Here is a 211,073-nt window from a genome sequence, read left to right as displayed (position 1 = left end):
TAAAATTTAATTAAAAACGTTTGCCTATATGCTGCAGACAGTGTAATAAAGCTCAAACATTTATATTTTTAAATACAAATTTATATTTTTAAATTCATAGGAAATAAGAATAGCATTAATTGGACGACGCAGAGAACGCCTTTGTCACGCCCACATACGACCAGATAGAGGGGGGCAGTGCGATCATGTGAGAACCATATTGCAAGTTGTTCTGTAATTTTACTATCAGATAATCTATTGCTTTTTCACATTAAAAAGTATCCGTCAAGCTCACACAAAGAAACCTGTATTGCAAAATTATATGTTTAAATAAATACACACAATTAACGCAACTTATTTTTCAAATTGATTGGCATGTGGGCTAGAAATGGAACATGGAACACTATTATTTTAATGTATTTACAGAAAAAAGCCCATTTTAAACTCATGATGGAACATAAAACATTATCATTTATGCAAGCAGGAGTCAAATTTCCTACTCAGAAAGTCAGGAGAGCCTCACCATCTCTGAGATGGTTCATAATACTGCAGAATGTGTTCATGTCAACTGCACTGCTAACAATGCTAGCCTGAAAATAACACGGGACACAAAAAGTGGAATTTTGGTTGAATTAGCCATAGAACACTGGCAAATGGTTGTCAAACCAACTGTGTTTAATTTTTGGGATGTTTAATTAAAATGCAACTCAGGTGTCATGTCATTCCCAGTGGTACTTGGAACATAACTTTACATATTACATATATGCTCACATTCAGCATTTAGTCTACTACAGTCTAGCGCCACCTAATTAAGTAAATGAAAAATAGAGACATGGTGAAGTGATAAATCTGAGATGATTTATTGTTCATTCAGGTGACAGTCTGCTTGGTGGAGAGGAGAAATAACCAAACAAAGGCTCTGCCCACATTCACTTCTTTCAACACTTTTTAAGGCATCAGACTCTGACCAATTAAATCATGGAGTCCTTCATCTATTGAGAAGGTCAAAACATTCCAAACATCCTTCACAGTCAAAAGGAAAGAGGTGACAACATTACACAAATACAAATGCCACAGTTTGATAAAAAAGGCTTAAACATTTTACTCTTACATTTTGTACTTTTTTGTGTATGTTTTTGAAAGAGAGAAAAAGGACAACAGATAGGGATAGATAGGGAGAGGCAAAAGAGAGAGAGATAGAAAGAGAGAGATTAATGAGCACTGAAGGGCACTTCAGAACAGATCTGTCCTCATGCAGCCTTGAAACCACACGAGTAAACACAGAGCACAAACATTTACGTAAAACAAACATTTAGCAACATCTCAACAAATGCCTTCATATAGAAAAATATACTAACTTAAGCCTTGACTCTTCTTTCTACTTTACACTTTAATGAACTCCCTGAATCTTCAGCAGCCACAAAAAAAATATTAAAGCAATATACTGCACAAAAAAGAAAATTCCCACTTGAAAGAAAATATCCCTTTGAGATAAATAAAGAAATCCAGCTGCCACAACAATATTCTAAAACATGGCCAAATCATTACAATGCCACCGCTGCACTGTACCAGAACCTTCTGGCTATAATGTACCTGATAGTGACTGATGTGTAGTAAAAAGTACTTTTTTTTTTTTTAAATCTGCCTGTAAAACAAAATGTCATTAGGAGACTCATATCCAGCTAATGTGGATCAATCACCCAATATTTGGTCACACACAGATTTCCAGTTAGAATCAGAGAAAGTTCACATGTCCAGGCATTTCCCACAGATGTGTCCTTTTATAGTACCTGCTGTGAGGCTGGACAAGCTTTATTTACAGAATGCTGGTAAAAAAAAAAAAACTCATTCAACCTGATGAATAACTGTTGCTCATTTTCAGTCAAAATAAGTAAAACTAGAGTGTGTCTCAATTTGGAATTAGAATTCTTTGTATGAATATTATAAGGACATGAAATATCACTTCTGCAGAGATTCATTTGGATGTAATCAAACATACAGTGGCAGATACTTTTGTTTTATGACCATTCTTTATTACAGTTACCAATAACACAATCTAGTTTTATACTGTAGTATGGCCTTTTAAACTGAAAACTCCATGTTACGAAGCAATTCTGCCCTCTTTATATTAAATAAATCTAATTCACTAGGCTGAACCGGATTTTTACCTGCATTCTATAGGGCTTGTCCAATCTAGCAAATGTTGCATTCCACAATTTGTAAAAGCTTATTTCAAGCAAACCAGTCCTAAAAACTAATTAACTGACAAATTGCTGAGTAACACCAGATAATGCTCAGCTTCAACAATCAGATAAAGCTTAAAGATGGAGTAGCAGATATAACCCCTGGTGATTAGGGATTCCTAAAATAATGGCAGCATAGAGTTTGTAAAATGTTCATTACAGCAGGTGAATAGCTGTAATGTTCTCTTAGGTATTTGTATTTATTTTATGACAAGCAATGGCAACATGGGAGCGTGTGAGGATGTGTGTGTGTACAGAATGTGAGTGTGTAACTAAATGAATGTGTGTGTATGTGTACCTGTAGATATATTGGGGAAAGAGAGCATGAATGTCTGTCTATGTATGTGTGTGTGTGTGTGTGTGTGTGCGTGTTATAAAGGGACATGGCTGAACAGGTACGACACTGACTCTCCATTGTGGGTTCGTCTGATTGCCTCTGCCAGGATCATAGAGATGTCAATAACCTGTAAATAGGCAGAGCCAAAATAAAAACACACACATTTAATTTACATTAGGAGAGTTCCCAAGGGCTCAGATTAACAATTGTGTTAACGGTGGTTAACAATTTACACAAAGATTTTTCACAAAAAGGGAAAATTGTTCATATATGGCTATTTGTTGGAGGGCCTAATGTAATTAAAAACCATTTCTGGCTCTTTAAACTGTAAACCTAATATTTAGCAGTTTAACAATCTGAAAACAAAAGTAATTAAAGTTGGGGAAGGTTAAGAGAAGAGTTTTTTTAACTTGCAGTTTTTTTAAATGCAGAATGTTGGAAGAAACAGAAATTCAGGGGAACTGTGGAGATCAAAATGAGAGCTAGAAGACCAAAAAAAACACTATTGGAGGAAACTGATCATATACTGGCAAGAAAAAAAGGCAAATCAAAACATTCCTAATATATTTCCTACTCCACTGTGCAGTCTTAAAAAACCCTTTCCGGTTATCTGTCACAGAACGCAGCATCTAAAGTATTTGGCCACCATCAACAACGATATGTTTGGGGGGGAAAAAAGAAGGTACTGGATTTAATTAAAAGAACACTTTGCCAACTCTGCAGCATAGAGTAGAATTTATTATGCTTTGGGGGTTGGATTATTGCCAGCAGCCATCTCAGTTCTGCACATTGCAGGGAAGAATTGATTTCACTTTCAATTCCAACTTAGAAATTACTTTTACTTTTTATGTAGGAACAGAAAAACATTGCTTTGAGGTTTGCTAAAAATATTGTATATTCAGTTACAGAGATCATGTTTAATATTAAACAACCCATTCATTTTTAAACAAGTTCTGTTTTTTTTTTGTTTTGTCTAGAAAACAATGTGTACAGCTGTAAAGTTTATTTCCATGTGATTGTGTTCTGGAATTTGCAACACAAGGCCATCAGTTCTCCGTCCAGGTGCACTACAGGGTCTCAGTAATTCTGAGTAAACCACAGACCCACTTTATCTTTAATCTCAGGGCATTCTCAGGCTGTTTGGTCTGGGAGAACATCTACACTAAAGAAAACCAAGGCCTCACCACAGAAAGTGCTCAATAGCATGCAAAATAAACATGCTGCAAACTGCAGTACTTCTCAGTCCTGATCTTGGTCCACCACTGGTCTGCATATAGTAGGACTTTCCAGTTCACTGCAATAAAGGCTTAGTATTTCATGTAGAACATCAATATACCGATTCAATACTTATTGCTGATTTACCTTTTTTGATTTGGTGTAACTAACGCTAGAGTTAGTTAGATTTTTATTAGATGTACGAGTAAAGCATTGCTGTGAGGATTTGGCTATTCAGCCATAACAGTTACTCAGGATGTCAAATGGTTACCACTCCGTTTCATCCCCCAACACTACAACTCATCTGTAAAAATACTGGTTGGTGCTTAATCATTCCAGAGAACACAGTTCCACTGATACACAGCTCAATACTGGGGGTTAAGACCCCTCAAGTTGTTTTATGGGCATTTGTTTTTCACAAAAAGCATGAACAAATCACAAGTGGTGTGTCTCAGTGGCTAGCTAGCTTAATTCCACCTTCAATGGTGGAACAAATGGCAGATTGTAAGGTGGAACGGAAAAATAAAATATATTATAAGCTAATAATTATTTCTGAAGACACATAATGCCCTAAAGTTATCTAGTTAAGCAGCAGCTAGGTTGCTGAACTTTTGCACTCCACTGCTATATATCTGTATAGGGTTGACCCATTTCTTCGGGGTAGGATTTCAAAGTCCAAAAGAGAAATGAGATTGGGTCTATATTTTCCCTTTATGAGAAAATCTTCATTGTAGACTAGGCTTAATCCTTAATACTGCAAATCTTGGCCACACCACCCAGCCATATAGTTCTTTACCTGTATCTTGTTGCAGTGTTTGATCTTGTCCTCCTGTGGAATGGTATTGGTGACGACCACAGCCTCAAAGTTGGCATTGTTTATACGAGAGATTGCAGGCCCAGAGAAGATGCCATGGGTCAGAATAGCGTAAACTTTGGTAGCTCCAGCAGAAACCAACCTAATGCAATAGACACACATACACACACACAATATCATCCATCTAAATGAAAAAGTGTTTGGTACTTTTTGGATTTTTTTTTTTATTTAAATAAAGGACAATCAGATTTTATAACTAATTAAAAATTGTTCCAACATATTTGTGAACATGTTTTAGTTGTGAAAAGAATGATTAAAATTAACACATGAACTGAATGTGTCAATAGCTTTGGCTGTAATGACATTACAATTTTGACTTGTAATAAACTGTCAAAACTGGTACACTATTTTAATGTAGTGTAGAATTCCATAGTCCATATAGTGTCAATGCAGATATCTCTAGTTTTAAACTGTTTTTTTGAGTGTGGGTTTGTGTGTGGGTGTCTTTACTTGTCTGCTGCATGGCAGATGGTGCCACAGGTATCGGCCATGTCGTCCACAAGGATGGCCACTCTGTCCTTCACATCACCGACAAGAACCATGCGGTCAACTTCATTTGCCTTCTTTCTCTCTTTATGTATCAGAGCAAAGTCTACGTTCAGACGATCTGCTATGGACGTCACCCTGAAAACACACACATGCACACACCTCAGAAAATGCCATTCAGTACCACATATGCACACAAATATGCATATCTACTTATTTTATTGACACAGTTTGTCAGAAAACATTACAAGAGCCAAACCTGCACACACAATGCATTTACACACACACACACACACCAATGCATTACATTCATAGGTCATATAAAACAAGATAAATATATTTTTTAATATCCATATTTAGGCATTATGTGTGCTGCACTTAACCAAACACAATATCCACACCCTGTTAGTCCAGTCAGAGTGAAGCTATGCTTAGTCAGACAGTGAAACCTTTATAACTATGACTATATTTATAATTTATAATTGCCCAATCAGACAGGTTTTCCCCTGTCTAGACAGACACAGCCAGGCGAGGCCTCTCATTATATAACACTACACTAGCCCTGCATTTCTTAACTTGGTTTACACTGCCCTCAACATTTAGATGGTCCATTTGTCTCCACTTGTTGGGGGAATTTCTAATGCAGTCTTAAGGATTGTACTATTACTTATTCACTGAAGTCATATCGCTTTTATTAATGGACACAAAAGTAAAGTTGGTAGCAGAGATTGTCCAAAGATCTTTGTGACTCCATTTCAAATTTGAAAACAGGAAACATTAAGGTAATATTTTAAACCATTCAATTTAAAGAACGTTATGTAGTAAACATCTATTTTTGTAATCAGACTCCTGACAGAATTCTACTATTTTACTAGTCTTTTTTGCTAATTAGCAAGCAAAAGGCTGAAGTTTAACAACAATAGCTATAACTGTGGTATTTTATCAAGGCTTACAGACAGACACAGTAGTTATTTACAAGTTTTATGCATGCTATGTTCAAACAGTTGCATAGCTAGCTGAGTAGCACACTGAAGCTAACCAAACCAAAGGCGAGCACATTTCAACTAAAAAATGCTCCTCCACTCATACTGTGAGTAGACACTTGTGTAATGCAGGTATGAAGTATGTGCTAAAGGTTAGATAAAATTGCAAGCAGATGTTTAAAACAGCACTGGAAAAGGAGGGTAGGTTTTCTGGAGGAACTAAACATTAACACCACTTTTAATGTAGGTATTGTGACTGTGACATACAGCTCAGTTTATTCGAGTTAAATGGGGTTCTGTTGAAGCATATCCAACCTTACAAACAATCTTACAATAAATGCATTCGTGGGTGGAGCATTGACAGGAAAACATAGCTCGGAAAAGGGCGCTTGTTACTGAATAAAGTGCTAAATATAAGCAGTGAAGAAAACAGCTTTTTAAAGCACACAATGTTAGCCAAGGCCCAAAAACTCAAACTTTCTTAAACCTCACAACTTCACACTGCAGGCCCTTACCCTCCACACCTAAAGGGAACAAAATACATTTTTGTCCACTTTGATTTTACTTAATATCTTAGTAAAATACAATTTTACCATTTGCCTCTTTTCCACCCAAAAAATATAGCAACTCTTTAGTTTTGCATTGGAGCTACACAGTTAACACTGCTAAAAAGTAAAGGAAGCATGTTTGACAAAAGCTTGTTAGCTACATTAGCTTTGTAGCACCAGTGTAAATCTAATGAAGCAAACTTCAGACAACAAACATGTCTTGGCTAACTCATCATCAACTGTATCCTGGGCAAACTTTGTAAATTAGATTGTTTACTATTGTGAACTATTAATTTATTGTTTCCCAGCTGAGTGTTAGTCCAGTTTTTCCTCAACAGCGCATTTTTTCCACTAAACAAAGATTATGATCTCTTTTGCACTGTATCATACAAAGAAAACACAATATTTTTAAAACTGAAATAAGTTATAGATGATTTTGTGAAACCAGGGACAGAGAGATTGGAACTAACAGAAATTAAAGAGAGAGCAAAAGTGAGAGAGCAAGACCAAATGAGAAAGAAGACAGTAAAAGAGGCAAAGAGATAGAGGGGAGAGAGAAGGAGATATTACACACCTCTTGGCTCCGCCTGCATCAGGTGAAACGATAGTGCAGTTCTTCCACTCGTTAATGTTTTCCTTGATCCACTTCAGAACTGCAGGCTCAGCATACAGATTATCCACTGGGATATCAAAAAAACCCTAACACACACAAACACACAACATTGCCTGTCGTAAAGTACTTGATAGTTAAACAAAAGTATGTGTTTTCTGTACAGAATAAAACTCTGAATAAAACAAATTTTTAAAGATCTAAATACAGAATGCAGATAATTGATTTTTTTTTTCTTTTTGCCCTTTCTCTCTTACTATGTTGGTATCATTCTCCCACTCTCTCTTACTTTCTATTCTCTCTTCTTGCTCTCAGTCTGTCTCTGTCCTTTTTTGCTCTGTTGTGTATGTGTGTTTGTGTCTGTACCTGTATCTGAGAGGCATGCAGGTCCATAGTGATAATGTGATCAGCTCCAGCTACTGAAAGCATGTTGGCAACTAACTTGGCAGAGATTGGTGCCCGGCTCTGCAGTGAGCAAAACACACAAACAAACAAACAAACACATTAAAATACAGGTTGCAGATTAACAGTAAAAGGTCTATGTCCCACATTATTCTTTTATGAGAAATTCTACAACATTTTTGTGGTTTTGTGCTTGTTTCTGAGACATTGAGTACTTAATTCCAGTGCAAGTGGTATATTACCACTTTTAGCCCTGAATTAGCTTATATCTGGGTCTTAAAAGCATAAAAAACTGTTCTAATTTATTTTTGCACAATCAACTAAAATATTTTTCTAACCTCATTTCATCTCTTAGAATCAAACAGTACATTTAAATAAAAAAGGGGTGAGTAATACAGCTTATGTTCTTTTCAGCCATGCATGCCAATCTGAGTGCATTCCTTACAAAATGCAGAAAGAGAGATACTGGGACAGAAAACGAAAGAGACATAGACATAAAGAAAGAGAAAGTGTGAGAGAGAGAGAGAGAGAGAGAGAGAGAGAGAGAGAGAGAGAGAAACCAGAGACAAAGACAGAGACAAAGATATGCAAAAAACTGACTTACGACAAAGCAGCCCAGATGGATCCAGTAACATTTAGGTACGAGTACGATGACTTTGGTTGATTAGTACCAACATTAGTGAATGAACACGTGTGTCTTGGTGTGTGGGTTTGTGTTTCTGTATATACAGTGTCTTGCAAAAGTATTCAAAAGTCATCAGATTAGTCAGGATCGGAAACGACACTTGATATTTAGTGATACAGTGGGTTTCCCTGCCCTCCAGATTTTTGTCACACTTAATGTTTGTCACACTTAAATGTTTCAGAACATCAAACCAATTTAAATATTAGTCAAAGACAACACAGGTAAACACAAAATGCTATTTTTAAGTAAAGGTGTTTATTATTAAGGGAGAAAAAAAATCCAAACCTACATGGTCCAGTGTTAAAGCTGCAGGACAATGATCCAAAACACACCAGCAAGTCCACATTTGAATGGCTGAAGAAAAACAAAATGAAGATTTTGGAGTGGCCTAGTCAAAGTCCTGACCTGAATACGATTGAGATGCTGTGGCTTGACCTTAAAAAGGCCGTTCATGCTTGAAAACCCTTCAATGTGGCTGAATTACAACAATTCTGCAAAGATAAGTGGACCAAAATTCCTCCACAATGCTGTAAAAGACTGCAAGATTGCAAGTTGTTTCAAATGCTTGGTTGCAGTTGTTGCTGCTAAGGGTGGCCCGACCAGCTATTAGGTTTAGGGGCAATCACTTTTTTCCACAGGGCCATGTAGGTTTGGATTTTTTTTCTCCCTTAATAATAAACACCTTCATTTAAAATAGCATTTTGTGTTTACCTGTGTCGTCTTTGACTAATATTTAAATTGGTTTGATGTCCTGAAACAAGTGTCACAAACATGCAAAAAATCAGGAAATCAGAAAGGGGCAAAACCTTTTTTCCACCACTGTATGTCCACCAAAAGTAATTGGTAAAAAGAATTAGAAACTTAGTATTAAAGAAAAAAGACCACCTCTGGCTACAATGTTTAAGACCAACAATTACTTTCAAGAAGCTAGGGTTGTATATTGGCAAGAATTTTACTATATGATATGCATATAGTATATATATATACTGTGATGTACTACAACACTGTAAGCAAGGCAATATATTGGACAGTTTAAATCAAATAAAAAAAAAGTCAGACACTACCGTATTTATACAATCTGTACAAAGTACAAAAGAAGTTAAATTTTATGCAATCAATCTTAACTAATGCAACAATGGGATCTAATAACAGAGTGTATCAATGCTATCCAGCATGGTCTGCCACCAATCTTAAAACAAACTATTCATTGTTATTAATTGATACCTTTTGCTAAACAAAATACTGCTATATGATACGAGATCAATGTACAGTATCTACAGTAGCTTCAGGTTGTGGGGATGCATGGTTAAAACATCACAATACAAACCTTCTGCTTGTTCTTTATCTGGGTGAATCTGATGACTTTTAAGGAAGCTGAATACTTTTGTAAGGCACTGTAAGTGTGGGAGCACATGCCTTCAAAGTGGTGTTTGGTTTCGTTAGTAAAAATGCAAGCAGGTTTTCTCACCCCCACCTTATCCTTCTTGTCTTGTCTGGCGTAGGGAAAGCAGGGGATGACCGCAGTCACTCGTGAGGCTGACGCGATCTTACACGCATTGATCATAATCAATAACTCCATCAGGTTATCGTTTATCTCACCACAGCCACTCTGAACAATGTAAACGTCCTCTCCACGCACGCTCTCGCCGATCTCTACACTGCGCGCACATACACACACACGCACACAAACACACACACACAGAAAACACAACATGCTTGTCAACAAGCACTGATCATTGATTATTCCTCATTGATAACTGATCACCAATTGTAAACCTTTTTCTAATCAAATAAGATTAGTTCTTGGTATGTGGACTACTAATGTTTCTAATGTAAAATTAGAAAAAAAAAAGTTTTCTACACTGCGATGACATATTTGACTCTAAATGTCAACTACAAATAAACACACCACCACTAACCTACCCCTACCAGCAGCCACTGCCAACAGCAGGATATTTTAAGGAGCTGAATGCACTCTCTCTCTCACTCGTACACACTTAGCTAGCTAGCTAACCTATATTTACCAATTATTCATGCTGTCTTTCTACCATTGTTGGGTTACAATGCAGTCGTGGTGCTCATTTAATATTATATATATTATTGTATTATATTATTATGTTAATATAATAGCAAAAATACCTCTTGTCTGAAATATCTGCCAGCCATAAATCATCAGAACTCCTCTAATATCACATGGCTTTAGCTACAGCTAATATTATACTGCAGTGGTGGCTTATTATTTCCTGCAACAGCCCTCCAATTTAGACTTCAGTATTATAACTACAGCAGCGAGATAAGCTGCCCACATGAAAACACGGCATATAACGGTCAGTGATAGGGCTTCAGCCCTCTTGAGTGGAAAGCAGCCAAACAGCCCAAACATGGGGCATTAGAAATAGCATTATCGAGTTTAGCACACCGGGCCGCCGGGAAATGTAGTCCTCCGACTCTGCGTTTCCACAGAGCGGGACGGCGCACCGCACCGCAAAAAACTACAAACTCAAAACGAAAACAGTCGCGTGGTGTGGCGCCGTTGGCCATGTGGTAAAATTAAATGACCGTGCCGTTTTCTGCTACAAAAACACGCTCCGCTCGAAGACGCGGGCTGCTCACCATGTTTCCTGATTGCTGAACTTCTTGGTGACAACTTTCCCCAGCTCCTGCCCCAGCCGGTCAGCGATCTTCTGAGACAGGTCTGGATGCGAACTGCCGCTGAAAATCTTGATGTTAGGCATTCTTGGCTGTTCCAGGGCGTCTATCTTGGCTGAGAGGAGCTGCCGTGCTGAAGAAACCCGCAGTAATTAAGCAGTGAGATTGGAGCGGCTGTAAACACCGCGCTGCCACTAAAACACACCGAGAGCCCTGTCCGTCCCCGAGACCAGCTCGTGCTCCGTATCCCCTGGCAGCAGTTCCACAGCAACTCGCCAGTAGTCACCAGATCTCGCGAGAAAACGAGCGACGTCATTCTGCACAACGCTCTAAAATATTATATTATATTATATATTATGTTACATTATATTATCAATATTTTGTAATCGCCACTCCGTTTACAGATAGATCTTTACCTTGTATAACAATTTTTAATAGCCTTATTTATTTTCTATTCTTCCGTGTTTTAATTTATGTCCATCTTATAATCACTGATATAAGACCTTTATGATAACCAGGGCGTCACTAGCCCTTAAGGGGGTGAGCACCCTTAAAATGTGTCCCAGCACCCCTAAATGTGAAAGCAAAAATCATTGGTTGTTTGGGTCAGCAGGTGCATTAATTTGGGCACCCTTGTCGTTTTATTGATATAAATACCTTTAGCACTAATTATTGGAAAACAAAGTTTGTTTGGTAAGCTCCTTGACCCTTGACCAACATACACAGGTGAATCCAAGTATGAAATAGGTTTAATTTTTTTTCTTCTTTTTGCATCTTCTCTAAAAAGTGTCCACATAGGATCCTCAAATGACCTAAAAAAAACAAGAAACAAGAAAAATCTCAGATAATCACAGGAGAAGGATGGTGAGAACAGTTTTAGACAACCCACAGATCAGCTCCAAAGACCTACATCATCATCTTAGTGCAGATGGAGTCACTGTGCATCGTTCATCTATACAACGCACTTTGCACAAGGAGAGGCTGTATGGGAGAGTAATGCAGAAGAAGCCTTTTCTGAGCACAAACAGAGTTGCTATAGGTATGCTAAAGCTAAAGCACATTTGAACAAGCCAGCTTCATTTTGGAATAAGGTTCTGTGGACTGATAAAACTAAAACTGAGTTATTTGGAGGGTGGTTTGCATGGTGGAAAAAGAACACAGCATTCAAAGATAAACACTTTACTGCTACTTAAATTTGGTGGTTCCAGCATGCAGTGGGGCTGTGTGGTCAGTGCAGGTACTGGGAATCTTGTTAAAGCATGGATTCCAGTCAAAATCAGCAGATTATTGAGAACAATGTTGAAGAATCAGTGATAAAGTTGAAGTTGCACCGGGGCTGGATACTTTAACAAGGCAAAGACTAAACACTAAACACTGCAAAACTGGAGATGTTTTATAATGAAGAATTGCCCAAAATACCTTCAACCAGAAGCCAGACTTTCATTGGAAGCTATAGAAAGCGTTTAGAGGCTGTTATTTCTGCAAAAGGATCTACTAAATGTTGATGTAATTTTTCTGTTGGGTGCCCAAATTTATGCACCTGCCTAGTTTTGCTTAAAGAATTATTGCACAAATTCTGTGAATCCTATAAACTTCATAAATTCCTCTGCTATATGACATATTTAACTAAAATTGCAGATCTGAACAATTAATGATTTATGAATGTATAAATGTTTTCATGTGTTGAACTGAATGCTAAAATTTGAGGGGGGTTCAGCGGGCTGCAGTCAGTGGGACAGATATTCTGGCTGGGCTAGTGTCTCAGTTCTGGACTTCTCTCTGTTACACTATTTATACATTCAACCCAGCCCCAGTAGAGCAGTGGTTCCACCCCAAATAAATAAACAACAATATCACCACAGCTAGTTAATGGAGAGCCCGGCCACTAATTCGTCTCTCCCCCGTTTTATCAGAAAATCCCTGCAAACCGCCAGAGGGAGCCCGCGAGTCACAAATTAAAACAAACCAAAACACTGCATCTTCCCCACACTTACTATTCTATGCGTTTTTTTCTGAAAGGCGGGACTTTCTCCTTGAATCGGCACCATGATTGGCGTTAAGTGATTTTCCATTTACACAGCGATCAGTGGCCTCATTAATCAATTATTATTATTATTATTTTTATAAAATATGGGACATTTACGGGAAGATACTAATACGGGAGGACGGCGGGAAAGAGGGGTAAAATACGGTTGTTTCTCGGCCAAAACGGGAGACTTGACAAGTATGGGCTAGTGGGACACAAGTAATCTGTTACATATAATATTAATATCTGCACAGTTTTTATTTTGCCACTTTTTTGGTATCACAAGAATAATTGATGAAAAAAATAATAAAATAAAATGAAAAGGTAATTTGGTAGAGTGGCTATACAGACCAAAGGAGGCCTTCAAACCATCTCTGCTTCAAACAGAATATCTATAGGGGTTCAGAGCATCTTTAAAACAATAGGTATTGGGGCTTTTATTTTCAGGGATGAGATGACGTATGTTCACTATTTAACAATATTAGCCTAGAATCATGCATTGTAAATTAAAGAAGCATGTCAAAACCAAACACGTCCTTATGAACTGTCTAGGGTAATGTCATTGATTTTCACAGAACTACTCTTTAAAAAAATCTCTTCTTCAGCTGAAATACAACACTAACTGACAACCATAATTCTGAAACACCACAAAATGAAATGCTGCCAGCAAATTTTACACACCATTGTATTATGAACAGAAACATTTTATTGATACTTACAACAACACTAAGGACACTCATATCTCTGCCTTCATAACCAGACACATAACCATGACACAGAACCTCTAAATTGCAACTGAAATACATTTTTATTCATAAAAGTTAATGAGAGGAACATACTTACAGACAAGTATATTTGTTACAGACATCTTCAATGACTTGAGGAGCACATTCTGAGGACTAAACAACATATGTACGGAAAAGAACCACATTTTTTTGAACAATTGACTTGAGAGTTCATAGATTGTTGCCAGGAGATTGCTCAGTTGCATGTCTGTTTTCTTTATCTATTTTTCAGCTTCAAACATTTTTTGACAAAGTATGTTTTTTATAATAATCTGCAGCCTTTGGACTTACATAAAAAAAATTATCTTTATCACTTTGAGTAATTTACGTTCTAATGTGTGTTTCACACTCACACTGGCATATAACACAAAACCAAAAGAAAAAATATATATTTAATTAAAATTCAAGACTGTCTGGGCTGAGACTTTATGTACAGTTGGCGATACAAAGGTCATAATATCAAACATATGTTTAGAACCATGCTGTAGACAATTTTAGCACTTTCCTTACAACGTCAAGCAGGGATGAAATCCCTAGTAACTTGCTATTTGCTACTTTAAAAAATTGTTAAAACTAGCCATGTTACCATACAATATAATTGTAATGTGAGGCCATCTGAGGTACACTGCATATTACTTGGTTACATATGATTAATGATAAACACATGTCCTCATATTAGATTTTCATATTTTACATATGTTGCAAAAAACATTATGGTAATTCCCATGTACATTACAATAGGCCTCATGCTGTAAATACAATAGGCACTGACCAGTCAGGTATGTCACAGTGTGTTCATGGGGTTGTTCATTTTCTTTTGCTTAATACATTGTTTTGTTCGCACAAGACGTATGTGTTAAAAAGTAGTATAACAAGGCCTAAAGTGTTTAAATGATGAAAATATTAGCTATTAGTGTTTTAGTGTTCTCATTTGCATAATAGACATTTAACCATTTAACTCACCACTAAACAGATCAAGTGATATAGATTTAATTTGCCACACTCTGCTCTGGCCTATTTGAGATTGTAATGTTTGACGCGCTGATGCCGTTGGAGATTACCCATTTGGGTAAAATGCTTCCCACAGTAAAAACACTGATGCGGTTTCTCTCTAGTGTGAATGCGCTTGTGTTGTCTAAGATTGGCTTTTTCTGTAAAACACTTTCCACAATGTTGGCAGTAAAACTGTTTCTGTCCTTTGTGAATGCAGGGGTGTTGTTGAAGACTACAGAGTTCTGCAAAATTATTTCCACACACGGCGCAGCAGTACGACTTCTCTCCTGTATGAGTGCGTCGATGCTGTTGGAGATTGCTCAGCTGCTTAAACGTCTTCCCGCACGCAGAGCAGTGGTACGGCTTCTCTCCAGTGTGAGTGCGGTAGTGTATCTGTAGATGGATCTTCTGAGTAAATCTTTTACCGCAGTCTGAGCAAGAAAATGGTCTCTCTCCTGTGTGAATGCGCTCATGTTGTTGGAGAGTACTCTGCTGAGTAAAAGTCTTCCCGCACAACGAGCAGTAAAACGGCTTCTCTCCTGAGTGAATGCGCTCGTGTGTTTTGAGGTTACCTTGGTCTCTAAACCTCTTCCCACAGTGTGAGCAGTAAAAAGGTTTCTCCCCAGTGTGAACACGCTGGTGTATTTGGAGATGACTCTGATAAGGAAAACATTTATCACACTGTGAGCAGTAAAACAGCTTCTGTCCTGTGTGAGTGCGCTTGTGTATTTGGAAATGACGTCGACATGTAAAACTCATCCTACACTGCATGCAGTGGTAAGTTTTCTTCCGCTCTTCCTTCTGCATTCTCTTGTGAATTGGTTCAGAAGCTCCAGAACACTGTGATCTGTGATGTATATTAGTCACTGATATCAAGTTTCTATCTCACTCCACACTATCTTCTAAAGTGTTTGTGAATGTAAACGTGAGCTGGACACACAGACCACAGCAAGTAAAAGAGCTGTTTATTTCTGAGGAAGAAAAAGAGAAAGAATAGTTAAAAGAAGGCATAAAATGCTGCATCACTATGACACTGGTTTGGTAACTGTGTCCCAAGCTTCTTTTATTTAATTCCTGATCATATAAAAGTAGATATTACTAAAATATGCTGCTAAATATGGTTAATTATGTATTATTAGCAGCAGCAGTCGAAGTAGTAGTAGTAGTAGTAGTAGTAAAGGAACAATGACTGTTTTGAAAAGAAAATCAATCCAGTATAAACTAATGTCGTACAGCGAAATTTGAAGAGGAAAAAAAAAAAAAACAGTATGAGGTTTTAACATCTGTTTTAAAACTCTCCTCAGTGGTTTTCCATTCACAATATAAACCATATTTAGACAAAATTACATTTACAAAGTGTTGTGTGGTAATTCTCTTTTCCACAGGAGCTCCTTCCACATTCTCACAGCCTCCTAAATTATTGTTTACCATTATTGTACCATTTCTAATACATTTATTTTTATAATAATTATAATATTTAGAATAAAGTGAAATAACATTCTGCACAATACCTTCCCATGTGTTTATAATTTTACTAAATGTACAGCTATTGAAAAGAACGGTTCCTTTTGCTCCAAACATCTAGAAAAACTGGAACATTTTTTTATGTTGCTATTCCGATTTTTTTGGGAATGATCCAGACAGATTATTTTTTTTTTACATTAAAGTGGATTACTGGGCTGATAAAAAAATTAATGTAAATTTAAGCCATTTAGGGAGTCTCTTAATTGTCTTGCCAACAAAAAAGCTGTTTTCACTTTAATTTGTTATTTGATTAATGAACTGTGTTGTTAATGTAAATGTTCTATATAATTTGTTAAACGTGTTATGAATTTTACTTTAACTCATTCATCTTTAAGTCTTCCTTGTTTATATTATGTTATACTATATTATTAGGAGGCTATTATGTTGTGTTTTTGAAAATTATTAAGAAAGGTTTTGGGCAGATAACAGAGGTAACAGATTTGACTCCACTGAAGAATTTCATACGAGGCTGAAGTTGGTTTGATATTCGCAGCTCCAGATTCGTTTGGCTCGATATTCGCAGCCTCGTATTCCCCGGCTGAAGTTGGTTTGATATTCGCAGCTGCCGCTTCACTGAACCACCGTGAACTAAAGGGAGCGTTCACAAACACCCGCTGTTTATATTAAACACCTCACAGATCAACACTGAAGGAGATAGAATGAAGTAAAGCAGTACATCTGTTTATTAACAATGTAAATATACAATATATTATTAAATATAATTTTGTATATTGTAAAATATTTATTTTAATTACTGAATTTATAATTATATATTACAATAAATAATTAAATATATATTTAACAAAATTATATTTTAAAAGCCATTGCGCTCAAAAAATATGAGGCAGATGTTCAAGTGTGATTTTGAAGAACTTTTTCATGTTGGGCCAGAACAAATACACATGATCTGAAGAGTACTAGTCTTCTTCTTTAAGGAAAACCTGGAAGTAGCCTGGCCCAAGCTGATTTTATACTTTAAAATGAACTGGCAACATAGCATACCAATCCATAATGCACAATTTTTTTATGTAAAGCTGATGTTCTAGTGTAATTTTGAAGGACTTTTTCATCTTGGGCCAGACCAAATACACATGATCTGAAGAGTACTAGTCTTCTTCTTTAAGGAAAACCTGGAATTAGCCTGGCCCAAGCTGATTTTATACTTTAAAATGAACTGGCAACATGGTATAACGAGCCATTTTGCACAAAAAAGCCACTGTTCCAGTACAAGTTTGAAGAATTTTTTAATCTTGGGCCAGAACAAATACACATGATCTGAAGAGAACTAGTCTTCTACTTTAAGGAAAACCTGGAATTAGCCTGGCCCAAGCTGATTTTATACTTTAAAATGAACTGGCAACATGGCATACCGATCCATAAGGCAGAAAAAAGTTTAATTTAAAGCTGATGTTCAGGTGTGATTTTCAAGGACTTTTTCATGTTGGGCCAGACCAAATACACATGATCTGAAGAGTACTAGTCTTCTACTTTAAGAAAAACCTGGAAATAGCCTGGCCCAAGCTGATTTTATACTTTAAAATGAACTGGCAACATGGAATAACGATCCATAATGCACAATTGTTTTTATGTAAAGCTGATGTTCTAGTGTGATTTTGAAGGACTTTTTCATCTTGGGCCAGACCAAATACACATGATCTGAAGAGTACTAGTCTTCTACTTTAAGGAAAACCTGGAATTAGCCTGGCCCGAGCTGATTTTATACTTTAAAATGAACTGGCAACATGGAATACCGATCCATAATGCACAAAGAAATTTTCATCTTGGGCCAGACCAAATACACATGATCTGAAGAGAACTAATTTTGGGATTTGCCTGGCCCGAGCTGATTTTAGACTGCACAATTAATTGGCAACATGGCAGCACAAAAAAAAATATTATTTAAAGCTGATATTCCAGTATGATTTTGGATTTTTTTTTCAGACCAAATACACATCAGATGAAGAGTTCTGGTATTCTCAAAATCAATGCTTTATATTCATTATTTCTGTGCAAAATGGCTTTCATGTCATGTTGCCAATTCATTTTAAAGGATAAAATCAGCTCGGGCCAGGCTAATTCCAAGTTTTCCTTAAAGTAGAAGACTAGTTCTCTTCAGATCATGTGTATTTGTTCTGGCCCAAGATTAAAGAATTCTTCAAACTTGTACTGGAACAGTGGCTTTTTTGTGCAAAATGGCTCGTTATACCATGTTGCCAGTTCATTTTAAAGTATAAAATCAGCTCGGGCCAGGCTAATTCCAGGTTTTCCTTAAAGTAAAAGACTAGTTCTCTTCAGATCATGAGTATTTGTTCTGGCCCAAGATTAAAAAGTCCTTCAAAATCACACTAGAACATCAGCTTTATATTCAATTTCTTTGTGCATTATGGATCGTTATTCCATGTTGCCAGTTCATTTTAAAGTATAAAATAAGCTTGGGCCAGGCTAATTCCAGGCTTTCCTTAAAGTAGAAGACTAGTACTCTTCAGATCATGTGTATTTGTTCTGGCCCAAGATTAAAAAGTCCTTCAAAATCACATTAGAACATCAGCTTTATATTCAATTTCTTTGTGCATTATGGATCGTTATTCCATGTTGCCAGTTCATTTTAAAGTATAAAATCAGCTCGGGCCAGGCTAATTCCAGGCTTTCCTTAAAGTAGAAGACTAGTTCTCTTCAGATCATGTGTATTTGGTCTGGGCCAAGATTAAAAAGTCCTTCAAAATCACACTAGAACATCAGCTTTACATAAAAAAATTGTGCATTATGGATCGGTATTCCATGTTGCCAGTTCATTTTAAAGTATAAAATCAGCTTGGGCCAGGCTATTTCCAGGTTTTCCTTAAAGTAGAAGACTAGTTCTCTTCAGATCATGTGTATTTGTTCTGGCCCAAGATTAAAAAATTCTTCAAAATTGTACTGGAACAGTGGCTTTTTTGTGCAAAATGGCTCGTTATACCATGTTGCCAATTCATTTTAAAGTATAAAATCAGCTTGGGCCAGGCTAATTCCAGGTTTTTCTTAAAGTAGAAGACTAGTTCTCTTCAGATCATGTGTATTTGGTCTGGCCCAAGATTAAAAAGTCCTTGAAAATCATACTAGAACATCAGCTTTATATTCAATTTCTTTGTGCATTATGGATCGGTATTCCATGTTGCCAGTTCATTTTAAAGTATAAAATCAGCTTGGGCCAAGCTATTTCCAGGTTTTCCTTAAAGTAGAAGACTAGTTCTCTTCAGATCATGTGTATTTGGTCTGGCCCAAGATTAAAGAGTCCTTGAAAATCACACTAGAACATCAGCTTTATATTCAATTTCTTTGTGCATTATGGATCGGTATTCCATGTTGCCAGTTCATTTTAAAGTATAAAATCAGCTTGGGCCAAGCTATTTCCAGGTTTTCCTTAAAGTAGAAGACTAGTTCTCTTCAGATCATGTGTAGCTGGTCTGGCCCAAGATTAAAAAGTCCTTCAAAATCACACTAGAACATCAGCTTTATATTCAATTTCTTTGTGCATTATGGATCGGTATTCCATGTTGCCAGTTCATTTTAAAGTATAAAATCAGCTCGGGCCAGGCTAATTCCAGGTTTTCCTTAAAGTAGAAGACTAGTTCTCTTCAGATCATGTGTATTTGGTCTGGCCCAAGATTAAAAAGTCCTTCAAAATCACACTAGAACATCAGCTTTATATTCAATTTCTTTGTGCATTATGGATCGTTATTCCATGTTGCCAGTTCATTTTAAAGTATAAAATCAGCTTGGGCCAGGCTATTTCCAGGTTTTCCTTAAAGTAGAAGACTAGTTCTCTTCAGATCATGTGTATTTGGTCTGGCCCAATATGAAAAAGTCCTTCAAAATCACACTGGAACATCAGCTTTACATAAAAAAAATTGTGCATTATGGATCGGTATGCTATGTTGCCAGTTCATTTTAAAGTATAAAATCAGCTTGGGCCAGGCTACTTCCAGGTTTTTCTTAAAGAAGAAGACTAGTACTCTTCAGATCATGTGTATTTGTTCTGGCCCAACATGAAAAAGTTCTTCAAAATCACACTTGAACATCTGCCTCATATTTTTTGAGCGCAATGGCTTTTAAAATATAATTTTATTAAATATATATTTAATTATTTATTGTAATATATAATTATGAATTCAGTAATTAAAATAAATATTTTACAATATACAAAATTATATTTAATAATATATTGTATATTTACATTGTTAATAAACAACTGTACTGCTTTTCTTCATTCTATCTCCTTCAGTGTTGATCTGTGAGGTGTTTAATATAAACAGCGGGTGTTTGTGAACGCTCCCTTTAGTTCACGGTGGTTCAGTGAAGCGGCAGCTGCGAATATCAAACCAACTTCAGCCGGGGAATACGAGGCTGCGAATATCGAGCCAAACGAATCTGGAGCTGCGAATATCAAACCAACTTCAGCCTCGTGAATTTCATTGGGTTAACTTTATAACAGTGTTTTTGAGAATGGCGGACTGTTCCCCCAGTTCTAGAATAATCCGTGGCTAACCGTGTTTTATTTCTCTAATCTACACAGTATAAATGGTGAGCAGTAGTTTCTGTGGGGTAGCTACAGTACAAAATGCGCACCGTTCATCGAGTTTATTGTTGAGCTGAAAGCCGATAGACACAGAGGACCCATAAGAACTATTTCTCTAGATTTCCCTCAGTGCTGTTAACTCACAAAATCACCTCCACTTACCTCAACAGGATCCAACCGGCCCATTAAACCACCTTTACACACACTTTTCACCTCGAATATCCGCCACCATCTCCTAATAAAAGCGACAAATTCACAGATTACAGATAAAAATCACGCCTCACACACAAATACAAAACACACGTATCCTCGGGTACATCTCACTGTGAGCTCCGTACAGAAACCACGAACAACCGTTCCGACCCAGACTCCTCCTCTCTCTCCCCTATGAGCGCGGTCAGATCTAACTAGTGTCTAGCAGTGTGCCATATTGTATCGTACTCAATAATATCGCCAATATTTTGGAATATCGTGAACAATATTATATCCTTAAATATCGTGCCATATCACCCACCCCTAATTATCACATCGGGGTACTTCCTTATTACTGTTTTTAGCAAAAATAATAAATAAATAAATCACACTTCTCATTTCCCATTTTACAGCTCTGGAAAAAAATAAGAGACTACTTAAAAATTATTAGTTTCTTTGGTTTTACCAAATTACAAAACCTCTAATCAAGAGGAAGATGGATGATCACAAGCCATCAAACCAAACTGAATTGCTTAAATGTTTGCAACAGGAATGGCATAAAGTTATCCAAAAACACTGTGTAAGATGTATAAAAAACTGTGATTAAAAATTAGGGTTATTACACACAAATATTGATTTCTAAACTCTTAAAACTTAAAAAGAATATGAACCTGTTTTCTTTGCGCTATTTGAGTTCTGAAAGCTCTGAATCTTTTTTCAGTAATTTCAGCCATTTCTCTTTTTCTGCCAATAAATGCTCAAAATGACAATATTTGCTCTCAGAAGAATTCATCTCAGTGAATTCCATTGTGGTTTTGTGATTGGATTTCATCTGATAAGTCCAGAAATTTACTCTAACAAAGTGGAAGCGAAGTGAATGGGAACAAAAGCAACTTTAGTATGTGTTTACACAAAAGCATTTTACAAAAACTAGGTGGCATTCAGAAACCCCAAAAGTTGCTTCTTTTTCCTACCGATCCTCCTCCTCTCCATGACCTAGAAACTGATTTCCTGACGCCATCTTGCCACCTGAAAATGTTTTCTTTTGTAACAAAGTAAAATCTACAGTTCACTGTTCTGTGATATTTATTCAAATTGGACAGAAGGGACTGTTTTATTTCAAATGAAACCTTTTACAAAATAAAACCATACAATACAATAAAAACACCATAAATAATATTTAAAATATTCTAAAAATACCTAAATCAATATTTAAAATAATATTCTAAATCTATACCTCCAAAAACATAAATCTTTAACTACAAGGCATTAAACTGGGAAGCACCATTACAATGAAAATTGAGGACAATGATCCAGAGCATTTTTCTGAAGCCAGACAGAAATGGGTTCCTGCCATAAAGCCTTTCCAGCAGCAACTATAAAATGTGTGTGCATATTTGTTTAATCATCCATTAACAGAAGTTGCACAAAACAATGTTTGCACAACAATGGATAAACAAGTGTAAGTAACATAGAGAATAACAAACCAACTTTCCTGTAGTAGACTATGATTTTGATTGAATCTGAGTGTGTTTTCACATTCCCATGGAGTTTATACCATGTGAGCAGCAGGTTTAAAGGAATGTCAGGTGAGGCTGTCAAGCAATCAGAATAACAGCTAACTAAATTATCAGCCTTCATTTTTCTAAATTTCTCAAATTATAAACTAAAATCTGTTTAACCTATTTGAGTGAATGGATAAGTGCACAGTGCTGTAAGGAAGAAAAGCTTAAAAAAAAAAAAGCATTTTAATTAAAGCATTTTCTTTCTTTAAAGCATTATATTAGTAGAGATCATGGTAAGGCCAAAATTCAAATGAAAATTTAGTGCATACATATCAAATATATTACAGTTTAAAAATAAAATAAACAATATGCATTTACACAACTTTGTACAGGTGAAAATGCTTACTTTATAATGTGGAATACGGTCCTTTTCCAATTGATGTATGTTCACATTTTTTTTTTATTCCAACAAGGTAAATGTAGCTACAGATATTATTTTTGCTGGGCAATATAACAATATATTTTATCATATAATGAAAAAGTTTTAAAAACCATTTCATCAGTACTTATAGAAACTGTAAATTTCAGTACAGAGAGTGTAAAAACTCTGTTGAATTGCATCATGTGCAGCAAAAATTTAATAAAAATCTGCGAATGCTGATGTATTTTGTCTACGTTGAAATAAATATTATTATAATATATATATTGTAATAAATATTGTGTACAGTTTTTAAATCTTGGATTTGTCATGTTAAAATTATTGCTCTGTTTTTCTGTGGCTTTTATACTGTTCATATCCATATTGAAAATTATATTCAATCATAATTAAGAAATGTGGATACATTTTCGCCATATAATCAAGACCTAAGTATAGCAGAACATTTAATATGTTTACATATATAACCAGTATATAAATACATATTATGACGTCTACAATATGCCACACCAATCCCAGTTTACAATATAAATCTGGGTTTACACTGTATGTGCAATTTCACAATTACTGGACCAATTAAATTGATTTCCATTATTCCTATGTATAGATGTACAAAGAAGCTACTAGTGTCTGAGTGTATAACAGTTTGCAAAAATAAAAGCTTCTCATATGTAATAATACATTACTTTTCTGCTATAAATATTCCAATAATATTATGTTATGTTAATTAAATTAACACCAGCCATTCAAACAGACTAATTCTTGGCAAAAGCATTCTCTCAGGTAAAACAAGCCAATTAAACTGTTACTTTTATAAAGTGAGTGCGCTGGTGTCGTTGAAGATTACTTTGTTCGGTAAAACTTCTACCACACCACGAACACTCATAAGGCTTTTCTCCTGTGTGAGTGAGCTGGTGTCGCTGGAGACTACTTTTATGGGTAAAACTGGTCCCGCACCCCGCGCACAAAAATGGCTTCTCCCCTGAGTGAGTACGTTGGTGCAGTTGGAGGCTGCTCAGCTGAGTGAAGCTCTTCCCGCACTCCGAGCAATAGTACGGCCTCTCTCCTGTGTGAGTCCGGTGATGCTGATGAAGATAACTCTGTTGTGCAAAACTCCTCCCGCAGAACCCACACTGATAGGGCTTCTCCCCTGTGTGAACACGCTGGTGTTTTTTGAGATGTCCTTTGTCGATAAAGCTCTTCCCGCAGTCTGAGCAATCATACGGTTTCTCACCTGTGTGAACACTTTTGTGTCGCTGGAGACTGTTCTTGTGAGTAAATGTCTTAGCGCAGTGCGGGCATTCATACGGCTTTACACCAGAGTGGATGAGCTGATGCCGCTGAAGACTGTTCCTGTGGGTAAAGCTCTTCCCGCAGTGCGAGCAGTCAAAAGGCCTCTCTCCTGTGTGGGTGCGCTGGTGAAGCTGGAGGTCACTCTGCTGAATAAACCCCCTCCCACACTCCAGACAGTGATAAGGTTTGTCTCCGGAGTGAGTGTGCTGGTGTCGCTGGAGATCACTCTGCTGAGTAAAACTCTTCCCACACTCTGCACAGAGGTGAGTTCTCTCCTTGCCCGTTTCTGTCTCTGTTTGTTCAGGAGAAGCATTAGTGAGGAGATCATCAGAGGATGTTTGTTGACCTGTTCTGGTGTCAGCAACCTGAAGCACTTCTTGTGGTGGAACCTGATGATGGAGTTGTAGATACAGATTGGTGCTGGGCACACAGAGGAAGACAAGGCCAGCATTCATGTTTGCCTAAAAAAAAAGAAGAAGAAGAAGAAGATTTTTTTTAAAATTGTGATTACTTCCATCTCAGCTCATGACCAGTGTGTTATTGGGCTGATGAGTTTAAATATAAGAAAAAGAACCTTCTCTGATGCACATTTCAGTCATTAACCAAGCCAGCCAAGTTAAAATACGATCCTATAAATGGTCAAGAAACAATCAATGTCCAAGCATTTGACAGGCATGCAGAACAAAGACACAAACAAACCATAAACCATTATTTTAGAATTACATATTGTTTAAGCAAAAAAAACACATTCATTGGAAAACTAAAAGATCTTAAGTTTATCTGATTTTAAATAGGGCCACACAATATATAATTTAAGCATTGATATTACAATGTACACATGATCATTGCACAAAAAATATTTTTGCTTGATACACACAAAAATCCATATTGTTCTCATTTTGCATGACAATATCTACCAAATAAACAATTATATCTATCCAACACATGACATGCTGGATCATTAAAATCTGGCAAAATTTGGTGAGAATTTCTAAATTTTCTAACACATTCTTGAATGACCTAAAAACTTTGACTTTTTCACATCTATGCAGCATTTATAAATATTTTATTCAATAGCATTTTAAACACAATACTGCATCACCAAGAGCTTTGGTCACACATTTTTGGTTGGACAGCCACTTTCGGTTTAAAAGCTTTTTTTTTTTAGAAAGCAGAAGAATAAAAAAAGTTGAACGGCATGCAAAAATATGAGTTCAATGTTGAAATATTAATAGTAATAATACTAGTCTATAAAATGTATATAAAACATATTAGATCTTCTTTTAAAATTAAGAGTATTTAACAGAGTGCATTCAGATTTGGAGCAATAATTTCTACTGCCTGGGGCTTTCTGCAAGATTTTAAAGATTTGCTGTGAGGATTTGCTGGTATGGTCAGGATGTTGGATAGTTACCATCCCCAGCTTCCCATCTCATTCCAAACAACACAGTTCCACAGCTTAGTGCTGGAGGATCTATACCCCTCTAGTCCATGCGTGGCATTAGGCATGGGGCCAGGAAGATCATTTTAGCTGTTCAAGAGAGTCCTATATTCTATTGGCAGTACTTCTCTACGTGGACTACACAAGCCCGGTGTGAGTACATTTGCACATCAGTGTCAGCAATGGGTTTAACTTAAAACTAGATTAATGTATCCATTAGAGGGGCTGTCTACAAACATTTAGACATGTAGGTTAGTTAGCTAGTGTAATCGCGAGCACCTGATAACACTCTCCATGTAAAAAAAGCTAATATAAAATATAGTTATACAATAATCTTAACAACAGGACAACTCAATCTGCAGCAGTGTCACCAAGCCCTAACGTTACCACAAAACAACATCCCTAATATAAAAATAAATAAACTAAGAATTCTATTATATCAAAGTATAAAACGAAGAGTTAACGCTTGCAGATCCACCTTAAATGACAGCAAAATCGCCTAAAGCTGTTAAACTGCTGCTCTGTTTAAGGTGTAAAATCTGAGTTATAACTTCAGCCTCGTCTTCGAATTAAGACGAGCACAGCTCGGTTCCTGACAGTCCCTCCACCCGCTACAAATATGTATAACCATGTCTAAAACACCGAAAAACAATTTTAAACTAATTCCATATCGATTATTCTCTATTAAAGCTGTTTACTTACTGCAGCTCTCTCTTTCCAGCACTGCCCAACAACCAAACCTCCGTCCGTCCCCCAGACAGGCCCGGACAGAAAACAGTCAAACCGGCCGTTCCGCCCAGCAGCGCACATATCAGACTCTCTGGTGCAGTCAGAGAGTTTACGATATTATGTATATACTGCTCTGAGAAAGAAAATAAGAGACTTAAAAATTAATCAAGAGGACAATGAATGATCACAAGCCATCAAACCAAGCTAAAATGCTTATGTTTTTGCACCAGAAGTTGCATTAAGTTACCCAAAAGCAGTGTGCAGGAGAACATGCTAAGATGCATGAAAACTTGATTAAAAACCAGGGTTATTTTACCAAATATTGATTTCTGTACTCTTTAAACTTTATGAATATAAACTTGTTTTCTTTGCATTGTTTGAGGTCTGAAAGCTCTGCATCTTTTTCATTGTCTGCAAATAAATTCTCTAAATCACATTTTTTTAATGTGGAATATATACATATATACACATACACACAAAGTACAGGCCACAAGTTTGGACACACCTTCTCCTTCAATGTGTTTTCTTTATTTTAATGACTATTTACATTGTAGATTCTCACTGAAGGCATCAAAACTATGAATGACTTAACAATAACAGATGAAATAACTGAAAACTTGTTTTATATTTTATTTTCTTCAAAATAGCCACCCTTTGCTCTGATTACTGCTTTGCACACTCTTGGTATTCTCTCAATGAGCTTCAAGAGGTAATCACCTGAAACGGTTTTCCATTAGTCTTAAAGGAGTTCCCAGAGGTGTTTAGCACTTGTTGGCCTCTTTGCCTTCACTCTGCGTTCAAACTCACCCCAAACCATCTTAATTGGGTTCAGGTCCGGTGACTGTGGAGGCCAGGTCATCTGCTGCAGCACTCCATCACTCTCCTTCTTGGTCAAATAGCCCTTACACAACCCTGGAGTTGTGTTTGGGGTCATTGTCCTGGTGAAAAATAAATGATCGTCCAACTAAACGCAAACTAGATGGGATGGCTTGTCGCTGCAGGATGCTGTGGTAGCCATGCTGGTTCAGTGTGCTGTCAATTTTGAATAAATCCCCAACAGTGTCACCAGCAAAACACCACCACCCCATTACAGATTCTCCACAACGCTTCACAGTGGGAACCAGGCAAGTGGAATCCATTCATTCACCTTTTCTGCGTCTCACAAAGTCACGGCGGTTGGAAACAAAGATCTCAATTTGAACTCATCAGACCAAAACACAGATTTTCACTGGTCTAATATCCATTCCTTGTGTTTCTCGGCCCAAACAAATCTCTTCTGCTTGTTGCCTCTCCTTAGCAGGGGTTTCCTAGCAGCTATTTTACCATGAAGGCCTGATTTGCACAGTCTCCTCTTAACGGTTGTTCTAGAGATGGGTCTGCTGCTAGAACTCTGTGTGGCATTCAACTGGTCTCTGATCTGAGCTGCTGTTAACTTGCGATTTCTGAGACTGGTGACTCGGATGAACTTGTCCTGAGAAGCAGAGGTGACTCTTGGTCTTCCTTTCCTGGGTCGGTCCAAGGGCGTAGGAGCGGGTTTGATATTGGGGGGGACACATTTGCTAATATGAACCAAAGCCCACCCTATAGTTTCATTTGCGGAATTACTTTTAATCCTAAATAACCATTTTTTCTGTATTCTGTAATTATTATTAGTTACATCCAAATAAAGGTAATTTTACAACCTAAACATGTTACTCCACATTACATTTACTGTTGCTAGAAAAAGTTATATGTGAAAGGTCTGAATTATATACATATGACAAAAACTGATCAGTTATCACCTAATATTTAAAATAATATAACAGATTTGATTATTATTATTATTAATTATGTATTGTATGTTGTATATTTACATTTTCTCCAAACTGACTAGCATTGTGTCCCGCACTTTTAATTGTTTCTACTGAAAGCACTTCTTATGATGGTGTCCTTTTATGAAAAAGAATGTAACTTGACGTTTCATAGGGATTTTTGTCAGAAGTTAATATAAACGTTAGATGTCAGGACATGTGTTCTTACTGTAAACTACAAATAAACAGATATCAGATTAGATCAGTTTCTTAACCTGTTCTTACCTATTCTATTGCATACTCCCACTGTTCTGCATATTGTAGAGCTTTCTCTGCTTTAAGTGCACATAATAAAGTGGTATGATGTGTCTAATAAACTGCTGGACATACATAATGATTGATTTATGATCCATAGGGGGCTAAGTGATTTTAAAAACACAATTTTAAGGGCAGTGATCAGGGTTAAGAAACTGCTTTAAACTATCAACATTACCCAGTGTTGTACTACATTCTAGCTATTATCTTCATCCAGCTTCTAGCTGACAGTTATCTAAATAAATGAAAATTAAATAGTTATTAGCTAGTCAGGTACAGGGTAGGCTGAACATTATATAGTTTTGTTTTTCTTAAACTAAGCTAATTCCAAAATTAAGCTGACTGTCACAGGCTGTATTTTTTTAAGCGCAGAGTTGGTATGTTTTGATTAGTGCATTTTTAACCAGCTATCAGAAACATAGCAGTTTATAGTTAGCCTACCGTTACCTTTCTGTTAGAAAAATCGCTGTATATTCATACCTGGTTTAAAATCAGATGCTGCATTCCGATCGCGCTGCTTAATCTCACAGTGGGGGAGGGGCTTCCCCCCCACCACTCTCGCCCACACTCTCCTGCGCACGCCACAAAACAAGCAAGCTGATTGGCTGTTTCTATTGAGAGGCGGAACCTAATTCCTGAACCGGCTCCGTGATTGGCGTTAAGAGATTTCCCATTTACTCAGCGGTCACCTATCTCCTCATTAATAGTACAGCTGATCTGAGCGAAACCATTTTATTTTTTTTGGGGGGGGGGGGGGGGGGGGCAAATCCACCTTTTTCTAATATTGGGTGGGACATGTCCCACCCATCCCCCCCGGTTCCTACGCCAATGGGTCGGTCCTCATGTGTGCCAGTTTCGTTGTAGGGCTTTATGGTTTTTGCGACTCCACGTGGGGACACATTTAAAGTTTTTGCAATTTTGCGGACTGACTGACTTTCATTTCTTAAAGTAATGATGGCCAATAGTTTTTCGTTAGTCAGCTGATTGGTTCTTGTCATAATATGAATTTTAACAGTCGTCCAATAGGGCTGTCGACTGTGTAGTAATCTGACTTCTGCACAACACAACTGATGGTCCAAACCCCATTGATAAAGCAGGAAATTCCACTATTTTTTTTCTCTCCCCAATTTACACGGCCAATTGCCCAACCCACTCATTAGGACTCCCCCTATCACTAGAAATGCCTAACACACCAGGAGGGTAAAGACTAACACATGCCCCTTCCGATACACCGCTTCTTTTCGAGCTGATGCAGCATTGCCAGCACACTTGGAGGAAAGCACGGCGGCTCGGTACATCAGCTCACAGATGCTGCTCTCTCCCCACACCCTAGGAGTGATGTGGGGGAGAGAGTGCCATCTACCCACCCAGAGGGAGCAGGGCCAATTTTGCTTGCCCTCTGATGGCAAAGCTGCTCTAGCGGGGGTTCGAACCGGCGACCTCCCGGCTTTAGACCGTGGGACCACTCGACCAAATTCCACTAATTGACCCTGATAATGCACACCTGAAAACCATTTCTGGTGACTACCTCTTGAAGCTCATTGAGAGAATGGCAAGAGTGTACAAAACAGTAATCATAGCAAAGGGTGGCTATTTTGAAGAAACTATGTGTTCAGTTATTTCACCTTTTAAGTACATAACTCCACATGTTCATTCATAGTTTTGATGCCTTTAGTGTACGTAGTCTGTTAAAAATACATTTAACAACACGTGAATGACTTAGCACTGCTTTCACTCAGCAACAAAAGATTTGGGGTAAAGCATTGTTACACTATAGGCAGTTGTAGTGCAAATCATATGCAAAGATAAATCTACATTACCAACACAGTTCTGTTAGCGATTTCCCATATTTTAAAACTCTGATAATGTTATAAATGGCATGATATATGTACTGGTCCAAGCGACACAGGCCGGACTACTACAATTAGTTTACAATTTAAAATTCTTTGATTTAAGCTCATTTTTATTTATTTCTATTAGTTATAAGTTCTTAAGTTATACCAGGGTCTAGTCTTTCTGTAAGTTATAAACATGTATATCCGCATTGGCACAAGCAGATATGTACGTTTGTAATATCAGATATCTGAATTGGTCCAGAATTACCCACATTGGTACATCCTAAATCCATGGCATCATGTTAATAGTATTACGGTGTAAATAAGGGCAATGAAGTTTTAAATCACCACTAGTTTCTGTTGTGTTTCCACAATCGTATTTCTTTGAACATTCAAGCCCTCAAAGTTGTCAATTACAGAGGTTTGCTAGTGTCATATTAAAACCACTAGTCTTGGCAGCTGCCTTTTTTGGATACTTAAATTTCAGGAATGTGATGTGATCCAGTTGAAAACCTACATACAACAAGCTTATAAAACTGTGGTCACTGAGACACTGAGACACACAGCTTCACGGCCCATGGAACAGAACATTTTGCCTGGTTTGAACATGACTTGGTACAAATTCAATTGATATTCATTTAAAGGTTTTTAACAATGAACTTGAGTTGTGGTGCTTGAGGAAATAGATACACAAATGAGGGTGTATGCAACCCCACTTTGTGACATGTCCACAGACAACCCAGTTCAGAGGGTACTCGGATACAGGATATTGTCTACAGGAAAACAGGCCATATAACTTTTTCTAAGCTTCAATGCTTCGAGAACACTTGTAAGCATCAATATCAAGAAAAAAAGATTGGAAATGTGTGTCAGAAGATGGATTTTCTGTGGCAGCCGCCACATCAGGTCTTTTCTGGGATGATGACTAAGGCTTATCCAACTTGTTTATCAAAACGTTGGGTTTGAACATGAAAACTGCTGTCAGTCGGTCAACACACATTCTGAAAGCTTCATCAGAGCACTATATGATGTAAAAAATTCAACAACAGTTGAGGTCAGGATGGCATCTGCATTAGTAAGTGAGCACTTGACTTATGGTCTTAATTTTTCTTTCAAGGCAAACTCCTCATTTTTTCATCTGCATCTGCAAGTACTTGAGGTCACTTGAAGAACCTTCACCATGATGCCTGCAAGATGTATTCCTGGTCCTGTGCATGATTTCAGTTCAAAATTGAGGGTTTATTTGTACTTTCTGGGCCTGGATTTTCCACCTCTGTTTGGGGAAAAGGCCTTCTTAGAAGGTTGGGACACTTTAAAAACAAGTCAATACATCAGAAGCTGAAGCCTTCTCTGATAATGTTTTACAATCTGTGTTTTATATAAACTCAACCACAAATGATTAAATCTCTTGGATTCTCCTAAGGTTTCTTCCTCCAGATCGGAGGGAGTTTTTCCTGCCCCTGGCACTCACTAAGGGTTCTATATTTTATTTTTTGTTAAGTTGATTTGCGACAACATCGGTTGCAAAAAGCGCTTAATAAAAGACTTGATTCGGTCATTGTCCATTGTCAAGGGCATCTTTCTAAGAGCTACCAAAAACATCTTACGCCTTGGTGTGAATACGCTGGTGTTTTTTAAGAGTCCTTTCCTGGCTGAAAGTCTTCGCACACAGTGGACACTTGAATGGCCTCTCTCCTGTGTGAATGCTAAGGTGTGCTCTGAGATTTCCTCTGTGACTAAAGCTCTTCCCGCACTGAAAACAGTCATATGGCTTAAGCCCACTGTGAGTGCGCTGGTGCAGTTGGAGAGTACTCTGTTGAGTAAAACTCTTCTCACACTCTGTACAGTAGTACGGCTTCTCTCCGGTATGAATGCGCTGATGTAATTGGAGAGTACTTTGCTGAGCAAAACTCTTTCCACACTCAACACAGTAATGCGGCTTCTCTCCTGTGTGAGTGCGCTGATGTAGTTGAAGAGTACTCTTCTGGGTAAAACTCTTCCCACATTCTACGCAATAAAAAGGTCTTTCTCCTGTGTGAATGCGCCGGTGTTGGTGGAGATGACACTGTCGTGTAAAACTCTTGCCGCAGTCTGAGCAGTTATATGGTTTCTCTCCAGTGTGAATGCGCTGGTGTCGTTGAAGAGTACTATGCTGAGTAAACCGCTTGCCACACTCAGAGCAGCAATACGGCTTCTCTCCTGTGTGAATGCGTTGGTGGCGTTGGAGACCACCCTGTTGAGTAAAACTCTTCCCACACAGAGGGCAGTCATACAGCTTATCCCCAATGTGAACATGCTTGTGTAGTCCAACATCAGCCTGTGCAGTAAAACTCTTCTCACACTGTAAACAGTCATATGGCTTCTCCTCCACAAGAGTGCATTGGTGCGGTTCAGGTTCACTCTGTTCGGTTAAACTCCTCTCACAGTGTAAGCAGTTGTGTTGTTTCTCATCTGCCTGTGAGCAATGGTGCAGATTAAGATCACTCTTTTTAGTAAAACTCTTCCCACATTGTGGGCAGAGGTGATTTCTCACCTGGTCCATGTCTTCCAGTGTTTATTTGTGAGGTGTTTTAGTAAGGAAAATAAAAGAATACATTTGCTGAATTGCTGGGGACACAAACCAGAAAAAGATGGTGACAATCAAAATGATGACATTAATTTCTGGAAAAGAGAGAGAAGAGAAAACAGTAACTGTGAAACGATTTCCAGTTAGATTTAAAAGAAATAATAATAATGATCAGGATTAACAAATATAATTAATCATTAACAAAATGTTTGTTGTTGATTTTTTATGACCAGCTACTCCATTAAACTTAAATTAAAACAGGTCAACCAGTTTTGCCAGTATGTGTTTGCTATGATCTTGCCTTGTTGACCAGATTGTCAGTCACCTTGTCCATAAAAAAACAGGCATAGGCCATCTGAAACCAAAGCTGGTTAAAGTCCTGAGAGTTTATTTTTCCAGTAGAAATCCTGTAACTGTTACTTTAAGTGGGGCTCTCTTCTAGAAAGTTATAAAATGTGTAGCATTTTTTTTTTTCAAGTAGGGTAACATCTCATTGTTTTAAGGAAGGCATAAATGCATGCATGGGCGTTACCATTAAACCTTTTCACACATTTCATAATTATATATTTGGACCCCCCATATTTAACATAAACTATTACCCACCTTTGTTTCCATTAAATAATTAATTAAACTTGATTGATAGAAGAATACACATACCATTGACGTGTTCTCCGGGTTGCCTGCAACAACACACTGCATCCAAGCAAAGTAAATGGTCAGTGCGGTATGTGCATAGAGAGTGCAGGCTGCTGGAAACTGGAGAAGGTAACATCAGCCCCATTACCATCTCACAATGTCCAGCTTTTGCTAAAAATCTTTTTCTTTTCTTTTGTTATATAAATTAACTGTATGTCATGTTAAATAAATGTTAAACTAAACAATGAAATATTAGGACTAAGGTTTCTTTTGGGTTTTTTTTAAACAGAAGTATTCTTAGTTGATGATCAGTTGTTTGTAATATCTGCTCCCTCTTCTGAAACAAGATGGACACAAGGACAATTTTTTCCAAGAAGCAGAAACGTCAACACTTCCCCACAGGACAGTTAGTTATAGATAGTCAGTGCAATTAGCTAGTTAATGTTTGGAGATCTGTCAGCTAGCTTGTAAGGCCTCAATTCATCCAAATGTGTAGTGTACAGAGCGCCACCTGCTGGCATTCATATTATCAGCAGGAATTAAATAATTACATAATTTATACTAAATCACTGGAAGTAGAGTGCAAGATAAAGACATAAACGAAAGAGGATAAAAGAAATATGATCTCTTGTTGATAGAATATGTAGATAGAGTTAAATAAAGTAATGTGTGTACAAAATCTACATAAAAATCTATAATCTGCAGTTTACATTTCATCAGCACCATTAATTTTACAGTTTCATCCAACTGTCTACAAAAAAAAAAAAAAAAAAAAAAAAATATATATATATATATATATATATATATATATATATATATATATATATATATATATATATATATATTAAAATTATGAGTTTACCACGATTTTACCAAATTGAAAACCTCTCGAATATTATCAAGAGGAAGCTGAACTGCTTATGAAATGTTGTCCGTAGTTCATAGAAAAAAACAACGACATCAACCCGCTTATTAAAGGCAGAAAATAAAAGAACAGGTTAATATGAAAAAGCGTTGTGTTTACATCTATAAAATCCGCCCCTCATAAAGTGAACCGTGCACTCGATCAAAACACCGCCTACATCCCACAGCCGCGCATGAAGCGTTCCGCCCCAAACAGACCCAAATCAACCCCAAACCAAACCCAGATCAACCGGATTTTTCCTTTATTTTTCTCTTTATTTAGTAAAACTGTGCTGAACTGCGAGTGCCGATCAGTTTAGTTACTAAATCAGCTCTAAATAAAAAAAAATCAAATTTATATACTCAACTAAAATCCTGAATAAATCCATCAGGATGATCAGGGTATGTTTTGAGCAGATTCTGAAGCTGTTTTTTTCCTCAGTTAAAACAGTACTCTTAACATTTAACTATCATAGAGAGCGAGCGCTGCTAGCTCTTTAAGAAAATGGACAGAAATGAGGATGAAAATGATCCAGCATACAAAACCTATCGGTCTATTTATTATTTGAAATTTGACACAATCAAACAATCTGATATTATTCATCCTTACCTTCACTTATTACCTAAAAATCCTCCCTAATAATGCAGGAGCTCCTCCTGCTTGTGTCCGTGTGCTGCTGTGGAAGTGCAGTGAAGCAGCAGTGCACTGTGGTCCTCTACTGGTCTGTTCCAGTACCATACAAAAAAAAATTAAAAAATATTTTTATATTGGAAATTTACAGAACTGTAAGGCATTGTTAAATTATGAGACAGCAATGTGACACATTAAGCTACAAAATAGCAAGGAAAAAAAACATAAAATTAACTTAACCCTCTGTGGCATAGCGTTGCCCTCAGGCAACAAACCAGATTTTGGTTATTACAACTTTCTGTGTTATACCTTATTTATTTATTTGTTTACTTATTTATTTATTGATTTTACTTTTTTTTTTATTTTACTTGTCTGTAATCTAATGTTCTGCCGAATCTGCATCCAGTACAATGTGTTACACCTGGCGGACCTGCTTCTCCCACACAGCCTCCAGAACACACTACCCAGAGCTCACCACACACTGACCCCACTCACTCTACTGATCACATAACTCTGCACTCTGCACCTCCAGTAAGACAATCCCCAGATATTCTGAACACTTGTGGACTCTATAAAAAAAAAAAAACATTTGCCTGTTTTGTGTATGACCTCTGGACTGTTAATACTTGTTGGGTGTTGGATCTCTCTGGCTGTTGTTTTTGGTATTGACCCTGCTTGTTTGACCACTCCTCGTAAGTGTTTATTTTATTCCCTGTCTTGCCATCACACAAAGAGGCATATACATGGTGCATACATAAAATATTTATATGTGCAAGAATTTGTAAAGATGTATATTTGGTATGTTTATATTCCTACTATATTCTTCCATTCTTTTTGTAAACTTTATTTGATGAAGTGTTTTTTATTTGTTGCCTTTAGTTCAGTTAGACCACTTTTATTAGATTAATCATAAAGAAGCAGTTCTTTTCATCTCTGGTTCTCGAGATCTTGCATGTTTAAGGTGCTTCCTTGATCTAAAACACCTGATTCAAATTATCATCTTGTCAAAAGCCAAAATGTAAAAGAAACTGACAATAAACAACTGGCAATAAAAAAGTAATATGTCACTTAATTAGCGGCATAATTTTCTATTTATTTTAGGGACTTGATAGACAGTTGATTTTTTTATAGTAGCATGTAAAAACTTTTGGATCATCCAATATTATTATTATTATCTATAATAATTTATTGTAATCTGTTTCTGTGAAGAAGAATTGCCAGTAGAATATAGGACTCTCTAGAGCAGATGAACATGAACCTCTTGGCACCATGCCTAATGCCAGGCACGGGCTACAGGGTTATAAAACTCCTGGTGGTGTGTGGTCATCATCCAACATCCTGACCTTATTAACACTCATCACAGAATACCATATTATAAAAATATAATAATATCAAGTGTTAATTGATAAAGCTAGAGCATTTTCAAAAAAAAAAAAAAAAGTAATGTGAGAAGGAACCTTTGGAAGTTAACAGTACAGGAAATTCCTTCATAAAAATAACAGTATCAGTTTTAGTAACAGTATTTTATAACAAGCAAACTATATATATATTTACAGGCATTTCACAAAAGTAAATTTTATTCATTGCTGTGAATCTAAACAGACCCTTTAATTGACCCTTTCTTAAAATCTTTTGAAAGCCATTGATTGTAGAAGGTAACAGCACATAATATTTAGTGCTTATGTACAAAAGCTGAGTGGGGAAGAAAAAAAGAAGAAGAAAAAAACAATTACAAACCACAAGGGAGTGTGTACTTGGAAGGCAGCATGCCGAGAACAAGCCAAATTTACTGAAGACGCAGGCAGAACATTTGTTTGCAGCTCCTGCTCAGTAATGTGCTGAATTAAGTCAGTTATCAATTATTAGATACATCGTGTAACGCCACAGACGGGAGTCAGACGCTCGCGGTAAAAACAAAACGAGGCTTTATTATTAAGCACGTAAGCAGATAGCGTAGTCAGATAACAGGCGTGGGTCAAAGCCAGGAAAACAACCAACCAAAACATCAGAGCCGAATCACAAACCGAAAACGAAACCATAAACCAGAAGCAGAGTTCAAATAACCAGAAAATCACAATACAAACAGAACAAAAGGATAAGGCAAAAACGTAGTCGAAAAGAACAAGTAAGGGTCATACACGGGAAATACAGACAGGAAAATAACGCTCAGTATATCGCTGGAGAACAGGGAAAATACCTCGCAACACGCGAGACAAACAGACAGGTATTTATACCTAAACTAAATTACTAACACCTGAACACAGTCTAGAATTCCGGTGACGTAGACCGCACGAATGAGCCGCGGTTGGCTGAGTCCGAACACGTGTTGTTGTCAGGTGCATGCTGGGAGGTGTAGTTCCGGACCGGGGATTGTCCATAGACGGGAACGGCAGAGTCAGAAAAAGGAACTACAGAGTCTGTGGTAGGCGTCACACATCGCCACCAGGCCAAAGCCTCATGGAGGTGTGCTGTCTGCACAGAACAGCACTAGCCGTAAATAACCAACATGACATTTCTGCTAGTCTGGAATGAGCAATTTTTACCAGTACAAAAAGCAAACTAGTTTAAACACTATAAATTAACCCCTGTAAGTGTGCTCACATGCACTTTATAATCTTATTATTGCAGTTTGTCAGTAATCCAAACAACATGTTTACATGAACCTGGGCAATCAGATAATGGAAAAATTAAAAATATTGGATTTTTGCTTTGCAACCCGCCAATAATCACACAGAATAAGACATGACATAAACATGTAAACTCCAAACTCCAACTCCAGAGTTCATGCTGCAGCTTTTCTAACACATTGAGTCGCAAAATGATCAAACACTATATTGCCAAATGTATGCACTTGTCTGCCTTTACACGAATATGATCTTGAGTGACATCCTATTGTTAATCCAAATGTTTAATGTAATGTCAGCCCAACCATTGCAACTATAATAGCTTTCCACAAGGTTTTGGAGTTTTTGTGGGAATTTTCGGCAAGTTAATTAAGAATTTCTTTCACTGGAGTTAAAGGGCTAAGTCCTGAAAAAACAACCTCACACCATAATCCCCCTCCACCAAATTTAAGTCCAGTGGCTGCGTTATTTTAAACATCTGCATCTACCACTTTGCTTGGAGCTTGTTGATGTAAAGTTTGATTGCAGCTGTTTGGCCATATGAAGTTTGTAGGTCTGTAGTGGCTGACTTTGACTCGCGTGGCAAGACATTTACACCTTATTTTTTATCAAACAATAAAACTATGCTGTTTACACTTGAATAATCAAAATAAAATCAAATACAAATCTATTTATAAGGCGTTTTTTACAACTGATGTCACAAAGCAGCTTTACAGAAATGTAATCGCAGGACTGAGAATCAAGCTAAACACTGAACATACTAATCAACAAAGAACAGATTTTTGAGTGCAAGTAAACGTAGATGCCAACACTTCCCACACTGCCTCCTGCTGGACATATGCTTTAAAACAGCATCCGACAAACTATTCAGATGTCCTTTCTAGAGTAAATTTAGCAACTTTAAATTAACTTTTTCACTAACCCCAAAAGCAATTAATCTGCTAAACCATGGTTACAAACTGACGCAGCCTTTTTAGATTACAATGTGATAAAAGACTAACAACTTAATATATTTGCTTCAAAAATAGGTTCAATATGTACGTAACAAATTGTTAAAAACAGTTCATTAAATAGAAAATAGGTGTTCAAAAATAGAAAAAAATGTAATTGTTGACTAAAAATGACAGCATGTGTCAGCCACTATGCTAAGTCTAAGATGATGCTTGAAGCCAAGAGTTTATTAGAGGGGTATAAAGTTCCCCAACACTTTCCTGTAAAAATCAACAGTTGAAAAAAAACTTGCTTGATCAATGAAAAAAGAGGCCTTGGTGGAACATTTGATCAAAATCTCTTTTTTAATTTATATTTATTCCATAAACATGATTACAAAACTCAGCAAGTTACCAATATTACATTTTTCACCATACAGGCTTGTTCACAAATATTTAAACCTTTATAACAGATACAACAAAAAACAAAATACTAGAATAATTTACATGAAAGTCTATAAAACAGCAATTAAATCACAAATTAGTGTCATTGAATAGCTGTATGTTTTCATGTTTTTTTAATCAGTTGTTTTACTAGAGCACAACACTCTCACAATAAGATTGGTCCAGTAACAAAACTCAACAAAGAGCCACAGCTTTTCTCCTATCATAGTTTTTTGTCTTTCACAATTTTGGTTTCAAACCCAGAAAAAAACATGATAATTATCAACCTTTTCACCGCCTCAAAGGCAAAAGAAAAGCCACATCAAAAACGACCTCACAGCACTTTCTAAGAAAAATATACACTTAGAAAATATGTTACAAATTGGCACAATGAAAAATATACAGGTTGTCATTTTTTACCCTACGTCAAGAGTTCATTAATAATCCCATCTGGCAAAGAGTCCAGATGATACAAACAGATCTCTTTTTGTGATGAGAAAAAGGCATAATGTAATAAAAAAATGATGAAACGAATACCTCAAACATGAAGGCATAATACATTCATAAAATGGGCATAAAGATGCTTCTGACAGAGCTGTTTAGTGTCTCTCACTCTGTGCAGTGTAACGGATGCAAATGCTGATTTTAGTACAGTATTTCTTTAAGAGGGTATTTTAGTCCCTTGTCAACACAAATGCGATGTAAACCTGCTCCTGCGATAAAGCAAGGAGATACAGAGCATTTGAGAAATAATTCTGCCATGACTTGGCATGAGGGGAGCATATATATTTATATATATATATATATATTTTGTAAACATTAAACAACATTCAAACATAGCAAGAAAAACACATAGCCATGATGCTGAGCAAAAAATGCAATCAGAAAGTCAGAAAAAAGCAAAAATAAGGACATCTGCATTCACAACTAAATCTGAACATCATGTTTATGCATGCACATCATTAGCAATATAGTGAAAAAAAATTAACAGAGATATTTGGTCCTGCTGAACTGAAATGTAAAATTTCCCCATTTTCAATAGAACAGTTCTGTTGATCATTTATTAGCTTCCAGAAAAGAGATTTATGAAAATATTACAATAAATCATGGGATGTATAAAAGCAAATAAATGTTTTACCATAAACCAAAATGATCTTTTACTTTTAATATACTGATTATGTTAAAAAATTGTTTTCTGCCTTTCCTTCACCCAACATACCATTTATGCAACAATCATGGTCACACAGATATGTCAATTTGTAACAATGGGACCACTCACCTCTTACAATAGCATAACATTTGTCTCACAACTATCAAATCCTAGGCCTGCATGACCATTTCCATAATTGCATGCAAGAATCCCCCAAACTTTATTTCAGCTCTGATTCTCTTTTTTCTGTAAAAAATCATGAAATGATGAATAACAATGTCTTTTTCCAGATTGTACAGAAGACTCCACGATCGATGTCTGCATATGTGACAACAGTAAATCCAAAATTATTTGTCCAAGCCCATCCCCACAAACATACATTCCCACAACCATCACCACATTTAAAAAACAACAAATATTTATGTAGATAAAAATGTCTGTACACTTAATTGTTCATATTTTGGCACATTAATTTAAACATGTTTGATATAATCTTATTTTGTAAATAGTGCATATGTTCCTGTACAACAGCATTTAGATACTGGCAGAGGGGGACTCAGTCAGCCTATATGGCACAGAGAAGTGAAACCCCTTACTCAAATAACTTAAATAAACAATATATTAAAGACAGTTAGTACATTAATACTTCAGACACATCAGCGTCTTTTATTTAAAAAAAAAAAGTATGATGCTCTTCCCAAAACGTGCGCTACTCTTGGAGTACCCAAAGACATTGTTCTGAAAAGTTGGCACAGTAACAAGGGTAACACTCCTCACTTAGCACAGGAAACTAAAAACAACCTTCAAACCCTGAAAAACAACCGAAGGCAACTGTTTGCTGAGAGACAGAGCAGGGTGCTGGGCTTGTTTTAAACGATGACGTTGGGACACAGATTGAACACAAAGACTGCTAGAGCTGCAACGGAGAACAGAGGAAAAAAAACAAATTTAATACCTTAACACCAAAGTAAGTTTTAAGAAGGCTTTCAAGGCATTGTCTCTTCTTAAAAGAAACTGATCACAAAAAAATAATCAATTAAAAATTGCAACTAAGCAGCAATGGCAGATAAGATGCAGCCGTGACAGAGAGACTCCAGTTAGTCAGTAGGTAGCTTAGCAGGGCTGTCATGCAGGGTGTACGCACCTTCCTATAAGGGGCAGGCAAAGGATTGTGGGTAAAGTCAGTGCCATGCAGCTCTGAAAGGTGTGTGGTGGAGGCTCAGAAAGATTTGACAGGAAACAGGGGTAGGAAACTGAGAAGAGGTACTTTGCAGAGAGAAAATATTACCTCTGTTTTTCTACCAAAGCAGTCAGCGCTACTCCTTTAATGTCCCTTTTACCCGCCAATAGTTCATCACGGGCGAACTTTGTGGTGTTTTTGTGACGATACATCTTCTTGTGAGCGGGTCGATGTGGAAGCGGGAGGCAGTCCATACCAAGAGGTGGGAAGAAGCCGGACGGGAGCAGTTTTGGTGAAGATTTACCACCGCGACCTGCCCCCTTCCGACCCTTTGCCAGGCCTGAAGAGCCACCCCGTTTCTTAAGGTCAACGCTGCTTCCCAGAATCTTGAGTGTCTGACTTTGGAGAGCATGCTGGCCTGGTGACAAACAAGGTCCCCAAAGTGGTTCCACTGAGGCCCGCATGAAACGCTGTACCTCCGCCATACCGGAGACTATGTTAGACAAGATGTTTGAAGGCTCCTGGAACTCACCCTGGTCATCGTCTGATAGTCCTCCAACGTTTGGCCACTCCCCCTGAGCTCCCATTAAGCTCAGAGAGGGAGTTGGAGAGGGAGCACCACTGTCTAATCTCTCCCCACCTTTGGCTGCTTTCCCTTCCAGCAGTGCCTTGATCTTCTTAGCAGAACGTGAACCCTTTACTTTCTCTCCTTTAGCTGCCTTGGGGGTTTTGCTCTTTTTGGTGCTTTGTCCATTCTTTCCACCCTTCTTTTTTGAACCCTTATTACCCTGAAGCCCTTCTTCCTCATCATCTACACTGAAGGTCTGTAAGAGGTGCGTGTTCCCAAATGCATCTTGCTCAAGTTGGGGAACAGTACTGCAGTTGAACCGCACATTAGCCCCTCCTGTCTCTGAAAAACCTCCCCCTTTTCCACAGTTACCTAGCAGCTGTGGACTGGGGCTTGGAGTGTCAGGTGGGGACATCTCAGACAGAGAGGAATGGCGAAACTTGTCAGGGGTAAAGTTTGAGATATCAAGCAAGTCAGTGGACTCTCGAAGTGGAGTGACTTCCTCAAGACTCTGCTGCAGAACTAGCCTGGGGCTGCAGTGTGACAAGAAGCCCTCATTGATCTCACTCATCTCATCCTCTCTTTCCCTCTCTCCATCTCTCAGGCTAAGTGAACTGTAGTTGCTAGAAGCTGCAGAAAGCGACCCTAAGGAGTTAAAGCTGACAAGTCGCCCCATGCCATTTTCACCCCGTGACCCTGCAGGGCTGAGCCCATAATCAGCATCCGAGTGGGGCTCTGGCAAAAGTGGTTCTTCAAAAGGCATCCTGCAGGCACCAAGTGGCACCTGACCATACCCTGTCACTGTTGCATTCTCCCCTGCTAATACTGGCATTGGCCTGGGAAAGCCTGGTGGCATGACTGGGGACTGAGTTGGAATGTCAGGAGAAAATGACAGCTGCTCAACAGTAGGTTGGGAAGGCCATGTGACTGGGTAATTTTGTTCTGTGTGGTTGGTGTCAGGATACTGTGTGTGGTGTGGAATGTGACCGAGAGGCTGTGGTGAATGGGGCAGCTCAGACTCTGAGGGAGGGGAGAGCACACAGGTCTGAGCTGATTGCAGGGGGGCTGCCATAGGTAGCAACCCTGACTGCTGCTGGTCTGTGGGGAAATACGTGACATTGGCACTGCTGGATGTATCAGAAGTTTCCAGAAGAGTCTGAAGGTATCCACCAGGTAGAAGTCCCACATTCCCATTAGTCCCAGGGGCAGTGGGACTCAAAGTGCATTTTTCAACCGAGGTCTGGTTTGTGGTAAAATTACTTTCCAAAGAGTTACTAAGGTTTTCAGGTAAACAAGAACTTAACTCTGTAAGCTCAGAGGCAGTGGAGTTTTCCTCATTCTGTGCTTCTTTTAGCTTTTTAGACCTTAGTCTGGCTTCACTTTTGAACTTTTTTATCTTTCCTATTTTACCCCCTTTTCTCCTCTCCTCTCTCTCTTCAGTTCTGCTCTTAGCCCTGGCTGGGTATATTATCTTACTTGTCTCCACCCTGTCCAAGGCATCATGTGTAGTGCCCTCTTGTGATTCTTCTGTGCTTTTTAAGGATTTAGTCATTTCTTGTTGATTGTTAGAGGAGGCAGCTGCAGTTTGACTGAGGGTTGAAGTCTCTACTGCATGGATCTGTTGAATCCTGAGTCTACTTGCTCTCCTTTGTTTACGCTTGGGGTTGGTGCTCGGTGGCCGCTTGCAGCCATTGAGGCGTTTGGTTTTGTCTGCAGCTGCTAATTTGTTCTGCTCCTGTTGTTCCTTTTCTTTCCTCTGCCAGTAGCCCTTCAGAGGTGCCAGTCTTTCATAATGCAGTAGAGTATCTGGACTCAGATGGACCATCAAGACGGAGGGGTCTACTTTGCTTAACTTCACCTGCATGTGCTTCTCACCTTTAAAGCGATTAATGATGATATATTTAATGATGACAGGTGGCTCCTTCCGATAGGACCGGCGCCGTTTCTTTGGGCACCAGTCATCATCTCGTTCCTTTTTTGGTCCGATGGACGTCTTTTTGCGTTTTTCTGCATTCTTCTCGCTTTCTATGGAGTCGACATCATACAAATAATCTTCTCGAAAAGCTACCTTCCTCTTGGCACGAAGGCGATAACTAAGCTGGCTGGAGGAGCTTGAGTTCTCCCTGGACAGTTGCCCATGGGGTCGTTGGGCCTGCCAGGCGTCAGGAGAAGAGCCAGTGCAATAGCTGTCATCACTAAACTCACCAGAGTCTTCTGGTGAATTACTGAGGTCAAAGAGAAAGTTGCTGTTGGGGGTTGTTGGGGCATCTGTCTTCTCCTCAATTGGCAGGTCTGGTTTGTCTTTCAAGTCCTCTGTTCTGCTACAAGGTAGAGCAGGAAAAAAACCTAGCTGGGATTCATCTTGCAAAGGAGTTTCAGTTCGTTCCTGCGCTCCATCTGGGTAAGACTCGTAGCGAATTTTGAGCGAACAGACGTCAGTACCCAGTGTTGACTCCTCTTCTTGGAACATGTAGTTTTCCACATCTTCCTCGCAGAACAGATTGACTGCTAGTTCGCTGCGAGAACACAGGTCCAGCAGTTCCATTCGGCTCTCACTGATCAGGGACTCCAGACAGCTCCAGTCCTGTGCCTCCTCCCCCAGGCTCTCATATATACTCCTAGAAGCAGGATCATCGTCTGATTCGCTCTCTCTCATTGACTTCCCTTCCTCAGCGTTTTCGTTGACTCCAGCTGCATGGGTGGGGCCGCTAAGCAACTGGTCAGACAGCACTTGGTCACCAAAGCGCCCTGCATTAGGGGCAGAGCCAAGGCACTGCATGCTGATGTTGGAGGCAGGGCATGGCTGGAACTCAGAGGTCAATCCAAGCACAGATTCACATGATTGATTCTTGGGAATAAGACAGCTCAGGCAGTCTCCTCCCCCAGAATCCATGCTGGAAAGGGTTGTCCTATCACAGCTCTGAGGCACAGACCAGGGAGTTACTGGTTTGGAGCAAGAGACAGAGGAGAGGGATGAGAGGGAGGAGAGAGAAGAGAACGAGGAGAGAGAGGACAGAGAAGCAGCATTTGAGACAGATTCATCGTGCAGGTCCGTCACACTGAGTGTGACCTCAGCTGTCCCACTTGAGGAACCTATAATGGGTGGAGCTAAAAGAGAAGGCTCAGTGGAGTCATGGATCCTCAGAGTATGTGAATCGCCAGAGAGCTGATCATGCGAGCCTAAAAAAGAGCAAAGAGAAAAACGATATTTTATGTTTTTTCTTTTGAGCTATAGGTCTCAATTCAAATTATCACTTCGGTTGTAATGAACACATGTCAGAGATGTGACAAACAGCAGAACAATAAAGTGCTCTTACTGGAAAAAACGATGAAAAAATCAATGTTAGTACAATATTTTCTACTTCGCCTATGTGAAACTGATTACATTTTAATATTGTAAAACAAAAAAGGTGACTATATTTAAGATGGACTGATAAAGATAGGAGAAAAATAATCATTTTTGCAATCGTACCATTTTCAGTGTTTGGAGGATCAGGGCAGTGCTCTGGGCCTGCAAAACGAGACTCCTGTAGAACATCCATCAATCTGGAGAAAGTCTTCTTCTCACAAACATCATCACTGCCCAACCTACAAAGATACAACACACAAATATAGATCAGAAACAATTGTGCACTTACAACTTGTCTATTCTCCACAGAAAAGAACAGACTCATAGTAAAGTATGCTCTGAAGCAGCTGCCCGTGAGGCTAAGTTCACTGTGCTCAGTGCAGACGTTGGCTAGAGGGCTATAAAGATCTCTGCTACTGGGATGTGGTATAGTGTATCTATGTTCTCTGGAGTGATAGATAAAAACTAAACAGTAGTACTTAACCTCACAAATGCTCTAGTGGTTGAATGAAATCCCATTATTGCAGTAAGGATCCAACATCTACACTGAAGAAAATGATTAGTAAAATTTACTATAAAAAACTTTCGCAACTTTCTGCATTTGCTTTTTTTTTTAGATAAATTTAATTTCAGATAAATTTAAGTAACTTCAACTCGGTTTCAAGACTTAAATGTTACATAGAGTAAATAAGTGAACTGAACTTCAATCAATCCTTTCTTTTAGTAAACTTTACTTAATTTATATTTGTTAAATCAATCCTTTCTTTTAGTAACCTTTACTTAATTTTTGCACACAATATTACCTAATTACAACTCCTGAAATTAAAATATTTTTAGTTAAAACACACATATTACACTGTCTAAACACATGGGTGGCATGTAATACATTCTTTTTAGTATACTAAATAGAATGTATTACATGCCACCAATGTGTTGAGACAGAGACATTACAAAATAAATCTTTGAGATTATGTAAATATTTTAATTTGTTATAATATATTATGTATCATAAATTATTCAAGTAACATTGTAATATAAAATAATTAATTGTAATTAGGTAATATTGCATGCAGAAATTAAGTAAATTTTACTAAAAGAAAGGATTGAGTTCAGTTCACTTATTTACTCTATGTAACATTTAAGTCTTGAAACTGAGTTGAAGTTACTTAAATGTATCTGAAATTAAATTTACTTTAAAACAAAAAACAAATGCAGAAAGTTGCAAAACTTTTTTAAAGTAAATTTTTCAGTGAAATAAAAAGCATCCCTATAAGAGTAGAAGACTTTTACTGCAGAACGTATTGCCAGCTTCAGGGGAAACACACATAAACACACATAAAAAATGACTTAATATATAATCAGACAGTTTTACCAGCATCAGTTCATAAGTATTTTTTTCCCAAACTTTTTACTGGCTGAGAAAATAAACTGCCATGTTACTATCAGCAAAATAGTTAAGTAGCTATTAAACAACATTATTTAGCATATTTTATATTTAAAGAACAAATTTATGATCATTTTAATTGTACATTCACTCATAATCGGGAGAATGGCATCTCTGTCATTGGCACCCCAGGCCAGAACACTGTTACTGCACTGGCAGAGCTACACGAGACCAACACGAGGACAACTGTGTAACACTGCATGACTCGACGCATTTTTGTGTAAAATCCTGTAATATATATAATAATATAATTTTTCACATAACTGTACTTTAAACAACAAAAAGGTAGTTTTTCATTAACGAATTAGGCAAAGTCTTGAACTACACAGCATTTTTCATGGAGATTTTCCAAGTAAAATAAAAATAAATAAAAATATAGGAAAGGATGGTATCCAAGATTAGATAAATAAATTAGAAATACCCAAGCACCCAAGTTTCCTCAGCCTTGGTTTAACCATTTTAAGGGAGTGCAATCAAAACTTAAGTGTTATCTGGTAGTATGACTTACACTTTAAATACTGTGATATTAATCAATCATACCCAGCACTACTGGAAGTGGTGTCAGTAGTGTTAAAACATTTTGGAAGACATCCTGCCCTACTTACTACACTTTCATCCTATATATATTACTACAGTGCATCAACACTCCCCACCCCTCCCCCCAGTGTTACTGTGAGTTGTGCCACATTACATCACTCTGTCCTCTGCATGCCTTACTCTATGATGCTGCAGAGGAAAAGGAAAAAAAATATTTTCACAATGGGAAATAAAGCTCTTACTCATATTTGTGTGTGCTCATGTGTATTACAGTTGTGTAAACGCAGATATCAAAGACACACAGCATGAAGGTTCTACTGTGTCTGTGAATGATAAGAAATATTTTGTACCTCAGCATTTAAACAGACAGATAAAATACAATATTAATCTTTGTCAGTATAAATACAGGCCTTCTCCTAAGGGCATATTCACACCTGTCCTGAATACGAATTCGCACCCAGAACAATACTGGGCTTGTTTTGGGGAGGGGCCTAGTATTGCTGGTTTGCTTTCACACACAAGAACTCAGTCCGAACTGTGATTTGATTGCGTAATTCGATTTATCACATTTCTGAGTGTAGAATGGGCATTTTTTTGGATAGGCTGCATGACATTTTACCCTACAGAAGCTCCCCCAAACAAGGAGCCGAAGAATTTCTGTCATGCAGGCCAGCACAATATAAGCATTTATCAACATGCTGTCAGTAAACACACTCACCCCACAAAGCTGATCTCATTACAGTAACCTCACTACAGTCCTATAACAGTGTGCTTTAATTACACTGATGAAAACGAAAGTAAAGCAAAGTCAAAGGAGTCACACAACAAAATCACGCAACCCCACAGGCGGCACCAGGAGCAAACAACTTCCATATCTGCAGAGGACCATATCTGCACATTTGTTGCACTTTCATTGGTGTGCTTATCATAAACTTCCACAGTGAGCATTTTTTTTCATTGTTCAATAAATGTAATTCTACATTTTTATCTTTGCTCCAGCCCTATAACATTATATTATTCTCAAAATGTACATTATTTTGGTCAGTCATTATCATGATCTAAATAATACAATTTAAGGGGTTTAAAATTCAAGTTGTTTAAGATATATGTATCTGTCAATCACAAAGAATTGTTCTAGGTCCAGAAAAGTGCAGTTTACTGTTAGCATATTTATCTCATTTAGATATTAGCATAATCCAACCCTACATGTACACACTATCGCTGGATTATCTCAGATTATGAAGGGTCTTGAGTCCCAGCCATACTGACAGCTCTATACAAAGGAATGGGATTTTTTAAATCCCTAAATCCATGACTGCATTAAATCCATCCCTCTCTTTCTTTCTCACTCTCTCACTTTCACACACACACACACACAAACACACACATAACCCTTGCTTCTCTATGAAATCGTTCATGAGGGATTTGGTTTGCTTGATTTAGTTTGTTCCTATTTCCTTCTCTTTTTAAAACTGTTTGTTTACAATGCACAACACAATTCATTAAAGATTCTAAATGTCATTTACATATAAAAGTTGCGTACACATGCATGTATTTCACACAAAAGGTGTCCCCTAAATGTATAAACTGTGCAGACCACATCTGGATTCCACATTTGCTTCATTGCAACAAATGCACTTTCAAAACGAGGCGCGGCAGAGGTTAATCCTGTGAAAGCCATTTCCACACTGTGTATCTCTTTATACACACACTCACACACACACAATCTCTCTCACAGACTAACCTGTACTGGCTCCGCTGTTCCTGATTCATCAGAGAGTATCACACAAGACTGAGTCATTTAAATAAGCAACAAGCTAATCTAATGTTTGGTAATAAAATGTTAATATCAGCCTGACAATGAACCCGATCAGGGCTGGAGTAAGTGATAGACACTCTGGAAAGAAAATGTAGCCTTCAACACTGAACTGGGACCAGCTTCCTCCCCCTGTCTGAATCCCAGCACAGTCTGACTATAAGCTACAGCTGAACTGATCTCAGATCAGAGTAAACAGAGGAAGGAGAAAGAAAAGGAGCAGTGGCACCATCTGCAAAGGGCTGATATTAAAAAAACGAAATTAATATTTATCCAGCTTTAACACCTACCCAAGAGAGCCAGACAGAGGGATTACAGGATAGAGAGAGAGAGAGAGAGAGAGAGAGAGAGTGAGAGAGAGTGAGGGAGGTGGAAAGTGAGTGAGTGAGAGAGATGTTCTCTACCTTGTGTAAATGTCTGTGCATTCACCATCATCTGCCCCCTACAATATATTTTTTTAAATTAAGATAAACGCTGCTGTGAGACAGCATGCACCACAGCACAAAGCAAGAATGTGTCAAGGAGAGGGAGAGAGGCACCAGCATATTGCCAGTTTGTGATCTGATCACAGATCAATATTCCAGTCTTTTCAGTCCAGCAGTCAGTTCAGTGGACCATGTAGTACCTTTCCATTCATTCATTTATCCTTCCATCCATCCATCCATTCATCCATCCATCCATCAATGCATCCATCCATCAATCCATTCATCCATCCATCCATCCATCCATCCGGCAGTCCAAATACCTGCAGCCATTGATCTTTAAGAATAGGGGTGGGCAATTTGGCCCTTAAATAATATCACAATATTTCATGGTATTTTTGCGACAATAACATTTGGCGTTATGACTAAACACTGAATGAAGAAAATTATTTCAAGAATACACTACTGCAACAAAATTAAAATTCAATTTTATTATTGCATATGTTATAGGGCACGCCCACTAACTGAGATATTCACAAAAACAAGCATTTTATCAACATTTTTGTAACAGAAGTCAATGATCCAGAATGTCATGATACTAATTATGCAGTTAAAATATTCAAGTTAAATGAATGATACTGGACAGATATAATCTGTCTGTAGTAGATATATAATGGGAAATGAGAACACTGTGTTTTTGTTGTTACTAAAAACAGCACAAAAGTGGTGCCCTGATCTAATAATTTGGGATAGGTAATATGGCATTATATTTCAGGGTATAATACTGTTCACGATACTCAAGTTTTACAATTGGCCTTACATTTGTGAGTGTTCTGCTGTACACAGCCCTCAACAGTAACAAGAGTGGAAACCTTTTTTTTGTGTTCTATAGAGCCATATACAGGTTTTCTTGGGCTATTTTATGTCATTAATTATCCCATAATTTTAAAGACAGAAAGACAGCCTACATCAGGAGAAAGACTAGAAAAAATAATAATAAGTGAGTGAGAGAGTGTGCCACAGTAGGACAGCTCTTCAAAAAGCCAGAGGCTACCCCGTTGTGCCAATCTAATGCTGCTGCCAGTTTATTGGTTGTCCATCCTTGGACCATTTTGGTAGTAGTACAGACCACTGCTTATCAAGAACACCCACAAGGCCTGCCTGTCATTAGAGTGTCTGACCCAGTCGTCTAGCCACAATATTGTTATTTATGTTACCTGATGGTGGTTTAAATATTATGGCTGATTGGTGTGCATGATGATGTGGTGACTGATGATTTGTCTCCATGAGCAATTTCTTACTTTTATAATTAAACAGACAGAGCCAACAAGAGTAACAAGCATTTCTTATGGTACATTCATAATAAAATGCACAGTGCATAGTAGATATTGCTTTTATGCTTTTATATAAAATGGGAACATTAATAAAACTTTTCATGCTGAATTTGCCTTTTATTATTATGGCTTATCACATGTCTTCCTGTGAGTAAATGGGGATCTATGAGGTCTTTTGCCTCTTCCATGTATAAGTGGGATGTATTTTCACATGGGTAAAAGCATGCATTTCAATGACTTGTGTTTTTGGTCTGTGTTACGATGGGATGTACACTCTTGTTTAGGAATACATTGCATACACAAGTCTGAGGAAATACCTTTGACATGTCCAAGTCTCTGCTACAGCCACCCTGCTGTCTACAGCCACTATAATTCAGTATTCAGTTTAATTACTCTATTAAACAAAGGCTGAATCTTTCAAAGCATCCACTAAACTGTGTTTGGTTAGAAGACTGGGTCAGAACATCTCCAAAACATCAGGCAGGTTTTGTGGGATGTTTATAGTCCTGCAGTTGTAAATACCTACTAAAAGTGCTTAAAGGAAGGACAACCTCACATCTTACAGGAATTAAAGGCTCTGTTGATAACATCTTGATACCAGAAACCACAGGACACATTAAGTGCTTCAATGGTGGCTCTACTCTATTCATATATATTTATACAAGGATTTTTACAGTTACGTTATGAAACTAGTGTCAATTGTGCTAAATTACATGCATTTTACTGCTTTTGTAAGGAATGTTATATATTCACAGACAAAAAAGCCAGAAACAGCTGTTGGAATGGAATTGAACTTTGTATGTGTGAGTCACAACACAACGGAATTTTCCCGGGGGGCCTTAAAAGATGCTGTACCAGCTGTATACAAAGGACAATAAGTGGCAAACAAGCTTCTGAAAAGTAAGTTATGTTTATTACCTGTGATTACCACGGTTGTGTGCTTATTATTAAAAGTTCTGCTTCACAAAACGCCTTGTTTGCCACTTATTGTCTTTTGTACACATAGTGAAGTCCGAGACGTTACTGAAGACTCAGCTTAGCTGGTACAGCATCTTTTAAGGTCCCCCGGGAAAATTCCGTTGTGTTGTGACTCACTTCCGTTGTGTTGTGGTTGTATTTGCAGCGCGTTTTTCTATTTGCAGCGCGTTTTTCTATTTGCAGCGCGTTTTTCTATTTGCTGCGCCTGTGTTGTAATTTTGATGGATGTGTTTTGTGCTTTTGCAGCGCTTTTCAATTTGCACTGTGTTGGGCTTTCTCGGCCACCGTAAAAGTCAGCCTAGACAACAAAACCCCTCAGACAATCTTTCAGTTAAAATAAAGACATTTTGAACAGAAAAATGGGCTGAGGTGTATTATTATACCTAAATTAATATGAAAAATCCAGAATTTAAAATAACAATGATGTCGTTCGAGACCTAATATTTTCTCACGACAGCAATGAAGAGGAGCAATAAACTAGTGAAGATGGATGGTTCGATCAATCAATAAATTAATGGACAGAAAGGTACTACATGGTCTATTAACTTACCATTGGGGTGAAGAAAAGAACATATTGATCACTGATCAGATCTCAAACAAAACACTCTTTAAACGGGGCAAATCTTGGGTCGCAGCAATAACCCATGCAATTATATTGTTACAGTACAAAGGAAACAACATAGTAAATCATATTTAATTAAGCGGTACTGCAGCATATTGTTTTGTTTTATGATTATGAAAGAATCTTGTGGCAAGAGAGTAAAATTTATGAGTGTATTTGGCCCAGACTTTTGGAGTTTTCAGAATAGCAGGGGAGAAAGGTGCCAGGAACCACGATCCAAACCAAAGGCTAAAATTTGATCTGACCAAACTGCAAACGGACTGAACCATGGATCAGTTCATTTATAGTACAGCTCTTCTGAAGTATGAAAAATTATTTTAGATGGTTTGGACTTTCGGATCATATATAGAAAATTAAATCAGGTTATCATCAACCATTCAGCAACAGGGAAAGAATTAGTGTTGTACCACAATTTGAGCTCTTTTGAGTACAAGCATTACACAACAGCAGTATGTGCGCAAAATTGAAACCCTATCAGATCTTATAGGGTAAGCCTTTTTTGCTGCTTAACATGCATACACTTATATGGAAGTCAGACTCACTCATGGAGTCAGATTTAGTGCAACAACTAAAAAGTTAACTCACTGAACTTCATTCCACAAACCAATCATTGTAAAGTACTGGAAGATGCATCATCACCTATGCATATTATTTAATCTGCTTACCAAACTTACCAAACTTTTAAATTTCTAATAAATGTTGGTGTGAAAACATTGTGTCTAAGAGTTTGCATTCGGAGGACTGACTAGGTCAAATACTCAATACTGTTCATTTAAATCAGAGTAATGATTCACAGCCAGTGATTCATGAAAAGTACTAATGTTTAAGTGCTTAGTTTGGCAGGCTTGGGACAAAAATACAGAATATTGCAGGTAAAGGGGTGCCAGGTGGTCCAGCGGTCTAAAGTGCTAGGTGATAGGGGGAGTAATAGGGGGAGTCCTAAGTGGGTTGGGTAATTGGCTGAGCAAAAAATGGAGAGAAAAAATGCTTGGGACAGGTAATAATAATAATAATAATAATAATAATAATAATAATAATAATAATAGTTAGAACCACATTTTACAGGGGTCCAGATTTTATCTGACAGCCATGCTCTACCAAAAAGAATTTAGTAGTTGGTTCTTAGTTACTATTAGTATTATTATTTTTAGAAATAATAACATAATTTCTTTTCTGATACATATTACAGTTTTATTACCTTATTGTACTAATAATAAGAAAATGGTATTAGTAAAGGTATTTTACTGATTAAGCAAACTGCACTTTATATTCATGACTACGTTGTTTGAGATGGTGAACTGAAGTCGTCATGTTGTGACTTTAATTGTAATATTTGCACAAGACTGTACTTTGTCGGTGTACCACTTTCACACAAGCAATCTATGCATATAATTTTTTTAATAAATCACATGCAGATGATAACCTGCGTAATGCTGTATGGGTGCAATGTTATGATATTATCGTTTTTTTATCTTGTATAAAACAGTTTTGAATATATCAATATTTATATTATACTGCCCAGTCCTGTAGCTATTGCAGTGTTGAGCAGTTCATCCAAAATAAAGTTTTACAATCAGTGATTTAGCTCAGACTGTGTGTGACCAAACTACATTACAGGACAGTTAATCAGAACAGATCATGCTGAAGTCCAAAGACTGACAGCCCAAATCCAATTTCTAGCTTATCTAGATTGTATCCAGATTATTGGCAGTCTGGACAGCCAGAAACCACAAGAAATTCAATTGGAACATAAACTAATTGAAATATTAGTTCAGAGTAGACTTCAGTGGGAGGTAATACATGAACTCTGAGAAGGGCTAGAATAAAAGATTTAATCCTTTTGAACAAATTGCTGTACAAACTGACTGATTAGTGGAGTTAAGTAATTCCATACCACTGTGTCAAGTACCGATAAAATAAGAGGGTAAAAAAGAAAATAGCTACTTGGCAACAATCATTTAATGTAACAATGTTTTTTTCTAATCATTCAATTTCATAAACTATATAGTACATGTTGTGTATACAGTTTAAGGAAAACAGATAATATTTATATTTTTACATAGGGATTGATTTGTATGAGGGCATGCCAGAATTGGATGTATTGATCCAACCGTCTGGAGTAACTACACTCTTTTCTTCAAAGGTTCTGTAAAGGCAATGGTTCTGCATAGACTTCACATTAAATGTCTTGATTTGAACATAACTTTAAAAGACATTAGCACTGATTCTCATTTAACATTTCTATTTCATCAACAAAAATACTCAGTATAAAAGCCCCTAAATTAAAAGCCCCTCATTTAGGATAATGACCCACAGACTAATGGATCAATGCTCAGCTAAACAAAAGAGTGTAAAGTCTTTCTCCAGTAATTACTGCACGTAGAACCATTTTAATGGATGTAAGCTTGCACACCGAGGAGAAAATGTTCAGTATAGAACTGGAAAAAGGTTATTTAGTGTACATTTAGTGTATTTCCTTGTTTTTGAACCAGCCATAGAACCATTTAAGTAATCAAATGGTCCTTCAAGTTGTCATAGTTCTATAAGGAATTGCTGCCTTTAGTGAAGAACTATTGAGGAAATCCTTTGTAGTTACACAGTTCATCTTTGTAGTAAAAAATGATTTTATGAAGTACTGAAAAGAGATTCTTTGACTCATAGAAATAGTGAAACCCTTGCAAATGCAAGATGTATGCTAAGATGTCAGCCTATAATATGGTTCTTTTCAGAGCTTCACATAAAAGGAAAAAGCTCCACTGCAGCAAGTCAAATACCTTTTTAGTAATATACAGCCAGGGATAATTTTATGTGAAAAACATTCCTCGGCCCTATTAAATGTCCGTACATTTTAGAAAGTGTAATTGTACTGAGAAGCCCAAAAATTAAATTTAAAATGTGTGTTTTGGTGCATGGTCTTTTCAGTGCTAATTATTATAACTCTAATTAATTAATATATCTCTTTTTTCTCTACAGTTCTCATTCAGTTCTAATTCTGTGTTTCTTTGGTTTACCAATGCATGAATAAGTAGATGATGTCTCCATGTTTGCAGTAACTCATGTAACAGCATCATTAGCAGCATTGCAGTTGTTCAGGTAAACAGTAAAAGCTATCATGGCCAGAAAAACAACCCGGCGAGACCTACCGGACACCCTGTTTTCAGAATTCATATATCTGGCAGAGATGGAAGCACACTGACGCCATTAATTAATATATTGCTACTTCTCCACTCCATGGGAATATTATGCTTTTAATTTAACAACAAATCTGAAGGACTGCTTCTCCTTTAATAATTACAAACTGCTTGAATTGTAGGCATGTATGTGCCATGATATTTATTTAATCAAAACAAAACTAAAATTAAGTTTGATGTAGTTGCCATTTGTTTTTAGCTGATTGATTGACTACATAATTATATGCAATGGTACATGCATTCCTTGTATACCACCATGGTCCATATGTTACAGTTTATGCATGAAGTCAGATAAAGAACATTAAATGAATGAAATTTCAACTGAAAACCTTAACCTGTGACTCATAAGCAAGGTACCAATATTACATTGGTAAGTTTAGCTCTGGTATCTGACTACAGTGAGTGCAGCCTGCGGGAAGGCGGAGTTGGACGTCCTGCGTGTCCAGTCCCACCCACTTTGTCCACGCCACGCCTTGTCAGTCTCGCAAGCTTGTAGTGTAAACACAGTTTTTAAGCCGGACGACGCGGCACATGATATTTAAAGTCCGCTAACTGCCCTGTACATTGTTTACTTCCGTTCAGAGGCGGAGCTAAGACATGATGCTGACAAAGTGGGCGGGACTGGACATCATGACGCTGCTACTGGTATAAAAACCACAATAGCAGCACTACTACGGAGACGAAATGAATTTGTTCATTCATTTTATCCTTTTCCTGGAAAGGCTTTCCACCGAATAAATCACCCGCTAAATTGTCAACACGCCAACGTCAGACGCATGTCCTTCTAAAACCAATCATCGTAAAGTTAAGACTACACCGCTAATGGGGATTTTCCATTGAAAGGACATTTTAGTCCAGAAACAGTCTTACTGGGAAATTGATACAATATGTTTAAAGATAATGCTAAAATTGAAGAAAAGCCTCCTAAAGATCCGTTTTTTTTTTATCTATTCTTGTTTTGTAATAAACTGTGGCCAGTTGTCTACATATAAATATGCTTTATGCAATAGGGTGTCTATCGTTTACATTATTTGGCTCAATACACTACAAGTTTCTGGGGGCTGTACCACATTAGGTTGAACATATACTAACCTAGCCAACTGTCCTTTTAAATAAATAAAAAGAAACCTTAGTCTTATTGGGGTTGTTGCTTTTTCCTGCTGTTTTAAAGATGTTCTGTACTGGTCCACACTGTGTGTGTTTCACTATTTCAGAACGAAGAGTGTAGTGACAAAGACAACCACGTTCACTATTTGTAAATGTTTCCTCTGCCTTTAACCCATCTGTGCAAAACACACATATAAACAGGGAGCAAACACACACAACGGCACAGAGAGCACACAGGCCCAGAGTGGTGGCCAGATATTGCTGTGGCGTCTGGGGAGTAGAGAGGGTTAGGAGCCTTGCTTAAGGTCCCACCAGTGGCAGGTTGGTGAACAAGGGTACTGAACTGAAAGCCTTTCATCAATAACCTACTGCTCTATGCACCTAGCAACCCCCCCAAAAAGACTCCCTTGCTGTATGGTAGTTCACAAGTAAAAAAGTCCCAAACCTATGTTTTTTTTTCATTACGTGACAGGTGTGTCAGTTGTGGCAGTGTAAACAGTAAATACACATTGAGTCGGACATCTGTATCACAAGTTTTTTTCACATGTGGTACTGCCAATAAACAACAATGCAAATGAATTTGCACAACCAGAACAGGATTTAAGTGAGGTTTATGTCAGTCCAACTCATCATGTGCTGAGGAGAAAAAAGCAGCAGTTAGGGAGGTTTTCAGTGGTGGGACAGGTGGGAAAACAGACCTTATTAATATTTAATTTAGCCAAATAAAAGCTTAAAGCAAAGAAAAAAAAACAACACAACCTAAAGAAGTGGTTGGGCTAAACATTGTGAACTTTGTTTGCTAGATTAAATGATAGCTTGAATGTATTCTCTGTGATAACTCCTGGGATGCTGGCAAATATAAAACTGAAAGTTAAAATAGAACATTGATTGTTTGCATGTGTCTTAGTTTAGGAGCGTAAAATGTTCAGACTAATGTTGTGTTGGATAGATGACAATTTACATACTGCAAAAGAGAGCCAAATGAGGGAGAGTGAGAATGGACGTTCTTCTTCTTATAATCGCTGTCCAATAAAAACAAGAATTTTTTTTTGTCAATTTTACTACATATTTTTAACAAAAAAACTGACCATTTCATTGTATCAACATTTTGCAATGAATGGACCAATAGAAATTATCCAAAAATACCTGAAATAAACTTTTACATTGACATTACATTACATTTTTGTTAGTTCACCCATTTCTCATTTTCTGCAAATAAATGACAATATTTTTATTTGGTATTTGGGAGAAATGTTGTCCATAGTTTATAGAATAAAACAACACTGTTAATTTTACTCAAACATATACTTATAAATAGCAAAATCAGATAACCTGATTCAGAAACTTATATTTTTCCAGAGCTGTATATGCTTTTCAATGGACAGCTACACCATTCTTTTTGTGTTGAAAGGTAATGTCTAATAACAGCATAGAGTATTCTTTCGGAAAAGAGGGAAAAGGCCAGGGTTGGTTTTACTGTTTACATACTGCACCATTCTGTGGACTATCCAGTGGACTCTGTTGCTGCAGGCCCAGGTTAGCTAACTAACAAAGCAACTGTTTGACAACCAAGCCAGATATTAGCCTGCATTATTACTGTACTATTATCATCATTATCAATTCAAAATAACAAAGACACATCATTGTACCGGTAGTCTAAGCTGTACACCCCCCTTACATACACACACTGAGACACACAGCATTTTGCTGAGCAGCAACATGTCAGACACGCTCCCTCACTGAGAATAATCCACAAAAACAGCCAATAGCCAATAGCAGCCATCAGGCCTTTGCGTCCAATACACGCAGACGCTCGGTTTTTCCCTTTCTTTGCAGAGACGTAACAGGTTTTGATTCAGGATTTTTTTTCTTTCTGACTGACGAAGGCCCCACCACGCACCCTCACCCTCACACACACACCATACACATATACATACACATATATACACACACATCACCCCCCCCCCCCCCCCCCCCCCATACACATATACACACTCCCCATATCGCCGGATGCAGTGCGGGTCGAGGCCAGCTAGCATTTACACATTAAAATGCAGCACGAGACGCTCTGCTGTTAATCGTGTGCGTGTACGCAGGGTCGGTGTAAGTGGTGGGTGGTGTGCGTGCTTTTGAGCCTGATGTTGGGCTCGTCAGTGTTTGGCTTTGCTTGCGTATTTCGTCAATAACCGCCAAAGGCTAGCTAATAATCACTCGTGCTGCTCTTTTTTTATATGGCTTTCTCTCACACACATGCGCGCGCATACACATAAATAAATACACACGCACACACCTGTCCATTATGGATACATTATGACAACTGACACGAGCTCCCCATTTCTCAACCCAATGCAGCTCTTTGACGCGCGTCACACGTACTAGCCCAGCTAGCCGCATCACACACATACACATTCACGCACGCACGCGCGCCCGCACATCCAGCACTACACACACTCACTCATTCTCTCACTCACCTCCTGTTCTTCTCGCCGTTTGTTTTCCTTTTATCGTTTTAGCTATTAGCAGAGTGTTTCGGGGGTCCTGCCTCCTCGGTGCGGCGCTCTTGGTCTTAGCATGTTGCCCACCTCTCTCTCTCTCTCTCTCTCTCTCTGTATCTCTCCCTCTCTCTCGCGCTCTCTCGCGCGAGCCCGGACTACTGCCTCCTCGGCGGCAGGGTGGACGCGCTCCTCGCGCCTCCGGAGCAACCCCCCCTCCACCCCAAGCCCTCCTTCTCCTCCTCCTCCTCCTCCTCCACCACCACCCCTCCACACACACACGCGCGTGCGCACACTCACGCACTCTTCCTCTTCAGCGCTCCATCTCGTTCCTCACTCATATCGCCATCGCGGCTGCTGCTCGGTTTGCTAGCTAAACCTGCTGCCATGCGCGTGCCCGTGTGTGTGTGCGCGCTAGAAAAGTGTGGGGGGGAGGCTATAGGAAACTGGGGGAACTGGTGGGAGAAAAGAAGGCAGGGGTGGGATGGATGGGGGAGGAGAGGGGAGGGGAGAGAGGAGGAGAGAGGAGGGGGTGTTGTGTGTGTTTTTCTCCCAGTGTGTTTTTGCACCCCGTCCCTTACAACCAACGGCGCGCTCGTGAGGACCCCCCCTCCTCTCCTCTCCTTTTGAGGCTCGTCATAAAGAGCGCGCGCCCACAGAACGCCGCGGCCGCGCGCTCTGGCGCCGTGGACGCGCCCCACTGTTGAGCAGGTGCAGCGCATCGCGCATGCGCGCACGCGTTCAACCAGAGAGCGCGGTCTCCCCCCTCAATAACATGGTTGTAAAATGTTTACGTTTTTAAAGTAGGCACTAAAATACTACGCATTATCCAGGAAAAGGTTGTTAACAAAAGACTGAAATAAATAATAGTTTTACATATGTTTTGTTGATCAATTCAACCGTATTGTAGTGACTGTTATTTTACATTTGGCTTTAAAAACAACCTATTTTTTCCTGATTTTAGAAGATGCTGCTAAAAACATACTAAACATTTACAGAAACTTCGTGGTTAAACTGGAACTAGGACCAGACAATAGTTACATCAGTGTGATAGAAATTTCAGTGATAGTGATAAAATATTTCAAACATTTCCAATATTTTAATGTACATTAAATACAGCATCTGTCACTGAGTGACATTCATTGCAAGTAGTGTGCATTTGGTATATAGATACAAACAGGGCTTGACTGGGACAAAAAATCCGGCCCTGGCATTTTTGGTTTAGACCAGCCCCTCATAATTAGCAGAGCACAACCAACTTATAATGTATGTATGTTGGGGTTACAGAGAAGCATAATGTATCATCAGCATATTAAATATAAGAAGTTTATTGTTATTATTATTTTTGGAATTTCTTTGATATAACAAATATAATTATATTTTTTCAGGTTAAAGGTGCTTCCTCCTTTAAACAGCTATAACATGTATTTGTATCAGTCTACAAACGGGGCATTCTGTATAGCCTCACCATTATCAACTTCATAATAAAAAATTAACTTAATTATAATCATGTTTTGTTTTTTGAGGTGGAATGTTGGAACGGGGCTCGAGAGAGAGAGAGAGAGCGCACGAATAAGCGAGCAAGGGAGAGAGAGTGAGATATACACACACACACAAACAATTGTGGTTAATTAGTCTAATTACCTACACTTATTAATTATATTATGTTTTTTTTTATTATTGATTTATTATTATTTTATTTAAATGTTTGTATGGTTTAAAAATGTAATATGTAAAATGTTCTGTTCTGTTTTACACTCTAGAAATTGTTCATCTCTGAATCAGTTCACTATTCTTCCACTTTTACTTTATTGTTAAAACTGTGTAACTCAGGCTTTAGCAACACAAATGTAGCACTATTTGTCATGCCAATAAAGCACCTTGAATTGAATTGAATTGAATTGAAAAAAGAGAGAGAGAAAGCACGAGCGCCGGACCCTGCATGCACTCTCCAGTGCACTGTTTCCAGTCGCCCATGTGCTCAGAGCTAAACCACGCAGAGAAAGGGGTGTGGTCGCTTTCTTTTTATATTCTGATTGGTTCAGTCCACTGTCTATATTAAATATTGGCCAATGGGTCGCCCCCTCTAACTTGTGGGCCGGACTCTTAGCTAAAAAATGGAAGAAAAAAAAATCAGCATCGGCCCCTGAGGACTGTCAGCCCACCGGGCATTTGCCCCATACGCCAGATTACCAGTCCAACCCTGGATACAAACATCCATTGTAGGCATTCTTGGCATTTTTTGTGAGGTTTATATTATTTGTGTCAATATCTGCATTATGTTTTATCGATCGAAATAAGGAAAAATCATCTGGTTAATTTGTCTCAGGAGCGAACAGAGGAAACAGAGCTAAGCTCTGGTCCCTTTAGCGATGCTATTCGCTTCACAATAAAAATACATGTCTCTCAAAGAAGGGGATCTGAGACATGCTTGGTCTGGGAGAAGGAGTGGGTCTTGCCCTGCCAATGGTACCGACTGCGCAGTCTCTGGTGACAATAAAATTAATTAAAGATAACTAATATTTTAAACCGTATTAGGACTCGGCCAAGGCCAGAAAATAAATGTAATGAAAACCTTGGCAAAATTCCAACACGTCTATTGTTAGCTGACTGGCTAACAACTGAATTGATAACACTGGCCATTTGATGCTAACAAACTGGATGTGGGCCATACAGACAAAATCATTAAAACATTCAATTAACTTTCGATGTGTTTTTCTGCAACAACAGTATAATTGTACAAATATTTTAAACCCCCTACAGCGTAAAAACTGCATTTACTACAACGAACTTTGTACACAGTGTACTAACTGTTGGAATTGGACACTAGAGGAGAAAAAATTGATGGAAATGGTCTGAAAATACACCTGCGGCTGTTTCACTTTTTCCATGCTATTCCACGGTCAGAGGTTCAGACCAATGACAGAGGTTAGAGCTGCTGCTGCCCCGCCCACTTTACTGTTTAGTCTCTGATTGACATATTTTTGTCCAATCAGGTGGCGGTATGTGGGAGGACTTCGTCACGTCCCGTTAGTGTGTTTTTGTTCCTGGACGCTACGTCATGGATTAGAGATCCTGTCCGTGCTGTAGGAGCTGGAGAAATGAAGAGCTAACATCGGAGACCCTCGAACAGAGACCTGTCCCCCCTCTAGGATAGTCGCTCTCTCCCTCACGCTCGGCTTCGTTAATCGGCGCCTTATCGCTCTCATATGGAAACGAGCTGCGTGGAGAACGGGATGCCGTGTCAGAACGAGAGCGAGCGCGTAAACGGCGGCAGGCAGCCGGAGGAGCACGCGGCCAAGCAGGTCCGCTTCTCCTCCAGCGGGGGAGAGCACGAGCACGAGCACGAGCACGAGCGCGCCAGCGAGGTCCAGCGGCAGATCGGTCCTCAGCTCAAACTTCTGCCTTTAAACGACCAAATACGAGAGCTCCAGACCATCATCAGGGACAAGTGAGTGACAGCCGGCCGGCCCCAGAGCAGCAGCTGACGGTCTGCTGCAGCTGTAGCTTCCGCTCAGTTAGCCTGTAGCTATGTTACAGAGCTGCATCATAACCTACTGTACACAATGTACACAACACACCGAACACTACAGAGAACTGTACCAGCCTCACAGTACTCTCAGATATCAGAGTTTAAATCTGTTTACTATTAACCAATAACATCAGATCTAAACAGACATATAGATATCATATTACCAGACCCACTTCCCAGCTAACAAAGAACGTTGTAAAGACGTTTAGCAGTCTGTCTGTCACAAAACGTTGCTGAGTAGTCGAATACTAACGTTATGTCGAATTATAACATTTCCAGACATTCTGAAAAGTCATATTACCAAACTCATATCCCAACCAACATAGAACGTTCTAGGAACATTTAGAAACATTTTGGAGAGGTACCAGGAAGGTGAGCCTGTAATGTTACCGAAACAATTTTACAGGAACGTTTTAAAAACGTGTGACATAAGGTTTTGCATCACATTATTAACATTCCCAGACATTCTGATGTCATATTACCAGACCCACATCCCAGCAAACAGAGAACGTTCTAAGAACGTTTAGCTACCTATCAGTCACATAACGTTCCTGGCTAGTCGAATACTAACCTTATAGAAACGTTAAATATAACATTCCCAGACATTCTAATAAGTTATATTACCAGGCCCACCTTCCAGCTAACAGAGAACGTTCTAAGAACGTTTAGCTACGTTTAATCAGTCACATAACGTTCCTGGCTAGTCGAATACTAACCTTATAGAAACGTTAAATATAACATTCCCAGACATTCTAATAAGTTATATTACCAGGCCCACCTTCCAGCTAACAGAGAACGTTTAGCAACCTGTCTCACACGTAACGTTCCTGGCTAGTCGAATACTAACCTTATGAAAACTTTAAATTTAACATTCCTAGACATTCTGATAAGGCATATTACCAGACCCTCTTTCCAGCTAAAAGAGAACGTTCTAAGAACGTTTAACAACCTGTCTGTTACATAACGTTACTGGCTAGTCGAATACAAACATTATGGAAACGTTAATTATAACATTTCCAAATATTCTGATAAGTCATATTACCAAACTCACATCGCAGTTAACAGAGAACGTTCTAGGAACGTTAAGCAATCTTTTGAACAGGTTCCAGAAAGGTTAGCCTGTAACCTTACATAAATAATGTTCTAGGAATGTTCTGAAAAGGTATGACAAGATTGGTTTGCATCACAACATTATCACAATGTTTCTTACATAACATTCCCTGCCAGACAAATACCAATGTTATGGAAACATTAAATAAAACATACCCAAAGCAAAAAAAAAAAAACTGTAATGCAAGCAACTTCACCCGAATGTTTAAAAACGTTAACTGAAAAATAAAAGGAAACCAGAAAACTTGACATTTTAATGTTTTCTGTTATTCATAATTATATTTATTTGTACAAACTCTAGTTACATAGTTGTACAATTCAGTTTATTACTGGTGAAATTGTAATTTCACATATCTACACAGCATTTAATCATACTAGTAAAAATCAAAGTCAAAATTAATATTTTATTCAACAAAAACATACAAAAAATACAGAATTCTCTTCGCGGTGTATTGGATATCATATTTCAGTACCACATTTAAAGAGTCCGGGATCAGATGAAAAAAAAAGTCAGACTCATTGTTCTTTTTGCTCTTCTCACAACACAGACATCTGTTTCACATATGACATAAAATATCATATTTGGCACACTTTACCTGCTATATAAGTGTCCACCAGGGACATATTGATCTATGTTGGGGAAAAAGATGTATTGCTCACAATTCAGTTCCATAACTGTCCAGTCATAAACTGGATCATGACAATATGTTCAGGTCTTGTTTGTTCAAATGATACTATTGCTTAAACAAGCAAATTACACTATTATTAGGGGTCACAAGTAGGGTGTAATATCGGCAACATTTTTGAATATCGTGAACGATATTATACTCTAAAAATATCGTGCCATATCACTCACCTCCACTTATTACATCAGGGTACTACTTTTTTCACACTGTTTACATTTTCCATTATATATCTACTAGAGACAGATTATATCTGTCCAGTATCATTTATTTTACTTTAATCCTGCTTACATGGAGATATTAAGAGTGCATTATAAGTCATCATGACATTCTGGATCATTGACTTCTGTTACAGAATCTGATCAAATTCTTGTATTTTTTATATCTCAGGTAGGGGTGTGACATAAATCGTTTGCAAAAATAAATTGAAATTTTCATTTTGTTGCGGTAGTGTATTCTTAAAAAAAAATATATATATATATATATATATTGCCAAGAGTATCGTTATCGCGATAATACCATGAAATATTGTGATATTATTTTAGTGCCATATCGCCCACCCCTAGTCACAAGTTTGTTAAACACACATTGTAAATTCAGCTCCTCAGTTTTAGTTGTTTTGTAAATATGGTGTAATCTCCTTACTGGCTAGTTTGTCATGTCCTTATGCAGGTCCCAGCAACAGCAGTATCATATTCATTCATTCTGTTTCTCTCTTTCAGGTCTACAAGTAGAGGTGATTTTGTGTTTTGTGCTGACAGATTGGTAAGAAACTTTAAATGTTTTATATTATCTAAATGTTTTGGCCAGTTTATGGAAGCAGACACCATATGCCTAAACACATACACTTTTTTATCTACTATTATCTGGAAAAGCCTTGACCAGCAAAACAGGATGATTGGGTCAGCTGCACACGCTTCTGGGCTAAAGCTGTAGAAAGGCCTTTAGCAGGAACTGAAGGCGCTCCATCCAGTATTTATGGGATGTGTTCGCCTAGCAGCATCAGTACCTGACCTCAATGATGCTCTTATACAACTGAATCTAGTGTAAAGCCTTCTCAGAAGAGTAGGGATTTTGGTTATGCCTATCTGTTAAACTGTCATTTTGTCAATGGTGCTTTGTATTAAGATGGCTTCACAAAGTTAATTTATTTATTCATTAATTTACTTTATTTTGACTTATTTCTAAAAAAAAAAAGAAGAAAGAAAGAAAACACTGAATAAACACATGTAGCTGCATATACTACAGATCCCAAAAATGATTACACTCTATGGCTGCACAGTATTTCCCATTTTAGCTGTGCACATATGCAATAGTCACAGCATGTGCCTATACTCTTAAAGCTGATTAAGCATCAAACAACACAGTTCCTTAATTTATTATTAAAAAATCCATTTGGTGAAGCGTATTCTTTCCAGGTTCCTTGTGATGCCAGATTGGCAGAATAAAAATGTTCATTTTGTTATGAGCTTGGAAAAGAGTGTTTCTTCTGGATTATCAGGTTAATGTTGCACAACAACAAGCATATAAGAAGCAACTCATATATTGTTTTCTGCTGGATTTGTACAAAGTTTTCAAACTCTGCACCTCCTCCGGCAATATATACATCTTCCAAATGCATCTACCACTCTGTCCTTGCATTGTCTTTTGCAAAGGCATCATATGTGATACTTGATACAAAAGGACATTTTACACTGTTCGCATTTTCCAAGACTAACCAACCAGATGTAGATAATATATACCCAATACGTTTTTTGTTTTTTTTTAGATTAACTGATGTTTATTGATTGTTTTTCAGTATGATTTTGGGCAAACACCATCAATGCTTCTTCCATGAACAGATTAGTGTTGCACACTCTACAAACATTTAAGTCAGATATGGTTAAAACATCATAAGAAATTCAAGACTGACAGACCCGATTACAGTGTTGGCTTTAATGAGTTTCCATAAATAGGACCCTTGCGCAGAACTTCTGTAATCCTTAACTCCCAAATACAAATATCTGTAATTATAGAAATATTTTCCAGTTTTGTGCATCCCTAGCACATTTATTTTATTTTTTTATACTTTATTTGATTTTATTACAATATTTCTAATCACTCACTCACTCACTCATCGTCAACCGCTTCATCCGTACACCCTACCCAGCTGGCATCGGGCGAAAGGCAGTATACACCAATCTAGAACATTTCTAATTCATTTTATTAATTCATATTCCATACAGTTCAGTTGTTGCCTTCAGATTTGTGCATGGACTACACATTACCTATGCAGCCCACATGTGGCATGACCTTGCCCTAGCCACTTCCTCATTACTAGACCAGATCCTTTTTGTCTGTTCCTATACTCACTACTTTCTATTATTATGGCTAATTACTTCCTGTTCTTGTGACGGGTGTATGACTGTTTTAAGATGACTTTGTAAGTAATTTTTGGATGCAAAATGATGGTTCAGTGAAGCATTTGCAATTTTTTTCCATTTTATCCCAAACAATCCAGCCAGTCAAGCACAGTGCAAAACTGGCAATACTGACATAAAAATGTTGACTTTCATGTCTGGATTACCAAGCTCTGCTAGGTGGTTAATTACCTAGCTATGGTTAGTTACCTTCCTGAAGCTCAGTGATTACCTGTTCAACAGAAAAAAGCCAGCTTGCCCGTTTCCATGGCTGCAGCACACTGTTTGTGTGCTGTTCTCTATACCTGGCAACCCTGAGTGTGGAAATGAGACTTGGGGAGTGGTGGTGGGCAGATTTAGAGGCACCCCCCAGTTTTCCGTGACATACTTTACAGTTCAAAACCTCTGCTGACAAGAACTGCCTGTGCTTAAACTCAGCATGTTTCCTTAATATCTTATATTATATCTTGGTCATGTTGTGAGTTGCTACAGAACATATACTCTTATGCAAGTATTTTTTCCATTTATGCCCAGATTCAACATTTCTTCATGTATGTTTGTGCATTAGGTGATGATTATCTGTTTGTATTTAATCAGATAAGACTGGTGGTTGAAGAGGGACTCAATCAGCTTCCCTACAGCGAATGCACCGTGACTACGCCAACAGGTAAGTATAAACCTGTGCTGACCTTAAGGCTAATCAAGCTGTATTGCTGATCTTGTGATGTACAGCTTTTGATCAACAGATTACATATTCAGGTTCCTAGGATACAAGCATTATGACCTAGCTGATTATAACCATAGATATCATTTATCGTAATGGTCACTCAAATAACTTGTTGGTCTAAAATTTTAACTTTACAATAGGAGGAAGACAACTTCCTAAAATTTAGTGGAAGTAAATGTAAAAAGATTTTACTTTCCTTTCAGTTTATTTTGGAGCATTTCTGTTTGATCATTTATTATTTAGCTTAGACACAATGCAAAAAATAACCGCCATATTCAAATTGTGTAAAAGCTTTAAGACATGAATAAAAGTGTTTGTCGTCTGCTCATTGTTCAGGTCACAAGTATGATGGAGTAAAGTTTGAGAAGGGGAACTGTGGCGTGAGCATTATGCGAAGCGGTGAGTGTCACTGTACATTACATTTAACCAGCCCATCTCAGTTTGTCTCCAGTGAGAAGCCCATTGAACTGTTCAGTCATTTTCGCTGCGCTAATTAAATGCACTTACATGATTATGTAGGCACTTTATTTGATTTGCGTTCTTTATTGGCAGAATTGAGTCTGCTTTCCTGCCTTTTTCCTTTTGTTGAAACATTGCAAAACCCTTGAATACACTTGAGTATTGGACATGCACTAGCACCAAAATGTAACTGCCGCATCATTTAAGGTGTAATGTTCAATTAAAATGTAAACCATTTAATAGGAAGGCAAATTCAGTTTGAATGGTAATATCTGAAAACATTTAAACACGTTGCACATGCACATTTAAGCACGAAAAGTAAACATGGCAAGTAAATAAAAAAAAACAATCTTGTATTTACTTTTTGTGTACATTTTTCTTTAGCTATTACAAGGCTATTTCAGTTTGCACTGATTTACATACCAGTATACACTAGTAGAGTAGGGGTGAATAAAAATCTGGAGGCCAACAAAATGGAATCTGTACCCTTCACACACTACTCAGTTCTCTCTGCAGCTGTTGGCTACTGAAATCTACTAGTACAGACTCAACCAGACTGAAAAGTGTGGCTGAAATCGGGGCAAAAAAACGACCTAGTGTATTTCCGACTTAAATGCTTTTGTTCTGACTGTGCACACAGGATCAATAAAATTTCACATTAATAATAATAAAAGATTTGCCCTTAGAATCTGTTTGTTTGTTTTTTTGTGTGTGTAGGTGAGGCTATGGAGCAGGGTCTGAGGGATTGCTGTAGGTCAATCCGCATAGGAAAGATTCTGATCCAAAGTGACGAGGAGACTCAGAAAGCCAAAGTTTACTACGCCAAATTCCCCCCCGACATCAGTCGCAGGAAGGTGCTGCTCATGTATCCCATACTAAGTGAGTGTTAATTCAACCATCAACCAATAAATATTTTCAGTAATATTTTGTTTTAAAGTGTTTAACAGATCAAAGTCCAGAATTTAAAACATTCAGTATATTTAAGCTAGACAAATAAGTTTTTAAAGCAGCATTATGTGAGAATTAAAATTACTTAAGTAATTAACGTTTACACTACTGTTGTAAATACGAAACTTGCTTTAAGCTCCGCCTCTTGGGCAGCTTTTGATCTGCATTTTACAAGCTGAAAAGAAGCTCTGTGGACTGACATGATAATGTTACAAGATTTCGTACAAGTATGACCCCGCAGTGTTATGCAGTTCTTGAAAGAGGTCTCATGTATAATGTCATGCTCTCTATTAAAAGTCAGTGTATCATCATGCACTTTGAAGCTGTTATTTTAAGGTAAAATATAATGTTGCAATATATGAAAATCTGCTTTGTGTTGAATGTGTATAAACATGCTGCTGGTCTGGTGCCAAAAACCTCTTACTAGGTGTACCCATACCTCAAATGTTGTCAGTCAGTTAGGACAGGAACACTGCATGCCTGATTCACCAGACACTCGCCTCAAAATTAGGGCCAGGGATGTCACGATTTTTCAAATTCTTGATTTTATTATCGAGTTTAGGGTCACGATTCGATTCGATTCTCGATTTTCTTTTTTTCTTTTTTTTACAGCAGAGAGGCTGTAATACAAAGTAATACAAGTGATCTGTAATACATCACATTAGGCAATAATGGTCAAATTTAAATAAATACATTAAGATATATATGTAATGCCATCTAGTGGCTTTTTTTGGTAGCAGCAGTGTGCACCATTAAAACAGCAATGTGCAACATGACAAAATAAATAATAAAAAAATACAGGAACAGTAATGTACAAAATAATAGAACAATTAGAGCCTTAACAAACTAAACTCTATCCTACTATAACAGTTAAACATGAAAAATAAGACTTTAAGACTTTTTCGGTCCCTGAGAATGACAAGTTTTTTCTTTAACAAAGATATATTATTAACTTTATCTGAGAGAAAGATGCTCCTTAAGGTACTAAAACTATTAACATATTTGAGGCTAGACAAAACAACTGTTATTTTTATATATATTTAAGTTTTTGTTTAAGGAGATGAGAATGTCCACATTCTCTGGAGAAAGGGCTGCTCTTTGAGCAGTCACAACGTCCACGACAGTAGCGAGCTGCGCCATTTGCGTAGTGCGCGCGTGCTTGTGTATCTTAGAGGAAGGGATCGTCGATCCTCTTTTGACTTCAAGGCTCAAAACCATGACATTAATCAAAACCTTGATTAAATATCAAAATCGTGACACCCCTAATTAGGGCTGTGTATTGGTAACCGGGCGGGACAATACACATCACAATACAGGGGTTTTGCTTCAATATATTGCAATATATTGTGATATTGTTTTATTTTTATCAAAAGCTGTCATAGTATAAAAAAACACAATATTATGTAAAAGAACATTTTAATTTTCTAAGCAAATTTTCTAAACACAAAATCAATCACTGTCTGGTAAAAGTATCAAGATAATGAAAGCACTCTTTATGATGTGTTTAATCAGGTACAGGTAACACTGTGATCGAGGCGGTGAGGGTGCTGACAGAACACGGCCTGCAAGCCAGACACATCATACTGCTTAGCCTTTTCTCCACTCCACACGGTAAGACAAACACTCAAACATCATTTATCATTCTTCACATCTAGGTCTCTGCTTCTCCTTTTTATGTTCATTCAGACATTTCATCTCAAATATGTACATTTATTGAAACATTTTTTATACTAATTTAAATTGTGTATGTGTATGTATGTGTGTGTATGTAGGTGCAAGGTCCATCATACAGGAGTTTCCTGACATCACGATACTGACAACTGAAGTTCACCCTGTCGCTCCGACACACTTCGGCCAGAGATACTTTGGCACAGACTGATAATGGCACACACAATTGTGTATGTATGTACACACGCTCTCCGTCATTCTATCAATTACAAATTATACATGTGTGTGTGCGTGCACGTGTGTGTGTCTGTGTGTGTGTGAACTGATCGATTGAGCTGTTTTGTTTTGAGTGTCGTTTACCATCCCATTGGTCAGGGCATGATGTGCTCTGACTGTATTGTCTCTCATTGGTCCACTAGAGGACTCCACTCTTGGTCCATTTCGGAATGTTTCCACAACGTGATTTTGTCCAATGAATTCAGGCATTAACTGATGTTTGGCCTCACAAGGGCTTTGGCCTCACTATTGCTTTGAATGCCAGGGCAGGGTGGCACGTTCTAGAGTGAGACAGTATTGTAGAATGATCTTGAACTGACAAGAGACACATTCCAGCTTTAATGCATGTGCTGCCCCAGGGGATATTTCTCTACAATGTCAGTCAGGCCTTGGCCGTTAGAAAAAGGGTAAAATATATATAAATAAAAATATTTTGTACAAAACAACTTGTCTTTATTTCTGTCTTTTTTGGTAAGAAATCATGGAAGACAACTCAACTCAAGATGGCAAATTTTCAGACCAAAAACATTTTTGGAAAATAAACATTCTTGCTTTGGTGTTAGGCTAGGATGTTCGGCTTTGACATCTCACACACAAATATCCAGCAGATTTCCAATGGATAGAAACATTGAATTAAAACCACTGTAACACACTGTAAAACTGATTTGAATAACTGTTCAAGTGTTCTACATTGTTCCATTTCACAGTGTCATTTACTTTTCAGGATCACACACCTCGTCCTGCCTCTGCCTCTGAGCTTAAACGATGTTCAGGAGTGTAAATCTTGTCCAGTTTACATTTTACAGCATGTTCTGTTCCACTTTCTCCAAAACAACCTAAAAGAAATGTACACAAACATGTTGATTACATAATTGGTACATCTGACCAGCACTCCTTTAAGTTAAAAAACTGTGATCTTAGACCACCAATCTCATCTCCATAAACACATCCATAAACTATTTAGATTTTTATTTTAAGGCAAACTTATATAGATTAGAATGCTGTGTGGCAGTGTTCATATTGCCAAGCTGAATGACTCAAGTCCGGTGTTTAGTCTTAATAGCTGTGTTCAAATTGCAGGCAAATCGGATTTGTTTCTTTAGCCAGATCTGCTTAGATGACTGTGCACACTGTTATTTGCAAATTATCAGATCGGATGAGTGTCCTAACATCCCAATCATATTTGCATGGGTTGATGTGGTGAAAAGGTTAATGTCAGTAACTGACCTGTGGTGCTCTTTTTGAACCCCCGCACCTCCATCAGCCTGGATTTTTATTAATTCATTGTTTGTTGTGTTGTGAGTAATGCAAAAACACCTGAAATCTGATTTGAGCATAGAGAGCTTCCAGCTGTACATATTTGATTGCATCTTTACATGTGGTTTTGATTTGATCTGTCCAGACTATCAAAACTAGATAAATCTGGATACGCCAAAAACAGGATTAGTTCTGGCGGTCTGAACATAGCCAGTGTGACATAAAAGATTTTGTGTAAAACAGATTCTGTAGAATATTTTTTTCTTCAAATCATTTTGAGTGTCTTTCATTTGCAGTCCTGGCTCATGGGCATGGATATGAATGCTTAGATCAGATTTTAGGAGGCAAAAAGTGACTCAAATTTTATTTGAAAAGATTGAATTTGACATGTCCACACAGCCCTGAAAAAAATCTGATCTGATTCAGTTAATTCTGGTAGCCTGCAAGTAGCTTTTGAGTTGCTTAAGAATAGACACTGCATAGAAGTACATAGGGACTTGACATTCAACGCATGCACACTTGTAAACAGGGCAGTGGGAACACACTAAACAGTGTAAAGCTGGAAGTAAGGTACCATACTCAGAGGGCACTTCAATGTAAATGTGGAGAGACACTTGCTGCCAAACCTGTAGCCCTCTGCTAGCAAGCCTGCTTCCCTGACCTTTAATCCACAACTGCCACCTCTTAAAAACATAAACATCTTCACAAAGCTGAATAAAAATACCTTAAACCAGTTTTCCCTCAGCATAGTATCTGTTATTGCTCTGTACACTGCAGTCCAGTTTGACAGTGGAATAATACTACAAATTAAGATGCTATGTGGATATTATTGTGGTTAAAGTTCCATTCTATCCATGCCATAATCTTAAGTATTTCTTCACACATTTATATAACTTTTTGACAGCATACATTAAGCTTTTTAGATGATTTTGATACATACAGTCTTACATTAGCAAAGTTATCCTATCATATTCTGATGAAAACTAAAGAAATATATGTCAAATATCATGTCTTGGTTCACTGACTGCATCTGGATTTGGTAACAAATTTAATACTCCCTTAAAAATAGAAGTTGATTGTCAAAGCTAATGTTGCAGGCCGTGATGTTTGCCCTTGGCCAAAGTAGTCAAAATGGATTTACTTTTACAGCATAGTACTGCAGGTGTTGCAACGCAGTAAAAAAATGTAACTGTTTTCTCTGACTGGTCAGCTATAACTACCCAACATTTTAGCCCCACTTTTTTTTCAACTGGCAGTTCTAACCATGAGTTACAAAACTTATACAAACTATGTTTCTTACCTTATTATAAAATTCATCAGTCGTCTATTGCTATGGCAACATTGCAGCTGTCTTGGGAAACTGTAAAAGAAAAGGTTAGTCAGAAACTTGCACTAAATAAACTCTGACATATATATATATATATATATTATAATTATATCAACTGAATCTAAAACACATATATTTAACTATTCAAAACATGTACTTTTCAATTTTAGGCAGCTTGACTTAATTGTTTAGAAGGTTTCTAAACCGAAGATGGTTACAAAACTCATTTAAAATGCATGTTTTAAAGAAAATTCCACTAATTCTCTCAAAAAACATATTTGTTTAAAAGAAATGGTTCACTGTGTGTTCAAATAATTCAACCACAACGTTAGTTCAATAGTACTGTACTGTGTGTATGACTGATTTAAGTGTTTAAAAATAATAATAATAAAGTATATAATAACTATAATACTGCTGCTTTTACTACTTGATGAGGCTCTGTTGACCTGCGGTAGGAATTTCAACTAATAATGTTAAATACTACAAAAACAATGCAGTATCTATGCCTGGAATATTTAGATACGATTTTAGATACGACCCCCCCTAAAGTGGATCATACTATTCCATGTTAATAAGCATTCCTCTCGTTTACCTGCCTCATCAGGTGACTTGCGTCTAAGTTAAGGTCTGCAAGCTTCTCAAGCTACAGCATTAAGTGTAAGTAGCTCTTAAATATGCACTTTAAACACACTTTTTCTTAAATAAATTCCTCACATGAATTTGCTATCCCACCTTAACTGCTGCTAATTTACCATTCCGCCTTAAATGCCGCTGTCGCGGCACACAGGCTTTGAGCAGCAGAAATTATTTTTTGCACTTTAAAGGTGGAACAGATCATTTAAATGAGAATCCACGTTCTGTTTTACGTGGACTGTTTGTGATTTCTGCACAGCCTAAGCAGAAATGTGTAAAACTCTTAACACACTCAACACTCACAATCATCTACTACAGTCTAAAAGGGAACTGTGTTTTAATGTAGAGAAAATTTGTTTTAATGCAGGTAAAATGTTAAGGTGGAATGGAAATGTGAACAAGAAACTAATAGTTTCATTCGCTGCAGAAGAACTAGTAAGGACTAGATGAGTAGTTTTACAGTAAACTAGTGTATTACTAATTTTTTAAGGTAAGACTTATTTTCTATCTTTTTGCTACTTTGAAAATTAACAAAAGCCAAGCTTTTTAAAAGGCACTAGCCAAGCTATATAAATGCATTCCTCTCTCCTTAACATTTAATATTGTAGTCCCAGTGTCAAACTATGTGTATGAGATGGGACAAAAGCTTATCTACAGGGATTTTCAGTTATATTGTTATTTTCTATTTGATTATTCCTGTGTGAGAGATCCTGTAGAATATGATTTTAAATTTAATGGCGAGAAAGCTGATGAAAGATAGCAATACCAATAGCATTGTGTGTGTTTTTGCAGGATTAACTGTGGATTTTGCTGTATAATATATTATTTATGACTATAATGTTTATTGTGTGGTAGGGTTGGGTGATATGACGGTATTTCGGTATACCATGGTGTTTAAATATGGTGACGGCATATTAATCATGTGACGTGCCAAATCTGTACTTTGAAAAATGGGACATTTAAGACATTCTGCGCATCCACAATGAAAGAGCAGTGGGAGGGGTAAGCAGTTGGATCTCACTGATTGGTTATGGGGTGAGGGGTTCTTACTGAGGAGATCATACAGCAAGAAGACACAATGGTGAGCGTCAGCTGTGAGTCAAGTGAGCTAGTTTTAAAGAAAAACACCACTGCTGCAGTTTGGCAGCATTTTGGATTCGTTCCAAATGAAAAGGGAGAGCCAGCAAACCTAGATGAACCAGTATGCAAGATCTGCCTACAAAAAGTCTCCACCAAAGATGGAAACACATCAAACATGCATTTTCATCTTAAAACGAAGAACCCTTCACCCTTTTCATTATAGTTTAATTTTATTTTATTTTTCTCCTCCAATTCAGTTAGTTTTAATTTGTTTTTAGAGTGGGTTTGCTAGTTTTTGTTCGTTTTAACACATCATATCAGAGAGATCTATCTGAGAAAAACATAAACAAACTCAATAAACTCAATAAACTCTACAGGTTTCACTAATTTTCACCGAAATGATCAACTATGAGAGGGAGAGAGAGAAACGGAGATTTCTCAGTTTATCCTCCCGTGTGGGGTGTTCTGGTGTATGAGCTACTCACAGGTAAAGGTTCTTACACCTGGTTCTCAAGTGGAGTTTATTCCTCATACTGTATCTCCTGTTTCTCTACAAAACACGTGCTTTTATCTCCCTCGCGCTCATATTCTAATCCCATACAGAATTCTGCAGTTTTCCCAGGGTTTTCTGTCATTATTTTGCGGCTAGCTCCAGCGCTGTAATTAGAACAAATTCCGTGGACCACGAGGTGCTGCGGTGATCAGAATCGGCACACCGCCTGCTGTTAAACTGCTGGAGCAGAAACATCGCTTATAAATAAATTAACAAACACGAACATGAGGGTATTCTATTTGTAATTTCAGTTTGCTTTAGTTAGTTTTATGAACACACAACACAGTTCCAGTTAGTCACGTTTTTTCTTTTAATTATTGTTTTTATTAGTTTCAGTTAAGGAGAACTTTCATTTTCAGTTTTTGTTATTTCCTTCGTTTTGGTTAACAATAATACTTGGTTACTTAGCTATATGGTGATTATCATGCCATAGCTTTATATAAAATAAAAATAGTATTAAAAAACAGATGACTACATCACAGACTATTACCTGGAACCCGACCCAGCCCAAGGAAAGGGGACACATTTGCTAATATGAACCAAAGCCCACCCTATAGTTTCATTTGCGGAATTACTTTTAATCCTAAATAACCCTTTTTTCTGTATTCTGTAATTATTGTTAGTTACATCCAAATAAAGGTAATTTTACAACATAAACATGTTACTCCACATTACATTTACTGTTGCTAGAAAAAGTTATATGTGAAAGGTCTGAATTATATACATATGACAAAAACTGATCAGTTATCACCTAATATTTAAAATAATATAACAGATTTGATTATTATTATTATTAATTATGTATTGTATGTTGTATATTTACATTTTCTCCAAACTGACTAGCATTGTGTCCCGCACTTTTAATTGTTTCTACTGAAAGCACTTCTTATGATGGTGTCCTTTTATGAAAAAGAATGTAACTTGACGTTTCATAGGGATTTTTGTCAGAAGTTAATATAAACGTTAGATGTCAGGACATGTGTTCTTACTGTAAACTACAAATAAACAGAAATCAGATTAGATCAGTTTCTTAACCTGTTCTTACCTATTCTATTGCATACTCCCACTGTTCTGCATATTGTAGAGCTTTCTCTGCTTTAAGTGCACATAATAAAGTGGTATGATGTGTCTAATAAACTGCTGGACATACATAATGATTGATTTATGATTGATTTATGATCCATAGGGGGCTAAGTGATTTTAAAAACACAATTTTAAGGGCAGTGATCAGGGTTAAGAAACTGCTTTAAACTATCAACATTACCCAGTGTTGTACTACATTCTAGCTATTATCTTCATCCAGCTTCTAGCTGACAGTTATCTAAATAAATGAAAATTAAATAGTTATTAGCTAGTCAGGTACAGGGTAGGCTGAACATTATATAGTTTTGTTTTTCTTAAACTAAGCTAATTCCAAAATTAAGCTGGCTGTCACAGGCTGTATTTTTTTAAGCGCAGAGTTGGTATGTTTTGATTAGTGCATTTTTAACCAGCTATCAGAAACATAGCAGTTTATAGTTAGCCTACCGTTACCTTTCTGTTAGAAAAATCGCTGTATATTCATACCTGGTTTAAAATCAGATGCTGCATTCCGATCGCGCTGCTTAATCTCACAGTGGGGGAGGGGCTTCCCCCCCACCACTCTCGCCCACACTCTCCTGCGCACGCCACAAAACAAGCAAGCTGATTGGCTGTTTCTATTGAGAGGCGGAACCTAATTCCTGAACCGGCTCCGTGATTGGCGTTAAGAGATTTCCCATTTACTCAGTGGTCACCTATCTCCTCATTAATAGTACAGCTGATCTGAGCGAAACCATTTTATTTTTGGGGGGGGGACAAATCCACCTTTTTCTAATATTGGGTGGGACATGTCCCACCCATCCCCCCCGGTTCCTACGCCAATGCTTTTTTCCATTACAATAAGAGGCATGTAAAAAACTTACAGACATTACAGTAAGGGAGCGAGACACTGTAAGGATTGTAAGTCTTCAGTTTAGTGAATTTTCATTGTATAATTCGCACCTTAAGTTTCTTTTTTGGGTGAAGGTAAACGCGGACGAACATTTAAACCAGGGAGACTTTTTAGCAGTACTCTCTATTAGCCAGCAGGGGGAAACAAGACCTCACATTTCAGACATGTGCAACCCTGCAGCCCCTTATTTCTCATTTGCACTTCTTATCTTCTCCTTCTAAAGCTCATCCATGATCAGTTTAAAAAGGCCAGCATCTCTGCACTCAATACAGTCTGGATTTCAGGTCAGTTTTAGTTGAATTTCTTTTGGATTTAGTTTTAAATGAGAGATAATGTAAAAAGCTTATGGACTGTGGAATGAAAAACAAACAAGAATGAAAAATTGAGTCAGACTGGGCAAGTTCAGGTTTGCTTCAGGTTTGTACTTCTATTACATCTGTAGTGTAAAAATGTAAATATATTGACCAATGTTGAGAGATATTATGTCCCAGTATATTATTATTTACTTAAATAATTACTAAAACAATGTTTTCAAGATGTTTGGTGTAAATGACTCTCAGATATCCTGCAAAAACATACTGTATTAATGAAACACTAAGATATAATGCTTTTGTGATGTAGCACTAAAAACAGTTTCTCTATTATAAGTAAAAAACATTTTCAGTCCTATATAAAACCATTGTGCTTCATGTACAATAACAATAATAATAATAATAATAATAATAATAATAATAATAATAATAATAATAATGGAATTAAAAGAAAAATGAATTAAAATTAATAAATTAATAAATAAATTAATAAATTAATTAATGTCAGTAGACATTTTATGGATTTCATAAACAAAGAGATTAAGTAAGTAATAAGTAAAGATCGGTAATGTAAATATGAATGAGCTATGGGGAAAATTACACATTTGCACATTCTATTAGTAGTGTGTGTGTGTGTGTGTTGTCTGTGTGTAGGGGGAAGATAGTGAGTGACAGTAACTGTACTCTTTGAGGTAGCACACTTAAGTTAATGACTGGGAGAAAAGAGAGACAGATAGCCTGCAGAGACAGCGTGAGAAGTGGGGTAAATTTAGTCCCAGTAAATTAAAGATTTACCAAATCACCACATGGAGCTGAAACCAGCACACGCTGGTGCACAATCTCTCAATACTGGAAGAGTGGGTGCTGATTAAGTAGTTAATTAACAGGGCTGGAGTTGGTTAATTCAATTAATTAACTGAAACATCTCCTGGATCAAAAGCCCTTAAATTAAACTAAACTAAACTAAACAAACGTCCTATTAACATTGTACAGCAACTAGAATTTTAAATAATAAAATAATAATAATAATCTTTAATTAAATAGGAGGTGAAATGGATGCTGGATTTTGGTCGGGTAAAATTTGCATAGTATGCCCGAAGCCAGTTACCGAAAAACAGGGCTAGTACACAAACAAATGTTTGTCTGAATGTCTCACTTACCCACAACTCCTTCTCTGTCCAAGCATTCAACACCATTTGCTATGATTGAATGGTGGGATGCGATCCTCTTTCTTAAGGGAAAGGAGTGGCCATCACCTTGACTGAAATAAGCAAACAAACAAACAAATAAATAAATACAAATTTTGAAAATGTTTTTTTTGTTTCTAAACTCTTTCTAAAGCATTGGACTACACAGCATCATGAACTGAGATTTTCCATCGAAAGGAAAAAAAAGTCTATGACTGTTTGGGAAACTTGGGACTTCTGAGACTGAGACCCCAAATCCAAAGAAAAATCTCAAAATTTACAAAGCTGTGACTGTAGAGCGAACCTGACATCAAAAAGTACCAATAATCTGATTTAGGCCCAAACCTTCATTTAAAACTTTAAATAATGCTAATCTGCCTAAAAGTGAATGAATCCCAGGTAACATGATGCCAATTAGCACATAGGCTAATTGGCTGCAGCTAGCTTCAGGTTCATTGTTATGTTACCTACATCCTACGTTAGCATTTTGGGTAAAGTATCTCTTTCACTGCAACAAGAGAAGATACTCAGTGTGGGTCTCAGATAAGCAAAGCAGGACACTCCAAAACAAATGCTGCCACCACCTACAACTATGACTTTCACCAGTTCTGATACTGTACATTATCATGTTTTAAATATTCATCTAAATAATAGCTAATAGTAATATAAGTGGGGAAGCCTTACAGCCTTCAGAGCAGTTTTATTTTTTTTTTGGAAATAAAAAAAAAGAATACATGGCAAGATATGAAATAATTGTTTCATTGTTATTCAGTAAATAATACTGATATTAGCAAGTCTTATTTAATGTTACGTTTGGTGGCTACAAAAGGGTTACAGAACATTTTAAATAAAAAAAAAACAGTGGCAGCAGCTCTGTGCCACGATACTTTATTGAGGGAGTCACTGTAAAACTACTACACACACTTTATGGACAACAGTACTGATACACTGTTTCTTCTTAAATCAAGGTTATTAAAAGGTTTAAAGAGTGTATCCTGCTTCATGTTTATGTAACCAAGTGAGTTCAATTCTGTTAGAAGTATCTCTGTACAGAGAGTAAATAAGCATTTGGACTTAGCATTTGTGTTAGCAGTGGATGTAATTTAAAATAACTGAATACATTCATTAAAAGTATTATTTACACATAGAGATACTTACCTATATGATACATTTGTTACAATCTTTATGGATTAAGCCTAGGATTAAGATGGGGATTAAGTCTAGTCTTGGACTACACAGCATTTTATATGGGGATTTTCCACTAAAAGGAAAATATAGTCTGTACTTAGTTCATTGCTGTTACCTAAGTGCTAACATACTACTAGAATCTCATTGGCGGGCTAGCACAAATTAGCATCATAAATGAGCACATTTCTTAATAATTGACACCTGAACTGAAGAACTAGGTCAATTTATTGTACCAAAAATAGTTGTAAATAATAATAAATGGTATTGTCTTTTTTAGATCTTTTTTTTTTTTTTCAAAAATGAACTTTGAATAATTTAAAATATTGTAAAATAATAAAATCTAACATCAAATGTATGTTTTAAAACTAGAGTATTCATGTTAATGGGTTCTTGTGGCAAAAAAAAAAACAGGTAATATACAGGTAATGTCTATATATAGTATGACATGTTGATAACATAATTATGGTGACAGGCCAAGCTCTGACAGTGACAGATCACCACTGAATAATACAGCTATTTTTTGCTAGGCTTTTGCTAATTCTGTATAACAAGTGCAGAGTAAGTGGGAGGACATTACCTGCTGGAAACAGGAAATAGCCAAAGTTTCCAATCCTGGCCAAACACTTGAGATATGTTCTTTCTTACGTTCACGTCAAATGCTCCACTATCTGGCCCATCTGGGAAAAATGGGGCTGACAACCACTCTGAGGACAGACATAAACGAGTGAGAGTAATTATGAGCCTTATTTATGACAAAAAAGACAATAACAAATCAGAAATTTACCTAAAAAGTGAATGTTCCTCTAAAACTCAAACAGCACCACTGTATCTGTGCTTCACCCAGAACCTTCATCAAGCAGAGTTGCAGTACAATCCAACTATTGTACCTTAATTATGTTTGGTGCAGTAATTAACAAAAATTCTTGAGTAAAGCATCACTGGCTGTTAAGAGAACATACCAAGGGTGGTTCTGTTGTTGGCAACAAGCCAGCAGTGAAAGACCAGCAAACAAAATAGAGTCAGCAGGAACATGGCCGACACCAACGTCAAGAACAACACGTGCAGCTTAGATGAACTGTCAAACATCCCAGACTAAGGAAGAGATAAAAAAAGAGAGAATGTGGTTGATGGACAGCAGGGCTACACAATATATCAGTTATACACATTATGCTACGACTTGCTTGACACATAAAAAAATTCCCTCTGTTAAACAAAAGAAAAGCTATTTGTCAACATGATCCAGAATCACCACCATGTTCTATGAGCCAAAGCTTATTAAAAATGTTTTATTTCGGTTAATCTGACCACATAACAGTTCTCCATTTTCCCTTAGTTTATTTTTAATGAGAGAGTGGTGGTTGGTATATGTTTTTTTCTTTGTGTGGTAAATTTAGGGATTGCACAGTAAACTTTGTTTAGAGACAATGATTTTTGAAAATGTTCCTGGGCCCATGCAGTGGTTTTCAGTTCAGAATTATGCCTTTTTAAAGCAGTGCAGGCTGAGGGCCCAAAGATCACTAGCATTCAGTATTTACTGTCAGCCTTGTGCCATACCTACAGATATTTCTCCATCATCATTCCCTGAATAATATTCTGATATTATGTACAGTTATGGGTCTTTGCAATTTTATATTTTTAAACCCAGTCATTGATCCTTAATCCTAAATCCTTTTTTAATCAGCATTTACTTCCAGCGTTTTATTGCTCTGTTCCAACTTTTTTGAGATGTGTTGCTGCCACCAAGATCTAAATAAATGAATGTTTTTCTCAAAACAGTAGTGTCTCACTTTAAAAACCCGATATGTGTTCTATCGCACGTTGTGAATTGGCACGTACATATGGTGTCAACTTGTGCTACACTCAAAAAACATGAGCTTAAAATGTCAGAAGATACTCTCTTAACTAATGTTTTCCATGCTGAGGAAAGGGTAGAGTTATCTGAAACCAGGGGGGGTGTCAGTATTCTTTACTTAACAAAATGTATAATTTAATGTTCAGGTTATCCAAATTGTAGAATATCCTATAAGATTACAGAATACAATAGAATGGACTGTCTATATAACTGCCAATGTTATAATCAAACAATGACCACCTTAAGTCACTGGATGTAATTACAGCATCACTGGGTACCCCTTAGTTTGGGAAAAGTGCATCTAAGAGTAAAATCATCAAAATAAAGAGATAATTTCACTCACCAGCCACAGGTGAACAAAGGAAGGTGTAACTGTAGCAACAACATAACAACAGTAGAGTAAAGAGTACAGGAGGAAAAGCAAGAAGAACTTGTAGTTGGAGAATCCAATACAGTTATTCAACCTGTGTACACAGACAGACACACACACACACACACACACACACACACAGAGTGAGACTGCTGATGTCAGTGTGGTAAAATTTAATTGCACTGTTTAATCAATTAGACATACCAGAGACAATGATGATCCATCTTCAATACACAGCTGCAGGGGGGGGGGGGGGGGGGGGTGCAAATTTAGCATTCATAAAAAATGTCATACAATTGCCATTTGTACAGTTCTGTGCAAACATGTTCTGACAACTGTTATAACAATATTTTTTAAGGGACAGAAGACCCTGGCTGCAAGTTATGTGCATTGATAGTTAGTCTTTATACTTAAGTTTCAAGCGATTCACCCTGTTGTGGTAAAATAAAATACAAAATGCAATGAACAAGGCCACATTTTCATCAACTGCCAATGTTTGCTAAAATTGTCACTGTCACACCCAGTCACTTCCCAGAAAAGTGAGCTAAAACATATGATTTCTGGGGACCTAAATGCACAGTTTTCTAACAATGACCCTTGTATATGTGTGAAGAAATCCTGTACAGGCAAGAAGCTCTGCAGAATTTTGACATTTAAGGTTTTATATTCCTCAAGCATGTCTCAATCTCTGTTTTGGACTTGGTGCTTTTGTGATGTGTATGAGCACACAAGAGAAAGATAGGGAGGTAGAGAGAGAAAGAGAGAGAGAAAGAGACAGAGAGAGAGAAAAATAGGGAGACAGAGAGACAGAGAGGATGTTCCATCTGATCACTGTGGCTCTGTGGTCACAGGAACTACTCTCATCTCATTAAAGGGTAATAAAGAGTGTACCTCGCACACACACATGCGTGCGCACACACACACACACACACACACACAAAAGCATCTGGACGTTAATCAAAGGCAGGTAAGCTGAGAGGACAGTGAGTGCCGCTCATTTGAGAGCTTTCTTTCAGACCACTCAAATAAATGTGACTAAGCACTTCCTGTAATCCTTACCCTCTCTCTCTCTCTGTTTAACACACACACACACATACACACACACACACACAAACAAACACTCACACACACTCACACAAACACACACACACACAGCATTCCTACTGCCCTACTGATTTGACATCTTAAACAGAAACTTGTAATGAGACTACACAGTGGCATGCATATATGCATTAACACACACTAACACACACACTAACACGTAGACACACACATGTACATGGTGAGAAAAGCTAGAAAATAAGGAAACAGTATTGTTACATTTGGCAGGCTGAACAGTGATGGCAACGGTCTGGCTTAATCAGCTGACAGTGTCGACAAAACCTGAAAGCTGAGAAACAAACACACACACACACACACACACACACCTTTAGGGTTGAACAAAAACATGTGGCTCATCCAAAAGGTACTAAACCAATTAACATTGCAATAACTGTATGCCTAAATCACAAACTCTCCTCAAAGCTTGTGTTAAGAGTAGTTTAAATGGTTTATCACAAGAAATGACTTACTGTTATATGTAAACATGTGCAGACATACTTTAGCATAGCTAAGAATAGCAGTAGCAGTCCTGTTTCAATTTTTAAAACTTAGTCACTTTTTTAAAGCTAGAGTGCCACAGACATTAATAATCTTTACCACTTGTTCAATACAACAAATGTAGACAGTTAGCCCAGAAACGACCTGTCTGTTCAGTGTCTAAAGGTGGCTTGTTTAGTTTTCCCCATTTCATCTCTGCAGGAATCAGCTCTAATGATAACATTATTTGAGCACAAAAACTGTGAAACAAACTTTTTTTCTCTCTGTATTTGTCTGTATTGGTCTGTGTTTAATGAAAAAACCTTAAGAAAGCAACGAAATGTAAGAATAAGGAGATCACTGTCTTGGTTCTTAAGATAAGGTCTATTTTCAGAATTTTGGTACAGACTTGGTACCAACATAACTATTCACATCCTTATCGTAGTCTGTTCATTTTGGGTGGCAGCCAGAAGCAATATTATTCCACCCTGAAATGTTTCAGTTGGTCTCAATTTAAAGTGACCACATGGACTGAATTTCCATATCTCCAGAATATGTCTTGTCTGTTTGGGCTAGAGCTTCACTTTGGATAGCTGGACTTTTAATAAATAGTGAAGCTGAATTTGGTCTATTTATCACCATGACAAAACTTCTGTTCTCCTTTTTTATAGCCCAGCTGTAACTGTTCATTTAGAAATCACATAAAATCCAAACACTTGATAATCCTGATCTTTGTTTGTTTAGAGAAATCATTACATTTTTATCTGTGCAGTACACAGTCTTCTGGGCTGAGTGTGTAGAGAGGGCGTTTTGTTTTTAAGGAAATTAGACTTTTTTCCATAATTAACACTGTCCGTGACAGCTGATCGATGCAGTTACAGGACAGTGAAGAAAAACATTCTTCTCAGCACACCCTGCCTGAATAAATAAAACTCTCAAAAAGGAGGTAAGGGTGTCCGATTGCAGCACCCCAGAGGAACAGGGGGTTAAATGCTCAAAGGAAGGGCAGAGACATTAAAACCAGCTGCTCTCCACTGACCGAGTCAACAACCCCACTACCTTTAGCAATCTGAGCTGGTCTTCCTATTCCTCATGGAGCCACTAATACCTGATTCTGTATCACATGCATCAGTGCGTTCTTGAACATCAAGATCCCCAACATGGATATGTTTTTTTATCAGCTTAGGAAGGTAATCACTATTATTATTAATATTTAACAAAGAATGGTAAAAATTTGAGGCCACTGGTATTCTGGTCTGCTTTCTGAAATAGGTAATATGCAGGCCTGACACTTCATATATCTACCAGTCCTAAAGGCTACCAGTCTGATGTGATTCTTAAAATGTAAAATGGTCATGCAGAAATTGATTCACTAATTGATTCACTTGTTGGTGCATTAACATGGATTGTCTATTTTTTAATTAATAGTTTATAAAATGTCATCTTATTTTTACTGATGCTTATTACTGGCCAAATGGCCAATCCACATGGAAAAGGTATACATTAGGATATTAACACAACTATTCAAAATAAAATAAAATAAAAGCACTAAACTCATTTAAAAACAGACAATATTTTTCATAAAGTTTTTCATAAAGTAGTTCAATCTTTGATCTACAAATGTCCTTAGTGAATATACATGTGAATATTAAAATGCATATGAAAGCTTTGTATAAATTATCCCTTTTTTTCAAATGACCAACTCCAATGACCAAAAATGTCTTTTTTTTGTAATTTTTTAAAGTCAAAACAGACTATTAAAAAAATATGTTAATGAAGTTGTATGCAAATGTTTGGGCCCTTATGTATAAATAACACATTTCCTATTTAAATATATAAACTGACTTAATATATTAGCATAATTGTGTATTTTCTTTATTGCCAAATGTATATTGTTATTTATGTTAATGCATAAAACAGTTCTCAAACAAAAGTCGAACCCATTTTGGTACTATATAGCATCTTTATTTAGAACTATTCACTTACAGTATTTAAAGTAATTTTAAAGTATTTACAAGAATTACTTAATTAATCACGTATTGTACTCACAAAGTTAAAAATGGCGTTTATTAAAGAACTCTTGACAAAGAGTTTATGTAAACCTAACATCAATTCTAAAGCTTGTTTTAAAGTCTGAACAACAAACAGGACAGATTCCCTCATTTCGGTTTGTGCTTCATGTGTCTGAGCTGCAGTTTCAGCACATTTGTGTGTGGTGTATGTGTGTAAGTCTATCATGTAACCTACAGGGTGTTTGCTTGTTTGTTTGTGTGTCGGCCGTGTTGTTGGCTCACCTCCTGTAGCCGTGCGTGTGTGTAACGGAAGCTTGTGTGCAATCTTGAGAAGGATCTCCTCGTTCATCTCTATGCTGTCCGGCAGATCATAGTGCTGTGTGTACGGCAGATGGAACTACAAATAAACACACATGCGCGTGCGCACGCACGCACGCACACACACACACACACTTAAGCAAATTACACTTGGTGAAGGAGAGGTTTTGTTTTACAGTCATTTGTAGCATCACTCTTCGGAGGCGGTAAACTTTAGACTTTGATTAATTGGATGGGATACTGCCCCTCCTGATGCCCCCCTGAACCTCACGACTCTGCACTTCCACTCACACACAACTCACACTCAGCTAGGGTTGCAGCGGTAACCGGTTTCACGGTATACCATGGTATTAAAATGCACGGTTATCATACCGTGTGTATTTGCTTATTACCGGTAAAACGCAAGCCAGCGGAGAAACTCACCCGCGCATGCGCAACTCTGCTCCGCTTCAGCTGCTCAGCACACAGCGGTGAGAACAGCAGAAAGTGCATCAGACTAAACAAATCTCCGTCCGCCTAAAAAAAGGCTAAACTAAAATCAGCAGTGTGGGACTATTTCAGAGACCCGCCGAACGCACCCGAGGATGGTTATCCGATTTGTAATCAATGTGGCCGTAAAGTCACAGCTAAAGGTGGACATACGTCAAACCTGTTCTCCCATCTCCAAGAACACCACCCCGCCGTGCAGCGCAAAGTATGTGTTTAGTTTATCATTTTAATCTGAACATAAATAAAACCTCTTTGTAGTCGTGCACAACCCATGCGGTAAGCGCCCGCAAAAGCGCTGAGTTATCCGAAATTTGGGCACGCAGGTACAGGCGTGAAGTGCGTGCTACAACGGATTCACGTGTCCGTGTAAAGGTGCTCGCCGGACTGGATGTGAAAGACGCCATTCATTTACATGCGTTAATTTTCAAATTCTGACGTGCCTGTTTTTCATGTGTTAAAACCAGACTCAGAAATAAATCCCCTCCATCTGGTTCTATACCAACTTGGCAGTAAAACGGACGTTTACAACAGTTGTTGATCAGACACTGACCCAGGCTCAGTTTATCAGATATTAAATAATTTAAACTTAAATAATTGTACTGAATAGTTTAAACACAGGATCTTTACTTCTTAGAGGACATGTAATGTGTGACACGTGTGTGTGTGTGTGTGTGTGTATATATATATATATATAATTATATACACCCTTAATGACCTTAAGAGTAGTGGAAAAACCTGGTTTCCTTCACCTAATGGTGTACAGTTTATTTTTTTTAAGGAGACATTATCTATATAGTTGTTCCAGGTTTCTACAATAAATAGTTAATTGAACAAAAAACCTTTGTTGTAATTTCTTTAAGGGTCAGTTTAATAATATATGTAACAAACTGTGATACCGTGATAACCGTGATACCGCGGTATTTTCTGAGACGGTTATCGTACCGTGAAAATCTCATACCGTTGCAACCCTACACTCAGCACACTCTTACAGAGCCCCACTAATCCCGTCATGAGTGAAGATTCTGTGCTGAAGTGTGATTGTGTGACTATCATGCCAAAGTCAGTAGAAGCAATTGTTCTACACAAGCTAGTCCTGAACTAATGACACTTAAATGAGCTATGAAGATGCTAAAAATGCAAGTAAATAATTTAAGTAAAATACATCAGTCAAACCTTGAATTGATCAAAATCAGTGAGTTGAAAAATATTAGGAAGCATTGAGAAGCTCATTATCTGATGAAAAATTCAATGTTAACAAATTAATCAATTAAAATCTGGAATGTGTATCTTAAACATGTTTGACTGATTTGAGGTGAACACTTTTAATTGGACACTAAAGTAATTTAAATGAACTAAATATCTAAAATGACCTTTCACCAGTCAGTGGTTAAAATGTTATGGCTTCCTTGAAGCAACTGAAAGTACTGAAATTTGAAAACAATAACAGTGTTTGTATGTTTTATTTGTTTGGAGATTCTGCCCACAGTTCAAACTAGTGTAAAGGATCAGTGTTTTTAGTGTGATGACTGAGTGAGAGTCAGGGGGTGAGAGGTAAGAGATAAAGGGGAACAGGGTTCTCACCAGGGAGGATGGACTTGTGGCTCGAGTGGAGAGAGTTTTCCAAAAACTCCAGCAGAACATCAGAAAACACACGTGGAACACAGATAGGTATAATACTGTGCATGTGGGGGAAAAAGAAGAAAGTGAGAACATTATGAGAGAGAAAGAGAGGCATGGAGAGAGAAGGAGAGAAAAAAGAGAGAGGGAGAGCAATAAAAGAAAAAGGAGATAGAAAAGGGGTAGTGAAAAAAGAGAATAGAAGAGAGAGTGGACAAACAGACATCAACAAATGAGACAGACTTGAGACAGACAAAAAGAAAGGAAAACATACCCAACAGAAGGGGAAATATTTGAGAAAAAATTTGAAAGCAAAGTAAATAATTTAGATATGAGAAACAGTGCAACAGAGGAGATAGATGGGATGAAAATACAGAGATTGGGATAAAGGAAATAATATGTTTGAGAAAAAAGGGAAGAAGATAAGGGGGAGGTACGAGACAGAGAGAGAGACAGAAACAAAAGACAGAAAATTGGAGACAGCAGAAAAAGAAGAGCAGAAAAAGAAGAGTAAGACAGAAAATAAGATAACATATTAGACAGAGTGACAAACTAGGAAAAAGTAACGTAAGAGAACAAAATAGAAATATAAGTATAGAAGGATAGGGACAGGGGCAATAAATAGTCAAATCACCAGACATGTATAAAGTACTACAGACTGAGACTTGAGTAAAAGTACAAGTATCAAAAAAGTATCTTACTTAAGTAGATGTTGGAGTGTTCTTTAAGCTCCACATTTATTTAGAAGTACTTACATTCTCAACATTTTTTGTACTTAAGTATTGCAAGTAATGTATTTTTATATTTACTATTCAAGTATGAAACTGAAAGTAAAAGTAAACAGTGGAAAGTACTCAGAGTGAAAAGCAGAATGGATGCAGCGTGGTCTTTTTATAAGGTTAGCTTGATCACTTGATTTACTCAATGATGAGTAGCTTCATCAAACCCGGTGACAGTGCAGAGAGCCTCTACCACTCTGGCTTTAGTAATAATGTGGGTTTGGAATCACTCATAACACTTTTTGAATTGTAAAAAGTAACGATGCATCACAAATGTATTGAATTCATGGAAAATATGCAGTAAAGTAAAAGTGTAATCAGAACAGAAATAATACTCCAGTAGAAAAAGATACAGCATTTTAGTACTTCTAATTGTTTACTTTACATTACAGCATATTACTCATCATACATGATCAAATCTATAAGATAAGTGAACATGCCTAAAATGCAGGTTAAGGTGTGTCTGTTACCTCTCTGAGTGCTGCACTTCAATGTAACTGCAGAAACGGAAAAGAAAGAAAGAGAGAGAGAGAGAGAGAGAGAGAGAGAGAGACCACAGCTCCATCAATAAACACATTAACCTTCTCCTGGGAGACATTTCACACAGCAGTTTCTCTTCATTAGATTAAAAGACTTAGCTATTTAGTCCTGGTCCAAGAGACCCACTGTAGTGCTTTTCCTACTTTAAAGGAGAAATTTGGTGTGAAATAGATTTGTGGTGAAGTGTTACAATGCTAGTGATAGGGGCATAGAGTTACCTATGCAGAGAAATCAATATTTAACTATTATACTATTTTTACACCATTAACAAGCTCAAAGTAGTTCCACACTTTTGAACTTTCAAAAGTGCACATCTAAAATTAATTAAGTCGTCTGACAAGATAAATGAATAAAATAGGTAGGATAGGGTAATAGAATTGCAAAATTAATTTTGTCGAAATAAATACAATTTTAATTTCAGCAATAGGTGGAATTCATGCATTTCAATGGATTATCGACATATCATGACTTAATTTCAAGATGGTGGTGCCCAGAGAACTATCTGAAGGTACTGTGTGTATAAACAGTGTTTTTAATAACTGTTGGAAGCATCGGCTAAAAGTGATGTTTTTCGGAATTCTGGGGGAGAACAAAGGTGGCCTGTTAAACAAAAGTTTGTACTCAGTAGCATTTGATTATCGTTTTACTACACCCAGGCCCATTTCATATTGGATTTCTGTATTAACACACACACTCTTTAACTTAATTGTATTTGTTAATGAGCTATTTAGTTGAATCAGTTGTGTTGGAAGCAGAGCAAACATTAAAATGTGCAGGATAGTGTGCCTCCAGGAAAAATCTCCTCAGTGTTAAAGGAGAACTCCGGTGTAAAATGGTATTTTGGTGTAGTAAAACATGATAAAAAGTACTTACCTTTGATAAATAGCACACCTTCATTGTCCCACAGCGTTCTGAGATCCAAAAAGTTTAACAGTTTGTCCAAACACATTTCAGACTGGGTCACATGGGGCATAATTTGCCCCATAAATCACTACTTCCACTGTTTTTACCGTTATCAAAGTAGCTCCACACCTCCTTGTCCCCATGTTATTTTCAGTTCAGTAATGACGACGCTTGGAGCTGAAGCTAGCGTTATAGGATGTAAACAGTGTTTTTAATAAGCCTCTTGTGCACTTTTTAAGTTATTAATGCCTCGTTTTAAATGTCAGGGCTCTCCTGATTCTAACAAGGAGGTGTGGAGCCACTTTGAGCTGGATAACGATGAAAAAAACGATTTATTAGGGCAAATTATGCCCTGTGTCAACCAGTCTGAAGGGTGTTTGGACAAACTGTGAACGCTGTGGTAGAACAGATGTGTGCTATTCATCAAAAGTACTTTTTTTATCATGTTTTACTACAATCAAAGTCCATTTATACCAGAGTTCTCCTTTAATACTAATTATACTCTCCCCGCAGCTCTTAACCAGCATATGTTATGTTTTTACTTAGTGACCAGTTGGTCTTAGTTTCAATGAAAAAAATGCAAAACTCTGGCAGCTGTTTCTCCACACATACTGAAATACCATCAAATAAAACATTATAATTTAATACATGTATGAATAAAAACAGTATAACAGAGCACTCACACAGACAGAGCTGAATGACGTAAGCGTAATAGGACCACACGACCACGGAGGAGACGACCAGTACCGGAACCCACCGGAGAACCTTCATACTGGAACAGCAGCAGCTTCTGCGCAGCTCCGCCAACCCGGCATTCCCCTTCACTTTAACCCACCCGTACTCCGACCGGCTCCGCCCCGAAACACTAAAACTCCGCCCCCAGTGCTGTGATTGGCTAACTGTCTAGTTGACCTTCATACAAGAAACACTCTTATCCTGTTCACCATCGGTAAACCACGCCCCATCCCAGATTACGATTGGCTAGTGGTCCAATGATGCATTCCATGTTATGGAGTTTCTGCACAGGAATTAGCTGTTCTAAACCCAACACCCTCTCCAGATCCACACTGGCTTGTTTTGGGTAAGTTTATAGAATTGGCTATTCTAGAGCCCAACACCCATTCCAGATACACAGGTATTGGCTTGTTTTGGATAAGTTTAAGGAGTTGGCTATTCTAGAACCCAACACCCTCTCCAGATCCACACTGGCTTGTTTTGATTAAGTTTAAGGATTTGGCTATGCTAAAACCCAACACCCATTCCAGATCCATTCTGGCTTGTTTTGATTAAGTTTAAGGAACTGGCTATTTTAGAACCCAACACCCTCTCCAGATCCACAGTTATTGGCTTGTTTTGATTATGTTTAGGACATTGGCTGTTCACTACACCCTGCCCTACATACATAGGGACTGAAAAAAACAGCATAGCATATTGAAATAATTGGCAGTTCTAGAACCCTAAACCACACATATCCTGTGTGAGGATTGTCTTATTTGCATAAATACACACTTTCCAGAACATGTAGAGATTGGACTTGTTTGTTTTGCATCAATATAAGGAACTGGTTGTTCTAGAACCCTATACCACATCCCACATCAACAGGGATGGGCTTTTTTTTACATGCACGCAAATAATCTGTTAAAATAAGTTGTTTAGAACCCTATACCCACTTTTCCTTATTTTGCATAGGCAGAAAGAATCAGCTTTTCTATAAGCCTAAAGCGTATCTCCTTCCCCACCACATTAGGAACATGTACTTTTTACCCTGCTCTAGGCATTTGACTGTGATGGAAGCCCAAACCCCACCAATTTTGTGTGGGGCTTAACTGATAAGTTCATATTAGTCATAATTGCCAGAGCCGTGCACTGCTATTGGCTAGACTTTACCTTTACCCACAGTCTGTACTACAGATTGTTAAGGAGCCACTAAACCATAAACCATATTTTTAAAAATAATTGCTGAAATGTGTTCCTTTCAAGTAATGAAACATACCAGCCCTGCTTAAAATTTAAATAAACCTTTCCTAATTTTTTGAAAAAAAAAATTTTGTGGTCATTTCTGCCTCTGCAGCGCCCTCACAGGTTTAACTGTGCTATAGGCGAGGATGATGTGCCCGTGTGCTTTGGTATGTGAACATGTCACAATATGCGGATTAGTCAATCAATAATACAGCCCCCCTGCTGACATTCAACCATCTGGGACTCGCTGCTATCAGAGACACAGTGCTGCTGCAGCTCAGCCAATCAGCTCTTCCTCCTGCCCTGCCACTAAACCCATACATCATTCAGCGCCCCTCCCAAACTAACCCTCCCATTTTTTTTTGCCTTTTTTGAATTTGAGCTGAGGGTGGATTCAGGTAAAATCAGGGGATTTAGTGCCCCTTTAAAGCTCCTTTCATCTGCAAGACAATAGCCGACTGTTGTGTATGAACACTTTGCCAATCCTGTCAGGGGAGGAAAACATTGATAGCTAATGCCAATACAGAAAGTGCAGTTTAAAACTTTTGCAAACATATTAATAATATAGGATCATGTCTGTAAAAAAAAAAGCCCCTAGTGGTAAAAGAAAAGGCAAGTGGTTTTGGTGATTTGTTTTATTAGTGTCACACAGGTACAAAAAAAAAAAAAAAATGAAACCACCCAATGTGTCCTGCTCAGTAGCTCTAACTGAGACTTATACACAATTACAAACATATATTGTTACATTATTGTTACATTTAGCATATTGTAAACATTTCACCAAGAGCAATGTTAAAGAAAATAAACTTTTCCATAATCTTAAGCCAAATATTTTGACATTTTAAATATCAACCTCAAAACTCTGTGTGAAAGCCAGTATACAAGTTCTACATTCAAGTTTCCATACTTCAGGGTTCTGAGTTTTGAGGTAGACAAATAACAAAATCACTTCAGAAGAATATATTTGTTATAAAATACAAAAAGGCTATTTTCAGACTGTCATTTAGAAATCTAGGATCTAGATGGGCTCCAGACCACATTTGGAGGTGGCCCGAAATGTGATTACAATCAGATTTGTACAAAAGCGTCTGGATAAAAGTGTGGGGGTCCAGGATGAGCAACAAAAGTTAGTTACTGACACCAGCAACCCATCATAGCAACCCATGAATGCATACAGTCCGTAATCTCAACAGATCTGCCATGAGAAACCAACCTGATTTGACTGCAGTCTGAACATAACCGTACACAGCAGCACAGTTCAAGACAAACTGCAACGTAATACAGAGTGTTTTCTGAAAGCAGCTGGTTCCACTCCGCCAACTACACCCCCCATTAAAAAAAACGCACATGGATTATCCATTCTGCCCCATCATTTTTTGTAGGATTTTGAACTGAAACAACTAAAAGTACAATCACAAAATCTGCAATCAGTGATTTTTTTTTGTTGTTGCTTTAAATACAAACAGAAACTCGACCGCTGTTTAATACCCTGAAGCTTTACAGCTCTCAGATATTACACCCAAGCTACACCAGCTCAATCACAAAGTCATCCCTAATGTTTCTGACCGCAGAGGAAAGGCTGGAAGGACCTGGCTGCACTGGAGCTGAAGAACCGGCTGGACTGGGCTGAACTGAAGAACTCGGTTGTACAGAAGGCTTGTTAATTGGCTGCCCAAGTGAGCTGTAGGAGTGGTATTCCTGGTCTTGAGGAGGATGAGTGGGATGGACACTACTAGCCTTTCTGCTGTAAGTGACCAGTGTGGTAGGTTGATCTCTGCTGGTGTAGTTTGAGCTGGTTTTCATTCTGGCAGCCACGATCTGCTGTGTGTAGAGAATGAGCTGAGGGAGAGAGGAGAGAAATTTAATTAATCATTATTGCTACATATTGCAATATAATTATATAAAGTTATGTTATCTTGTCTGTGAGGTTTAACTCTGGTCATCCTGCTCTTATAGCAAGGCAATGTTAATTATTGGTGAGCATCAGAATATCAAAGTGAGGTATGATAGGGGGTGCAGATGGACGACATTCCATTTCTGAAGCTGTGCAGGCATTTACATTCGAATGTGTACTGGAACACATAATAAAAGGCATGACCACTCACAGTGGACTGCACAGTCTAGGGCCAGTGGTTATGTTAGAAGGGCTGAGTACTTTCCAGTTTATAGTGCTTAGCAGACATTTTATTAATACAGTTTTCAGTTACAATTTCACTATTTAAAATTTGTCATGTCATACAAATAAAAAAATGAACACATTTCAGTTCTTCACTGTGATTTAAAATGTTATTGATCATTTATATGTTTTTTTGGCAACAGAATTCTTACAGATTTTTTTCCTCATATTTCTTCACAGCTTTTTCTAATATTTACAATGTTCATAACTTTTAGTCTGCTTCATATACAATTTACCACCATTGACAAACAGACAAGCCACTCTGGAAGAAATCCCATCCTTATACTTGTGTCACCATGTCACATGACATTTGGTAGATCTGTGTATATAAAAACTGATCTTCACTGTGTTAAAATATCAATTTTTAATGTCAAGTAACGTGATTAATTTCAGGAGCATTTTTTTTTTACACCTGCAGGTAAAGCACTACACTCGCATTACAAGCCAGTTTGCTCAAATTAGAATTTTTTGGTCTTGATGGTTCACATTCACAAATGCAAGTGACCTGTGTATGTGTGTAATGTGAACAAATCTGTTCCTCAAACGCCTTATGTAATATTTAAGAGATGACTTGTAGCTTTATAAAGGGAAATGGATGTGTTAGCAGCTTATATGTGGAGCATCTTTTGCTCGAGTCGAGAGCAAACAGCTGGTCTGAAGTTCATGCTTAGGTCGAGGAGGTGAAAAAAAGGCCAGACGGTTTGCTGTTGCTGTTTTCTGCACCAAGAGATGTGTCGGTATGAGAGAGAAGCATATAGCTCATGCGTGAAAGCAAAAAGACGAATTAATTCAGATTTGACCATTCACATTCATGTTGCATGTCCATGGATCGCATGACCATATATGGAAGTGACTCAAACCTTTTGAGTCAGATTTGAACAAATCTGATTTGGCACATTCACACAGAAATGAAAAATCTGATCTGAGCCACACTGAGCAAAAAATCAGATGTCACTTCAGCCTGGTAATGTGAACGTAGCCATAATGCAAAAAAAAAAATATGGTGGCATTAAACTCTGATAATGTAGACAAGCTTGTTTATTTCAGGTTAACTGGTTGAGAGAGCAATAAGAGGTGAGAAACATACAATTTGTAGTAAATAACGCAACACTGAGAAACTGTTGACAGTCTGGCTTAATTTTATCATTGAGTTTTTTTCAAAAATATGTGAATTTGATTGTTTTTTATTTTCTGATGGTCTTTGATCAATAGAATTAAAACATTAAGATGGAAACTGCACTATAATGCTAATCACAGTGTATGAGAAATCAGGAAGAGACTATTGATATACTGTCTGAAATTAAGAGATATGGAATTTTAAAGTCTATGGCAGTTATTCATTCATAGATATACTGCTCTGATAAGATCCATTTAAACTACTAAAACACTTTCTAAGCAAAAATGTGATACCAGTTTGATCAATCACAGAGCATGAAATTGATGAAGTACATATTTTAATCACTTGACAGCACTAGTTAGAATATTCATCCTAAATAAAATAAGCTTTTATGGAGAAGGTAAAAATCACAAAAAAGTTAAAGAGAAAGAGAGGAAGGAAAGAAAGAAGAGGAGAGAAGGAGAGATAAAGGAGAAGAAGAAAGTTCATATCATAGATAGATATATCATAGATATCAAGATCATAGATAACATTTCCCCAAATCAACTTTCAGATAAGGGTGGAGTTAACTCTTATAGCCAGAATCTTCTGTGTACAGAGAGTTAGTTGAGAGAAAAAAAAAGTTAAAAGGTAAATATAGTTCAAGTGAATTAAATTCAGCCTCAACAAAAGCCCTTTTCAGGAAGACAAAGAGTGAGAAAGAAAAGAAAATCAAACAGAAGCATCTGTTTTGATATTTATGATTTCACCTCATATCAACAAATCCAACCATAAGCTTTAGCCCTGCTGTGTGTGTGTGTGTGTGTGTACATACTGCTTGTTGTGATTGTAGTTTGCTTTGGTAAATCTCAATCTTGCGTTGTCTCTGTCTTTCAAACATCTCGTAAGCCTGGAGAGCCTTCTGTTGTATCTCCTCCACACTCAAAGACGGGTTACATTTTTTCTAAACACAGTAAACACACACCCAGTCATTTATATATGCATGTTCTAGAGCCACAACACATACCAATCAGATATTGTTTACTTTTTTTTTACCTGAAATAGAAAAAACTAGCACATCTGTTAATTAACTGAATCTGGTGAACAAGATCTTCCTCCTTTTTTCGTCTCTTATGCTTTAGTATTAGATTATATACATTTTAGTGACTGTATCACTGTTTTTGTTGGTATTCTTATTGTTTATTTAAGCAGTTTTTTATAATTTGAGATTTAACAGGCAGAGATAAACTGCTATAGGCTGAATCAAGCTGTGGTATGAAAATACATACAGTGGTATGAAAAAGTTTGGGCACCCCTGTTAATTCTCATGACTTTCCTTTATAATCATTGGTTGTTCGGATCAGAAATCTCAGTAAAATACATAATACAACAGCTGAGAAGTAAAATGTAGTTTATAGGATTTACAAAAAGTGTGTAATAAATCTTTAAACAAAATTAGGCAGGTGCGTAAATTTGGGAACCCCAACAGATAAATGACGTCAATATTTAGTAAATGCTTCCTTTACAGGAATAACCGCCTCTAAACGCTTCCTATAGCTTCCAACGAGAGTCTGGCTTCTAGTTGAAGGTATTTTGGATTATTCTTCTTTATAAAACATCTCCAGTTCAGTCAGGTTTGATGGTTTCTGAGCATAAACAGCCCACTTTAAATCACACCACATATTTTCAATAATATCCAGGTCTGAGGACTGAGATGATCATTTCAAAATGTTGTTCTTGTTCCTCTCCATGAACGCTTTAGTAGATTTTGAGCAGTGTTTATGTTTAGGGTCGTTGTCTTGTTGAAGTAGTTAGCCCCAGCTCAACTTCAGCTTTCTCACTGATTCTTCAATATTGTTCTGAAGAATTTGTTGATATTGACTGAAATCCATGAGACCCTCACCTTTAACAAGATACCCTGTACCCAGTACCTGCACTAGTCCCACAGACCCACAGCATGAAAGCAGTAAACCTTATTTCAAAATGAAGCTGCTTGCTCAAATGTGCTTTAGATTTAGCATACCTCTGGCAACTCTGTTTGTGGCGTGATGTAGGTGTTTGGAGGTGGTCTGTGGGTTGTCTAAAACTGTTCTCACCGTCCTTCTCCTCTGATTATCTGAGATTTTTCTTGTTCTGCCACTTCAGGTCTTAACTAGAACTGTGTCTGTGGTCATCCACTTTCTCACTATGTTCCTCACAGTGAAAACTGACTGCTAAAATCTATGAGATAGCTTTTTGTATTCTTCCAATAAACCATGATGTTGAAAAATCTTTGTTTTCATGTCATTTGAGAGTTGCTTAAAGGCTTTCATGTTGCCACTCATAAGAGAAGATGCAAAGAAGAGAAAAACCCTCTCTCATAATTGGATTCACCAAACACATTTTTGTGTTTAAATAATTAGTCCTAAAGTTATTTAAATTAATTTTTTTTAAGAATTATTGCACGCTTTCTGTAAAACCTATAAACCTTTTTTCACTTCTCAAATATCACCGTGTTCGTGTACTATATGATATATTTAACTGAAATTGCTGATCCTTTACAAAGAAAATTCATAAAAAATTATTACAGGTGCCCAAACTTTTTCATACCACTGTATGTGTTGAACATCATGGGCAGTAGTTGTACACTGCTGAAATGTTGTCCACTTTAGCAAACTCTCTGGAAAAATTGAGAAAAACGTCTCAAAACATTTTAAAGAAGGCATATTTTTAGTAGACACTAAACAGGCACTCACCACTTCACACACATAGAGGTCCAGACTTCGTGACTCAATGCCTTTTAGAGCCTTTTGAAGTTCCAATCGGGATTTCTTCAGCATATCCTTGCAAACAAATAACACCCAGCACAAACATAAGTGGTAGTGTGTACACTGCAATTAGTATCACAAACCTCTCTCTTTCTTACACACACACACACACAGCAACTCTAGCAACACATCAACTCTAACACAGTTTTTGATTTCAGAACCATGGCCAGCACCATTCAGGTTAGAACGGCACCACACAACTACAGGGTACCAGTTCAGGACCACTGACAGTGCTACTGCTACTGTAGGAAAAGAAACAGTGACATATGGGACTGGTAGTCAAGAGCAGTGGCTACATACAGGCAATTTTATCACATAGAAAAAAAGAAACACGAGTCCAAAGCGCGTCGTCTACATGGCCACTATCTGTTTCTGTTATATCATGCAATTACTGGTAAATTCTAGAGGGAACCCTCAGATTAAGTCCTGTATGAATGGTGGTGAATAGAGCTAAAAGCTAAAAACTTAACTACTTATAAAATAATTATTAACTTAATTGTTCTGAGTACTTCTTTAATTTTAGAAAGCCAAATAATGTATTTTACTAAAAAAGAAGTAAAGAAAGCATACCTGTATATTTCTACTATATATTTCTACAGTAAACAGATTTTACACAGTAAAGGCGCTAGCGTTACTGCTACTGTCAGCCGACAGGTTTAGAAATCGTATCGAATCAAAAACCGCTACAGGAAGCTTATTTTTTTGCATGTTCTCGTATTGTTAAATGTTGCTGATCGAATCGTACACAGCCACCACCTACATTTAAGGTATGTGATCCTTTCAAATTCTTGTATTGTTAAATGTCACAGTAACTTAGCTATTAAGTGAGGAAAATAGTCACTTTCAGGTAGTTAAATGAGAGAGAGTCGGAGAGTAGCGTACAGGGAAACTGAATGGGGCCCTACATATATAAATATAACCTCAGGTGTTAGGCGAAGGATTTTGTGATCTTTTTGTATCATATCACTAGTTCTGTTTTTCATTTGTGCACATTTTTTTTGGAGGTAAGCTGTCCCTACCTCCAGTTCCTTGTTGCTTTTCTTCCAGAGGATGTTGGCTAAAGCTCGTTCTCCAGCGCCTTGTCTCTGCAATGTCCTCACAGGCTAACATACATGAGAAATGTTAAACCAATGACTTCACAAACAAGAATACAAGTACGAGAAACTCACTCAGAACAAACGCAGTTTATCACTCTGAGACTGTTGTATAATATGCTTTATATTTACAACATATCTAAAAGACAGCTCTGTCAAGGAACTACAACCAACAATATACAGCTCTGAAAAAAATAGGAGACCACTTGAAAATTATGAGTTTCTTTGATTTTTTAATTGAAAACCTCTAGAATATAATCAAGAGGAAGATGGATGATCACAAGCCATCAAACCAAACTGAACTGCTTAAATTTTTCACCAGGAGTGGTATAAAGTTATCCAAAAGCAGTGTGTAAGACTGTTGGAGGGGAGCATGCCAAGATGCATGAAAAATATGATTAAAACCAGCGTTATTCCACTAAATATTGATTTCTGAACTTTTCTTTGCATTATTTGCTCTGTATCTTTGTTATTTCAGCCATTTTTATTTTTATTTTCTGCAAATAAATGCCCTAAATGACCATTTTTTTATTTGGAATTTGAGAAAAATGTTGTCCGTAGTTTATAGAATAAAAAAACAAAGTTTATTTTACTCACACATATACCTATAAATAGCAGAATCAGAGAAACTGATTCAGAAATTGATTGGTCTCCATTTTTCTCAGAGCTGTATATTCAATATCAATATATATTTATATATTCAGTCTCAATGTTTAATATGATAATCCCTGCATGGCTCTATAGGCCAATGAAACAGATGGTGGTGCTGTGAACTTGGTTTAAAATAATGTTCTTGATAATGCAGTTTAGGTTATCATCATTATATACATTTATTCATGCGTGCGTGTGTGTATTGTCTCCTCCGCTCGATACTCTTCCCAGGCTGCCTTTCTCATCCCCACGCTAAGCTCCCTCTCCTCACTGTGGTCTGTGAGTCATGTTCATGAAAGCTAAACTGTTTTGTTGGAGAGCAGACAGGCGAGTCTGCGTTTTTCCCACAGTGAAATATCTTGTAATTTGTGACCTTGTTTTGCCGATCAGTTGTGTAGTGTGAACAGCACACTGACTGACAACTCAGTAAGTTGTTTAGGGCGAACCAGATTTTAAATGTTGATGATCAGACCATAAACGGTCACAGTAACTTAGCTTATAGATGTAGCATACTGTCACTTTCATGTAGTTAAATGAGAGAGAGTGAGAGAGTAGCATATAGGGGAATTTTATGGACCCTATATGTTCACCCCCAGTTGTTAGATGAATGTCATCTTCCTACATCATGTCACTAGCACTGTTTTTTACATGTGCACTTTTTTTACATGTGCACTGTACCTACCTCCAGTTCCTTGTTGCTTTTCTTCCAGAGGATGTTGGCTAAAGCTCGTTCTCCAGCGTCTTGTCTCTGCAATGTCCTCACAGGCTAACATACATAAGAAATGTTAAACCAATGACTTCGCAAACAAGAATACAAGTACGAAAAACTCAGAACATCCACAGTTTATCACTCTGAGTTTGTTAATTAATGTATAAGATATGTACAGTATTATTCAAGACAGCTCAGTCAAAGTACTAAAACATTATATAGTATAAACCTTTTTAATATGATAAGCCCTGCATGGCTCTATATGCTGTGAAATTGGTTTATAGTAATGTTTTCGATAATGAAGTTTAGTTTATCATGATTGTATGGATTCATCTGCATGTGCAAAAGAATTAATGTTACATTTTTAAAAACAACTGAATGCAGATTCTATGTATGTGTAAGTGTGTGTGTGTGTGTGTGTACCGTCTCCTCTGCTTGATACTCCTCCCAGGCTGCCCTTCTCTCCTCCACGCTAAGCTCCTCCTCCTCTCTGTGGTCTAACAGTGAATCATGTTCATGAAAGCTTACTATGCTCCGCCCACACTGCTGCAACAGCACTGCCAGCACTTTGTCCTACACGTGTGTGCACCAACAACATACAGAGGAGAAAAAAAAAAAACATTTAGTGTGGAAGATCCCACACCTTTACAGTGCTATATGTACAATATTAAACATATAAACTGTTTCTCCAAGACTCATTAATCCACTGTACCTTTATCAACTATTAAAGGCAAAACACACAGCCGTTTACACCCTGCATTAACACATTTCCTGGCTGATTGGATCATAACTGGCCAGCACAATGTGCAGGTGCCAACAAGATACTGTACAATGTGTCTTGAGGATCATAATCCAATCGGTCAAATCACATTCAGAGGTTATCAGAGACGCATATGACCACAGTATTATTGCAGTGTGTGTGCTAAAGCATCTCAGAAAACACCAGGTGATTTTTTTTTTTAAACAGAAGGTGTAAACGGCTGTGTTTGGCAATCATTCGTAATCTGATCACCTAGGATGCTTGTTAATGTCAGCTGTAAGTGGTAGGACAATTAAGGGCCCATATCCCACATTTTTTGTGTTTTATATCTTGAGGTCCATTGACAACAACCTGATTTACCGAATGGTCATATTCATTTAATGACTGTTTTCTTCAACAATTTGCATAAAAAGGTAGTTTCTGATACATTTACCCCCAAAAGGGTCAACTAGATCTGACACACCTTCTAGGTTATGAAGGGTTATGAAATTAATGTTGGACCATTTATGTTATATCAGGATTTTATATCAGGATTTTAACCTTTAAATATTAGGTTGCGTGTCTTATCACAATAAAACCAAACTTAGCATAAATAAGCTACACAATTAAGTTAACTGCTTTATACTGATTTATATTGAAAATTGGGTCTGGGTTCTAATGGTTTAAGACAGAAATAAGCTAAATGAGCTCTGTTCTAATTCTCTGCCTTATATTGTGCCTCATTTAGACAGAATTAGGAGCTAAATCATTCCTGAAAACAAATAGATATGAATGAGTGGGGCTAAAAAGGGGCAGTTGGTTCTTTAAAGATCAGATAACAGTGTTTTTATTAAGTGTTTTGCAGCTTTGTTTCCATATATGGGTTGTATGTACTGGAAAGTAAAAGATACATTTTGGAACAGTTATTACATTACCAAATACATTTACATATTATTTCAGACTCCTTTGTTTGCAGACCTTATAAGACCCCTGTTGCACCTTTAAGGGCTCATTTACTAGGCATGGTCGACAGATTGAAGTATTACAATGTTTTGTTTGGAATACTGTAGCAAAGTAAAAAAAAAAAACTGTATTCATATTTAATGAATAGTTTGCATGTAAAGACTGATGTCAGACAGTGGTTGTATCGAATAATATGTTGACAGTTTTCCAGTTTTCTTAGTGTGTGTGTAAGCATATGCATTTACCTTGGGCTGGCTGCTGTGTGTATTGCTGTGCTGGTCGGGCCAGAATCGGTAGAGTTCACTGAGCTGACTCTGAGTAAAGTGTCGCTGAATTTGCTGTTGGTCCACAACACGGGACGACAGAGACTGCTTAGCAACCTGACGCTCGTAAATCTTCTGCTCCATCGTACCCTGCACAGAGTCATATTAGCATCATCACCACCACTTCAAATAAACACACTTTAACCAGTCAAACCTCTGACAAAATGAATTACCGTATTTTTCGGACTATAAGGCGCACTTAAAAACTTTTAATTTTCACAAAAATTGACAGTGCGTCTTCTAATACGGTGCACCTTTTGTATGGATTTTACTCGTCAGGTTGTAAGGAGCAGTAAACACACACTCCGTGCAGCGTTATACAGAGTTTCAGTGCTATACAGAGTCCAGAGCCGTGCAGCTCCGAGGCTGAGCAGCAATAGCATTAGCTAGATGCTAACCGCTAAGCTAGCTAGCTTATTCACTGAGATCAGTATTATCTAAATTTTACTCGTCAGGTTGTAAGGAGCAGTAAACACACACTCCGTGCAGCGTTATACAGAGTTTCAGTGCTATACAGAGTCCAGAGCCGTGCAGCTCCGAGGCTGGAGCAGCAAATAGCATTAGCTAGCTTATTCACTGTTCAGAGATCAGTATTATCTAAATTTTACCCGTCAGGTGTAAGGAGCAGTAAACACACACTCCGTGCAGAGCAGCAATAGCATTAGCTAGATGCTAACCGCTTAGCTAGCTAGCTTTTTCACTGTTCAGAGATCAGTATTTTCTAAATTTAGCACTTTTAATACTGCTGGAGCAGTATTATTAGAGTTAGATGCTAATCGCTAAGCGTTCACCGTTCAGAGGTGAGTTATCGGCCTGTAAGTCTGTGCTGCTTTGCCTGGCTAGCATTAGCTAGATGCTAAGCGCTAACTCTCTCAGAGGTGAGTTTTATCAGCCTGTAATCTGCTTGTTTACAGTGTTAAAACAAGCTACGGGGGACGAATCGCTAGCTAATATCTCACTGTCTTACCAGAACACGCAGGATTACTCAGTGTAACGCTGTCGTTTAAGTTTGGGTTAACTTTACTAGTTTAGGTGACTAGCTAGCGTGCTAGCGGATAGCTATGCTAACGCTGGTGCAGCAAGCCTTAGTGGACATCTGGAAATCTAAGCTTACTGTAAATAAACTGAAGCACGTTACTCACCCAAATAAACAGTTTTCAGGAGAGGAATCTGTGTAGATTAATATCCAGCACTCGTTTGACTTTGAAAGAGCTAGATTTATATATACTGAGACGCTCCACCGGCAAGCGACCACCCCCGGTGGGGGAAGGGAAACATGGCGCCACCCCTGTTCACTTTGATATAGGCACCCTTTCTAGTGTCACTTAACGCGCCTTATAATGCGATGCGCCCTATGTATGGAAAAATAGCAGAAAATAGGCGTTCTTTGATAGTGCGTCTTATAATACGGTGCGCCTTATAGTCCGAAAAATACAGTATATTCCTTATGAAGTGTTAACATTTTTGGACAAATATCAGTGCAGTTGCACAGCACCATGTTTGCAACAATGCATGCTGATTTCACCCTAGTGGATTTACCTGTGCCAGAAAACGGTAGACGTAAACTGGTTTTCTCTGGCCGAAGCGGTAGACCCTGAAGATACTCTGAATGTCGTACGTAGGATTCCAGGAGGCATCAAACACCACAACCCTGTTAGCAGCTACCAGATTAATACCTAATGAGCCGGCTTTAGTAGAGATCAGGAATAATCTCCCACTGAGAGAGAGAGAGAGAGAGAGAGAGAGAGAGAGAGAGAGAGAGAGGGAGAGAGAAAGAGAGAGGGAAAGAGAGAGGGAGGGAGAGCGAGAGAGAACGGAAGGAGAGAGAGAGAGGGAGGGAGGTAGGGAGAGAGAGAGGGAGGTAGGGAGAGAGAGAGAAAGAGATATAACAGGAAGGAGAAAGAGAGGGAGAGAATGGGAGAGAGAAAGAGAGAGAGAGAAAGAGAGGGAGGGACAGAGGGAGGGACAGAGGGAGAGAGAGGGAGAGAACGGAAGAGAGAAAGAGAGAGAGGGGGAGAGATTGGGAAAGAGAGAGGGAGAGAGATAGAGAAAGAGAGAGAGAGAGGGAGAGAGGTAGAGAGAGAGTCATACAAAAAATAAAGTAGCTAATGAGCAGCTAATACATGTACAAAGTGCAGAACTCTATACAGTCATACACAAAATATTTCTGCCACCCCCAGTCTGATTCCAAGAATAAATAAGGCACATCCTTATAATAATAATATATTTCTGCATACTTTAACAAACAATTACTGTATTTACTAATGTTTGTATGGAAAAATGCAGTTGTGAACAAATGTAATGAGAAAATACAATACTTTATTTAAAATGTTTCTATTAGAGCATACGTTTGCTTATTTTCACTTTAGGTTTCTGTAATGACTTTGGTAATGAGGTTTCTGTTGGTAAAAGCACAGATTAAAGCTCTTTTAGTCTAGAGGGGATTTAAAAAAAACTTTTGAGCACTGATGTGTGCTGACAACACTCCAAGGTATGACTGACAGTCAGAGAGGAGGGTGTGTGAATTACCGTTTGTTTCTGATTTTGTTGAACTCCTGAGCCCATTTTTTGCGTGCTGTTGCACTCGTAGAGCCGTCCAACCGATAATAATCTGTATCTCGCACCCAAATTCTGTTTCCTGACACACACACACAAATGAACACATTGAATCGAAGTATAATGCTATGAGAGAAAATTATAAAACTTACAATTTAAAATTAAAACTTAAGATGACTGTGTGTGTTTCTGTGTGTCCTACCTTTATATACAGAATCCTTTCTCTCTCTCTTTGCCTTGTTAGCCAACTCAAGGAAGCTTTCAATCAAATCCAGTGAAACTAGAGACTGACTAAACACCAACCTGCAGAAAATCAAAGTTAACAGCAAAGATATAATTATTATAACAGTGAAGTTGTGAAATTGAAATTAACAAACCAGATTTTACCAGTAAAATTCCAACAGTAAACGTCCAACAAGCAAGAAATTAAGGCATTCAAAAAAAAGCTGAAAAAAGCTAAAAATTCTTACTAGCTAGATGTCCTAACTGTAAAATAAAAAAAAGTAAAATTCTAACAAGTTAGACAGTACATTTTACATTTTTTTCCCCCATTTTCTCGACCAATTAGCCAACCCACTCATTAGGACTCCCCCTATCACTAGTGGTGCCCCAACACACCAGGAGGGTGAAGACTAGCACATGCTTCCTCCGATACATGTGAATCAGCCATTACCTCTTTTTGAGCTGCTGCTTATGCAGCATTGCCAAGTAGCATCACAGTGCACTCAGAGGAAAGCGCAGCGACTCGGTTCTGATACATCAGCTCACAGACGCCTCTATGGAGCTAAATTAGTGCCAAAACTACGCAAATAAAGAAAACGTATTCTGTAAATATGATACTACTTGCAAACAAACACAACACGTTTTACAAATACAAAACTCGACTATCTAACACACACGGTGTGTTTTACAAACACAAAACCTGATGGTTGTAAATATATACGTAAACTTCAAACAAATACACAGCTGTTTTCTAATACATTGCTCTTTACAAACAAATATAACACGTTTTACAAATGCAAAAAGCAATAAACAACAAGTAGAACATGATTTTCAAACATTACCGTGTCATGATTCACGAACACGCACAGCCCATTTGTAAATCACGTGACTTTTGGCACACTTTTAGCAGTCGCAAACTCGTGTTGAGATTTTCTCACAAATACACCCCAACTCTACAAATGCATCGCTCCAGAACAGCAGGTGGCGCTGAGGGACACTTCACAAGCTTTGGCTGCACAGCAAAGCACGCCCCGCTTCCAGCGCTCCCCATTACACTGATTAATGTGTTTAACTCTACCATTTTATACCCGATTTATACACGGTTTGGTTTGTTACAAACAGCAGAGATGTAATTATGATATAGGATGCTGTTACACATTACAAATATGAGCTTTCATGCTGAAATACTTTATATTATGGTATTTATAATATTAATTGGAGTTTAATATATATATATATATATATATATATATATATATATATATATATATATATATATATATAGATAGATAGATAGATCATAATACAGAGTATTTCAGCATATTGTCATTAAAAGCATTATTGCAGATAATGAGAAATTGCTGAAATAACAAAAAATATGCAAAGCTATTAGACCTCAAATAATGCAAAGAATTGTAGATTAGATTCCAGAGGTTTTCAATTTGGTAAAATCATAGATTTTTTTTTATACCATTTTTAAGTGGTCTTTTATTTTGTCCAGATCTATCTATCTATCTATCTATCTATCTATCTATCTATCTATCTATCTATCTATCTATCTATCTATCTATCTATCTATCTATCTATCTATCTATCTATCTAATTAATTTAAACACCAACTAATATTTTTTTCTTTCTTTGTTAAAGAGCATAATATAAAGTATTTCAGCATGAAAGCTCATATTTGTAATGTGTAACAGCGTCCTATATCATAATTACATCTCTGCTGTCTGTAACAAACCAAACCGTGTATAAATCGGGTATAAAATGTGATTATTGTGATTATTATAGATGTATTAAACACCTTAATCAGTGTAAATTAATGCACTGGGGAGCGCTGGAAGCGGGGCGTGCTTTGCTGTGCAGCCACAGCTTGTGAAGTGTCCCTCAGCGCCACCTGCTGTTCTGGAGCGATGCATTTGTAGAGTTGGGGTGTATTTGTGAGAAAATCTCAACACGAGTTTGCGACTGCTAAAAGTGTGCCAAAAGTCACGTGATTTACAAATGGGCTGTGCGTGTTCGTGAATCATGACACGGTAATGTTTGAAAATCATGTTCTACTTGTTGTTTATTGCTTTTTGCATTTGTAAAACGTGTTATATTTGTTTGTAAAGAGCAATGTATTAGAAAACAGCTGTGTATTTATTTGAAGTTTACGTATATATTTACAACCATCAGGTTTTGTGTTTGTAAAACACACCGTGTGTGTTAGATAGTCGAGTTTTGTATTTGTAAAACGTGTTGTGTTTGTTTGCAAGTAGTATCATATTTACAGAATACGTTTTCTTTATTTGCGTAGTTTTGGCACTAATTTAGCTCCATACGCCTCTTGCTGAGCTACATCACCCCTTGTAGTGATGAAGGGAGAGAGCACCATCTACCCACCCAGAGAGAGCAAGGCCAACTGTGCTCTCTCAGGGCTCCAGTAGGCAATGGCAAGCTACATGAACAGGATTCGTAGTGGCAGCACTTAGCCTGCTGGACCACTCGGAGCCCACGAGCAGACATTTATGATAATAATAAAGACAAATAGATTTCATAAACAGATTTTTGTAAACTATTACTTTTATTCTGGATTAGCTCCTGAAATCTGTTCATGCTTGTGTGTGTGCATTACTTACACTTTTTCCTGTAGCTGTTCAGCCATGTGCAGTATCTCCATTAGTAGTACTAACTTCCCAGAATGCTCCAGAATTTCAGCATCAGTGGCACTCACAAACTTCTTATACCAGCCTGCCGCCGGCCCATTAGACACACTCCGTCCTGCACAACCAAAAATGCGTATGATGTGAATCAGAGAGAAAGGAAAAGAGTTGTTTTTTTGTTTTATTTATGCAACTCTCAACCTCTCTTACTGTTGTTTACTTCATATTATTCAATGCAATGGTTCCAACACTGGGAGTGTAAAGATGACACACTGCCACTAATACCTAATACATGTGAAGTCATTACAAACAATCACTGATGCAGCATCAGCACACAGCCAGCGCACTCAGTGGAAAACTCTGATATTTCAGACAGGTCTGATTACAGTGTTTTGCAATTTTTGAGTGAGTGAGTGAAACAGAAAGAAAGAAAGAGAGAGAAAGAAAGAGAGGAAGTTGTGTGCTATTGTTTTACCGTCTTCTACTGAGTGTCCCTGTGCATTTGTCACTGAGTCTCCTTTTGTAGAACTAGTGCTGGTCTTCTCCTCTAAAGCACTGAATAAGGGACAAAATGTGAATTAAATGCAACCAATTATGTAACTAATTATGTAAAATTATAAATGACACTTGCATAAACAAAAACTATGCATAAACATATACTTACATTTCTGAAAAACGAACAAAATAATAATACAATTTTAAAGTAAATAAATCAATAATTTTAACAAATACAAGCAACATTTTACCGTCCACTGTGGTTCTGTCCATCCGACAGCTCACTGGAAGCCACAGTAGCAACAGGAGTAGAATCCTCAACCCTTCCCTGTATCACACACACACACACACACACACACTTCATGAGATGCTAGAACAGATTAGAATGATAAACTGCTAAAAGAGGAAGTGTGTGTGTGTGTGCGTGTACCTTGTTCCCTTTATTAAGGTCAGATAGCTGTAAGCACCACGGGTGAGTCCAAATCAAACTTAAAATCTGAAAATCCTGAAATAACCTGCTCACACCATCTCCTTCACCTGCGCACACACACAACACACACACACACAAGAGACAGCACACAGTTTATATTAAAACTTTCAAAAGAAACAGAATACACATGAATGTGTTTTTTTTTTTTACTACATTTCACAAAAGTGTTGTACACACTTCACCAATATGTGTATTTATATAGTCCCGTGCAAAACAACAGATTACCAATCAAAGAATCAACTAAACATTTGGGGGGCATAAGAGTTGTCATGGTGCTACTTAGAAGCATTGTCTTTACTTTATAGCAGTGTACTTGATCTGTGTATGTGTGTGCATACATGCATCATTTTACCTGTGTAGTTCTGTAGGTAGTGTCTGTACAGTTCACACTGTAATGATGTCATCCTGATTGACAGGACGTACTCTTGTTTTGGGGGCAGGAAAGGAGTTAGTACAGAATAGTCCCGCCTCTAAAACACACAACAACATTCATTTAATTATTCATGTTTTTTTCTTCATCCCTCATTTAGAACTTTAATACATCCCCGCTGCTTTGCTTTCTCCTGTTTTCACTCATCATTGCTCTCCATTTTTCCTCTCTTCCTTATTTTTTCCTGTAATTTTACATCCCTTTTTCTCATTGCTGCCTCATTTCTCTCTGCCGCTCTGACCTGAACACATCCAGCGAGGAGTTCGTGGAGGACATGGACCAGTTTCTTCATCAGCCGGACGTCAGAGGGAGTGGAGTCAGCACACTGGCCGTTCTGAATGGGGTTAATAAAGCGGTTCCTGAACTCGCGCTGAGAACCCAGCAGGTTCTCCTTTATAAAATTCACCATACAGTGATCTAGAGAATGAAATACAAAAACACGAGTATAGCCATTACAGATTATTTATATAAACAAATGTTTATTGGGACTAAAATTAGTCAGTCGACTGTAATTAAAGAATCTGCCTGATTGACTGCCAACAACTCATATTCTAATGGCAAATATTGTTATTTAGATAACACATTTGATTGGCCATAATTGGATGCTTTCTAACAAAGCACCGATACACAGTGTAATCACTATATTTAAGGCATATTACATAAAGGCATCTGTATTGTTTGCTGTATGCAAACAATTGGGCAGGTCTGGTGAAATTACATCCTGCTGATGTTTAAATAACTTATGCACATTCCAAAGCACAATTATTGGAAAATTACAAATCAAAAAGTTAACGTTGTTAATTGTCTCTGATAATGTAAAAATGTTAAAATCTAAGAAAGAAGATAATTTTACTGAATTTTAAGAATAAACATTTTAGTAAATGGTACAGTCCACTTTCTGTCCACACACAAACACACATACACAGTCAAAAATCACACTCTAAAGCTAATTTAACTGCAGGCCACTGTTCCAACTGAAAGAGGCTAGCTGTTGTTGATGTTCATTCACATACCAGTAACACACCTGTTCATTTGCAAGGACCGTGGGCTGGGTTCATTGGGTACTAAGCACCCCTAAATATTTCAGTAAATAAATAGGAGACATGTCTAAAATGTACAGAAATTCCATATTAAACTTTGATTCCAGTTCACTTAATTACATTTAAAACATCATTAAAACACATACTCTAAATAGAGGTGCCCAAACTTAAAAAAAGGAATATATATATACACACTACCGCTCAAACGTCAGATGATTTTTAAAGAATAAAAATGTTTGTATTAAAGCCATTTTTTATACAGGCTTATTTTGCATTTAGTCCTATTATTAGCTATTCTCAGTCCTGGTATGGCCACCAATCCATGTTAAGGATGTTATGATGCTAATTGGTTGTTAGGACACTCTTGATCGATTGTGATGCACAGCTTAAAAATGTTATACATTATATACATTATAAACGTTATAACATTCTAGGTTAGTTTAGTATCTGAAGCATCAGCAGTAGTGTATGTATGAAGCCAAGCCATGTATGTGTACTTTGTTTGGGAAATAAAGGAAACATTTGGACAAAAGAAAATATATTAAGGAATTCCTAAATAATTTTGTTCAATTTTGTCAAACCATGAAACAGGGCTGCATAAGAGTCGAGGAGGTGACAGTCTCTGCATGAATAATGTACAATTGGTGGAGCACAAGCTTCCAATACTTAGCAAGCTATGTTAACCTTGTAGCTCCAGTGCAGATCTAACAAAGCAAACCTCAGACAGAAAATATGTCTGCAGAAGCCAAACAATGGTTTAGACTAACCATACAAGTGAAGCTTTTGCTGCTGTATTGTTCTGGCTATATCACACTGCCCCCACTGGCCACTCGGACTACATGCAGAAGTAAACTGTAAATTAAAAGGTAAAGAAGCTCAAGGTTTAAGGTCATTACACTCTGTGAGGTTGTTCTGCAGGGGGGTTCCTGTCAGCACGATTCTCCGGCGTGTGCGGATGGAGCTCATGGCTTTAAAAATGCCCGTTGTTTCATTCCTCAGGATGTGACCTTCATCACACACCACTATATCAGGGCCTAAATAAACACAGAGACATGCAAATGACACAAACAAATGACCACACACATACACAGCCATTCAAATGTTTGTTTTTCCTATTAAATATATAATTTCAATATTATAATATGATAAAATAATATATATAATATTATTAAAAATCCTGAATTAAATTTGATAAACATTCATTATACTATTACTATGAACCTTCTGGGGTCCACAACGTTGTTGTTTCTCAATGTTTCTGATAATATCTATCGTAACTCGTTATCTGCCTTTCCCCTAAATGGTCGATCTGTGTGTGCATCATCTGCCCTTTCTGATTTGTAATTGGTGGATTTACTACATATTCTGGAAATATTTTTAATCGTATATCAACACTGAATTTTCCTCAAAAATTATTTTACAAGGAACATATAGACATCCATCCATTTGTGGACCCCTGAGGGTTAATATCCAGAATACAACTGTAATAAAAAAATAAATAGCCAGAATGATGGTTTAATAAAAACAAATTCATGTCAAGTATGAAGTTCTAGTGTGTGATTTGGGTGTAAAAGATGACAGGTTTGTACCTGGGTTCTGTAGTGCTGTTCGTAGCCTTTGATGGTGTTTGGCATATTTGGATTTTTTTCCATTGGTCAAGATGCGGTACATTTCATAGCTTATGATCATCACAGCAACTTTCTGATGCCAGCTGCTTAATGCCTCCACGCGACACAGTGCTGACTTCACTGACACAAGCTCAATCACCTGAACAAGAATGTGACACAGGATAACTCATTAATTAATCAAATCTGCAATTAATACATTACACTATATTGTATTTAGCAGACTTTTTATCCAAAGCAACTTACAAATAATGAGGTACATCAGGCGAGTTGCCTGGGTATGTAAACAACTGGGGCTCAGCCCAGTTAATTATATATAATGTTTAACACTATATTGTGTAGCAAATTCTTTTAATCAGGGTGAACAAATTCCATCCCTCAATAAAGTATGCAAAACAGTATGTCAACTATTTCATTAATTATAGCTTACAGTATGTCCTGCAATCCTAAATTAATAAACATAATTTGAAAATTAAAACTTATTGGCTGATCTGGTACATCAGGGCAAGTTGAACATTACATATATAGCAAAACAAATTACATTAGATATTAAACCAACGCCATGATTGGCGTTAAGAGATTTCCCATTTATACAGCAGTCAGTGGCCTGTCTCCTAATTAATTAAGAACAGCTAAGCTAAGTAAAACGATTCGGGGCTACTGGATAATCATTCGGGGCTACAGTTATTAGAGATGACTAATAGACTTCACTACACAGTGTAAAGATAATTTTAGATGATTAAGGGATTATGATATGATAGTTATGATAATCTGTCGAGTACTAGCCTTGGGTGCCCGCGAGCTATATCACATTGTCCTAGTACATTCATGGTGAACCACTGCTTTATACATTATTTTGCAACATAACTGATATTGATGACTGTGTTGTGTACCGTGTGTGTGAGATTTACCTCCAGTTTGCGTGTTTTAATACCGCACTGCCACTTGTCAAATTCTGCTTTCCAGTTGAGGACTGTGTTTAGAGGACACACCACCAGTGCCGTCTTCAGCTGCACCAGCTCAGAGGACAACACAGTGTGCAGAAATGCTATCACCTAGACATACACACAAATACAGACAAACAATACAGTTCACTTCTTATGCTATCTCTGTATTGTCATATCAATATATATTCAACCCTCCATGCAGCATTCTTTAGATTATTTGAACATATATATATATATATATATATATATATATATATATATATATATATATATATATATATATATATATATATATATATATTTAAGAGCTTTATAGAATACCACCTACACTTGCTGTAGTGTATTACCCTTACTATGTCAGAATACATGTGTACATCATATGAACATAACAGAACATTATAGAGCACCCTACACTTCCTATATTATATTACAGTTTATCAGAATGAGTGTGTGGATCATATGTACATTATATCATGCTTCTATCAATGAAACAATGCATTTATTTTGCTTTTTGTGCTTTGTGGTGTTTTAAAATATAGCAAAAAACAATACAATCAATCAAATAAACATCATATCTAAAGTAGGTAGTCTGAGTTTTTTTATTTACATTCTTGATAAATAAACATGGTTACAAACTGACTGTTGCATTTCTATATAGAAACATGTCTGACATTTCTCTTTCCTCCCATATGCTAATAGATGCTTCATTACCTGTAGTGTTTTTCCCAGGCCCATGCAATGAGCAAGAATGCATCCGGAACCTGGAGACTCCTTTACCTTCGTAATCGACTCACAGCAGCTGTCCCACATAAACTGAACACCTGCAGAACAATATACACATAAATCAGGGTAATGAACATGTTAGGGGTGCAATTATGCATATATATTTAGTTTTGGTATGATTTTCCATAATCTAGTTCCTTTTCAATACTTTAAAATTATTTTACAGATCTGTAATTCCATTCTATACAGCCAATTCACTCAGAAAGCTGCAGTTATATGCCTAGATTTAATCATTAGTGGCAATACATAGTAAGAGTTTTATTGAAACTTAGGAGTGAATACACACACACACTTCTCTTACCTACTCTCTGATGAGGTTTTAATTTACTAAGCAGGTGTGTGTCCACCTGTAAAAGAGGCTGGCGTGTCGTAGCATCCTGCTCTAAAACCAGAGGAGATGGGGCAGGTCTTTCATCCACTATCATCACCTAAGAAGTACATTAAAAAAAAACCTTAGGGTTTTCTTTGGGCCATCTCAAAAGTTACATTGCATGCTTTGTTGTCACCATCATTGGTACATTATACATATGTGCATTATGTAATAAGGTGACTTCTCGTTAAAGACATACACAAAATAAAATGAAACTTATTTGTTTTTTGAAGCACCTCTGAATCTTCTTTTTCTCGTTCTCTTCTCTCCTCCTCTTGTCTCTGCCTGTCTCTCTCCGCCAGTCTCTTCCTCCTCTCCTCTTCTTCTTTCAGTGCCTCCTGCGTCTCCTTCGCCAGCTCGTCCACCTCCAGAATCTTCCGAATCTTTCTGCGACCTCTCGGAGTACAGCTGACTTCTTCAGCAACCATAACGTCATCATCCTCACCATCAGCATCTGCAGTATCCTGATTGAGAGGAAAAAAAGGACATATGTAAAAACGTATATTAACTTGAATCAACTGCAGAAGTTTTTCGCTGCCAGACATCAGGGGAAATTTGTTATTCTTTACCTTTTGAAATAAAAACTAAAATATAATTTATTTTAATACATTTAAATAAAAAATGAACTAAATTATAGGTTTGAAATAAAAAAAGGAACCCACTCACAGAGGGTCATACTTGAAAACTTTTAACCAAAGGCACTGGTCTTAAGAGAACTCTCAAAATCAAAATTCTAATGCTAGTCAGACTAACTTACTGTGGTACTTGCTGAAAAATTGTTTAGCAACTAAACCAGCACTGGATTTAATGCGTTTATGCAGCCATTACATAAGTGAGTTCTATTTCTAGATGCTGAATTGCTACCTTACACAATGCTGTAGCAACTTGTGTGGCCTGCCCTCCCCTTGTACCTTCCCAAAATGTAAAACTTGCATTATCTAAGTAAATTACCAGAATTGCAAATTCAATTATTTAAAATCTAACTTTGTTCAAAAGCAACAGTCTGCAAGCATGCCCTTGCACGCATACACACGCAAGCAACATTATAATTCATACCTGTTTTGTAGGTGTGCGATCTTTACCATCAGTGTTCGACTTTTTCTGACCAAGTGCCTTTTTGGATGACTTTCCTCTAGAAATTAATTAATTAAGAAATTATTATTAATTAACAATTAATACCTGATTTCTATACATTGCTAATTTTATAAAAATGTATTTGCTATGAATGCAGAAGTAATCAAGGTGTTTATTACAAGGTTCTAAAAAAAAGGGTGTTATAATTTTTTAACGTGTTGAAATATTTTACACTAACAAAAGTTTATTATATAAACTCTACAGGAAAAAAAAATCTATATTTTAGTCTTGCAAAGGGCTTCTGCTGTAACTGATCAGCACTAGGCATCTGGTCCCAAAATGGGGGTGGGGGGTTGGATCAATAATCTGTATAAACTAAATAAACTGAAATTTATGTGCAGAAACACATACGCATGTCAGAATGCTGAGAGAACAATTACAGTTTTTACATAATACATACAGTTCTTACTCTAATTCTGTGCATTTCCATCTTTTTATCTTATTTTTTATTTCCTCAATTCCGCAATTCTCATGCAAATCATAAGGCCCTTGTTAAAGGATGGCCACATAAAGTCAAGTTCTGTTTTTCCAAAAGATGCTCATAAAAACTATTTTTTTATGGTTGAAAATAACATTGAACTTTAAAATGTATCCCTGACTGACGGCTTCACCTTTTATCCTCATCCTCTGAATAACTGAGCTCTTCACTCAAATCCAACTCTTCTTCGGTTGATTCGTGGTCATCACTGCTGACTGTAAACATTAAGAAAAGGTCAGATGCATAGCGTCAGAACTTTGCATGCAAGCGAGACATGCTGCTCCGAGGGCAAATAATACAAGAGATTTATCAAATGGACTTTACACACCAATAATCATGTCTGGTTGCTGATTTTTTCTCTTCTTATTCCTCTTTGGATGGGAAGGTTCTTCGTTAGGAGCTTCAGAAATTGTCTCCTTCAGGTCCAGACCATAGCGCAGCAGCTGGTGTCGTCTCCGTGGCGCTGATGTTGAATCGCCAGAATCTGAGCTGTTGTCTGTGGCGCTGCCTTCAGGAAACACAGCATGTATACACAAAGTCATAACTTAAGAGAACTTGTGTTATTCACAATTACAGTACTATGTAAAAAAAAATAAAATAAATAAATATATATATATATATATATATAATTTGTACCACATTATATAAGAAACAATTAACAAAAGCAGAAACCAAACAACTGCCATCACATATTTATATAGCCTTTTTCACAAGTTGTATACAAAGCCTCTGATTGGTCTAAATCCGAACACTCAATGCTATCATTTAAAAAAGCTAGTTTTCTACATAAAAAACGTCTCTCAACTTCTATTTTATCCAAGATTTCCACTCACTGTCTTGCTTGTTTTAGTGTTAGTTTTAGTCAGTGCAAGTTTTCATTAGTGGAAACTAAGGATGAGTTTCCCAGACAGGGATTAAGCCTAGTCTTGGACTAAAGAGCATCGAAAAAAATAAAGATTTATGATCAGAGTTAATCCCTGTTTGAGAAACTAACCCATAAACCTGCTGGGCAGCGATATTCCAGGAATAGGATTAGGAAACACTGAAATATTTTAGAAAAGAATTTATACATTTATTATTTATTACAAAGATGACTAGTGTATTGTTTGTTTTGTAAAAAAAAAAAAAATCGAAAAAAGAAAAGGAGTTTGGGCACCCAAAAAATGAGACCTCTCATAATTTTTCCAAAATCTCAGACCTTAACTAGCTTGTTAGGACTATGGCTTGTTCATAGTCATCATAAAAAAATAAACAGGTGATACAAATTGAATAAAATGTTCTGCTAGTAGACTGCAGAAGGAGAAACTGCATCCAGCATAAAAAAAAAATCTTATTAAAAAAAGTCTTGTAGAATTTAAACTTATACTTACTCTCCTCCTCATCCTTTTCATCAACATTTTCGCCCAACCTTTCTTTATCCTTATACACCACACCCTCGTTGCCGCTTTCATCGGTTGTGCTCTCGGATTCGGACTCAGATGAAAGATTGGCTCTGATCTGAGCCAACAGAATCTGCTTAGCAATTCTACACAGATCCAGTGGCAGGGGAGGAAGAGGAAATACAGCTATTTAGTCTGTGACTCCAAATTTGTTGAATGTTTCTGTTTATTATGGCTGTGCACAGCATTTTAAACTACTTAAAATAACAACAGACTCATCATTAAAAAGACAAATATGTACATAAAAATTATGAGCAAAACATATTCAGACAGGACCATCTTAAATCACCATCCTAAATTGCGCAAAATGAAAAATGTAAACTAAAATAAATGCATTATGATTAACTGTTTTTTTTAAATGTTAGAAACAACAATGTATTATAATTTCATTTCACAACTAAAAGCAAAATGATTTATATACAGATCATATTCTATTTTATATATTTTCGTTTTTATTGTCGATATTTCACTGCTGTGTAAACAGTGCCTCCGAATTCAAGTACGTAGTCTTTGTTTAATATATATAGTTTCAGTCATAACCAAACCAATGTAAAATTTGACACTCAGCTTCACCCCAATGCAACTTTTTTATGGGGGGGAAATAAATAGTGACCCTGCTAGTAAAAATAACTGCACAGCCAACTCTAGCAGCATCTTGACCATCACATACTAGCTCAGATCATTGGAAATTTTAGCAAGAAATAAACAGGAATAACATTCTAGTTGGGTATCTTTACGTTCAGAATTTTACAAGAAAAACTTATTTAAAATGCCATTTTTTTTTACCAGAAATATTAGATCATTCCATTACAGCTAGGAGTAATGGGAAGTAGCAACCACCAGTTTACAAAATAAACTGTACATTTACTGACAGCTTTTCTAACATAGTGGCGCATAATGAACATCAGTGAGCAAGCTAATTAGGATGCTAGCAGATTTTATTCACTGCACGCCAAAACATCATCTTTGACCAACCTTGCTTGGTTGGTAAAATATCTGTTCCCAGTGACTACATGTTATTCTGAAACATGACTTTTATAACACAGCTAAAAACTAGCAGGATGTGCCTCATTAAATTATATTACCAATCTGTGAGTGAAAAAAAACTAAAGGGGTCATTCAATCCAGTTTACAGCACAGCTAATGTTACTGCAACAGCAGGCACTTTTAATTTTACCATCAAAACTTTTCATGGATACAAAATGGCTGCTAACTCTATTTTCAATTTTCTTTAGAAATGTAATATCAGAGATCCCACTCTTTTTACAAAAAACAATAAAAAAAAAAAAAAAAAAAACTTTTTTTACTGGATATTTTTTAGATACTTCCATAAATTAACACCAACATATGATGAGCAAAATGTAATCCACAGTAAGACCAAAATTTCTGTTTTCAAAATAGGAACTTCACACCAAAAGAGGAAAAAACAAAAACAAAAAAAAAAACCGTATTTTTTCAAAGGAGATCAATGTAAAGAGATGGTGTTACATGTAACTTTGGAGCTTTTCTATTTATTTTAAACACAACGTAAACAAACCTGCCAGATTCATACTCATGTAAAAACCAATTAATATGTGGCATGTCCTCACATTCATAATAACTACATTCAAATCCTTTCAATAAGAATCTATTTGTGTCTATGTGACACTGCAGTATTAATGGTTGCAATATCAGAAGCACAACAGCACCAATTTTCCAAATATATACAGAAAATTTTCTAACTTTCCCAGCATTTCCATGACCGAATAATTTTTCATTAGTTATTTATTATAGTCATAGTAGTCATACATGTTTCATACATGTAGGGGCCAATGATATTCGTCTGTAGCACATTCAGTGTTTTGTTTGATCCTCTGTTCTGTAAAGCTGTTTTGTGACATCATTTGTAAAGAGCGCTCTACAAATCAGTTTGTTTTAATTGGATTTGATTTAATATCCAGGACACATGGAAACCATGATGTCATTTTAGCAACATTGACCAAAAAAAAAATAAACAAAGCCAAACAGTCTTTGAAGATAGAACAGTAAATCAGCCTAAATGCACATAGATAACTGTATAGGCAATCTAATCTAGATGCCCTGTATAAATAGAAATGAATAGTATAGTCATTTTCAGGGTTACCTGTATGAACTTAGTATACACATTTTAAATTATAATTTTATTTATCATGAAAATTTAATTTAAATACATTCATATTTTTAAAGTAAAATATTTGTGAACACTGTCAGCCAAAGCTTACCTAGCACACCATAATATGTTGAAGTGAAAATGTACATCAGAACAAACATGCTGACAAAGGATTAAGACAACTATTCTGTTATCTGGACATTTGACAAGCTTGCTTTAGCATTGTTTTGTTCTTTCATAGTTTTGCTCAATTTTAGGAGACCATTTAAGTTAGTGTAAAAAAAATTAAAAGGTAAACTAATGCAATTCAGGGTGTCTGCATTAGGGACAAAACAAAATAAAATTAGGACCACTTTCACAATAACAAATTTGTAAATAAAAAAATAAAAGCAAAATTAAGATAATCTAAAGTTTAGTCTGCCATTAAATCAGTAAACTAACTTGAATATCAAATCGGGCAATTAGGAAAAACAATCTGGTTGTGTTTAAAACATTTAAGACATTTTAAGACAAATTAAGCTCTCTTTTTTGGCTTAATAGAGAAAACCTTCTTTGTGAATTTCTTCTCTACATACTGTATGAGGAATGAAGGCACAGAGACGAGACTAGTGTGGGGTAAATTTATTTATTACAACGTCGCTTACATACACTGGTACTTACAACTTTGCTTATGGTTGATCCATTCTTCTGCATGCATTGTTAAACTCAAAATGAATTTTTACACGTTTAAAATGAGAACTGAAATAAGAAACAAAAATAAATAATAGAAAACTGACAATAGCATGCAGTAATTTTGGAATTTTATGTTTGTGTTTTTGTTCCGGACACGGAGGTTGTGGTCCAAATACGGAAGCGAGGAAGGGTCCAGTGAAAAGAGACGAAAGGAAAGAGTGACAGCGAAAACAAGAGTGTTATGGAAGATTACAGGAGAATGGTGAAGAAAGAAAAAGCGGATATTGCGAAAAGATAGTCAGGGAGATAGGGTTGAAGTTAAAGAGTGAGAGAATAAGTAGAAAAGTAAGAGTAGAAAAAGCAGAGCAGGTGTGAATAGCTGGGCTGGGCAACCTGGAAAAGCAGCTCACCTCACCCTATGCTGCGGACACAAAGAAAAACACGGGAGAGAAGAAAAGAAAGAAAAACATTGACACACTCGTCCTCAAGCTTTCCATTTACCCCACACAAGCCTCTGGCTCTGCTCACTTCAAACTGAAAACAAACCCTTCCCCAAACAAATAACAAAGGACATTGTTAAACGGCTAACGTAAAAAACTGTCAGACATTTTAACGAAAATGTCGCCCCCTGAAAGACACAACCCCCCCTGCTCCCCTAAAGAACTACATAAAAATAAAAAGTCTCTTCCCTCTCCAAGCTCCGCCCACAAACATGCTCGTTTATAATTACAGTCACAAGGTTGGACAAGATTTACAGAAAGCTGGTAAAACTGTAACGATAGACTCTGTCCAGCCTTAAGTGGACAACAATTAGCTTGGGAATGGTCAGACTGAAGTTTGAAAGCAGGAGTGTGGCTCATGACAATTATGTGGAGTTTGTCACTTTCTGCTTAAATAATGTAACTGAACTGAAAGTCAATTCATAAAATACTGAGTGTATTGTGACACAGCAACTCTTGGCTGTAATGTTGGCTGTATTCTGACCAAACACCTGTTTGATGTTTTTTTCCTTTTTTCTCCCTAGAATACTTACACTGATAGAAAGTAAAATTATTTTTTTTGTTTTGGGGTAGATGTTTTTTTTCAATTGTGTAGACAAATGTTTGTCAATATTAATATTGGATTAACAGGCTATAAAGTTCATAGCCTAGCCCTAGCTGCTTGCGTTTATAATTTGGCATCTAACCTGACTACACTGCTATAACATGTGGCCCAAATGTGTCCCAGATTACCTCTTGAACTGATGTGAGTGATCGTATTTCTAGCCATTTTAAATGTGTATTGGGTGCGTTCACACTTGCTTTTTTGGGCTTAATACCAGGAGACCAGGTGTAAACTGGGTCAAAGGGATTCACTTATGTAGTGTGTAGTGCAGCAAAAATTAAATCAGAACAGTACAATTTTTCAGCAAATTTGGAAAATTCAACATGGAAAATGGAGTGAACTTATGAAGCTGAGAAAATGGAAACAAACATTAATTGTAAAAATATTAATTGTTAAAAGTAAATCATTTACCTTGCTTTGACAAAAGCATGACTGAGCAAGACTGAAAACTGTCTAAAAACTATATATAAAAAAAAAAAAAAAAAAACACACACAACATCTGTGGGTGGAGCATGGACAGAACATTTTTTTTTACATAAAAAAGGCTGCACAGTACATAGATCTCTCACCTCTCCCATCCAATTCTGATGACTCTCCAAACACCAGCCTTTCAAATCGGTTTCAGAAACTCTCAAAAAATGAGAGGCACGCTTAAAGCTAGCCATACCGGTCTCCATCTTTACATTTAAAATTACGCACCATTAGAAATACGGCTTGATGTTTTATTTCAGGCACAACTGCAAAAACAACTTTAACATAAGCCACTTTGGTCATCCTGGATTCTGTTTAAGAGGCACAAGAACCTGGATGCATACCATTGCTATTTTACGTTCACTTTAAGTAATGCCTCCACAGGTTTGTTTTTAATAAACCTCTAATTCCTTCATCACACAATCGTAGTTTGATGTCCAATGCTAATTCCTGAATCTGGACACACACATACATTATGGAATTCTTTCATCACACAAATGAGAAGAACCATATTTTTGGCTTAGATCGTCCCACCACACACAAACCAAGCTGGCTAATTACTAGTCACAGTCCAATAATTAAATATCGAAAAAGAAAATAAAAAGTAAATGCCTTGCCACAAATTCAGGAAGTGACAGCCTTCATATAATATGTTGCCAAATCAATAAAAAAATCTCTCTTAAAGAGCACACATTAATTTTAATAACAGCACATATACAAATATTTATCTCTGCCCCGTGGCAGCTTCCCAAACTAAGATGGTCTAAAATTTCCAACTTCATACACAAACCCCAACCCCACCCCAAACCCCCAAGCGGTTGCTCTCGCACTACATAAAAATAATATATACACTATTTTCTCAGAATTTGTAAACACATCTAATGATGTAAACTACCCAAGGGAAAATACAAACAGGTTTTTCTCCCAATACGATGAACGCTGTACGACCGATCTACATAACTAGCTTTTAGCGCACCTACCGTTAGCAAACCAAACAGCCCTTGAAATGTCTGACCGACAATACTGCATTTCCAGAACCGTCGGGTTGCGGCCTACAACACACACACACAAGACAAACACAGCAATAAGTGCTCTGTCAAATAGGACCGCCAAGAGGTGTGGAATGCAGCCTCTATCGAAAACTACTGCTAAAACTGGAATAAGAAGTAACCAGCCACTAATTTCTGCAAAGACAAAATAGAAAAGTGTAGAAAAATAGATAGCTAAGTGAAGCTCTTACCAAAGAAAGAGAGACAAATATATAAACAATAATCCTCTGTCAACAAAAGCCAAGTCACTGGACCAGATCGCAGAGACGGGAGGGAAATGGAAGTTCAATTTGTGAAGATGCCATCACTATGCAACATCCATCAGTCTCCTCAAGGTGCAAACACACTGAAAGGCAGTTAGGTACAGCTTCTTAAATGTTCTCTGGGCCAACGTAACATGAAATGTACAGAAAATGTACAAAACTGAAGGGGAGAGCAGGCATCCTCACATATCACATACATTTTCAATAGAGACACATTCTGCTTCGTTTGTGTGTTATTTTATGTTGATCGTGTGAAGGGGCGAATATATCTACAAGTAGTGACATTGTTTACACTTCACCCAATCAGCTCTATGAAAAAATAAAAACTAAAATAAGTGAAAGGCAACAAATATGCATAAAATAGAAAAAGGTGAAACCAAAATTATGAGCTAGCGCCAGTTTAGTAAGTTTAGTAAGTAAGGCTGTCTTCATCTCACACGCTTAAAACAGAGACTTTTATACATTTGCTTGTGTGCTACATGTTGAGACGACGAAGCACGAGCCCGGTGCTGGCCGCTGCGCGAGCGTGTCGGGTGCGTGTGGGTGCGTGAGACACTTCTGAAGACTGTGAGGGTTTTTTTAAGCGTGTTTGGACTGCGTCACTGTTAGGAGGGTTACACTGTGCCGGATAGCTTCTGAGGTCCGAGTGTGTGTGAGATACGCCAGCACGTTCTGAATCCGAATCGTACCTATTCTCAACATCATCTTCTTCCAGGACCAGAGACGGACTAGGCTGGACATCTAGCTCATCACCTACAGAGAGGAGGACAGAAGAAGAAGACAGTCAGTAAGAACGATATGTAATACCATTCATTCTGTTCCTGACCCAGGGTTAAAATTAATTTACTTACAAGCACGCACACGCGCACAGCCCCAGCTTGTTCATTGACTTAAATAGTAACAGACACCAAAAGTGACATGACTCCATCATTTGCTTACACTCGTAGGTTCCACGGCATGCACTAGCAGAATTGACCTCAGGTGTTAATGCAACTGCATGAGATTCCAAAGTAATGGAAACATCTGTTTAAAACTTTTCCATTGCGATACACTGTGTCACAACGCACTGTTATAACCCTACTTATTATATTGTTTTCTCCCAAAGCTAAGAAGAATATGAACATACAGAGGCATGAAAAAGTATTTAGATTTGCTCATCTGTACTTAGGTTCTGCAGCAGGACAATGACTCAAAGCACACAAACAAGTCCACCTCTAAAAGGCCTAAAAAATAATAATAATAATTTTAAAAAAAATTAAGGTTTTGCAGTGGCCTAGTCAAAGTCTTACTAAGATGCTGTGGAATGAAAGAGATTCAGCAAATAGAATGTACGACAATAACTTTGAAATTGCAGAAAGTATGAATGCACAGACTCTGGAGGAAATGGAATCTTTTTTTTAATAATGTAGATCACGAGGACTGAAGATTTTTTTTTTGATTAATCTGTTGTAGAGCATGCCTGCTTGTTCTTTTAAAGTGCCATTAAAATAAAGTATAAAAAAAAGATGCTGTGGAATGATCTTAAACAGGCCATTCATGCTCGAAAATCCTCCAATGTGGCTGAATGATTTTTTTTTTTTTTTTACAGAAGAGTGGACCAAAATTCCTCCAGACATGTGAAAGACTTTCCAGTTATCGGTAAAGCTTGATTGCAGTTGTGTGGCACAACTAAGTTATTAGGTTTAGGGGGCAAACACTTTTACATAGGGCTAGATTGGTTTCGATATTTTTTCCTTAAATAATTAAAATAATCATATAAAAAATGCTTTTTATATTTACTATTTGTCTGATATTAAAGTTTGTTTGATAATCAGAAAAATATCAGTATGACAAAAAAAAATCTGTAGGGGGCAAATACTTTTTCATGCCATATGATGAATTTAATGCTTAGCTCAACAGTAATGCCCAAACAGGACACTGATATCTTCTTAACAGCCATTTTTGAGAGACAGCAACAACTACACAAAACATACAGTTTATATAACTCACCAGATGACTGTTGGTGGAATGTCCCTGATCCAAGCAGCGTGACATCGCTCAGTGGTTTAATCTTCTGGTCCTGATCCTCTGAGTCACTGCTCTGCGCACTCTCCAATTCCTGCCCCCCAAGATCACTCGAAGAAGTCTCGCTAGCAGCTGTTGTTTTGGCCATCTTGTGGGGGTGGCCGACTGTTCTCCCGACCTTTGATCCCGAATCGTTAGAACCAGAAGTTGAAGAGGACGAAGACGTTGAAGATGATGAGGACGATCTCTCTTTAAGCTTGCGTTTGCGTGAGTTTCTGTCTTGGCAAGGCGGTGTGGTTTTGACTAGGCCGAACAGGCATTTCTTTCGTACTTCTTGGTTGCCTCCGTCGCTGTCGGCCGCACCCTCTTCCTCGCTGGATGCACCGGCCGTAGTCTGCAGGAGCACAGCAGGAACTTCGTCAGAATCAGAATCCTCTTCTAGATGTGCGTGTTTTGCACCAGTAACAGATTCTGTACGGCGACGCCGTGGCGTCGTCTTCACACGGGGAGAGCGCTTGCTCTCTTCTTCTAACGTCAGATCTTCACTTTCGTTTTCCTCTTCTTCGTCATCACCTTCATCGTCATCATCATCTTCATCCGAATTCTCTTCCACAATTGCTACATCTCTTCTTTGCTCAGTGGCAACTTCCACTTTTGCCTCTGGTTTTATTGGTATTCCAACAGCAACACTTTCCTCCACCTCCAATTCAGCTCCTTTCACCTTCTCCTCCTTCATCCCTCTTGTGACCCTTGTCTCTGCCTTAGCTGTAGCAGCAGCAATGTCAACATTAGTGGTAGTGTTAGCATTAGCACTGGGGGCACTTTGCACTGGTACTGGTGTAAGTTTCACCACCAGCTCCTTGGTTACTCCTGCACCTCTGGTTGCTGTGCCCTTCCGTGGTCTACCCCTCGCCCTCGAGCGCCCTCCTGCTGGTTTGGACCCTAATTCCCGATCTAGTGCATCCTGTAGTAAAAAAAGAAAAAGAAAAGGACATTAGACCAAATAAACTGCCATTTTCTCTTTAAACAATCTTACATCGGATGTTCAAGAACAAACTAAATTTACACCTGCTTTTGACCTGTGTAACAGCCAAAAAAATGAATACTATTTAATTAAAATGAATTAAAATGAATTAAAAAGAATTCAACAGTTCTAAAATAAACTTCAAAACTAACAAGATTACACCTAATTGCTTTCTCCATACAGCCTAGTATTTAGGAAAACGGCCAGCTGCCTGGGTAGGTTTTAGTCAAATTTCCTTGTCACACACAGTCAAATAGTTAATAAATAATGTGCATTATTTTACTAGAGTATAGTAGGCCTATTATAATAATTAGATTATCGATTTCTTTATACAATATATGAACTTACATTGTATAAAAATTCCTGTTTGTTGTTTATTTACATATTTCCTTGTTTTCTACTTTTGAGTACTATATTAATTGTGCTTTATGGTTAAAAAGCAAACTAAAAAAAAAAAGTTTTAATATTTAGGATATTTAAAACATACCAACATCTCTGTTCTCAACTATCAAAACATTGAATTGTAATATTATACTATTATATCACACCATCATTCAAGTGGCAGTAAAATGGCCTTAAAATGACTATCATAACTTATTGCACAAATTTCTGGTAACACATTTCTGTTCGGTATATTATTACTGTGACAGGCCAAAAGTCTAGGTTCCGCAGTAGCCAGAAACTGTGGATTATGTGCTGCTACTGGATTCACCAGAAAGAGCTACAGACAAATTTATTCTCTCTACAAAAGAACAGTCATATTTAAATACCGCAACTCAGGATAGAAGGGTGCCTGATGTAAAAATGCGTACAGTGTTCTCAGGTTTGCGTGTGATCCGTTGCAAGTGTGTGTTTTTAGACAGCATAATCTGTCTAATGCATTCCTGCTACCACTAGAGGAGCAACAAATCTACAGAATGAAAATAAGATAATTCAAGTTAACTTTAATTTAATGAACAGAGATTTCCAATCAGTAGGCTTCTTAAGGCTTTTTGCTGTGAGTCCTTCTCTTATGTGGTGGTAATTTGTAATTCAGACTATGGATTTTGGTGGTAATAACTGCAAGTTCTGCCCAATTTGTTTGTGAATCTGGTGGAAAGTTTTCAGAAATGTCTGTTGCTTACATGCTTACACCCTATCCTGCGCACAAACGCACCTGTAATGCGCCCTGTGCCTCCCGCAGGTCCCGGAGTATGGTACGAAACATCACCAGCCTCCTTGCTCTCTCCACGTCCTCTTCCTCGCTCGCCTCTTCATCTCTTTCGCTGTTTATGAAGGTCGTGAAAGACTGGTTCAGCGATGAAGTCATTTCCACCACTCGCTGCATACGCTGGCACAGCCCTTGAGAAGGTGCTATGCCCGCTGGAAGCCCCGCCCCTGCGTTGCGTCCGCCCCTCGACCTCCCTCTGCCTCCTCCCACACCTCGGCCCATCGCCGCTTGTGAGGAGCGTTTGCTCATCTTCTCAAGGTTCTGCAGAACCGAGTCGCAAGCTAACACAAGGTCCATGAGTGGTTCAGGGCTGCACACGTAACAGTACCACTTCCTCTCCTCCTCCAAAATGGAAGAGAGCTCCCTCCTCCCCAGGTTCCGCAGGACACACTTTTTACAGAACGCATTACTGCAGTAATCACAGCCAATTAGACTGCCCCCCTCAGCACACCACCTGCAAGAACAATCAATCAAAACACACAAATATATTTATATATAAAACTCCTGTATAACTCTGTACTTCAGCAGAGCGACTTTACTGCTCCTTACAACCTGACTGGTAAAATTCATACATAAAGGTGCACAGGATTAAAAGAAGCACTGACGATTTTGGAGAAAAATAAAGGATTTAAAGTGCGCTTTAAAGTCTGCAAAACTAAAGTATTTTATTTGATGTTCTGAGTATATTACATTTAAACTTTTACATTTTTAAACGTTTTTAACCTCTCTTAGAATCTCTTATAATGGCACAGGCTATTTTGGTTAATGTGCATTAAAGACTGCTCAGTAAATTTCTCAGTAAACATTGATTTTCATTTAACAGCAGCCTGGTTATTTATAAATGTTCTGGTAAAAACAAACAAATAAAGCTGACAGATCTCAATCAAGAAAGAAGCTGAATAATATTTAATATATCTTTGAACCATATGGATAAAAAAAAACTATAATTTGCTCTGGTATGTGTTTGTATAACGAATAAATTACACTAATACATAATTTAACATGCTACATGCTATATTCTTCCATTATTATTATTCCTTTACAAAATACACGTTCATACCTGCACTGCTCATCCATCCCCTCCGAATCTTTACTGATATCGTCACTCATGTAGTACTTAAAACAGGACTGGAAGACAGAAAGGAAGATAGAAAAACATACACAAACCTTTAGCATAATAAATCAGACACACCCATATCCTATGATTTAAACTAAATATTAGGTAGTAAAGTTTAGTTCACCATCTGCACACCACCTCTGCACAATTAATGCAGCTCTTTCCATTCCTAGTGCTGTTTCACAGCTTAGTGTTTTAGCTTAGTAGTTCAGCTTGTGAAATCAGAGGAAATGTGCCAAGTTGATTCAGGTTTCTAAGCAGGTAGACCACTAAGTAGTAATGGCACTAGTGGGTGTGAGAATGAGTGTTTACATGCATGAAGCATTATATTGCGTTTATACCACGGGTGTCAAACACCACAGATTAATAGCACAAGGCTGCAAAACACAAAGAGCGACACACAAACACATACCTTGCAAATGAGCACTTTCAGAGCTGGGTGCTGGTAGACTGAGTCTCTCTGGAAATGGTTCACCTGCTGACCACAAGCTGTACAGTTCACTCTCTCCATATCATACCCTCCTGATCATAAACAAAGAAATACCAAACACTGCAGTTAACATTCAATCATTTACATATGGCCTGGCACAGTCCATACTAAACAAAATTAAAGAGTAAAAAGTGAAATATACATAATTACTGTTGAGTCCCTGAGCAAGGCCCTTAACCTTCACTGTTCTCTGGATCTGGGTTTCTCTCTTACCTCTACGTCTATCCAGAAAGTCTCTGTTCTGTTTGTTCACCCGTTTACTGCGGAACTCCGGCCCACGGAACTCATCACGGACTTCATTACCCACAGGCTCCGGCAGCACAAAAACTGTACCTGTGTGACAGGTAAAGTAAGAAAAGATGTATGTAAATAAATAACATAACATAACCCAATAAACGAACAGACTAAACATTAACAACTAAATATTTCAGAGCATCAAGTTAAATTTAATGCTTTACGACTTTGTTTCCTCAATTCTGCTCCTGACAACCCACTGCACTTTCCCTGCTCCCAACATATCTGATTTAACTAATCAGCTCATTAACAATCTCTTTCCTAGTTAAAAAGGAAATTCTCCAAACTCTTCAGCGCAGGGATGCAAGCAGAGCTTTAAAGAGTATTTTATAAAAACAGCTTTGCAGTGACAAAACTCCAAAGAAAATATGCTCCATTAAAGGGGACATGAAACACTTCAAGTATTTAGTTTAATTCACAAGATGTATTTTCACTCTAACAAATTTTATAAGTTTAACAGTTGTCAGTGAAGCGGAATTAAAATAATAAGCAATCTAAATGTCATTTTTTTAAGTAAGGGCAGCGCCATCTTGTCCCAGCGTTGAAAGTGACGTCACGAGGTTGGTTCTCGCACGCCTCACTACTAGAATCTATGAGAATACCGTAATTTAGCGCCTCAATAAATAATAAAATCCAAACCAAAACTCAATGCAGAGCGGGGGGGCACTTTTGTATTGTCCCTGTGTGTAGTAATACTGGGAGTAGTGAAATTTAATAAGGTGAGGAATGAGAAATATTTACTTTCACTTTCATACCTTCAGCGGGGGCTCGCAGCACTGAAGCGTGAGAATCCTCCGGTTAGCTGCAACGCTAGGGGTTAGTGGCGAGCACTTTCTAGACCAGGACTATGTGAAGGAGAGGGGTTTGAGTCAGGAGCATTAGCGCCGGATAAATAAGCTGCAGTCCAAGGCTTTTTTCCTCCGTTTTTTATTTTTCCTCTGATCAGCTGGAATGTACAGACCGTCTGACTGATGGTAATGTTACTATGAGAGCAGCAGCTGTGAGCCGCACCAGCCAAACAACACGCCCACCCAGCAGAGCAGCGAGAGGTACCGTTACCGAAAATCTAGATAAATTAGATAATTTAAAGATAACATAGCTAGCGTTAGCTACTTAGCTAGCTATCTTATTCTAGCTAGCCAACGCTAGCTAACTAGCTAACACTAACTAGATGAAGCTAAGTACCCAGTAAGCATTCTAACTTCTAAACTGAACGGTTTATCAACCAAACAGCGCCTGGATGTTTCAATATCCACTTAAATCATGTTCGTTTCATTCAGTCTTAATGAACTCTGGGCTTTGCATGTTAAATAGCTAAATGTATATAAAATAGCTGGTTAACTGGATGGCAGTACCTGCTGTGGACGCGCTGCAGGGTTCTGCACGGCTCCACGTAGAGAGAGAGAATAAACACTCCCCAAACCCCTCGCTCTCAGAAAAGCATCTAAAAAGTTCTGCTCAGGTTTATATAGGAAAGATCTCTGAGTAAATGCTCCATGTTAGCCTAGTTCAGCTTCGTCTTCATCCATAATCTCGACAAACAATACGCTCTTTTCCTCTAGCTATATGCCTGGGATCTTAAACCAACCAACCTCGTGACGTCACCAGTGCTGCACGGGCAACATGGCGGCGCCCTAGCTCAAACGTAACAAACATAAATATATTATAATTTAGTGTGTAAACATTTTATATAAAAAAATCCCCCCCAAATAAATGCCATTATATTTAATACCTTAGAAAACTTGTACAAACTGAAATGTTTCATGTCCCCTTTAATTCATTACAAGTTTAATAGAAAATGTGGACACTGGCAAATGTTGAAAGATGCAGGATGAAGTTTGACCACACTTATCTCCAGTCAAACCCCTTTGCACACCTTTGGGGAGGCAGGTTGTGTCCGGTTCGCTGGAGTTGACGGACATGACGTCTTCTGTTCCACTTTCAGACGATACATCAGACTCATTCAGTCCACTGTGCTTCGTCACCACCAACGGCTTCCTAAATTTTGCAATGTGAGCAAAGAAATTGACTGCAGGTTTAACAAACACTGAGGCTGTATTAATACAGTAGAAACTATGATATGAAACTGACCTTTTGGAGCGAGGTGCTCTGGTCTGTTTAATCTCTGAGGAGCTACTGGGCTAAACAAATGAGAGAGAAAAAAAAATAATGAAATAAATAAGTAAATGAAAGAAAAAAAAAAAGACCCACGCATTGCATACACACACACGTATACTTGAAATACATTAATAAAGTAATTACATGGCAAATAAACCATACATTTAAGCTACTGGTGTGCTGAAAGTAATGTATGTTTGTCTGTGTGTGGGGGTACCTCTTCTGCAGCCCGTGCTGCTGCCTGCTGCTCAATAAATTCTTTGGCCATTGCACCTATGAACAAGACAACAAATCAAATCAATCCATTACTGCAGTAAACAACAATAAATCATTTGTAAATTAGCCCTGCATTCACGTAGTTAACTATTTTACTGCCAGAATTACAGCAATATTTCACATTTCCCAAAAGCCATTTTGAACAAATAAAGTAACACTGCTTTAACTGCACTAAGTATAGGCTGTGAATTACTGTATTCATTCTCTGCACAATATTATTTATTTTTTTCTCCAAAGAAAACTCACTGTATGTGTTTGTGTATGTAACTCACCACTCCAGTGTCCAGGCAGGCTGTTTTCACTGCCCTGCTCTGCAGACACTGCCAGAAATTCATGGAGTTTATTGATCAGCACTCCCAGTTTCCCACCGCTGCTTCTGCTCCCCCCAGCGACGGGTTCAGGCCTACAAAAAGAAAGTCATGAGTACAACAACTGCAACAGTTTGACAAGTTAGAATAATTCCTTATCTATACTCTCTAACCTTATCTATATATTACTTAAAAGATTCCGAGAGCCAATCAGATTATATCTGTGAGATTACAACTCTGGGAAAGGCTCATAATGGGGGTGGTTGGGTCGCCATTACTTTACATTATTTGTAAAATGTGCAAGACTTGTGGAGGAAATAGTAAAAAGACTGTTGACTTTTTGACATTAAATAGCAGAGCTAACAAACATCTATTCTAACAAAACAACAAATATTTTTCAGATGACATTTAACCCCCACCAAAAGTGCAGCTGCTGTCAGAAAGCTAAAGCAAAAAATAAATTTGTGGTTAAAATAAGTTTTTATTGCTGGATAAGCAGCTCCTTTCGGTCATGCTGCCAACTTTTTGCATAAGGATTCACAGACTCTCTCAGCTGGAATTCAGAGGGAGATCAAGTATTTTTATTGTGGCTGATTCTAAAAAGTATAGTAGATTTAATGTTGAAAGTCAAAGACACATTACAGAACCCCTGCAAGACATTTTAAGAGGATAAATACAGTCTAAATACAGCTGTTCTTTTCCACAGAGATCTACTGTATGTAAAAAAATAAATAAATAAAAATAATAATAATTAAAATAAACCAGCTGTATTTAGGTCTGTTGTACACAGAATGCATATATAAATCTTTAAATATTAGTAACTGCAAACCTGGGTAAAACAACTTTGGCAGACATTGTTTCCATGCATTCTTTATGAGGGGTGATGGGCTTTAAGACTGGTATTGTCCAGAAACAAATAAAGCTAGTCTTTGTCCCATGATTTTGCAAATAAAAAAAATCATGTCAAAATCTGTTAAAAAAACCAGGAATATTTTATCCTGCATTTAAGAGAAGCAACAAACACAGGCTCTGTAATCTCAGCCTGTAAAGTTGTATGTATGAGGAAATGCAGTTTCCTGTAATAAGGCCTATCACAATAAAGTTTTCAGGATGAAATATTGTCCTAGAAATGATTGCGATAAACTACAATATTTCATTTTAAAGCTACTAATACAGCTGTCAACATAAAAATAATATATCCTAAATAAAAAAAAGAAATAAAGTACAACCACCCTGGGAACACTGGACCAACCATCTCTGGACACAGAACAAAGTCACTTGCAGATTTTTTTTCTGAATATATGTATATGCTATAAAACACAAATTAGTTCAAAAACACACGTGTCCATATGATCAAAGACACAGATGGCTTAGCAGAACGGAGCGCTTGCTATAAATGTATTTTTTAATGCAACTGTCAGACAAATTCCAAGCAAGAAACAGCATGTTTACCTGTGGGGCCTTGAGGCAGGATCTCTCTCTAACAATTTTCATTCTCAATATTCAGCTTGGAAAGTTGGGTTGGATGGTTGTGCTTTAATGGAAAAATAGTCTAGACTGGACTTAAAAAGTCCTATTAGCCTCAAATACGTTTGCAAGCCTACACATCTCCACACACTTAAGCTCCGATGTGCGTGCGTGTGTGTGTGTGAAGGCAGTCACTGGTGCATAAGCTTTGCTTATGATTTCCTAACCGATAGATGTCGCTGTCTGACAGATTTGTAGAGACGGTAAGAGAGCAGCACAGCGCAACTCGCTCGTTTCATGTAAACAAACTCACACGGAAACCCAATGACTTTTATCGACGTCGGCAAAAACGATCGCAGTTAAAAAAAAGTCCATACGATAAGTCGATAAAGCAATTATCACGACAGGCCTATCTGTGATCGCACACAATGCTGCACCACCAAAATCTAAATCATTTGATCTAATCAGCTCTCAGGACTGGTGTAATTATTGTCCAAGCGCATAACTCAACATCAATATAATGTTTCAATAGCAGTGACATGATTTTACACCACATTTTCGATATTTCAAGATCACTCCAAACCTGCCCAAGACCCACTGTGAGTTGGTAGCTAGCCAGTTAAATGCCACTATTCTAGGCTTTGAAAGTCCAGAGTAAATGTACAATCATAACACACATATAACAGCCAAACTTAACTATGTTCACATTACCAGAGGTGGAAAAGTACTAATATTGTAATTAAGTAAAAGTACCTTTACTTTGCTAAAATTCAACTTAAGCAGAAGTAAAAGTACCCATCTAAAAATCTACTCGCATAAAGGAAAAAAGTACTCAATTTAAAATGTACTTTGAGTAAAAGTTACATAGTTACTTTTAATTATTTGATGCAAAAAGAGTACAACAAATCATACATTAATTATTATTAATTAATATATATAAAATTATTATTTCACATAATAGTTTGTACCTTTCAGGCAGAATGTGTTCAGACCACCCTATAAAACATTTTCAAGAACAAGCAGCAAAGGTTTCTATGATCCATTTGTCTTTACTGGTAAAAAGTTACGGGCATATAGGTGACTGTAAACATTTTTTTTAACTTGCCATTGCTTTGCTTTAACTGCTATTTATATGGGTTTTTTTTGCAACGTTCAAGCAGATTGTTTTATGTTTCCAATAAAAACTTAAGGAAATATCATTAAAAACATGAAATCATACAAAAAAAAAAAAAAAAACTGTTTGTTGGCGCATGCCCGAGCCGCGCACACAGACCCCAGGTTACACAGCTGATTGACACAGCGTCTCTCCCGCTAACCGTAATAAACACTGCTGGGAAAAGTTCAGCTGCTCTGCTTGAGGCATTTCTCTCACCACCAAGAATTTCAGAAAGGTAAAACTCAGTTTGTGGACGCAGGTTAAGCACGTAACGTAGAGCAGCCCCGCTAACTTGTTAGCTAACCTAGGCAGTTTGATATGTCAGTTTATTTTAGCGTTGTTTAATGTCCAAAAGGGATCTGTGAAATCCATGATCATTAGCTAAGGTATTTAGGTTATATTCGCCTCAATCGCCTGTTAAAATAGCGCCGACAAACTCAATTCATACACTTTTCAGTGCACTTAATATACTATTAATTTAGGTGTAAATACAAGTTAATTAATTAACACACAGGATAAACACCTTTCGTCTCCATTAACCTTCACTGTTTTTCAGAAAACCCTGAAGGCAGAATTCTGTTAAAGAATTTGTTTAGGTTGTACAATTTTTAATAAAGGGATTATTGTGCTGTATATTTTACTAAATACAGAAGATTGTATAATCTGTGTAGCTGCATATGAACGGAGATTACTGGTCTTTATAAAGTAAATCCACAGCTATCCAGTGAATTTAGAATATACATATGATTTACCATCACATGCTTTTGCAGGTTTGATGTGAAAGTTTTGAAAGCTGACAGCTCTGTCCAGCGGGGCACATTTTGCATTGCATGAGGATGTAATTGCCTCTTTTTTCCATGTGCCAGCACCCACGCCCCTCCGCCAATAGTTTTTTTTTTTTATTATTCAGACTTTTGATGTTTTTTTCCCAGCAATTTATTTTTCACTCAGTAACAGGGAGTTTTTCAATGTAGTGAAGTAAATTACTTGTGTCAAACTGTACTTTAGTAAAAGTAAAATTACCTACTTTAAAAATGACAAATTTCTCACACTGCTAAAATTCAATTTCTTGTGATATATATTTTAGTCACACAATTCAGAATCGGCCCAGAATCCAGAATCCCTGTGGCTACAAAACTGCACTGCAGAGCTTACAGTGGAAACAACTTAAAAGTTAAAACGTTTTTCTATTAAAACTGGTTTCACATTAGCTTTAATGCGACTCTTTAAGCTTCCCGATTGTTGTTGATGTACTTTGGTTATTGATTAAAGGGGTATACAACGGTCATTACTTTTCATCTTTTTTGAGGCACGTTAGTTGTACACGTTCTACAGCTGGCTGTTAATTGGAGTCTGTAGTTGTGCTCCAGCTCTGTTGTTCAATCTAGCTGAATAAGGAACTCTAGCTTCCTGTGACTGAGGAGTCTATATTCAAAACCTGTAAACATTAACTCTCGACTATGATCTATTAGATTCTTTTCCTCAAAGGAGTGCGACATGCATTCTACACATTGAGTATTAAAACACAGTCGAGCTAACAAACACCACTAACCATACAAATACTGCTGAATACTTTTTTGGATGCTAGTAACACAATAAAAGACCCAGTAAAAGTTCAACACACAAATAAATATGTATCAAATAGGTATAGATGGGTTGACTTTTTTCCACTTCAGAGAGAAGCTGGAGACCTGTGCCTGTGATTGGTCCAATGTATTTGTTTGGCCAGTGATGCTTCACTCCATATTTGCATACATTTTAGAAAATTTAAACTTACCCTGTTCCCTGCCACTTAATCACACTACAATTTTCTTACTCCCATAGGAAATGACTGGCTTGTCACTCTGCCATCTGCTAGTTCAAATGCTGGATTAGAAGTGTTTTCAACTGTATTAAGGAACAATGTGCATAATAGTTCATCAAGGTTTGCTTGCTTTCCCTTTCCTTCTAACTCGGCATTAGGGCTGGCCCGAATAGCGTTTTTTGAGCTCCGGATATTCGGCACTGATTCGAAGCGAATATTCGAATATTCGTTTTTAAAAAAAGAGGTTAAAAAAAAAAAAAAAAAAAAAGGCAAATCACGGCCCCTTTAATCCACTGAAAAATGTTCAATTTGCTCTGACCGACGAGACATATTCACCCCGGATTTTTGGTGTTTTTATCCCGGATTTTTGTGTTTTCACCCCATATTTTTTCTGTGTTTTTAGCCCAGATTTCTTTGTGTTTTCATCCCGGAATTTCTGCTGCCCCACACCGAGGCTGCTGCTGCACGGTTTCTCCGCTGCGCAAGCCAGCCCAGTAAATTGCTGTTTGTGTTTTCACACTTAGGCTATTTGCTTAAAAAAACAAACAAAAAAAAAACGTTTGTTCAGGAAGTATTTTATATTCGTAAACATTGTTGATTATATTAGAGGACAGTCATTGTAAACTGTACTTGGTCTATTTCGGTTAAAGGATTGTGCAGGGCATAGCCGTATTACTGATTTTGTATTTTTGCACTTGGGCTATAAGCTCAATATTAAATATTTCGTTTGCTTAGAAATTATTTTACATTTTTAAACCATTTTAAATTATATTAGATAAGAGGAAATTCGTTCAGACATCATTTTTGTAGGCCAGGCTTTTGTAACCGATTTAGCCCCTACTGTTGCCACATTACCCCTTACGTTTTATTATATAAATCAGTTTCGAAGAGCCTGCATTTTTTTTATCATGTATAATAGAGGTCTGCGCGAGACTGATTTTTAAACCCACTCTTCCACTCTCCCGCGTTTCTGTCTCGTTACCGCTCCGCAAAAAAATTGCTTCTTTTAATCCCGCGCCCGCCCGCCACATACACATTTCTGCCGCTCCCGCCCCACGTTCCTAATATAAATTAAATAAACTACATTTAATGCTTCAAATTTACTTATATATTTATATAGTGTGGTCCCGTTCCTTACCCCAGTCCAAACACCATCGGTGTGTGCGTGTGTGTGTCGGTCCATCCTGCGCGTTGAGAGTTTTCTTTAGGTTTTTTTTTTTTACAATTATTACAGTTTTCTTAACTATTTATTAATTTGCTCCCGCATCGTCTGGATTAAACTCCCGCTCCAGCCAATAACAGTTCAGTTCTGTCCCGCGCGCAAGATATTCTGACGGGACCCGCAAGAACAGAAGTGGTAAGAGTGAGGTGGAACTCTGGAAAGGAGAAAAAAAACGAATATCCGAATACCAAAATTAAAAACCGAATACCTACTCAACGAACAAATATCCGAATACCCGAATATTCGGGTCCAGCCCTACTCGGCATGTGGTCAAACTCCCAACTATAGCTGGGCGTTTTTTATTCTGCACCTGTACATGAGTGAATTTCCACAGTGCCCTGCACCCTGTGGCCATCTAAAAAGAACATAAATTATTAATTTTGGTCACGTAAAATGATTCATCCACAACCACAAATGTTAACAACTCTCATACCCCAAAAAAAGTCCAACTTTCCCAAATTTGTGGGACTAGTAAACAAAAATAAACAAATTGAAGTGTCAGATCTGTAGACCAATTAAACCTAACACTTTTAGCTTGATTACTAAGCCACATTTTGTTGTACTGGAAAGTAGGCCATATTGTACTCTACGCAATAATATCACCAACATTTTTTTGGCATCTCAGTGCCACAATAAATTCTATGTAATAATAAAATTAATTTTTCATTTTGTTGCAATAGTGTATTCTTGAAATAACTTTTTTTATTGTGTTTTGTCATATCGCCAAGAGTATCATTGTCGCAAAAAAACAACAGTAAATAGTGATATTATTTTAGATATTATTTTAATCCCTATCCGCACGGGATTCGTTTCTCAGGGGGACGTCTGTGAAAAATATTTTCCACTTCTATTCAGTGATAAAACTCTTACATCTGGATTGCAGTTAAAAAACAGGAGGCCCAATGAGTTGTTTTCCGGCTTTCTTTGTCACATGACATCGCGTTCAGTAGCTCCTTCATTTCCACTCACTGTTGTGTTTACGTGGAACGCCATGGAAACGAATGCCCAAAGTGTAATAGTTGGGCAATGGTAATCGACAAATAGCTATTTTATTAAATGCTTTATTAAGTCCGAACTAGGGGTGTGCCATATCACATTTTTGAATATCGTGAACGATATTATACTCTAAAAATATCGTGCCATATCACTCACCCCCACTTATTACATCAGGGTACTACTTTTTTCACACTGTTTTCATTTTCCATTATATATCTACTAAAGACAGATTATGTCTGTCCAATATAATTTATTTTACTTTATTCCTGGTTACATGGAGATATTAAGAGTGCATTATAAGTCATCTTGACATTCTGGATCATTGACTTCTGTTACAAATCTGATCAAATTCTTGTATTTTTTTTATATCCCAGGTAGGGGTGTGACATAAATCGTATGCAATAATAAAATTACATTTTAATTTTGTTGCAGTAGTGTATTCTTGAAAAAAAAAATTATATCGTCAAGAGTATCGTTATGGGATAATACCATGAAATATCGTGATATTATTTTAGTGCCATATCGCCCACCCCTAGTCCGAACAGGACTAAAATTAGTGTAGGACCACGGAGTCCAGCGAAAAACAGTAGGAAATTCAGCTTGTAATTTTCTCAGAGGACATCCAAGAAAAACACATAAATGGTCGCTCAGGACAGGAATAAAATCACAAAGGACACCCCTATAAAAGAGAAAATTACACCAGGACCCCCTGAGAAACTAATACTGTACGGATAGGGCTAAAGACATTTTAAGAATGTTGTGCATTTCACTCATTACTTCAATCCATACCTGGAGTGTATGAATTAAGAACTACATATTAGGCATGAAAGTTAAGTTTTCATAACCCATTTTCCTAAGGGCTTACAGACTAGAGCATAAACCTGAGTATTCATACCATGTGCAGTCTACCATATTTTCTCCTAAATCCCCTGGAACCCCCTGAAAAACACTCGCTGTAATTATCAAGTCATGTGTAATTACTGAAATGAAGCAAGATGCTTGCTTAAAGCCTCTTTTCTCCTAGTCTTTCCTAGCAGAAATACATTGGCCTCGATTGTTATCAAGTCACGGTGATGTCAAACAGCATATTATATTCAATAAAGGTTAAACTAATTAATGTTTCATAGCACTGAACTGATATGACTTACCAGTGCAATGTCTTAATTACTGTAGGTTTACTATGGTTGACTAAATACACAAAACTGAACAGTTAGATATGGTTCTAAGGATTACTTCAGGGGCAGAACAGGGTTTAGTCAGATATATAGGTTAACTTAACAGTGTAATTGCACAAATAGTTATTATTTAATATCGTGATGACATTACTACTGCAAATACCGTGAAACTGGCGCCACCACTTAGAATACGAAATATGTACAACTTATCTGGCTAAGCAGGCTTTTTGGCTAAACGCTAGGTTAGCATGCCAGCTTGCTTATCGAGCGACTTGGCCAGTCCACCTTAAATAGTGCAGTAGTTACTGTAAAGCGCCTGGCTCGACCGAATATAAGTGCTGCGCTTTTTAAGGTGGAACGGAAAATGAGAAAAGCTACTCTTTGTCCGTGGAAATTTAGTTAGCCCACGTTAGCCATCTTTTTACAGGGTGTAATAACTCAAAACTAAAGCACACTTGCAAACAACTACAGTTTAATCAAAAGGCTGTCTGTATGACCCACAGAGCAACTTAGACAGCTTTCTGGTTAAGTCGAATGGATGTTTTATTTATTAGCTAGCTGCATTAGCTACAGTTAGCTAATAGTAGCTAACGCTAGCTGTCCGGCTATCCTCCACAGAACCCCCTAAATATAAACCTGTTTTAACAACATCTCCGCTCACCTGAGAACCTCGGTGGACATCCTGCACTCGTAAGACACTCCGTCAGATGGATCAATGTGTTCTTATACGCAGAAGATCCACAAGCATCCTCGGTTTTCTCAACAAACCGCGAGAAAACGGCGCCGCACAGTTTTTAACCCTACTAAAATATATTTTAAAAAAATCACACACAGCCCGCCATCTTGCCGGCTAGTTTGCACCCGACGCGGCAAAATGGCGGCCAACTATCGACGAGCCCTCGTCACTTCCTTGGGGGAGGTGTGTGTTAATTAATCCTAAACTTTATTATCAACACAGTTCTGTTACACCTCGACTTTAAACACATTCTGATAGAAGGCAAGACACATCTGATGTTAACGTGTTAGAGCGTTTATGAAGTGATCGCTCACTGACAGACGTAAACGTAAAGCTCCATTTTTGAGGTATTCGGTGGTCAAGGCTGTATTGCAGTCAGCATTATCTTACTTATTTACCTTTGATTCCCTTCATATATGGAATGGTATATTTAAGCAATAATACATGAGAGGGAGTGCTATAACATGTATTATACCACATACCGACCCTGCAATATGATTGGCTGAGAGGTGCTTTGGAACGCAGCTGTTGTGTCCTAAGCTGTGTTCAGAAGGGTTTACTCATTAACTCATTCACATCTGGAAACAACACCACCGCATTACATTATGGTAAACACTGTTTGAAATTCTACCGTACATTATACAAACCAATCAACTAATTTGGTCAAGCTGGTCATAATGGTTGACCAGGGTGTTCTTGCTTGTAATGCCGGTCATGCTGGTCAAATTGGTCATGCTTCTGATAGACCAGCTTAGTCATTAAAATTATAGCCAGGCATTTTTTTCAGCAGGGCACTCTGCACACTGTCATCCCGGTTTCAATAAAACTAAAGGAGCACTACTGTGTCTGTTCCACTCATACCAGCACAACCCTAATTATAATATATACAGTATTATTATAATAAAATAGACAGAGAAACAGAAGAAGAAACAGTCTGTATTATAATCTATTATAGAACTACAATGTGCATATATATAAGCAGTGCAGCTGATCAGATAGATAGTGAGTGTAACAAAGAGGTGGTCATAATATTATGACTTGGTTGGGAATATATTCACTCGGATATCTGAATTTAGTTTTTTTTTTCTCCTAAAACTGAAATAAAAAAACTAATAGGCATTATTCTGTAGTCAGCATCATGAACATATGTGGAACTTCAGGGTTTTCCCTATCAGATGTCATTGGAACTATGAGGCTGATTTGAGGTCAAAATTTAAATAAAACTGCACATATGCCCAGGGCAAGCTAATGCTTCTGGTTATTGAAATGCTTCAACGCATTGATATACCAACACACAGCGGACAAAGCTTTTGGTTTGCATATTTTGTAATATTACATAGTAACTACGATGCCGTTTCAGTGTGCAGCAGTGTTTGCTTGTGCAAGACTTTTAATTTAACCTTTGAAACTTAAGGTTTTGCATGTGTGGCTTAGTAATTTCTGATCTCTATCATTTATAATACTATAACAAGTAGATATAGGCTCTGCATGGTTTAAGCATGCTTTATTTTGAACATTAAGGCATACACAAGGTCTAAATCTGTATATATATTACTTTTGTGTTTCTGTGTGTATGAATACATATATATTTACATATTCCGGTGGCTATAATGTTTCAAAATATATTACACTCCCAATATGGTGAAGCTGTTTATCCTTGTTGAAGTTCAAACAAGGGAAAAGTGACATTTATACATACATTTACTTAGACACTGTAAGTAAACTGTAGGTATAGGTAAATATACCAATTTTAACATTTTAAATTTTATATGGTAATTTCTCACACAAACACAAGGTGTGGAAAAGCATAAGCATGCATGTAGAGCTTTATTTTGTGCACTTCATTGAAGCAGTCTCACTTTATTGCCCTATTTTTGGTTGAGGCCGCGACACTTCCACATCTGAGTTTCTCCTGGACACAGAGTTTGAGGCAGTGTTTAGGTCTGTAGAAGTCCGAGTGTGTGCTTCTGCATGCATGTGTATGTCTGCATGTGTAAACACTTGGTCATTTTCTCCGTCCATGTCATTGTCCGACAGCAGGCCGAGTCCAGTGTGACACAGCTGCCGCTCGAGCGCTGTAATTCGCTGTTTCAGCTTGCGCTGTGTTGTAGTGAACTCCCCAAGCAACCGGGAAAAGCGTGTCTGCAGTAGATCCAGAGACGCATCCAGACGTTCCACCCTCTCCTCTGTTTCCATCTCGCCCAGCCCTCCAGCTGCATCACTTTCATCCAGAAGACCCTGCTTCTTCAGAATGTCTCTCCCACGCTCTTCCAGAACCTTCTGAGCTTCTGGATATTCTGTCACAGCCTCCATCAAGTCATCCTTCGAGAGGCAGAACAGATCTGAGTAGCCAATGCTACGTATGTTGGCGGTTCGACGGTTACCCATCTTGCTACCCCGAATGTTCAGGATGCTAATTTCACCAAAACACCCTCCAGCAGTTAGCAGTGCAAACTGTGTCACGCCGTCATCTGCCACTACACCCAGCTGTCCCTCCTTAATGATGTACATTTCCTTCCCAATATCGCCCTTCCTGCAGATGTAGTCGCCTGGGCTGTACACCTGTGGCCGCAGTTTCAGAACTAGCTCCACTAACAGTCCGGCTTCACAGTCCTGAAAGATACGAACCTTTTTCAGAGTTTCCAGATGAACATTGATAGCAATTTCTGCCCGCAGCTTGTCTGGAAGGTTCTTCAGAACCTCATGCTCATCCACTGCTTTCTGATTGGTCCAGAGGTAGTCAAACCATTTGATGACACGTGTCTCAAGGTTGCGGCTGACTTTGCGGAAGTGCATGTAGTGTTTAATGGCGTCAATCCGTGCCTGGAACTCTGCCCTTGTGGCATTCATGTTAGCAATCATGGAACCCACGTTACCAACAATTGTGGCAAAGATCAGCACACCAACCAGAAAATCGAAGACAACAAAGACAAACTCCTCATCCTTCACTGGTGGAGGCATTTCCCCAATGGTAGTAAGTGTTAGGGTAGACCAGTAGAAGCAGTAGACGTAGCAATAAGTGAGTGTTCTGTTAGTGGCATCGTACACCCACTGATCTGATCCAAGCCCTAGTGACTTGGAAATGGCATAATAGATACATGCGTTCCAGTGGATGATGACCAGGATATACAGGACTAGGTTGCATATACGAAAAGTGTTTGGGTAGTTGGTACGTGTCTCAGTACGGTCAAAGAACTCAAACATGCGTGAGAAACGGAGTAGGCGGTTAAATCGGAGCTGAGGCATGTGGATTCCTGTGACAATGTAGACCAGGTCCGTTGGTATGATGGAGAGAACATCTACTTTGAACTGGAAGGTTCGGATGTAGTTGTCTCTCAGCTTGGACAACTCTTTCACCAGCAACCCCTGTTCCAGGTAACCTGTAGAGGAAGGCAGATTCAGTTTTTACTTTGAGTTTTATTTTACTCAGGAGGACAGTTAAACAACTTTTGGTAGAGGTCTGGGGGTTAAGTGTGTGTGACTGATGTGGTATTTGTGGTGTATCTTAGAGTACATTAAAAAGACACTAGACACTTGAATGTTAAACTGTGTTCCATCCCTGCCACAGCTATGCAGAGACTTGCATGGCCTCTCTATACAATAACACTCTGAGGTAACTTGAATTTGAAAGCTTTACTATGTAGCTAGCAAGTCCAATAAAGTGTGTTCAATGAGAAGAACTGCAAAAATCTGAGATGCTATGCCCCTATGGGAATCAGCCCCTGTTTTAGATGCTGCCATCCAGATTAGTTAATTGTCTGTGTATTGTATAAGCCTCTCAACCGACCACTACTTAGTAACCATTTTTAAGCAATTCTATATAAAGCATATTTAAAATTCTGACAGAACTGCTCACAACAATCCTGCAGTTTAGACAGTCACTATTCTCTAGACTATGATCTAGAGGTACACTAGATTACTACTAAAATGTAGCATTTTTGAACATGGGATAAAATACCCAGGGTAAGACCAACCTAACATACCTGATGTTTTCACTTTAGGTTTAGCGCATCTCTATACTTGACCTAAAAATCTGTTGCTTTAACATCCAGTGGTTAAATAATTTCCTAGGCTAAATTATATATACCAGGTGACATCATGACATGGTGCTAAATAAATACCCTAATTTACCTTTAGCCATCACTGATGTAGATGCATAATACAGTTTTGAGGAATATATTATAATACAACAAGCCATATTTAACTCTTTAGATTACATTTACCATTATATATATTGCAGCTGTCATGCAAGAATACTAATGTCAATCTAGCAGTTTACTCCAAAATGTCTTGTAATAACATTTTTTCATATTTATTTCCTCTAAAAGATAAGATTTTTTTCCACAAGATTGCCATTTTTTTAAAGACAGCGATGATATTCTCATGCAGGTGTTCAGAAAATGTCAGTTAAAATTCCAGTAAATTTGAATGTACCTGTCCTTAATCGCACAAAGGAGTCTATTATGTAAATGACATCACAGATGTAATCGAGTACCAGCCATAGGATGTAGCTCTCAGTCTGTAGATCATCAAAACATGCTCTGTACATAAAGAAAGACATACAGGATATACTGAAAGAAGAACAAAAATAGTATGCTGAATTCAAAGGTACTTTGAATGAAATGCAGTTTAAAACAAAACACTTTCAGATAAGACAAAATCTTAAAACAATTGAATTAGGTAAGTGTCTGGAAGAAATGTCCTTTGAGAGAGTTTTATCTGTAACTTAACAGAGTGAAAAGTGATGGCAGACAGACGTTTTCTCTGAGGAATTTTCTGCTTCCATGGATTGAAACCACAGAGCCCAAAAGCACAGCAGAATCTACCTTATTAGTCACGCTAGTATCACTGAGTGATATTCTCACACGCACACACACACACACACACAAACACAAAACATTCACTCACTCAAGGATGGAAACCTTTCATATATAGAGTAAAACCTTTTTAGATATAGGTACCCGTATTTATCTATTGGTCCCTTTAATCACTGATAATGATGCCAATGATGCCAGTGTTGCAGTGTAGCCAGGAATTCCAGAAAGCATATCTGGTCTTACTTTCTCAGGGTGTGTCTCTTCCCATCGTCCGCCATAATGCCAGGCTGTGCAGGTGTCTGTTAGCTAAAGTAAGGCAACTGAACTGGCATAGTGTTTCCTTCAAAACACATTTAGGCTCAGGGAGTTTGTCTTAAAAAAAGGCTGGATTAATGTGTTTTGTGGGAAATTACTAAATTAGGGAGAAAATTGTGTGACAAAATGTCTTAATACTTAATACTAATTTAAAATTGGTGTCTAAGAGTAAGTTCTTTGGGGCAACAAATTTGAGGGCTGTGAAACTGGTTATAAGCAGGTCATAAGGTCCGCCTGCTGGTTGAAATATGACTAGCAGTTGTCCTAATGCTTAGCGCAGATTCTGTTCACTGATTAAGTCCTGCCTTTCAACATAGAGCAAATTAGCTTGTGGAACTAGTGTAAAAGGCCCAAAAGATCATAATTGTGGTTAGTGGATCACCATGTCAGCTAACTGTGGCGATTCAAAAGTGGCAAAAAAAATGTTAGTCTGGAGCCCTTTTTTACAGCAAAAAAAAAATAAGTTTAGGACATTTTTTGCGACACAAAAATTGGATATGCCGATAACATTTCCTACAGTTCCGGACAGATTATAGTTACCCATAGATACCTGGTGCTTTTAATACAGTTTAATTGGAGAGACATTTATAATCAACTTTTAAGACAATATAATATAATCATTACCATAATTAAGGCTAATTAATAATAAAATAATAGTTACCTGGCAACCAGAAGGACCCAGTTGTAGAGAACTGCCAAAGCAATGAAGAACAGCCAATAATAATAAACATCATCAGATTGGGACATGACAGTTTTTTCCCACATCTCCCTGCAACACAAACACAAAAACATATACTGCATCACTCATTACTGCCTTAAGGAATATGTTCTAGTTTCTTTTTTTTTTTTATTTAGGTGGGCTAAATAGCTATAGGTATAATAGGTGGGCAAATTATACTTGAAGGTTGGCTTCGTATTGGCTCCATTGGCTCCTTGTTGGTCATTTGCGGCTTGGCCAGTTGCAGGTCTAGCCTCAGGGCCACGGAATCGCTCGAGGAAGGAGTCAGGCCGCTGTTCCTCCTCCATCAGACTCCTGTGAGCCCATTCCCTCAGAGTGACCACCAGGTTTACCAGCCTGACAGAGAGAGGGAGAAATGACTATCAGAATCACTTCATGGACAAATACAGATGCATGCATGAGGATGTTCCATGATTATATTGACTCCTTTCTGCAGACCCACAACTGGGTATCACTTTTTTCGGCTTTGTCTACTTCTAATGTGACACCGGACTAATGTTGCTGCCCTTACTAGACAGATGAGCTTCAATTAATTCATTCTCAGTGATTATTGCTGAAAGTAGCATCCGAAAAGAACCGCAATTTTATCCATTTTTTATACAGCAATGAAAACTTTCGTGGAAAGCACTATTTTATTATACACACTGATCTATCTATATGCATCAAAATACTTAACCAGATAACTTTTTATTTTAGAAAAGAAAAGGTTTTTACAAAAATAAAGCTTGTAAATGTCTTTTGTGGCAAAATAGGAGTATTTCAGTTTTTGATTTTATATGGGATTATTGCCCATATATCATTTTAAAATGCTTCTAGTTATGTTTCTGATTATGGGCTGTCCTGTTGCACTATTCTTTTGAGGTATAGCCACACATTTCCCATTATGTTCAGGTTAGGAAACTGTGGGGACAATGGCAATATACTGTAGGTGGTGTACTGTGAATTTAAGAGAGTTTTTAAAATAATTGCCTGTTATAGAAGCTTATTTTAACTTTAGGCTATTTGTTAACAGACATTGTGATGTTTCCTTCTAGAGTTTGCTGATATTGAATTAAAACTATTATACTATATATACTACAGTTCTCTGTGCCAGTGGTTGCAACACAAGCCCAGACTGCTTAACAGGTGTTAGCATTGTTTTGCTCATTGCAGTCTGAAAGTTATATTTTGACCCCTGCTTAAAACTTTATCCGTAGTCAAATTTAGATAAAAGGATAAAAAGGGGCTGTTAAAGTAATTAAAATGTCTGTGGTGTGAGAGTGGGAATTTAAAGATGAGTCTTATGGCTAGTGTGTGACAATTAGAGGCCCTAACCTAGCCTCTGTCTCTTTAAAGTGTGTGTTAGTGGTCTACCTGGACAGTGCCCCCCTGCCCCTGAAAGAGTTTCTGGATACTGCATCCTGGGGGTCGATTGCAGCCACTCGCTGCAGCTCTGAGGATGTATCATCATCTCCTTCACAGACTGACTGAGTCCTATAGAGAGAGAAGGAAAGAGAGAGAAAAACAGTAATAGTGAAATTAGTTTTTTCCATTGGTAGATACTTTGTATGTTTTTGTGACGAACAGAGAGAACACACACATAGACACACAAAAACACACAAACTGACCTGCTTATTGTTGTCTCTGCCCTGTCCTGTTCCTCCTCCAGCGTGCTCTTGACCGAGAGGCGGTGAGCTGAGAGGGACCGCTCTACTGCAGCCTGTCCCGTCATACTGCACACACACACACAAACTCAGGTTCTCAGGTACTATGTTTTTAACTGTATAAAAGAATAATAAGATATTTTAGTTTGTCTTTTTCTCATAAATCCATAGTTATATGTGAAACATTATTCCCCACTGAGACGTGAAACATTATTCCCCACTGCTACCAGACCTACCTCAGAAACAGACATGCACCTTACTCTATACATGTTTACATGTCAAGGATATTTCTCAGAGGCACATGCTCACTTTACTGCAATTTTATAATTGCACTACTGAACCTTTTGCACTTTTTTCATATTCCACTGCTGTAGATAACATGTACTTGTAAATAATATCACATTACTGTTTTCATGTATATATTTCCATCCTGGATGTAAATATAACACTAATTTAATATTTATATTTAGTTAGTTTATTTCTTTCTTTATTGTATATTTTCTTTTTTATCTTTATGCAGCATACTTGTCGAGTGGCAAAGAAAGAATTTCATTGTGCAAGGAAACTTGTTTCTTACTGTGCACATGACAATAAACTCTTTGAATCTTGAATCTTGAATATGTCAAGCTCTGAGACACATTAAACTCATTAAAAATGTAAAGTTCTGAAAGATGTAAAACTCTGTGACATGTTGAGAGAAATGTAAGGCTTAAAGATATGTAAAGTTCAGTGTAACGTAAAGCTCAGAAAGACAAAAGCTCCAAGAGCTGTAAGGCTCAATAAGCTATGAGATATAAAGCATAAAAATTTAAATATTTGAGAGATGTAAAGCTCTAAGACACATAAATCTCTGAGAGATGTAATTTTCTGAGAGGTGTAAAGCTCTGAGACACATAAAGCTCTGAGAAATTTAAAGCTCAGACACATCAAGTTTAGAGGGATGTAAAGCTCTGAGACACACACCTCTCTGAGAGATGTAAAGTTTGAAAGGGCTGAGACACATAAATCTCTGACATATATAGAGTTCTTAGAGGTGTAAAGCTCTGAGACACATACAGTTCTGAGAAATTTAAAGCTCAGAGAGATGTAAAGCGCTGAGACACATAAATCTCTAAGAGATGTAAAGTTCTCAGAGATGTAAAGCTCTGAGACACAAATCTCTGAGAGATATAAAGCTCTGAGACACATAAGGTTCTGAGAAATTTAAAGCTCAGAGAGATGTAAAGCTCTGAGACACATCTCTGAGAGATGTATAGTTCTCATAGATGTAAAGCTCTGAGACATTAATCTCTGAGAGATGTATAGTTCTCAGAGATGTAAAGCTCTAAAACACATAAATATCTAAGATATAAATTTCTTAGAGATGTAAAGCTCTGAGACATAAATCTTTGAGAGTTATAAAGTTCTCAGAGATGTAAAGCTCATACATCTCTGAGATGTTAAGCTCTGAGACACATAAATCTTTGAGAGATGTACAGCTCTGAGTTACATAACGTTCTGAGAAATGTAAAGCTTTGAGACATAAATCTCTGTGTAAAGCTTTGAGACATACATCTCTGAGAGATATAAAGCTCTAAAACACAAATATCTGAGAGAAGTTATTAGAGATGTAAAGCTCTTAGAGATATAAAGCTCTGAGACACATAAAGGTCAGAAAATGTTTAAGCTCAGAGAGATGTACAGCTCTGAGACATAAATGTCTGAGAGATGTAAAGCTCTGAGAGACATTTAACTCAAGCTCTGAGACAAGTAAACAAGGGCGTAGGAGCGGGTTTGATATTGGGGGGGGACACATTTGCTAATATGAACCAAAGCCCACCCTATAGTTTCATTTGCGGAATTACTTTTAATCCTAAATAACCCTTTTTTCTGTATTCTGTAATTATTATTTATTACATCCAAATAAAGGTAATTTTACAACCTAAACATGTTACTCCACATTACATTTACTGTTGCTAGAAAAAGTTATATGTGAAAGGTCTGAATTATATATATATGACAAAAACTGATCAGTTATCACCTAATATTTAAAATAATATAACAGATTTGATTATTATTATTATTAATTATGTATTGTATGTTGTATATTTACATTTTCTCCAAACTGACTAGCATTGTGTCCCGCACTTTTAATTGTTTCTACTGAAAGCACTTCTTATGATGGTGTCCTTTTATGAAAAAGAATGTAACTTGAGGTTTCATAGGGATTTTTGTCAGAAGTTAATATAAACGTTAGATGTCAGGACATGTGTTCTTACTGTAAACTACAAATAAACAGAAATCAGATTAGATCAGTTTCTTAACCTGTTCTTACCTATTCTATTGCATACTCCCACTGTTCTGCATATTGTAGAGCTTTCTCTGCTTTAAGTGCACATAATAAAGTAATTGGTGGTATGATGTGTCTAATAAACTGCTGGACATACATAATGATTGATTTATGATCCATAGGGGGCTAAGTGATTTTAAAAACACAATTTTAAGGGCAGTGATCAGGGTTAAGAAACTGCTTTAAACTATCAACATTACCCAGTGTTGTACTACATTCTAGCTATTATCTTCATCCAGCTTCTAGCTGACAGTTATCTAAATAAATGAAAATTAAATAGTTATTAGCTAGTCAGGTACAGGGTACAAATGTAAGGCTTAGAGGGGGGCGGCACGGTGGCGCAGTGGGTAGCACTTCCGCCTCACAGCAAGACGGCCTGGGTTCGATTCCCGGCTGGGGCGACCCGGGTCTTTCTGTGTGGAGTTTGCACGTTCTCCCCGTGTCTGCGTGGGTTTCCTCCGGCTTCTCTGGTTTCCCCCCACAGTCCAAAGACGGCAGGCTAATTGGGAATTGCCCCTTACGTGTGAGTGTGTGAGTGAATGTGTCTGTACTATTACCGACCTACGAGTCCTCTTCTGAGGACGAGATCATAGAACCTTGTGATTAGACGTTACCTTTCCTGCCACAAAATAGCTGACGAGCTGATGTGGCGTTAAACTCAACTAACCTGACCTGACCTGTAAGGCTTAGAGACACGTAAAGCTTTTGAGACACATAAGGCTTTTGGACATATGAAACTCTGAGACTCTTAGAGCTCAGGGACATGAAATGTTCTGAGACACATAATTATCTGGAATGTGTAAAACACTGAGACAAGTAAATCACTGAGAGATGGAAAGCTCTAAATTGTAAAATTCTAAGAAATACAAACAAATAAAGTTCTGAGACATGTAATGCTTTGAAGTATGTAAATAAGAAGATTTTTTGTAGAAATTAGGCTGATTTAGTCTAAGGCAAGGATATTGGACACACACAAACTGCAAACTGAGGCTAAGTGAAGGTGGGTTAAGGTGAGTTCTGAGTACATCACAACAACATGTAACCTGGGGCGGCAGTAACTATAGAGATAGCCTTATTTTACCGAGCCAGAGAGGCAGAGCGTGATCGAATAAGGAAAAAGTGAAAAGTGAAACAGGAGAGTACAAACAAATGAAAGAGTGAAAAGAAGAAAGTAAAATAGGATAGTTGGGCATAATTAATTCCTTCTTTAATGTTATGGTTTAGGGCTAATTTCTCAGACAGGAATTGAGCTTAGTCCTGGACTGCTTTTTTAAATAGAGAGTGTCACCTAAACTTTACTGTGCAAAGCAGAAGCCTTATGTTAACCATGCCAGGAAGTGGTGTCAGATTCTCTGGGCTTGAATAGATCTGGGATGGATCACTACAAAGAAATGTGTACTATGGTCAGATGAGTCTTTTTTTTTTATAGAAATGGACGTCATGTGTTTTGGACAAAAAAAAGGAAAGTACCATCCGGCTGTTAATAGCAACATCTAAAAGCCAGAGTCTTTCATGTTATGAGTTGGTGTCAGTACACTTCTGTAATGCAGCATTAGAGCAACAGTGTCTATATAAAGTTCAACAAAACAATGTAAAACCACATGCTGCAGACATGGAGAATGTGTGGAGAATGTCAAATCTAAAAATGCAACAACTCCATACTCTATTACACACCTTAAGGCATACCTGCAGTAGAATGGGACAAAAAAAAAAAAAACACTTGAAATATTTTTTGTAGTTGGTCTCCTTTATGCTAAAATGTTTTTTAGTGTTGTGAGAAGGAATGGCAAATGAAAGTAAAAGTAAGAAACACTGCATTTTTATTAATTTGCATTTTCTATACTGTCTTAACTTTTTCCGACTTCATAACTCACTACCATAAAATCCTTCAGTTTTTTTGTCTGTTTGCAACAGTGTTGAACACTAATAAAAAATGTGCATACTTTTCTTTGTACACAAGGGGATCTTAATGTATTTCATCCCAGAATAATGTATGTACATATTTAATCCACTGTATTCATCCTTCATTTTATTTATTTCATTATTTAAATTTTCAGAAAATAAATGAATTGTTTACTGTAGTACAATAAAACTTGAACTAGAAATAAACTGAATAAATAAGAGAAAAGTTCTTTTCAGGCTTCCCTCCTGTCTTCTCTGACTCTTGATGACTACATCTTGCATAATCTTCCTTTCATGGAGGATTTAGACATGTGTCAGTCATCAGCCAATCATGAACTTTTCCCACCCTCAAGGCACAAAATTCACTTAAACTTAGTTTACCTGCTTGTGTATATAGCTCTTTTGTATGTTTGAGCCTTAGCGAAGTATTGCCAACTTTGGTGGCATACTGAATGTTACACTCAGTTTATTTAATTAAAACTCTACTTTATTTAATTAGAACCCTATGTTAGTTTTGACCACAATGCACAGTTTCTCCGGGAACTGCACTTTCAAATTAATGATTTGAATGAATGGATCTAAAATTTACCTGAGAGCAGATGAGTGCAAGTGCACTCTGCAATAAAGCTACAAAGATATTGTTTCACAAACAAAAAGTAAAAGGTAAAAGTGATTATCTCACTAAATATTTCTGTACCAAAGATCTGGATACATTTTGAGAGATGTGTTTAAGGAGATAAAACTGATCAAAGTCTGAATTCAGTGTTTATTAGCATCTTTAGAGTAGCATTTCCTTCACATTTTTCTAGTTTTACCTCAATGCTGTCAATCAGGCAAGTATTGTCAGAATTTAAAAGAAATTAGAAAAGCTCATGCTCATGCTTCTTAATACAGACAGTGAGCACACACCTGGAGCAGTGGTCAGCGTCCTTAAGGGAGTAACTAAGGGTTAGATGCCTTGCTTCAAGAGCATCTTACCCGTGAATGTTGAGCCATCATACCTCCTGTCCAGACCCTTTCATGCCAGTCCAGGGGATTGAACCAGCAAACCTTCTAGTGCCAAGCAACATCTCTAACATTCAACACCTGATTGACCCAAAGAAAGTTTGCTTTTGTATTTTTACCCTGGAACTACAAGACTAACATTTAAAGTGATGTTTTAGAGCAGCACTGATAGCGCTCAGGGATGGTTAGATGGATGTGTGATGCGGTGTTTAGGTGCATGTTGAACAATGTTTTCCTAATTGGCTCGTTAATAGGGGAACTCCAGACGGCACACACTGCACAGAGACACGTCCCAGAAGACTAACACACCAACACACACACACACACAGTGATGTGGTCTCAGGAGATATCGTCACTGCTGACAACCACCCCTCTCAAACACACAACGCTGACGACAAATCTGCTGTTACAGAACACACAGAACCCCTTCAGCAGTTCACACACAACAAAGTGCACCCAAATCATCTAAAACCAAAACACTCACTTCAAATAAAGATTAACGTAAAGAAATCAGCTTCGATATAGAAAAGATTTAGTTCAGTAACATTACTACATTTAATAATACCTATTTGGAAGGAATCAGAACAGCACAAACAGTGAACAAACAGAAGAAAAGAAGGTGTTTTCCAATATAACTGCAGAATATGAGTTAATTATTTTACAAAATCGATTATTTTAAACTAACCCTACATTATACTAACAGCTTAATGAGAAGAATTGAAAATTAAAAGTACACATTTCTTTGTACATTTGCTCATGTTGCAAAGCAGCTTTACACAAATCCGTAATAAGACATATGATAAACAACACAATATAAAAAAAAACATATTCAGCTAAAATTAAATATAAAAACAACACTGTGTTGTAAAGATGTGTTGTAAACTCTTACCTGTGATTATTCCCTCTAGTTCAGGAGGGTGAAATGTAGCACTGATGAAAATCACATTTCCTATTCTTCCCACGATTACTTAACACACTCAAACTGTTCAGGAGTGTGACAACATTACTGTCCCCAAAACACCCTGAAAGAAGGGAACATGAAGAAAGAAAGGTAGAGAGGAAGAGAGAGAGAAGGCAAAGGGGAGAGAGAGAGAGAGAGAGAGAGAGAGAGAGCGCAAAGGAGGGAGCGAGAGAGAGAGAGAGTGGGAGGAGACACACAACTCAAGATGTAGACATGCAGACCGTCACTTTAAACATGTTTCTCTGTTGTTGTTTGTGTGCACCTACATTTTCTTTATTTTTTTTATTCTCATATATAACCACAAATAGTAAACATGAGTTTAGCTCACAGCTCACTTTTGCTAAGAGTTTAAATACAATTGCTATGAAAATTAGCACTATTAGCCTAGTTTTGTTGGACACATTTAAACTAAACAACTGTTTTGTTACACATTTAAACATTTGTATACTAATGCTGCATTCCATGTAAACTGGGATGTCAGAATTTTTACGATCCAAATATGAAATTTGAAGTGAAGCTTTCTCACAACTCAGGATGTCTAAAAACCTGAACGACCCTTGGAGTTTAGAATCCAAGATGGCTGAACCGCACACCAGCAGCAGTAAACACTGCATTATTATACAGTTTAATAGCACTTCTATTTGTTTGTCTCATTAAAACCATGTTACTGACTTTTTAAACCTCCCTCCTGTCTTCTTTGACTCTTAATGACTACATCTCTCATAATCTTCCTTTCTTAAGACTCAGTCATGTGCCAGACATCACCCAATTGTGAACATTTCCCACCCTCAAAGCCACTTGAGTACTAATCTGATTCACCTGTTCTTACTTTACCTCATTTTTTTTATTTTATACAAAAAAAGTTTATTAAATAGAAATGATTATAATAAGGAAAACTGTGACACATATTGTGTTCAAATTTAAACATGACCAGGAACAGCAAGAGTATAAAAGGCCAATCAAAAAAAAAGAAAAAACTTGCTTCAGTTTGGAAAGTTTACATTGTGTGTGGATGTGTAAATACCAAATAAACTGTTATCATTTAATATGTGTTATACCTCTAACAATACTATTGCATAACCTTACAACCTAATTAATTACCAATAATAACCCCCTTTATAAAATATTTACTCTTTATAAAGGAGCCTTATTTTAAAATGTTGCTGTTTTTGCTAATCAACTGACATTCATAGCATGTGTGGTGTTGTGTTTTGTTGAAGCTTGCACAAGATCCTGAAAAATGTAATACTCGTAACTAAATCTTTTCGAGACACACTTCATTATTGGGTAATTTCTGGGAATGCAAACATTTTTAGAATTAATTTTGGTCAAGCTCAGGCATATAATTTGTAGCACTTATTTAAACATCTTTAATGAAGTCTCTGACCTAGGATGTTCACCCTGTTACAGACATATGCATAACTATTTAAAAGACTTATGTCTTAATTAAATTATAGATGTAAATCCTATATTTAACAGGGTGGATATAGCCGTAACAGGGTGGACATAACAGGGTAGACAAATAATAGGGTGGAGATTCTGACAAAGTTAGCCATTATTCAGTGTGTGAGCAAAACCAGGCCAGCAAAATAGTGAAATTAGACAAAGTATTGTATGCTTTTTAATATGACTATTTTGAAATGTTTAAATCTTACCATTTATACTTTTATATTCTATAAGATCATATGCAAAGTTGACCTTGATTATTTATTATTTTGGATCGAATGGTGAGTGTACATTCCCAGTTTATACTTTTAGAATAGAAGTTGAGTAGAACTTTTACCATTTATAGGTGGATTAATATTTACCATTTATGTATATATAATATTTGAACTTTAAAATGAATGTGATTATATAGCATACATAACAAATGTATATAATGTTTTTTTTAAATTTACTTTTTTGTATTTATTTCTATTTCATTGGTTTTGATTTTAATGTAGTTATGTATGTGTAAATGAGTGTGGATTTGTCAGTTTGTCCTCTGATGTTCATCCCAGGTAATTACTGCATGCATGGACACTCTTATGCAGCCACATGGTGTGACAGAGTTTCAGTGGGAAAACAGTTTTTTTTTTTTTTTTTATTCTGACAACAAATAAACTCAATGGAGCAATCACAGTGCTGCGCTCCACTGAATCCAGAACCCTATGGAACAATCGCTCTGACAGATGTAAACCCAGCAGAACAATCACAAACCACTGCTTTACAACCTCTGAGTTTCTGTCGTGGAATGGGGATAAAACAATGCACACATTAGTAGTAAATGTTATAAAATATTTATTTTAATTCTTTTTCTTTGTCAGTAGACAGTATGTTTCCCCAAAGTCTGAAACCAAAACATCAAGACAGTACAACATAATCTGCAGCCGTGGATCATCTAATCTAAGAGACAGAAATAAATAATTGGGATTACACCTTAAAGCTTCCATATCTTAACCATCTAACTTCTTGAATGTTAAGATACGCCTGTGCTGCAGGTAACAAATGAAAAGCAGATGGACAGAAGGTTGGAGGAAGAGAGTTCTGATGCATCCTTGAAGAACATTATTAACCCAAAAATTGCATATATTGAAGCTAAAATTCAAAAATAAAGAATTACATTCTCACCCAGTCAGGAGAAAAAAATGGAGTAGCACTTTATCTACAGTCTTCAACTGTTACATGTATAATATATCTGCATTAGCTAGTAATAATATCCTTTCATTCTAAATATTTTTTTATTTGCACAGAGCTGCACTACAGGAATCATCATCCAAAAATGCTAAGCCTGCAAAAATCACTAAAAAACAACAACTAGTTCTAGTACATTAAGTAATAACTGTTATTACTATTGTTATTATTATTATTATAATATTATTATTACTTATTTAGTGCCATTCTACAACCCAATGATCAATGACAATCCTTCACACCCAGCACTCAAACCATCACATACTGGTTAGAAGCATATTCTCAACCAAAAAACACTGCCCCAGGAGGAATGCCAATCCATAACATACCATGCATACTTACACCAGGGCAATTTCTAGTAGCTTTTTAACCTGATCGCCATATTTTTAGACTGGGGGAAAAAAACGTCCCTGTAGGTAACCTAACTGGACACAGTTACAACGTAGCCTCCCGATATCCACCCAGGAATGGACTTGAACCCAAAACCCCAGTGCTGATAGGTGAACATGCTAACCACAAGCCAGCCATCAGATCTTCTTGTGGATTTCTTTCTTTGATTAGTTTAGAACGGCTTCGGCAGAAGGTATTTTTTTTATATTATGGCTGATCAGTGTAAATGAAGGCTTAAGATAAAGTGCTAATCAGTGAGAAAGGAATATTTGAGGTAAGTATATATATATACACATTTTACCATCATAGTGTTTGGCTATGGAGCTATTACACTCAGTATGGCTGGATCTGAAGTCCCTGTGTCCACACTGTTTTTTCACACTGTTTTAAACAGCTATTAAACTATACTATATGCAAAAACAGTGATCAGCATGCTGACACTAAGGCTAACAGATTTTTTTTGATTTGCAGAAAGAGAAATCTGTGTGACTGGAAGTGGACATGCACTGAAGATCAGACAGGTCTAAATGTACTGACATTGCTGTCCGGCATTGGAAACATAAAAAAACTGCTCGTTTTAGAAGCTCAAATATTGGAATTAAGCAAATTTTGTTAGAGAGGACAAACATATTCCTGAATGGAGGAGAGTTTGATGTGCATGAATCACAAAATGCAGCCATGTGTGGACACAGGGTTCAAATGTGATAAAAACAAAGACCCATAAATATGTAGCATGATGAAGTTTAGGGCTTTTGACAGTCATTTAACACAGTATATGTATCTCTCAAACACACACTGGCACACAGACAGACACACCCACATACAGCTCTCTCTTTCCCTCACGCACACACACACGCTCTCTGATCTGCTCAAATCTGGTCTCTTAGTTTGGCCAGTCTCTGAGAAAGCTCATCCTATAAAGAAAGGGAGAGGGAGAGAGAGATTTAAATGATCATGGAGCAAGGAATGTTAACATGTGTAAGAAAAAAACAATAAGTGTGTGTAACAGCATGCACATCCAAAGTTTTTGTACCTGTTCTGTGGATGCCACACTGCTGGCCACTGTTCCAGTTTGCCCCTGGGGAAGCTCCATGTTCAGCTCCAGCCTGTGTGCGCACACACGCACACACACACACACACTTAACTTGGCATTTTGCTAACCTGTTTGTAGAACTACTCTAAGCTGCAGTGCATTAGAGCCTGTAGCTCCATCAGCTTAGTCTGAACATAGCGTGCTAGAGAATTTGGATCCAGCAGCTAGAGTAGCTTGAGAATGGTGTTCGAGTCTTTATGTCCAGCATACACACTGTATATACCAAACGTTTATTTAATATCTTGCATCAACATTATATTAAACCCTTTCGAACAGTCGAACATGTTTTTAGAGGCCTTGAACCCCCTCAGTTTGAGTGAATGTGACATCTTAGGGTCTTTAGGTCCAATAGTTTGCCATTAGTATGTTTAAGCCTTAAGATTTGTAAGCTTGCATACATTTTATAGAACATGTAAAACAGCAGGCCTGAATTAAGTGTTAGGTCCAACAGCAAGCATAAACAATGTGAAGAAGTCTTCAGCTCCAGAAGATTAACTAAACAAAGAATTTTGTAAACACTGCATCCAGTGGTAAAAACCAACATTCAACATTAAGTAAGAATAGAGCCTCTACTGTATATTCAATTTACTAGCCTGAACATAGCATGCTTAAACATTATTCCAATTTCCAACACAAAAAAACATTAGTTTAAAGGTGAAATGATAAGGTTTATTTTCTTACCCAGCTTCATCTGCCATCTCATGCATCAGGTTATCCACTTGGCTCTGAAGGAGTAAATAATCTCTTTTATTAACCCTACACTGGACACTAATTTAAATGTATTTGAGGCTGAAAGCATATGATTTTGATGTGTTACCTGTGGGGTTGTAAGTGTTGTTGTGCTGCTCATGGTATCCTCCATCTGTTGTGTCTGAACATCCAGTGTTTCAAACTGCCGCTCAAATTTATCCATCAGGGATGATATCTGTGAAATGGTGAAAAAAAATAACAATTACACTGTGACCAGCTTTTAAAAAAAATCTACCAGCAGAAACACATAAAGCATGCTGAGACTGAGATTTGATCAATGAGAAAAATCTAACATACTGCCTCACAAAAGAGTTTTATCTTGAATATTTTTTTTCCCATCCCACTTCTCTGTCTCTCACAAACTCTCGCACATACACACACACACACACACACACACACACACACACACACACACACACACACACACACACACACACACACACACACACCTACCTTCTCCAAGTTCATGCTCTTAAGAGTTGCATCCATTCCTTTCACCACACCGGCCATGGACTTAGTGACCTGCATAGAAAAGGTCAACATTCATTTCTTCCATGCTTGTGCAGTATGTGCAGTATGTTCAGTATAACAGCAGCTCAGTTACAGTACAAGTTAGCTTAGTTTGTATTTTTTAAAAAGCATCACTTATTTTTGTTTTTAATTTGAAAGAAAACGTTGTCCTTTGTTTTTAATGTAATAAGTTTGCATTAATGACAACTTTTAAGCTTGTACGTAATAAGTGAAAGTATAATTGTGTGTATAAACCTTGTTCATAGTGACTGCAGTCTGAACTCTTGCTGCTACAGCATCGACTCTGGCACTCATCCTGAGAAAGTTTACAGATTGGTTCTTCTGCCTGATGGCGTTTTCAGCATGAATGCGTGCGACTTCCATGTTACCCTTTTGAATTGCCTAGACAGCCAAGACACAGCAATAATAATAATAATAATATAAAGAAGAAGAAGAAGAAGAAGAAAAATAAATAAATCATCATTGTCCTAAAAATCATAATAATCAAAATAATAATATAATGAAAAGAATAAAAGCAAAAAAAGAGCCTGTACAATAATAATAATAATAATATTAATAATAATAACTTGTACAGACATTTTTGTAGATTATACAGCAAAACATACAAAGTGTAGAAACAATGAACAAAATAAACTCAAATAACTGGTTGCCTGTTTAATAAAAACACTAAAACAGAATAATAATTTACAAATTATTATTACAAAATACATTTCTTAAAGCTTTTTTTGCTGCTTGATACAAAAGGGAATAAAATATTTATATATATTATATTTTATATAACAGTCATCAACCAGATTAGAAACGGCACCATTTCCAGTCCATCATATACAGATTGCATTAATATCTTTACATGTAGGATAAATGACTTGAAAATATGGTGTTATTTCTTTTTTTTATTGCAATATACAGCATAACGCAAAACAAAATATCCCAATGTAATTGTTTTCCAATATCATGCACCCCCAACACATATGTACATGTAAGAAATCTAGAGGTCTTAGATCAAGGCAAATGGAACAGCAATAGATCTAACATAAAATAAAAGAGTCATTAATGGATACGTGGTGGTAAGGGCCGGGCCTAAACTGCAGTCCACAAATACATTACCGTTCTACAGATCTTTAGAAACAAGTTTAGCCAAAGCAAATCTATAAAAATACAGAGACTTTGTGTCTGTGGGTGTATGACTCACCTTTTTAACTTTTGCCTTCTCCGCTTTCTCCTCTTTGTCACATTTTTTGGAGCTCCGCTGCAGCTCTTTGGCTGCAAACTTCAGGTTAAACAAATGCTCTGGGGTCAGAGGTTAAGAAGTCATAAGGAAGTGCAGCTAAAATGTGTTTCTGATGTCATTATCTATGGGGTTATTTAAACAGAGGCATGTAAAAATAGGACATGCTGAGTCAGAATTAGTTAATATATTTAGGAATGTTGTTGTCCAATGTTGTAACTGCTTTTGATCTTGCTCTAAAATATAATAATAATAAAATAATAATAATCTTGTGACAATGTTTACAGAGCCCAGACCACACACATACCCAACTACTTTTTTACTAACTTTATTTTAATTTCTGAATGGTAGAACCCTATAGTTGTACTTACTCTTATTTAATTTACAAGAACCTACAGGAATGTATTTGTGGTAAAAATATCAGCAATATATATATATATATATATATATATATATATATATATATATATATATATATATATATATATATATATATACAGTGCCCTCCATAATTATTGGCACCCCTGGTTAAGATGTGTTCTTTAGCTTCTCATAAATTGAGTTTTGTTCAAAATAATATAGGACCACGATGGAAAAAAAGAGTAAAATACAACCTTTAACTCAAGTGAATTTATTCAGTAGGAAAAAAATCCCACATTAAGAAATAATTATTTAACATCAAATCATGTGTGCCACAATTATTAGCACCCCTGATGTTAATACTTTGTACAACCCCCTTTTGCCAACAAAACAGCACCTAATCTTCTCCTGTAATGTTTCACAAGATGGGAGAATACAGAAAGAGGGATCTTTGACCATTCCTCTTTGCACATTCTCTCTAAATCATCCAACGACCTGGGTCCTCTCCTCTGCACTCTCCTCTTCAGCTCACCCCACAGGTTTTCAATGGGGTTGAGGTCTGGGGACTGAGATGGCCATGGGAGGAGCTTGATTCTGTGTGCGGTGAACCATTTCTGTGTAGATTTGGCCACATGTTTAGGGTCATTATCTTGCTGAAAGACCCAGTGACGACCCATCTTCAGCTTTCGGGCAGAAGCCACCAGATTTTGTTTTAAAATGTCCTGGTATTTTAGAGCATTCATGATGCCATGCACCCTAACAAGGTTCCCAGGGCCTTTAGAAGAGAAACAGGCCCACAGCATCACTGATCCCCCGCCGTATTTCACAGTGGGCATGAGGTGCTTTTCTGCATACTCAGCTCTTGTGTTACGCCAGACCACTTAGAGCATTTGCTGCCAAAAAGCTCTATCTTTGTTTCATCTGACCAAAGCACACGGTCCCAGTTGAAGTTTGCGTTTATGATTGTGAGTGAGAAATGGTTTCTTCCGTGCATGCCTCCCAAACAGCTTGTTGGCATGTAGATAGCGCCTGATGGTTGTTTTGGAGACTTTGTGACCCCAAGAAGCTACCATTTGTTGCAATTCTGTAACAGTGAACTTTGGAGAACTTTTTATTTCTCTTATCATCCTCCTCACTGTGCGTGGTGGCAAAATAAACTTGCGTCCTCGTCCAGGCTTGTTTACCACTGTTCCAGTTGTTTTAAACTTCTTAATAATTCCTCTGACAGTAGATATGGACAGGTGTAGGCGAGTAGCGATTTTCTTGTAGCCATTGCCTGAGTTGTGAAGGTCAACACACATCTGCCTCACTTGAATGGTATGTTCCTTTGTCTTTCCCATGTTGAAGATAAATGGCATCTGTGTCACGTCATATTTATACCCCAGGGAAACAGGAAGTTGTGAATTACTAATTAAATGTTCCTACATACTCTGATCAACTTCGTAAACTACTGTAGAAGTGACAGAAATACTTTTATTAAATTTATTTCCTAAGAATTGTTAGGGGTGCCAATAATTGTGGAACAGGTGATTTTATGAAGAATAATTATTTCTTAGTCAGGGATTTTATTTCCCCCTTAAAATTTACTTGAGTTAAAGGTTGGACTTTACTTTTTTTTCCCATCGTGGTCCTATATTATTTTGAACAAAACTCTATTTATGAGAAGCTAAAGAACACATCTTAACCAGGGGTGCCAATAATTATGGAGGGCACTGTATATATATATATATATATATATATATATATATATATATATATATATATATATATATATATATATATATAGGAGCATGTAACATTATCAGTAAATGTTACATGAGCCCACTTTCTTTGTTGTACATCAACAAAAAAAAAGTTGGGCTTAGAAACAATTTTTTGTTACTTCAGTGAAATCAAACTCCTCCAAATTTCCCCTACAAAGTGCAGACTCTCAGCATCTCACAGCACAGCAAATGAAGCAAGAATGATGTCCTCTAATCTGTATTACAGGTGTGGACCTCACTGCTAACGGCAGCATGTCACAGAAACAGGCCTACCTAACTAACTCAGCTAACAACTACTGTTCTCAAAAGAGAAAGCCACATGAAAAGAAAAACCTTGACTACAGTTTGTTTTCTTCATCGAACAAAATTACACTTACGCCAAATGCTAAAGGAAACGCAGTCTTTTAAGAAACACGATATCTGTACATGGTAAAGTTAGCAAACCTAGCCTAGCTAACCTATATCTCTAAATCTGTTCTCAACACAAACAGAATGACTGAACTGGTTTCTTCTTCAACTCTTCCATTCTACCTTAAATAGAAACCAATAAGACATTTTTTTTTCAGGAAGGCAGCTGAAAGGTGTGTGTGATGTCATTGTTTATGGGGTTATTCAAACAGAGGCATGTAAAAATAGGACATGATGAGTCAGTCAGTGAATAAAAGTAACATGTGACATAAGTAAATGTAACATGAGACAACTTTTTTTTGTTGTAAATAAAAATAAAAAAGGTTGGGCAGAGAGACAATTTTCTGTTACTTATTGAAATCAGACTCCTCTAAAATCTCTCTACAAAAGTAGAGCGCAGACTCTCGGCATCTTTGAGCAAAGAAAAGGAAGCAAGTTTGAATGAGGTCTGTCGCATTAATTATTTTACCAACTTTTTGTACAATGTATAGTTATTACTTATTATTATTACTTAAGAATTGCTGAACTTATTAATGGCTATTACGAGCCCTTTATGTATAGTTATAGTCAGTTTATTTTATTTACATCAACATTTATTTTTGGGATACATTTTTTTCTATCTATGCCCCTCACAAATAAAATTTCAGTTGTGTTACGAAATACAAAAATTGAGAGAAAATTGAAAATTCTGAAAATTAAGAGAAGATTCAACTTTTCTTTTTTTTTTAAATTCTGTTTGGAAAAGGCTGAAATTAAAAACTAGATTAATAAAAAATCGAAAAAAAAAACTTTCTTCTTCACTATACTGAATTAAATAGAAAATGGTGAAGTTTTACACCCAATTTTCTATTTTTGAATTTGGTCAGAAAATTAAACTGTTCAGGAGCTAAATCAACACAAAATAATAAACTTGAAACAGAAAACTGGAGTTAGGCTCTACATGTTAATGAATGAAATAGAACTAAATAGATACTAAAGAATTTTTTTCGCCTCAATGATAAAATAAAAAGTGTTACCATTTTAAATGGACTGTAACAGTTAAATCCCATAAAAATTGTAATATTATTATATACTCAAACTCTACAGGAAAGTGGAGAATATATAAGGTTAGTCACCACTAGTCTGCTCCAGTGAAACTCCTCTAACCTGTATCACAGGTGTGGACCTCACTGCTAACGGCATCACGTCACAGGAACAAGCTAACCTAGCTAACTCAGCTAACAGCTAACTACTGTTCTCAAATGGGAAACTCTGCTGCTTTTACATGAAAAGAAAAAAAAACTAAAGCTTGTTTTACTTCATCGTATAAAATTACACTGACACCACACGTTTTAGGAAACCCAGTATTTTAAGAAACACTGTACATGGTAAAGTTAGTAAACATAGGATAGCTAACATATATCTCTAAATCTGTTCACAACACAAACAGAACGGCTGAACTGGTTTCTTCTTCAACTCTTCCGTTCCACCTTAAATATGAACCAATATAACCCATTCACCAGCGGGGAGCCGCTGCCCTCCAGCGCCTGCGGAGCTTCACGATTTAAGGTGGAATGAGAAACTGGATTGAGAAACCCGTGAACTGGAAAAGCTTAACCTCTAGTCACATAAAAACCTCTCTAATTCTCTAAATATCACACGTTTCACCGTTTAAGATCAGAACTCCTCAAACTCTCTCATATATACTAAAATATAAACAACCCCCCTGTAAACAACAGCAGTTTAACTTCAGGCAGGAGAAGCAGCACTAACTTAGTAACTCCAGAGGCCCTCCCGCACCCTCAGCCCGCCTCCACTCTCTCACACTGAAGGATACGCTCCATGTTCGGCATGTTGACTCTTTATGTTGAGATTTCTCCCAGATCCGCTGAATAAACCGCTTCAATCGGGTTTGTTTTGCTCCGTTTCTTCTCTCGCTCCCAAACCCAGCGATCACTTCCGTCTTCTCCGCGCAGCTGGAGGACTGACGCACGGTCACGCGGTCTGGGGTGACGTCATGGGCAGTGGTTTCATATAGCCAATCGAAATAATCCCTCTTCGTGAAATATTAGGCTTGTTCGTATGGAACGCCAAAAGGCCCAAAAAACGCCTGGACCAGACGCCTTTTATCGAAAAGAACGGCGTAAAATACGGCGTTCTGTGTGGGTTTTACGCCGTAATATACGCCGTATGATTTCAAGACGCCGTAATATACGCCGTATGATTTCACGACGGCGTTAAAAACGCCGCTAAAAGCACAGAAGACGCCGTTTCCCACGGCGTTTTTCGACCCTTTTTGCGCGTCGTACAGAGCGCCGTCTCAGTGCAATGAGACGGCGTAAAAAGCGGCGTTTATGGGTGAATCCCATTTCTCCCCTTGGCCCTACCCCTTACCCCTACCCCTTCTTTTCGAGTGTAATCCTTCCCCTTGAAACGGAGTTACAAGGGGAAGGGGTAAAATCCTACCCCTAGGAATTGGGACAACCCTTCAAGCACCCGGTGAAAGGTGAATCTTATTGAAAATAGCCTCCATAATATACTAGAAATTGTATATCACACTGGTTCCCAACACTGGTCCTGGAGCAGGTAATGTGTTCCAAAAACAATATAATGTGCAAGAATATGGGTCCTCAGTGACAGAGGAATCACTGGTATATCACAATGATGTTTGTCAATGAACAATAAATACATAGATAAATAGCACTGATTTATGACCAGGCTACTAGCGGTGGTGTGTAGGTGACCCTGCTGGGCTGATGTGATGATAGCAGTGGAGCGCTAAAGTTCAGTAGCCTAGCTGCTGGTTAACTAGTTAACTTTAGGGCATTGTATGTGTACAGAAAGGGGGCAAGATGTGCAGAAATTAATTAATATTGTCCATTCCTTAATTCCTCTGTGATGGGGAGCTGAAATTAGCTCTGATTATTTTTTATTTGATTTATTTTTTCCGTTCCGCCTTAAATGCGGTAGCGCCTGCCGTCTGTTGCACCATTTAAGGTGGAACGGGAAAGTTAGCTAGCTAGCTAGCTACCGAAACGAACTACTAGCGAACTTTTTATGCTTGTTACGAAGAATTCAGCCATAAAACATCAAAACTACACAATAAACTAAGGTAATACAGTGCTAATCGTAATTTTTAACATGGAAAATACTTTCTTTGGTCGCTTGTTCCGCCATCTTACCAGTCATTCTCATACCCCTCGGTACGAAGTGTGGGTCTGGAAAATCTCCGTTTGAAGGGCTAACTAGCCCTACTCCTTACCCCTACCACTTCATCCTAACAGGAATCGGGACACCCCTACCCCTTGACGTGCACGCGCAAAACAGAGGGGTAGGGGTAAGGGGTAGGGCCAAGGGGAGAAATGGGATTCACCCTTAGTGTCTCTCTTGACGCCGTAATAAGCGGCGTAAAAAGCGGCGTTTAATAATAAGATAATGAGCTCCACCTTCCAGTTTTGAAAGCCAATACATTTAAACTCTGTTCAGCCAATGCTCTTACAGAGAGACTCAGTCTAAAGCAATTCACTGCAGATCCGAGCTCCTGAGCTCTTCAGACACAGTTTTTTAGACACAATTAACAATATACCATCTATAGACATTCCCGCTGGTGCTCATGCCTTTTATTAGTCTAATATTTATGCTGTATCAATGTAAAAATAAACTCTAGGTTTAGGTGAAAGCAAAATGCTGTGCAGCTCCCCACTTTTTTTTTATCCAGACGGAAATCACATCACCTTGTCAGTATATCACACATGAAGAACCCTATTGTTGCAAAAACATCAGGGTTTCAATAAATGAATTTATTAATTTATCAAATTAGTTACAAATTATATTAGGAAGCTGATTCTTCTTATTTTTATTCTTATTAAAATATTATAATTATACAGTATAATTATAATATATTATATATATATATATTATATTATATAAAATTATATATTATAATTATATAATATTATTATTATTATAAGATGTAAATTATTCTTAATTTACTATGAATATTATTGTTTTGTTGTTGTTTAAGCATAATATTATTAATATTAGTTTTTATGCTTCAGCAGATCCGGTAATTTTTCTATTTCCATAAGGAAACAAGTAATGTCATTTACAGACATAGACTCACAAGTTACATATTTATTATATTTATATTTATTATTATATTATATTTACTTCAGTCGCTTAGAAACCTTCATTAAATTATTAATCTGGCTCTTTGCTTTGGAAAATCTATCCAATATCCAAACTCATTGGCAAGCCCCACGCACATTATGAGTGTCAACTTATCTCGTCATATTCTATTATTATGTAACATCAATTAGCTGATACACATACAGGCAGTACAATACACAGTATTTATTATAAACACACAAACTGACCAACAGCACCACAGCTAGCCTAACTCACTCCAGTCTAAATGCTGGACAGCCTGGATCATTAGCTTAAAAAAGCGCTGTTTAATTTTGCGTGCGTGTATGCATTTTTCTTGACGCGGCTCCGAGACAAAGTGGATCAGATCTTTCGCGCTGCGTGGGGAGATTGATTTTGTTACTAAAATTCTTTAATTGTAGTATACTTTAAGATTTTAATATTTTTAACATATTAGAGAGACACTTCTGTAAAAACAATTAAAACATCCCTAAAAAGGGGCTATAGCGACGTTCCTGTGTATAGACACCTATTCACGGTTTGCGGATGTCTTATCAAGTCTTGTCATTTATTTGCCCTAAAAAGGCCTTTAAATCTTACTGTAAATCCTTTGAATTTAACATTGTTGTTGTGTACTTTTTGCAATTTTCATATTTTCATAATTGTGTCTCTGGTGGTCTTAAAAATCATTTATTTGCACAAACAGGGGCAAATCAGCCTGGCATTGATTATATATATATATATATATATATATATATATATATATATATATATATACATTTTTTTTAATTTATTCTTATTAATTCTATTTTCTTACTCAATGTTGTCAGTCCCTTTTAAATTGTAAATGCTTGGCTACACTGGAAATGATGTACTCCCGAGAGGAAAAAAAGGTTTATTGATTGAATGATTGAATGATCGGTAAGTTGAGCTATCCAGTGATTGAGAGTGTTCTTCGTGGAGTATAAATTTAGCCGTCATCCTTCTCTCTACCAACACCTCCGTGTCCTTGAATATTCAGCTGTAGGGGTGTTTTTTTAAGTGTTTTTTGGTTTATCATTGTATATCATAAACATTTACGTTTCCTTACATTTTATGATTACTAACACTCCTGTTATTTAGATCCTTCAAATAATATAAATACTGATACAGTTCCTGGCCAAATATTTAAGAGCTAATAAACCAAGAAACTCTTGTAATATAGCAGAATGACCCTATTCGCTATCATTTACCAAACGTAGCCTAAAAAGAAACACACTGTTAATTAATAAAATTCATGCACAAGGGGCGTCCCTACTACTATTAATTTTATTTAAAATACATTGAACAGCATAAATATTAGACTAATAAAAGGCATGAGCACCAGCGGGAATGTGTAAAGAGCCAGATTAATAATTTAATGAAGGTTTCTAAGCGACTGAAGTAAATATAATATAATAATAAATATAAATATAATAAATATGTAACTTGTAAGTCTATGTCTGTAAATGACATTACTTGTTTCCTTATGGAAATAGAAAAAATTACCGGATCTGCTGAAGCATAAAAACTAATATTAATAATATTATGCTTAAACAACAACAAAACAATAATATTCATAGTAAATTAAGAATAATTTACATCTTATAATAATAATATTATATAATTATAATATATAATTTTATATAATATAATATATATATATATAATATATTATAATTATACTGTATAATTATAATATTTTAATAAGAATAAAAATAAGAAGAATCAGCTTCCTAATATAATTTGTAACTAATTTAATAAATTAATAAATTCATTTATTGAAACCCTGATGTTTTTGCAACAATAGGGTTCTTCATGTGTGATATACTGACAAGGTGATGTGATTTCCGTCTGGATAAAAAAAAAGTGGGGAGCTGCACAGCATTTTGCTTTCACCTAAACCTAGAGTTTATTTTTACATTGATACAGCATAAATATTAGACTAATAAAAGGCATGAGCACCAGCGGGAATGTCTATAGATGGTATATTGTTAATTGTGTCTAAAAAACTGTGTCTGAAGAGCTCAGGAGCTCGGATCTGCAGTGATTGCTTTAGACTGAGTCTCTCTGTAAGAGCATTGGCTGAACAGAGTTTAAATGTATTGGCTTTCAAAACTGGAAGGTGGAGCTCATTATCTTATTATTAAACGCCGCTTTTTACGCCGCTTATTACGGCGTCAAGAGAGACACTAAAACGCCGCTTTTTACGCCGTCTCATTGCACTGAGACGGCGCTCTGTACGACGCGCAAAAAGGGTCGAAAAATATGGCAAGCCAAATGGGTCAGAATTCGCCTTGGTCTGACGGCGCTTAAAGCGTGCGAAATACTTAAAAAACGCCGTCCAAAACGCCGTGCAGGGCTTACTTTTACGCCTTGGAACAAACGCGAGGCGCCGCCAGGCGTTTAAGAGCGTGTGGCGGCGCCAGGCGCTTACATAACGCCACCACGCGTTTTCATAACGCCTCCAGGCGTTCCATATGCAAAAACGGACAGAATATACATATCCCCTCCTTCTCCAAGCAGTTCAGCCCTCTGACTCTGTCAGGGAACTATATCTCCTGTTAAAATAAAAGCCCCCAAGTGCTTCAAATGTCTGCTGTGTTATTAGATGTGCTAGATTCATGTATTTCTGGCTAAACTGGGCTTTGCAAAATGTAGTCCCTGATTAAAACATAACAAAATGTAATCAAACGTACTTATTTTTTATCAACTCTTTCATTGCTGGCCTATTTAGTAATCATGTTTAATTTGTCTGATGCCGCAAGACCTGAGCCAGCCAACACACACACACACACACACACACACACACACACACACACACACACACACACAAACTCTCTCTCGAAGGCATTGGGGATTTTAATAAAACGCGCAATACAGAGACCACCACAGCATACAGAATGAATGCATAAATGGAGAAATTAGGAAATCAACCGGACACACAAAATCCAGCAACACATTTAGCAGATCTGTGTAGAGATTCTATACGTTTTAGGGTCACTCTTAAAAAAATAAAAACTGTTCACTATGAGATCGTAATATTCCGAATCATTCAGTATTCAAGGTATTCCTTAATTAAATTGTTTTTGATCATGGTACATCCTTATATTATTTTTTGCTTTCTTACTTTTTAAATAAAAGCCCTTTTTGTATCGCTGCCGCTCAAACGGGCAGCGTGGGTCTAAAATGAGCCACATTCATTTTCTATGCTACTTCAAGTATGGCTGTGTGGTTCTATGATATATTTTAGCAACGCATTAATTCCGTCGTTCAGAATTTAATTGACGAATTTATGAATGAGTGTTTCTTTTGCACAAATCTTCATTTTCATTCTCCTTACACAGGTTTACACACACGGGTCAGACACAACGCACATGAATTTACCATTTCACAGCTCAGCACAGCTCCCTCAGTACTGTTTTACGATAACATCACCTTAGAAAATATTTGATGCCACTAGTGAAAGATAACTGTATATAATATTTGATTAGGATTAGGTTACCATTAGAGTGAGAATATTACCTGTCAGAAAGTTACAAGTACTTATTATTAGATGTTGACATATTCTATTTTAGTTAGCTTAATATACTGTAGTACTTTGTTAGGCCATTTAGCTACAGGGTGTGTTTATAATAATGTTCTTGGTGACAGTAACTGAAATATTTTATTAATTTAAAGAATAAACATTTTTAATAAAATAAATAGTACAGTCTAATATAGGATAATGATAATAATAATAATAATAATAATAATAATAATAATAATAATATTGACATTATTTTGACATATTCTATTTTAGTTAGCATTCTGAATATTTTGTAGATTTTTTAAAAACTGCACACACACACACACACACTTTTATTATTACTATTATTATTATTAATATAATTTGATATTATTATTATTATTATTATTATTATTATTATTATTATTATTATTATTATTATTATATTGATACAATTATTATTATATTGAATTAATAAATTATTTAAACAAGCCCGGAGTGGCTAATCGGGAGGATTCCCGATGGGCCGGGGCGAGTTTGGGCCGGTTGGACGGAAAAAAATTATTTACCCTCACTTCTCTAATCTTATTCTTGCATTCATTGCCATTCAACTACGTATGCACTCTCTATTCGTCTGACAACACAGCCCCTACGTCGGGTTTAACCATCTGAGGGAATTCTCCTCTCCCAAATGTTTGAGTTGGTTGCGTCCACGAGTGGTCTTTTCTGAAGCGATCAAATTAAATGCAGCAACAGAATAGCACAAAGCGTCAGACGACTGTGATGGAGGGTAAAAAGAGGCCAGGTGGAGCCGAAAAGGCCAGATTAAAAAAAGAAAGAAGATGGAAGAAGAAGCAGCCAAATGTGCAAAATTAACAAACTTGTTTTCCAGAAGACAGACTTCAGCTGCAGCCGGTAAACAGAGATATGGAAATAATCTTGAATCGTCAGCTATTGGGCAACGTTTACAATGTCGATTTAGCGTAGTTTATTTTGTAGAGCCCAATACACATCATTAACCTCTTAACACGCCCTGGCCCGCCGACGGGCCAGAAATATGTCATAGTTAATATCTTTTTGTGTTTATGAATAATTATTTTTTTAATTGTAAAGCCTAGAATCTCTGCTTTTCAGTATCTAGCTGTATGTCCTTTCAGGAAATAAACATTTAGGGCGAAATATGCCTTGTTTATTAGAATTAAGATTTTGAATCTGGTAAAGCTTTATATTCTGTCTTTAAGCTACTGCTTTGAGGATCCACTATTTCATTTTGATCTTTTAGAATTCGTTAGATTATATTTCTTTTAGCATTTTGAGCTTAGTTTAGTTGGTTATTTTCCTATTTTACATCTATTTTTCTGTTTTTATTAAATGTTGTTATTAGCTTATTAGCTTCTAGCTTGTTAGCATACAGAACGTTTCCCTGGTCTTTTAAATGAATATTTATTTATTAATTATAATATAATATAATAGCTGTATCTAATTTTAAGCCAGACAGACACTGTGTGATTTTTTTAATCAGGTGCTGAGATCTCATTCGCATGTTTGAATGGTTTGTCCTGTACGAAAACGCACCTGATATATGCTGACACTGTAGTCTGACTGGCAGACTGAGAGACTGAATGTCATGCAGCCCCAAAGCAATAGAATTAGCGCCAGATCCCCGCGAGCCGCGCACATATTAATCCACCTGCAGAGCTTCAAACGCGCAGATGAGCGCATCACTTTCCTCAGCTGGTCGGGCTCCAGGAAATAGTCTGTGATGTCATCTGTTTTTTAATACTATTTTAATTTTATATAAAGCTATTGCATGATAATCACCATATAGCTAAGTAACCAAGTCTTATTGTTAACGAAACTTCTCATTAACTGAAACGAATAAAAACGGTGATTAAAAGAAAAAAAACTAAAACGAACTGAAATTACAGATTAAATACCCTCAGTTTCGTGTTTGTTAATTTATTTATAATTGATTTATATAAATGTGGTATATCATGATATATATCGTTATTGTGATATATATATATATATATATATAAAATATTTTCCCATATCGCCCAGCACTACTTTTAAGTCAAATTAATTACCTTTTAAATCTTTATTTGATTTAAATTGGAATTAAACGTGTTTAGGTGAAGGGTGTTCTGTTAACTTACCAACATATACTTGTACTTATATGTAATAAAAAGGCATTGTAAGATCTAGCTGCTGTTTTATTTATTCAAATTCCTGCTCCATGGAAAAAATGGGCTGGATTTGGGCACGAAACTCCCGGGCTGAAAAAAGGGCCCACTCCGGCCCTGAATTAAATGTTTTACCGTTTTTTTTTTTGCGTAACCACCGCGGTAAATAAAGTGCGGGAAAAATTTAGTTTGCGCACTTAAACAAAGCGAAAATATTCTACTCTGCACGCATTATAAATATGTTTTGCATTTTTATTTAGGATTCAGGAAAAATATGATTCCATCTTCTTTCTTTTTTTAATCTGGCCTTTTCGGCTCCACCTGGCCTCTTTTTACCCTCCATCACAGTCATCTGACGCTTTGTGCTATTCTGTTGCTGCATTTAATTTGATCGCTTCAGAAAAGACCACTCGTGGACGCAACCAACTCAAACATTTGGGAGAGGAGAATTCCCTCAGATGGTTAAACCCGACGTAGGGGCTGTGTTGTCAGACGAATAGAGAGTGCATACGTAGTTGAATGGCAATGAATGCAAGAATAAGATTAGAGAAGTGAGGGTAAATAATTTTTTTCCGTCCAACCGGCCCAAACTCGCCCCGGCCCATCGGGAATCCTCCCGATTAGCCACTCCGGGCTTGTTTAAATAATTTATTAATTCAATATAATAATAATTATATCAATATAATAATAATAATAATAATAATAATATCAAATTATATTAATAATAATAATAGTAATAATAAAAGTGTGTGTGTGTGTGTGCAGTTTTTAAAAAAATCTACAAAATATTCAGAATGCTAACTAAAATAGAATATGTCAAAATAATGTCAATATTATTATTATTATTATTATTATTATTATTATTATTATTATTATTATTATTATTATTATTATTATCCTATATTAGACTGTACTATTTATTTTATTAAAAATGTTTATTCTTTAAATTAATAAAATATTTCAGTTACTGTCACCAAGAACATTATTATAAACACACCCTGTAGCTAAATGGCCTAACAAAGTACTACAGTATATTAAGCTAACTAAAATAGAATATGTCAACATCTAATAATAAGTACTTGTAACTTTCTGACAGGTAATATTCTCACTCTAATGGTAACCTAATCCTAATCAAATATTATATACAGTTATCTTTCACTAGTGGCATCAAATATTTTCTAAGGTGATGTTATCGTAAAACAGTACTGAGGGAGCTGTGCTGAGCTGTGAAATGGTAAATTCATGTGCGTTGTGTCTGACCCGTGTGTGTAAACCTGTGTAAGGAGAATGAAAATGAAGATTTGTGCAAAAGAAACACTCATTCATAAATTCGTCAATTAAATTCTGAACGACGGAATTAATGCGTTGCTAAAATATATCATAGAACCACACAGCCATACTTGAAGTAGCATAGAAAATGAATGTGGCTCATTTTAGACCCACGCTGCCCGTTTGAGCGGCAGCGATACAAAAAGGGCTTTTATTTAAAAAGTAAGAAAGCAAAAAATAATATAAGGATGTACCATGATCAAAAACAATTTAATTAAGGAATACCTTGAATACTGAATGATTCGGAATATTACGATCTCATAGTGAACAGTTTTTATTTTTTTAAGAGTGACCCTAAAACGTATAGAATCTCTACACAGATCTGCTAAATGTGTTGCTGGATTTTGTGTGTCCGGTTGATTTCCTAATTTCTCCATTTATGCATTCATTCTGTATGCTGTGGTGGTCTCTGTATTGCGCGTTTTATTAAAATCCCCAATGCCTTCGAGAGAGAGTGTGTGTGTGTGTGTGTGTGTGTGTGTGTGTGCGTGTGTGTGTGTGTGTGTGTGTGTGTGTGTTGGCTGGCTCAGGTCTTGCGGCATCAGACAAATTAAACATGATTACTAAATAGGCCAGCAATGAAAGAGTTGATAAAAAATAAGTACGTTTGATTACATTTTGTTATGTTTTAATCAGGGACTACATTTTGCAAAGCCCAGTTTAGCCAGAAATACATGAATCTAGCACATCTAATAACACAGCAGACATTTGAAGCACTTGGGGGCTTTTATTTTAACAGGAGATATAGTTCCCTGACAGAGTCAGAGGGCTGAACTGCTTGGAGAAGGAGGGGATATGTATATTCTGTCCGTTTTTGCATATGGAACGCCTGGAGGCGTTATGAAAACGCGTGGTGGCGTTATGTAAGCGCCTGGCGCCGCCACACGCTCTTAAACGCCTGGCGGCGCCTCGCGTTTGTTCCAAGGCGTAAAAGTAAGCCCTGCACGGCGTTTTGGACGGCGTTTTTTAAGTATTACGCACGCTTTAAGCGCCGTCAGACCCAGGCGAATTCTGACCCATTTGGCTTGCCATAGAAAAACGCCGTGGGAAACGGCGTCTTCTGTGCTTTTAGCGGCGTTTTTAACGCCGTCGTGAAATCATACGGCGTATATTACGGCGTCTTGAAATCATACGGCGTATATTACGGCGTAAAACCCACACAGAACGCCGTATTTTACGCCGTTCTTTTCGATAAAAGGCGTCTGGTCCAGGCGTTTTTTGGGACTTTTGGCGTTCCATAGATTTCACTCGCGGGACTATAACGCCGGAAGTCATCGTCACGTGATGAAGGCGCAGACGCAAGTCGGACAAAAAAACTAACCAGCATGCACCATACCGAGCCAGGCGGCGATCGGACTGCGCAGCGCCGGGTTAAGTCGAACAAGCCTATTATCTGCACACCTTAAAGTTTGGTAAAGGGTCAGCCCTTTATGTTTTTTCTTGTTGAATTAAATGTATTTATGGAGTCTCTTAATCGTCTTAGCCACAAAAATCTGCCACCGCTATAAAGTATCGACAGGAGTTAAATTTGTTAGGTTAGTTGAAGAAGTAAATTTAAATCAATTTAAGTCAATTTAAATGTTTAAATGTCTCATTCCACTAAAATCCACTTTTTCTTGTTATTTGTGAAATACAGTAGGTCTCTCTGAGTTGTATATGCATGTTGCACATTAAATTCTTCCTCAGCCTCCATTGTCTGCAGTAGCTAGTAAAAGAAAATACTCGATCAGGAAAAGCTTTGTGTCTACGTCTACTTGTGATTTAGTATTCATGTCCTCGCCGAAGCCGACACGCCTCGTCAGATAGGAGCTCACAGCACTAGGAACAACATGGCAGTTCGTTCCTGGGTCATTTGTGCAAATAACACATCAGGGTTAAATGCTTTGCCCAGCAGCAAAGTACAATTAAGATAGGTAGGTGTGTATGTTTATAACAGTTCTGTTTGCACTAGTTATTTAGGTAGCATGTGTTAAGAAAGGTACTGGTTCTTAGGCTAACAATTGCTAAATAATTACTTAATCAATATTTAGTTTCCTCTTATAAACTCAGAATAATGTGTGTGTGTGTGTGAGTGTATGGATGCTTAGAAGTTACTTACAAAACAGGCCCTAACAGTAAAACTCTTTGCAAAGTTGTCATGTATAATGGAATGGTCTGTACTTGTGACAGAAGTAAGAAGTCAGTGAGGGAGTCAAAGGTATAACATTGATGCCTTAATAAAAGTGTTCAATATTCTCTAATAACTATCAGATATATGCCGTGACTTAAAGTAGCAGTAGCAGAAGTTTTATCATTTTCAGGAAATAGGCTCATTGTGTTAGTGTAAGGGGTATTGAGTGTTCTACAAAAGTAACAGGTGAGAAGACAGCCAGCCCGAGCCACCAAGCTGATAACTCCTCTATTCAATTGTCAAACTAACTTTTAGGCCACAGCTGGGGCGAGTAGATAACCATATTGTCAACGACACATATTTGGGTCAAGCAGTGCTAGCAAAAGAACATATGCTTAAAACAATTTTACATAAACAAGTATTGGTAACGAATCAGTTAAAACCAGTTCTGGGGGCCTTCTGAACTCTTTTCTTGAAACTGGAAGGTGTCCCCAAGGATCCCTGCTGTAACAAATTTTCTGAAGATCAAGTATACTCTCTCTCTAAACTTCATGTCTACTTCGGGCTTTCATCAAAAGAATCAAGGGGGAACGCACTGAAAACAGTGCATTAAGGGGTAGTGCAGTTTTTCCCAATATTAGCCATCTTGTGTAAGCAGAGGTAGGTAGTCCAGGTCTAGAAAGTAAAAATCCACCCTGGGGATTTTGTTCCAACTGCCTGGGCAGCTCAGCCAGGTTGGATTTGTGGATTTTAACTTTCTGGTCCTGGACTACCCACCTCTGAGTAAGTGACTAGTGTTACATAGGATCTCCGGTGGAATTTGTGTTTTACAGAGACTCTAAGCCTAGGTCAGTGGCTGAAATTATAAAGTAACATATGACAAAAACTGTGATTAGTGTAAAAATTACATTAACACAAAAAAAAAAAAATTAATCCTTCGAGACCATCTGTTTTCAAGCACTGCACTCTGGCTGGGGTGATAAGTTAAACTGGTGACAACGACCAGGAATTGGCACTTTGGGAGAGTTTATGTACAATTGTAAGTAATTTTCTTCAGTATTTTCTCCCACTGCTGCCTATGTTTATCAAAGTTGTACATTTTACACTGTTTTAAGTTGTTTTCTTCTGTACTTGATTTCATGTAAGACCTGACCAGCTGAAGCTACCGTTATCTTAGCGGGTTAGCCGATTTATCGGTTAAGTTAAACCCCCTTAGCTGGATTTGCAAGTATCAAACGCAGCTGGTACGCTAAACTAACCCCCGCCTGTGCGCAAGCAGCACTTACTCTCCTAACAGCTTTTTTTACCTTGAACTTTTATGCCTCTATTACTAAATGTACATCATTATTTTAAGTTGCTTTGAACAAAAGTGTCTGCCAAATGTAATGAAATGCATAGCAATTTCATCAACACAATCATCTCCACCATCACCATATTAGTTAATTTTAGAATCAAGTTTCTAACCTTTCCAGTAGTGGATGAAATTATTATTCACATCAATGTGAATTACACATTAGCTACTAGCTATGTGGGCAGTGATGATAAGGTTTAAAATGAATGCATGCAGTTTTATACATAGAGTGTAAATGAGCCTTAATGGAACTTCCATCTCTTACAATAGGAAACAAGAACACTGTCTAGTTGATGCAAAGCACTAAACTCTAGTTCAACACTTATACTGCCCCCATTGAAGAATGTTTTGCTAAATTAAGCAAAATATCAAAGTGCCATATTGAACAGAGAGCCTAAATATTTTTAGGACAAGAGTAAATAGTTTTCCTTCTTTATTAAAAAAAAAAAAAAAACACAGAAATTGTATAGAAAAAGTAGACACTGGCATAACTTTATTACATCTAATCACCTCTTCATGATCACCACCACCACTTGAACTGGCCCTGAACTACTTTGATCCATCACATTTGAGAGGGTCATGGGGAAAATAGAAGAGGGGGTTTAGGTGGAGAAAAAGGGGGGAAAACAGATTAGGGATGGATCTTTGGACAGTGAATCAAAAAAAGAAAAAACAGAGGGAAAAGTATCTGATCACACCTTTACACTGATTGAGGCAAATGGCATTTTAAACAAGTAATAAACAAAGTAATATCACAAGATATTTTAATATTGCCATTACAGAGGTACAAAGGTTTATTTCACCCCCTAATAACAGAGTCTCTGATTTATTTGGATGTAGTCATGCTTCATATTTCAATGTAAATGTGGCGGAAGTACAAAAATGCTGATCTTTTTCATGACCTTCGTAGCATCATAAAGTAGCTAACACCACACTATTTGAAAAGAACAGCATTTGCTAGAACTGAATATTGATGCAACTTCACACTGATCAGATGGAACAAAACAGAATGCAAGAGCTAAACTAAATGAATCACTTGACCAAAATTTAATTCCCATGATTAAGTTCCCATAAACCTCTAAAGCAAGAAATTCCTGGTTTAAGCAATTTTTGAAAACCATCCCCATCAGACACTTGGGTAAATAAAAAATGTTTAAAATTTGAATCCTATAATAAAAATTTAATTAGAGTGCATATTTTTTCCCCACATTATCTCTTAAACTGCATGAAAATATAGCTAGTGCTAAACTGTCTCATTTATTTAACACCACCTGCTACTCAAACTCTAGCATAAAACAGTTTTGCCTCTTCTAACTTGGAAAACTCTTGCTGGTTTGTAAATTTTGTTGAGATTGTGACAGCGTTAGCATCTCTGTAGCATGTACAGAATAACATTAGCTAGCTAGCACCTCACAATTCAGGCCTTCTATGGTACAAAAAATAAATAAATACAAGTACACTGGACAAATGTGTCTGCTTTAGAATATTTATGTTTAACTCCGGGAGCAACAGTGATGAGTTGCTTTACTACAAAATCAGCTTAGACACAGAATACTTTATAACTACAGGCAAAATGTGACTCCTGTTTTCTGTGAGCTTAAAGCAGATTGATGTTAACAACCAAAGATAGCGATTAGCATTGCAACAAAATCATTCAATCAAAACTGACATAATCTTGGACATAAAACTGTTTAAATACGTAACTATTGTTTAAAGTAAGGCAAAAGGAGCTCCCCAATGTCTATTGTAACCCTCTGAAAGTCCACAATGTATTTCAAAATGGCTGTCACTACAGTCTGCTAAGCTAGCCACAGCAAAACACAGCACCTTAAAAGTTTAAATAAACTCAAATCAACAGAAAAGACCAAATTTGGTCTTGATTCCTTATGAGTGCCAATACTTTCATGATTTGGTTTTAGATAAAGATATTTATTATTATTAAACTACTCATTTAATGCTGTACTGTTAATAAAAATGGCAATTGTGTGACTGAGGTGTACAAAGATATCCACAGACAGGTCAAGGTCAAGACGGTATAAACAGTTTTATGCTACATTCAAAACCCAGATATCCTCTGAACCACTTTATTCTACACTACTTATGATTCTCCACTGCAGGTGCCAGGCTGCATAGTGCTGTACTGAAAATTGTATGGAATGAAACTAGAAAAATAACAGCAAATTGACATACAATACCTGCCTGAGCCACAACGATAATTTCTAGCTATTCTGTAGAGCAAAGAGGGTCTCCTGTCCACTAATAACAGCTTCACAAGACAATTTAAAGCTTTTTTAAACTTAAACAGACAAAATATGTCTATTTCTGAGAACTCAGTTGTGTGAGAGAGGCTCAGATAAAAGCAAAAAAGTGGAAACTGATGCAATAATCAATTTAAATAATGCAAGCTACAGTTAGTCTGTAAATAAAGCTTCAACCAATAAGAATCAGTGTAAAAAAACAAAGATCCAAAATATTAATTATGAGTCAAAAATTGGCACCACACCACATTTTCAAAAATGTATTTTTTTTTATCCTTTGCAAATAAAAAAAGAAAAGCCAAAACTTATTTCTACCAAATCAGCTGCCACTTTTTTTTATAACATGTGCAAACATTTACTGGATCCATCTGATTTCTTCTTCATACTGAGAGCTAAGAATGAAACTACAAAGTGTATTATACAACGGTGGAAAAATATAAATATACTCATTGTAAAAACAGTCTGCAGTGTGAGTGTGTCCAGAGCCACTGTGTATCTGTACAGGCACGGCCAGACATGGAAGGGCAAAGATTCATGAATTGGAAGTAGTTAATGCATCTTGGAAGATTTGATAGAAACAGAAAGAAAGAGAGAGAGAGAAAGAAAGAAAGAGACCGAAAGAAAAAAAGAAAGAAAAAGACAGTCTTTTATACACATGAAACACTAACAGAGGTAACAATTTGATTCAGAAGATGGACTTCCTATTAGTTGATCAATATGCATTATTAGAACATTTTTTTTGTGGTTAACAGAAAATGATGACTGACAAATATACTTTGAGAAAAGAGGGAGAGTGAAAAGTGAGAGAAAGAGAGAAACAGCACCATTGTTCTGCTTGCAGTGCAGTGAATATATTCAAGTTGGAAACAGCACCATGCCGGCAAACCAAAGGGGAAGAAGAGAAAAGATGAATAGAAGGGAAAAAAAAAAAAGATTTCTAGATGCTCTGGACCAGAATAAGGCTGTTTCAGTCGATGGCCGAGATGATGTTCTTTTCGTGGAATCCAGAGCTAGACGAGAGGGGGCAGCACCATGATCCAGAGTCGTAAACAAAGTCTCCTTGATGACTAAGTAAAACAAAAAAAAATCAAAAACAACATTTACCTGTACAAAAACATGACAAAAGCTACTAATATTCAAACAGATACACAAAAGAACAAATCCCTGCAGTATTGCTGTAGTGAGTCAGTCTGAGGTTGGTTAAAAAGTCAAAAAAAGTCAACAAAAGGTCAGTGTGTCCAGCCCATTAGGTGGCTGACCCTGGCTCTTTCGGTCATCCGGCGGACTCTTCCAGAACGGGACATGCCCAGGTTCAGTGGGTCAGTTGTTGGCCCCTCCTCCTCGGAATCATCATTGTACACTACGGTCCGTCGCCCTTGGTTGCGGGTGTTTACCCGCCCCGATTTTGCCGTCCTCTGATTCGTCTTCCCACCTCTAGTGGAAACCTGCTCTGACTGTGCCGATGCCATCCCTTCTTCATCCTCATCCTCCTCATCCTCCTCCTCCTCCTCCTCTTCCTCCTCCTGTTCATGTTCTTCTTCCTCTTCAGGTTCTTCCTCCTCCTCAGGCTCCTCCTCTTCCTCATCACCATCTTCTTTGTTGTCGTCATCCACCTCCTCCTCTTCCTCCTCCTCCTCTTCGGTCTGTACCAATTCTTGTACCAGTTCCCTGCAAACCCGTTTAAGACTTTTTGCTGTTTCCTCTTCTGCAGCTCTCCTTTTTCGTTTAGCGATAGCCGCAATGCTAGAGGCCACCGTAGATGTCATTTTCCCTTTCCGGCTGAGGGCCAGCCTCGGCGCTTTGCTGTAATCGTGGTCGCCACCATCAGGAAAGCCCACTTCAGCATCGCTTGCCTCACTCTCAGAGGAAGACGATGATGAAGGTGAAGAAGAGGAGGAAGATGAAGATGAAGAAGATGACGACGAAGAGTCAGAGTTTTCTGAGTCCGAAGCTTCTTGCTGTCCCAGCGAGGTGGATCGTCTGCGCTTTGTCCGGCCGCCATTAATAAGTGGCCCGTTGCACTGAGCATCTGCACACACACCCACACACGTCTTAACAGTTAACAGTTAAATCTTAGAGGACTGCTTACACATTGTTTGTCTAGATTTTTGGTGTTAAAATGACCCAAACAGCAATAATTGCAAATAAACAAATCACTCAGTTTTATCTAATCAATTTTTCATTAAACGGGAAATCCGGTGTAAAAATGACTTGGGGTGCATTCAGATTTTTTTCTGAGGGCTAATACCACCAATAATGTGTGGAGCTACTTTGAGCTTGTTAATGGTGTAAAACTAATGAGTTCTATGCATGGGCAGTGCTATGCTCCTATCGCTAGCGTTGGAAGCAGGGAAATCACTAAAAAGCGCAGGGCAGTGGGCCCTAGCAGACACAATACTGTTTCTGCACTTTATAATATTGCTCTATAGGGTGCTCCAGATTTGCAGTAGAATATTGATTAGGACCCACTATCAGCACAAAGTCTTCCCGGTCATCTCTCTGTGCTGTTGTGTTTGTGTGTACCTGTTTTTCTGGGTGTAGTTCTACTACGTGTGACTCTTTTAGCTCCTGGTGGCACTGAAGGTAATGAAGTCATTGCTGATGATAGTGATGATGATGACGACGATGATGACGAAGATGGTTGGCTGTCTTCATCGACTAAAGCTGGATTCAAATCTGACGATATAGAAACCAAAAAGATTACAAACATAGAAAGGGAATTTTGCAAACTTTGACACACACAAGACTATTTTCCCCCAACATAAACGCACCACTATGAGAAGGCTGTTGTGAGCGGCTCTTGGGGGGCTGCTTGGGAGTTTTTGTTTTCTTTGCTGGCTTGTGCTTCCCTTTGGGGCTGTAGAAACACACAGACATAAGATTATTTTATAATTGTCATTCATTACCATTTTTAAGGAAAACGTTGAATTTCACTTCAGTGTTTACTATTTTCTCTCTTAATTTTTTTTATTAGTTTAACTGTTCTTTAAAATAAATATCATGAATCGCCATATTACTTATATAAGAATAAAATCTAAAAAATACATTTCCATTTAATGAAATCTCAGTCAGTTACTACAAAAAACAGGGATGTAATTCAGTATGTGAGGTATAATGTAAACAAAAGAGTGTGAGCGTGGGTATGAAGATTCGTTACCTATCTGGAGAGTCCTGCATTTTCTTGCTGCAGCTGAGTCTCTGCTGGCATCTTCTCTGGTTCTGAACGGCTGATTTGTAATCAGAGATGATGGCGATGATCTGGTTCTCGAAGGAAGCTGACAGACTGAGTGTCATACTATAGATCTGGGGGAAAAAGAACAACAGACAACTATTTTTTTTACATAGAAATGGGTAACTGGGTTTTTGGGTGTCTGCATAGATCGACAGATTATTTTTTTCTTTAACAGGGTTAACATCATTCATTGCATTTAATTTTATTCCTGTGATATCAGCTTTTTATGTGACACTGATGTGTTACAAAAATTTAACGTCTTGTAACCTCTCTTTATCCTTTAGAATTGTTTTCTTTTTGTTCTCCAATTTACACTACTCACTTTAGTAACAAAAACGTTTATTAGCCAATTCTTAAGACACTCACAATAGGTCCTGTTCTTTGGAGTGATCAGGATGTTAAGGAACAATTAAAAAAAATCGTGACTTATGAAAAAATGAGAACAATATATCAGTACACTCAAGAATAAACAATGGCACAAACATTTAGCTGATCCTGAGAGCTGGTCAGATGCATATTTTGCAAATTGCTCACAGCTCTGTTAAAGCTCACAAGATGCTGAAATTCATCATTCAACCAATAGATACAAAAAAACAGCCCTAAGCCAAGGCTACAGAACCCTTCAGGGTTAAAATAGTATCCCAATTGATGTTGCTGAATTTGAGTCAAAAATCAAATTTTTGTAGAATTTGTTAAATTAACATGGCTCTTTAAGGATCTAAAGTGAAGTCTTGAAGACTAGATTGAGCCAATGTTAAAACTAGCAGGAGAAACGCCCTTAAGAGTGAGTTGAGAAATCAGAATCAGAAAAAAAAACTCCAAAAGGGAAACCCATCCCCCCTCTGTTTGACACCAGACAACACAACAAACACCTACTTGTTTAAATAACTTTTTTGCTGGCAGTAAGACTGACGTGAATGTAAAAAATGTTATTATTGACAATTTAAAACAAAGTTTGTAGCATTTTTGGCTTAAAATAGCAGCTTCAAAACCACAATGCTCCACTGACTGTAAAAGGCAGAATAGTGTCCAACTCCAAGCCAAAATACTGCAATGGAGAACGAGCAGTACACTTGAAAGGACAAAGTTATATTTGCTGTAAAATCTTGCAGTAAAATCTTGGAATCTTACTACATCAATGCTTCTTTCACTTTCTAAAGCATGTAATTAGATGTAGGTCAAAGCAAGAATTACACTCTCACTATAGGGGGAGCCAACACGCAAGACATACCAATTCTCACATAATGCTGATTTAAAAAGAAGAGGTGAATAATGAACATACCTGGGACTTCTTGTTCGGGGTATAGGCTCTGGAGTTGCTGAAGATTAATCTGACATCTTTAGCAAACTCCATGGGGTTCTCATAATTCCCAGCCATCAGAGTTTCTGAGACTGTGCCCAGGTCCATTGGAGTGTCAATGATGTCTCTGTAGTCCTGGAGACGGAGAGAATCACAAAATAATTGTTTTTAAATCTTACATTACAGACTGCATTGAAAAATACAAAAGCAATATTACACTGGAATCTGATAACATTTATATTCATTCATTATTATACAATTCATATATAGTTTAAATAACACATTTTGATTAAAACACTGTATACCTCAGCAGCAACAAATGAAATACTGATAAAGTTACCGGATATGCAAAGAGATCAACAGGTTGCCGGAAGGGTTCAGAGTCTGGACTGGCGATCATTTTCCTCATCAGCTCCTTACACTTCACTAACCATGCCTGCACGTCCAGAACCACACCACGCTTCTGAAAAAATTTAAGTAGACACAAGATCAACTAATCAGCCTAACTCATTGACATGCTTATGAGGACACTGACGATGACCCTCATTTATAATGTAGCTGAGCAGATACACAACATTTTGGACTGAGAAATACAAAAAAAAAAAAGGATTTTTTAAAATTATAAAGCAGGAAAGAAATAATAGTTTACAAACATAAGATGGGACAAATTCGGATAGAGCAAGAAACCTATAATACATTAATAAAAAAGTAGAAATGGGAAACAGTTAAAGAATAGCTATAAAAAATAAAGTGAAGTAACTAAGTTTCATATACAGAGTTAACAGACAATAGCTTGTTTATAAAACAAGAAAAGACAAATTGTGTTTCAGAGGTAGATCAGAGAGACTGTTAACATTAGTAGACCGAGTAAAATGCAGATTTCAAAACTTTAAATTCACCTTCTGACCAGTAGACGTGCCTGGAGTGTCCGAGTCAACGTCTACTTCCTCCTAAAATAAAGATACACTTAGTGTCTCCACAAATACACACCCGAACAACATAGATTCTGTCATCAACATCAATTTGTGCACCCATTTAATCAAATCAACTGAAATCAATCCAGCTGTTTTCATTAGGACACTATTTGTATGTTCTCTCAAAGCATACAGTCCTGCAACACACACTCTTACCTCTTCTTCAGCAGCACTGCTGAGCTCCGTCTTGATTTTATTGTACACATCCAAGATGTCATTACAGCTTTGATCTCTGCATAAATGAAATTCAATAAATAAGTTTGAGCATATTACACCTGCCTATTAAATGTTACTAGAAATGCATTCGTAATATTTATGAATAAAACATCATTCAGGATATTAATGTTATTAGAACTTCATTTAGCATATTAAAAGCTATTATACTCTAAGGCTACGTTCACATTACAAGCCACATTGCTCAAATCCGATTTTTTGCTCAGATTGGATTTGATTATCTTGGGCTGTATCTATGTGTAAATTCTGTCCCTGAAACACCTCACATGCGCACATTGATAAGTGTATAAACGACATCATCTTCACTAACAAAAAAACGTCATATTTGATGATAGCTGTATAAAGGTAAAATGGATGAGTTAGCAGCTCATGTGGAGCATTTTTTGCTTGAGTGGAGTGCAAACAGAAAATATGCTCAGGTTGAGGAGAAGAAAAAAAGGCCAGGCGGTTTGCTTTTGCTGTTTTTGCAGCTAGAGCTGCACAGTTGCACCAAGAGATGTGTGGGTACGAGAGAAAAGCATGTAGCGCGTGCATAAAAACAAAAAGGCGCATGAATTATGATTTGACTGTTTTCATGTCTTTTTGTTTTTTGACCACATTCATGTCGCATCTGCGGTCTGGATAAGTATCAGATTTAGGACCACACATAAAAAATGTACTTAAATATGACAGGGGGAAGAAAAAAAAAAAAAAAAAAAAACAGATTTGGGACGTTCACACAGCCAAGAAAAAATCTGATCTGAGCCAAATTGAGCAAAAAATCTAATTTGAGTCACTTCAGTCTGATAATGTAAACGTAGCCAAATACTGGATAGCAATTTATTGGCATATTACTTAAAACATTGATGGCAAAAACAAACAATCTAAAAAGGTCTTACCCAATAAATCGTAGCAGGACATCAGTGAGTGCTTTGGCTGCCGTGACGATGGGGCTCTGTGGCTCGTTAAATGTTCGTGCGTTGTGCTCAATATACCTCACCTCCCACATCAGTGCAGAAATCCTCCTGCGGGTTGGATTGTTTATTTATAATTTTTTTAAATTATTATTATTTTTATTTCCATCCCTAATTTTCCTTCTTAATATAGTCACTGGCAGTTTAATATGTGCAATAACAGGACAACAATTGTCACACATCACACAGTGTGCAGTTATGTACCTGTACGCATGACTTCTTCAGATAACATTGTACCTCTAAAAGCAGTGTATGAGTGTGTGTGTACACGCTACATGGATGTACCTGTAGAAGCGTTGTACAAGTCTCATTCTGATGGTGCTGAGGTCAGTAGGATAGGCCACCACAGTGCAGTACAGGGGGTAGTCTCTCAAATCCACAGGACAAGAGAACGCCTTCGCAATGTCTTTTCACACAGACACATAGTCACAACAGACACAGTTAATATGCAGGTTCATGAAAATCTTGCTGTTCGCATCCTTTTACATGCTGGTAGGTTCTTTGTCATTGTATGTTATATATGTTGGCACTTATTACAGTCTATATGTGTAAAAATGTACGTGCATGTTATACCTAGTGTGAACAGCTGGTCTATAGCTGCGATGACTCTCTCGCATTCTTCATCACGTGTTTGCGTGCCCCACTCTCCGTCCTGTGGCTGATACAGCAGTGCCTGAAGCTCCTCCTCCGTTACTGGGACACTGTCTCCAATCTCATCAGGGAGAGGAGCTGAGAATCGCCAATCAGAACAATAAAAGCAGATCAGCAGCAAATTATAGGAAACAGTCAACAAACTTGAACTCCTTATTTTTCTTTTACTTCACAACATACACCAGCACTCACCTTCATCAGGTATTGGTTCCATGTCCCATGGGCTCATTTTTTCTCTTTCTCCATTATCCCACCTGAAGGAGATCAGTGTTAAACTCAATACACACAAACAAAACCTTTAAACATACATTTCACATAAACACTGCAACCTCAAAACAAGAAATGCAATACTTAGTTTAAAAAATGCGATCCCAATCAAATGAGCTTACAGTAGAGGTCTGCACACCCACTCTATTCAGTACTATCAGCACTGAATTGCTGTTTTAATAAATACATAAGTAAATTTGAGGCAGTAAATGTAATGAATTAAATTCATATTAGGACCGCGGGGCGGGAGCGGCAGAAATGTGCATGAGGCGGGCGGGTGCAGGATTTTTGGCAGGATTGCAGCGTTTTTTGGCAGGAGCGGGCAGTAACCAGACAAAAATGCACAAGAGCGTGCAATATGGGGTTTAAAAAAAGCAGTCCCGTGCAGACCTCTAACTTACAGTATAGCATATTATTATTTAGGGATGTCCCAATCATCATTTGATTTTGAGTATCTGTCGATACAGAGTCCCAAAGACATCCAAATTGTCCCATACATTTTGTTATATTTAATTATTATAGAAACAACGGTACCAAAAACGTACCTTAAAAGCACTAAATAGCATACAAATCAATTCCAAAGACTACACATTTTTCTAAATAAACAAACTGTTTACACAATAGCAATTCTGTGATTCAACATAATTAAGATCACAATTCATTTTTAAATGTTGATAGTTCTGTATATTTGGGAGGGAGACTGTAATAATAGTGTAGTTTGGTTTAGGCCTGGCAGACTATATTTTGACTTTTCACTGTATTATAATACCTCAGTAGTTTTTATGTTACATTTTTGGATTGGATAACCAAGAGCTTTAATTGAGAAAATAAACATGTAATACAAATGATGAAGCTGTATATACACTGTGTGCATGTGTGAGTGAGAGAGAAAAAGAGGGAGAGAGTCTTAAGCATAGTGACGGTTTGTCGATAGTTTGGAGAAAAAAAGAACCGTGCGTGAAAGTAGTGGCTGCTCTATGGATTTGGATTTGGTTTGGATTAGCCTCTGTTACTGATACCGATTTTAGATACATTCGTAATGTATTTTCCATTTGATTCTGAACCTTTGAAAATAAAGTGATCGATTACGATTTCCAATCACCTTATAGGGGACATCCTTAATATTATTAGGACATGCAAATCAAAAAGCACCAGACAAGAACAATAATAATTTAAATTATTATTTTTTTATGGTTACTAATAAAACACACAAACCCACCTGACAACATAACACTGGAAAAGGCTGTCTGGGTATTCAGCCTGTAATGGTTGCTGGTTCTCCACCGACCCAAACCACCAGGCATCGTCTATAATACTCCTGAAACGCTGCCCTACAAACACAAACAAGACTTTAGCAGCTGAACAACTCCAAACAGCATAAAGTAAAAAGTTAGCAAAAGATAAATCTGAAATTAGTAATAGTCCAGACTCTCCCAGTAACAAAACTCTCTCTCACAGCTCTTACCAGGTTGCCAGTTGCGTTCTTTGGCCTCACTGTAAAACTGTTGTAGCACCAGAAAATCTATGACATCAGGCATATCATGATACCTGCATAAAAAAAGTGTGAATGTTGAGTACTTGAGCATCTGCATTGCAACCTGTATGGCATATGTTTTGTAAACAAAGGAGTACTGCTCTGTAAATCTAGATCCTACATCCAAGTTCTTCCAATTTCACCCATAAGGAGCAATACGTTGCAGTCAAATCATATTTTGTTTATATTATGTATGCATGCAAGCAAGTATTAGTGTGTGAGAGAGGGCATACTTCAAGCTGAAGGACTCGCCGGTCATCTTCCCTGAGAGCGGGTCCAGGAAGGCCAGTTTGAGGCAACAGAGTGTGGGGGGACCAACCTCATACTTAATACCCACCACCTTTACACACTCCTGATCCTGTCACAGACACAGACACCATTCATGCGCACTTTAAGTAAACATGTATTTACACTACAACTGCCCTGGTTAGCGACTTTCATAACACATTACTGTCACTAAAGGGAATTACCCTGAGGTCCAGTCTGTTCCAGGGCTGTTTCTGGGGGTTGATACTGTATGATTTGGCACGACGCACTGCACGGACATATGCCTGGTGTCCCTGCCGAAAGTATATCAGCTACAAAGAAGGAGAGAGGGAAAAGGGGGAAAGAGAGAGATGGTTATTGTGTATTCATCTTTGCCATAGGAGTTTATCTATAGACGTTTTTGTCTACATAACATTTGCTTATTACATGTCAATACTAAAAGTGCATTAGAAGTAGAATCTCGCACCCACCCTGGTTTAGTTCAGATGACTCTTCAGAGTATACTACATCAATATACTACAAAATATTTTCATTATAATATATATTTAAATATTTTTTCTTTGCGTAACACCCCTGTCCACTTTACTTTGATAGTAGGCACTTAATGGGAAACTCTCAGAGGAGAAAGGCTAAAGTGACAGATTCCACCTGCTTAAAACTTAAACAAACAAACAGCTCATTGCTGTTAGTCTAGTTAAAACTGACTGTGGTTTGTTTGCACTTGGTGGAGTTTAATTGGGCAGGTGTAAAATCAGTAATTGTACTCTGGTTCAGACTAAAACCACCACAACTAGACCCGCTAGAGAAGGTGGTCTCTGCCCGTCCCAAACAAACTCTGGAGCGATCAGCTTGTGATAAGTGTGAGATCCAGTCTTGATCCGACTCAGCTATCAAATATACTCCTCATACTGAAGCGAAACATCTGTTTAGATACAGAAATAAGCTGATTTATTAGCGTTTGTTCATGACTGTAGTAATGTCAGACTTTACACTTTACACTGATACAAATATACGTGCTGGTCTGGAACACACAACCTTCTTGCTATATTTAATTTCTTTCTCCAGTGCCACACAGTTCTGACCAATTAGAGGAGACAGCGTGCTTGCTAGGGATGCAACGATTCTCTGTATTTTATCAAATCGTTTGGTTCGGCCTGTTCGGTTCGATACACCCAAAATGGACCGCGGTATTTCAGTGCGCGCAATAACAGAGCGAATGAACGGTCTGCCACAGTAATTTAAAAGGTGCTAAATGCCACTGCACATGGTCAGGGGGAGGGGCTGCTGAGCGTGTGCTGGGGGTGGGGGGTGTGCAGTAAATCTTTGCTCCAAGAGGCAACGCTGTGTTTTTTTTTACCCTGCCGGTGTGTTTCTCCCTCCCCCGCCCTGCTCCTCCATCTCCACCCCACAACCCCACCCTCACCCAGCCGCTGTTTTTCCTCTTTACAGAAAAAAGAACTTTAATTTGAGTTTGTTAATTCCCTGTTAAGAAAATAAAAAGTTTGATTTTGTCCAGCTGTCTCTGTCTGGTTCTGGACCTTATCTGGCTCGCTGGTGACCAAAACTTTAATGTTTTTATTTGTAGTTACTGATTGGACACATTGTGTATTGGGCGATAGGCAGGACTGCTTAGGACCTGGGGGAGACTTTTTTTTTTATGTACTTCTCTCAGTGTGTCTCTCCACAACCATGCAACAACCAATCAGAATTTTTTGTGAATTGTTACGTTAAATGTATTAAATACTTTCTTCAGTTGTAATAAATCATTGTGTTAACTTTAATAAATAATTCCCTTTGTTTCAATAAAAGGTTCTGTTAATTAAAAAAATGTTCCCTTAGTTGTCATAAATCGTTTTGTTAATTTATAAATAATTTCCTCAGTTTAATATATAGTTTTCTATTAAATAAGGTAATTCTGTAAGGATAGTACTATAGTGGGGTAGCCGCTGGTGAAGTGGAGTATTTTACCTCAGATCAGCTCAGTTCAGTTCTGTTCTTTCCGTTTTGCTGGCGGAGTAAATCTTCATTAGGAACCGAAAATTAGAGCAGCGATTTCAGGCCAGACATATGAGAATCTGTTTCTGATTGGTAGTCGCCGCCGCGCGGCGCTGCTCATTTGCATAAAGTTAAGTTCTGGTCAACTCTCTCGCGTCGCTCAAACCGCCCGCTTCGCATCGTGTCGCTGCCTGTCGCCCAGTGTCGCTCGCTCTCATTGAAAATGAATGACTTCCGGCTGCTTTGTCGCTCGCGTCGCGTTCGGTGTGGACGCACGGTAAGAATAAGTGTACCTTTTTATTAGAGATATTGGGATTTTAATTAATTTGTGCCTTTTTTCTATTTAATATTGGCTCTGCAAGTGTGAGTAGGAGCACCTTGTTGATTTGAAATAGAAAGGGCTAAAAATGCACTGCATGTTGAGCCATAATAATAATATTGATATATCGAAACCGAACCGAAACCGAACCGATACCATGGCCTAAGAACCGTCATGCGAACCGAGCCATGGCCACACTGTACCGTTCCATCCCTAGAGCTTGCGTGGTTTATTGGTGCATATAGGTTTGTGCCTTTGCAAAAACAAACTGAAATGAGGCAGAAAACGCTCCAAATGAACAAACTCATGATCTAAACAAGAGAAACAAGCCACAGGTGTGAAAATGCCGACAGGGTAAGAAGACAAAATTGTTTGATGTAATTCTCTACCAAACTCCTTTTTTTAATGCAAAGGTGGAAATCTGGCACAGGGCTGCTTGTCCTTACCTCGTCCCCCATCTGAGGTAGGAAAGGAGATCGCCTGGGTATCGTCTCCATGATCCAGGACGGGGGATGCCACTCTTCAAGCTGACCGGCAGGAACGTTCTACAGACACACACAGATACCCAAATTAGACATTTGGATCATTATCTATAATTTTAATTAATCAATAGGTGGATGAAAACAAGGATGAGTAAACTGACAAGATGGACTGATGATGGAAAAAAAAAACTTTGCACAAATGAACAGAAGAATGAACAGAAATAACTCACTTTTTGTTTTGTTTGTTTGGGTTTCTTCTTTTTCTCCTCTTCCTGCTCTTTCTTTTTCCTACTTCGTTCTTCTCCCTCTCCCTGCCCCTCCCCTTCATCCTCCGAGCTGCTGCTTTGGGCAACACGAGCCGGCCTTCTGGTCGTCCGCTTGGGAGGCTGAAGGTTGATCCCTGCGTCTGCTGTCCAATCGGAATACTCGCTGGACGAATCACTGAAAACACAAAGAAATTGTGTTTATTTATGTTGTGAAAATTTGTGTGTATCAATTTGTGGATAGAATAATAAAATATATGACATGGTGAAAAAGGCACAGAAACTGATGTCGGGAAGTGGGCTGACCTAGAACTGGTGGCGTTCTCCCACTGAGCCTCGCTTTCAGATGAGCGGTCACTGTTCTCTGCCTGCTCTTCCTCCTGCTATGCAAATACACAAAAACACAGAAAAACTAATAAATAAACATGTTTTTACAGACACAACAGATGATGCTGTAACCTTTGCAGTATACTAGGTCTGAAAAAGATGACAATAATTACTGGAATTAATCTTCTTTCTATAAATTTGGTATATTAGAGTTTTTTTTTTAAACAAAATGATTATTGTACTCTCTTTCAGTCTGGTACTGGCAGAAAGGCCTGAATTAATAAAACTAGTACAAGGATTTTAAATTTACTTAGAAATATATTATTTCTGTATGTTCTACAAGCCCAAAATGCATATTCAGAGAACTGATGAGCATTGATAAATTAGTAGGATTATTGTCTACAATAAACAGCATGAAGAAAAATAGCGAGAACACTTCTGGTGCAGCCAGCTCCACTGTTCAGCATAAATATAAAAAGTGCATGAGGACCTGATTGTTTTAACTAACTGCCTAAAAGCAGCCCAAACTGTCTCACTACCCACAGCTATTTCTGAATAAGAGTTATGTATCAATTCCAGGTGCATCTTATACCTCAGCCTCACTCTCTGATTCCCCAAGGCTGTCTTCTCCTGAGCGAGAGCGTGCGTGAGAGCTCCTCCTCCTCTCGCGGGCGGACCGTGTGTGATACGAGTGTCTCTTTTGCTGCTGTTTTCTCAGTGGTCTCCGCAGAGAACGAACAGAGACGCCTACCGGCTCAGTCTATGACCACAGAAAGAGTGAAAAACAAAATTACAGAGAGCAACAAGAAAATACATGAACACGCAAGCACACATACACAAATTATTTTTTTTCCCCCACTGATGAAATTCCCAGACCGGGATTTGAACCAACAAACTCTTTATCATAGAGGCAGCACCTTAGTTTGCTGGACCACTCCAATTATACATATTTATTATATATTTTATGTTAAAATATACATATATCTTACTGGAGTAGGAACAGGCTTCTTTTTCCTCTCTGTGACGTACAAAAAACGTTCCAAATCACCTTTGGCCAGTCGACTCTCCTCCATAACCCTAAAGAAAACAAACAAAAACGCTCGTCAGTACTTTTAAGTATACTGGCAATGGCAACTTTGTGGCAGTTATTTTACTTTTGCCTCATCAAAGACATACAGACAAATCTATGTTAAAACTTGCTGAATACCTGAACATCCCTGATGGGATTTCGTTAACGACCACACGACGACTCCATGCCAGCAAGTCTCTCTCTGTAGCCATCTGACTGCGGGGGGCGTTGTTGTGCATTTGACGAACCCCCTCCACCTGCCCACTCCTACGCAGGCCTACGTTTGGTGGGGACAAGGGACCACCTGCTGCTTCTCCATCTGAGGAAACACCAAGTTTAGTAACACCTACATATTAGTACAACACATCCAGTCCTTTAATAGCAACCAGGAAAGGAGTATTAGTCATTTTTAATCAAAAGCTTAAATTAGTTTTCTGTTTCTCAGGTGTTTCTAGTAGTCTGACCTGCATTTTGGTCTCCTGAGTTCATTCTCTCATCTTGCTGGTTCTGAAGTTGTCTGATCAAACTGTCCAAAGGGCTTTCTTCCTGACCCTCGTCCACTGTCTGCTGGCCAATCACCTGCTCAACAACCTCCCCTTCACCTAAAAGACACAAAATTCATTTTCATTGGTTACTTCTAACTACTTTTTGAACACTACTCTGATCTAAACCAGCAGCCATTAATAATAAAAAAAGTAGCTTTAGTGTAAATAAAAGCTTTTAAAATTTAAAACGACTTTGTTCACAACAATAAAAATGTACCAAAGCATTTGACATCAATATTAAGTTTACAGTAAGCCTGTAACTTTTTTTTATTTTATACTTTTATAGTATATTCTTGAAATTAACGTTAAAAATATTGTTTTGCCCTCCTAGTCAGACAAATCAATTAATATTTTTTACGTTAATTTCAAGAATATACTATAAAAGTATTTAGTATTTTCTATAAAAATATATTAGTATGACAAATTTAAAAAAGTAAAGTAATAAAAGCAGCCACAAAAATAAATGCAGCATATTTAGTGCATGCATATAAACTGCAAATTAAAATTTTAATTAAATACAGTAAATAAAAGAAATCGAAATAGTGCTTTCAAGAATATATTGTTATTATCACAATATGGAGATTCATCATGTAAAGCATTTTTGCTGTATTTCATTTGCCTGTACGATATGGCGCACCTCTGTGTGCACCAACCAACATTTCAAACCAACATAAATTAAAAACATTATCTCAATCAAAAATATTGTCCAGCAGTCATTCAACGTTTTATTGTTTAATTTACAATTTTCATACACAAGGCAGTCTTCATTAGCTAAATGTAAGCATGACTGTATATGGAAAATAGTGCCCGCAGGGCCATAAATAATGCCATCAGTTCTGCAATAATCATTAACCCAACTTGAATCAAATAAAATTTTGAAAGACCTGGGAGAAGGATGTGACAATTTAAAACAAACTAAATCCTTTCTAGCTAACTCAATTATCTTTTAAGGATCCACAGACATCCTAATATTAAGCATAAACAGCACATAAGTAAAACCACAAAAAGTCCACCTACTGACTGATGTTCTTAAAATGTCATAATCTTACTGTACCGTTAGCCATGTAGCCTAGCTGAGGCACCAACTGCTCCTCCTTGCAGTTCTCTCTGCCAGGAACCAGGCGCTGGAACCGTGGCGGGTGAGGGTTTCCATCCACGTCCACTAGGAAAGGTGGGGGCATGAGATGGGGGGCCTGCTGTGTCTGCTCGTCCAGAACGTAGTTATTGGAATCCCGAATCAATGGCCGGAAATCCGTATGGAAGAACATCTGGTCTGGAATCTAATAAAATACAACAGTAAAAATTAACCATCGGTTTTATATGTTTAAAGGGGGACAAGATCTGGTCGTTCATGTTCGCTCACCTTCTCATAGGGTTGGCTGCAACCAAACCCAAAGATGAGCAAATGTCCATGCGAGTCTGTGCAGGCAAAGTGCTGGCCATCAGCAGAAAACTTGCAGTCAAACACTGCACCATGGCCTTGGCCTTCAATCTGAGAATAGGAGAATAATAAACAGTTAAACAAACAAAGAGCAATATACAATATTTGTCTACATTTTAATAAATTCAAATTTTGATCATGCCATTTCTTTATCTGCCAATAATCACCACGCAATGACTACATCTACATTTCATGCTCACCATGTTGAAGTAGTTTCGTATCTTGGTGCCTTTGCTGAGGTCCCAGATGTAAATATTTCCATCATGACCAGCTGACAGCATTATCCTCCAATCAAAAGGATGAGCCTCCAGCACATACACTTCATCATCATGACCCTACAGCCAATCAAAGGCAGAGGTTAGTGAAAGGCCAGTAAAAAGCAGTGACAAACCAAAGTATGCTGACATTCATATTAAACAAAGATGGTTTCTGAAATTATGTGTCAACATTAGTAAGTGCTAGGGATTAACATTTAACTACCTTCTAAAACTCACCGTTTTTGATGTATTCTTACGTATTTGTGGTTTTACTTATTAATGTAAATGCAGTGTTACTTTCTGTTAAGTTCAGAAGATATATTACTTTTTATTTATACAGCAATATGGATTTAATCAATATAAATATATGGATGAAATAGCTAACGCTCACTGTTTTACATCACCCTCCTCTTTCTCTTATTTATTATTTACTCTCGCAACTGGTTCTTTAACAGTTTACAAAGGTCAATCTGTTCAAAGTAAAACATTTCAATAAATGCCTTCCACTTCCCCTAAAGCTTGGGCAGCTTTACAACTGAAGCTACGAAAAACACATTTATTAATTTACACACAAACACACGCACCGAGAGTATGTGCAGTAGCTGGCCATTAGTGGAGTTCCAGACTTTTAGGAGGAAGTTGGAGACAGCAGTGATGACTGTTCGGTCACTACGGTCCCAAGCCACCATTGTAACGACCAGCTTGGTTGACTTGTCCTCTCCTGATGCCGCAGTGCTTCTGCAAGACAAGGATTTTGGTTACTGACTGCTTCATTGTTGAAGATGTAGGTTAATGCTGTTCCTCCTTATGGTCATTATTGAAAAGTCAGTAAACTCAGCAGCTAACTTTACAAGAGCAGCAAGACCAGACCATGGATGGGGATGGGAGAAGAGAGACCAAAATACTTGACTGAAGGTTAAATGACCATTACAAACATATATTTTAAATTCACTGATAAAATCTGATTTTAACTTTACTAAATACTAGGTTGTAGTATCTGGCTCAGTTGTGTATAAAATATTAGATTACCCAGGCAGTTTGGTGCTCATGTCTAAAGTAATGCTCTTCCACTCCTGCTGCTGGTACTGCCAGATCCGTGCTGTACCATCACGACTACCGCTCACAAACCTCAAGCTGAACACAAATCCAGGAAATCAGATTAAAAAAAACAAAATTGGGGGAAAGAAAAAAGAAAACAGACACAAACATTCATCAGCACTATCTGGACAGGATAGGTTTCTCAAGGAGATGTCTGTGAAAAATATTCACACGTCTACTCAGTGATAAAACTCTCCACTCGTTGTTTACGTGGATCTCCAAATTGCAATTACGGTGCATGGCAGTGGATAAATAGCTATTTTATTAAACATAGAAGATGTACTTCCGGACAAGACTAAAAAAACAGCGAAGAACAGTAGGTAATTCTGCCTGTAATTGTCCTCAGAAGACATCTGAGAAAAACACATGAATGGTCGTTCCAAACTGGAATAAAATCACAGATGACCCCCATTAAAGAGAAAATTGCCCCAGCACCCCCTGAGAAACGAATCCCGTCCGGATAAGGCTATAGATGGCCTATAGATGATATATAGATTTTCCCAGACCCAGACTGAGTCTAAGCTTAGATATAATAAATAATAATAATAATATTGTCTCAAAGAATGCTTACCGGTCACTATTGTTGCAAAACTGCACTGCGTTGACTTTATCCTGAAAATAAACAAAAAAAAAAAGAGTTAATATTACCAAACCAGCAATATTTCCCTATATTTTTATAAAACTGTTTACTCCCTATATCCCTTTTCCTCTAAGTTCACTATACCCATCTCCTCCACTCCTGTGCTTACCGTGTGAGAGTCCAAATCTGACAGTTTTATAGGTACTTCACTGCCCAGGTAATAAACTCGAAGCACATGATCAGTTCCTCCAGTGGCCAGGAACATCCCACCTGAGGAGAAACGTCACACAGACTGTGTTTATATAGTGTAAAATATAAACTGTAGAATGTAGCATTGTAATTAATTTAAATGTAAACATTTACATTTAGCTAATTTAAACTCTCTTTATGTAAGTATGAAAACGAACGACTGTTTCAAACAACACAACCATAACTGTCCAAATACTTGTGTGTGTCATTTAGGTTTACATGGATGTTAAGCAACACATACACTGGATGGTAGTTTAGAAGCAATGGTTTCTGATATCTGATATGACAATAGCGGAAGAGTTTGTGGTATTGTATCTACTACATGCAACAATATAAAAACAGATGCAGTGGTGTAAATAAAAAAAAAATGCCTTAAGGTCCAGAGTATAAACCTTGTGAACACACAGTAAGACTAAAATGTTGAACAAATTGACCCTCATTGTGGTCACTTCCAAAGACATACCGAAAAAAAAAATCATTGTGTGCGTGTAGATTTAGACATTAGGCAAATATTGGTTGAATTTAAACATTACTCTGATGCTAACATTGTTTTAATAAGCATTATGTACCAGTTCTGATTCTGATATCATTGTGTGGATTTATAGTATTTTCAGGTCACTATTTCACCTGACTTTAATTGATATATATTAAATAATTGGTTGCTTTCTCTAAATGATATCAAGCCACATTTAAGTAAATTTAACATTTATTGGTTGGTGCAGGTTCACTAAAAACAACAATTTTTTGGAGTACAAGTATCTTAAAAAATCGGTTCACATGTTCAAAATATACTGACCAGTACTGAAGGAACAACAGGATATTTGAACCCCTGGACGAGAGCGCTCAGTAAACTTCACAGGCCTGTCACTGAAAACACACACACACACACCTTTGTTCAATGAGCAAAGTTAGAGGAAATACAAACTTGAGACCCCAGATTTAAACTTAACACACTTACATGAACTTCATGGTAAGGTTGTTCCACTGCCAGAAGCAGACCATACCATCGGCTCCTGTGGAAGCCAGGTAGCGCATGGTACCAGGGGCACATGGAGAAAACTAGCAAAAGGAAGAAAAGAAAGAGCATGAGAAATAAACAATAGACAAGATCAGCAAGTAAGTTTACTTAGTGTTCCTAAAATCATAAAATAATAGAATAATAGTGAAATATAAAATAAATCAACTTAAAACTTAACTCAAAACCTAACTAAAACTAAACCAATTTAACCACCTGCATTTTGATAGCCACATGTATCTCCAGTCAGTCTGAGCAACTTTAGCTTATGTGGCACACATTACTGGTGTTTCAGTTTTGTTTGTCCATTGTGTCTTGGAAAGACTGATGCATTTACAAGGCTATAACATATGGCTCAAACGTATCAGACTCCCTCCTGAAGTCTGTCTGTGTTTTTTCTTACATTTTTATTTGACTTGGCCCTTTCCCTAATACAATGCTGGTACTCAGGACATGACCATGTGTAAACAGGGCCTTACTGAACATCTAGCAAACAAGCTTAGATTCAGTCATGCCTCAAGCAGTTTTCCATGAATTATTATTCACTATAACTGTGTAACTGAGTTCTCTGTAGTCAAGCCAACAGTCTAATTATGTTTTATTTATATATATTGTTCAGTCCAATTTACCAATACTCCACACCAAATCACCCACCTGTATGGAAGTAATGGAAGCTGTGTGTCCCTGTAAGACTGTAACTGGCGCGCAGGTTCGGAGACACCACACCCGGATGACCTTATCACAGCTTGCAGATGCAATCAGTGTGTTCTCAAAATTCACTGCCAAATCTGAAATCTCTGCCGCGTGACCCCGAAGGGTCGCCAACAGCCGCCCATCATCTGTCGCCCAAATCTTTACTAGGCAGTCGTCAGAACCCTAAAGAGACAAATAAACACATACACCACTTCATACCAGAGCCGTCAAACGTCAAACACCAGAGCCGTACACACACAATCTGCAATGAGCAAACAAATGTTGCGCAGCCCTTTATTTCATCATAAACACACAGGACAACAAAAAGAGAAAGTGAGGGGTAGAAGCTGTGCTGACTAATGTTTACAGTAAAACACACGCCTTTCTCTTTACCGTAAAGATGCGTCTGCCTGTCCGGTCGAATGCTACACAGTACACTGAAGAAAGATGTCCCAGGATCCTCCTGTGCATCTTCATGTGCTGGTAGGTGCACGAAGGAAGAACGTGGCCAAACCTCCCTGCACCGGTAATCTTGCGCGCACCCATGACGGACACTGTGGAGACAAGTTTCATTAACTCACTTCTAAATATGGCTACAATGACAGTACAGAATTGGGATTAGTGAGATGATTCAAATATGTTTTTGGCGTTTCTGTAGCTATAGCACTTGATATTTGAAGGCTAATGTATCACTAAAAGACTTATTGCAAACACTATATGAAAGAGAGTTAACTATTTGGCAATTTATCTCTGTTAAAAAAAATGTGTAAATGAACTGTCACACAGGTGTGTCAGTGGGAGAGGCTTACCAACATTCGGCGATTTGCCAAAGTTGACAGGAGGTTCGGGTGGTCGTCCTCTGTGGAGGGCAGCAACTGATGATCCAGTCCATACTGTGTACGCACAACCTGTGACATAGGGAGAGGAAGGGGGACATTGTGTTACTGCTAAAACTGTCATGTTTTACAGCTGCCATAACAAAAAATTATTAAGACCTAAACACCTATTTATTCATGCAATTATCCAGTCAGTTAACCATGTGATATTGGTGCAATAGATTAAATCTTACAATAATCTACAGCAACTCCACTTTCCAATTATGATGATCAGAAAAGCATCTCAGAATTTACAACACATACAACAACAGCTGCCAGCCAAAAGCAGAGAAGTCTGAAAAACGATTCGTAAAACAGTGAATGTGTTTATATAACTCACTCTTTGCTGTACGCAGAAGTGACTGTCGTCCAGTACCCAGCAGACTGCGAACCCCAGGTACGCTGGGAGGAACGTGTTTGTCCACCAGTGGACATACCTGGTTACAGACACGCAACAGGTAATCTGCTGGAATATGCCGGTTCAGAGCAACCTGCATAAACACACAAAAACAAAGCAATCATTTATTTGTCAAGACCAATAATTATATATATATATATTATTTCCATAACTAAGTGCTGGGTTAGTTCTGGAAATAAAACTAGCTCCTTTTAAAAGTATATTTTCTGCCTTTAATATTTTGTCTACCCAAGTTTTTAACCTTAAAGCATTTCTATACGATAAGAAAAAAACATAAATGAGCTGCTCACTGATTTTATCTGATTTGGTTCAGAAATTGGTATCAATATTCAGAAATGGGACTGGGCTCTCATTTGCTAAAGGAACAAAACGACAAAAACGACAGCACTAAGAGCAAGACAGTTAACAGGAATATCTTTATACTCATATATATAGACAGAAAATTTGCTACATATAATTATATACATAAGCATGTATTAACAGCTCCAGAAAAAATAAGAGATCACTCAAAAATTATGAGTTTCTTTGATTTTACCAAACTGGAAACCTCTGGAATATAATCAGAAGGAAGATGGATGATCACAAGCCATCAAACCAAGCTGAACTGCTCAGATTTTTGCAAGAGGAGTGGCATAAAGTTATCCAAAAGCAGTGTGTAAGACTGGTGGAGGAGAACATGCCAAGAAGCATGATTTAACTGTGATTAAAACCAGGGTTATTCCACCAAGGATTGATTTCTGAGCTCTTAAAACTTAATGAATATGAACTTGTCTTCTTTGCATTATTTGAGGTTTGAAAGCTCTGCATCTTTTTTGTTCTTTTAGCCATTTCTCATTTTCTGCAAACAAAAGCTCTACATGACAATTTTATTTAGAATTTGGGAGAAATGTTGTCCGTAGTTTATAGAATTAACAACTATATTCATTTAACTCAAACATATACCTATAACAAGCAAAATCAGAGAAACTGATTCAGAAACTGACGCGGTCTCTTATTTTCCCCAGAGCTGAATATTATTTATTATAATAATATCGCGCACAAACGCTGCAGCGGGTCGTCTCGATAGCGTCTGTCTGCACGGCCCAATCACACTCGCTGCTCCAGCCTTCACTCAAACATTTAACGGGAGATGATTGGCTACGGCTTTGGATTGACACCTAAATCAGCCAATCCGGCCACGCTCTGCTCGGCCTCGCTGAGCCCCTCCCGCCCTGCCCGCACAAAGACTCGCGTTTTACACCAAATAATATAATTTATAAAAATTATCAGAAGTTTCACCAGAAATAATGAAGAGCGGCGAGCTGAAACAAGACCACCATTAAAACTACAGTCCGTCTGCAGTGTTTTACAACGCTTTTATGGTATTATTTGTAAATAAATGAGTATTTAAAGATCTGTAGTGATGAGGCTCTGACAGGCAGGTACATTAAAAGTCGGGGGTTTTACTTACCCAGTCCGAGAAGTTTCGCTCAAACTGCCTCCCGTCCCAACTCCAGCGCTGCGGGATGATCTGAGCGCGGACACGCGGCGCCACAAACACAGGAAAACACACCGAATTAAACCCTTTAATACCGGCATTTACCGGCTCAAGCCACAGCCGAGAAAGCAGCAGACAGATCTCATTAATTTAAATCTAGAATAATCATCCGCTGAATCCAGCAGGAGGATCAGAATCAGAGCTCACCTCGTTCTCCTCAAGTTCCTCCAGCAGAATCTACAGGAACACACACACACACAGAGTCAGAGCAGCAGCAGCAGGTTAGCTAAAACACAAACACACACACAACACTTAAACTCTCACACACACAGGGGTCGACCCCCGGCCGGTTTACCTGCGCCGCTTTCTTACAGGGTCCCGCCTGGAGAAACCTGACGATCAGAAAGTAGAGCTCTGTGTGGAAAACAAACACAAGAGAAGCAGCTTAGCGTTAGCATTAGCCTAGCTTTCTGAGGCTACCTAGCTATGCTAATCGCTACAAAACAGAGAAAAAGCCTGAAGAATGGAACTGAGAGAGACAGAAGAAGCAAAAGGAGAAAAAGACAGGGTAGCAGAGTCCACCCACCCGCTTCAATCTGAGAATAACCCTCCGATGCCATGGCCCACTCGGGCTCCGGGTCTCTCGGCTGCTTTAGCTAATCGGCCGCTGGTGATTTGTTCCCACCGTTCGGCCTTTTTCCTCGAAGCAGCCGAAGCGCCCGCCGCGGTGTTTTCGCGCCCTCTAGTGGCCGCTGATTGGTACTGCAGGCTACTCTCACTCACCACTGTATGTTATTAAAGCCCTCTAGTGGCCAATGCTCAGTACTGCAGGCCGCTCTCACTCACCACTGTATGTTATTAGAGCCCTCTAGTGGCCGTTGTTATTAAAGCCCTCTTGTGGCCGCTGCTCAGTACTGCAGGCTGCTCTCACTCACCACTGTATGTTATTAAAGCCCTCTAGTGGCCGCTGTTATTAAAGCCCTCTAGTGGCCGCTGCTCAGTACTGCAGGCTACTCTCACTCACCACTGTATGTTATTAAAGCCCTCTAGTGGCCGCTGCTCAGTACTGCAGGCTGCTCTCACTCACCAATGTGTTATTTAAGCCCTCTAGTGGCCGCTGTTATTAAAGCCCTCCAGTGGCCGCTGCTCGGTACTGCAGGCTGCTCTCACTCACCACTGTATGTTATTAAAGCCCTCTAGTGGCCGCTGTTATTAAAGCCCTCCAGTGGCCGCTGCTCGGTACTGCAGGCTGCTCTCACTCACCACTGTATGTTATTAAAGCCCTCTTGTGGCCGCTGCTCAGTACTGCAGGCTGCTCTCACTCACCACTGTATGTTATTAAAGCCCTCTAGTGGCCGCTGTTATTAAAGCCCTCTAGTGGCCAATGCTCAGTACTGCAGGCCGCTCTCACTCACCACTGTATGTTATTAAAGCCCTCTTGCGGCCGCTGCTCAGTACTGCAGGCTGCTCTCACTCACCACTGTATGTTATTAGAGCCCTCTAGTGGCCGCTGTTATTAAAGCCCTCTAGTGGCCGCTGCTCAGTACTGCAGGCTACTCTCACTCACCACTGTATGTTATTAAAGCCCTCTAGTGGCCAATGCTCAGTACTGCAGGCCGCTCTCACTCACCACTGTATGTTATTAGAGCCCTCTAGTGGCCGTTGTTATTAAAGCCCTCTAGTGGCCGCTGCTCAGTACTGCAGGCTACTCTCACTCACCACTGTATGTTATTAAAGCCCTCTAGTGGCCAATGCTCAGTACTGCAGGCCGCTCTCACTCACCACTGTATGTTATTAGAGCCCTCTAGTGGCCGTTGTTATTAAAGCCCTCTTGTGGCCGCTGCTCAGTACTGCAGGCTGCTCTCACTCACCACTGTATGTTATTAAAGCCCTCTAGTGGCCGCTGTTATTAAAGCCCTCTAGTGGCCGCTGCTCAGTACTGCAGGCTACTCTCACTCACCACTGTATGTTATTAAAGCCCTCTAGTGGCCGCTGCTCAGTACTGCAGGCTGCTCTCACTCACCAATGTGTTATTTAAGCCCTCTAGTGGCCGCTGTTATTAAAGCCCTCCAGTGGCCGCTGCTCGGTACTGCAGGCTGCTCTCACTCACCACTGTATGTTATTAAAGCCCTCTAGTGGCCGCTGCTCAGTACTGCAGGCTGCTCTCACTCACCAATGTGTTATTTAAGCCCTCTAGTGGCCGCTGTTATTAAAGCCCTCCAGTGGCCGCTGCTCGGTACTGCAGGCTGCTCTCACTCACCACTGTATGTTATTAAAGCCCTCTAGTGGCCGCTGTTATTAAAGCCCTCCAGTGGCCGCTGCTCGGTACTGCAGGCTGCTCTCACTCACCACTGTATGTTATTAAAGCCCTCTTGTGGCCGCTGCTCAGTACTGCAGGCTGCTCTCACTCACCACTGTATGTTATTAAAGCCCTCTAGTGGCCGCTGTTATTAAAGCCCTCTAGTGGCCAATGCTCAGTACTGCAGGCCGCTCTCACTCACCACTGTATGTTATTAAAGCCCTCTTGCGGCCGCTGCTCAGTACTGCAGGCTGCTCTCACTCACCACTGTATGTTATTAGAGCCCTCTAGTGGCCGCTGTTATTAAAGCCCTCTAGTGGCCGCTGCTCAGTACTGCAGGCTACTCTCACTCACCACTGTATGTTATTAAAGCCCTCTAGTGGCCAATGCTCAGTACTGCAGGCCGCTCTCACTCACCACTGTATGTTATTAGAGCCCTCTAGTGGCCGTTGTTATTAAAGCCCTCTAGTGGCCGCTGCTCAGTACTGCAGGCTACTCTCACTCACCACTGTATGTTATTAAAGCCCTCTAGTGGCCAATGCTCAGTACTGCAGGCCGCTCTCACTCACCACTGTATGTTATTAGAGCCCTCTAGTGGCCGTTGTTATTAAAGCCCTCTTGTGGCCGCTGCTCAGTACTGCAGGCTGCTCTCACTCACCACTGTATGTTATTAAAGCCCTCTAGTGGCCGCTGTTATTAAAGCCCTCTAGTGGCCGCTGCTCAGTACTGCAGGCTACTCTCACTCACCACTGTATGTTATTAAAGCCCTCTAGTGGCCGCTGCTCAGTACTGCAGGCTGCTCTCACTCACCAATGTGTTATTTAAGCCCTCTAGTGGCCGCTGTTATTAAAGCCCTCCAGTGGCCGCTGCTCGGTACTGCAGGCTGCTCTCACTCACCACTGTATGTTATTAAAGCCCTCTAGTGGCCGCTGTTATTAAAGCCCTCCAGTGGCCGCTGCTCGGTACTGCAGGCTGCTCTCACTCACCACTGTATGTTATTAAAGCCCTCTTGTGGCCGCTGCTCAGTACTGCAGGCTGCTCTCACTCACCACTGTATGTTATTAAAGCCCTCTAGTGGCCGCTGTTATTAAAGCCCTCTAGTGGCCAATGCTCAGTACTGCAGGCCGCTCTCACTCACCACTGTATGTTATTAAAGCCCTCTTGCAGCCGCTGCTCAGTACTGCAGGCTGCTCTCACTCACCACTGTATGTTATTAGAGCCCTCTAGTGGCCGCTGTTATTAAAGCCCTCTAGTGGCCGCTGCTCAGTACTGCAGGCTACTCTCACTCACCACTGTATGTTATTAAAGCCCTCTAGTGGCCAATGCTCAGTACTGCAGGCCGCTCTCACTCACCACTGTATGTTATTAGAGCCCTCTAGTGGCCGTTGTTATTAAAGCCCTCTAGTGGCCGCTGCTCAGTACTGCAGGCTACTCTCACTCACCACTGTATGTTATTAAAGCCCTCTAGTGGCCAATGCTCAGTACTGCAGGCCGCTCTCACTCACCACTGTATGTTATTAGAGCCCTCTAGTGGCCGTTGTTATTAAAGCCCTCTTGTGGCCGCTGCTCAGTACTGCAGGCTGCTCTCACTCACCACTGTATGTTATTAAAGCCCTCTAGTGGCCGCTGTTATTAAAGCCCTCTAGTGGCCGCTGCTCAGTACTGCAGGCTACTCTCACTCACCACTGTATGTTATTAAAGCCCTCTAGTGGCCGCTGCTCAGTACTGCAGGCTGCTCTCACTCACCAATGTGTTATTTAAGCCCTCTAGTGGCCGCTGTTATTAAAGCCCTCCAGTGGCCGCTGCTCGGTACTGCAGGCTGCTCTCACTCACCACTGTATGTTATTAAAGCCCTCTAGTGGCCGCTGTTATTAAAGCCCTCCAGTGGCCGCTGCTCGGTACTGCAGGCTGCTCTCACTCACCACTGTATGTTATTAAAGCCCTCTTGTGGCCGCTGCTCAGTACTGCAGGCTGCTCTCACTCACCACTGTATGTTATTAAAGCCCTCTAGTGGCCGCTGTTATTAAAGCCCTCTAGTGGCCAATGCTCAGTACTGCAGGCCGCTCTCACTCACCACTGTATGTTATTAAAGCCCTCTTGCGGCCGCTGCTCAGTACTGCAGGCTGCTCTCACTCACCACTGTATGTTATTAGAGCCCTCTAGTGGCCGCTGTTATTAAAGCCCTCTAGTGGCCGCTGCTCAGTACTGCAGGCTACTCTCACTCACCACTGTATGTTATTAAAGCCCTCTAGTGGCCAATGCTCAGTACTGCAGGCCGCTCTCACTCACCACTGTATGTTATTAGAGCCCTCTAGTGGCCGTTGTTATTAAAGCCCTCTAGTGGCCGCTGCTCAGTACTGCAGGCTACTCTCACTCACCACTGTATGTTATTAAAGCCCTCTAGTGGCCAATGCTCAGTACTGCAGGCCGCTCTCACTCACCACTGTATGTTATTAGAGCCCTCTAGTGGCCGTTGTTATTAAAGCCCTCTAGTGGCCGCTGCTCAGTACTGCAGGCTACTCTCACTCACCACTGTATGTTATTAAAGCCCTCTAGTGGCCGCTGCTCGGTACTGCAGGCTGCTCTCACTCACCACTGTATGTTATTAAAGCCCTCTAGTGGCCGCTGTTATTAAAGCCCTCCAGTGGCCGCTGCTCGGTACTGCAGGCTGCTCTCACTCACCACTGTATGTTATTAAAGCCCTCTAGTGGCCGCTGTTATTAAAGCCCTCTAGTGGCCAATGCTCAGTACTGCAGGCCGCTCTCACTCACCACTGTATGTTATTAAAGCCCTCTAGTGGCCGCTGTTATTAAAGCCCTCTAGTGGCCAATGCTCAGTACTGCAGGCTGCTCTCACTCACCACTGTATGTTATTAAAGCCCTCTTGTGGCCGCTGCTCAGTACTGCAGGCTGCTCTCACTCACCACTGTATGTTATTAAAGCCCTCTAGTGGCCGCTGTTATTAAAGCCCTCTAGTGGCCGCTGCTCAGTACTGCAGGCTACTCTCACTCACCACTGTATGTTATTAAAGCCCTCTAGTGGCCGCTGCTCAGTACTGCAGGCTGCTCTCACTCACCAATGTGTTATTTAAGCCCTCTAGTGGCCACTGCTCGGTACTGCAGGCTGCTCTCACTCACCACTGTATGTTATTAAAGCCCTCTAGTGGCCGCTGTTATTAAAGCCCTCCAGTGGCCGCTGCTCGGTACTGCAGGCTGCTCTCACTCACCACTGTATGTTATTAAAGCCCTCTAGTGGCCGCTGTTATTAAAGCCCTCCAGTGGTCGCTGCTCGGTACTGCAGGCTACTCTCACTCACCACTGTATGTTATTAAAGCCCTCTTGTGGCCGCTGCTCAGTACTGCAGGCTGCTCTCACTCACCACTGTATGTTATTAAAGCCCTCTAGTGGCCGCTGTTATTAAAGCCCTCTAGTGGCCAATGCTCAGTACTGCAGGCCGCTCTCACTCACCACTGTATGTTATTAAAGCCCTCTAGTGGCCGCTGCTCAGTACTGCAGGCTACTCTCACTCGCCACTGTATGTTATTAAAGCCCTCAAGTGGCCGCTGTTATTAAAGCCCTCTAGTGGCCGCTGCTCAGTACTGCAGGCTACTCTCACTCACCACTGTATGTTATTCCCTCTACAGGAAGGCTCAGAGCAGACTGTACTTCCTCAGAAGGCTCAGGGCTTTCAACATCTGCCAGAAACTCCTCCTGATGTTCTACCAGTCTGTGGTAGCCAGCGTCCTCTTTTACACTGTTGTGTGTTGGGGAGGCAGCATCAGCAAGAGGGATGCTGGACGACTGGACAGGCTGGTGAGGAAAGCTGGTTCTGTGCTGGGATTAGAGCTGGAGTCCTTAACACCACTGGCAGAGAGGAGAGCCCTCAGTAAGCTGCTGAACATCATGGACAATGTTCACCACCCTCTGCACAGCACCATCACCAGGCAGAGGAGCTCATTCAGCGGCAGACTGCTGTCCCAGTCCTGCTCCACAGACAGACTCCGAAAGTCTTTTGTTCCTCAGGCCATAAGACTGTTCAACTCCTCTCAGCACAGCAAACTAAAGACTCTGTGAAACTTTTTCATTCCGGCCACTCTGGCCACACCATGGACACACCCCCAGCTATGGACACACTCTCAGACTTGCTGATGCCTAGAACACTTTTTATAGTTCTACCATATTTTGCACTAGTAGTTCATTCACTAGTTAAGTCATCTACTGTTTACGTATCTTTTGCACTGTTTACGTATCTTTTGCACTGCTTAATTTAATTTAAATTATTATATAACTGTGTATTTGCACTTTCTTTTTGACTGACATCAGTTATCCTCGCATTATGCACATCAACTGGTGTTCACTGTCTATTGTGTTCAACTGCACTACCTCCATTCTCCATCTCCATTACACACACACACACGAAGACTGTACATTTACACTGTATATTCTATTTCTTATTTGATTGTATTTATATGCATCTTTATATTTTATATTTTATCTTTTTTAACTTTGTGTATTGTGTAACCTGCTAAAGTATCTATCTATCTATCTATCTATCTATCTATCTATCTATCTATCTATCTATCTATCTATCTATCTATCTATCTATCTATCTATCTATCTATCCATCCATCCATCCATCTATCTATCTATCTATCTATCTATCTATCTATCTATCTATCTATCTAGTGGCCGCTACTCAGTACTGCAGGCTGCTCTCACTCACCACTGTATGTTATTAAAGCCCTCTAGTGGCCGCTGTTCTTAAAGCCCTCCAGTGGCCGCTGCTCGGTACTGCAGGCTACTCTCACTCACCACTGTATGTTATTAAAGCCCTCCAGTGGCCAATGCTCAGTGCTGCAGGCCGCTCTCACTCACCACTGAATGTTATTAAAGCCCTCTAGTGGCCGCTGCTCAATACTGCAGGCTACTCTCACTCGCCACTGTATGTTATTAAAGCCCTCTAGTGGCCGCTGCTCAGTACTGCAGGCTACTCTCACTCACCACTGTATGTTATTAAAGCCCTCTTGTGGCCGCTGCTCAGTACTACAGGCTGCTCTCACTCACCGCGGTGTGTTATTAAAGCCCTCTAGTACTGC

The 211,073-nt window shown here is 37.8% G+C and overlaps 11 protein-coding genes across 17 annotated transcripts; 1 reads left to right on the top strand and 10 right to left on the bottom strand.

Moving 5' to 3' along the window:
• Positions 1-815: 815 nt before the first annotated feature.
• On the bottom strand, positions 816-11,288 carry prps1a (phosphoribosyl pyrophosphate synthetase 1A). 2 transcript variants are annotated; one of them, XM_007257518.4, is made up of 7 exons: positions 10,976-11,288; positions 9,837-10,020; positions 7,642-7,740; positions 7,240-7,364; positions 5,099-5,272; positions 4,571-4,730; positions 816-2,686 (listed from the first exon to the last, which is right to left on the bottom strand). In XM_007257518.4, the coding sequence occupies exons 1-7, from the start codon at positions 11,095-11,097 to the stop codon at positions 2,594-2,596; spliced, it is 957 nt and encodes a 318-aa protein (XP_007257580.1). In that variant the 5' UTR covers positions 11,098-11,288; the 3' UTR covers positions 816-2,593. The 2 variants fall into 2 exon arrangements, with proteins under 2 accessions (XP_007257580.1, XP_007257579.1); XM_007257517.4 differs by having other exon boundaries at positions 9,831-10,020; positions 10,976-11,287.
• Positions 11,289-13,720: 2,432 nt separating this feature from the next.
• On the bottom strand, positions 13,721-21,234 carry LOC125800711 (gastrula zinc finger protein XlCGF67.1-like). The gene is made up of 2 exons (XM_049476495.1): positions 21,057-21,234; positions 13,721-15,786 (listed from the first exon to the last, which is right to left on the bottom strand). Exon 2 carries the CDS (start codon positions 15,620-15,622, stop codon positions 14,837-14,839), a length of 786 nt encoding a protein of 261 aa, XP_049332452.1. The 5' UTR covers positions 15,623-15,786; positions 21,057-21,234; the 3' UTR covers positions 13,721-14,836.
• Positions 21,235-23,460: 2,226 nt separating this feature from the next.
• On the bottom strand, positions 23,461-26,586 carry LOC103029646 (zinc finger protein 239). 2 transcript variants are annotated; one of them, XM_049476492.1, is made up of 2 exons: positions 26,464-26,586; positions 23,461-24,781 (listed from the first exon to the last, which is right to left on the bottom strand). In XM_049476492.1, the coding sequence occupies exons 1-2, from the start codon at positions 26,569-26,571 to the stop codon at positions 23,825-23,827; spliced, it is 1,065 nt and encodes a 354-aa protein (XP_049332449.1). In that variant the 5' UTR covers positions 26,572-26,586; the 3' UTR covers positions 23,461-23,824. The 2 variants fall into 2 exon arrangements, with proteins under 2 accessions (XP_049332449.1, XP_049332450.1); XM_049476493.1 differs by lacking the exon at positions 26,464-26,586 and adding an exon at positions 24,895-24,947.
• Positions 26,587-29,413: 2,827 nt separating this feature from the next.
• On the bottom strand, positions 29,414-33,917 carry LOC125800699 (zinc finger protein 239-like). The gene has a single exon (XM_049476494.1). The coding sequence runs from the start codon at positions 32,970-32,972 to the stop codon at positions 32,034-32,036; it is 939 nt and encodes a 312-aa protein (XP_049332451.1). The 5' UTR covers positions 32,973-33,917; the 3' UTR covers positions 29,414-32,033.
• A 6,195-nt stretch (positions 33,918-40,112) lies between these two features.
• Positions 40,113-59,583, bottom strand: nexmifa (neurite extension and migration factor a). The gene is made up of 3 exons (XM_015607933.3): positions 59,333-59,583; positions 45,534-45,649; positions 40,113-45,241 (listed from the first exon to the last, which is right to left on the bottom strand). Exons 2-3 carry the CDS (start codon positions 45,601-45,603, stop codon positions 41,598-41,600), a joined length of 3,714 nt encoding a protein of 1,237 aa, XP_015463419.3. The 5' UTR covers positions 45,604-45,649; positions 59,333-59,583; the 3' UTR covers positions 40,113-41,597.
• A 2,818-nt stretch (positions 59,584-62,401) lies between these two features.
• Positions 62,402-71,601, top strand: uprt (uracil phosphoribosyltransferase (FUR1) homolog (S. cerevisiae)). The gene is made up of 7 exons (XM_022680910.2): positions 62,402-62,804; positions 65,401-65,443; positions 67,675-67,744; positions 68,141-68,203; positions 68,981-69,142; positions 70,724-70,822; positions 70,984-71,601. The coding sequence occupies exons 1-7, from the start codon at positions 62,563-62,565 to the stop codon at positions 71,088-71,090; spliced, it is 786 nt and encodes a 261-aa protein (XP_022536631.2). The 5' UTR covers positions 62,402-62,562; the 3' UTR covers positions 71,091-71,601.
• Positions 71,587-92,025, bottom strand: zdhhc15a (zinc finger DHHC-type palmitoyltransferase 15a). Of its 2 annotated transcripts, XM_049476490.1 has the most exons (12): positions 91,805-92,023; positions 90,149-90,175; positions 88,864-88,958; positions 86,758-86,872; positions 84,206-84,275; positions 83,090-83,122; positions 82,859-82,979; positions 81,623-81,755; positions 81,241-81,367; positions 79,449-79,549; positions 73,713-73,772; positions 71,587-71,991 (listed from the first exon to the last, which is right to left on the bottom strand). In XM_049476490.1, exons 1-11 carry the CDS (start codon positions 91,890-91,892, stop codon positions 73,729-73,731), a joined length of 954 nt encoding a protein of 317 aa, XP_049332447.1. In that variant the 5' UTR covers positions 91,893-92,023; the 3' UTR covers positions 71,587-71,991; positions 73,713-73,728. The 2 variants fall into 2 exon arrangements, with proteins under 2 accessions (XP_049332447.1, XP_049332448.1); XM_049476491.1 differs by lacking the exon at positions 83,090-83,122 and having other exon boundaries at positions 91,805-92,025.
• Positions 92,026-93,714: 1,689 nt separating this feature from the next.
• On the bottom strand, positions 93,715-141,531 carry LOC103028388 (transcriptional regulator ATRX). Of its 3 annotated transcripts, XM_022680890.2 has the most exons (37): positions 141,302-141,531; positions 132,785-132,915; positions 132,454-132,509; positions 132,210-132,259; positions 131,995-132,116; positions 130,038-130,157; positions 129,747-129,856; positions 129,278-129,345; positions 128,164-128,671; positions 125,969-126,947; positions 124,669-124,732; positions 118,224-118,378; positions 117,182-117,361; positions 116,987-117,068; positions 116,298-116,373; positions 115,478-115,705; positions 115,173-115,299; positions 114,800-114,909; positions 114,053-114,196; positions 113,106-113,283; positions 112,413-112,550; positions 110,718-110,893; positions 110,399-110,516; positions 109,987-110,093; positions 109,808-109,884; positions 109,537-109,616; positions 109,038-109,179; positions 106,397-106,497; positions 106,168-106,276; positions 105,178-105,355; positions 103,561-103,728; positions 102,037-102,186; positions 101,587-101,670; positions 100,179-100,262; positions 99,088-99,174; positions 97,188-97,316; positions 93,716-94,919 (listed from the first exon to the last, which is right to left on the bottom strand). In XM_022680890.2, the coding sequence occupies exons 1-37, from the start codon at positions 141,319-141,321 to the stop codon at positions 94,605-94,607; spliced, it is 5,751 nt and encodes a 1,916-aa protein (XP_022536611.2). In that variant the 5' UTR covers positions 141,322-141,531; the 3' UTR covers positions 93,716-94,604. The 3 variants fall into 3 exon arrangements, with proteins under 3 accessions (XP_049332446.1, XP_022536611.2, XP_022536619.2); XM_049476489.1 differs by lacking the exon at positions 101,587-101,670 and having other exon boundaries at positions 93,715-94,919; XM_022680898.2 differs by lacking the exon at positions 100,179-100,262.
• A 1,641-nt stretch (positions 141,532-143,172) lies between these two features.
• cnga2b (cyclic nucleotide gated channel subunit alpha 2b) lies at positions 143,173-155,171 on the bottom strand. The gene is made up of 7 exons (XM_007257506.4): positions 155,016-155,171; positions 148,855-148,959; positions 148,601-148,720; positions 147,407-147,583; positions 147,170-147,277; positions 145,811-145,917; positions 143,173-144,756 (listed from the first exon to the last, which is right to left on the bottom strand). The coding sequence occupies exons 2-7, from the start codon at positions 148,956-148,958 to the stop codon at positions 143,237-143,239; spliced, it is 2,136 nt and encodes a 711-aa protein (XP_007257568.2). The 5' UTR covers position 148,959; positions 155,016-155,171; the 3' UTR covers positions 143,173-143,236.
• Positions 155,172-157,350: 2,179 nt separating this feature from the next.
• Positions 157,351-166,254, bottom strand: chmp1b (charged multivesicular body protein 1B). The gene is made up of 8 exons (XM_007257505.4): positions 166,100-166,254; positions 161,717-161,814; positions 160,759-160,905; positions 160,447-160,515; positions 160,061-160,168; positions 159,925-159,968; positions 159,184-159,256; positions 157,351-159,064 (listed from the first exon to the last, which is right to left on the bottom strand). Exons 1-8 carry the CDS (start codon positions 166,113-166,115, stop codon positions 159,020-159,022), a joined length of 600 nt encoding a protein of 199 aa, XP_007257567.1. The 5' UTR covers positions 166,116-166,254; the 3' UTR covers positions 157,351-159,019.
• Positions 166,255-179,327: 13,073 nt separating this feature from the next.
• On the bottom strand, positions 179,328-204,398 carry brwd3 (bromodomain and WD repeat domain containing 3). Of its 2 annotated transcripts, none has more exons than XM_022680876.2 (40): positions 204,267-204,398; positions 204,036-204,094; positions 203,888-203,917; positions 203,654-203,713; positions 202,126-202,276; positions 201,720-201,818; positions 201,304-201,464; positions 200,872-201,093; positions 200,161-200,261; positions 199,999-200,069; positions 199,123-199,223; positions 198,945-198,985; positions 198,305-198,409; positions 197,860-198,013; positions 197,219-197,353; positions 196,941-197,069; positions 196,632-196,857; positions 195,497-195,634; positions 195,171-195,351; positions 194,953-195,040; positions 194,556-194,723; positions 193,943-194,019; positions 193,604-193,814; positions 193,338-193,436; positions 190,781-190,888; positions 190,544-190,668; positions 190,242-190,324; positions 189,996-190,107; positions 188,702-188,763; positions 188,432-188,587; positions 188,144-188,264; positions 187,784-187,909; positions 186,828-186,903; positions 186,597-186,647; positions 186,038-186,160; positions 185,680-185,832; positions 184,323-184,468; positions 183,937-184,022; positions 183,689-183,841; positions 179,328-183,194 (listed from the first exon to the last, which is right to left on the bottom strand). In XM_022680876.2, the coding sequence occupies exons 1-40, from the start codon at positions 204,298-204,300 to the stop codon at positions 182,395-182,397; spliced, it is 5,322 nt and encodes a 1,773-aa protein (XP_022536597.2). In that variant the 5' UTR covers positions 204,301-204,398; the 3' UTR covers positions 179,328-182,394. The 2 variants fall into 2 exon arrangements, with proteins under 2 accessions (XP_022536597.2, XP_049332445.1); XM_049476488.1 differs by having other exon boundaries at positions 193,943-194,016.
• Positions 204,399-211,073: the final 6,675 nt, after the last annotated feature.

The sequence above is a fragment of the Astyanax mexicanus genome, chromosome 1 (genome assembly GCF_023375975.1).
Source record: "Astyanax mexicanus isolate ESR-SI-001 chromosome 1, AstMex3_surface, whole genome shotgun sequence".
Lineage (NCBI taxonomy): Eukaryota > Metazoa > Chordata > Actinopteri > Characiformes > Acestrorhamphidae > Astyanax > Astyanax mexicanus.
Note: the sequence above shows the minus strand (reverse complement) of the source record. Positions and strands in the feature narration are given on the sequence as shown.

Coding starts and splice junctions, on each gene's coding strand:
- cnga2b (XM_007257506.4), bottom strand. CDS start 148,958: ATGACGGGACAGGCTGCAGTAGAGCGGTCCCTCTCAGCTCACCGCCTC. Junction 145,918..147,169: donor TGGGTCCTTCTGGTTGCCAG/GTAACTATTATT, acceptor CTTTATGTACAG/AGCATGTTTTGATGATCTAC. Junction 144,757..145,810: donor CTTTGTGCGATTAAGGACAG/GTACATTCAAAT, acceptor CTTCCTCTACAG/GTTACCTGGAACAGGGGTTG.
- chmp1b (XM_007257505.4), bottom strand. Junction 159,969..160,060: donor CAACACTTACAACCCCACAG/GTAACACATCAA, acceptor TTACTCCTTCAG/AGCCAAGTGGATAACCTGAT. Junction 159,065..159,183: donor GTGTGGCATCCACAGAACAG/GTACAAAAACTT, acceptor CTTTCTTTATAG/GATGAGCTTTCTCAGAGACT.
- brwd3 (XM_022680876.2), bottom strand. CDS start 204,300: ATGGCATCGGAGGGTTATTCTCAGATTGAAGCGG. Junction 201,094..201,303: donor CAGGCAGACGCATCTTTACG/GTAAAGAGAAAG, acceptor TTGTCTCTTTAG/GGTTCTGACGACTGCCTAGT. Junction 190,889..193,337: donor TACCTCAGATGGGGGACGAG/GTAAGGACAAGC, acceptor CCTTCTTTGTAG/CTGATATACTTTCGGCAGGG.
- prps1a (XM_007257517.4), bottom strand. CDS start 11,097: ATGCCTAACATCAAGATTTTCAGCGGCAGTTCGCATCCAGACCTGTCT. Junction 5,273..7,239: donor GATGCAGGCGGAGCCAAGAG/GTGTGTAATATC, acceptor GTGTGTTTTCAG/GGTGACGTCCATAGCAGATC. Junction 4,731..5,098: donor ATCTGCCATGCAGCAGACAA/GTAAAGACACCC, acceptor CTATTGCATTAG/GTTGGTTTCTGCTGGAGCTA.
- LOC125800699 (XM_049476494.1), bottom strand. CDS start 32,972: ATGGACCAGGTGAGAAATCACCTCTGCCCACAATGTGGGAAGAGTTTT.
- LOC103028388 (XM_022680890.2), bottom strand. CDS start 141,321: ATGTCCACCGAGGTTCTCAG. Junction 130,158..131,994: donor CACAACCTGCCTCCCCAAAG/GTGTGCAAAGGG, acceptor CCTGTCACACAG/GTACAGTTTTTGTGCTGCCG. Junction 128,672..129,277: donor GGGATGGATGAGCAGTGCAG/GTATGAACGTGT, acceptor TTGTTCTTGCAG/GTGGTGTGCTGAGGGGGGCA.
- LOC103029646 (XM_049476492.1), bottom strand. CDS start 26,571: ATGTGCGCTGCTGGGCGGAACGGCCGGTTTGACTGTTTTCTGTCCGGG. Junction 24,782..26,463: donor GCTGGAAAGAGAGAGCTGCA/GTAAGTAAACAG, acceptor CTTTTTTTTTAG/GCAAACATGAATGCTGGCCT.
- LOC125800711 (XM_049476495.1), bottom strand. CDS start 15,622: ATGCAGAAGGAAGAGCGGAAGAAAACTTACCACTGCATGCAGTGTAGG.
- nexmifa (XM_015607933.3), bottom strand. CDS start 45,603: ATGGATGTTCTACAGGAGTCTCGTTTTGCAGGCCCAGAGCACTGCCCT. Junction 45,242..45,533: donor TCCTCCAAACACTGAAAATG/GTACGATTGCAA, acceptor GCTCTTTTTTAG/GCTCGCATGATCAGCTCTCT.
- uprt (XM_022680910.2), top strand. CDS start 62,563: ATGGAAACGAGCTGCGTGGAGAACGGGATGCCGTGTCAGAACGAGAGC. Junction 67,745..68,140: donor CACCGTGACTACGCCAACAG/GTAAGTATAAAC, acceptor CTCATTGTTCAG/GTCACAAGTATGATGGAGTA. Junction 68,204..68,980: donor CGTGAGCATTATGCGAAGCG/GTGAGTGTCACT, acceptor TTGTGTGTGTAG/GTGAGGCTATGGAGCAGGGT.
- zdhhc15a (XM_049476490.1), bottom strand. CDS start 91,892: ATGAAGGTTCTCCGGTGGGTTCCGGTACTGGTCGTCTCCTCCGTGGTC. Junction 83,123..84,205: donor CACTGTTCAGCCTGCCAAAT/GTAACAATACTG, acceptor CCCCCCCTGCAG/CTGTGTATTGAAGATGGATC. Junction 81,368..81,622: donor CAACAACAGAACCACCCTTG/GTATGTTCTCTT, acceptor GTCTGTCCTCAG/AGTGGTTGTCAGCCCCATTT.